This window comes from Tiliqua scincoides, chromosome 16, assembly GCF_035046505.1.
Source record: "Tiliqua scincoides isolate rTilSci1 chromosome 16, rTilSci1.hap2, whole genome shotgun sequence".
NCBI lineage: Eukaryota > Metazoa > Chordata > Lepidosauria > Squamata > Scincidae > Tiliqua > Tiliqua scincoides.
This window is the reverse complement of record NC_089836.1, coordinates 6,089,549-6,336,429: the sequence shown is the minus strand read 5'-3', so window position 1 is coordinate 6,336,429 and position 246,881 is coordinate 6,089,549. Positions and strand designations below refer to the sequence as shown.

At 48.0% G+C, this 246,881-nt stretch overlaps 10 protein-coding genes and 1 pseudogene across 15 annotated transcripts in view; 7 read left to right on the top strand and 4 right to left on the bottom strand.

Moving 5' to 3' along the window:
* The first annotated feature begins 8,789 nt into the window (after positions 1 to 8,789).
* STOM (stomatin) lies at positions 8,790 to 25,234 on the top strand. Its single transcript, XM_066610706.1, has 7 exons — positions 8,790 to 8,929; positions 11,795 to 11,898; positions 12,113 to 12,185; positions 13,112 to 13,194; positions 19,180 to 19,383; positions 19,657 to 19,791; positions 23,226 to 25,234. Exons 1-7 carry the CDS (start codon positions 8,875 to 8,877, stop codon positions 23,418 to 23,420), a joined length of 849 nt encoding a protein of 282 aa, XP_066466803.1. The 5' UTR covers positions 8,790 to 8,874; the 3' UTR covers positions 23,421 to 25,234.
* A 1,709-nt stretch (positions 25,235 to 26,943) lies between these two features.
* On the bottom strand, positions 26,944 to 59,538 carry GSN (gelsolin). The gene is made up of 17 exons (XM_066610705.1): positions 59,432 to 59,538; positions 40,018 to 40,219; positions 39,079 to 39,233; positions 38,774 to 38,935; positions 38,371 to 38,520; positions 37,547 to 37,633; positions 36,277 to 36,409; positions 36,003 to 36,091; positions 33,567 to 33,782; positions 32,286 to 32,419; positions 31,910 to 32,000; positions 31,429 to 31,599; positions 29,652 to 29,826; positions 29,214 to 29,338; positions 28,679 to 28,756; positions 28,009 to 28,069; positions 26,944 to 27,347 (listed from the first exon to the last, which is right to left on the bottom strand). Exons 2-17 carry the CDS (start codon positions 40,208 to 40,210, stop codon positions 27,178 to 27,180), a joined length of 2,190 nt encoding a protein of 729 aa, XP_066466802.1. The 5' UTR covers positions 40,211 to 40,219; positions 59,432 to 59,538; the 3' UTR covers positions 26,944 to 27,177.
* A 5,049-nt stretch (positions 59,539 to 64,587) lies between these two features.
* On the top strand, positions 64,588 to 85,394 carry RAB14 (RAB14, member RAS oncogene family). Its single transcript, XM_066610803.1, has 8 exons — positions 64,588 to 64,795; positions 76,902 to 76,960; positions 77,809 to 77,862; positions 78,558 to 78,735; positions 80,355 to 80,421; positions 81,392 to 81,479; positions 81,754 to 81,784; positions 83,253 to 85,394. The coding sequence occupies exons 2-8, from the start codon at positions 76,909 to 76,911 to the stop codon at positions 83,428 to 83,430; spliced, it is 648 nt and encodes a 215-aa protein (XP_066466900.1). The 5' UTR covers positions 64,588 to 64,795; positions 76,902 to 76,908; the 3' UTR covers positions 83,431 to 85,394.
* A 445-nt stretch (positions 85,395 to 85,839) lies between these two features.
* Positions 85,840 to 123,671, bottom strand: CNTRL (centriolin). 3 transcript variants are annotated; one of them, XM_066610652.1, is made up of 45 exons: positions 123,569 to 123,671; positions 121,228 to 121,461; positions 120,487 to 120,620; positions 119,175 to 119,305; positions 117,428 to 117,569; positions 116,118 to 116,304; positions 115,142 to 115,335; positions 113,242 to 113,289; positions 111,704 to 111,823; positions 111,172 to 111,394; positions 110,844 to 110,953; positions 110,165 to 110,359; positions 106,131 to 106,284; positions 104,893 to 105,113; positions 104,017 to 104,193; positions 103,274 to 103,408; positions 102,824 to 102,966; positions 102,381 to 102,588; positions 101,882 to 102,061; positions 100,958 to 101,137; positions 100,315 to 100,431; positions 99,801 to 99,945; positions 98,966 to 99,108; positions 98,622 to 98,808; positions 98,168 to 98,457; positions 97,192 to 97,400; positions 96,475 to 96,667; positions 95,532 to 95,662; positions 95,240 to 95,380; positions 94,819 to 94,945; positions 94,413 to 94,577; positions 94,003 to 94,162; positions 92,909 to 93,024; positions 91,477 to 91,694; positions 91,093 to 91,250; positions 90,848 to 90,921; positions 90,052 to 90,240; positions 89,666 to 89,891; positions 89,155 to 89,360; positions 88,494 to 88,634; positions 87,844 to 88,119; positions 87,414 to 87,476; positions 86,786 to 86,980; positions 86,376 to 86,444; positions 85,840 to 86,136 (listed from the first exon to the last, which is right to left on the bottom strand). In XM_066610652.1, exons 2-44 carry the CDS (start codon positions 121,448 to 121,450, stop codon positions 86,382 to 86,384), a joined length of 7,038 nt encoding a protein of 2,345 aa, XP_066466749.1. In that variant the 5' UTR covers positions 121,451 to 121,461; positions 123,569 to 123,671; the 3' UTR covers positions 85,840 to 86,136; positions 86,376 to 86,381. The 3 variants fall into 3 exon arrangements, with proteins under 3 accessions (XP_066466749.1, XP_066466752.1, XP_066466750.1); XM_066610655.1 differs by lacking the exon at positions 87,844 to 88,119; XM_066610653.1 differs by lacking the exon at positions 113,242 to 113,289.
* On the top strand, positions 123,636 to 165,592 carry C5 (complement C5). Its single transcript, XM_066610886.1, has 41 exons — positions 123,636 to 123,871; positions 129,108 to 129,300; positions 130,214 to 130,382; positions 131,312 to 131,382; positions 131,668 to 131,759; positions 134,117 to 134,199; positions 135,403 to 135,493; positions 135,994 to 136,099; positions 138,780 to 138,906; positions 139,777 to 139,892; positions 141,055 to 141,255; positions 142,256 to 142,459; positions 142,953 to 143,162; positions 143,903 to 144,052; positions 145,013 to 145,142; positions 145,231 to 145,296; positions 145,428 to 145,625; positions 146,515 to 146,599; positions 147,703 to 147,779; positions 148,870 to 149,009; positions 149,686 to 149,913; positions 150,465 to 150,525; positions 151,237 to 151,326; positions 151,740 to 151,952; positions 152,691 to 152,766; positions 153,458 to 153,617; positions 154,437 to 154,532; positions 155,420 to 155,591; positions 156,497 to 156,702; positions 156,839 to 156,991; positions 158,026 to 158,088; positions 159,024 to 159,105; positions 159,830 to 159,899; positions 160,112 to 160,214; positions 160,938 to 161,012; positions 161,430 to 161,535; positions 162,263 to 162,349; positions 162,959 to 163,048; positions 163,602 to 163,685; positions 164,126 to 164,264; positions 165,079 to 165,592. The coding sequence occupies exons 1-41, from the start codon at positions 123,636 to 123,638 to the stop codon at positions 165,206 to 165,208; spliced, it is 5,229 nt and encodes a 1,742-aa protein (XP_066466983.1). The 3' UTR covers positions 165,209 to 165,592.
* A 5,193-nt stretch (positions 165,593 to 170,785) lies between these two features.
* Positions 170,786 to 179,331, top strand: TRAF1 (TNF receptor associated factor 1). The gene is made up of 9 exons (XM_066610885.1): positions 170,786 to 170,988; positions 172,525 to 172,612; positions 174,757 to 174,855; positions 175,497 to 175,643; positions 175,756 to 175,818; positions 176,312 to 176,722; positions 177,361 to 177,538; positions 177,639 to 177,787; positions 179,113 to 179,331. Exons 1-9 carry the CDS (start codon positions 170,786 to 170,788, stop codon positions 179,329 to 179,331), a joined length of 1,557 nt encoding a protein of 518 aa, XP_066466982.1.
* Positions 172,931 to 173,047, top strand: LOC136635696 (5S ribosomal RNA; annotated as a pseudogene).
* A 6,849-nt stretch (positions 179,332 to 186,180) lies between the features above and the next one.
* Positions 186,181 to 202,922, top strand: PHF19 (PHD finger protein 19). The gene is made up of 15 exons (XM_066610613.1): positions 186,181 to 186,318; positions 190,128 to 190,313; positions 190,937 to 191,018; positions 191,163 to 191,258; positions 192,007 to 192,107; positions 192,303 to 192,451; positions 193,223 to 193,318; positions 193,583 to 193,651; positions 194,666 to 194,786; positions 196,147 to 196,214; positions 196,496 to 196,666; positions 197,238 to 197,313; positions 199,362 to 199,447; positions 199,719 to 199,814; positions 200,472 to 202,922. The coding sequence occupies exons 2-15, from the start codon at positions 190,134 to 190,136 to the stop codon at positions 200,824 to 200,826; spliced, it is 1,746 nt and encodes a 581-aa protein (XP_066466710.1). The 5' UTR covers positions 186,181 to 186,318; positions 190,128 to 190,133; the 3' UTR covers positions 200,827 to 202,922.
* A 122-nt stretch (positions 202,923 to 203,044) lies between these two features.
* LOC136635635 (protein CutA homolog) lies at positions 203,045 to 210,966 on the bottom strand. The gene is made up of 6 exons (XM_066610884.1): positions 210,883 to 210,966; positions 209,094 to 209,242; positions 206,251 to 206,310; positions 206,079 to 206,124; positions 203,582 to 203,631; positions 203,045 to 203,267 (listed from the first exon to the last, which is right to left on the bottom strand). The coding sequence occupies exons 1-6, from the start codon at positions 210,964 to 210,966 to the stop codon at positions 203,165 to 203,167; spliced, it is 492 nt and encodes a 163-aa protein (XP_066466981.1). The 3' UTR covers positions 203,045 to 203,164.
* A 4,633-nt stretch (positions 210,967 to 215,599) lies between these two features.
* BRD3OS (BRD3 opposite strand) lies at positions 215,600 to 221,485 on the bottom strand. Of its 3 annotated transcripts, none has more exons than XR_010793399.1 (3): positions 218,392 to 218,480; positions 216,500 to 216,946; positions 215,600 to 216,328 (listed from the first exon to the last, which is right to left on the bottom strand). XR_010793399.1 is itself a non-coding variant. In XM_066610801.1 (2 exons), exon 2 carries the CDS (start codon positions 216,870 to 216,872, stop codon positions 216,618 to 216,620), a length of 255 nt encoding a protein of 84 aa, XP_066466898.1. In that variant the 5' UTR covers positions 216,873 to 216,946; positions 221,418 to 221,485; the 3' UTR covers positions 215,600 to 216,617. The 3 variants fall into 3 exon arrangements, 1 of the variants encoding a protein (XP_066466898.1); XR_010793400.1 differs by having other exon boundaries at positions 215,601 to 216,328; positions 216,544 to 216,946; XM_066610801.1 differs by lacking the exon at positions 218,392 to 218,480 and adding an exon at positions 221,418 to 221,485 and having other exon boundaries at positions 215,600 to 216,946.
* Positions 221,486 to 221,807: 322 nt separating this feature from the next.
* The window catches only part of VAV2 (vav guanine nucleotide exchange factor 2), a 126,689-nt gene continuing 101,615 nt past the window's right edge, over positions 221,808 to 246,881 (top strand). Inside the window, exons 1-2 of one of the 2 annotated variants that reach the window (XM_066610596.1) lie at positions 221,808 to 222,145; positions 222,393 to 222,685. In XM_066610596.1, coding sequence (XP_066466693.1) covers positions 222,482 to 222,685 — 204 coding nt within the window. In that variant the 5' untranslated portion in view covers positions 221,808 to 222,145; positions 222,393 to 222,481. Of the gene's footprint in view, positions 222,686 to 246,881 lie in introns of both variants that reach the window. The other variant, XM_066610597.1, reaches the window with a different exon arrangement.

The window sequence follows — 246,881 nt, the reverse complement described above, 5'->3', positions numbered from 1 at the left end:
AATTGGGACTTCAAGGGACAACTTTATTAAAATCATCTTGTCACGAGAGTTCTCATTCTTAAAGCTTCAGCTAGATTGAGACCAATTTGTCTAGATCAAACTGAGCTTTGGGAGAGTTAGAGCAGACAACAGAAAACATTTCTTGACCCGGCCTGTAGCTGGTCTGTGGAACTCCTTGCTACAGGATGTGGTGATGGTGCCTGATCTAGATGCCTTTAACGAGGGACTGGACAGATTGATAGAGGAAAAGTTCATCCCAGGTGACAAGCCGTGATGGGTTTGTGCAACCTCCTGGTTTTAGAAATAGGCTACCTCAGAAGGCCAGGTGCAAGAGAGTGGCAACAGGATGCAGGTATGTCTGTTGTCCTGTGTACTCCCTGAGGCATCTGGTGGACCACTGGGAGATACAGGAACCTGGACGTTTGGGCCTGATCCAGGAGGAATCAGAACTTAAATCAAGACAAATCTCTAAAGCTGCAATCCTATGCACACTTTCCTGGGAGTATTGTATTGGCAACCTTCAGTCTCGAAAGACTATGGTATTGCGCTCTGAAAGGTGGTTCTGGAACAGCGTCTAGTGTGGCTGAAAAGGCCAATCCGGGAGTGACAATCCCTTCCACACCGGGAGCAAGTGCAGTCTGTCCCTGGTCTGTCTCCCTGGCTATGGGCCTTCCTTCTTTGCCTCTTAGCCTGGGAGTAAGGACCACTGAACAGAATGGAATTTATTTTTTGAGCAGACATGCATAGGGCATGCAAGGCTCCAATCCTATGCACACTGACCTGGGAATAAGGCCCATTTAACTCAGTCAGAGTTACTTCTGATTACGCATACATAGGATTGCATTATAAATTAGTTTTACATTCTCCCTGGGCCCCCAATGCTGGGAAGATGGTACACCCTGGGAAGAGCCAGGTTCATCCTCCAACCGCTTACACCTCCCCAAAACCCTTGCCTGACTCTAGCAGAGTTTGGATGCCAGAGACCTACAGATTGGGCCAGAGATGACATCATTGTAGCCGAGGTTTCAGCAAGCAAGGGAGATGGGGGGCTCACTTGCAGGTAAATCAGGTCAGTGCAATTCCCTGCAAGGCCACAAGGGGGCGGCAGTCACACACAAGACACTACCAGCTGGTTGTGTTCCAGACCTGAAAGTAAAACAGGCATGTGGTTCCATACCGCCCCCCCCTCCACACCAATGTGACATCCTTTGCCAAATGTACAGTTGCTCCGGTTTCATGTCTGGAGAGGAATTTTGCATCTCCCCCCCCCCCCCCACGCCATCAGGGTGAAAATTGCAAAACAGCTTGGGGCGGGGGGGGGGGGCAGAGAGGAAGTTGTGAATGTTCCTCCCCAACCAAGATCCTGGTTGCACTACAAAGCTTACTCAACTGAGTATCCACAGGCCACTGGAGGAAGCCCTGAATTGTGTTCTTTTATTTCGGGGGGGGGGGGTGGTTAAAAGAGCCATCCTTTAGATATACTAGATATAACAGTAGAAGGAGAGAGAAAGGCCACAGAGAGAACCGAGGGGAGGCTATCTCAATATTTTATGGACACGTAACAGAGATGGGCCTGACCCACTGCAAGAGAGAATGTGCTTTGCCAAGTTCAACCCTTGGGATTTCTGGGAATCAGTCCCTATAATTCCCTCTTGGAACTAAGCTGAATTCCCTGGAACTGAAACTGAGTGCCTGGCCTGCCCCTGTTTGCTTCCGCCTCATCTGCCTCTGTGGTCTCTTTAGTGTCAGCATCTAGACTCTAGAGATTGTGACTGCCCTCTCCTCCATTGTCAAGTGCCAGGTACATGGGTGTCACAGCACCACTGATAGGTGATAGAGGAGAGCCAGGTTGGTGCTTAGTTCAGGAGTGGGACTTTGGCCTGGAAAATCCAGGTTCAAACCCCTGTTCAGCCATGAAGCTTCCCAGGCGACCTTGGGCCAAACACTATCCCTCGGCCTCACCAACCTCACAGGGTTGCGGTGAGGAGAAAAGGAGGGCAGGAGCTCCTTCGAGGAAGGGTAGGATATATAAGTGAAAAGATAAAATAAATAAGAATCTCCAGGCAGGGCTAGGAAAGACACACACACACACACACACACACACACACACACACACACACACACACCAGTTTGGAAGACTGCAAGCTGGAGCAGACGGCACAGATCACCCCAGCCTTGGTGGAAATAGGACTCATATGTTTGCCTTTCTGTGTATTATTTATCCCTGAAAAAGCAGTACTTTTTTTTTTCAAGTTGCAGTTTTTCAAGTTGCAAGTTTCATGCCCCTTTGAGCTCCGCTGTACAAGACTGTACAGTACTTATTAATACTTCCAGGAATCACGGGTGTGAATCTTGGCTGTGCTTTATCTCATCTATTTGTTGGTTGGCAACCTTCAGTCTGGAAAGACTATGGTATAAGCCTACAGCACCCGGTATTCCCAGGCGGTCTCCCATCCAAGTACTAACCAGGCCTGACCCTGCTTAGCTTCAGATCAGACAAGATTGGGCATCTGCAGGGTAACAGTTGCTCATCTATTTAAATTGTACATAACAGTGTTTGCAGATTCACCCTCGTTCATTGTATTCCCCTCTGAGCCCCATTGCTTACAGTGTTTCCTCACCATGCCTCTCTCTCTCTCTCTCTCTGTATATACATCTGTCCACTGAGGATGAGCCTCCGTGGATCTAATGAAGTGGACTGAGTCCATAAAAGCTTCTGCTGAAAGAGAATCCGTTAACCTTCTAGCGTCCAGAATGCATTTTATTTCTATCCCTTCACATTCGACAGACTTTGGCTGCCAACCTGGGGCCCTGCAAAAGTTTCCAGTGGGGCCCCACAGCTCCTAGGGATGGCCCTAGTCTCCACGATTGGCTTCAGCCCAGCATCTCACCCAAAAAGTGTCTCTCGCAGATTCCTGGTTTAGGGATAGCCCCAGAATGTACGGCCATCACAATGCCACTGTTAGCACTGGGAGGTAGCCCAGCTTTGGTGTAGTCATGTACATTCGCAAATGCATGCCGCGCATTGATGCTCAGGGTGTTTGTTTACTACATTTCTCTGTCTCTGAAGGGAGAGAGAGAGAGAGAGAGAGAGAGAGAGAGAGAGAGAGAGATCTTACAGGTATTTCTTATCCCTCTGGAATGTGCATGCTTTAACCCATTTCTGCCCAGCCCACAAATGTACACATTAGATCTCTGTTGTGTATACGCAATGTTGGACAGAAATAGCTTAAGAAACTAGGGCACATGGGGAAATATCCTCTCTCTCTCTCTCTCTCTCTCTCTCTCTCTCTCTCTCTCTCTCTCTCATAAAGTTGTAGATTAAAAATGGATTCCAAGTGCATTCAGACAGAGATGCAGGACACAAGCCTAAGCAGGTCTACTCAGAAGTAAGTCCTATTGCGTTCAGTAAGACTTACCCCCAGGAAAGTGAGGTTTAGGATTGCAGCCGCAGTCACTTTAAAACAGAAGTGGCTCCTTGGATCAGACCCATCAACTACAGAATCTGCTTTCCACAATGGCCAGCCTTTGGGAAGCCCACAAGGAGATATTTAACAGCCCAATCCTATCCACACTTTCCTGGGAGTAAGCCCCATTGACTGTAATGGGACTTACTTCTGAGTGGACATGCATAGGATTGGGCTGTGAGATAATAGCTGTTTTGTCCAAGTCACAGGTATTCAAACTGCCTTGGAGGCTCTTCTTAGCAACCCTAATAACCAGTGAGGGGAATTTGCAATAGATTCACAACATTGTCTAATCTCCTCAGCAGACGGACTATCAGTGGCATGCTTTTATCCATGCTGAACTTAAAACAAAAGTTCAAGCTGCCTGCTCGTGACTGTACGGAATAAGTTTTGGTCACCTCTTACGTAAAGTGTTTAAGTTGTGGCTTATGTAACCCCATTGCTTCAGTTTGGAGAGAATGAGCAATCCAATGGGTTGGCCAACTTTGCAACGAGGCCTTGGACAGCCGCTTAGTGAACATACTGAACCCCACAACCACTGAGCGTTGGAAGAGTCAGAACAGACAAAAGAAAATATTTCTGGACCCAGCGTGTGATTAGTCTGTGGAACTCCTTGCCACAGGATGTGGTGATGGCATGTGGCCTAGATGCCTTGAAAAGGGGTTTGGACAGATTTCTAGAAGAAAAGCCCATCACAGGTGACAAGCCACGATGAGTATGCGCAACCTCCTGGTTTTGGAAGTAGCCTATTTCTGAATGCCAGATGCAAGGGAGGGTACCAGGATGCAGCTATCTTATGTGCTCCCTGAGACCTCTGGGGGGCCACTGTGAGATGCAGGAAGCTGGACGAGATGAGCATTTGGCCTGATCCAGCGGGGCCCTTCTGATGTTCTTGTTTTTCGGGGCTGTGACAAATTTGCATTCAGAGGTCTTTTGCAGTGAGTTGACTGCAACCGAACTACAGCTTTGCAAGACCCTCTCCCCATAAAGACCGAGCCAACAAAATGTGAGGAACCATCTACACATGTTGAGAGGACATCAGGATCTTAGACACGATGCGCTGCGCACCCTCCAAAGCCCTAAAGGCTAACAATTGCTATACCACTACTCTCCTGCAGGGGAGATCAAAACTTTATTGTGGGTGCTGGAAAAAAAAAGCCGCACCCAAGTTCTCACGTTCCAGGCACAAGCTTACAAAATGTAGGACAACGAATTGCAAATATAGTATGACAGATTTCTTTTCTCTGCCCAGCCCTGTGTCTCTGTGTGTACACATCTGTGTTTGAAACTCGATCACATGGTTGGTATCGCTCCCAATTGCACGCTAAAGACACACTGCAAAAAGATTTACAACAGGGAGTAAGCCCATGGAACGGAGAGAGGTGCACGGCCTCCTTCGCACCACAGTCCCTACAGTAAAATACCTGTGACATCATAAGCATTCCTGAGGTGTGTGGGTTCCTCTCCCACTTTTGTAACCTGTGGAGCACGAGACAATTACTCACGATTACTGCACAAAGTCCATTTCGAGCGGCCCGTGCGCAAGATTTTCCAAGGCGATAAGCTTAAAAATAGACACGTCAGTGTTTTATTTCCGTAACCCCTAAAACAAGGCAAGTGCCCAGTGAAAATGGCCTTGGAACTTGCACACTTTCATCCATCACAGTTCTTGATTGGAGACTTGACATGAGGCCTGGGTGAGCAGGTCGGGTTTTAAATCCTGGAGTGGTGAAATTCACCGGAGGGAGATCTATCATGTCCCACTTATTTGAAGACACTGATGAATCAGTGAGTGATTTTTTGAAACCAGAGAGAAGGAGGACAAGGAGAAACCATGGAGTCATAAGAACACAAGAATAATAATAATAATAATAATAATAATAATAATAATAATAATAATAATAATAATAACAACAACAACAACAACAACAACAACAACAACAACAACAACAACAACAACAACAACAACAACAACAACAGGTATTTATATACCGCCTTTTCTTGGTCTTTATTCAAGACTTTATTCAAGGCGGTTTACATAGGCAGGCTTTATCTAAATCCCTATTTATAGGGATTTTTACAATTTCAAAGAAGGTTCTTTCTTTCAAGAACTACTACATTCAAGGTGTTTCATTCCGATCTGGCTTCACATTCTGGCCTCCATCCTCCCACGCTCAGAGCAGATGGAATCGCTCGGCTTCAGCTTGTCAGCTGCTCCAAGGTCGCACGGTGCCGGTGGCCTCGAACTGGCGACCTTGTGGATGTTATCTACAGGCAGACGGAGGCTCTACCCTCTAGACCAGACCTCCTGCCAGACCTCCAGTAAGAAGAGCCTTACTGGATCAGGCCAGAGGCTCATCTAATCCAGCTTCCTTCTAAAGGAACTCTGTTAAAGGCATCTGGGCCAGATGCTATCACCACATCCTGTGGCAAGGAGTTCCACAGACTAATGACCCACCATGCATGTTTACTCAGAAGTAAGCATTCAGTAGAACTTAGTCCCTTGTGCATTTGCACAGGAGTGGGGTCTTCCTGTGCTATGATGAGCCACATATTGTCTTGCAAGTGGCCCCTTCGAAATGACATTGACCTGTGCTAGACATTAAATTATGTCCCCAGGCAAATTTCACAGCTTGCCACCTACTGAGACTGGGGCAATTTTGGCTGAAAAACCTATTATACAAATGCCTTAAGACAACAAAGAGACCTGCTGAGATTGCAATAGAAATTTATGGGATGCTGGATTAATGTGCTGGTGAGATACTTCTGTGAATGCTTTTTTCAGGCAGGGCTGACAGTCACCAGGTTCACTATCAAAGAAATTCAGATCTACCTTCTGTCTTGGGGGGGGGGGCAAGCCTTTGATGAAGCCCGAACAGGAAGTTATGGCTGAATCTGGCTGAGTGGCCCAATTTAATGCAAGCCTGCATTCAGATCTACACTGGGCCACTGTATAATTTAAACAATTTAAATGTATAATTTAAACCCTTTTGGGACAGGGAGCCATCAGTTGTTTGATTTTGTTGAAAAGTTGAATATAAATACTGTTAATAATAATAAACAGAAATATGCTGTGTGTGTTGTAAAAATAACCATGGGGGGAAAAAAACTGTAGGGGAGGCTGAGAGATAGCGACTGGCCCAAGGTCACCCAAGAAGCTTGATAGCTGATTTGAACTTGGATCTTCCAAGACTAACACCAGAGCCATTACACTATCCTGGCTGAGTAAGACTTTTAAATGTCTTTTTATGACTTATGTTCCTTTAAGAAGGTTAGACCTGCTGGAGCAGACCCAAACCATCATGTCATAAGAACATAAGAACAGCCCCACTGGATCAGGCTATAGGCCCATCTAGTCCAGCTTTCTGTATCTCACAGCAGCCCACCAAATGCCCCAGGAAGAACACCAGATAACAAGAGACCTGCATCCTGGTGCCCTCCCTTGCACTGGCATTCTGACATAGCCCATTTCTAAAATCAGGAGGTTGCACATACACATCATGGCTTGTAACCCGTAATGGATTTTTTCTCCAGAAACTTGTCCAATCCCCTTTTAAAGGCATCCAGGCCAGATGCCATCACCACATCCTGTGGCAAGGAGTTCCACAGACCGACCACACGCTGAGTAAAGAAATATTTTCTCTTGTCTGTCCTAACCCTCCCAACACTCAATTTTAGTGGATGTCCCCTGGTTCTGGTGTTATGCGAGAGTGTAAAGAGCATCTCTCTATCCACTTTATCCTTCCCATGCATAATTTTGTATGTCTCAATCACGTCCCCCCTCAGGCGTCTCTTTTCTAGGCTGAAGAGGCCCAAACGCTGTAGCCTTTCCTCATATGTCCCATATTCAGGTTCCATGGTGGCTAACCAGGCACCTTCAGAAGGCCCACAAAAGATGGAGCTCTTTTGTTGCAGCGACAGTTTAATGAAGGGTTGCCAACTAACCAGAAGCATGCACACATGCAAACTTTTCTGCTCTTTCCAAAACCAGGAAAGCTGCTCCCTTTCCCGCAGAAGAACCAATGAACTTGTGGTTCATAGCAGGAAGTGAGCATAAAGTACATTACTTTCAACACATGTAATAAGGACAATGTTAAGCAATCAAACTGGGGAAGAAAAGACAACTGAGTCATGGGGAGGGAAAAGAGGACAAATCCTTTAACGGACTCACTTAAAGAACAGGAATGTGGAAATCAAGGGATTTTTCAGGCTGTGTGAATGGGCAACCCGCTGGCAAATACAGTGTGTATATATATATACACACTACCATACAGGCAGGCATTCAACCTGAGTAGATTTTATATATATATATATATATATATATATATATATATACACACACACACACACACACAACATATATGCTCCTATATGTTTGTGTGTGTGTGTGTGTGTATACACACACACACACACACACATATAGGGAGCATATATGTTGTACAGTGGTTCACACCCTGGGGTACGTGTACCCCCAGAGGTATTTGCCAGGATTTTTAGGGGTACTCAAAAAAGAATAGAATAATGGTGTATCGAACATGTACTTTTTCATTGTTCCTTTTATAGGGACATTCGTGCTAGTCTTATTATACCATTGCTGACCCATTTTATGGGATGTACACAACAACAATATATGAATTTGTTGCTGTCTGGTGCAAATCCAGGTATTACTTTTAATGCTGCGAAATGTTTTGCTTCAGTGATGCGCATTAGGACATTGATATTGAAAGTGGACTGAATTTAGTAGAGCTGCTGCCGACAATGGATAGTTGCCTCTGAGAATGGGGGTTGGGTTTGGGTTTATTGAAGATTGAGATTTTTGAGCTTGATGTTTTAATTGAATTTTTACTCCTTGTGTAATGTTTTTTTAAGTGTACGGTTTTGTATTTTATGTACTGGTCACTGACCATAATAAATGAATGAATGGTGGGAAAAGGCAGGTCTGGATGTTGGTGTCCCTGGAGTGGAGATGGGACCTCACCCGTTAGGTGTTCATGTCCCTGAATCATCTGTTAGATGTTGATGTCCCTGGAGTGGAGGTGGGAAGCTCACCTGTGGGAGGTCTGCCTGCCATATGTGGACCACACATCAAAAGGTATCCGAGAACAAGACTGGCTGGAGCCACTGCACCATCAAAGCGGCACCCAAACTTTGCAGGGAGTCCGAAGAAAGACAGCAAGTGCCCTGCCCCGCGGCGCCTCCAGTCTCACGTTCCCCAGAGCAGGCAGAGCCCTCCCCGCAGAGGGGCGGAGCCTGCTGGGCAGAGGCGGGGCAGGCGGGGAGGAGCCTCGCCGCCCCCTGGACTCCTAGCAGCCTCCCTGCGCCGCTGGTTGCCCAGTTGGGCTGCGATCTCTGAGCGCTGCCGCCGGAGGTCCCTGCAACCGGCAGCCTGGGCAAGTCGGTGGGCATCATGGAGGACGCGGAGAAGGGCGCCCGAGGGAGGAGGGAGACCCACAAGTTCGGAGGTGAGGGCTCTGCAGGGCTGGGGGGGCTTCATTAGGTGCAGTGGTTAGCCTTCTTCCCAAGCGCCCCTCCCCAACTGAATGAGAGCACCAGCACCGCCTGTGAAGTGTGCCTCTGAGAATGTACAGAGTGCCGCCACCCCCAGCCACCCACAGGGTGCAATCTGATTGCACCACCTCTGAAGCGTGTCTCTGAGAGAGTGCAGAGTGCCACCCCCCCCAAGCCACCTGCAGGGTGCAGTCTGATTGCACCACCTCTGAAGCGTGCCTCTGAGAGAGTGCAGAGTGCCACCCCCCCCCAGCCACCCGCAGGTTGCACACCTGCCTTTTCGTACTGAGTACGCACTTCTTGAAAGGTCCACCCCACATGGGCAAGGATTGGTCTGAGCTATGCCCGAGAGTTGACTTCTCTTGTCCAGACAGGCAAGGAAGGAGTGCCTCTGGGAGCGTGCAAAAAGCCACTGTAACCACCACAGGCAATCCTGTTTCTCTTTCCATGGGGCTTATGTAGTGGAGGGGGTTCATGGCTCTTTCTTGGGGCAGGTTAGGGGGGGGAGAATCATCAAAATGGCAGGGGGGTGACACTTGAGTGAGATAAGGTGCAGAACTGGACAACTGGAGTCTATGGGTTGTGGCTGGCTGTCGTGTTGACCAGCCAGAATAGCTGCCCAAACTACACCTGCCGTGTATGTCTTTACAATAAAACTTTTTTCTTACTACCTTGAGGACTAGAAGCTTAGATTCTGATGGTTCAGAAACATACTGGCTTCTGCTATATAAGGATTTTCTGTCAAGCAGCTTTGCAAATTTTGGGGCCGGACCGTTTCTTTCTTGACCTGCAGCTTTTAACTTTGAAAATTAAAGTTAAATTAAAATTAAATCCCCGCTGAAAATTAAGAAGTGGGAATCATGGCGATACCAAACCGAAGACCCTGTCTTGTGAAACCAGGTGTCACGGGAAAGCAAATCCCCTCCAGGATTTCTAGCAACGAATGCCTCTTGTTTACGCCACTGATCGCTGTTGCCAAGAAGCAGAGACGGAGGGTAAAAAAGTTATTAACCCGTTTATCTAGGTACATAATATAGTGTTGAGCCACAAATGAAAGGATCCAGGATGGTTCGGTGCTATGATTTGGGTGCAAGCAGATCTTGATTCAAAAATATTTACTAGTCAGACGCATGTTGTCCTGGAGAGCCCCAGTGGGGGTCTTTCACCTGCAGTGGGGCAGACAAGCGAGTGGAGGAGGGGGTTTTACTGCCGGTGTATGGGGTGGATCCATCCTGCCAGTTTTGCAACCCCATCTGCAGAATGGGTATAATAGGACTTTCAGGATGAGTGTGCTACGCCAGCTGGAGAAGGAGGGGGGAGAAGGAGGTCAGGCCATTCCCACCCACACTCCCCCCCCCCTTCGATCCCAATGGCTTGAGTCAAGCGGCTAGTCCTGTTGAGGTCCGCAGATCTGGTCTTGGCTGAAGGTTGATTTGCGCCAGCTTCGTTCGGGGGGGCTGCCAACACCCCTGCCATTTCCCCCCCTGCACCATTATTTGGATTGCTGCGGTGTTTGTACTCTCTGTACTGCCAAAATAGTCATGAGTGGGTACCTTGTTAACATGCAGGCTTTGCCCCCCAGTGCTTGGCAACTGGTATCTTCTGCCTTGGATTTGAGCCCCGGGCAGTTAATATTCCACGGGCCTCTCAATCCAAAAACCATTTAAAAAAAGACAGTTGGCCAAGAATAACCTCCAGTGTTTTTGTGCTTCCCCTTTCCTCCATGTGAAACAAATATCATCTGCAGCCAACATGCCTATGTGAAATTCCAACTCCATGGTGTAATCTCCAGTCCTTTCCTCTGGTGCCTCCCTATTGCTTCCGGGGCAGGTGCAAAAACCGACTGAGCTTTGGTTCTCTCCCTTCCAGCCTTAAAAATGACTCTCTTGAAATGGCAAGGAAGGAGAAGAGCCTTTGGCATGTAGTGTCCCTTGTGCTGCGTTAACAGGAAACCTGGGCACATTATGTTGGTTGTAAGGTTGTTACGAGCAACTGGGTTAGTTGTGCAGGGGGAAAGTAAGGAACGGAGGTGGGATTTAGTGGGAGAGTTAAGACAGGCAAAAGAAAAAACTTCTTGGCCCAGTGTGTAATTAGTCTGAGGAACCCCTTGCCGCAGGATGTGGTGATGGCATCTAGCCTTGAAAAGGGGATCACTGTGAGATCCAGGAAGCTGGATCCGATGAGCCTTTTGGGCTCTTCTGATGTTCTTATGGTCATTTTCTTGGGGAGGTAACTCGTTTCAAGACAGAGTTTCCTTTCCCGTGCTTGTAGAGCTGTTCTCTTGGTGTTCTCGGTTCCCAAATGAATCTGCGGGCAGAAGAAAGCAGAAGCAAGGAGTACCGCCCTCCTCTACTCCACACTTCCTCTTCTCTTCTTTTTCCAATCCTGAAAGTGGATGAGGAGGAAGAGCCGTGGAGACCTGTGAACAGACATAGGTGGGCGTTCCAGCCTTCTGCCTGACCATCCCAATCTGCCGCATGGATGGGCCGCTCTGCTTGAGAGCATCAAGACTAAAAGGAAACAAACACACCTTCTTCAGTATCTTGTGTTCTTCCTCTCTCTTACACATAACACGTGTGTGTTCCCTTGGAGGGGTACACGTATGTGCATGTGGTTTAAGGGAGAAGACAAAATTCTAGTCCTTCAGAAAAACTGTTTCTAGTCCGTAAGGTTATGCAAATATATGTAAATTTCCTTGACAGGCCACTGCAAGATTTGGATTTTCTGGGTGCAGAATTTCATTCCTTTATCGCTTTAGTGCAGCAGGTAGAAGTCACGGAGCTATTCATTCCACTTTAAAAAGATCTTCTTTCTTCCAGAGGGCAGTGACAACGACCTAGGGGTGTGCGGATGGCTCTTGGTCATTGCTTCCTTCCTCTTGACATTCGTGACATTTCCCATCTCAATCTGGCTGTGCATAAAGGTAAAGCAGTTTCTTTGGAGGGCAAAACGGGTGGTGGTGTGGCCTTTCTCGCTCCCCCTCCAAACCCAGTAGTGACATTGAGTTGGGGGGTGGGTCAGAGGCAGTGCCAGGTTTGAGTGCTGCCAGGAGAGCCCCAAGTAGGCTGAAATGCTTGCGTGTACTCTTTTTTCGGTCCCCACACGAGAAAACCGTGGTTTAAATTTCTTCATTGCAGATCGTCAAGGAGTACGAGCGAGCCATCATCTTCCGGCTGGGACGCATCTTGAAAGGAGGCGCAAAAGGGCCCGGTGAGTAGAATGCGTTGTGGTCTCTTAGCGATGCCCCAGTCTCGTGGGCGTCACTGCTTGGTACCAATATCCCCTCTCTGGATGAAACTGGCAAGACTGGAAACAAAGAGATAAGACTGTCATAGTGAAGGCTTCCATTCAAGGCCATTGAGAGGGGGTTGCAGGGGGTAAATTATACCCAGGCCTGGGGTCAAAAAGGGACCTGGGGGCGAAAGGAGGAGAGTCACAAATTTCCTGGGATCTCAGAAAATGTTTGCATATATTGTGTGACGACCAGCAGTCACATTTTGTTTAAGCAGACATAGGTTTAGATATCATAATTCGTAGGAATTATGATCCAATGGAGAAGGGAAAGGGTCCCAAAGAAACTTTGTACCCCTGAGAAAATTCCTCTCCGAAGAGTCCTTCCCCAGCAACACTGCAGTTTAAGCCAGGGCATGTTTACTCTGAAGTAAGGCCCGAGGAGCAGTGGGACTTAGTCCCAGGAAGAGGTGCGTCCTAGCCACAGTTGGTTGAGGGATCCCTCTTGTCTCTTTGAACATTGATGTCCAAAGACCTTTTCTGCGTCCCATGTTCTCTCTTTTAATCTTATTCCTTTGCCTTACACAAGCCACTCCCTTTCGGCTTCAGTCTTCCCCATCTGCAATATGGGTCTAATGCGACTTGCCTGCCTGACAGGAGGTGTTCTAAGGACCACTTCCAGCGCATTTGGCATGCTCAAAAAAAGGTTGCGCAAACGCTCATGAGGCTTTTTTTTAAAAAGCACAGCAGCAGTGACTGGTTGAAAAGTTGGCCGCCTCGCTGTCGACCGGCGCCTGAGCTGGGACGTAGGTGGGGTTGTCGCTTGCCTCTCTGTCTTCCTCGCAAACGGCAGCTGATGTGAGACAGCTGTTGCGCTTAATGCTTGCAATTTTCTTTTCCTGCAGGCCTGTTCTTTGTCTTGCCCTGCACAGACAACATAATCAAAGTGGACATGAGGACAATTTCATTTGATATTCCGCCCCAGGAAGTAAGTGCTCTCCCTCTTGGATTCCAGATATAAATAAACCGATAAGCGCTGCCTGCTCTTCTCATCCCTCTACCTCCCCGAAGCTTCCTGATTCTCTCTCACAGCCTATATTTCTAGCTGGTGGAGCTGTTGTAGATAAGAGACTGGGCTGCACACATCCTGGAAGTCTTCTCTCGGCATCTCTCCTCTGGGTGGCCTGAGACAAGCTACTTTCTCTCAGTCTTCCCCATCTGCAAAATACCACTGACTTGTCTTATGGGGGCTGTTGTGAGGGTTGCTGAGAAGCTTGTCTCAAGTGTCAGCTCAGCGCCCAGTAGGAATACTAGGATTCGTTTACTGCAATCCTAGGCATGCCTACTCCAAAGTAAATCCCACTTGTATTGTGGCTTTATTTGGGGGCAGACCCAGAACTGACAAAAGACTAGTGCAGAAATGTAGGGAATTCACAGGGTGGGGGCAGCTCATAAAATGCCTTTCTTCAAAGGCACGAGCAACCTGGGGCAAAATGTAGCCTCTCCCCAGTCCTGCTACAGGCAGGGGTTTGGACTAGATGACTTTGTAGGTCGCTCCCAACTTTATGATTCAATGACCCTTCTCTCCTGTTGGCTCAGGCTGAACAATTAATTCTCCCTTCCCTGATCTGTTCCAAGTCCTTCTTTCTGACCCCTGTTTCCGGCTCCTGGAGACAACAAAATCAGATTGGCTTGGTTTAAGTTTGCAGCTCAAAAAGAACATATCACCTGTGAGGTCATCTGAGCATGGAGGGAGTGAGGTCCTAGTGAGGTGATCTGAGCATGGCGGGAGTGCCGGTCAGTTTGAGAGGTGCTCAAGCACTTGGCTTGTTTGTTTGAACTGTTTTAGATATATAAAACCAGTGAAAGAGTGACTCGGTTTTTGGTGCGTCGCAAAACCGACCCGGCAGATTAGGCTCTGTGAATCAGGGATTAAACAGACTGCTACTTGGGGGGGGGAGCACTACTGCCATTCACCAATACAGCCACACCCCTTGGCATTCATAAATCAGGCAGCAGAGGTGTCTAGGGCCTCTTTGAGAACCACTGCAAACCTCTGTTAGTTATGGAAGCAAAGTGGAACCTGCGCGTACGGAGGTAGTGCAGGTGCCAGATGACCAAATGCTGGGCACGTGATCCCCATCACGCTGCCCTCCTGAGCTCTTAGCTGTCCCCTGCTGGCAGCAGAACCCTGGGCTCTGAGAGACTGCAATCTCGCAAGGCCGTTTTCTGTACGTGACCTCGTGTTCATTCGAATGAGCTGCTCAGCCACTTTGGAGGGAATGGGGTGCGTAGGCACACCCCAAGCAGCTCCAGGATAAATGCTTCCTGATTCTCTGGCAAATGTCAAAGAGTCTGCTGGCTAAATGCCATCAGAAGAATTTTAGGCAGGGAGGCCAGGGTGTGTTGCCTCTACTTAGACTCCAGGATGCTCAAATAATCTCGAACATATTTACAATACATGCTGGAATGCCTAGCATGTATGCACTACTGAAACAGAGACGCCTGCGTTGGCTCGGTTATGTCGTGAGAATGGATGATGGCCGGATCCCAAAGGATCTCCTCTATGGAGAACTCGTGCAAGGAAAGCGCCCTACAGGTAGACCACAGCTGCGATACAAGAACATCTGCAAGAGGGATCTGAAGGCCTTAGGAGTGGACCTCAACAGGTGGGAAACCCTGGCCTCTGAGCGGCCCGCTTGGAGGCAGGCTGTGCAGCATGGCCTTTCCCAGTTTGAAAAGACACTTTGCCAACAGTCTGAGGCTAAGAGGCAAAGAAGGAAGGCCCATAGCCAGGGAGACAGACCAGGGACAGACTGCACTTGCTCCCGGTGTGGAAGGGATTGTCACTCCCGAATCGGCCTTTTCAGCCACACTAGACGCTGTTCCAGAACCACCTTTCAGAGCGTGATACCAGAGTCTTTCGAGACTGAAGGTTGCCAACTACTACCAACTACTGTCTTGGTTTATCTCGAGAGCTGCTGACTTTTTTCCCTATAGATGTAGATTCCTGGGGTTTTTGTTTGTTTTTTTGGATTCTGCAAGAAAATACATGTTTTTCTTGCACAATGTGCAAAAAGGTGTGTGTGTTTTGGCTAACCTGTGCTGGAACACCCAGCCCCCGCCCTCCGCCCCAAGGCTTCTTTCATTCGAATGGACCATTTGCAATGGCAAGCTGGACCGACCTGGAAGCTGCGGGTTTCAAGAGACAGTAATTGCCAGAGCCCTGGCTAAAAATTAATTGGCTGGAAACCTAATAATCATTACTGCTCATGTTCTTGTAGCAGCAGATGCATCTCCATCCTCTCTCTCCATCCCCTCCTTTTTTCTCCTGCCTATTTGGTTTTCCTTCCAATTAAATTGCACACGTGATTGTGGTTTTCAGTGGGGGGGGGGCACCACCACCAGTTTGGATGTGGAAAGCATGGGGCTGGGTGTGTCTTTTCGGGGGGGGAGGGCTGTTGTTTTGCTCCTGCCCTCCTGCATTCAGTGAAGCTGAATTTCTCGCAAGATGGCTCCCAGGAAAATCCCAACATGAGGGTCTCATATTTTGGTGCCCGCGGAACAGGGGGGGGGAGGGTGTCCATATGGCAAGCACACCTTTCTCTCATTAACTCCTGGCCCACTTGGCTGGGAATGCTGTTGCATAAGCCGCTAACTTCATCTCCCTGCCCGTGTTATACATGTTCGTCGTATTCCACCTGATGCATTGCCAGCTCTGTATTGATGACGCAGCGCTTAGTAACGATAACCGATGGATATCTTCGGATTATAGCTGCACTAATAGCCGCTGGCAGGTGTCGGCCCCAAACGGAGGTTCCCTTCTCGCTCCCCATTCAAAAGAATGGCTGGCTACATTCATCTCATTGTTCCATCAAGGGACACGGTGTTCTTCATAGAGTGAAAAGACAGTTCTCTGCCCCGAGAGGTTTACAGATATTGACACGATGGAGGCAAGAGGGAGGGAAGGGGGATGGAGGTTGGGGCCCACAGGGAAGTAGATACAATTGATTCAGTTGCGTGTACTTATTTGATCGTATTTATACGAGTCATATCCAAAGCTGGCAAAATTTGCCAATGTCTTTTTCTTTTTAGATTGTCAGTCTCTTAAGTGTCTTGCTCACCTTTAGTGCACAGGTGATAGTATAGGGTAGCCTTCAAAGTAGACAAGTCCGCTGTGAGATCTTGGGCCTGTAGCTTTGCATGCAGAAGACCCCCAAATTCGATGCCTGGCAGCGTCAGCGTTGGCAGTACGGAGCTTGATGGACCCGGTGGGTTGAGTTGGTAGGAGGTAGCATCAAATATGTTGTTCTAGCACCGGCTAGACTTAGTCCATGAGGCCGACTGTTGCCTCAGAATTGGCAGAAGTGGTTCTCCTCCAGCTTCCTAGATTTGGAACGAGGATATACAGAGAGGAGAGGTCTAGGGTGTCTCAACACTCTAGCCCAGCTCTGAGTGCTGTCGGCCTCTGGGGGGGACTCTGTATAGAAGAGTTGAGCCGGCTGCTGTGTTTTCCTACCCCTTCCAGCTCTACTAAGTGAAATCCTCCATTTCCTTGTTAGATCATGCCAAATTCCATTTGTTTTATATTTACTGGCAACTGAAAATCTGGCCGGGAAGATCAGATTGCTGAAGGCAAAGTTTTTCAGTGGGGTGGGGATGGGAGTTTCAGTGGAAGCCTAAATTCATAATCCTCGCTGTTGATAATACCTTACATTGAGTAAACTCTGACTTGGCACTCAACCACTGGAATTCATGAAGATTTTGGCTGCCTTCCTAAGCACACTTTCTAGGGGGGCAAGCCCCTTGGAACACAATGAGGGTTTGCTTCGGAACAAACATGCATTAGCGTGTCTGTTTTCATGTCCGTTCAGACTTCTTTTCAACTTGCATGCTGTTGTCGACCAAAGTCTTCCAGAAATGGCCTCTCCTTTCAGATCCAGCCTCTTCCGTGAAGGCTTTTGATCGAGAACGATAGTCTTCTTCACCAGCTGAAATATAACCCAAGTTATGTAATTGTATCACCTTATGTTTAATCTGCTGTTACTAGGGCTGGTTCTCATAACAGCCCCACTGGATCGGGCCAAAGGGCCATCTAGTCCAGCTTCCTGGATCTTACAGTGGCCCATAAGATGCCTCAGGAGACCGCAATATTCCTGCATCCTGTTGCCATTCCTTTGCACCTGGCACTCAGCCTACTTCTAGAACCAGGAGGCTGCATGTCACTATCACGGCTTGTCACCATCATGGTCCACAGTCTGGTTTGGAGTGGGGCCTCCTCTTGTGATCTGGGCAGGCCAGATCGCACGAGAAGAATTGTCCTCACCTGTTTTGTGTAAACCCGCTGACGTCAAAAGGTTCAGACATCTGGGCAGGTGAGCGGCAAATGTAAGCAACTTGGAAAAGTCCCTTGGCAGCTCAATATTTGATCTGTGCCTGGTATCGCCACACCTTTCCGGGCCTGCTCTGCTCTCCTGGGCTGGTCTCGGCAAGGCTTCTCTTTCCCAGCCTTTGATCCACTAGCGGTGGGAGAGTTAAACGCTGCTTCGCAGAGTCCAACCTTGGTCCATCCAGCTCCGTTTTGTCAAACACAGACTGGCAGCTTCTTCTTTGGGCTTTCAGTCAAGGCCTTGAATTAGTAGCCCCTAAGCCCTGTCCACAGCTGTAGTATAGCATACGTAAGTGTATTTGCTCTGTATTAGTCCTTTTGTATCCTGTTCTGTCCCTTCCCTCTTGTATTCTCTGCCATTTTTTCTCACCAGTCCTACCCACTGATTATGTGGTGTAGTGTGGATAGAGTGGGGCCCCTTTACTGGGGAGACCCGGATACAAATCCTGGTTTAATCTACAACAGGTTGGCCTTATCTACACTGGGTGGCCTTTGACCAGTTCCTGGCTTTTCATGCGTACAACTCTGCAGAGGAAGGAATGATGGGAATAAACCTGGCTGTACCACCCTGAGCTCCTTGGAGATACGATGCTATGTAAATGCTGCTGCTCTTGTTGCTGTTTTGTTTAACCTGGCCATCAATGTACATACTTCAGTGTCGTTATAGCAGGGAAAGAAATGGTGATTGTAAGTGCTTTGGAGCTGAGACTCTTGACTTTTGTTGCTCTGTCAATGGTTGTGTACAAACGTGGAACAAGATTAGCCAAAACCACTTTGGGGAAATTGGCTGCTGCTGCTTCCTTGTTAAATGCAGCACAGGTTGTGAACCATCTGGGACACCCATCTGTGCCCTTGGGTCGTGCCTGGTGACTCAGCAGTTGTGAGTGCCTAATCTCCTTGAGAAAGGAAGGAGGGCGTGATGATGAGAGGGGTGGTGTTCTTAGGAACCAGGCTGGCATAGGCACCTTCAGCACAAAACTAGTTTCTGAGCAGCGTGGGCCACTCCACATGTAGCCTGGAATGCACTGAATGCCTCATCTCGGCCAGCCAGCCATCTTGCCTCTGCGCAAGACTGGTGGAACCCCATGGCGGGATCGAGACAGGGTACTTCTGTGATCCAGGCAGCCTAAGCGGTTGTGTGTTTCGGGTGAAGGCATGAACACCAGGCTGTGTTTTATGTTTTGGCAGAGCAGTGGGTCTGCTTTTGTGCAGTGGGCCGATTGGCTAGTGCCCGTAACATCACCAACAAACCATTCTCCTTTTCTCTCTCTCCCCCCCCCCCCAATATGTGTGCCTCGATAGGCAGCTATTTTTTTAGAAGGTTTTTAATTAGGTTGTGCACCTGTCCGGTGCCATTGGAAAAGCGTGGCACATATAAGGCACATATAAGGAAGCATCGGTTTCTGTTTTTGGAATGTATTTGACCTGCTTGCTGTCAGTTACTTGCGCTCTGCTACTTGTGACGTGCTTTGCTGAAAGTGATGTGCTTTGTGGCTAGTGGTAAGATTTGCATATTCCCTTTTGCAAGACTTACAACAACTGAATTTTCCAAACCCCCCTCCCCCATTTCTGCTTCTCCCCTAGATTCTAACCAAAGATTCAGTGACAGTCAATGTGGATGGCGTGGTTTACTACCGAGTCCAGAATGCTACTCTTGCCGTGGCGAACATCACCAATGCAGACTCGGCCACTCGGCTGCTGGCTCAGACCACCCTGAGGAATGTCCTGGGGACGAAGAACCTCGCTCAGATCCTCTCGGACCGAGAGGAGATTGCACACAGCATGCAGGTACGGCTGTGTTTGGACTGTGTCTCCTTGGGACGTTCCGAACCTCACCGGGTCAGTTCTCTGGTTGAAATGCAGAGCTGAGTATGAATGGGAAGCCAGCCTCTGTGGCTGCTGCTGTTTTTGGGAAAAGTCACTTTCCCTGTTTGGGAAAAGTCACTTCCGGTTTGGTGTAAACCTTCTGGCTCTCGTGACCTCAGTTCAGTGGCCGTGACTTGCCCCCGTTGCACGAAAGGCCCCCTTCCTTGATGCGGCTTGTTCACTTCCTTCCGACAGAGCACGCTTGACGATGCCACCGATGACTGGGGGATCAAAGTGGAGCGTGTGGAGATCAAGGACGTGAAGCTCCCCATACAGCTGCAGAGAGCCATGGCTGCCGAAGCAGAAGCCGCCCGGGAAGCGAGGGCAAAGGTAGGAGGCCGGTCTGTGACTTGGGATGTTGCAAGCAAGGATCTTGGGGCTGTGGAGCTTCGAAACCCCACTTTCTAGGCTCAGGTGTGTCCTAATTGCCCGGAACGTGCCAGCATGCAATTAGTCAGCAGTCTGCCATCAGGCTCGAGTAGGAGTCTAATGAAATTGGCTGGACTGCTTAAAGCATGCACCTTGCACAATCACAATGAACGGGTGGGTTGTTTTGTACTACTAAAGGTGACCAGGTTCTTAAGTCGCAGGCATCCAACTGAGAAGAGGTACAAAACAGAACACAGGAAGTTGTTTTCGACCAAGTCAGGCATCTAGCTCAGGCCCTGTCTAGCTCAGCATTGCTTACACGGGCTGGCAGCTGCTCTCTAGTGAACCAGACACTGACTGGCAGCTGGTCTCCGGTGTTCCAGGCACTGACTTCAGAGTTTCAGGTAGGGGTTCATCCCCAGCCAACCGCATGCCAAGCAGGTGGTCAGCCACTGACCTTTGGCTTCTCCTGTGGCAATACGCTAAAAACGATGATAGCCAGTACAGCGAACAACTGAATAAGAAAATAAAAGTGATCGTTTAGAGGCTCAAGAGTTCCAAACAGAGATCTTGCCTTGGCTGGTCAAACTAGCTCAGATGGGGGTAGCTGCTGGACATATTCATGGCCGGCTATTCTCCTGAGCTGACCAGGCCCCTTCTGACATGACCTTTGGCAGCATGGGAGCAAAATGCCTGGGTTTTTTAAACCCGGGGCTGGGCCATTAGGATGCATGTTGCGGCAGTTGACAAGGTGACATGGAGGCAGCTCTTCCAGGCCACGTTCTTAGAAGGAAGGAGACCCTTCTGCAGCCTGTAGTCATTTTCTTGAAAGCTGCCTTGCTCAGAGCATCCCAGCTCTTGCTAAGTTTCAGGAACTGCCTGGCAGCCAAGCCTTACTGCTATAGAGTTAAAAAAAAAACAACACAAAACAAAACACTGAAGAGCCAAACAAATGCTGGCTCAGGAGAGTTCATTAGAACCTTTTTTGACTCCCTGAAGCAGAATCTCTTCCATTGCATTTACAAAACAAAAAGGTGGAGCCACCTGCCAACATCCAGGTAGGAGGGTGTTCCTTGTGGCTCTGTCTGTGCTCCAGGCACATGGGGGGGGGATTTTGGTTCTGCAGTGAGATTGGTCAGTCTGTTGACCAGTTGGAGACGGTCCTTTGTCCCAGTGGTACTGCCAGCGAGGTTGTTGCCCAGGGTGGGGGTCAGCCCCCGTGACACCACAGACCCCGCCGTATTCACCAGAAGTGACGCACGGTGCCCGGAAGTGGTTCAGTGATGATGTCATCACCCGCACGGCCAAATTGTTTCCAGGACGGCCACTTCCTGCTGTTTGGAGCTGGGGAGTGGGTGGGAGGCCCTGTCTGCCACCAAGCGTGCCACGGGCCTCGGTTCAGTGAGGGAGCCCGTCACCCACTCACCCCCCAGCACTCCGCGGTTCCCCCCCATCTCATGTGTTTGGCTTCCCACAAGAGCAGCTGCCCACAGCATCCTTCTCGTTCCTTGGCCTTAAGTGGCACCTTCCTTCCCAGGCCAAGGTTCTAATAGACAATCCTTGTTCCTCCTCAAGAATCCAATCAACTCAGAGTAGACAAGGGAAGCTGCTTCTATCTCCTATTGCAGTGGTTGCAACTTTGTTACACAATAATGGTCATCCCCGAGAATACCTCTTCCATCCCATGGCCCCGTGCAACTGTCTTTCACAACTGTTTTTCCTCGTGGGTGTACACATACTTACCCATTGGGAATTTCTCACAGTGCGTTTTACGAATTGGTCCCCTGTCTCAAAGTTTATGCTGAGGTCTGGCCCATCTATGAGGCCTGCTGAGGTGGGCGCCTCAGGCAGCAGGTTGGGGGGCACCTGCCTCCACTGGTCTTCTGGGATTAGAAAAGGAAGAGGAGGGAACACAGCAGAGGAGGAAGTGTGCAGGAGAAGAGCGTGGGGGACTAGAGTAGGGCTCTCTGAATCCTGTCCCGCGGGAAATCCATCAAAGCCCCCTCACTCACAGCCCCCCTCATGAGGATGAGTTGCAGCCAGCCAGTGTCTGTTTCACAGAGGGGAAAACCACACGGGTGGAAGTGGAAGGTACATAAGAACATAAGAACAGCCCCACTGGCTCAGGCCATAGGCCCATCTCGTCCAGCTTCCTGTATCTCACAGCGGCCCACCAAATGCCCCAGGGAGCACACCAGATAACAAGAGACCTGCAAAGCCTCCTGGGAATTGTAGTTAAGAACATAAGAACAGCCCCACTGGATCAGGCCATAGGCCCATCTCGTCCAGCTTCCTGTATCTCACAGTGGCCCACCAAATGCCCCAGGGAGCACACCAGATAACAAGAGACCTCATCCCGGTGCCCTCTCTTGCATCTGGCATTCTGGCATAACCCATTTCTAAAATCAGGAGGTTGCGCATACACATCATGGCTTGTTACCCGTAATGGATTTTTTCTCCAGAAACTTGTCCAATCCCCTTTTAAAGGCGTCCAGGCCAGACGCCATCACCACATCCTGTGGCAAGGAGTTCCACAGACCAACCACACGCTGAGTAAAGAAATATTTTCTTTTGCCTGTTCTAACTCTCCCAACACTCAATTTTAGTGAATGTCCCCTGGTTCTGGTGTTGTGTGAGAGTGTAAAGAGCATCTCTCTATCCATCCCCTGCATAATTTTGTATGTCTCAATCATGTCCCCCCTGAGGTGCCTCTTTTCTAGGCTGGAGAAGGCTGAAGGTTGGTGACCATTCCATTTAATCCCCTTGGTCTTTTTTCAGTCTTCCCTCCGTCGGTTCACCCCTGCTGCATTTCACACGGCGCACAAGGAGTGAAAAGATTGCTGTGAATTGTTGTCGCCTGGAAAGAATTTTTTTGGCTCCCTTTTAGCGGATTTATTTTTAGAAGGTTTGAAACTGTAAACCAATGGCACTTCCTGTCGAGGCCCGGAGAACTGCTGTGCGCTGTGGTTTCAGACCCTTCGCTCGCTGTGTGATTGCCCACAGCCGCGGTTTCCAACTTTCTCCGTTTCACGGCAGGCTTACAAGGCGCCGAAATTGTCAAGGCGTGCCATCTATTTTTTGACATTTGACCAGGCACGCCATGCTACTGGTGGGCGGCTCACATCCCCCCCAATGGTCATACTCCTAAAAGACCCCCTCCCCCAACTCCCACATGATTGTATTATTCAAAAATACCAATATTTTCAGAATTTTGGCTAGTAGTGCTGTCACCACCACCCCAAGGGTGTCTCCTGGTGCAGCCTGCCTCTGCATAGCAAAGAGGCCAGTTTGGGTTCCTGACATCTTCAGTTGAAGGGTCTTGGGTAGTTGGGTTCTGGGGCGACTTCTGTGTGTCTCCAAACCCCTTGCTAGATCTGTGATTTGGTCCCTTCCAGGTCATTGCGGCAGAGGGTGAAATGAATGCCTCCAGAGCCCTAAAGGAAGCTTCGATGGTCATCTCAGAGTCGCCCGCTGCTCTCCAGCTCCGCTACCTGCAGACCCTGACCACCATCGCTGCCGAGAAGAACTCCACCATCGTCTTCCCCCTGCCCTTAGACCTGCTGCAAGGCTTCCTGGCAGCAAAACACTAGTGGGGGGGGGGCAGGGGTGTTGGGTGTCAGTTCAGGTAGGGAAGATCTCTGCCCAGGGGATGACGAAGACACCAAATTTTATTTAAAGGCACAAGGCTGTGCCGGAAAGATGCGCAACCCTTTCTGGCGCCTGAATATGTGGATCTCTTGTGACCGTCGGCAGCCCAGATCCTTTTGCCGTTTCTCAGAACAAATTGCATTTTGATTTCAGCTGTTCCTGCAGAGGTCTGTGTCTTTGGTTTGGCTTGCTTGGGTTATTAAAAGCAAGCTTCTCGGAGAGATGCTTGTGCTCCAAAATTCAGAGCGACGGTTGGAGAATTTCTCAGCCCTTTCACGAAACAGGCAGCTGGCTTTTTCAAAAAGAGGAAAAATAACCTTTATCTTTTTTTTGCCCCTCCATCTCCTGGGAAAACGCTGCTCATCAGTGGAACTTTCCACTGTTGTCTTTGCGACAACCGTAGGGAAGGAATGCACACACTGTAGTTATGGGAACCACCAGGCTTGTAGCTACACTGTGCAGCCTTCCATGGGGTGCATTTTTGTCTCGGGTGCAAACTAAAGCCATGACTTGTACAAACACTGGAGGGGCAGACCTCTGCCTGCTTTTTTCCTTTTTATACAATGTTTTTATTTTTTTGATGAGCACCCAATTTCTGCCTTTGAAGCCTTTTAAACACATGCACACAAGTATACACAAAATTCTATAACTAGTGGCCCTAAAGCCAATTAAAAACCTTAAGTAGACCAAGTTTGTGCCTTTATTTAATTGTCATTTGTTTTGTATGTAATGTTCATTTTTTCCTAGATCTGTTGGAAGCTGCTTGGTATTTTTTTTAAAAAAATATTCCTTTCTTACTTTGTTCTTTGTTTCCAAGCCAGGTTGAGGCTGGGTGCTGTATCTATATCGTGTCGTGGCTTTTTAACCAAGGTGGGCAAGATTGTCTGTGCCTCACCCCACCTGCAGATATTTCAGTGACCACACGGTTATAACCAACACATTGTATACTTTTAAAAAGCAAAAGATATCTGGGACTAGGGCTTGGTTTCATGGCCTTTTGGCTTGACTATCTGGTGAGGGTGAAAAGTTCGTGACTGTTGTTTTTTCCCCCTTCGATCATGTGTCTTATTTTTGGGGGTGGGGGATTCCAAAGTTGTTGCTGGTTTTTAAGCCATTAAACAACGAACAATTAATAAACCACACAGTCAAGCGCGATAGTGACCTTTGCTCACTGGTGATACGGAACAGGTCCCATTTACAGACACAGTTTCTAGGCACACTAACCGAGGAGGTTTTGACAATGGGGCACTCTTGTGGCTGGTTAAATGCAAGACTGGAGGCAGAGGTTTCTTGCTCAAGTGTTGAAATCGACCCAAGTCTTGCCCCTAAAGGGGTGTGCTTTGTCTGTGTGCGCATGGAAAGGTGACCAATAACCCCAAATAGCTTTCTGTGTGTCTAAGACTCATAGTGGCCTTACCTGACTGTACCATCCGTCTCTCTGTGTTTAACACCCACAGACAGGAATCTGATGTAGTTCCTAATCAAAGTGATGATTGAGTGATCTCCCTGCTGTCGTACTTCTGGCCTCCTTGCAGGGGGTGTGACACAGGAGTAAATTGGACCAATCTCTCCAGCCCAACCCAAAGCCCTTTTTAAAAGACTGCCCAGATCACCAAAAGTGCTTTTCACTCCGTGTACCAGATGTCATGAAAAGGAGGTTTTAAAAAAAAAAAAGTGTAAAATGAATGCTTGGATTGTAAAGTGTCCTTCATTCCATGTTTATGCCTGTAATAAATAATCTGTGTCTTTTCTTGTACTTTGTTCTTGGACTTCTGCTTTGGCAAGGGTTACTGCAGGGCAATGAATGTATCACACGTGACTCCCACCATGTGTATGGTGCTTTATGGAGTGGAAGGTGACAGGTCCCCGTTCCGAGGAGCATGCAGTCTAAAATTGGAGACAGGGCAAACCACAGAGGGAGGGAGGGAGACAGATGGGCCAGGGGGAATAGATTGTGCGCCTCGTTTGTTGCACCTCCTTAAGCTTAATTACAGGACGGTATGGGGACTAAGGGGGTGGAGCAGGCCTTATGGAAATGTGTGCTCCAGAATGAGATAAGCAAATATATTGTCCTAAATATTGACTTCCTCCTGCCACTACTACTCAGTCTTCTAACACTGACCTCTCATTCCTGTTAGGGTAGCTGCCTCTGGTTGGCCTGGGGGTATGTGGGTGTTTAAACAGCCACATGATGGAAATTCAGCAGGTAAAGCTTCCTCCCCCTGCCTTTCCTGCAAACTGTGATAGAAAGGAGAAGTGTTTATAGAGAGGAGGAGAGGGAGCCACTTCAGCTGCTGCTGAATCTAAGCTAGGTTTCCCTGGTGCCTGCCTCTGCTTTTTCTCCAGAGCAACAAGGGTAAGCTGTTGACTTTATTAGGGTCTCTAGGAGCCAAAAGCCCTAATTATTCATGCGGACTGGCTCCAACTGCCTGCCTTTCTGCTCCAAAGCTGCAAGCGGCTTAGTGGATCCCCAGGGCTCTGTTTGGCATGGATGGCAGTAGCTCTTGAGCCAAGGGGAGGGGGAAAGAAGGAGTCTCAAAGTTCCCGAGAAACAGCTTGAGAACTTCCCCAAATGGTACTCATAGCCACATAGCAGGAGCTGATCTCACGCTAATCCCCAACACCGATTATGGGGTGCAAAAGGGCCCGTATCCCGGTTGCATGCATTGTGTCGCTGCCCCTTCCATCAGGCCCCTACCTCGACCAGTCCTGTGGCAGATAGAAGTCCAATAGCTGAAGCCACCCCTTTGCAATGGACTGGCCTGTTGAACTTTGAGTGCATTCCTCTTACCCAGTGCTCCACCACTTAATTTATCACTGCAAAACTTCCTCTGTCGCAAAAATTTCCATCTAGATAAATGCAGTCGCTGAATTTGATTGCTCAAGTAAACCTGGAATCTCCATTTAGCAAAAGCAAAGGAAACACAGGAAAAGGAGTTTTTGGCTCCCATGCCCTTGTTGTTTGGGTTTCTTAAACATGTTTTCAGTGGAAACTGCTCTCCCTTGCAGCCAAAGGGGTGGAGGAGGAAAAGGCATTGTTTCTTTGGAGAGCGTAGAGCAGTCAGATGGAGAATTGTATTAGGGCTGTTAAAACCAAGAGACCAGCCCATAAAACGAAGTAGCACTGAATTTCTCAAAACAAACTCCCAGCTCTTCTCTCTCCTTCCCCACCATCAAAATGGAAGCAATAGGGCCCTTTTCGTCCTGGGTCAACTGTGTCCTGGGCAAAAGCGTCCCGGTATTGGATATTTTGTGTCTGTCCTTTTTTCCTCCTGGACACGTGTGTCCAAATATGTACAGGGGCACATATATTTAAATTTCGATGCACTAGCATGACTGTAAAAAAGAGAGAGGTAATGGGATGAGGGGGCACAGAACTGTGGAGATAAGAGTTGCCCCTTACCTGCAGTTTCGGGTATCCATGGGGGGGGATGGAGTAGAACGTATATTGGAATCCAACCAACATTTACAAGTTCGGTGCGAAATTTATTAAAAGGCCGTTCTCAAAAGCAGCAGAAAAGCCGATACAGTTCGTGGAGAGAGACCTTGGCACTTGCATAGCTAGCTGACTATTCGTTAAAAAAATTAAGCAAACCAGAAGGGGACGGACGGACGTGGAAGTCACTTTTCCACTTCCGCCAGAAGGAAGGTGCCTCCTCGAGGCAGTGAAGGCTGCAAAGAAGGGCACACGGCTGTCCTTTACGCGGCCAGCTCCGCCAGGGCCCTCTGCAAAGGATCCATGTTCCAGTAGTCGTCTTCCCAGCCCAGGAACCAGCCAGTGAAAGTAGGGGGCTCGTGGCCCTGTCGGATGAGCGTGATGGGAGTTCTCCGATCACGGTTGGCGGGGTCGGTCTCCAGGTATCTCCTTGCTGTAAAGGTGCAAGGGGGAAAAATTGAGCCAATAGGAAGGGGCAACTGTTACCCTGCACATGCCTGATCTTGTCTGATCTTGGAAGCTAAGCAGGGTCAGGCCTGGTTAGTACTTGGATGGGAGACTGCCTGGGAGTACCGGGTGCTGTAGGCCTATACCATAGTCTTTCGAGACGGAAGGTTGCCAACCACCATTTTTTTCTCCTTGGGTCAGGTGCCTCGTTTCTAGAGGCACCTGACGTCCTGGACATGCACAGAAGGTGAACTCTTGAGTTTCTATTTCCCAAGGCTTGGAAGAAACGGAATTTGGTCTATGGAAAGGGCTTGATACAATTTTGGTTTGCACTCATAAACAGACACCGAGTGATAACAGATGAGAAGACAAGTGCTCAAAGAGGGGAGGGTCAGCAACCATTTTCTAGGGGCTCAACTCACAGGGGTTCTCACGTTCAGCTATTCTAAAAGCAGGGTATACACAGGCCTCGAAAGTGTTACAGAATTGTTGGCAGACCAAAGCAAAGCTCACCCCACACAATACATATATTAAATATACTGTCAACGAACCAAGTAACTAATAAAATACTACTAGATGGGCCAGTTTAGGATCAGAGTACCGTACTACTCTGGGCCTACAATTTCTCTGACGGGCATCAAACTCACCTGACGTCTGAGCCTCTGTTTTCTCTTCTTCCTGGGCATCTTTTCCGACCCATACAAAGATCTTGTTAAAAGGAGAGAAAAGAAACGTTCATAGGAGGCAGAAAAATTACCCAGCCTATTTCGCTCTGCAAAGCTTGTTGCTGTGACTGCCGCCATGTATTATTCACACTCACAGTTAGCCTACCACACAGGGTTGTAGTGAAGGGGGGGGAAGGGAACCCCTTGCATATAGTTTTCAGTAGCCCACATGGTTGGACACAGATCCGGCTCAAAGGATCTTGGGTAGCAAATGATGGGAACATAAGGACATAAGAAGAGCCCCGATTCTTGGAGAAAGGTGGTATAAAAATGAAAAAAACACACACATTTTTATCTACACAAGTCCATGCGCGATATGGTCATCAGCTGAGTGGTATTCAAAAAAGTCCATGGGAAATTAACCTGCTGAACACAGGAAGAGCCTTCTGCCGAGTTAGATCTTTAGTCCATCTAGCTTGCTCATCACTGACTGGCAGCAGCAATCTGAAGTCTCTCAGCCCTACCTGAAGGGGGGGGGGTACTGATCTACTACTCCCTTCACATGGAGCATGGAGTCTCCTTCATTCTAAGGTGCTGGAATTTTTGGTGCAGGGCAAGCCAAGGCCCTCATTATGAAAGAGGAGAGACATACCTGGTCCCAGGTGTCCAAGAGCATCACATCATCTGTGGCCAAATCTTCCTGGGTCAGCTCGCCAGGCACCTCTTCAATCTAAACAGAAGAGCCATATGTCAAGAGCACGAATGTAAGAACGCAAGGAGAGCCCTGATGGATCGGGCCCAGGGTCCACTTAGCCCTGTTTTGGACTGTGGCCCACCAGCTGCCCTTAAGAAGCTGAGAGGCTAAGGCATAGCCTTGTTTCAGCATGGCAACTGGTGTTCAGAGGTCTGTTGCAGTCAATCTGGACATTGCACACAGTTATAATGACTAACAGCCACGAATTGCCAAACTTCAGGCAAAATTACAAAAACCCACCTCCTTAAGTCCTTCCTAAGAGGTCAAAGATTTGAGGGTCAGGTATAAGGCCAGGGTCACTTGGGTTCAGCCCTGGAACCTGTGAAGCTGTGTTATAACTCTGCACATGGTCAGAAACACTTTCCACTTGGCTATGCCGAGCGGCGCCAAGATCTCTTAGCTGCCAGCAGTCCCGAACCCACGAGAGACTCACCACAAAGCGCCCACTCTTGTTGGAGCAGGCAAAGAGTCGAGGGGGGTGTGCATCCATTTTCTTGTCCTTCAGCCGTGGGGACGTGCGATAGGCAGCTCTCCCACCCAGGGCCTCCCAGAAAGCAGCTGCAATCAGATCAAGGGTCTCACAAACGGCTTTGCCAACCCGAACTGTCTTGAAGGGTCTCCCTCCCCCTGACTTTGCCAAGCTGGTGCATTGGCCATTAGATAGGGAATAAACTTGCATGGGCAGAAAACGCAAGGACTTCTCAATACACTCTTAGTTCTAAAAGTACTTGCAAAAAAAATATAATTTTTCCAATTGTGATTTTTTGGGGGCACTAAAATTTGACAGGTGTCAGATTGGGATGAGCCTAAAGGGGGTGGGAATAAGGACTCCCACTTGATGATAATGATACTTAGGGGTCCCATTTCAAACCTGGCTCTCGGCCTTCAGCAACCTGAGTCGCCTGCACTCCCAAAATCTTCAGCAGCTCCTGAGCCCCCGTCTTCTCGGGGTCACTGGCTCCTTGACCCACCCAGAGGTAAGCCGCCGAGGGCGTTTTCAACACAAAGGCATCGTTGGAATTGAGCTCTTTGGCAGCCGGGTCGATCTGCGAAAGAAGGATGCGGTGGGTCAATACAACCCTGAACCTCTTTGAGGTCTAGAAGCTTGCCTGCGAATTTTCTTTAGGGTAAACCCTTGAGCCTCGCCCTTCAGTCCAGCAACCGGCAGGGCAGCTTGCAACATGCAATCTAAACTGGCAACACGCAAAATCTTACTCAAAGCAGCAAGGGGAAATGAAACATTAATATGGGTTTAATGTACATAATTTGGACCCTCCTTATCCAAGGGGGATTTGAAGACCCACAGATTCCAAGCCCACAGCTGGAGGGTCTTAAAGGACCTCCGAGACATGCCTTCCACTTGTGCCTGGCAGGTCTTCTGGGGTGTGGGGAGATGGTGCATGGCCTCCTGGATGCTTCTGAAAGGCACTTCTAGTTTACAGTGTGACCCCCTTGCGGATTCAATGGTGTAGCTGGGGGGTACGGGCCACACCAGGTGACACACACACCCCGATACCACCACTAGCCAACATCTTTTAAATCTTGGTATTTTTGAATACCACCATGTTATTTACCATTCAATGCGTAATTTCATGTGGAATTATTAATTATTATTATTATTATTATTATTATTATTATTATTATTATTATTATTATTATTAACAGTATTTATATACCACTTTTCAACTAAAAGTTCACAGAGCGGTTTACAGAGAAAAATCAAATAACTAAATGTCTCCCTGTCCCAAAAGGGCTCACAATCTAAAAAGATGCCAAGGAATACCAGCAGACAGCCACTAGAACAGACAGTGCTGGGGTGAGGTGGGCCAGTTACTCTCCCCCTGCTAAAAACAGGAGCACCCACTTGAAAAAGTGCCTCTTACCCAATTAGCAGGGAATGCAACTGTGTTCTTGAGTTGCTCTTTATGTTAATAGAGAGGTAGGTTACAAGTTTGGGTTTGTGGGATTTCTACCTAGTTCTGTCCCAGATTCTCAGGCTGGTTTGTGTTCTATGTAAAACCATTACCAACATAATCTCTAGCCCTTCGCTTGTGTTTGCGCTCAGTAGGAAGTTACTCTGTGGTTAACTGACGTGTTTACGGGAACACAACCGTGATCAGTCTTTCTTATCTACAGCAAAAGAGGAATCTCTCACGGAAGGCATCTAGACCTTGAAGAGAGACTGTCACTAGGTCAGTCACATCAAGCTGAAAAATCATTCTCAACTATGTTCAACCCATGGAACAAATGTGGTTAACTGCATGGCAGTTTGAACATCCTTCAGCAGGTGACAGGCCCTCTGAAGATCACCCATAAACCATGTTCTGGTCTACAGGTGTGTGGACCGTAGGCAGCTGTTAGGTGTGAGATTAAAAGAAACGCTAAAGGGATATTCTTTGAAAAGCCCTCTGGTACCCCAAATACACACCCCCCCCCCCAAAAAAAAATAAAATATTTATGTTAGGGATATTAGAAACTCCTGGGAGGAAATTCATAGTTGTCCATTTTCTGGACATAGGTGGACAGATTTTCATGGTGAAAAATAGAAAGACCAGCCAACCCCCCCCCCCCAAATGCTGCAGTGTTAAACATGCTGGAAGGTTTGCTGGAAGGCTGGTCCGCAAAGCCCACGTTTACGGCTCCCGTACCTCTACTGCTCTGGTCGCACCAGAGGTGCTGGACCGAACTTGGAAGAGCCGCGTGGGTGCAGGGCTTGTCTGTCCTCCTTCCCTGGAGGTGCCACCCTTGTACACAATCAGAGGCTTCCCACCAAACATGCTCATCAGGTGAGGGGGCTCTTTGCCCTGGACCACTCGTTTCTGTGGAGGAAGAAGAGCAGAGACGCTGTATCACCAGAACAAGACTAGGCCACCTTGAAGACAGACGAAGAGCAGCCATTCCCAACCTGGTTCATCTCACAGATGAGAGCAGAGTGGCCGAGGGGGCCGTATTTCTGTGGAAGATTTGCCTACCTTACAGACTCTGCCTTGTATTGCTGTACCCACTGGTGAAAAGTGCCAAGGTATGTTCACATACATACGTGCACACTGCCTGATGGGCTTTGAAGTCATAAGGGGATGGAACCACATTTGGAGGTGAGCCACATGGAGGCCCTGCTGGTTCGTTTACCTGCACCGGAGTACCGCCAAGCTCCTCATCCAGCTGGACGGTGAGGAAAGCAGACGTTGCAATTTCATCTTGGGAGGAATCGGCACCCTGCCTGGGGAAAAAAAACCAAAATATTTGCAAGGGTAGAGTTTTTCCTCCCTTCTGTGTGTATTAAATAAATCCTAAGAGCAATTGGGAAAGGGTTGTTGGGGAGGGAAAGATCCCCAACTAGGAACTTTCTGCAGATAGAGCAGGTTTCATATCACTGAGCAATAGCCCTTAGTCTACAAATGTTTACTTCGTGATCTCCCTCTCCAGGGTGCCAGGAGAGGAGAGGGGTCTCCACAAGACCCTAGGGACCTTCTTCTTCCCCATTTACAGTGCTTCAAACACTTACCAGGTATAGATTATCTTCCCCTGCTTGTTCCCATGTCTGTAATTGTACAGGATGATGTAGCTATCCCCACCGTAGAACTGGCCATAATGTGATGGACTTACAGGGACTTTAGCAGAACCTTCTATTCTCCAGATCTGGGGGAAGGGGAGAAAATAGGAGAATACCTCAAATCAGAACCGAAACAAAAGTACACAAGAGAAGGTGTTTTTTTAACTTCTCACAAAACAGCAGTACTAGAAGAGATCCACTAAAATTGAGAGTTAGAAAATATTTCTTAACCCAGCATGTCATTGCAGAACTCCTTGTCAAAGGATGTGGTGATGCCGTCTGGCCTAGATGGTTTGAAAAGGGGACTGGAACAGATTTATGGAGGAAAAGTCCATCACTGGTTACAAGCCATGATGGGTACATGCAACCTCCTGGTTTTAGAAGGAGGCTACCTCAGAATGCCAGGTGCAAGGGAGTGGGCAAAAGGATGCAGGTAGCTTGTGGTCTTTTGTGTTCCCTGAGGCATCTGGTGGGCCACTGTGAGATACAATGAACCAGATTAGATGGGCCTGTGGACTGATCCAGCTCATCTTAAGTGTTTCTCATTTCTTGAATCATAAGAAACTGAAGCCAGCGGAACTCGCATTGTGTGCTTCCTGAGGACAGAGCCAGCTCCTTTGAGGGCCAACCCCAAATGATAGTCTGGGACCTTATAGAGAGTCCAGAAAAAAATCAGCAAGTTGTGAAAGAGGAATTGGCTAGAAGTTATGCAATACCCAGTAAAGCATTGCAGTCTCTTTCCCTCCCTCTCCTCCTGGGAATATGCTCCCCACATTTCTGCTTTGAGTGCAATTGCCTAGTCCACAGATAAGGGAGAAGCAGTGAGCAGACTAGACACAACCCTGCACCTTGGTCAACCAATCCACTTCGCCCCATTACCGCTCCATTCTCTTCAAACACAGCGGTCCACCGACACCTGCTGGCCAAGGTGGGTAGAACCAAGACAATATGTGCTGCATCAGACACAAGGTGAAATTTGGTAGGGCGACGCAAACATCTGAAGCATGGATGCCACGCTTCAAGATTTTGCTCAAAAAACCCACCACGACTAGTTTTAATGTCTGGGTTCATTTGAAGAGCAAAATGGCTCAGCTTGGTTGCACACAGGAACTTCCAAGGCTGCACCGAGAGTAACAGAGGAAGATTCTTGCAAAGCAACCAGCAACACACACAGCATTAAGCTCCACTCCTCCTACACTCCAAAGCAGCTGTGCATATCACCCCATCAGCTACCTGCTTGCTCCCAGTGCCATCGTCTTCCATGCCATGCTGGGCCGCCATTGTTGGAGTGGTGTGGAGCGTGGCTGCATCAAACGGAACTTGCTCGATTTTGGCCACGTGTCCGGAGACGTAGGCTACGCCCAGGCCCTCGGTCTGGTCCCTGTCACGCCAAGTCTTGAAGAACTGCTTAAACATAGGCGTCTCGCCACTCTCCGGAAGGACTTGGATCTGAAATGAAGAGGTGAGTCCAAGAGAAAATATAACAGTTCCACTTGAGAGAGCAACACACTCCTGACGTATAGGGCCTTCTTGGTTGTGACATCCTGCCTCTGGAACCAGCTGCCACAAGACCTGAGCACAGCCTCCTCATGATATGGTTTCCAGCAGGGTTTAAAGACCCATCAGTCCACCTGGCCGGGAGGTACCCCTTCTTATGCTGCTTTGACGTTATTTTACAGCTATTTTAATGCTTTTATTGCTGCTTAAATTGTTTTAATGGTTTTTTTTTTACTGTCATGTTTTATTCAGATATTTTCATATGTTTAAGTGTTCCTTTATATGTTTACATCCTGTTGTGCAATGTAGGAATCTTTTATATACAATAGTAAAATAAAGTATTAAAGTAAATAGTAAAATTACTATATAATAACCCCTGCTAATTGGGTAAGAGGCACTTTTTCAAGTGGGTGCTCCTTTTTTTTTTTTTTTTTTTTTTAGCAGGGGGAGAGTAACTGGCCCATCTCACCCCAGCACTGTCTGTTCTAGTGGCTGTCTGCTGGTATTCTTTTGCATCTTTTTAGATTGTGTGCCCTTTTGGGACAGGGAGCCATTTAGTTATTTGATTTTTCTCTGTAAACCGCTTTGTGAACTTTGGTTGAAAAGCGGTATATAAATACTGTTAATAATAATAATAATAATAATAATAATAATAATAATAATAATAATAATAATAATAATAATAATAATAATAATAATAAAATAAAATAAAAAAGTAAATAAATTACTATTTATAAATAGTAATATAATAGCAAAATAAAATAAGTAGTAAAATAAAGCTTTGTACAGGTGCTGGAATGATTGCAAGCAGGCAAAAGTAACACAAGCCCTTAGGATCTCTAGCTAGACATATTTGCTGTCTTCCAGCCCAATCCTAACCAACTTTCCAGCACCGATGCAGCCATCCTAACAGGCCCCACAGGACAAGAGGTGGAAAATGCAGATGGAAACTGGGGAACTTGGGGAAACACAGAGATTCATCACAATATGTGTGAGGAATATGAAATCAGATAGAGGCCACTCTGTTGATCAGTTGAACAAAAATGTTTTGGCAACTGACAAACCACCACAAGATAGGGAGGTGGATTTCCCTACAGGTCACGCACGTAAAGGGGTCTGAGGGACACATTCACAGCACTACGGCATTTGGGCCTCTTCAGCCTGGAAAAGAGACGCCTGAGGGGGGACATGATTGAGACATACAAAATTATGCAGGGGATGGACAGAGTGGATAGGGAGATGCTCTTTACACTCTCACGTAACACCAGAAACAGGGGGCATCCACTAAAATTGAGTGTTGGGAGAGTTAGAACAGACAAGAGAAAATATTTCTTTACTCAGCGTGTGGTCAGTCTGTGGAACTCCTTGCCACAGGATGTGGTGATGGCGTCTAGCCTGGACGCCTTTAAAAGGGGATTGGACAAGTTTCTGGAAGAAAAATCCATTACGGGGTGCAAGCCATGATATGTATGCGCAACCTCCTGATTTTAGAAATGGGTTATGACAGAATGCCAGATGCAAGGGAGGGCCCCAGGATGAGGTCTCTTGTTATCTGGTGTGCTCCCTGGGGCATTTGGTGGGCCGCTGTGAGATACAGGAAGCTGGACTAGATGGGCCTATGGCCTGATCCAGTGGGGCTGTTCTTATGTTCTTACTGACCAAACTGCTCTCCAAGGTGCTGATGTCACGGCTGCTGTCTTGTTCCCACGAGGGTGGCGGAGGTGCCTTCCTCCTGGTGCAGATTTCGCGGCACCATAAATGCCCCATTGGCCCCGCCAAATCCCACCAACCTCATTCTCAGTTTGCGACAGTTCAACCCATTTTAGCAACCCCAGAAGGAGCAAGTGGCTTCCACCTTTCTGGTCATCATCGCGACAACGCTGTGAGGCAGGTCACCAAAATCAGGTGACCAAAATGCCTTCTGCAGCTCTAGCGCGGCACTGTTTTGACATCGTGTTATAATGTTTAATTATGTATGTTCTTTGAGTAAGTCGCTGCGGGACACTCATGGCCGTGAGGGAAGGGCATGACAGGCATTTATTCAATGATCAAAAATAATTAATCCTGCCTGTTTTACTGGCAGGAAACAGTTTTTTTCCATCCCCTGTCATAAATCTGAGCATCAAATGATACCTCTGAGCAAGATCCAGACCATTTTTCTTTTCCCCTTACCTGAGTGTGCTGAGGATATTCCATCTTGGTGATGAATTCAGAGGCGGTTTTCAAGGCTGCCTTCCTTTCCTCAGTGTTGGCATTTCTACCTGTGAGAAAGGACAGGTGTGGAAGAGGAGACGATAAATAGCTGCCCAGAAGGATAGGTAGATGCAACATCTGTGACATCTGGAACGGATCAGGAGAGGGATCTTGGTGCGCTCAATGAAAGTGTCGACCCAATGTGCGGCAGCAGTGAAGAAGGCCAATTCCGGTCTTGCCTTTTGCCTTTTACCTTTCCAGACAAAAATTTTGCCATTCGTGCCGTGGTCCAGGATAAAGCAATCGTCCGAGCTCAGAGCAGCCTGGGAAAATGGATTCTCATCAGCCACCAATGAGACCACCATGCTTCCTGCGCCGTTGGAGACCTGTGGCACAAACAGACACATAGTGAAAAAGTGTAAGCCTAACCTATCTACCTCTGCAACCTTCTTGCCGTTTAAATTATTTTCTTACATATGCTCAGATATACGATTTTCCTTATTGCGTCACATATTTCATTTATTTTTCACATTTTTTAAAATCCCACTCTCCCTTCAAGGAGCTCAGGGTGGTGAACATAGTTTCGCCCTTCCTTTGCGCAACAACCCTGTGAGGTAGGCGAGGCTGAGAGACAGCGACTAGCCCAAGGTCACCCAGCACGCTTCATGGCCGAGTGGAGATTTGAAGCTGGATCTTTCAGGTCTAAGTCCAACTCCACAAGTACTACACCATCCCGACTCTCCTGTATGTTGGGGGATTGCCTGTCTAAGCAGGTTCAAGGCTGCTTCAAATTATGTCTGGTCCCAACCCCAAATCTGCAAAGACTAGGGCAGACCGACCACAAACCAATCCTACTTGCTATGAAATACTTCTATAGTATTGAGACATATAAAATCATGCATGGGAGGGATAGAGGGATGTTCTTTTCCCTCTCATACAGCACCAGAACCAGGAAACATCCACGCAAATTGAGTGTCGGGGCAGTTACAACAGGCAAAAGCAAATATTTCTTTCCCCAGCATGTCATTAGCCTGTGACACTCTTGCAGCAGGTGTGGTGATGGTACCCAAAGGCCTAGATGCCTTTCAAAGGGGATTGGAGAGATTGACGGAGCAGAAGTTCATCACAGGTTACAAGCCTTGATGGGGATGTGCAACCTCCTGGTTTTAGAAACAGCTTGTCTCTGGATGCCAGGAGCAAGGGAGCATCAACAGGATGCAGGTCTCGTGTTGTCTGAAGTGCTGGGCCACTGTGAGATACAGGAAGCCGGACTAGATGGGCCTTTGCCCTGATCCAGTGGGGTTCTTACAGGTTGTCTGCCTTGCTCAAAACCACAAAAGGCAACTCAAACAGGTGATTGGTGCATCAGATACGGTATGATTGGAGATCAAGCTTCTACCCAAAGCCCATCACAAGTGAGCAAACAGAACTTTGCTCCTTTTAGCAATAGCTCCACTTGACGGCTGTCCCGTCCCACTCAACGCTGCCCCTCTAACTTCCCGGCCATCTGCTTCTCATTATACCTTGTACAGCTTAGCCAGCCTCCTATTGCTTGCGTCAGCAGGGACATCATCAGTGCCCCCTGGCAGGGAGGGCTTGGATCCCAGGACCTGGATGACAAGAAAGGGAAAGAAAATTCAAACAAAGCTATTGGCCAAATAGGCTTGCCGCTCTCCAGATGTTCTGGAGAAGAAACAAACAAGTTCCACATGGAAAAATCATCAATTTCCACCCAACCCCCCACTGGCTGGACACAGGCCTGTTGCATGCGGTACAAGAGGGCAGGGAGGGATGGAGAGAACCAGCAGGAAACAGCAGGGAAATCAGAAGGGTCAACAGAAAAGTTTATTTCAGGGCAGAGTTCGGCCCCCCCCAAAAAAAATTGCCAAAAAAAATTGGCAATAAAAATGCTTTAAGTTGCTGTGTGCTGGATAAAATCTCAGGAAGGGGGTCCAAAATGTAGTTTTTTTAATGGGCTTGTGTTCTTTTTAGTATTTGCTGCTTGTTTTAGGCTCTTGGCTTTTGATGAGAGTTTTAGATTGTGTACTATTTATAGGGACTGTTAAGGTTTATATTTTTGATATTACATTTTATAATGTTTTTTATTGACATTTGGTAAGCTGCTTTGAATGCCCCCTAGAGAGATAAAGCGGGATATAAATTTGCAAACAAACAGGTGATGTGCGGAGGCATTTCTGCTTCACAGAGAAGTGGAGGTTGGAAATGAAATTGAAAGCTGTAGACCCAAATTCCATTGGAGGCTGATACGGTGAAGACCCCCTACAAGGCCCAGATGTAAGGGGTCCTGGGAAAGGCACACGAGTACACGAGGAAGTTAAAAAGGGACCTGAATCATCTCATCTCGCTCGCCGCCATCCTCGACCACGTAGACTCTGGCACGCCCGCTCCTCTCGTTGTCTCGGATCCCTTTAGCGACTTGGGTGGCCTTCAGCCTCTCAAACCGGTTGCTCTGGGAGCCGCACCACTGATGAATATCCTGTGGCACCCAGAAAGTGAGCAAAGACAAATGCCGTGACTATGCAGGAAGAGGGAGCTCAAGAAACGCACCGTGTCTTGGGGGGGAGTCATTGCAGAGCCTCTTGTTGTCTGTCTTGTGTACTCCCTGGAGCATCAGGTAGGCCACTGCAAGATACAGGAAGCTGGACTAGAGAGCCCTGGGTCTGATCCAGCAGGGCTATTCTAAGGTTCCTAAGCAGAAGTGCATTTGATCAGAATTCCCAGGAACTTACACTGCCCAGATCCAGGATGAAACAATCGCCAGTGTTGAAGCTGTCCCAGCTGACAGGGACCTCAGTTGCTCGCACCGTCCGCCTGCCTTTGATCTGAAAGAGCCTCTGAACCGTCACCTCGTTGGGGACCACGTGCCGGAAGCCAGAAGCCACACCACCAGCCTAGAAAAGCAAGGAAACAATTGGATGTGCCCCATGCCGACCTGGAGGGCTACAGTGTTGCCTGCTTGGGTGCGCTCCACTGTGATCTCTCCAGACAAATAGAGTTTCCAGGCCCAACTAGATATGGTGTGCGAGGCACATACTTTGTACTTAATGCCTGATTTGAAGTAGCCCAGGAAAGTGGAAGACTCATGCCCCTGAACCTCTCGGTGCTGGATGGCCTTCCCGCCAAGGTAGTCGTCCAGCTGTACGGTGAAAATGGCCGCTGAACCACTCTCATCTTGGCTACACTGGCTCCCTGGGATTCAGAAAGGGAGAGATGAGAGTGTTAGAGTGTTACTTACTGCCAACTAAGAAATATTACTTGTAAACAAATAGATTATTTCTCTCCAGATCACCTTTAAAAAAAAAAAAAAGTCTCACAGAGTTAAGTGGGTCCTGACACCGTGTCATTTTAAAAAAGTGGGTCCCGTGGAGCTTGGTCTTTAAATGATGTTTCAAACTAGGAATAATGGCAGGGGAAGAAGAATACTGAAATGAAGACATTTAAGGTCGATTTAATTATGTGCACCTGCTTAATTATTGTTTTTAATTGCTACTTTTGTATTTTTAATCCTTGTAAGCCGCTTTGTGTGCCCACGGGGCAAAAAGGCGGGATATAAATTAATAAAATAATAATAATAATAATTTATTGTTGCTATAATCTTAATGGGGCGTGGCTGCACAGGTGTGTTTGTGTGTTCCAGTGCGTGTCATGACAAGCTCCTGGCCTTTGAAATGTACTGCTCCGCCTACTGGTCATCTCAAACTGGCTGTTCCAGCAGTGGGACCCAGGTAGTTGAACACGAGGCTCATTTCTTAGGCAGCTTTGATCTCCATCACAGCTTGGAGAGGACCTAATGTAAAGGTCATATGCAAATATAGGCTGCTGCATAAGGAGTCTGGCCCTTGGCTCATCCTGCCCTTTGCTCCCTGCACAGGCTAACAGCAGCTCTCATGAACTTCAGACAGGGAAATCAATGCCACTTGTGTGCCTTATGGCAGAGCTACGGAGTCCTTCCCCTCCCGGGCCCCATCCTTACCCAGCCAGAAATGGAGATCGTACTGTAGGTTCCCGCTGCGTTGCCGGATAGTGTTGAGGATCACGTAGGCGTCTCCGGTGAAGAAATCCCCGTAGAGATTCCTCGGCACCGGCACCAGGTCGAACTTCTCAATCCTCCAGATCTGGAGGCCGGGCTCCTTCCCAGCCTTCAAGAATTCCGCGTGCTCCACCATCCTGACGGGCTGTGAGAGAAGGGGCAGGGTGAAAAACAAGAACTCCTCGGCCCTCTTTGGGAAGCACAAGGGGACTTTTGTGCAGTGCGGCTGCTTTCTTAGGTCAACTCCTCTGTGCTAAGGCTGCCAAGCTTCCCAGCAGACCAATCCCCGGGCACAGGCTGCAGTTGGGGGGGGGGGGGAGAATCTGCCCAGGCAACTTGGGCACTGTTTGGAAACAAACAGCTGTTGAACTATTGCTGAACAGGGGCAGAAATTGTTATCGCTTCCCCCACATCTCTGAAAGTCAAGGCATTCTTGTTAGTAGAGTTGTTTTAAGTCCAGGAGATGGATTTGCTCAAATTACACCCCTAAGCACTGCTGTGTAGCCTGTATAAAAAGAATTACCCGCCCCCTAGATCTAGTTTATCTCTAGGGTTTGCCTATAGATGAGGGTCTCCCTGCTCTGAGATGGTGCTTGACCTTTAACTCCAGGGCTGGACCAGATGGAATGGGGGGGGGGAAGAGCTAGACCAAGTAGGGGAGGGTGTGGGGCTTCATAAGGCACTCCAGACAGGCTACCTGAGGTCTGCTCTGTGTCTGTTCCCCTGGGGCTGGGGTAATAGCCATGTTCTCCTGAGGTTATTCATGTTACTTAGAACCTCCTGCCATGCCTATAGAAAGAGCTGGCAGGGCTTCTGCTGGTATCCTCTCCAAGACATTGTCAACATAAACAGGTAGACCATGATTGACAGGAAGGTGGGCAGGTCACTGAACAGGTCTGGAGACACCAACACCCTCTTTACTTCCGCTCATTTGAATTTATTTATCACATTTTTATCCCGCCCTTCCACCAAGGAGCTCAGGGTGGTGTACAGAGTCCCTCCCCTCCTTTTGCCCTCACAACAACCCTGCAAGTTAGGTGAGAGAGATAGCAACTGGCCCAAGGTCACCCAGGAAGCTTTACAGCCGAGTGGGGATTTGAACCAGGATCTTCCAGCTCTAACTCCTGAACGGCTACACCATCCTGGCTCTTGCACCTGCCCGGGCTTCCAAACCTTCACGCCATCTCCTGTGCCAGGAAACGGATGACGCTGCCTCTTGAGTCAAAGCATTGGTCATTTTCATGCTGCATCGGGGCTACAGGTACTGAGCTTTCCCCACTCATCCTGGAGATGCTGTCACGAGTTGAACCCGGGGCCATCTACATGCAAAGCAGAGGCTCTACCACTGAGTAGCAACCCCTTCTTCAAACTACTTGCTTCTGTGTTATTGCAAACTTCTAACAACTCCAAGAATTTGAGGGCATAATGTATTCCATACATCACCTGAATGTATAGAGAAACACAGGGATGCAGCTGAAAGTGGCAGCCCCGTTGTCTTCCCACCCCACCACAAAGTACCCTTTATTTAATATATTTTTATCCTGCTCCTTCCTCTGAGGTGTTCAGCAAAGCACACCTAGATCTCCTTCCTGGCTCTCTCCCTGTTATTCTCACAATCATTCACATTACTTCAAATCCTTTGTTTGTTTGAGCATATAAAGAGCTTCATAGACACTATTTTTGTTATTATTCTAAATAAGAAGAACATTTCTATCAAATATTTGTTGAAAAAAAAAAATTTTTTTTCCAACTCAGGCTGCAATCCTCTGCCCACTGTCCTGGGAGTAAGACCTACTCAACACAATGGGACTTACTTCTGAGTAGACACGCACGCCCCAAAACTAGTTCATTAGCACAATATTCTGCACAAAAACCTGACAAGAGAGGGAAGTTTCATGACCTCCAAGAGGTGGGTGGGGGTAAGATTCGAACTGGGGGCCGCAGTGCACAGTTCTCACTCTCCCCACTCCCTACACCACTAGCCAAAAAACAACAACTCTAGAGGCATTTTGGAGACACCTGATTTCTTGCTGCAGAGAATTTGGGCAACTGGGCTTTAGCCCGCAAAAGCTTCTGTCTCAATAGCTCTGCTTTTGAGGTACAGAGGACACTTGGCCGCTGTTGCCATTGACCGATTAGCACAGCTCTCTCCCCTCTGGAATCCGATCCCAGGATGGTTACTCACCACGGTTGAAATCACAGGGACGGCCAGGGCAAGGAAGGCGAATCCCCAAAGGGGCACCATATTGCACACTTCAACCGTGCAACAGCTTGTTCCAAAAGCAAGCCCCTAAGTTTCCTCTGAGGTCTGCCTCAACCCAGCTCCACAAGCCCACTCTTCGTCTCAGATCTGCCTCTGGCAGGAGCCACCAGAGGAAAGAGAGACCGCAGCAGACCCAAGACCTGCTTTTTATCTCCTGTCAACAAAGATGTGCAACTCTTTGGCAGGGACTCCAGCTCAGGAACGCCCAGCCCCAGCTGGAATGCAACAGCAGGACACGCCCGTACAATAGCCCTCGGAGAGATGCTCCAGGTCCCCCAGGGCTATCATCACAGCAATGCAATGTGGTATCTATGACATTGAGGCCAGGTTGATGGAAAACAGGTGGCTACTCTTGACAGTGTGGCCAGCAAGTTACATAAGACCAGAGCTGTGTTTGGGTTGAGACTCCGATGCAAGGAGTGGGAGACAGACAGAGAAATGCAGGGTGGAAGGGGGCGCTTCACCCATTCCTCCCCTGGCAATGTTGCTGCTCGACTCACCAACCATGCGCAAGGCCGCTACATCCGCCTGTACAGTGGCAGTGTGGGTTTGTGTGTGCATGGAAGGAGGATATGATTGTTAGCCAAGGGACAGGAGCGGCCAAACTGGCCCCCAGACTTGCTTTATCCACCTCTGGCATACCCCCACAACGCATGCACATTTATGCACACAATTCATGCGATATACCAAGTCAGACCATTGATCCATCTAGTTCAGGATTTCCAACACTGGCTGGCAGCAACTCCCCAAGGTTTCAGGCAGACATCTTTTCCCAAGATGCTGCCAGGGGTTGAACCTGGAAATGCTCCACACCGGATATGTGCACCACTGAGCTCCAGCCTATCTGCAGAGCCCCACTCAAAATTCAAGCTTGCAGGACTAGTTAAGGGTTGCATAACTCTCTGGCCGACTCAACCCTACCCCAGTTGACCACGACCAGTGAACCGAGCCAAGTGGGTGGAGATCACCAAATCTTATGGACATGCAGGACAGTCCCGTACTGGGATTGGCTGGTTTCAAGCCATGATGACTTGAGCCCTAAGGAGGAGTCTTGGGGTCCAAGCATCTGTGACCTCTGCTCCCTCCTTGTGGGGATATGGGCAGAACACGATGTTTGTCTTGCTCAAGAGCTCCTCTCCTAGCTGACGAACATGGCAAAAATACACTTTGGACAGAGAGAGAGCCGCATCAATTCCTCCAAGACCTTTGGCAATAACAGAGCAAAGCAAAGAACGTCCTGGGATGTTCTCAGATTATTGTTTTTGTTTTAAATTGCCAGTTCATCTCTTGATCTTAACTGGTATTCCTCCACGCCTATTTCCACCTCCCATGGGAGGGAAGAAGACATGGACAGGTCACGGCTTGCAAACCTAGAAGGGCATCTTCCCAAAACACACACACTAGGAACAAAAACCGAGGCCCAATAGCCCATTGCAAAGGCAAAGATTCAGAAAGTGTTCCCAAGCTTAGTTCTCCCATTCAGTGGCGTAGCTAAGGGGGTGCAGGGGGTAGCAGTTGCACCGGGCATCAAGCTTTAGGGGGGCAACAAGCTGAGCTTGACACTAGTGATCAAAATTGTGAAAAACTTGGCATGTATGAATAATATCATCACGTTATATATCATTGGAAAGGTAATTTTATGCTCAATGCAATGGAACAAACTGCATTGGAATAACTGTATTCTATCAAACGTTATGGCCAATTAACCAGAAAATGAAAACACAACTGCCTTCTGGAACAAAAAATGGATTTCTTTAACTCAAAACTGACCTATGAAACGGATTGTTCTGAAAGGCAATGGCATGTTATCATGATACACCATGAAACCAATAAGGTGTTAATATGAGTCCGCTCTCATTTCCATGTATCATAATACATTTACCCCGCTAACTGGGTAAAAAGGCACTTTTTCAAGTGGTGCCCCTCTTGTATTTAGCAAGGGGAGAATAACCATCCCTTTTCACCCCAGTACAGTGTCTCTGATAATTTAGAGACTTAATTAAATTTGATTTTGTCTGGGGGGGGGCTACAAATCTTATTTTACTGCAGGTAGCAGATAGATGCCTTAGCTATGCCACTGAGGGGCAGGCAGCAGAGCAAGCGGGTGGTGAGCTGCTGGGGGGGGGAAAGAGGTGGGTTCCTCCCAATTTTCACTTTTTTAAAAGCCTTGGTGTGATGTCACTTCCTGTTGTGACATCACTTCCGAGGCAACATTTTGAGCTTGGCACCGGGTTACATGATCATTGGCTACGCCACTGCTGCCATTCCAGGAAGCCTAGACTGGGAAGATTTATTTTTAATTATAAATGAACATAAATGTATCTATCGGGTTGAAACCTACAAGCTTCGCCTATTATCCAATGGATGGTTTGCTCTGGTGCAAAGGAATGTTTGTGAACATTCCAACTGCTCAGGGGGAGGAACAAATCACACAACAGCTGGTGAGGTGTGGCGAGGACATTGTTGGCAGGCCCCAAACCACTTCCTTCCTTCCTTCCAGGGGGTGCAGTGCCTGAATCACCTAGACCGGAGGGCCCCCCCCCCAATCCTTCCTAAACTTTTTTTGCACTCACAGGCCTTCTGCAAAAACAGTGGGAGCCCATACCTTCCCATATTTCAAACAGGAAGATGCTTGAACAGCACCAAACAGCACTCCACACAAACCGCACCCTGTCTAGGATTACACAAAGGGTAAAACCTCTTCACTGCCTGTGGCGCTCACGTATTGTGCAACCCACAAGAGAACCTTTGCTCTTTTGGTTAAAGAGACATGGGGGAGGGGAAATATTATTGACCAGCATTGGGAGAGGGTTGCCACCTAAACACGACACAGAAGCTGCAACGTGCAGAGGACCTTGATGTTTGTGCACACATGAGCACTTGAGCAAAGACACAATCCAACCCCCCCCCCCCCCGGAAACTTAATTACTAACTACGGGTTCAATCCTATCCAATTTTCCAGTGCTGGTGTAGCCATGCCAATGGGGCATGCGCTGCATTTTGTCGTGGTGGGGCAGTCAGAGGTCTCCTCAAGGTATGGGTATTTGTTCCCATACCTTGGGAATGCATTGTGGTTGCACCAGTGCTGGAAGTGTGGATAGGATTGGGCCCTACATTTCTATCTATTTGATTTTTCTCTGTAAACCGCTTTGTGAACTTCTAGTTGAAAAGCGGTATATAAATACTGTTAATAATAATTAATAATAATAGCTCACCCTTCCACCAAGGAACTCAGGGTGGTGTGCAAGGCCTGCCTTCCCCTACTTCATCCTCACCGCATGCTCTGTCAAGCAGACTGACTTGAGAGATAGAGCTGATTTTGTGTCCCTCTGTGCAGGACTTTACATGGTCTCTGTTGACATTCATGCCAGTTTGATTGGTCTGTTTCTTGGATCTTTCGCTACCCTCTTTTAAAGATGGGGGTAACATTCACCTGGAGACTGGAGTCCACATCACCAAGCCCCTTGAGGCTATTCATTAGGGCTGCCTCTTTATGAGAAAGAGATTGGATTTTTGGAAATAAATAAAATATTGCTCGTCAATTAAAAATAGTTTTTCTTTCTAGATCACCTTTTTTTAAAAGTCCCATAAGGCTAAGTGGATCCTAATGGAGTGTCATTTGAAAAAGTGGGTCCCAGTGCTAAAATGTTGGCAAACCACTGCAATATACCATTTCAAAAAGTAGGGAAAGCAAGAGAACACACTTGAAATCCTAATCTGGGAAGGCCAGCGTGATCCTAACAGGCTTCATGGAAGCGAGACCCATGCGCAGAATATAGGACCAGCAGGGTGCGTCTGGTTCAAAAGGAACAGACCCAACCAAAAGACTTGCACAGAAGCATGACTCAGAGCAGACACTACACAAAGCCTCCTGTAATTGACACAGAACAAACTGACAGGTTTACTTGTTAGGGCAACCCTCCAGGTGCCTTTCTGCAAGACTGAACAGCCCCAAACACTGTAGCCTTTCCTCATCACGGCTTGTAACCTGTGAAGGACTTTTCTTCTAGATATCTGTCTGGTCTCCTTTTAAAGGTATAGGCCAGGTGCCATCATCACTACATCCTGTGGCAAGGAGTTCCACAGATTCATTACCTCCTGGGTGAAGAAATTTTTTCTTTTGTCTGTTCCAACTCTCAACTTTAGTGGATGTCCCCTGTTCTTAGTTTTACAGCACCGCTGCCGGCGCTAGTACGAGTCACCCCACTGGACAAAAAGTGTTTCCCCACAACTTTTCTCCCAGCCAGCTGACAAAAATGCTATTTACACAGCTGAACTGGCAGCAGGGAAATGAAAGACTGAGCTTCTTAATCGGAATCAGCTGCCTCATCTACGTAGGTTCTTCTCAAACATCAGCTGATCCGGGGTACCGCCAAGACTCCGAAGGTTTTCCACAGAAATATGGAAAGGCGGTGGAGAAGGGGGATAGCCGAAAAGACAGGCTCAACCAAGAATGAAATCACGGCATTGGAATGATTACATTGGTTGTGAAGCCAACAACAGTTGCTGTATTTAAAAAAAGGAACAAATAAATGGAGAAGTGGATTATTCTACATTCTCTTGTTGAATAAAAGGCAGGGCATAGGGAAGTCCTGATAAAATAACAGAGAGCTATCAGTGATTAGGGAGAACCAGACAGCAAATAAGACCCGGTACATGGTAGTGGCAACAAGACGGAGCAGAAAATGACAACTTTGGTTGTCCAACAGCACAAACTATCAAGACTGGTGGGCAGCAGTTCTCCAGAGCTTCAGACAAAGGTCTTTCCCAGTCCTGTTGAAGGGTTTGAACCTGGGGCTATCCTACACACATGTTGGCATCCTTCAGTCTCAGAAGACTATGTTATCGCGCTCTGAATGGTGGTTCTGGAACAGTGTCCTCTCCAGTGCGCGAAGCCTGGATAAAGTCGATATGGAGGATAGACTGTCCTATGCACAAGGTACATGTTTTTACATCAAGTGACAGCTCCTCCCTGAGTTAGTAGCTAGTTTCAAGTGCCCCCTGATTTAACTATCCGTTTATTTCTGTATCCACTGGTGGGGGTCCTGGAAAAGACTTCCCATGGGTACAAAGGCCCACTACACTGCCTTCATCTGACTTTTAAAGCAAGTAGTGCATGGGTGCCCAGCGCTTTGTCACTCAGGAGGCTGGCAACGGAAAACACTCGTATTTAAAGCCATCAACTAGATCCGTCTACCACCAGCAAGCCTGCCCCCCCCCCTCAAAACAGAGCACCCTGCATTGAGCCAGTGCCTGAACATAAAGGGCGTTTTATTGGCAGGGATGAATTCCAGATGACTTGCCAAAAAGGCACTCAAGCTCATGGACTTTTTCATGTGGGCAGAACCACAAATGTTTTGAGCTGGTCACAAGCTCAATTCTGCATTGGACCAGCAGGGGGCAGACCTACACTAATGGTTTGCTGCTTAATGGGAAGTTAAGATATTTTGTTTAATTCCATGGCTGAAGAGGAAAAAAAAGAAATCAATCATTGCAAATATATTTCATGCATACCTAAAAAATAGGTATACAAATAGGTGCTTCTTGAAACACACATCCTATGAGGAGGGGGCTGTGATGTCAACTTAGCAGTGGAGGACTGGAAATCAAAGATGCTCAAAAATCTTTAGGAAATTCTATATTTCGGCAGGCCAGACTAATGGGATCATTTTTCTTAAGGCTGGACTAGGTTCAACAGGAAGTTTCACTGTTATCAGCACTTGGAGATGCTGGCCTTATACCTAGTGTCCTTGGGTACCTGTTCCTTCTCAACGTGCCTGCAGAAAAAATGTCATGTGTCAAGGGTCCTTTAGCCCTGTAGGAATCCTGATCACTGGGAATACAAATCCCACCGACTCCCAAGGAACTTGAGACAGGTTGGTGTGACCCCCCCAGCAATGATCTGGATATTTGGACATGACCTCCGTCCTAGTCCTGCATGTATATGAGACATATACAGCCCTGCAAAATCAATGAGAAAGACTCATTCTGGTTCAACCTGTTCACGGTCCGCAGCTTAAGCAAACATCCAAGGACAGCACAATGCATTGTTCCAGAGACACAGTCACAATATCGCAGCCAGGAGATTGCTGAGTCAGCCCCAAAGCACAGCTAACCCACCCTCTGAACAAACTGAGACATCACACCCACCAATAAAGCACAACGTTTGCCTCTCCCATCATCACTCAGCCAGGAGTGGGGAGGACAGACTGGCCACCAGCTGTGACAGCAACACAGACCTGAGCTTCAGCAGAAGAGCTTATGCCCAGTTTGAACTAATTAGTTACCCCGGTTTAACCACCACTAGGTCTAGCAGACTGCAAAAACTACCACTGTACCCCAGCAGGAAGGAAACTAGTAGGTGGTTGGCCTGCCTGGAGGTCTGAAGGGTCCCTCCTTCAAGCAACAATCTTTTTGGGCACAGCAGTACCACCTCAGCTCTCCACCACTTGGCATTAGTCCATCAGTCAGTGCCCCAGTTTGTGGTTTGTCCTCCAGTCCAGGTACTGGTTCATTGCCTGTTTGCCAGTCTGTATATTCGCACCTCAGAAAGTCATATCCAGAGTCAGTCCAATAAGCAGAGCCAGGAGTCCGGCTTAGCCAAAAAGTCAGCCCAATTTGCCAGCAAACCTCCTCCATTCTAACTACAACCCACCAAACTCTCCCTCCGTCAGGTGCTCTTGTATCCCTAAAGACCTCATTGCCTCTCGTGGCTGCAACGGGGTGCAAGTTCACCAGATTAAAGGGCCACTCCTGACACCACAGCCTCTCCATCTCTTCTGCGATTCCAATACAACCCTCCATGTGCAGAGGTAGTCTATCTCTGAATGCTAGATACCACAAACACCCACTGGAGATATGATGTTAATAAAGGACGGACTGGCTCCATTTTTTTACATCTTAGAGCCCAATCCTATGCTTCTCTGCTCAGAAGTAACAGCCCAATCCTAGCCACACTTTCCTGGGAGCAAGCCCCAATGACACTAATGGGACTTACTTCTGAGCAGACCTGCGTAGGTTTGGTCTGTAAGTCACGTTATAGTCAATGGGGCTTCCTTCCAGGAAAGTGTGGATAGGATGGTGACCTTAAAAATATTATCTTCTCCGGTGAAATCTCCACGGCAGGGTCAGTCCTTGACATCTGGGAAGCTCCCCCCTCAGGCAGGCAGGTCAGGCTGTGTTTTTCCCAGCAAAACTGTGCCAAGGCAAGCCTGTTTCCTGCCAAAACACTACACAGCAGGGGAGGTGCTGCAGAGACCCTGTGGGGGCACGGCGGAGGGCGACACAGTCCTTCAGAAGCCAGCTGAGGCACTTGTTGATTCAATAAGGGGGTGATTTGTGGAAGATGGCAAGCCCCTCTAGAGAGGCATCCGAGACTGGCAGCGCTGTGCCCACCATACAGAGAGGCCCTGTTCTCCAAGGAGAAGAATCCATTGTTCCATGCAGGCTCCAACCCTCTGCAAGACGGGGCACTCTTTTCAAATCCAGACCACCCGCCCAACCAATTTCAATTCTCCAAGCTCTGGGGCTGGAGAAAAGGCCGCCAGACTCTTTCAGGCTTCTGCGCCTCTTGGATGCCTTCCCAAAGCCTTGCTCCTAAGCTCCTAATATGGGCATATTGTCTTCTTGCTCTCTCCTCTGCCACGGCTCTGTGGAGGCTTGACATTTCCAGAACGGAGGTGCATCTGGATTAAAGAGCCTTGCGGTTGGAGCAGCCTTGCGGAGGGATGCAGGATGGAAATTCTCTTGGCAGTTTTTTTTTTTTTAAAAACGCTTCTTTGCAAAGACCAGCTGGGTTCTGAGCCTGAACGGCCAAACGCAATGCCATGAGATTTTGTGGAACTCCTTGCCACTGGATGTGGTGACGGCATCTGGCCTGGATGCCTTTAAAAGGGGATTGGACAAGTTTCTGGAGGAAAAATCCATTACAGGTTACAAGACATGACGTGTATGTGCAACCTCCCGATTTTAGAAATGGGCTACGTCGGATGCAAGGGAGGGCACCAGGATGCAGGTCTCTTGTTATCCGGTGTGCTCCCTGAGGGATTTGGTGGGCCGCTGTGAGATACAGGAAGCTGGACTAGATGGGCCTTGGGCCTGATCCAGCGGGGCGGTTCTTATGTTCTTATGAGGGAATTGGGACTCAGGAAATAAGTCCAACCCAATCGGTCAAAGCTCCTGTGAACCCAAATTATCCTTCCATAAAAGGAGGGTGCCCTTGGCTTCCTTCCAACCAGCTTCTACTCACTCACTCTGCCTCGTCTCACGCTGGCTGTGATCGGATCACAACTGCTACTCTTAGCAACTACTGCCCTTCTCTCCAACACTTCCAAGCCAATGCAACTAGTCCACTATATACTGTAAAAGTGTGATTCCTATCCCCAGATCCGGAAACATGCTCCCTTCGGGACTGGTGGTAATTAAAAACTCACCCTTGTAGGCAAAGAGGAGCCAGAAGAAAGCAAGTCTTCATTAGAAATGCAAACCACTTATTCAAGCTTTTAGATGACAAGGCAGAAATCAAGTTTCTAGCCCTCAAGAGACTGACATCCACGACATCAATGGACAGGTTGGGTTTCTCAGGAGCTGGTGAAGTGGTGCTGACTAGGACGTCCTGGAGTCGGAAGATGGTGCTTCCCACTCTGATGTCCCAAATCTCCCTCCTGTAGCTTCATGACAAAGCAACTGAAAGCCCAAGCCAGTGATTTTCAACCTTTTACATCTTGTGGCACACTGGCAAGGCACTAAAATGGTCAAGGCACACCACCTGTTTTTTGAGAATTGACAAGGCACACTGTGCTGTCAATGAGGGGCTCACATCCCTAACGACCCTACTAATAAATGACCCACTCCCAAATTCCCACAGCACACCTGGGAACCATTCACGGCACACCAGTGTGCCACGGCACACCAGTGTGCCACGGCACAGTAGTTGAAAATGGCTGGCCCAAGCCTAAGCAGGTCTACTCACAAGTAAATTCCATTATGTTCAATGGAGCTTGCTCCTGGGAAAGCATGCATGGGATTGAAGTCAGAGTCCTTTGCATTCAGAAGCTCTCCAGTTCAATCCCTGGCCCCTGCAAGGAGGGCTGCTTCTAGTCTGTTGACGATCTCCAGCCAAACGGATTCAGTTCAGTGTAAGGCAGGTTTCTCGGTTGCCTGTTTGCAAAATGAGGCTGAAACCCAACCCACTGGGGATTTAATTCCGGATCCCTCCGTGATAATGTTTGCTCAATCAATGCCGTGGGACGGACCCTGAACCCAATTCCCAGTCCCCCACAACTTCACTGAGATCACCTTGAATAATTTCCATCAATTAGGGTTATTTTGCAGCCCAAGCCCACTGAGAATTAAGGGCTGCCTAAACTCATTGATTTAACTGGGGTTTGGGGCACACACTGCATCCGATCGAGTGGTTTGGCCTGGCAAAAATTGGATAGCAGAGCCAGAATGGGACAATTCCCTGTGTGCTTTAGACTTTCAGTAAACTGGCACAGATAACTGAGCAGATCATGCTTTTGAATGGAAAGAATCCAACATTGGTAGCTATACCTGCTCTGCCTTGCCAGTGGCCCCCGACTCAAGGGGGCCTTCAGTCGGAAAAGACCGGACTAGGGGCTTGGGGTGTCTCTACGATGAAGCAAAGGTGAAAAGGTTGAGGGCTTTTTGCTAAAAAGACACACAACTGGTGCAGGTGGGACGAGCTGTGGCTGCCAAAATGGAACCTTCATATTCAAGAGCAGTATATCTCCGAGGTGCAGATGCGGCCAAGGAACCCTGCATAGTCATCTCTGTCATGAATGGCTTGGGAAACGTCTTCAAGCGGCTTGGAGCAGGGCCGTGAGGCTGGGCCAAATTAACCTGCTCTGATCCAGCTAAGTCACTCTCAGGTCCTGATGCCCATTTTACAGGTGGTAAACTGCGTTTGCTCACGAGCCTGAGATGACATATCATTCAAATGAAGTAGTCACGAAGCATCGGTTTCCCCAGAAGACAGCCCGGATAACCCCCTTCCCCTTTGTTTTCGAGGATCTCCCACCCACCTCCCAGCCATGCCCCCAGGAATATATTTTCAAAACATGCACAAAGGTAGGTTTTGAAAATGAAAGGAGTTTAGGCGATCAGGGAGAGGAGATGGAGGTATTCGGCATAGCAAGGGGGCAGAAAGGGTTTGGGTGGAGAGTCCTTGGTTAGCAAAGTTGGAATGATTCATAACATCCAAAAAAAAAAAAAATTGCATGTTAACATTCAAAGCAGTTTAATCAAAGTGGGTCTTACTTCCTACCTTGGCGTCTTTGACACAAGTCAGCCCCATATATTTTTTTTAAAACACTCTCCCTAAGGGAAACATTTTAAATAGGGTTTAAGTTGCTGCGTTGACACTTTTATTTCTCGCAAAACTTTATTTGGCTGCGTCACAGAAATGGGACACTTATGGTTGGTGCCAACTACTTCAAGGCACATCCAAAGGTGTTCTGAGGTGCGGGGAGGCCTTCGGAGGGGTCTGGTTGAGACAGTACAAGAACCATTGAGGCAATCAGCGGATCCCTTGCCCCTCCGCTTCATTCATCGGAGCGTGTGGGTCAACACCAGCCCTAATCATGGCTGGTGACCGTTGATAGATTTGCCCTCTTTGGAGGGCCAGGTGTGCCCCTCCCCCAGTAAGCTGGTGCAGCACAACAACCCTGCAGATTGAATTATCCATGGAATTTGGTATCTGTGGGGCGTCCTGGAAAAGATCCCTGGCAGATTCCAAAGCTTCACCGTATAGGACTGCAGCCTCAATGCTACCTTAACTGGTTTCGATGGTATCATTTGAATGTATGCACACACCATTCATAATCTAATCATTCAAGTAACACCCTGTGAGCGTTTGCAGCATGAAGTACTCCTAGGGCTATTTTTAGCAGCCCTGGCAGGCCCCCAGGATGGGTCAGAGAAGCAGAAGGAAACAGGGTTTTGCCAGTTGTCGTTCTGTCAACAGTTCCACCCTGCTCAGCTGCCGAAAAGCCAGCTGAAATAGCAAGGAGGCCAAGAACCCACCAAGGAAATGGGACAATTGCACTGCAGCTCCAATCCAACTTTTGCAGCCTTCCGGAGCAGGACTTGGGATATCTGGGGCAAACGCTGCTTTGGGGTTAAATTTAGAAGTCCACCTCCCTTACACAGGAAACTGCTTGAGACTGAGTCAGACTGCTGGGCAAGCTGGCGCTCAGTGCCTTTGGCGTGACTAGGGTTTTCGAAGCCAGGCAGCGAGAATTTGAGCTCTTTGGGGTGCAACACAACCCAGGTTAAAAGACAGCACAAAAATATGACTGGTATGCAACAGCGAGCCAGAGAGCAACCTCAGGCTTTCATGTTGCAAACCGCACAAGATCCCCCGAAGAAATTTCTGTATGGCTTTTCCTTGCTTATGCAAAACTAGTTTCCCTCCCCAGCTGCGTCTCAGCGCTGGAAGGCTGGAACCATGATCAGGAACCGCAATCGGAGAGGGCGAGGCGGCCTCCTCCTCCCCTGGAATAATTGCATCCCTTCCTGTCCCCATGGCGACAACTTCAACATCGGCCACATCCACACACACCACAATTATTTCCAAAATGTAATCACTCCTTGTGAAAGCCATGTTCTCCTTTCCTACGACTCATGCGAGGAACTGGCTTCGATCTTTCTCAGAGAGAGCCTCTCTCCTCAGCATCTATCACCACTGCCCTTGAGGGGTGGAGGCCAGGAGGTGGAGCGTTGCGTAGATAGCCCCTTGAAACAGAGCCTTCCCTGCAGTGGCTCCACTGTTATGGAACCAATTTGCTATTAGGCTGCTATCCTAAGCTTTCCTGCTAGGAAATTCTTGCCCATCTCAGCAGACTGTGGTTCTGAGAAGCCAATTACACTTTTGAACAGGATGACTGGTAACCATGGGTGGGTCTGGGGCGGGGGCCAGAGGTGCATGGCTCCCCTAACCGTCGTACCAGTGGGGAGCAAAATCAGGAACCAAGGGAACACTCAATGGGAAGGGCAATGGTGTCCAACAGAGCTGAGTTGGAATGGGAGCCCAGGTCTACCTGGCAGGTAGATCTGGCCTCCAAGTTCAGGCAGGAGCCCAGGTTTACCTGCCCAGCAAATGGCCACAGAGGCCATAAGCTCAACCAAGAGCCCAGGTTCAACCAGGCCTCCAAGTCCAGGTGGGAATCCAAGTCTATCTGCCCAGCAAACAGCCACAGAGGCTATAAGCTCAACCAGGAGCCCAGGTCTACCAGGCAGATAGCTCTGGGCTCCAAGTCTTGGCTGGAGCCCAGGTCCACCCACCTGGTTGAACAGGGCTCTGAAGTTAAGGGAGTGCTCATGGCACAAACACTGGATCCGCCCCTGCAGGTATCAATAGCCTGGCAGGAGCTCTGCCACTGAAAAGCTCCCCCCCAGTGGAAGAGTGGTGAGGATACTTAAACCTTTCCCACCTATTGCTTTTCCCCCCCTGAAGCTTCTCCCACCTGCTGTGACCCTTGCTGGTGTTCTAGATCTATGCTTCCTTCACAGATGTGGGTCCAGATCCCAAGAGAGTGAATTGGGAGAGGGCAGAGGGAGTTTCAGAATGGGAAAGCGAGAGCCAGCCCTTCTCCCCTGCTATTTTTCCACCGCAAATCATTCCCTCCTGAGGGTGCTTTGCAGCAAAAAAAAAAAAAAAAAACCCATCAAGCGAACACAACTTTGCAGTTGCACAAAATGTGCGCTTGAGCCCGAGTCAACATTTCGGGTCGCCCTGCTGCAGGTTGAATCCTGCAGCCGCCCCACACACCCTATAAACCAGTTTCGCCCTGGGCTTATCTTCAAACATCGGAACTCCTCCGCCTGTGGGTTTATTGATCATTGTTTTACAGTCTGTTTTACTGCAAGCTGCCAGAGGTTTCTGGAGAAACGGAGGGGGTCAAAAGCGAACTAAGAACCACCCCCATAAATTCCTACAATGCATCTCAGAAGCTAAGCAGGGTCAGGCCTGGTTAATACTTGGATGGGAGACCACCTGGGAATACTGGGTGCTGTAGGCTTCTACCATAGTCTTTCGAGACTGAATGTTGCCAACCAACCATAAGGGAGACTGGAGGATGCATTTGATCAAGATGCTCTATTGAACGACATCCACACAGAAAGCATGTGATGCATCGTAGAGCGGCCCCCTCCCATCTGTGACATGGATGGTCACAAGAATTTTTTTCCCCCATGTGGACGGAATGGTTAAGTAGCAATACGCCCCCCTCTAAGGTCTGGTTTGCTCGTCTGGGTACATTTCTGGAATTCTGTACACTTGATGTCCAGCAACTGGGCATGTGAACAGATTCCACCAAGGAGCCTGATGTCTGAAAACTCAGACAAGAGCAACAGCCAAAGGATTGTTGGAGAAAATGACAGGGGATACACTGAGGTGACCTCACACAAACATTGGATGACTGCGGTCATCAAGGAATAAGTGCGCGCACATGGCCCATCTGTTGTGCACCAAGTGCACGGCGGATGGAGTGTGATGATGGGGACTTTGGAGATGCTTGATTTATCCTAGTGTTGTTTCAAAACTGCAGGCTGTGAGACCCTCTGGGTAACATGAGAAAGAGACCTCAAGACAAGGAACACGACTGTGCCCAAAGACCTCTATCTGCTAGTGGGTTTTGACAACTGCTTCATGTCTTGCTTGGTTTCTAAGAGGGAAGGATCAAAATTATGCAGGCTCACATTTCCTTGTTCTATTAGAGAATCAGGGCTGATTAAAGGGAACCCCAGCTGTAAGAGACGTGGGCGTGAGTGCGGATTACACCATGACTCATGTTTTCGTTCCCTTTCTGCATATTGAGCAAGATGACATTCACAGCTGTGGCAGCAGGAAGGTCTCCTACCATTTGGAGAGCTGCCAAGGAGACTTACACGTTTTCGGGAACTGGTCAGACAGGCATCTGTATGGGTTGCTTTCAGGAGGCGCTTAAAGGGGGTGGACTGGATAGCCTTTGGGAACCTCCGTCGCATTCAATGCAAAATAACACCAGCAGCCCAAATGAAAAGCCGCGGAGGTGAAAGGGCAACCCAGACCCTTGGCGAGATTAACGAAAGGAACACCTGGTGCAAAATTATCATTATCGGGATACTTCAGCCCAATAACACTTAACATTTATATAGAGTGCTTTCTGAGTGTGCACTAACTGCATTTCATATATATTAACAATGAAATCCTTACAACAACCATATAAATCATCTAAGTACTATTGTACCCATATTGCAGTGAGGAAGACTGAGGACCACCTAGTGAGCTCGTGACAACAGAAAGGAAGTCTTGATTCTGTTAGCCACTGTGCTACACTACTCTGATGAGGTCATGAGGACTAGCAGCACAATGACAACAGAAGAAGAGCCCTGCTGGATCAGGCCAAAGGCCCATCTAGTCCAGCTTCCTGGATCTCATAGCAGCCCTCCAGATGCCTTAGGGAGCACACAAGACAGCAAGACACCTGCATCCTGGTGCCCTCCCTTGCACCTATAGACAGACTACTTCTCATGGCTTGTAACCCGTGACGGACTTTTCATCCATAAATCTGACCAATTCTCTTTTAAAGGCCAAGCAATTTTGACGTTGTTTTTGATTTATTTTGCTTCTTAGTCATGGGCTATAAATGGCACTGAAATATCACCCACTCACCACATGACATCCGATTCAGCAACTGCTCTCTGACTTCCAAGATTTTACCAGACCCACAAGCTTTTTGCAATCATGAGGACTAGTGAGTTGGGCCTCATCTCTAAATGCTGATAAGCCACTGAATTTGGTCCCCATACCAAATTTCTCCAGCTTTTTCTGCACTTCCGTGAAGTCCTGGCCTATCTATAACTTTGATTCCTACACATAGCATGTTTCTCAGATGCATGAACGAACACTTTTTCCATCCTCTGCCTGGAAAAATACATGATGGAACTGGTCGAAGATCTCCAGCAGGATCTGATTTATTTTAACACAGCCATGCGTTTATTTCATGGCTTTAAAAGGCAAAATGTTATTTTGTGAGTTACAGGGGAAACCAAAATACTCAGGGTGCAGTCCTAACTGTTCTCCTTATTCCCACTCTCCCTTCTTCATGCGCTTATCCAGTGATGCTCAAACCTTTGAGTGATGCTCAAACCTACCTAAAAAAAAGTTTCACTTTACCAGCTGCTCAAGCCTCTGGGGCTCTCATGTTGCCTGGGCAGCAGAGCTCCCGCAAAGTTGTTTAACCCTTGATGCACACAGCCTAATCTACCCTGTGGGTTTCACAAACCACCCAAAATTGGGTCGTGGCCCACGGTTTGAGAACCACTGCCGAAGAATGCTATAGGACTCAAAAACTTGTTCCTTTTGGGTTGGTCGAAAGAAAGGCGTTGCCCAGCAACAAATTGAAGGGGGGAAAATCACCCCGCGCAACTTCTGTCTTACAAAAGAGACTTGCCTTGTTGTTTCCTGACCTGGTTTGTCTGTTGTTCAGTTAAGCAAGTGGAGGTTTGTGCATCTCTGGCCCTGATACAAGGGTGTCTGATGAAGCAAGGATGCTGTTTGTACACACTGATGTAGTGTGTGCAAGTCAAAATGCAGAACTGCTGTTTGGTGAGGATGGGAAAGCGACCAGGGTGTGTGTGTGTGTGTGTGTGTGTGTGTGTGTGTGTGTGCATGTGTGTGAGACTAAATTCAAACCCATCCAAGACAGCTGAAAGGCTGACAGCCCAATCCTTTGCAGCTCTGCTTAGAAGTAAGTCCCATTATAGTAAATGAGGATTACTCCCAGGTAAGTGTGCACAGGATTGCAGCCTGAGTGGTGTTTTTAGTGCCTAGCAGCTAGACTGGGGAGACAAACCACACCAGCACCACCCACTTTGGACACACAAATGCAACCAAAAGTCCTGTGGCAATGTAAAAGCTCCCCCATTTCTTTCATCCTAGCTGTCCTTGGACTGCAACCCACCTGGCCAGTTTCTTACCCAGCTAAGGAATCATGTGCGGAAGGGAGCCTTTTCCCAGGCGACTAAGGTCTCAGAGGTGGTTCAGGGAGATTATCCCATGCCTCCTGCCTGTGGGTCAGGCTGATGTTTAAAGCCACAGGAGCACAGCATCAGAAAAACCATGGCAAACGAACAGGGAATATTTATGACATTCCATAGCTAGTCGTCCACTGACTGTCTCAAAGCAGACTGTCCAGAAGGGGCAAACTCCATTTCTTCATGCCAGGGAACCTAGTGGCAGCCTTTGCCAGCTCCAAAGCTTTTCTCCCCCTAGTTCGGTCACCGACAAAGGACAGTGAATCCAGGTGGGACAGGCCTTGATATAGAGAGGTGGATGATATGAAAGAAAAGCCCTCTGAGCATGTGAAGACCGCCTGCCCTCCCTTCACAGCACCAGCGCGTCCGGCAAACATGTACCCCACTATCATCTGAAATCCACCTGACGGTTACAGGCAAGGAGGCCTTCTCCGTGGTGGCACCCAACCTGCAGAACTCCCTGCCACTGGAAGAGTCAGCCTGGCTTCCTCCTAGCCAGCACTAGTCAAAGATGCCCCTTTCTCTAACCGATTCTTCCGGGTGGGATGTGCTCTTCTCAAATCCTATTTCTCCTGCCTGCGGGTTTGATTGATGGCTTGAAATCATTTCGCTAAAGTTTGGGCTTTTTAAAAAAAATGTGAGACAGGCATGATTTTCAAAGGGATAATTGCATGGAGGTGGGGTTGCTTGTCTGGGGAGGGGATGCGCACTGCCTTCCTCACCCCTTTTCTGCTGCCACATGTGTAGGGCACACATCCTTCTGCACCACCCCCCCACCCCAGGGATTTCCAAGCTTCCCCACCTATCCTGGTATCCTAGTCTCGGATGTTCAGATCCACACACACAGCCACATGCTCCTCTTTTAGGGCAGCCAGATCACCCCATAAGAGCACCACTCCCCCCCCCAACATCTTTCAATGGAAGGGGAGGGACTGACACGTCCCCACTCCTGCTGGCTCCAGGGTTAAGGAGGAACAAAAGATCTGAGCTTGGATCTGGTGCACCCTCCCTGGGATCCACTCTCTCCCCCCAGCAAGGATTCCTTGGAGATCCTACCTGATGTGGCAGTGGACAAGCAAAGGGAGATCCAGTGGCTTGCAACCCTCCCCAAGGCAGCCGGAATAGACCCAGTAGGGCTGAGCGAGGGAAGGAGGCAGAGAAGGGGCAGGGCTGGAGGTGGAGTCCCCAGTGCAGGCTCCGGGAAGGCGGTGGCAGCCTGGGCTGGTGCTGAAAACGTCGCTCCTGGACACAGCAGCCCGTTTCCCAGCCAGAAAAACGGCTGGAAAGCCCCAAAGGGCAGCAGGGAGGCTAGGAACCCCTCCCCCCATTTTTGAGCATCAAAAGCTAGGCTGCTCCTGCACATGGAGGCTCTGCTTGCCCCAGGGATCCATCCTTCTATCCCTGCCAGGGCCAGACTGTTCCCCAGCCAGAAAAGCTGCTGCAAAGCCCCAAAGGGCAGCAGGGAGGTGCTAGGAGCCCCCCCCCATTTTTGCTCATCAAAAGCTAGGCTGCTCCTGCACATGGAGGCTCTGCTTGCCCCAGCGATCCATCCTTCTGTCCCTGCCAGGGCCAGCCTGGGAACCCTAGGAGAAGGGTGGGAACTCTCCCTTGGGTATGGTAGCTGCATGTGCTTTTTTGGCAGTAGACTGCTGCTGACACTGGAGGACCCATTCAACTATTAGGAAGGAAAGACCTGCTTTAGCAAGCAGGGCCTCCAAGAGGAGTGTTATTAAGGGGTACAAAGTTTCTTTTGGGGGAGGGGAGGGGTGAAAGAGTGGGGAGGAGGGTGGCGGTGGGGCAGGGGGGCAAAAACAGGGTGGGCGATAGTAGCAACGGCCAGAAAAGACTTTGGAGCCCAGGTCTAATGTGCTTCCCGACGCAGAGCCCAGGTCAATCCACCGGTGCGGCATCAGATGTGGTAATACGGAAAACCAAACACACTCCTAAGTCTCTCTAAAACCTTTTAAATATAGACAATCCACTGCGGAAAATCAGCAACATTGTATTTAGGCTCAGCCTAGAATGGAACGTGTCATGTGTGGACCAAAATGTACTTCTGCAGTGGCTGTAGCCCCACAGCTGTGCCCCTGAGCTCCTATCCACGTTTCTTCCCACATGTGACACCGTGTTAAGGAGCATCACGGATGCATTCCTCAGCCCAGCGCATGTGGCTTATGGCAGCCCCCAGCATCCCGCGTGGGAAGCGAGTCCAGGTGAGATATGTAAGATTCCAGGCAATTTCTGGGCCCCCTCCTTTGGGTCCTGGGCCCCCTTTTTGACCCTGGGCCTGGGTACAAATGACCCCCTTTACGCCCACTCTCATGGGCCTTGATACAGCTGTAGGATGTAAGAATATTGCTGGATAAAAGGGAGATGGAGATTGTCACAGAGAGACAATTTGAACCAAGGTGGTGGTCCTGAATTGTGGTTCAGCAGCTCTTAGCCACTGTTAAACACACCGGCTGCCTATGCGCTATGTACACCCCATGGCACATGTGCTTGGGCAGGCTCCAGTTCTCTGCACCTGCTTACTTGGGAATGAATCCTGTGGATCTCAGCAAAACATGCTTCTGATCGATGTGCTGAAGGGTCGGCCTGAGGGGCTCTTCACATGGCCTGGTTTGTACACCCAGCTAAAGCTGGGGGGGGGGTTTCAGGTGGGGGAGACCACTTTTTGTTTCAATGCTCCCCTCCGCAGCTGCTCAGAAGAGACACTGTTCTTCATCACTTTCTCAGAATGGCGTTGGCAATCAGGTTTTTGGCAGGGGCACATGGGCACAGTCTATGTGGCGCTGGGTGCCTGGCTTGCCAGAGGGTTGGAAGAACACCTGTCTCAAGATAGCTGGCGAGTAGATTGATAGGTGCCTGCTTATGTTCTACATGCCCCGCAGGTAGAAAACCAGCAGGGCAGGCAGAAGGGCTCCAACAGAATTTTCTAGCTGCAGAAAGTTGAGCTAAGTGGGGCTTCCTTCGGAATAAAGGGTGCTACAATATTTGGCTGCACAGGTCAGGTTGCACAGGGATGTACACCTGCAAATGTATGTATTTATGTGTTGATTGCATCCTGCTGGAGAATTTTGCGCACCGGTTTGGCTCCCCTTTGCGGTGGCCCCAGAGTCTGGGTGGCAGCGGCTGGAGAGAGGAAGAGGTTGTGGTATCTTGCAGGCTGGCATCATCCGGCAGCCTGTGCAGATTTACTCTGTCACATGACACGTGAGAGGACGACTCACGAGGCTGCCAGCGTTTTGTGGGGCAAAGCGCAGCTGTGCAACAGGCAGATATCCAGCTGGTGAAGCTCCTCGCATCAAGGCTTCTTCAGACAGGGAAAACTCTGCCTGTTCAATCTCAGCCTGCCTTGTAGCTTTCCAAGGCTGAAGGGCTCTGCCCCAAGATCAGCTGGCAGCCTTCGCTGAGTGAAATTCCCAGCTCCAGTATCCTGTTTCCAGCAGCAGTCGGCCAAATGCCTCCAGTTTCCAGCAGTGGTCGACCAAATGCCTCCAGGAAGCCCACATGCCAGGCAGTTCTCCCTCCCCTGCTCCGTGACCCCCCAGCTATTATGCAAAGGTAGACCGCCTCTGCACATGGAGGTTCCATTTTGCATTAGTGTGGCTGGCCAATAACCATTTCATAGATCTATCTTGTGGGACGAACATTGGTTGATGCCGTCGGCCTGCTTTTGCCGCGTCAGGCGGCAGAGAGTTCCATGTGCTAACTGGCCATTGCCTGAAAGTGTATTTCTTTGCATGCATCGATCGGGCACTGAATTGGGTTTTAGGGCTGCACCCTATGGCGTTTTCTTTCCCTCTTTCTTCGGACTATTTGTTAAAAAAAAAAAGAACTAAATGAGAGATGGAAAGACTGAGTCACACCTCAAAACCAATAAACTAGATGACAGTCCTTGCAAATACGGGAGCTTTGCAAGGGGAACCAAGACCAGGCTGAAGCAGTGGAACAAAAGATGGGGGAACTTGCAGGCAGAAAAGAAAGGGAAATGGCTTGTGGGTTTAGTTGAGAAGTTGCTTGCCAACCACAGTTGTTCTTTCATCACCTTGCACCCTTGCAGCTCCCTGGGCATACACCCCCTCCAGGAGGACGTCCATCCCATCCCAAGGAACTGGCTTTCCCTTCCAAGCTGCATCCATGCATGCAAGCAAGGAAAGTTGAACAGGATCAGGCCCTGACTCAGCTCAGAGGTTTATGGCACTCTGGTTCCAGGCAATCAGCGCCCGTGACTGCCCTCTAGCAGCGCTGTCGAGATAGCTAGCCGGGCACCATCCATCATCATATCGGAGGGAGAGCATAACTGCATAATTTTCTCTGATGATGCTCCGGGGTGTGCCGTTCAGATCTTAATCACCCCACTGGGCCTTTCCATCAACTGGTGATCTCCTTTGTACCACATGCGCTCTGACAGGCGGTGGATGTAGCTGCCTGTTCTTCCTTGTACATTTTGTACATTGGGTGATGTGCAATGGACTGGAGAGGCCGGGGAGATCTGGGTCCCACTGTTTGGGTCACTTCGGTATGCCTCAAGTGTTCTTATTTACAAGGCCAGCTTATGATCTTGCCCAACTGCCACAACCTCCATCTGTGCAACATTGGACAAGGCCAGTGGCGTAGCGAGAAAGGGTCCCCACCTCCAGCCATGCCCACCTCTCCACCACTGCCACGCAAATGCCGAGCGGCGGCACATCAGCGATCCACCAGTGCTAGCCCAGTTGAGCTACCTCTGGCACTGAGGGCTGCAAACGTGCTTTATGGCATGTTTGCGACACTCACCACTGGTATGAGGTCAGGATTGCGCTCTGGCAGTCCAATCCTATGCATGTCTACTCTGAAGTAAGGGCCCAATCCTATCCAATATTCCAGTGCTGGTGCAGCTGTGCCAATGGGGTATGCACTGCATCCTGTGGTGGGGAGGCAGACAGAGGCCTCCTCAAGGTATGGGAACATTTGTTCCTTCATGTTGGGGCTGCATTGCTGTTGCAATGGTGCTAGAAAGTTGGATAGGATTGGGTGCTATGTCTCATTAAAGTCAATGGGGCTTACTCCCAGGAAAGTGTGGATAGGATTGGGCTGTAATTTATTATAATTACATGGTTATATTTTAATAAGAAACAAATTTCTCATGGATCAATATATTAATTTTAATTATGGTTTAAATTAATTATTAATTTATTAATTAGTAATCAATGTATCATAATTACATGGCTATATATTTTTTTCTATTAAAGATATATTTAAAACATATTTTTATGGTTATATATTATTTATTGATTGCTTTTAATTATGCTTTATATTGATTGATTAAAATTACAAGATTATATTTTCTCCAGTGTTAATTGTTTTATATTAATAATCAATCATAAATTAATTGATGATTATTGATTAATTAACTTATGCTTTATATTAATTAGTTATTAATTTATTATAATCACATGATTATATTTTCTCAAACTAATTCTGCTTTGTATTAATTATATATAATTATAATATAAATAATTTATATATATATAAAATTATATATAATTAATATAATTTAATTAATTACAATTATATGATCATATTTTCTTTATTTCAAACATATTTACGGTGGATCTATATATTATTTATTGATTAATTATATTTCATATTAATTAATTATGATTATATTTTCTTTGCTTAAAAACATATCTATGATGGACTTATATATTGCAGTCCTTATTGCTCCATTCTTCTCATCCCCCTCTTTTTTCGCCCGCTCGCGCAGCCCAGATTGTCTCCCAGCCCTCCCTTCCCAGTGCGCATGCGCCCTGCCGCCCCACAGACAGGAGGGACACCGTCCCGTGTACTCTTGCGCACGCGTTGTCGAGCGTCCCCACCCAGCCCTCCTTGCCCCGCCCTTACCCAGTAGGAACTGCGCACGCGCATGGACCTCCCTTCTCGCAGATCCACTCACCCCTCCTTTTTTCCTTTCTGTCCCACCCACCAGCCTCTTTTTCCTTTTCTGTGCTCTGATTGGCTTGCTTCTCATGACAGGCACCGCCCTACGTCCTCTTAACGCCCTCCGAAAACCCGTTTCCCCGCCCCGCCTCCCATTGATCCTTATGCACAAAACCGGGCGGGGCCTCGTTTCTTAAGCCCCACCTTCCCCTCAAAAAGAATCAGTTTATCGTGGGCCGCCGGGTGGTATTTTTTTCCGCCCGCCCAGTCTTGGATTGTGGGAGGGGCGGGCCGCCATCTTGGGTCTTATGAAGGGCCGGGAGGAAGAGGAAGGAGGCCGCGTGTGCGCGCGCAGCAGCCTCGGAGGTGGAGCCCCGTCGCCAGGCCGAGGCCGGAGAGCGGAGCCCGGAACCAGAAGGGGAGGAGACTCCGCGCCGCCGCCACAGCCCGAGCCCCAGCCGGAGCCAAGCTGCCCAGTCACCAGCCCCCCGAGCCCAGGTAGGGAAGCGCCTGCGGGCCTAGCCGGGCCTGGGGCCTTCCTGGCGTTGCCTAGCAACAGCACGGGGAGGGCGGCTGCAGAGAGCGTGGCCACGCCCCTTTTGGGTGGGAGGGGCGCGTGGCCACGCCCCTTTTGGGTGGGGGAGGAGCCGCACCAGGAGAGGCCCTGCCTGGCTGGCCAGCCAAGGTGAGTCTGGAGGCGCCCAGCCCAGGCCAGACTGCCTCCTCCTATGGGGCAGGGGCGTGCTGGCTCCAGGCCCAGCCTTCCCTTGCAGGGTGCTCTTCCTGTGGGGTCTGTGGAACTCCCTGCCACAGGGCGTGGGGAGGACCTTGGAGGCCTTTCAGAGGGGGGCTGGGCTGATGGAGGGAGAGTCCATCACAGGTGTCAACCTGTGGAACTCCCTGCTACGGGGTGTGGGGAGTGCCCTGGAGGCCTTTAAGAGGGGCCTGGGCAGAGTGATGCAGGGAAAGTCCATCACAGGTGACACGCCTCTGGAACTCCCTGCTACCTGGTGTGGGGAGGGCCCTGGAGGCCTTTCAGAGGGGCCTGGGCAGAGTGATGCAGAGAAAGTCCATCACAGGTGGCAGGCCTGTGGAACTCCTCACCACAGGGTGTGGGGGTGACACACAGGTGCCAAGCCATGATATGTACGTGAAACCTCCTGGTTCTAGAAGTGTGTAGCCTATGAGTGCCAGTGCAAGGGAGTGGCACCAGGCCGCAGGCACCTTGTTGTCTTGTGTGCTCCCAGAGGTGTCTGTGGGGCTCTGGGAGGCGCAGGAAGCTGGACTAGAAGGGCGTTTGGCCTGGTCCAGCAAGGCTCTTCTCATGTCCATATTTCCTTGCGCCGTTGCCATTGTGATTGTGTAGCTCTTTTTTTTAGGTGTGTAACTTTTTCCTTTACCTGCTTTGGTGTGCAACATGCTCAGTGGTGCTTGCATAATCCTCAGCTCTTCTGCCATCGGTGCTTTCAGCCTGCTGAAAGGTTTGAGTCCTTGTTTGGGTTATTGCAGGGGTGGCAGACCCCCAGCACACATGTGCACCTGTCTGTCTCATCCAGGCCAATCCAGTGTTTCTCACAGTTTGTCCCCCACTGTACCACTTCGCATGGTCTATCTGTTGGAAGTACCACTGGAAATAACTGGCTTCCAGATTGGGAGGTCAGACTGTTACTTCCATATTTTGTGACAGTTTGTTACCTTTGCTACTTCCTGATCAGAAGGCCAGAGACAACACACACTGATAAGGGGTTCATGGTGGGCAGGAGGGCTTTTCGAGCTCTTGTAAAGCACGTGCTGGAGCTCTGCCCACCAACCCAAGCCTCTTACAATTGCTTGTTGTGTTGCATTGCTGGTCTCGCTGCCCAGTGAAGAGGTCTGGGGGTCCTGTGTGTACCACCACACACCATTTCAAGTATCAACTGGATACCAACTCAAGTATCACTGGGGGTTATGAGTACCACTGGTTGTAAAACACTGGTCTAATCTACAGGTACCACCAGTGGGACTTGAGGTGGTGACTGGTGGTACTCACAGGACCCCTGGACACCAGTTGCCTGGCAGCGAGATCAGAAATGTGCCGCAACAAACAGTGGTAGGAGGTTCGGCTTGGCGGGCAGAGCTCCGAAGCACGCCTTTCTGTGCTTTAAAAAACCTACCTGTCCACCCTGAGCCCCTTACTGGTGTTTATCACGTTGCATCTGGCCTCCCAACCTAGAGGTAACTTACAAAGTGGCTTACAAAAAGTTGTTATAGGGCACCAGGTCTTCCCATTGTTTTGAGTGGATGCTCAAAGCCAAGTATAGATCCAGTCTCTGCCTTGAGATACCCTCGGTACCAGAGTGGACCTGGCGTCCACCAGGGCATCTATAGGTAGAGGACCCCACAGGGTGCCACTTAAAAGTGCCCGCATGCCACGAGTGGCCCTTGTGCCACTGGTTGGGCCCCCCTTAGTTATTATGAGGTTGCTACTGATGGTCCTTGCCCTCATGCGTTATATAGGTAGAGGTATTTGTTTCTGGTGAGTAAGATAGAATTACAGGCCCAAGTCTTAACTAAACACAGCGGGCTTACTTCTGAGTACAAGAAATAACACGGTTTTCCAACACCTCTCTCTCTATAGGTGTTAACAACCCCTGCGAGATGAGCAAGTTGGTGGTGCTCCTTTAGCGCCACTTGGTTTCCTTCATCTCGACATGGGCTTCTCCAGAAGTGGGCAAGAGCTGTGCTAAGTTCATGGCAACCAAAGCCGACACAACAGTGCAATTCTGGGTGTGCTGACCCGCCATAAAATACTATTGGTTTCTGCGACTTAAGTGTGACTATAGCATGGCAGTTAAAGAATGCCTTTTGTGGTAGTGGTGTGTTGATGTGATGGTTGTGTTAATTTAGCAGTGTGCTGCTTTGGGATTCTTTCAAACATGTATGGTGGGGAAAAATGTTTGGCACCGTAATTTCCTGTTAGACTTTTGAGCACATGAAGTGCCTGGGTCTATTACCTTGATGCAATCCTTACTACAAACCTGTAAAGTAAGTATTACTATCTGTGCATCACAGGTGGAGGCTTGGAGGGAGTTGTTTGCCCCAAGTGAGCGCATGGCAAGGGTGAGCTTTGAACCATCAACACATTGGTTCACAGCTTAGTCTCTTAATCACTGTGCTACACTGTCTCCTTTCGCCTGATCCTCAGAAGAGTGGTGTTCAACTTATTTTTTTCAGCGTGAACTCTTTAAAACAAATATTTTACTTTCCCCAAGGACAAGGTAAACAGTTGTAGTTAAACAGAAAACATAAGTTAAAGTTTGTAAACAGATTTAGAACTAGAGAATACAAATTGCTTAAAAATGTTACCAAATAATGGTTAGAGGAGACTTTTGGGGGAATTTTTTTTTTCCTGCTGGCCAACCCTTACCTATGACTTTAGAAACAGATTTTTCTGCTTCCAGCATTTTTTTAATGCTCACATATTTAATTGGCACGTAAGTTTTCATTGTATTTTCACGTTTTTCTACTGCCCTTTCTCCAAGTTGCTCAGGGTGTTGTTCGTGCGGCTTCTCTCTCACAACAACCTTATGATGTAGATGACGCCGAGAGTGTGACTGGCCCAAGATCACCCAGGAAGCTTCACAGCTTGAGTGGGGATTTGAACCTGGATGTTCCAGGTCTGAGTCCAACTCCTGAACCACTGAAATCTACTTCATTGGCCATTACTACTGAGTAAGCAAGCAGGGGTGTGGCTTGAGGGCCTTTAGGAGACCAGGGTTTATGTGACTGAGGTGCTTGGTGGGAATGTCAAGATTGAAGCACAACCCGGTCTTGTGGCACCTTTTAAAGGCTCAACTGATTTATTGTCGTGGAAGGTTTGGTGGCTTCCATCTGATGCAACTTCAGTCGAGGCGGTTCAACTTGTGAGCTGTGAGCCTTTTTGTTTGCTACCATCTTCAGAGAGCCCGACACCTGCCTTGCCCCTGCAAGTCCCACACCCCTGCAGACTCTCTTAATCCTTCGATTTATCTGAACTTTTGAAGCTGTATCTTTGCCCTGGTGTGCATGTGTAGGAATGGGCAGTTGACTTTCATTAGAGGCTCCGTGTATTGGTGCAGCGGCCTTTTAAAGCCTGACTGTTGATCCATCTAGCTAAGCTCTGTCTATTTGGACTGAAAGTGACTTGCCAGAGTCTCAGGCAGGGGTCTTTTCCCAGACCTGGAGGTATCAAGAGATGAATCCAACCTGGATTCAATGGATGTGCTCCATGGAGCTTTGCTTTCACAGAGATAGGTCAGTGGTCTGCCTTGATGCATCTCAAGCAGGGAGAGGCCTTTCTTGCCACCTAAGCTCTGTCTAACTAGAGGTGCCTGGAGTCCTTTCTGTGCAGAACTCCATGCCCAATTCCAAGTGAAGGCCCCCACCCTGTTAGTACTCTGGAATAAAAGCCCCACTGAATGAAATGGCGCCTGGAGGGAATCCCCCTTTTGCCTGCACCAACCTCCTCTGCATTTGGTTCCAGTTGGAAGGCACTTCAGCACAGCTTGGGGTTCTTTCCAAAGAGAAGCTGCAGGAGTGTGCTGCTTTGGTGCACAAGACATCCAGTGGGGCAGTGGTGGAGTGGGTTTGATGCACATCCCCTCATCTACCTGTTGAAGGCACAGAAGGTGCTGGGGAAACTTGCACTGTGGGGGAGGGCTAAGCACGTGAGGTTTCTCTTACATGGGAACGGACTTCAGTAAGAGAGAAGCATGTATGCAATGAAGGTGTGGTGACTGTGGCAAAAAAGTCTGGCTCTCGGGGTTGGGGATCCCTTGTGGGGGGAAAATATCATGCGTGGAGCTGTCTTGCTTCTGGGCACAGGGCCTGTGTTGAAAGGCTGTGGGGAAAATGCGCTCATTGTGCCCTTGCTTTGTGATGCCCTTGTGCCACACAATGGGGAGTGCACATCTTTGGTGTGACTGGCGGATCTTGAATATGTAAATAGGTCATAGATCAAGCAAAAGATGCTGTGCTTGGTTCAGAGCCTGTCATGCTTCAAGATGGTACTAAATACCAGGAGGAGGACACACTGCTGGCTTTATTCCACTTTTACAATTCCACAGCTGTGTTGCCATCATAAGAGTTGCTGCAGATGGAACACTTTTTGTTCTTGGTATAGATGGCTAGGTGTGTGTGCCCTTCCCTTCTCTCATCGAGTAGGTAAACGGTCCTTTACTTAATGAGGGTCAGGCTGTGTTCTGTTTACGCACTCATTCTTTCCTGGGAGCATTCAGTCGGAGCGCACGTAAGCTAGTGCATGCCCTTAGCTGCATCAGTGTTTGGTTCATGTCAGCTGGGCAGGCTGTTCTTGGTCAAAAAGGGTAAGGTAATTAAGGAATAGCCCTTCAGATCCAGGAGGGCAGAGGTGGCTTGTCACTTTATTTCTTGACTGTAATCTCATAGCTTTCCAAGTAGGAAAAATGGTGCTGTATGTGGGAATCTGGGGGCGAGAGGATGGTCTCCCATCAGTTAGGCCAGTTGGAAATCTTCTGCATGTGTTTGGGGTTCACACTTCTCTTAAGACCTCTCTTGTCACACTGTCTGTCCCCTTGACTTCCTTGCTTGAGTTTTCCCTTGCAACAGGGGAAACTGCCGCTGGGGAGGTAGAAAGCCCCACTGATATGGGTGGAACTTACTTGGAGTAAGCACACACAGTGCTGCACTGCCAAGCGCCTTGCCTGGTTATGTTGCAGTCTGACACCGAAGCCAAGTGTAACCTGTGGAGTGTGGGCAGGGAAATGCGTGCTGACGTCTCCCCTGTTGCTGTGAAATGCCCTTGCTCTTGGAGGCTTGCCATGGCTGGAGCATCTCTGAGAGGCTTCATCCAGCTTCCTTGCATGTGCTCCCTTCTCGGGGACTAGCAAGGGGAAGGAAGTCTTCTATTTCTGACTTGAGTAGGGATTGTGTCCAGACTTGATGATTTCCTGGCTGAGCTTTGTGTGTGTCTTTATTGGACTGTAAACTTTCTAAAAGGGGCAGCTGCATCTGCTGATATAGGGTGAGCCCTGCAGGCCGTCACCCAGTGTGGGGAGCGCCTGCTCCGCTCGCAGAAGGTTTCGGTTTCTGGAGTCTCCAGAGATGTGTGCATAGGATTGGGTTGAAAGTCGCTCAGGGAGAGGGTGGGGTGGGGAGGGCTTCAGCGATGCTTGATTTGGGTATCTGAAACACAAAATGTGGTGTTGCGCATTTTTAAACACCGTCTCCAGCCATGTGCCAAAAGGGCAGGAGAACCTTTTGTCCCTGAGCATTTGTGTTCCTGTGTGGTGTCTTCCAGCCCTGACTAAAGGACTATCGCCAGCGATGCTTCTTCCCCTCTTCTGGTTTTGTTTCCAAGACCTAGTGAGAGGGGTGCATCATTATCTGGCATGAAGCATTCATTTTTCCCTGCGGTGATGATTTTGTAGGTGCAGCCGGTAGATGCTGCCGTTCAGGAATTAATATCGGAAATGGACACAGGGGCTGGTATCTGATGCTGAGCCCTTACCACCAGTAGTTTCAACAGTGGTTGAGTCACCAAAATGCTTCCCTCCCCTCCAATAGCAGCCGCCTCTGCAATCCGGCACAGACTCCCTTTTGGTTTCCATGGACTGCTGTCCTAGCAATTCCTCCGGTGCTTGTTTAGGTAGATTTTTATTCCTAGCTGTGTGATAGATCTGGGCCAGGACTGTATGAGGCCTTGCTTAGCAAACTGTGGTACCCTCTTTGCTTGGGCTCAGTGTGTCTGTTGGCAGTTGAACAGCATGCAAAAGTATTAATTCAGCTGGTTGATGCGGTGGGGGGTGTTTTTGGTCTGCAGGCAGTCCTTTGTTTCTGAGGGTGGAAGGATGGTCAGCACCCTACAGTGGTTCTAGCCTGGTATATGGTCGTCCTGGTATATGGTTTACTTTAAGCAGCGCTGTCCTGGTATAAGGCAGCTTGGTGCATAACTTTGAGGGATGCCAGTTTGCCCAGTGCTCAATCAGTGCGCTTCAGAGTCACAAAGCAGGCCCTCGTGTGGGAAGAGAAGTCCCCTACTTAAGGAGCTGTGAGTCTTTGTTTGTCTTTTTGAGTGATTCAGGAGTTGCGCGGAGCTCCTCCCATGAGGGGCTGGCCTCGGTTGCTTCCATTCATAAATGCAGAGGGCGGTCATGTGTTTCATTCCCACACTGTGTCCCATAGCAGGCCCCTTCTTGATGGATTCGCATCAGCAGTGCGATTCTTCTGCATAATAGATGGTGTTTTTTCTGGCAAAGAGGAGGAAATAATGTCTGAGCAGAAATGGAGAATTCCTGGTGGAAGAGTCAGCAGATTGCTGCTGGTCAAACTAAGCTGCTTGGATGGAAGGGACCCTGTAGCCCTACATTCCAGCCTTCTGTATAGACAGGCTATCCCATTTGAGTTTTGATTTTTTTTTCCTCTTAATTTTAGTGGATGTCTTGAAGTAGGTTAAAAATAAACACGTTAAAAAAACTTCTAAATTCTTCCTAGAGGTACTAGCTATGTAAACTCCTTGAAAACCTAAATGTCCTTCCTGGCATCCCTACCATATGGGCTTAATAGGCTTTTTTTTCCTGAAGAAAGTCATCCTGAGTACCACCATCAGTTGTAACTAACTCCTTTGGATGCAGCCTACAGTTGGAAGATGCTTAAACTTTAGCAGCAGGACCATCCCATGGAATAAATAAGTCCCTGGACTTCAGAAGGCTTTGCATTTTATTTATTTTACTTTGCACTTCCTTTGCGGGGCTTTTACAAGCCCAACCATCTGCTCAAAGTGACTGCCAAAAGTTAGCAATGCAAGGATTCGAAACAGTATCTGAATTGTCCAAATAGAGATTTAGAATCGACAAGTAAATCGCCGGCAGAGCTGGAAAACCTAAACTTGGTGTATGCCCGAGCCATTGTCTGTTTGGTGCCGGTTGCACAAGGAGGAAATAGCTTGGGTGAAGGCTGTTCGTTGGGTTCCCTCCCTTCCAGCATCCTGAGTCTGGACACAGTTTCCTCAGAGTTGGGCCTTTCCTTAGCTGTGCCCAGGTTGTGGGGTTGCTTCTCCTGGGAAGCCTGCGAAACCCCCTTCCACGGCTAGCCTGAGGAAGGTAGTTACAAGCCGCCCTCTTTCATCTGGAGGTGTGCCCCGTGATGGGGAGTTGCTGTTTGCTTGTGATCTGTATAGCTGATGCTGGATTGTGTTAACCTTGTACGCCACCTTAACAAGCAGGTGGCTGGTGGTTTTTTATATGAAGAGTAGCCCCTGCCTCAGAGTGCTGGACTAGCTTTCTCCTGGCTGTGTGCAAAAAAGAGCTCCGCCAGGCTTGCTTAAACCCCATCTGTTGATAGAATGCCTGTACGTAGGGGGTGCTTTTTCAGGCCTGCAGCTGCTTCAGTGGAGACCCTCCTTCCTGCCCAGCAGGCCATGTACTGTGTGGGGCAAGAGAGGTGGGTGGGTGGGTAGGGTAAGGACATAAGTTTTTTTCTCTTGTTCTTCCTCCTAGAGGTGATCAGCGCCTGTTAAACCAGTTAATGGCATGGTGTGGGGCAGAGGTGGCAGTGGGGGGGGGGGACACTGCTGCCCGAGTAAGAAACTATATGAAAAGCTACTGTCTGGGTCACAGTAAAACATGGGTTTCAGTGATTCTTTTATGTAATCTTGGCTCACCTTTTGCACAGATCTGCTTCCCTTAAATTGAGGTGCTCAGTCATTCTGCCGGCTGACCTGGAGCTCAGTGGTAGAGCCCCTGCTTGGCATGCAGAAGGTCTGAGCTTCTCTGGGTAGGAGTGGGCAGGACCCTTGCCTGAAACCCTGGGGAGCCAATGGCAGGTAGCCATCCAAGTCCCCCTTGCCCTCATGGAGTCTGCCACGCTGTTCTCCTGCAGAGAGAGACTGAATAAGACATGGGAATCTGGAAACCTGGCGTGTGGGGTGGGCTTCTGAGGGTGTAAGGAGTGACAGGTCAGCCCCCTGCCCTGCCAGTGTGCTGCCTTGAGCTGGATTGGGCCTTCTCTGTTTTGGGCAGGGGTTGTAGCTGTATGCTAAAAATCCTCTTCTGCCTGCAGAGGGCTCTTGGAGAGACCCTCTCCTGAAGCTCTGGGGAACCACTGCCAACCAGTGCAGGCCATACTGAGCTGCCCCAAGGATCTGACTGGATAGAAGGAGCTTCCTGTTCCCCTCCCCACTCCCATTTATGGGGTGATAGGTTGGCAAGGGTTGCTTAGAGACTATATGGAGGCTGGTGCCAGTTCCCTGCTAGACAGAAGGCATTGGGAGATGGAGGTTAAATATTAACCAGCGGTGTCCTCAGACACGGTTGCTGTCTTTAGTACATGGTAGTGTGTTTGGTGTAGTTTTACGGCAAGGCGCCTTTTATAAGCTGTGTGTAACATGTTTGGCACACGTCTGTGTATATTTAGAAGCGTTGTGGGGTTGCGCGAAATACACGGAGATGGCAACAAAAGCATCCAAAATGAGTGTGCACCTTCTGATTGGCTCGCTTGAGAGGATGAAGGCTAAAAATACGAGATTAGGGTGACCTCACTGTGTGGCACTTCAGTGTAGTGCAAGAGGGGAAAAAAGGACCTTGCCCCCAAGGAGCTTCCACAACATCCAGACAGCATGTGGGTGGGCTGATGGCTGATTCTGCTTCTCCTGTGTGGGAGAAGTGGCTTGAGACTGGTGGCTGTGCTGTCCAGATCCAGTTCCTGAATACTCGCCGTGTGCTTGTGATACATGTAAAATATTTTAAGTGGCTTTAGATGTGGCCCATCCCAAGCCCCAGATCTGTGTTGCTTGTGGTGTAGAGTCACTTTAGCTGCCTAATGCCCTGTGGAAAGCAGCAGTCAAGAAGACTTCTCGAGGGGCAGGGAAACCTGTTACTCACCCCAGCTCTCTTAGCAGATAACCTGGTAGGATGTTGCCTCACCGCGGCCTGCTCTGCCAGCGTCTCTACCAGGAAGCTTGGGAAGCGTATTGGGAACATCTGCAGGCTCTGGGTGTGTCCGCTGTGGAGAAAGCTGTTCTGGAACAAGAATTCCCAGGAAGCAGAGGTCTGTTCAGGCTTCTGAATCGGAGGTGCTGAAAGGAAGGCTTCAAGAGAGCCTTCAAGGGGAACAAACTCTGAACACGTTGCCAGCTTGGAAAATACGTGCTTGTGGACTCTCCAGGGACCAAGTTCTTCACAAAACTGTACGTGTGGCCAGAACTTCATTATTTAAGCCATGGGTCAAGATGAAGCATAAATACGTGGGACAACGTTTAGTGTCTTGCTTTAGGCCGGTGAGAATCTTCTGTGCAGCCCAGTCTTAAAGATGTCTGCCTTTTAATAAGAACAACAGCCATGTGAGATAGGTGTCCCATACTGCAGATGGAAAGAATTGAACTAAGAAAGTCTTGAGTTGTGGCTCCGTCCTTTAGACACCGTGTCAAAAGGAACAGTGCAGGTCTAGATCTTGGAAGTCTGGTTTGGCATGCAACAGTGCCTTCTTCTCTCTCCCCCCCCCCCCCATTTTGAAGAAGTGAAAATCGGTCACGATGCAGAAATAACTCCCAGTCAGGACTATCGACTTGCAAGTGCTCCTCTGTATAGTTTTCTCTTCGAAGCAGGCGTTAAACACTACATTTTATGTGCGTGATGGGAGGAATTGTGCCTGGCAAGGTAGGGAGATGTGTTTGATTTTTTCCAGTGGCACCACACAGATTTGTTTCACTCCAGCAAACTGCTTAATCTTTCGAGTGATCCCTTTGTGGGTGCCAGGAGTTTAAGAAATAATATCACTCCTGGGGATGGATGCTTGTCTCCCATCTCCAGAGAAGCAAGGGGCAGAGAGAATGAAACCACTTCAGAACTGTGCTGTTCACAGGTCAACTTCAGCTTCTTGGTGCGTCAAAGGAATGTTGGCCGGGCTGGGGGCTGTCTTGGTCACGGTTCCCTGACTCTGTAATTGGGAATTTGGGAGGCTGACTTAACCCCCCCCCCCCCCGCCCATGGCATTCTAGGGTGGTGGCTTTGTTCAGGAGGGCCTTCAGTATGGTTTATCCGTGGCTACTACTGAATTGATAGGTTTTATTTTACTCCTGAGTATTGATCACCTTTGGAAAGGCCACAAGCAGGAGATGAAGGCAGACCCCCCACCTGCTACTGCCCTCTTTCCAGTGGTACTCGGAGAAACAAATCCCCATTTACAATAAGAAGCTATTGGCATTCTGACATAAGCCATTTCTAAAATCAGGAGGTTGTGTATGTGCAACCTCCTGATTTTAGAAATGGGCTATGTCAGAATGCCAATGCAAGGGAGGGCACCAGGATGAGGTCTCTTGTTATCAGGTGTGCTCCCTGGGGCATTTGGTGGGCTGCTGTGAGATACAGGAAGCTGGACTAGTCGGGCCTATGGCCTGATTCAGTGGGGCTGTTCTTATGTTCTTATGCTTGCAGGTCTCTTGTATTCTCTTACTGTTATTCTTGCACATGAGGTTTTGCATGCTGAGAAAGCACCTACAAATGTGTACAAAGACTGTAAATGTATTTGTCATAAATAACCTTTGGCGAAGGGAAGTCATACTACTACCAAATACTCCAGTCCCCTTGTTTTTGTTGTGGTAGGGAACGTAACCAAGCACGGAAGGTGTTGACTCACTGGGTGTTGTGACACCCTAGCCAGCATCCGGAGCATCGACACAATGGGGTGCCCTCTCACAGAAGACTGCTTTTCTGCTCAGAACAGTGGGTGGTTGAACTGAACCTTGGCTCTTGGAAATGTGCAAAAATGGAGCATGGTGGTGTCCGTTTTGTCCCCAAGATAGTCGTTCCAGGTGGTCTGGGCCCGTGATGATGGATGGGAGCTGTCTCTTTGTGGGTTATTGTGTGCCTACTGTGGTGGCTACAATATTTGGTAGACTATACACTCTGCTTCAAGGCTGTTGGTCCATGCAGTTAGGGACCCAGAGGTTCTGCCTGCCCTCTTGCCTCTTTAGTTTCTCTTGCTTCCGGCAGCAGAGAATGTTCTTGGAATAAAGAGATACTGCTTTGGACTTGTGCCTGCCCTGTTTGGTGGAAACCATCCCAGAGATGATGTTGGTTGTGGAGAGGGGGGCATCTTCAAGGGAAGCAGTTGGAGGCCTGCAAACGGCAGTCATGGAGCACCTTACCAGACTCAGAGACTTTTGAGTCTCCACCTGGTGTTTGCTCTGTTCGTGGCCTCCTGAAGGCGTATCACACGGTTTGGTTGTGGTTAGTTTTCTGCTTGGCTCCTAAATGGCTTGACGCAGTGGCCTAAATGGGGAGCCCCTTTCCTTGTAACCTTGGATGACCATCAGAGTGCAAGACCCACCTCTGGCCTGATGGGCAGCGGAGCCTGCTCTCTCGGGGCAAGGAGATATTAGAGGATGGGGGTGAGTTGCTGCCGCTGTGGAAGACCTGCCAGAGCTCCCGATGCAGCCAACATTTCCAGAGCAGCTTAATGAGCAGCTAGAATAGCACCGCCTCTGGGTCTTTTGTGCCTCCTTCAGCTTAGCTCTGCTGAGCAATTGGATGTCTGGCCTGTGAACCAAGTGGATGACTTGGGAGTTGGTTTGTGTACCTGTTGGGCTAACCTCTTTTTCGTTCTCTTTTAGTGCCACAATGGCAACTGCACCTTACAACTACTCCTACATCTTTAAGTACATCATAATCGGTAAGTCCCAAGCTATTTTCCCCCTACCTTGGTTGGGTCCTCTTTTGTTGCAGGGTTAAATTGATCTCTGCAAGCTCCGGTGTCTTCTCCCACTAGGCCAGTAACCTTTCTGCGCTCCCTCCCTCTATGCTTAAAATCCAGGAGGTGAGATGGGAGTAGGGAGGAGGAGTGAGCTGCCCTGAGATTTGATCCTGGCTCTGTGTCTTCTGCTTGGAACACCCTGTGCCCACAGGACGTGGAGGAGAGGTTCTAGCCAGGCTGGCCTAGTGTGTCTTTGGCAGCATGGCCTCCGTGTTGTTGGCACCAAGCCTTCAATGTCAGCTTAGGTCTTCCTGTCTGCAAATGGCTTGTGTGATTTCTGAGTGAGCAGACAGTTGAAAATGAAAACCTGATCTGATTTGTACCTGTTAGCAAGCAAAATGGTACGAAAAAGGGGGGCTTGTAGAATCTACCATCGTGGCTGGTTCTATAGCAGTGCTTCTCACCAGTGGCTTTTCTTAGCCAGAATTGTGGCTGTGGTGAAGTGCCGTCACTGCCCATGCAGTGCTCTGCGTGGCCTAACCTTGCCACAAGTGGCTGTGGCTGAGGGGGCAGCCGTATGGCAGCTGGACTCATTCCTTCCAAAGAAGCCCAGAGACCAGGAAGGGGTGGCAGCTGGAGAAGCCTCTCCCTTGCTGGGAGGATGGGACTGTGTTTGGCAGTGGGAAGTGGGTGGGGAAGGGCGCTGACCCCTGTCATGTCAGGCAGACTGCACTGGATTCTGCATCAGCCGCCCTCCTGCAATGGCTCTGAAGTGACTTGTGGTGGGAGTGGTTTTCGAACGCTCTGACTTCTCTTTTCCTCCACAGGGGATATGGGTGTAGGAAAGTCCTGCTTGCTCCACCAATTTACGGAAAAGAAATGTAAGTGGGTCCACGTGCAGACCTTGTTGATGGGGCTAAATCTGCGGCATGGCCTCTTATTTGCCCCCCATCCTGTATCCTCAGTGTGTACAGGGGGGGCGAGGCTTCTACTGCATCCTTTGACCAAAGCAGAAGCACTTGGCAGCATTGTGCAGAGAGTGGTGATGACAGGGAGAGTTTAAAGAGCTTCTGTGTTTTCCTTCAGGTTTCTTTCTGTCTCTTCTGTACCCAAGTTTAAAGGAGACTCAGGCAAGCCTCTCCATGGGGGGGGGGTAGGGTCTCAAGGTAGGGTCTCTCAGGTTTAGCTACTGTGCTGTAGCTGAGCAAGACTAGATCTCAGTTGGCTTCTGGATGCCTGGCTGCCCGGAAGCCTCATATCTGCCACTTTGAGCTCCAGGTGGAAAACAAAGTGGTGGTAACTTAGAGGGAGAGGATGTCACTCAGTGACATCAGAGACCTGCTTTGCCCAAGGCCCCCCCAAGTTCAGTTCCTGGCTTGCATCTCTAGGCAGGGCAGAGAAAGACCCGCCCCCCCAATAACTCTGGAAAGATGCTGCTAGTCTGTGCAGACAGTACTGAGGTAGGAAAATCCCCTTCTGAAGGCGTTCAGTATTAAAGTGCCTGAATTTACTGGGGGGACGGACTGTAAATAACAGGACTCGCTTGCCTGAGCCCGCCTCTTCTCTTTGCCCACAGTCATGGCGGACTGTCCCCATACGATCGGTGTGGAGTTTGGGACAAGAATAATTGAAGTTAGTGGCCAAAAAATCAAGCTTCAGATCTGGGACACTGCCGGACAGGAGCGGTTCAGGGCTGTCACACGGAGCTACTACAGAGGAGCGGCGGGGGCGCTCATGGTCTACGACATCACTAGGTAAGGCACCTTCCTGGGCCAGGTTCCCTCATGTTTTTGGCACAACCCAGAGCCTCCTGCGGAGTAACAGGTCGTGATGCAGCTCCTGTGTTGAGGTTGATGGACAGGCTCCTTATGGCAGAGGCCTTGTTCTCTAGGTCGAACCAGAGATCCACCTTGGCAGCCCTGTTTCTCAGGGTCAACCAGATGCTCCCAGGAAGGCCACAGCCCTCCCCAGTTTAAGAACTAGTGGCCTTTTCACAGGTTGGTGTGGACTCTTCACAGAGTCACACACTGCCTTGCCTGTGCTGCATGGTGCGCTGCTGGGGGGCTCCTCAATTTGGCTGCAATTTTTCCCCAGAGGAATTTGGCGAGTGGATGGCAAGGAATTGGGAATAGGACCTGGAAGCACTTCTCTTTGGGCCTGGCCATAGAACGGAGGCACGCCATGTTCTTCCTAGCAATGACTTGATGTCTGGGAGACCTGGCACCTGGGAAAGGCACTCTCAGTTGCTCTGTCCAGGTGACAGAGCTCCCTGCCCTGGGAGATTCCGTGGCCCCCTCCCTGCTTAGTCTTGGGCGTGTGAGTCTCACTGCAGGTGTGAAAAGACATTGTATTTGGTTCCCCAGCAAGGCCCTTGCGCAGAGGAAGAAGGGGCTGTAGCTCAGTGGCTAGAACACCTGCTCTTTGAGCGGAAGGTCCTCTGTTCATTCCTCCAAGTAGGTTTGGGAAACACCCTTGCTTGAAACTTGGGAGCTGTTGCCAACCAGTGTAGGCCAGTATTGAGTGGCTGGCCCAAGCGCCTGGTAGGATAAGATGGTGGCCTGTCTCTTCCTAGGTATTCAGCACTGCTAAGTTAAAAGTTGTTTCAGCCCAGCGCATGTTTTGACCTGACCGGTAGTCAATTGCGCTTGCCTTCTGTGGAGGCACTGAGTTTTATCCACCACCCTGTCTATGTTGGAGTTTGTGTTTAACAAGTGGGCCTAGTCAGGATTTAGAGGACCTTCCCCAGAGAGGTGCCTCGTCCCTGGCCACTATCTACCTGAAGATAAGGGGTGAAGACAACTTGTTGTCCCAGGTTGCTTTTTCAGATGAGTGTTTGACAAGGATTTAAATCGCCACTTGGGTTTGTGATGGGCACTTAAGTAGAATTTTTTTGCTATTTTTTGAAAACTGAATTAGTGGCGTGGACTTAATTTCATCTTCACAAGCCCCTTGAGCACATTGTAGAAGGGAATTTAAGTCCTATAATCAGGGCAGTAATCAGTCCTATATAGGTAATATGAAGCGGTGTCCCAGCCCATCCCCAGCCTTGGCAGACCATCCTGTATTCTCCCGCCACCCCTTCTTCTCCACATATTGTCTGTCAATCTTAAAAGGCTCTGGGGGTAGTTAGGAAGCAGCGTTCTCGCAAGTCCTGCATCCATTGAGAGTTTAATGGGAACTCTTCTAATGGCCTTTGTACAGAACACTGGCTCGGTCCAGGCAGGACGTGCAACCACAGTTGTTTCATTGTCTGGGTCTGAGCCTACCTGCCAACAGTGGTTTCGGGGGCTGGCAAACCAGGGTCTGACACGGTGGTTTGAGGCACCACTGGGCGCGAAAGTATTAACTCCTTTTCTGCTCCCTCTCTTTGCAGGAGAAGCACATATAACCATCTAAGCAGCTGGCTGACAGATGCAAGGAACCTCACTAATCCAAATACTGTGAGTTTGGCTGGCTCTGGAAAAGAAAAAGCATTAAAAATAGGCCCGTCACTCAGTGGATGACCTGCAGGTTCCTTGGTTGACTTTTAAACTGGGGCAGGTTTGCATCTTTCCTTCCCCTCCCGTATTGAGCACTTTTTGGAGATGCTGAAGGGAGTGCTGGAAGTTGGGATGTGATGTGTCCTTCCTCTTGTGGGCAGGAAAGCCCCCCCTCACCCAAAGGCCCTTGAGGGTTTCCTTTTTTTTGCCTTCAGAGATGGGTGCCTTGAACTCTTGACCCCACTGATTGTCTGAAGGTGGCAGACCTTATTTGAAAGACTGGTCCCAAACTGAGGTGGGGCTAAGAGTGTGCGGGTATATCTAAGTTGCATTTGGTTGCTGGGGGGGCTTCCTGATGAGGCCTCTGAACTCTTGATATGGTTGAGTTGGCTCTTGTCACTCCTAATGCATGCAAGAATCAACCCCCAGAACAAGCTTCCTTTTGAGCTGAAGTGTTGAACTGCCCCTGCCACCTATCTCTGTGCTCAGCCTCAAGGAGTTTCCTTCCTCTCTGTGCAGCACTAGAAAAAAAAAACCCGAGCCCTTGGAAGACCTAAGTTCCTGGTTTGGTTGGATGTCTGCTGCAGCCATTCTAGCAGGCCGGGCTTGCTTCCTGTCACAGGGAACTCCATAGCGTAACAGCAGTTTTCTGACTGAGGCCTCTTGGCTTCCAGAGGGGGTGGGTATGTCAGTTCAGGCTGCCACCTTCCACTTGGCAAAAGCCAGGACCCACCTCGAACCCCAGCTGGCCTTCTCGAGTGACCTACCGTGGTTCAGGTAGGAGATCTGGCGAGTTCCTTGGCCAGAAGGAATTGTGGTGAACTGGCTGTTGGCTCTTCCTTGCTCATAGCCCTGGGGCGAGTACTGGTGGACCGCTAGCCTTCATTGGGGTGTGTTAACCACCCTTGTGTGTCTTTTGTCCCGGTCGCAGGTGATAATTCTTATAGGAAATAAAGCAGACCTGGAAGCGCAGAGGGACGTCACGTACGAAGAAGCCAAACAGTTTGCTGAAGAGAATGGTGGGTGCTGCTGCTCCCCAAGAGAGCAAGCTGAGTTTGGGCCTGTAGCGCTGGGTCCTGGGGCGCTTGATGCCAAAGGAATGCCATGTCACAGTCCCGGGGATGGCTGGTGGCCCGTGTTGGCCTTCTCACTTACGGCTCTGTGTAGACAGGCAACATTCTTGTCCTCGTTCCTTGGAGTCCTGATACTTTGGGGGCCCTCTTAGTTGTGTTACTCTGAAGAGGCCGTGTGCCCACACGCGCACTAACCCCTTCCCTTTTTGGTTCCCCGCAGGGTTGCTGTTTCTTGAAGCAAGCGCGAAAACGTAAGTGTTGGACCCAGTGCCTCGATTCTGAAACGGCACCTGTGGATTAATTCATGCTTTCTTGGCAAAGCAGGGAGCATCAGTTTTGTGGTCTCTGGACCAATTCACTGCACCAGTTGTGGTCTTCACTGCACCAATTTTCTTGAACTTAGGCCTTGGCCCGAATGGGTAAAGGACATGAGTGGTGTGTTGTGGTACACTGCGACCTTTATCTGATAATCGGTTTGCTTATCACACCAGGGCATTGCTTCTGGTTTCTGGGCCCCCAGTGAGGCAACACTAGCCAGTGCCGCATGCCTGACCCTTGTCGTTTAGTACATTAATGAACATTTTGGGAGATCACAGCATGCTAGCATTGAGGAGCCTGCCAGTGACTACTTATCCCCCCCAGCCACAAGGCTATGCTCCACCCAAAATAAAAGCTCCCTGACTGCCAAATCCACCTGAATGTCCCAGCAACAAACCACAGCAGTTCAGAATGAGGAAGTGTGCTACGTTTTAGGATCTCTTTTTCTTCTGACTTGAGCTTTCCGGGCAATACTGGCCTGTGGGTTAGAAATGTTTGCAGTTGAGCTGTGGATGCTTGATGCCATAGGTTCAGGAGGTAGCAGTCTAGGATTCTTATGCCCCTTCTCCTGAGCAAGTCGCCTTCTTGGGGTAGGGGAGCCATGTAACCCCAAAATCAGGTTATGCACATAGGTATCTTTGTATGAGACTGGGGATCCACTGTAGATCTGACCCCCCCCCCTCCCAGGACCTTATCCACCCACTCTGCACCCCTGTTACACCCTGTTCACTGTACCCAAATATTCTTATTAGAGAAAGCGGAAAGTTACCCTGAAGCCTGGCGGTAGCGAAAGCTATTCCAGCACCATTACTAAGAACCTGAGCAGGACTGGGACACCTGGTCCCTGAAGGGGGACATAGATACCTCTTCCTTGACCTGGTGGTGCTCCAGTCTAATGGTCTTCAGCCTTTTTCATTCCTGTTAGTTCCTGTGACCCCACAACGGAGACTTGGTGATCCTGTTGGGTTTCTGACCAAGGTTGAAGAACCCTGGTTTTTCTGTGTAAAATGAGTAGCAGCATCTTTATTGGGGCAAAGCTGGTTATGTCTTGGGGAGTGTGGCCTGTCCTGGATGCCATTGTGAAGCAGCCGTGACGGCAGGCAAGGCGGGCTTGTAGAGAGCCAGGTTGTCCTGTTGCAGTTTGTAAGACTGTCGTGACACTAGACTGCGGAGTCCACTGTATGTATGAATCTGCTGTATGAGACTAGGATGTTTGCTGACCTTTCCTGCTCAGGCAGCATGCTGTTTTTCACTACGGGGTTTCAGCTGAAAACCACAGCCTGCCTACATTGGAGAGAAGAACTGGGGAAAGTGCTAGGGGTCTGGGTAATGAATCCCTTGCGTGGCAGACTTCATGGCATCTGTTCTCAGTTCTGATGTTGCCCCTTTTCCTTTCTCCAGAGGAGAAAATGTGGAGGATGCATTCCTGGAGGCTGCCAAGAAAATCTACCAGAACATCCAAGACGGAAGCCTGGATCTCAACGCCGCCGAGTCGGGCGTACAGCACAAGCCTTCGGCTCCGCAGGGGGGCCGGCTAACCAGCGAACCCCAGCCCCAGAGAGAAGGCTGCGGCTGCTAGTGACCTCCGTACCTTGGGCTCTGTTTCTGACCTTTCACCTCTGTTAGGAGCAGTGCTTTCGGCTGCTTCAGATTCCTCTGTACATCTTACTGGGTTTAATTAAAACTCCTGAGGCAACAGTTTAACACAGTACTAAACTGCTAAAAAAAAATAAGAAACTTAGATGTAATCAGGTTATCAAAGGCAAGTAGAGCCAACCCTGACCCTGCATGGTAAAGCTAGAAGTCTTATTTTTCCCCCTTCCCATGATTGTCCTTGTGAATAGGTGTCACCGATCCATGATTTACAAAAACAGAGCACTGACGCTGGACCTCATGATTTTTACTTTTTCTCTCCCCTTCTTTCTCTCTCTGCAGGGCTTTGTCTCTCTTGTAAGGTTTAACTTTGTTAGCTTCAGCCTTTCCCTCCCAATCTGCAACTGGTCTGAATCTGTCCTTTTCAGTCACACAGAAGTTGACTTGCTGTGAGACGCATTTCCAAGGGTAGCGCAAGGCCCTGCCTCATGGGTAGAGCAAGGTCCTTCTCCCCCTCCCGGTCATGCGGTTTCTGAAGCGGGGGGTGGGAGGCCTGACTTGCAGGGGGTGTCTGTTGTCTTCATCCATCTTGGCCTGGCACACAGCAAGTATCTCTCATGCTCTGTAGCTTGATGCCAGCTTCCTCCTCCTGCCACTTTTGCCCTTGTTACCAACGTAAATATGTATAGATTTTGAGGGAACCAAGTGAACACTTAAATGAAATGAAAAGTGCATTCTGTGTATGATTTTAATGAAGTGGGGAAAAAAATAAACCGATATGCTGGCATTGGAACCACCTAAGGTGATATCAGTCTGTACAGTTCCACCCTGCCAGACTCCACCATTTGCTTAACTTTGCCAGTTGTGATTGGGAAGCCGACTTCCTGATGGAGCATTTTTCTACCCCCGTGGGTGCAGCAAGGCACCTGCCCTGCCTCTGAATGCTGTTTTGTTTGAGATTCCTGGTCTTGTGTGTAACTGCTTTTGCGCTTAAGCTGCTAGTCCTCACCTTTCTTTTCATCCAAACTCCGCATTAATCCAGCTTTGTTTCCTGCCTTACTTCATAGGGAAGCTGTTCTTTCTCCTCTTTAACTACAGCTTGGCATCTTGACACTACAGTTGGAATAGACTTGCTTTGTGCTCCGTGGCCTAAGTTCTTCTCCTCTGCTGTGGTCGCAAGGCTTCCTTTTACAAAAGGACTGGCTTCAAGGCACCGGGGTGGGGGTAGAGGTGTGTGACTCCAAGCCACCTAGAAACAATCGCAACTCTGTACTGTACTCTTCACAGCAACCTGGGCTGGTGGGGGTGTTTGTGTATTTTTTTCCCTTTGTTTCAATTACGAGGGCCAAAAAAAAAATGGCTACGCATGATTGGGGCGAGGTGAGCATGTTTTGAAACATTGCAGTTGATATGTTTAAATCTAACAGATGAGCCCTGTAAGACACTAAACGAGGCCATGTTCCAAGATGTGTGAGCAAAGGGTGATAACCAGCATATTGTACAGTCAATGTTAAATAATAAAGAAAAGCCAAAACTGGAATGTGCAACTAATTGTTTGGGGTAACTTGTGCACTGTCCCTTGGTGTGTGTCCTCTCTCTTGGTTGGATCTGGTTAGGGTTTCTCTCCCCTTCCCCAAATTCTTAACAGATGGGTGTAATGAGACTTGCAGCTGGGCTTGGTTTTTGCTGAAAGCGAATTGCACCAGAGGGGCTTGGGATGGAGTTGCCCAGGGACCATGGCCTGTTGACATGGAGTTTTGGGGGGGAGGGGGGGCCAAGGCAATTGACTTCTGCAGCTTGTTTGCGGTGTAATACCCCCCCTTTCCCAGTCTTATTCTTCCCCCCCAATTAAAGTTACAGTAGGTCTTTGTTTTTGTGACAGGACTTATTTGGGCTGCTGTACTCCATTTAATGTAACAATACTATTATCTAAATATTTGTAAATAAAGTACCTGTATCTAGATAAAAAAAAGACAGTGGTCATTCTTTGAAGGTTGGACACTAAAAGGTGTGTGAACTGCGATTCCCTTCATGCAGCCGCCCTCTAACAAGCAGGGGTGGGAGTTTGGGGCTGCACTGCCTTCCCACAACCCCACAGTGAGCTACCTGCTAAAATGCTCCGATGCCAAGTGCAGAGCAGAGATAGGAGATGGCAGCTTTTTTCCTCTGGGATGAGGTATTTTACCTGCAGAAGAGAACTAGGGGGGGGGGGCACATGCAGATAGGAGTCTCTCTGGACTGCTGGTGTTGTGGAAGTTGCCCCAAGAGGCTACACAGCAAGCTCTAGGTCCAGTTGCTCTTTCCTCTTGGATAGGTTCTCCATACAAGTGAAATGCAGCCTGACCAGAAGTACCAACAGACAAACAGTGCCCACATTTTCTTCTGCTTCCTGCAGCTTTAATAAACGTTTTATTAAGAAAATATTTTATCCAGTAAAAGGCACATGTTCAGACTTTAATAAAAAAAAATGTAACAAGTTCAGCCATTCATAAATAAGTCCATGTGCCCAGAAAAGGTCTGTAAACGCTGCATGGTTCAATTGAGTGTGCACAGGAGGAAGGAGAACCTGAGGCAGCGGCTCAAAGATGGGGCTAGGAGCATGCGTGTTGACGAGTCAGCACATGAGGTAGTTCTGTCTGGATGCTTTTGAACATGGGTTGGGGGAGCTGTACCGGGTTGCTCTGCTGCTTTTCTACAAAAGAGTGATGATTATTAAGCCAGGTCCTCTGTGAACACCACCCATTCATCAGTGTAGCACTAAGGGGTTCACCTTGACATGGTTAAAATACCACTGTTCTGGACCCCCCCTCTTCCCCTACATGGAAGACCTCTTCGCCGGCACCTGCTTGGAGGAGCAGGAACTGAGCTGCTGCTTCCCACACGCAGGGCCTCGCATACAGCAAATTCTGTGTTGACACCGTTGCCTCTTACCTGGGCTCAGGCCTCGTACTGGGGGATGGCTGGAGATGGTGCTGAATTGCATGCTGGGGTCTTGGCAAACTAGAAAAGCATGTGGTGAAATGAGAGAAGAATGCTTTGGGTGAGCACAGCCTGCCTAGAACTAGGGTCCCTTTGATCTTGGGGGTCTGTGGTATATGGCTAAGTCACCTTCTTGACCTGTACTGCCATGTTCTCAGAAAGCATAGGGGGGGGCGGCGTTCAGCTTGCAGCAACATGGAGGATCACTAGGACATGTGGCAGGGCTTTTATAAGAAATGCATTGCATAGCTGAGACTGGAGACTAGGGTGGAAAACGGCTAAAAAGGTCCACTAGTCTGTCAGCAACCAGCCAATTAGAAGAAAGCCCACCCTTGTTCACACACGGAAGGGGGCCAGCTTACCTGGGTCTTTGTTGAGTTCAAGTCTTCATGGAGAGAGGAGTTCAAGGATGGAAAGAGCGAGTCGCTTGAAGTGCTGCTCACCAGTTCGTCCAGCGCATCAACCTGCCTCTTGAGGCTGTGGAGGGTGCCCTCGGTCTGCTGCTTGCCTTTAATTAAGGTCTCCACTTGCTTGGACATGCATTGCCGGAGCCGAGCCTTAACAAAAGCACCAGGCCAGCAGTTGAATTCATTAGACGGGTCTATGGTCTGAAAGCAGGCTGTGTGGGTTGGTAGAGGCCCCCCCCCGCTCCACGAAACAAGAGGTCACAAGTGTATTTAGCTTTTATCCTGTGTTCTGCTCTCCAGATTCACATGGTCTCAGCAAAGGGAAGCAGCAAAGCCATTCAAGGGTGGGAGATTTGGGATGGGTGATTAGGACTCCTGCCCAATTCCACATTTCTACCTGACAGTTTTGCTGCCCCCCTCCCCTAACAGCATCTGTAAAAAGAAATGATGCTATGGCCACACTGGCCTTGACCTGTCCAAAGAACTGGGGTACTTGTGTTAACAGAACAGAGAACCCCCCCCCCATGCCACACTGCCCACCCCAGATTTGCTAGGCCAACAATCTTGCAGGAGTCATCTCTACCTTAAGCCGATCTTCCTGATGCTGCAGTTGCTCCCGCCGTGCTTTCCCACGCCACTGCTCATCCTGAAAGAACAGATTGCAACAGACTTGAGCAGAGTCCCTGGGGAGGAAGTGCCACCTCTTGAAACAGCCTTACTGAAGGCATTTAATGCAGGCAGGGTAGATGGGTGGGCAGCAGAGATCAGAGGGGCAGAAGAGAAAGCACTGACTGAGGGCAGCAAGGGAGGCTTCAGAACTGGGGCAAGCTAGAGAAGGTGTGAGGAGGAGGAGAAGCAGGAGAAGGTGCTCTAAGGCTTGGGAGGAGGGAAGAGAGAGATCTGTTCTGGGCTAAGCCAGATGGGTGAGGCCCTGGAGGCTTCTATGTAGGCTGCTGCTCCATATTGCTAGGGACCCCCCCCCCCTTGGCACCCTGATATAGGATGGTGTTTACCGTGATATGGACTTTGGACAAGTCCAGCTTGTCCACCAAGCTGGGTGTTCTGGCTACGTTGGCTGCAAAGGGGTAGTTTTCCTTCAGGCTTTCCCATTCGTTCTGCAGTCTTCTCTCGGCTTTGAAAGTAGCCTCCAGATCTTCCAAGGGCTCTGGAGGGGCCTGGCTCAGATCCCTCAAGCCCGTCCTCATTTGGCCTTTCACTTCCACTTTCAGGGTCTTCACTGCACCCTTTATCTCTTTCTGCTGCTTCTCCAGATCCTCTTGGCTTTTCACCTGAGCGGCGGGACACAAGCGGCATTTCAGAGAAGATGCAGAGAGCTAACAGTGGATTTGCACAGCTAGACTCAGTTCAGAGGCTCTCATCCCTCTGGGGAGAGTGGCCTGCCTTCATCTGCTGCCTGTGGGTCTCCCAGAGGCAACTGGTGGGCCACTGTGGGAGAAAAAGGATGCAGAACTAGCTGGGCCCCATTGGGTCTATTTCAGCAAGGCTTTTCATGTAGACTTAAGAGAATAATAAGATCTTTCCAGCCACCCTCTCCAAATTGTGCATATAAAGAGACAGGAAGAGTCTGTGGGCCAGGCAAAAACACAAGGAAAAGCCACCAGCAGTGGGAAGGCTGAGGAGGAAATTTATTCTGTGGATCTACCTGTGACTTGAGCTGCTGGTACTCCTCTTGTATCTGGCTCAGGTCCCTGGTCAGCCGCTTTGCTCGCTGGTGGTTGTCCTGGGCCACTTGCTCCAGGCAGCTCATCTCTTTCTGCAAAGAGCTGTTTGCCTGTTGTTGTTCCTAAAAGGATTTTTTAATTTTTAATGGAAGGGGAAAGTTCACAACTGGTGCTAACGTCTCCCTTCAAATGAACCATGTCAGGTCAGAGCCCCACAGTGGAGAGTTAGACTTCAGATAATGCTTTGATGAGAACTCAAGCTAGGCGCACATAGTGGAGTGCCACTGCAACAGAATCAGAGCACAGAGGGGTGGGTCTAAGAGACCAAGCTGTGAAGCAAAAGCCCCCAGTTCAAATTCTGCCTCTGCTTATGAACTTGCTTGGTGGCTTCAGGCAAGCCACATCCTCTCAGCCTCTCTCCCTTCCGCCACTTAACTCTGCAAGGACGGCCTACATTTCAGGGCTGTTGTACAGAAAGTTAGAGGCAAGAGCACCCAACACTTTGGCAACCCCTGCGGAGAGCAAGCACCACACCACGATGACAACCGTGGTTCCCCTGGATTCTTGCTCTCCCCCTGGAAAAGGGCTATTCAAGTTTAGGCACATTCTCTGCTGCAACAAACACACCAAAGCACAACGTACGCTCAGGGCTTTCTCGAGCTGGGCCCTCTGTGCCTGGATGGCATCCTTCAGGCCCACTATCTGTTTCTCGGCTCTCTTCCTCTCAGCTTGGATCTGGTCTTGTAGCTTGTGCTGCTCAGTTAGGGAGACTTCCAGCTGCCTTTGGAGAGACAGAACCTCGGCCATTTTTTCCTGCAACTTCCGTTCTTTCTCAGAGAGCTGATGTTCTGGAATCAAGACAGAGGATTCAGAAACAGAGGATTCGGTGCAATATAAGAGGAGGAGGGGAACATGCTAATGCTTGTGGTGGTGCAGGCAGTGGGGCGTGGCTAGGGGGAGTGTCTTGAGTAGTACCTACATTCTGACACTGACCACTTCACCCCCACAGCCAGCCAATGATGCCCCAATGCCATGGTTTGAGAAGACATTTTGTCCTGTAGGCATCATGACTGCCCAAGCCCTTAGAGTGGGACACAACTACAGTCAATATATCAAAAGAGATCAGGGTCTGCAGCCTGAAACGTCAACATACGGGTTTTCCTCAGCCTCTCCTCGAGGGAAGCGCACCAGGACTCCTCTTCCTGCAGCTTCCGGATCCGTTCTTCCGCTCCCTGGACTCTGGCCATGGCTTGCTCCAGTTGGCGCTGCTGGTCTCCCAGCTCTTGTTCCAGGAGCCGCTTCTGATCCCTCCGCTTAGCTGCACACTCCTCCAGTTTCCTTTCTTCGCTCTGTGCATCTTCTCGGAGGAGCTGGAGGAGCTAGGAAAGGCAGGCAATGGGTTAAGATGTGCTCTGCATTGATGGAGACCGGCAGATTTCTGGTTTCTGCCTTGGTGGTGGCCATGACTACTGCCTCTTAATTCTGGAATGAGGGGCAGCTGGGGGAAGGAAGGAGGGGGTCAGGTGTAGGGTCCTGTACCGTCTCTTGTCTGGCCCGGGCCCGCTCCTGCTCTTCGATTTCCAGGCAAAGCTTCTGCAGCTGCAGTTCCTTCTCTCTGTGTGCTTCCTGGCATTCTTTACACTTCCGGGAATATTTCTCAACGCTGTCCTTCAGGGTGGCTTGTTCTTGAAGCAAGTCCTCTTTTAACTTGGTGGCCTTCTTCACATCCTGCCGTTTCAAAAACAAATGCGCAAAAATCCTCAGGTGGGCATGAATTCTCCTCTGAACACTCTCAGGGGACTGCATTTTGTGTAACATTTCCTTGTTCAGGACGACGGTGGCTACACTTCAAAGCTTAAGGCATGCCCCAAAGCAGCAGGGAGATTTGGGGCATCTACTGCTGCCAGATTAGGCAAGGGAGGGCACCAGGATTGTTCTTGTTATCTGGTGTGCTCCCTGCGGCATTTGGTGGGTTGCTGTGAGATACAGGAAGCTGGACTAGATGGGCCTATGGCCTGCTCCAGTGGGGCTGTTCTTATGTTCTTAAGCCCATTTTGCTGCCTTATAACCAAACAACCTTAGACGGTTCTCCCCAACCTCAACGGAATACTAAGAAATATCCTCTCAGCTTTGTGGGATGTCAGTGTGGTGGAAGTTCAGGGAGGAAGAGGCACTTGTGGAGGGCCTTGTCGCTCTGACATCACAAGCCCCCACCAATCACGTGTGACCTTGCAGTTCTCTTCCAAATGCCTGCAATTTCTTTGTTTTCCTCTGCAAAGCCAAAGCTAAAATGTACCTACACACACACTTTTTTTAAAAAAGGGATTATTCTTACCTGTTCTAGCAGCTGAAGGTGCTGCCTTGAGTTATTCACCTCCGTCTTCAGTTTATTCAGCTCCTCCCTTTTTCCTTAGGGAAAATACATTTGACAGCTTGTTAAAAGAAGCATTCAAGGAGAGCATGAAAATCTAAAGGCAAAACTGATTTTTTTTTTAATGCCCATCATAGATGAGGTTACATTTGGAATGCTGAAGATCTAACAAGCAAAAAGCCAGCAAGGTTTGGAAAGCTGTTCTCTACCATTAAGATGCTTCTGTAGGTCGGCGATGTCTCCATTCAGTGATCTTGTCTGATTTTGTAGCCGGCCAACTTCAAGCTGCAATTTTTGAACCTCCCCAGTGGTTTTCTCTACCCTGGCGAGGGCCTCTGCGTTGCCGTCTTCGGCGGAAGCTAAAGTTCTGGAAAGGAAGGTGCACGTTTGTTCTGAATTTAACGTTCATCTCACTAATATTTTTGACAAGAATCATTTCCTTCTAGAAACTGGAAAAGTGCTCAGAAGCAGAGAGGCCATTCCAGTTTGCAAGGGATCCTTGCAAGAGCCCCCAGATGGGGAGGGGATGCCAAAGAGGGCCTTCCTCCACAGCACTGCAGGAGAGGTTCTCCCTCAAGCGACCCCCTCCTCACCTTTTGCTATGTGACATTCTTTCCTCCAGCCTCCGACAGTCTTCCTCCAGCAGTTGCTTCTCGCCGCTCAGCGCCCGGATGCTGTTTTGTAGCGCATGGAGCTGAGAGTTCAGCTGATTGGCTTCTTGCTGGGTTTTATCCAGCAGCTGCCTTTGACGTTCCGCTTCCCCATGCTGTTGCTGGGAGGCTTGCTGGAGATTCTCCAGCACCAGTTTCTCCTAGGGTTTAACCAAATGTCAGTGCAACAAATGGAGCGCTAAGACATAAAAAGCGTTTGAGAAACTCAGCAGTGCACAGTTCACCAATCTCCTTTCAAAGTTGTTCTATGGGTACCAGGCACGTGCAAAGGGATATATTTTAAACCCAGGAAGCTTAGATCTGCAAGAACCCAAGAAGAGCCCTGCTGTGTCAGCATCCTGTTTCACACTGGCTCTTCTGGGAAGCCCATGTGGAGGAGAGAAAGGCAAGTCCCTCCCCTGAATCAGTAGGCCAGAAGGCTGATGCTTCTGAACTTGTTAAGACATGCACAGTCATCATGGCTAGCAGCTGCTGACACATTTGCCCTCCAAGGAATTTGTCTCATCCACTTCGAATGCTAGCCAAGCCGCCCACGGCCACAATGAACGCCAGCCAAAACCGCATCTTGTTGCAGTGAATTCCGCAGACTAACAATTCACTGTGTGAAGAAGTCCCTCTTAAAATCTCCCCCCAATCTGTTTCACTAGATGACCTCTGGTCCTGCTTCACGCAGTAAAATCTCCCTCCAATCTGTTTCACTAGATGACATATGGTCCCAGTGACTACGAGAGGGAGAAAACCATCTTCAAGACAATGTCAGTCACTCCTAAGGCAAGGGCCATTTCACTCAACCAGGACATCAGGATTTGCCCCATTGCAGACATTCAACAGGGAGAGGCAGCCAATCCGCAAAGTGTCACACTCTCGTTTGTCTTGTCCACATCTGATGTTTTTAGGTGCATCCCTAAAAATGTCATGTATGTTGTAACAGGATGCATGATCTAATGGAAGCAGGGAACATAAGTGTGATGGGCGCCTATTGTTAACCCCTGCTAACTGGTTAAGAGGCACTTTTTCAAGTGGGTGCTCCTCTTTTATTTAGCAGGGGGAGAGTAACTGGCCCACCTCACCCCAGCAGTGTCTGTTCTAGTGGCTGTCTGCTGGTATTCTTTTGCATCTTTTTAGATTGTGAGCCCTTTTGGGACAGGGAGCCATTTAGTTGTTTGATTTTCTCTGTAAACCGCTTTGTGAACTTTTTGTTGAAAAGCGGTATATAAATACTGTTGTTGTTGTTGTTGTATTGAACAGGAGACCAACTGGTACAAGTGCAGCTCTTGCAGGGATTAAACGCGCCTGGAAGCTGCTGTACACGGGGCTTCCCAAGTGGTGTCATCAACAGGAACCCCTTGCTTACTTCCAGAACTGCCATTTGCATCTTCTCCAATTCATTCATTTTCTGGCTGTGCTGGAGTCTGAGGTTTTCTAGTTCCCCGTTTTCAAGCCGCGCCATTTCCAGAACATGCTTGAGCTCTAAAGCAAGAGCAGGTACAAAGCCAGGTTAGTCTGGAGTAAACCAATCTGAGGCTGACATCCAGTGAGAAGTTGCATGCTGTGTCCCTGCCAGCTTAGATTGCCAAAGGGGAAAAATGTTCTTGGGCAGCAGGGACGGGAAAGACTTCAGGAAAGCTGCCCTAGAGAGCCGGTGTAGTGGTTTGGGAGGTGGACTTAGACCTGGATGATCCAGGTTCAAATCTCCCCTCAGCCACAAAGCTTTCTGGGTGACCTTGGGCCAGTCACTTTCTCTCAGCCACCTACCTCACAGGGTTGTTGTGAGGACAAGGAGGGGAGGAGCAGCTGTGTAAACCGCTCTAAGCTCTTTGGAGGAAGGGCGGTATAAAAATGTGAATAAATAAAATAAAAAAATAAACTGCCCATCAGAGTAGACAATACCAAGGCAGATGGGCCAATATAAGGCACCTTTATGTACCCGTCTGCTCATCACAACCTCTGAAACCACTGGATGTTCACCTATTCTCAGCTGCAACAGTTCTGTGTGGGAGACCCTGATCCATTGAGCTCAGATGCAGAGAGAACCTGTGAGTCTTCCAGCCATTGGGTGTGGGTCCAAGGGTGGGATATGTCTTGCATTCCAGTGTGCAACTAGCTACAGGCAAGGGACTGCAGTTCACCCCCCCCCCCAACTCCACTCAGGGCATTACAGGGCATTAACGTAACCATTTCTGCTAGCAGATAGCATTCATGAAACCAGCTTTGTGACAAATACAATCCTTATCTTTACTTCCAGACAATAAATGTCCTTCCTTAAATGTCTAATAAGCAGATAAAAACGTCTGATTATTTTCTATTTTAAAAAGCAAGCCTATTCTTGGTTCCCCTTCTCGGACTCAATCCTAAGCAGTCAGCTTAATTGCGCTAACGATTCCAACATAATTTTGTCTGCCAATGTAGGCAACTTGTTAAGCAACAGGGATGGTTTTCAATCCAAACCTGTGTTATGCTTCGTTACGAGTCCCAAGACTTCCTGCAACTTCGCCTCCTCTTTTCGGATATCCTGCATGACTAGGGAAAGCTGGATCCTTTTCTCACTCAGCTGGGCACTGAGTTCTCCTTTCTGAACACTCAGGTCTTCTAGGACAGACTTTGTTTCCTGTGCAAAAGATTTTTTAAAAAGGTTACTGGCACATTAAATAAAATTATTTCAATTTTTAAAACATTCACATGTTTCTTTGCTTCCCTAAGGCCTGATCTCCACTTCACTGGGACAAAACAAAACAAAACATTGACACTGAAGTTACAGGAAAGTCAAATCAGAGACCCCGAAGGAAAACGTTTCTAGGAAAATCCAAACTGCTCAATGAGCAAACAGCAAAGTTAACAAGATGAAAGGGAGCGAAAACCTGGATGTGTCGTCGTTTTTCAGCCACTTCGGCCTCGCCATCTGCCAGCACACCTGCAAGGTCCGCATTTCTCTGTGTGATGCTGTCTTGGAGGAGACGGAGCTCTTCCTTTTTCTGACCAAGCAGTCTGTCCATGATCAACAGCTCCTGCTGTTGGGTTGCAGTCTAAAAAGAGAGGGGAGAAGCCAGACATTTCATACTGTGGGGCTGCCCACTCACTACTTGGCTAATGGGATTATGTGAATATAAGATCTCATGGTGTGGCATTTGAGAATGGGCTAGTGCAGCAGCTGGACTGCATGCCCAGGAGTTCTCGGCTCAAAGCTGACTTCAGCCCAGCGGCTCTGGGCAATCCCCCATTAAACCTGCATCCAGCAGGCTCTGCTCCACCACAAACTCTACTCACCTGATCCTTCAGTCTCTCCAGTTCACTCTTCTTGCTCTGGAGAATATTCTCTGCTTCTTTAAGGATCTGCAGATGATGGTCTTCATTTCCTTCAGCCACTTGGATGTCTGCCTGCAGCCTCTGAAGACTAGAAACGTAAAGTTTCAGATTAAACTGATCCCTGAGGAAAGGCCCAGCATTACTAAATTCAACAGTGGGGTGAGCCAGCAATAGACACACTCTGATCGGTTGCCTGGGAATATCACCCATTCAGGTGATCCTAGTGGCTGGTGAGCCCTACTCAGGGACAGTTCTGCATCCCAGACATGCACATCCCTGTCATAAACCCCTAAGAGCAGCACAGGAAGTTAAGGAGCACAGAAAGGAGACAACGGTGCTCTTGTGAATGTGGTTTTGAAGGCCAACCAATAAAATAACTTGCCTTTCAATCAATATTTCAATCTTCTGGCTTATGGTTTGAAATTCAGAGTCTTTGGCTGATACAACTTTGTTGATCTCTTTCAGGATCCCTTCTTGTTTTATCTTCTGCTGTTCCAAATCCTTTGTATCTGCCTGAAGCAATCTGAAAATGCGCACAGAAAAGGGGCCTGGCTAGTCCAGAGACAGGGGTGTGGTGTCCCCCAAGCTGCGGCTAAAGTTGGCCCTTCAGGCAAAACGTGGCCAACTCTGCGATGCGTGACCAGATCAAGAGACGTCTCACCCCTCCAGTGTACCTGAGCTGTTGATCTGCTTTCACCAGCTTTACAGCCATCTCCTGAGCCCGCCGTTCTAGCTCCACAGCCTCTTTTTCAGTCTGAGACAACCGCTGCTTGGCAGTGCTGTACTTCTGGATGATGTCTTTGGTCTGTGGGGGGGGGGGGGACGAAGGCGGGATTTGGAAAAGGTCTGCCATTAAAATTAGAACGCTCTCTATTGGCAGTTGCACCACCTCATCATAGCATTGCACCACCTCATTATAGCACTGGAGAGAGAGGGGGACAGCTTGGATAAAGCAGTAAGACCGATACGCTAGAAAACATCTCTGAGACATCTTTAAAGAAAAGTTATTTTGTAATCCAGTCTTTCAGGTTCGTTCATCAGGCACTGCTGCCTGATACGGGATAGGAGTTGTGACTTAGTCCAATGGCTCGAGATATATGGAAATATCTCCTGTGAACCTTGCTATTCAATGATCTTCAAGCTGCCACTCTTACACCTAAGAGTCCATTTCCATCCGCATCTGCCCATGGAAATGACTTTCAGGGTGTCGACCAGAGAGCACAAGAATTATGGAAAGCGTATGGAAAACCTGTTATCAGGATTACTGAAAGTGCCAAGAGCTAGTACCTGATAGGGCATGTGAATGAGTGCCTTGAGGGCTGGGGAGCTTTTGAACCTGTGAAATCAAGACGTCCACTTTTAGGCGTACAAGATCTAGGGGACAGGGTGACCTGCACCTTGTAACACATACACAAAAGGAAGTTTTTTGGTAGGTTCTGCTTTTCCACTCGCAGTGCTGCTGTGGAGAGAGAGCCTTCCCTGTCAGAGTTCCCCTTTGTATGCAGCTACTAAAGCCACAAGACCTCTGTGAATTTGGCAATCCCATCTGTAACCAGGGTGTTTCCCGTTCAGGGGCTGCCATGTGTTGTCTTGAAGCAAAACGAGAACAAACAGCACCTTTCCGTGAGTATTTTCACGTTCATTTTCGGCTTCCGCAAGAAGCCTGTCCGCCTCCCGGAGTTCCGCCCGTCGCTTCAGAAGGGTTTTTTCTATGCACTCGAGTTCGTCTGCGATGTCATCGTGATGCTGCAGAGACTTCTCCAGCTCCAGCTCTGAAATGTAGCTGCTCACTTGCCCATCTACAAAGTCCCTAAAATACAGAGAGTTAAGAAGTCAGTGTAGGACACGGTCAGGTGCCAAGAAGTTTGATAGCCAGGTTTCCCCACTACCACACTAGTCTCTCCCCCTCCATAGCTCCTTATAAAAGGCAGAATTACTATTCTCCCCCCACCCCCCGGGAAAAAGGATGTCACTTTGGGAAGACTGTTGTGGTCAAGCTGAGACAAGAAAGACTGGCAAGAAGGAACAGAAAGCATAAGCAATGACTTTCTCCTTGGATTAAGAGGAAGGACTGAGCCAGGGCAAGTGGGCGGCTGTGTAATGTTCACTCCAGCACACTGAAGGCTGCGTGGAAAGCCTGGACCCTGCCATGCAGGGAGAGGGGAAAGAGTGCCTTTCCTAACTCCTTTCAGTCAAGAGTGCAAGTGCAGCAGTGGGGCTGAGGAAACGTAAGCAGAGTGCCAAGAAAAAGGTGGGGTGGAGAATATTGGCCACTGATGACTCAATCTACAGAATGGCATCTAACAGGCTGAAGAGTTGAGGCAACATCCTCACTTGCGCTTTTTCTGCCTCTGGGCTGTCCTCCGCAGCTCTGCGACTTGGTGCTCCAGCTCTTCCCTTTCACTTAAGAGATCCTGAATGTCCCGCTGCAAGCCTTCCATCTCTTCACCGCTCTCACGTGCACAGGCTCCTGAATACTCGCCTCTGCCTCTCCGAGACTTGAACTGATCTATGACGTCCTCCAGTCTTGCGATTTCATTCTCCTGTAACAGATGAGTTTAATCAGTGCAACGAGAGCCTTCCCCTTTCTCCATGACTGTTTCTGTTAGAGCCAAATTACGGGGCGGACGCATTTCCCACACAGGCCCTATATATCTTGCTACACATAGCACAACATATGAAGATGTCTGCAAACAGAGGGACACAGAAGACAGGCTGACACATGTGCTTGTGATGCCTCAACCTCAAACACGGGGGAGCACATCGCAGAAACAACTGTACTTTGTGAACTGTGTCTTCACCACCGCAAGGAACACTTCCTGAAACTTAACAGGAACAGAATCAAAATTTTATTTCTCCAGTCAGGTAGATATATTTTAAGGGTTCTGTTTATGTGCTGTGTTAGCTTCTCAGTCTGCAAAAACTATGTTCAGTGGCTCCTTATTGGGAAGGGCTAGCAGTTTGGCCTACCCTGCAAAAGCATGCAGTGGTCAAGGGTGCTACAGTATTACTTCAGACTGCAGGGGGGGGGGCATTTGCTATTCCAGGAACCAAGCTTCCGGCCAGCGACCCCAGCCCACTCCCAGCTGTGCTCATTTTTCTACTGCAGCGTGCTCCCCTGCGCAAAGAGTCAAAAATCCACCCACAATCCAAAATGGTACTGCCCATTCTAACACGTCAAGAATCTGCCCCCGTTGTCACCGTGTGTGTTGTCCCAAGAACACATCCACAGTGTTATGGGGGTACTACTGCCCCGGGGGAGATGCATGACCATTTCACCAACTGGGGCCTAGCAAGCTTGGGCTCTTACCAAGTCGCGATGCTCGGGGACGTTGCAATGAAGGACTCCAACAGGCACAAGAGGCACCGAACAGTTAGCAGGAAGAGGGCTGTAAACTAGCTGAGCTCCAGCAGGGGGTGATCCATATATAACGGTAGTGGGAGCAGGTTGTCCTCCGCTGGCTGGTGCAGGAGGCAGGCTGTACACCACGGTTCCCTGAGGTGCGGGAGAGCCGTCGGGCAGCAGAGTGTAAATGACAGAACCCGGAGGTGGGACGAGGAAAGAGGTGCCGTGAACAGTCACGCTACTTTCTGGGTTCCCTGCATGTTGGGACACAGTTAGTGGTTAAGAGCCTGCTTTTCACTCCACGGCTCCCGGAGGAGCAACCGCATCTGCTGCCAGTCTTCCTGCCAAGCAGCTCCCCAAAGGCAGAGAGAGCCACCTTAGTGGCCCGGCTACAGGTGACAAATTAAACTGGATTTACCTCCATCGGAGGGAGACGCCTGCAGGCTAGTTCCGATCAGCGTAGGTGCTCCTCTTGCAGTGGGGGGAGCAGAGTCTTCCTTCTGGCTTGGCTTCGCCTCCCCATGCCCTTTTCCAACTGGAGTCAACATGGGACATTGCAGGCCAACGCCAGAGTCTTTGGTACTCTGAGATGCGGGGGTAGATGCCTTTAAATGATTTTTTTTTTAAAAAGCAAACAAAAACACACCATGTTAAGACCAATGTCCCACGGCCTTCAGCCAATGAAGCCCCTTACTGCGGACTGTGAGCCCCCTTCGCTCTTTATCTTGGACCCGAATCCCTGTGGGAAAATAGTTTTCATACTTGCGATGGTGATGGCATAAAGCACAAATGTCCCCTTCTTCTGAGAGGATCCATTAAACAGGCAATAGTATCATTCTGGTGGGAGAGGGCATTCTTGAGGGCTGCAATTTCGTCCAATATCCAGTCAATTTCCTCCTTGTTACCTGCAAGAAAGTTTTGATAAGCAGCCTGAGAAGGAACGATGGGCTGGAATCAAAAAATCTCAAGCAGAAGTCAAGCAGCTATTAGCACTGTTCCGTAAACACTTGTGCAATAACCCTTTCCTCTGTTAGAAAGCATTTTTGTTCTATTTTGCTCTATATTTGCAGGCTTAGAGGTCATTAAAGAACCCCCCATTCAGTCTGGGGAACAACATGCTTGTATTAAGAAGGGAGCCTGGAATTGACTTTCAAAGACTGCTTATGCTGCAGTCATAAGCAACCCTTGAACTTTGCTGGTTGTCGATTTCATTGGTTTTAGGCAGGGCAGGGTCAACATTGCCCTTCAAAACTGGGGCGGGGGGGTCCAATTGTGCTGAAAAGCTACGTATTTCCACGAACTGCAGACCAAAGAACATGAAGAGCTTTTTGCTGGTCCCACCTCAGCAATTAAGCAGGAGGTCTGTGCTTACCGGACAGGTAATTAAGTGTGTTAATGTCGCTGGCAGCAGTTAAGACTGTATGAAGAGTACTTATTGATTTTTGTATCCCACTGGGCCAGGGGGAGGGGCTGTGGCTCAGTGGCAAACCATTAAGAAGGCCCTGGGCTTCATCTCTGGCCTCTCCAGGCAGGGCTGGGAAAACCATTTAAAACTGAAAGTAACAAAAAACAAAGCAGATGGAGAGGGAATTGTTACCTGCCCCAGCCTGGTCTAGTGCGCTTTGCAGTCGGTCAATTTCCTCTTTGTGCTGTTTCAAGAGGTGGTTTAACTGCTCAATCTCCTCTTTCTGAAGGCCTGAGGTAGCAGCCTCTGGGTCCGCTTTGTTCATTTCATCCTGAAACTGTTAAAAGCTTAGTCAAAACCCAGTTTGGGCCTAACTCATATCACGGTTGAGGGCAACCAGCCACCTGTCACCGCATCACAACAGACACAGACTCGGTCCTTTTGGCAATTAATGCTGAACACTTTAGACCAGGTTAGAGATGCATTTTTGGAGTTTGCTTAATGGGCTCGCATGGGCTCTGCCTGCTGAATCTGTACCTGAGATTCCTCTGAACCTCCTTGGAAAGGTTCTTCCTGGAAAGTGTATCCTGCCTATATTTTGAGTGCTCAGTGGGAGACACTCTGCTGAGCTCTGTGCCTCATATCTGAGTCTCACTCCTGCCCTATCCTCTTTTAGCATGCAGTCGAATAAGACGAGGGAACATACCTGCTCCTCCTTTTCTCTCAAAAGTCTCTGCAACAGTTCTATTTCTGTATCTGCTCTGGCGAGCTCTTCAGAAGCCCGAGCAGCCTGCATCGAGAACTTCTCTGCTTCCTGAAGTTCCTAAGGTTTTAAAGAAAAGAAGCACGGAGCTCATTTCACACGGCAGTTGGTGTTTTCCATGGATTAAAATTAAAAAGGCTGGCAGGGTTGCAATTATGCCCCTAGCTTGCATTTCCAATGAGAAGATAAGCTGCAAGGATTCTCATGTCATGGAACGGCTCATTGTGGTGGTGGTGGTGGGGGGGGAGATGGCATAGCATCTCACAGCCAGATGCTGGTTTCCTCAAGTAAGCAGAAAGTGGTTGCTACAGCTTGAAGTGGAAGTAGCAAGCTGGAAAGGCTAGACTTTGACCAGCTGAATGGTAGTACAGTACCTCTCTGCTCCCCTTTCCTAAGCTCTCTCAGTATCTAGTCAGATACAGCACCCATCCTATTTATCATACAGAGACTATTCATTAAGATCAGGAAAGGCTCCCTCTGGATGGAATCCAGAATGCAAACTTATGCTTAAATTTTAACAGCCAAACAAATAAAGAGATTGAGTCAACCCAGATGACAAAAAGGTAACTGATTTTCTATAGAGTACCTCTGCACGCTCCTGGTTAATTTTGCGAACTGTTCCATGAAGTGATTTCAGTTGATCTTTGGCTGCGCAGAGTTCTGCGGTTGCCTGCTTATCCGAAGCCGATATTGCTCTCTTGAGCTCCTTCAGCTCTCTATCGATGCCACGAAACTGCATCTGTGCCCGAGCATTTTCCATCTTTTTCTGAAACAGAGAAGAGAGTTGGATCCCAAATTTCACTAATCATGCTGAAGAAAGTTAAGCCATGACTAATGGCACAATCCTATACCTGTTTTTTTTTTTTGGAATGGGCAGCCCAATCCAAACTAGCTCAGGCCCGGGGGGGGGGGTGGACCAGCTACAGCAACATAGGCTGCATGCTACCCCATCCCTGACCCAAGCAGCCTTAACACGAGCTGCTCAGATTTACGCCAGCTAAATAGCTGGTGCAGATCTGAGTAGCCCCATAGTGCAGGCTGGGGCTCTACACAGGGTAAGGGGGAAAAAATCCCCTTACCCTGAGGTGACCTGCAGTTTGCACCTAACCCGCACTGCATACAATGCAGGCTACTCGGCTTGGCTGTTCCAGCGCGAGTTAGAATTGGGCCCTAAATCATGTACTGCTCAATGGAGCTTAATCCCAGATATGTGCTTTAGATTGCAGCCTCAATTTCAGTGGGACTTAGTCATGACGACACTTCCTTCATCACGACTAGCAAAACTTAGGATTCCACCCACACCATTATTCAAAAGACCTGACAAAGCACAAAGCAATATATGAGAGGGTCACTGAAGGATCAGACAGAACTACTTCAGGATAATAAGGATATTTTAACTTATTCTTTTGTGAATGCATTTACACTGAACACAAGCAAATTGTTTTGCACTTTGGAGTACATGGAAGGGCCTCGCTTCAGCCGTGTTTTCAATGACGTGGAGTCGCCCTACCTTCTTCTCCAACTCTTCTAGCTGGGCAAAAATCCTCTCTTTTTCCTCATCAGCTTCTTGAAGCTGCTGATCTGTGAGATCCTGGATTTCCTCCATGTTTTTCAGCTTTTCACTCAGATGTTGGATTTCACTCTCTAGCTGCTGAACTCTGGCTTCGTTCTGTCTCTTCTCAGATTTAATCTGAAGTTGAAATGACAGAGACAAAATGGAAGGTGTGACACATTCAGCCTCTAAACAAGCACCATGCAGGTGTCCGTCTCCATAAAGTAGTGGCTTTTTAAACAAATAGTTATACAGGACAGAACCCTCTTCTCAAATTGCAAGCAGAAGGCATGCCACAGAAAGATTCTATCTGTACAATTACCCTGAATCTTTTGAAACTTACTACACAGCAGCAAGGCGTACAGCACAGCCTGATCAAAATACCTCTTGCCTGCACTGCTCCGGTGTTTTCCTATTTGTCTATTTCACTCTTTTGTGTAACATGCAATCCTCTTACTTTGGCTTCTGCAGCTCTGTTGCAGGACAGCCTGTATTTTTCTTGGGACTCTTCCAGCCTCGCTTGCTGAGATGCCAACTCCTTCTGAAGCGCTCTCTCTCTGGCCTGGCTGGCCTCTTTCTCTTGCTGTGAATGAGCCAGGATCTCACCAAGCTGCTCCTGGAGTTCTGCAAGGCTTTTCCCTAAAACGTCCTTTGGGTTATGGCATCTGAAACAAATCAAGGGGGGGGGGAGGTAGAGAATGGTTGAGTAGGCTGCTTTTCAGCATGGATCTGGACTACTGTCTTAGGCCAAGCCAGATGTGTGATGGAGACCCAGATCTTTAAATAAACAGCAAAGGGAGGCTGCAATTTGGAGGAGCCAAGAAATCCCGTAAGGCAGACCAGAAACATGCCATTTCTCACTCTCTGGCAAGGCCAGCCCCTTCAATCTGGCGGACTCACCGAATTTCAGCCCCAGTCTGCAGCTTCTTTTTGAGCTCATTCACACGAGCGGAGACTTCCTCAGGGCGAATTAAGCTGTCCACTGCCTGATTCAGCTGATTTTGAGCATCTCTGAGTTGCTGTTTCAGAAGGTTGTTGTCTTTCTGTAACAAAACAGATTTGCAAGGGCACCTCCTACCATTAGAAGCTTCCAATGAAATGACACCATTTTTTTTTCCTGCAAATGTTTGTATACAAGATAAATGCCAAGCAGCCCTGCTATTTTATTGCCACAAGCCTAGCAGCTGTTAACCCCAAAAGAACAACCACTTCTCTCGATAGAGCTGTATGAAGAGAAACTACACAACATGACTGACTTCTCGCTAAAGGTGGAACCTTTGGGGGATCGTGACACAGCGCTAGCAGGCCACACACACTTGGAGGGGAAACATGAAAAACGAAATACTCCACCTGCCATTGTTTGAGTTGGGAGAGCAGCTGATGATTTTCCTGTTCCTTCCCTTCCAATAAACGCGCTCTGGTCAGAGCATTTTCTAAGGCTTGTCTTTCTTTATCAAGTTCAGCTTGGAGAGCCGAGTGTTCCAGCTACCTCCAAACAGGAAAAACAAAGAAACCAAAAATGTCAGTTTGATTTTGTTCTTTAAAAAAAAAGGAAAAAAAAGAGACAAGATCAACTCCCTGTCTTCTAAGGAAAACCAAATTAGGGAGCTATCAAACAGAACAGGATTTTGCAAGAACTGTTCTTTTTTTCTTAGAAGCGATGGCCCTGCAAGAACCATTCGTGGTGGTTTTGGTTTGGGCAAGAACCATTTGCGATCACACAGGCAGTGATGGTCAAGGAGGCAACCACTGCTCCTTGACTTCCACCAGTGGGTGTCCAGGCCTTGAATGGAAGGCCAGTTTGTCCTCAACCTCTGTCAACAACTCCTCCTCAAGGGGGGGATGGGAAATGCGTGGCATTTGGGGTCACTTTCCCCCCAATTAATGGGCACGGGGTATGCCAATATGCCCTGTTATGCTTCCTTTGGATCAGTGCTTTCAGCCCCACCAGGTGCTATTCCCACTGACCCCAGTTCGTTCCAGATATTTTCAAAGCCAAATCAAAATGGAGCTAAGTGGACTTGGAGTACTCTCAGAGGAGTAAAAAAGCTGCAAGAGAGAGGAGTGTCCTTTCTCTTGGATGGTCTGCACACCTGACCGAGTCGCTTCAGCCTCTCCAGCTCTTCCTTTTGCTGATTGATCTCAGTCTCCCGGGCCCTCAGCTCAGCTTCCAGCTCGGCCTCATAAGTACTGAGCTCTCCTTGGGCCTCCCGCAGGGACTCATTGAGTTCTCGTTGATCCTGGAATGCCTGCTCAAGATCTGCCATTTCCTACAAAGGAGACATGATTTTTGCTATTTCTGGGCCCATGCGGCTTGTTAACCCCCTCTTCACATGACTGCTTCTTGCCCAACTCTGCTTCAGGGATCTGGCACATCAGAGGGAAAAAAGAGCATTAAACCAGCGTGATCACAGTGGGCAATGGGCGCTATCAGCAACAGGAGGTTTACAATGTCCATGTTTCCATGGCCAGGTGTTCCTGCTTGATGGCAGATGTGGGCTTTCCTATTCTGTGGTGGCTGCCAGCGTGTCAAACAGCAAGGGGTGGGGATGTTACAGGAAAAGGGGCAGGCAGGGTGTGTGCATGTATGTGTGCATACATGTACTCCAATTCCTGCCCACAAGCTGCTCCCCCACCTGTCAAGTTCCAAGACGTAATTGGCAGTCAAGTGAGTGGGTGGGGAAAGCAGCCAATGGTAGCGTTATTATGGAAGGCAAGTGATATGCAGGGCACCTCCTCCTCACATTCTCCCCTGAAAGCAACTTCCCCCATCTTGCCCCCCAGGATGCGGAAACCTGCATTGGCGGCACAAGTGTGCAGTTCCACCCTCCAGACAAAGGCAGACCGGCTGTGTGATGACCCTGCCCATAGCCTGGAGGTGAAACTAGGGAGGGAAAGTTAATCAGAATTAGGACTGCATTTTAATGCTTGGAATTCAATCTGGGAATGCAGCCGGTCCTCGGTCTTACTTTTCTCAGGTTTTCGGCATCCATGGCAACTATTTCCAGCTGGTTTCTCTCCTCCTCCAGCTCTTCCAGCCTCTGCAGCAAAGCCTCCTTCTCTTTCCGCAGCTCCTTGCATTCGTCACTGGACTGCTTGGCCTGACCTTTGATGCTCTCTAGATACTCCTGCAACCCAGTGATGATCCCTTCCAAGTCTCTCTTCAGTGCATCGTTTGCTGCTATTTGACCTGCGGGCAGAAGAAGAAAGACAAGGGGAAAATGTCGTTGTTTTCCCAATAAAATGTCAGCTAGGTTGGCCAAGGAACACAGAGAACAGGAGATATAGCCTTCGTTATTGGATGCCAATAATGGCCACAGATTACGTTACTAAGGCAATTCATCACAGGCTGTATATACAGCCGTTTCTTACCTGCCTCATTTCCCTAACAGATGGCACTTGTCCATCTCGTTATCATGGCACTGGGGAAAAGTCAACAAGATAGGAACCGTTTTGGAAGTTGACCCCCAGAGACTTCCACTGAAGCGTGGTCTGCTATGCATAGTGAGGAACCGTCAACGTACAATTGACTGTAACACATTATGGCTGCCCATGGGCCAAATCCAGCCTGCGGACAACGACCAATTGGTTCGCCATGCTCCTGTACCCCTCTAGCGGATAAAGGAACTTTTTGGTCTTAGCTAGCCTATCTGTTCTGGACAAGTAGCTGCAGCCTGCCCTGGATCAGCGGGATAGGGTGACCTATAAAGCATGAGACCACCTCAGAGTTGAATTCAGGAGGAGAGGGAGACAGCTGGATACCCCAAGCTGAGCCAAATACAGGTTTCCTGCCATTTGCCATCCACAATAGGAAAAACGCTGCTTTGAAAGGTTCAGACTTTGCTAGTATTCGTTGTCTGACAACTGTGGAAGCAAGTTGGGGCTTGGCCTCATTACGTTCCTGCCAATAATTGTCAATTGTAGTTCTAGGTGACAAATAATTTCTCCTTAGGGAGAAATAGCTTAGCAGCACCCCAACCATCATTAAAGGCTAAGCATTAAGGGGAGCTCCAGTTCTTACACTGCAACGCTGCATGTACATCACGTGTCCTACAAACGTCACCAAATGCAGCAGGAACATAAAATACGCACGTGCCATCTCTATGCACACACATGCCGCATTTCCCATGTGAAGTGAACGCAACTGCATTTCTGGGGAAAGCAGAGCTTCCCTGTGCCCCTGAGCGAGAAAAGAAAGCCATCCAACCGTCCGTGAGCTGTTGCTCCAGGTCCTGGATTTCCTCGGTTTCTTTCGCGATCCGAGACAGCATGTCGTCCAGGCGAGTTTCGAGCTGCTGGTAATGCTTGTTCATCATGTCCAGTTGCTGCTCTTTGCTGGTTTTCTGAGCCTTTGCATGAGCCTGTGGGATGAATGGGCAGGTTTGTCAAACGCATCTGAACACTATGTAAACATGTACACAGGGGCTAATTATACCATTTTGGAACATTTTAAAATCAAACAATTAAGACAAGAATTGTTGATGGATGGATGGATCAGATGGATGTAGTACGTTTGATCCTCACCTTCTTCTTTATGTTATGTTATTATTATTTAGGGACAGGAGTAGGAGGAGGAGGAGTTCATTCCAGACAAGAACCTCTGCAGCCCCTCAATTCCCCAACATAAATCTACAGCACTCATCTTGGGAAACATAGGGCGGCCACCAAAACCTGTGTTTCGTTTTCCCCTCTCTGTCACGTGGTACAGAGAAGGGAAATTCAGACCATCCAATATCATCATGTTGTGCATATCCTTGGCTCTGCTCCATGTAATTGGGTGCCGTCGGCAGGGAAACTTACAATGGGATGATATCAGGAGGGGAATATTAAGCCATGTTTCGAAGGAGGAGGAACATGACGCAGTGATGCTGTTTGCAGTGACAGTTCCATACTTCTCATAACAGGAAGTCCCACCTAAGCTGCAGGACCCTCTGGGGTGAACCAGACCAATCTCACAGTGAGGTCTATTCTCAGCAACAACAAAATCAAAGTGAACCACTTGAGCTGCTTAATCCCACATAAGCAAAGCTCTTTCTCCATTTTTTCCCCCTTGTTTGATAAACCCCTTTTTTGTATACCTTGTAAAAATACATTTTTTAATATAAATTTCTATTTTGATGCAATTTTTAAAAAAGAATAAAATAGGTTACTGAAGCTCTTCGGCGTTAGCATGTAAATAAACTCGCTCAACAACCTAATTTCAATTTCACACCAAAATCCTATTTTCATTGTTTTCCCCTAAACCTTAGACCCGAAGAGCACAGTAATTCAAGCGGCAGTATCCCAAGACTGCTAAGCTTAGCTCTGCGCAACATCTCCTAATAAGCCTGGTGCTTAATCCAGCAGCACAGCTGAACAAAACTGTCACAATGGCATGTTTTGTTATCAGTGCTTCGTTTCCACTGAAAGTGTCTGCCTGACTTGGAAACACGGGGTTGGATTCTGCATGGCGGACTCTCGCTAGCCAGGCATTTGTCTGCATCTGCTCTTCATCTACCAATACCCAACGGAACACTCCATAGCACCAGGCAGTACAAACCAAACCCAGAGAAAAAGATAGCAGTAATAAGTACAGCAACAAAGCAGCCCAAAAGTTAGCTGTTCTTGGGTTTTTTAAAAAAAATAATAATGCAAGGTTCCAGTTGTTACTATTTTGTATAAGAAATCCATAACGTATTGTTGGCTTCTAGGGGGAAAATTTTTTTAATAGATATCTTGTTCTGCTGCAAGCTTTTCTGCTGATTTAGACAAGAGTTTTAACAAGCTATAAACTGATAAAATATGTAGTGGCTTTGCGGCTTAAAAGACTGAAGTACAACTTTGCAAAAATGCAATTCAAGCATGCCCTGCTCTCAAGAAACCTGCAGTTTCACCCGCTTGCCGCCCAGAAGGTTTGCTGCAGCTGTTAAGGTCACAAGGGGGGGTCTTTGGGGAAGGAAACCGAAACAAGACACTTACAGCTTTTTTGGTCTTTCCGCCTGCCTTTTCAAATCATTCACTGGAAGCCCCACTCGCACTTTGGAATTCATTGTGTAAGAAAGGCAGCGCTAAAACAAAGTTGCTTAACCAGATCATGGTTCCCTCTAATCTCCCGTCTTGCCTGGGGCATCCGCTTCTCCATTTGACAGTTGCACTTGGGTTCGGATGTGGTAGGAAACAAGCAAAGTTACAGGGGCTCCGAGAGGTCCTTTGTGACGCCTGCCCACTGGTAACATGTGCTCCAATCCCTACTTGTCTCGGCTTGCTGGACTCCATCCTGTTTGCTTTAAATCACAACACAGGAAGCAGTGTGGGCAGCCAATCGACTCCCGGACTGCTAATAGGCAGCCCTGTTCTCTGAGAGGCCGGACTCGGTCTCTGGAGAAAGCAGTTTCCTCTCGTTTAGGAAACCTCCTGCAACATACTGAAACGTTTTACTATCAGAGTTTCTGGATCGCTGACTAGGCAGTTCTTTTCAGAACAAGGCTGTGGGCCTCAAAGACAAAAGGCAGAATCTGCTGTGCCCGCCTCCATAACTGGAAAGCATGCAGTACGAGGCAAACCTTAGGGATCGATCTAAATATTTCTATTGCACTTCAGTAGGCTCAATTCCCAAATTGTAATACTACACCAAACTATGGAATTAAAAGGGTATGCTTTATATTTAGGAAGCCAAGCTGCACTGGTGCAGCTGTATAAAAGTTTCTTGCAGCCCAACTGTACAGATGCTTACTTGAAATAAGCCCAACTAAGGGCCCAATCCTATCCAACTGTCCAGTGCTGGTGCAGCCGCAATGCAGCCTCGAGGTCAGGGAAAAAAATTCCCTTATCTTGAGGAGGCCTCTGTGACTGCCCCACCACCACAGGATGCAGCAGAAGCTCCGCTGGCACAGCTGCAGAGGCACTGGAAAGGTGGATTGAGCCCTGAGCGTGATGGGACTTACTGCTAGAAATTGAGCACAAGACTGCAGCTGTAGGGGGCAATCCTACACACGTCTTCGTGGAAGCAAGCCCTATGGAGTGAAATAGGGCTTATACCCAAACAGGCACACAACAGCCTGAGTTGTGCACACCAGTACATTCAGTACAATGAGGGTTTCTGCCTACTGGGGCAAGCTTCCATGGTGCACAGAACTTTTCCAGCACAAACCCTACGCACGTCTCCTCGGGTGCAGTCTCACCGAGTTCTGTGCAGCAAACAGACATCAGTTTTGAAATCCTTATTCTGCTGAATCAACGCAGCAACAATTATGCAAACCAGAAAGAGTTGGAAGGCAACTGGAGGAGATTACGAAACAGGTCAGTCAACATTGTTTTACAAGGGATAGCAACAATTTGTCTTGGAGTACAAGACAAATTCCAACACAAGGTTTTTTGCTGGGAGGAGGCAAGAAGAGGCACCCTCCCTGCCGCTCCTCCCTCGGGGATGTTGATCTTTGAGAATGTATGGCTGTCAAATCACCAGCTTCTAAACATTCCCACATGGTGCCAGAAGCAGTGGGCTGGGGTACTTGCTCTGCGATGCTCAAAGCACCAGCATTTTGGTTGGGCATTAGCTCAACTAGTTCCCAAGGGGTTTCTAGGCACAGTTTATAGTGTTGCTCTTGATATTTACCGGTCTGGGGCCAGGACACCTTAAGGTTCACCTTTTCCCCCCATGAACCTACCCACACCACAAGGTTCACAAAACAAGTTAATTTTGCAGATGAGATGTTCAGCTTTTTGTGGCACACAAAGGGCGAGCAGACCAAAGACTAACTGGCTGCTTCACAGACATTCATCAAGGGACTCCAAGCACTCAGGGTTGCAGAGGTTGCTACACTACAGGTAGAACCTGCAATGATCTCTGAAGGGACCTTAATCTGAGAATCTTCACACAGAAGAGATATGCAAGTCCTTATCCATCAGAACAGGAGCTCCTTCAAGGCCTTTCCCCCCAGAGATCTAACATGGAAGGAGATAAAGAGGATTCCTACAGATCTTATGGCTTTTGCACAATGGCTTTGTGCATATCTAGGTAGGAAGGACACAGTGCGTGAATCTGCTCCCTTCATAAAAGGAAAATCGGGGGGGGGGGAGCAACACTCAACTCCAGAATTACGCTCCCCTAATATGTCAGGCATTTACTTCTACCCCCTTTGCCAGATTATTCTGGAATGTCATGCACTTGTGTGCCTGGCTATACAACTGGCTATATGAGTTCTTCAACATGCTTCCAGTTATCCAAAACACAGTTACCATTTAAAGAACAAATAAACTTACATATCTTGGGTCTTTAGGATCCAGAGACTCTAGAAAACCCTGCAGGTCTTCTAACTCCTTCTCTTTTTGGGCTATTTCCTGCCTCTGCCTTTCCAGCTGTTTCTCAAGTTCCACAGCCTCCTCTCGCAGCTGGTTTAAGAGAAGTATCTTGTTGCTTAGCTGTTGTCTGAGACACTCCTTTTCTACTTCGGACACCTGCATTTGGACCAGTAGAAACAAAAAAACCTAGCTAAACATGGGAGAAGCAGGAGATTCCAAACCTTCAAGAGATATGGCTTGGGCTCTTTACTGGATTAGTTCATCTGCAAACAATTTGAATCAGCTCACATTCAGGTATATCTAGAATCAGGCCCATGGCAAACAAAGACCCCCACTCCCAAGTGCGCTTAGGACTGCAGAGTTCATTGGCCTGCTAGTCAGCCTCCCATCAGTTTATGTGGGGAGCAAAGTGGTTATCACCCATGAAAACTACCATCCTGCGCTTTGACTTTGTGCCACAAGATGGCCAAGTATTGCTATGCTTGGCCCCTGCAAGTCATTCCCCATCAGCATTAAATGTTTAAAATTGGAATGCGCTATATTTGAAAGTTGCACAGAGAAAAATCATCATGCAATGCTAATGCCTGTATCCTTTTAAAAATGCTCGGTGTTGCCTTCACAGTTGGCTATTTACACAGACCTGTCTCTGAGCCGCAGCGTCCTGGACTTCCTTAAGCTTCTCTGTCGCTTTCAATACGTGCTGCTCTGTGCTTGCCACTTCGGCTTGCAATTCGGTCAATCTTTCTTGCGCTAGGAAAATGAGACCAAAAAATGTACTTTTCTGTATGCATCACAATACAGAAGTCTGTTTTAAGGGTTTAAGCTGTTTTAAGGGTTTAAGCTTGGGTAAAAATTGCAATGAGTTATAGGAATGACACAGTTATAGCAGCACGTGCGGCCCAATCCTATGCATCTGCCAAGCGGCCCAACACACAGGGCTAGACTCCCTTGTAAAGGGCTGGTGGTACCTGCTTTAATCTCTCTCTCTTTTTCTTCTAACTGTACATCTAGTGACCGATGAAGATTCAGCTTCAGCTGCTGGATTTGTTGTTGCTCTTCCTGTTCCAAGGCTCCCACTTGCATTTTCTGAGCCTTACTAGGGACGTAACCTTCCACTGCAAACATGTTCCTCTTGTACCGGGCTTTCCCAATGTAAGCGCTTTCACCAGGCACATTGTTGAGTTCAACGTCCTGTAAAAGGGTAGGCAGCAGAAATTTGGTCAGGTCTGAAAGCTGTTTACAAAACTATTTTTACAAGGACCAAAAAAAATAGGTCCACTGTACTAATAATGCCTGAGAATGTTTCTCAATGTAAGACAAAAGAGACCAATACCTGGTCAAATAGCCTACTTGAAGTTCAAAGTTACTGGTAATCTTTCATATAATTCTGTTGCGACAAAATTACCAAGGCCATGCCTCCCATAAAAGGCATGACTGGACAGAAATAAAAAAGAAGATGGGAAATGAACAGAACTTGGAAGGCCAATTTCTAATCATTACCTCTATCGGATAATAACCCAGGGGTTCAAACTTGGCATCGATCTTGTGGAAAGCCAGTTCTTGCTCCAGCTCATATTGTTTCTGACAGGCTCGAGTTAACTCCACTGTCTTCTGCTTTAGCTAATACAAAGATTGGTTTGAAAAACTGCGTCAGTTTCATTAACACCACAGGAATGTCTTTCCATGCGATGGGACACTGTGTAAGCATGTGCAGGAATGGAAAGCTGCCCGGCCCCAACTGAAGTGACAAAATGCATTTGGCCCGCAATGCTGCGTTATCCATACCCAGTGTGAAGGCACTAGTTACACTAGCTGTGGTACAGTGTGGTACTGTACTGGTTGTCGTACAGCAAGCAAGTAGTAGAGTGCCCTTGAGACTTTCCATTGCCAGCTGTGGAACGACGTCACTTTATTCTCATTTCCTTTCCACAGCTGACAATAAGAGTCCACTGCATACAAGATTCACCGAATCACAGCCATGACTACTGAACACAAATCACACAAAGGTATTTGGTAAAAACACAGATGGGAGACAAACTACATGCACATGCAAGCGCAAACAAACTGAACTAGTTAGTCATGAATTGGTTACTCAGTTCATTAAAGTCTTTAGATATTAATGTGTCTGAGAGGCCTCTAAGAAAAATAAAAATAAATACTAGGCTGCTATTCTCATGCTATAGCTCTATTCTTTTCAACTGAGTAAAAATGGGCATTCAGGAGTGTCAATATTTGTTCAGTTTAGGATATTTTACTTTTCCAAGGCACTAACTAAAATAACAGACTAAAACATTGTCTCAGTCCTAGTTGTCTAGTCCAGTGGTGGCCAAACTTGCCACAGCTGTGCAACGGAAAAACTGTCCCGGTTTGGACTGCTTCTTTCTTTCTGCCTTGGCACCATGTGACATCCCCCTTATTCAGGGGACAGGAACTATCTGGGCAGTCATGTTGTCTGTCCAGCGCCCCAAAAGGCAGTGCAACAGGACGTCTGAGCAGATGTGACTGCCCAGAGCATCCCTGTCCCCGAATGAGGGGATGTCGTGAGATGCCGAGGTGGAACGGAAAGGTCTGCTGACCGTGCGGAAGGATTCTACCAAACCCTTGATCCAACCCCCAGGTTGGGGTTCAATCAGCCCTCGTCCAGTCCACCTTTGAGCAAAACTGGCATGCAATCTATGGACTGGTACAAAACACAACTGCTGCCCATGGTTAGCGCGAATGTAGACAGTGAAACCTCAGGCTGGCATGTACAGAAGAGACACCAGTGAGACCTGCTTGTTACTCTTCAAGCAGAGATGTGAAAAAACCGTTTCAAACATCCTGCTCTAAGTGCAAATATAAAGCTTGACCATGGTTTCACAACCTGGTCTGCAACCAATTACCATCTAAAAATATTCTGTCTATACTTTCACTAAGAACTGTACTGCCCAATATATTTGGGAAAACCAAACATATGATCGCAACTATAATAAGTGACTATTCAAGTTGTTGGGAAAAGAATATGGTGAAGATGGGGAATGGTTTTTTTCGTTGGATACCTGAAGGAGAGCATGCAGCAAGGTTCCAAGAGGTAGCAGAAGGAAGAACTGAAGGCAGAAAAGACGGAGAAAGAGAATGGAAGAAATAGGAAAGGTTGGAAAAAGGAACAGGATTAGATTTCTAAATCAAAGTCTTTGGTACCATATGCAACTTCTAATTTAGAAAAACATCACACAGGAAACTTTCAAGCAAACAATTACAGAACAAGTATAAATTGTATTGGGATAACCTGAAACCAGAGCCATGCAAGCAAATCCTAGGAGCATCAATCAATAAAAAAAATGACACATCAAGCTATACACACAAGGACTACCTTGGTGAGGAATTTCACCGGTAAGGACACTGGGGCAGGCGGATATCAGCTAAAGCAAAAAAAAATAAGAAGCAAGCAAACATCTCTCATCCAGAAGAGCGAGCAGTGCTGACAAAAATATAGGATGCCTGAACTAGACATTATGTTCTGAAATCAGACTGTCTTTAGAAACACCCTGAACTCTACCAAACTCTATATTCAGTCAGGCCAATATAGCAAGATGGTCACATCTAATTGGATGCTGGTGTGCAAGCCCTCCTGAGATGACCACAGTTCCCATTCCAAAGACTCTACAAAGGGGAGCTTCCCAATGGACTGGGCCAGATAATTTTAAATCTCCACAGCAGTCATTAAGCCTGGCCCTGTGAAATCGTAACTGGACTAGATGGGCTATGTCAGATGCAAGGGAGGGCACCAGGATGAGGTTTCTTGTTATCTGGTGTGCTCCCTGGGGCATTTGGTGGGCCACTGTGAGATACAGGAAGCTGGACTAGAAGGGCCTATGGCCTGATCCAGTGGGGCTGTTCTTATGTAAAGAGAAGGTGAAAGCTAAGCAATTTTGTGTAACCAAGGTAAATAAAAATTAAAGGAAGAAAATTACATGGCTTAATAGGTTATTCTGCTAGGAATCCCTAGCATGTATGCACTGCTGAAACAGAGACGCCTGCGTTGGCTCGGTCATGACGTGAGAATGGATGATGGGCGGATCTCCTCTATGGAGAACTCGTGCAAGGAAAGTGCCCTACAGGTAGACCACAGCTGCGATACAAGGACATCTGCAAGAGGGATCTGAAGGCCTTAGGAATGGACCTCAACAAGTGGGAAACCCTGGCCTCTGAGCGGCCCGCTTGGAGGCAGGCTGTGCAGCATGGCCTTTCCCAGTTTGAAGAGACACTTGGCCAACAGTCTGAGGCTAAGAGGCAAAGAAGGAAGGTCCATAGCCAGGGAGACAGACCAGGGACAGACTGCACTTGCTCCCGGTGTGGAAGGGATTGTCACTCCCGGATTGGCCTTTTCAGCCACACTAGACGCTGTTCCAGAACCACCATTCAGAGCGCAATACCATAGTCTTTCGAGACTGAAGGTTGCCAATAGACAATAGACAATAGAATAGATTATTCTATAACTATGGTTACAACTATATAACAGAAATCTAAATTTAGGAAAAATTTAAGCAGAAAACAAGAACATTGGAAATAGAGATATAATGGGACAGAGCAGCAGAGACAGCAACATATGGCTTCTAATAAAAAAATCATTTAAATTCCATGCTCTGAAGGCCAACCATGTTTACTAGAAGAGGAGGAACAGAAAATAGAAATGTAGGTTTCTGAAAGTTTAAACATACACAAACACATGATAGTATCATAACAGAAAGTCAACTCATGGGATTATTCAAAGAGTATATACACTGATGTAGTCAAACTGGCTTTAGACGAACGACACTGCTGTAAATGCTCGCTGAATCACCCCCCAAACATGAATGATCGTTTAACGTTAACAACTGTTTCCAGAGATTTAACTACAGACACAGACACCTCCCCATCAACAGCCTACTGGCATGCCCCCTGACAAAAATGCTTTACCAGCTCATTCTTGGTCTGCAGCTCACTCTCCAGATCTTTAAAGCTTTGTTCTTGCTGCTGGTGTTTTTGCTTGAATGATTTGTTCAGGTCCTCCTGTTGCTGAAGCTGCTCAAGCAGGGCGGACTGCTTGTTTTTAAGATCCTCCACCTCTTTTGTGGTTTTCTCCAAGTCTTTTTCAAGATTTTCTATCTCTTCTACACAATACAGCAAACCACACACACTTCCATTGCTATATTCGCTTAACATTTGCTTTTTCGCCAACAAATAATGGCATTTTATAGGATAGAAAAATAGGAAACATCACTTAAAATATTCGTGGTTAAAGGGGATGAGGATGGGTCAGGAACCAATAGAGAGCCAGGGTGGTGTAGTGGTTTGGGAGGTGGGCTTAGACCTGGATGATCCAGGTTCTAATCCCCCCTCGGCCACAAAGCTTCCTGGGTGACCTTGGGCCAGTCACTTTCTCTTAGCCGTACCTATCTCACAGGGTTGTTGTGAGGACAAGAAGGAGGGGAGGAGCAGCTATGTAAAACCACCCTGAGCTCTTCGGAGAAAGGGCGGTATAAAAATGTGAAAAAATGTGAAAATAAATAAAATACCAAGTCTTACAATCCGACAGAAAAAAAGTCTGATACAAAACTAATTTCCAGGTACAAAGTGCGTCTTAAAAAGCAGTCTTACCCGATTGCTTTAAAAAACCCAAAAACATTTAAAGCCATTTCTGCCCAACGTTGCATAAACGCAACAGGGATGAAAAGTGTACACCTGTGGGCTGGGCAGAAATGAGTTGCACTGAACACTTCTTTGGCATACCCTGAAAAACATTACTGTCTGAAGTGGCTGTTACTATCTTCTAACTCCTAGGTTGAGATTGGCACAACGCATTTCTCTGCCAAGCCCAAAACATGTACACAGTCTGAAAAATACGCAACAATTCAATCTGGACAAGATTCCTACCTGTAGTAATCATAATTACCTAAATTAAACCTCTCAAGAGCTTCTTCCCTGTCACAGTTTGTCACTGGTTGTCCGTCGAGATCTTCCAATGACCGCAAATGAAATATGGTGTAGAGACGGTAGTGAGGCAGGTTTGCAACAGGATTCTCTGCCAGGGAAAGAGAAATCAAGTCTTTGAGAGACTTGAGTTTAGATACTTCATGGAGCTGTTTAAGAAAAAAAAAAGGAGAATTAGAAATTTCTCAACACTCAAATCATATTTCTTTTTCTCCTGAAAGATAATTCAACATTCTACTACATGATAAATTAAATGGATCCTTTATATTGGAACCTAAGTGGGTATAACCATCAAGATGTTATGGGGCTGTCATAACACAAGACGTTAATTGAATTCTTAAGAGATGAAAAGTAGTACACTATTCTCACTGACAAGGATTTAAAGGAGTCATCATAGAAAGGAAAAGAATGGCCGCCAAGTCAAGTTTTCAGGGGTTCCCATTTTCAGGCTGAAAGTTCCATTTTTAAATAGGGAAGAATTTCCCTTGAAATATGTAATAGATTCAAAATCAAAACCATTTCTTTGTTTTTCATCATGACCTGGACGCAAACATTGCACTGAGCAAAAACCCCAATCTGCTGGTTTTTGAAGACCTGAAAGGGTGTACGTGTCTTTTTTTGGATGGCAACAAACACAAATTTGACATTCGACAGTTGGAAAATAAAATTGGAATGTGGTTTGACTGAATCCACACAAAGACCCTGGCTGGGCTCAGTAGCTTTGAAGTTTGCCATTGCCAGCGATCCCTTTCCACAGAACCGCTGATGAAATGCTGACACGGAACCACGGGACATCTATGGGGAAACCCAGGGCATGTTCTAACGTTCAGACTAAGTTCATGTAGGGAAGTGGCCTGGCCTAGAAGGTTTTAGGGTTACTTACTTCCAAGTAGACAGGAATGGGATTGCACAGTTAGGTTCCTCAAAACTTCAGCACACCGTAAGAAAAACAAGTAAACTGAGTGTACCCTACTCCAGCATTTTTATGATTAGTCATGACATGGCCCTGAAATATACAGCTGCTTGGAGGCTTTAACCCATTTCTGTCCAGCCCACAGGTGTGCACATTTGATCCCTGTTGCATATATGCAAATTGGGCAGAAAGGGTTTGAATTAAAATAAAAAAATTCCGCTATCACTAGTCTTGCGCAGGTCAACGCAGAGGTGTTCAAAGGCCAAACAAGCATTATCTTAGGGGAAGGACTTGCACCAAAACAAAATGACAGCAACAAAATCCACAAGGCAACCATCCTGCAGACTGAAGTCACTTACAGAGGATATTTTGTTCCGCCTCAGATTCAAGGTGCGAAGGAACCTGAGCTTTTTCCCCATCCATGCTGGGATGTGCTCAATTTCATTTCCAGCAAGGTTCAGCTTCTGTAGGTTGTGTAGGTGTTCAATGCCTTCTATTTTACTGACAAGAAAAAGCAGCAATGTTAAGACACGATAATAGCAGCGCATGTACACCATTATCTTGGCTTCAGGAGAGAAACAACATTTGTGATCGGCTTCTGGTGAGAATGAATCATGCAGCCAGATATAAAGCATGCTTTGTTTAGGTCAAAAAAATCCAAAACATGCATACAAGAGGAACTTTAGAGGAACTAAATTTACAGGAAGTCAAGAACAAACAAGATGAAATAGGACTTGTTGGCACATTAATTTTTTCATGTATTTCCTGTAAAATTTGTCCCCTCCCCCGACCCCCAAAAACTGCATCTAACTTTCTGGCTTTGCGTTTTATGTTACAGTTTTCAATTTGTAATTCAGTATAAACAAATTAAAAAATATGGTTAGCGAAAGGGGAAATTAAAAAGAATTGCCACCAGGTTAACTCAATTCCCAGAGTCTGACAATTGTTGCAGCCTTATGAGGGGCTTGCATTAAAATCTAGCCAAGTATACTGTTATCAGATTGTGTCCTAAGGTTATCACTAGCACAGTACAGGGGAAAAAGCCCTTTTATACTCTTGCTTGCGTTTCAGCTTCAAAACTGTTTACCGGGCACGATTATGCCTTGTTTTCCAACACTCTTGGGTGCTTCTAACCTCCGTTTCATCACAGGAGAGCAAAACTTCCTCAAGAGGGACGGTTACGGCAACACATTGTACAGAAACACTACGGACAGCCTCATCCACCAAAACGCGCGCGCGCACACACACACACACACACACACAAACATTTAAGCCAGATTTATTCATGTGTGCAGAACCACACCATACAAGTGCTTACTCAGCAATAAGTCTGACTATACTAAATGGGGGATCACTTCAGAGTAGGTGTGCACAGGATTGCAATCTAAGGGCCTAATCCTATCCACTGGTACAGATGCAACAGTCCATAGATAAGGGGACAAACATTCCCTTACCTTGAGGAAGGCTCCATGTCTGACCCCCCACAGCAGAATGCAATGCATGCCCTGTTGACCCAACTACATCGGCACTGGAAAGTTGGATAGGATTAGTCTCTAAGGGGCCAATCTTAGCTAACTTTCTAACAACCCCAATGTAAGGGAACAAACATTCCCTTACCTTGAGGAGGCCTCCATGACTGCCACCCATCGCAGCACACCCCATTGGCATAGCTGCATCAGTGCTGGAAAGTGGGATAGGATTGGGCCCTAAGTCATCTTACAGCACTTGGTTGTATCTAATCAGGGCTGTTGTGCACTACACTGTGCTTCACAAATTAGTATTTCACTGGAGAACTTTGGAGAGAAGGTCACCCATTGAAATTTGTGCTGCTCTACCATCTGCCATTTTGGACACAAGGTTGGAAAAAATGCCAAATGTACAAAATCAGCCTTTGCCACAGCACACCTAAGGGATATGTGGCAGTTGATCCTTCTTCTCCAGAACTCAAACAGCACATTAAGCCTGTACTGAATTAACTTGTTCCTTAAACAAGAGGTCCTTTCGTATGGCAAACGTAACACACAGCACTACAAAAAAAGCACTTTAGTCACAAAGTATCATCTGTACGTAGGCCATAATCAGTTCTCTCTTTGGTAGAGCGCTTACCTTATTTTGTTGTAGGAGAGATTGAGCTCACACAGTTTTAAAAGTTTGTCCAGTTTTTCAATCTTCTCGATTAGATTATTACCAAGACTGAGGATCTCTAGTTTTTCGCACTTCTCCAGATTTTCTATGTACTGAAAATATACACAAGACACTGAACTATTAAATTAGTTTCTGTAAAAACAGAAGGCTGTTGTTTTATTACTTCTTAAGAACCATGCCAGCTGCACAAACACAGCATGCCAACAAGTGAGATCAACAGAGAGCTGTAATCGCACCAATTTATTCTGAAACAAAAAAAAGTCAAATTCCAAAAACATTTTGCCAGCAGCCTTTTAAAGCAGTTATTCCTACCACAATTCGATGCATGTTTACATGTGCACTTTGATTTATACCCACGAGGCAAAGAAAGAAAGGTAACAATGTAGGCCAGTGATCTGTGGTCAAGATGAAGGCTCTGGATTGGTTAGTGTAAATCAGTGGTTCCCAATGAGAGGGACTGTGGTGGAGCATGGGAGGTAGTCTGCGAGCCAGATGGGCATGGTAGGTGAGTGGAGTGCCATGTGCTCACCATGTTGCCGCTGCTTGTGTGGACTCTCCCACCCTCCCTTGGCTCAGTCTGGTCTAAAATTGGGGCAATCTGGCAGCCATTGTGCACCACCAGACCCCTGCAGCTCCACACTTGGTGGTCCACAACGGACATGAGTGTAGTAGGCACAGTGGTCTGCAGACCCTGAAGGGCAGAGTACCACTGGTATAAATCCTGGAAGCCTGACTTTCTGCCTCTGCTTGGTCAGCAGAGCTCTAGTTTCTCCCAGATGACATCACTAGCAGCAGGACTCTGAGATGGAGAATATTTTCTCTAGATCCTTGGCCTCAACAGATTGAACCAGGAGTGGTTAGTGGGAACAACAGGTTCAACAAATACAAACATGACTACAGTTTGGGGGTAGAGCCCCTGCTTTACATGTACCAAGTCCCAGATTCAATCCCTGACAGCAGGTAAAGCTGGAGAAGGCCATTGCCTGAAACCTCAGACAGCCGATGCCATTCAGTATTGACAATACTGACCTAGAAGGAGCGCTTGTCTGAGTCCATGTGAGGCAGTTTCCTAGGTTTCTATATCATAGTATACAAAGCAGTTCTGTATCCATTTTAAAAGCATCACTACTGTTATATGTAGCTAGTTCTTAGTTTCTGTTGTCTATTATATCAGAAAGCAGATTATACCCACAGCCCTTGTTAGTGGAGCAGAATGTTCAATATCAGGCAAAACAATGTTTTTGGTCTCACTGAACGCATATCCGAGACATACCTTAAACTTCTTTCCTCCGTCTTTAGCAAGGGAAAGATTCAGAGAAGTCACACGGGCCAGGTTTTCTTGTTTGGACAATTTCTTGATAAGAAGCTCTGTTATGTATCTGACACCTGGTCTGCTATGACCATCTCCTGAAAACGACAAGGTGTTTGAAGTAATACGTGACAACAGAACAGAGGAGCAATGCCTTACCGGTGGCTGCAAGGATGACAGGCATTTACGTCAAATGTTACCTGTCCCTTCACAAATGCAGTCGTGGGCATGAGAACGGATTGCCTTGGGACTTAATGGAGTTCCCTATACCTTTCTTTAGTAGACATATGACATCGCAGTGGGCATTACTCAGAAAAGGAAGCAGGCACACTTCTCCTTTCCTCAACTAGTTTATGGCTCAGACAGGGAATTTGAGAACTGGAAGAAGATTCCATGCTGCAATCCGGGAACCTCAGGGGAACCGAGAAGCGCAGCGTTTGGGGTGATGGACAACATGCTGTGGGGCACGCGTGTTCTTAAGGAGAGCGTGCAGGTTCCGTTGGGCAATATGGTGACCGCTTCAATCATACCTGGCTCTGCCAGCCCAAGGATGGACTGCGTCCTTGGTACCACCATGAACTTGAGCTTTAGAAAAGACAGGTCCATGCCCCAAGGGGTCCACAGCGTAAAGAGACACAAGGAAGGCAACGTAACAGGCAGCTTACACAGAAATATTAAAAATGCTTTCATCCTTTATTGCCGTACCTCGTCCAGCTGCACGTTCAAAGGGAATCCCAGCATCGCTGTCATCAGTTGCTTCTTCTGGATACCTTCGCCCTGTAGTTAGATAAGCTGCTGGAGTTCCTTGCCTACTGAGTGGAGATGGTGACCTGCTGCTGGAACTCACAGTAGACATTGGACTCCGAGTGCGGGCTGGAGACATCTGCCTTCTTCTGGGTGATGCTCTTTGGGGCAAGCCCTTCCTCATTGTACAAAACGCTGCCAATTAGAAGGGAAAATGATTTTCAAAGCCTTTCCAAGTGCAGAGATAAGTTAATGGCTCAACCATTAAAATGAAGGAACTGAGGCTGCAATCCTAACCACACTTTCCTGAGAATAAGCCCCATTGATCAAAATAGGACTTACTTCTGAGAAGACCTGGTTAGGATTGTGCCCTCAGTTACTGCTCTGGTTGAGCCCTCCGTGGTAGTTTTTAGACCCTCACCATACAACTTCCTGAATAGAGGGCCAACCTGCGAGCACCGACTCTGCTTTCACGCCTCCTGTCTTTGCTTATTCGACAGTACTCACCGTACTGTCACTGTACACCGTGCATCAGGAAGCTGTGGTTCTGACAAGGCCAGAAATACCGAAGCAGATATCAGCAACTGCTTCCAGAGGTGAAAAAGAAGACTGTCCCATGTAATGTTTCCTAAGCTGCCTCGATCCTAAAGGATGAGGCCCCCTTTGCACCAATCAGTTGTGTGATTGCTAAACAGCACAAGTGGCTCTAAGCATCAAGGCTGCTTTCTTCTGATCTGTTCCACGAAATAGGGAGCTGCGTAAACAGCATACTTTGATGATTAAAAAAAAAATTAAGGTCATATACCAAAGAAATGTTTGGGATTTATAGATAGGGGGATGCATGTGATGGTTAACGTGGCCTTTTGCTGCAGGCTTTTCTCGTGCTGTGTATAAAGCAACCAGTCATATTGCCCAAAGCTAGGCCTACACCAAAAACCTACACTATGGAACTGTTACTGACTTGTTCACCTGCAGTGGTGCTTTACAGCTACTGATCCTGCTTAGTCCAGTGGGTGAGATGTTGGTACCACTGCCACTGTGATCACAAAGCACTGCCTTCCAGGCCTGACATCGCCGAAAGTGGAAATAGCACAGGATGTGGCTGTGGCCTCCAGAAGAGGCATGGTTTGGGGAAAGGAGGGCGCCGAGCGAGATCTCAACCGGGGGCTCGAATCACCACACTCCTGTGTATGGCTGTCTCTGGTGGCAGGGGTGGCACTCACAAAAAGTGGCTTTTGCACACAAACTCCCATGCATTTTAATACAGGGGTGAAAAGCCAGATCCTTGTCTTGAGGGATCTGCAAGCTAGATATGGATACAAAGGAACTTCTGAATAGCAGCCCTTCAACTTCACTATTGCTGTTGCTATTACTGCTTCAGATATTTATATGCCACTTTTTCAACAAAAGGAAAAGTTTACAAACTGGGTTTACCCAGCAAAAACAGATGAATCAATAGGGTTGCCAAATACAAAGGGGGGACAGAGAGCCTATACCTTTAACCACCATACAGAAGAGGGAATTTTAGCAGGGGCAGCTCAATGGTCCAAGGCATAGGCGCTCTGTCCCACTTTGTATCTGGCAACCCTATGAATAAATAGTTCTCCATTCACGGTTGCCAGGCAAACCCACTTGATAAAACTTTTTCCCTTTGGCTGAAAAAAGCAGCATATAAATTATTTGTGGCAATAACAGCAGCCTGTTTTTAGCTGGGAAATCCAATAAGGGTGAGAAGCGGCTCCGTAGGACCTAAAAGAAGTTGCTTAAGTACACGTGTAAAACCCTTTCATCGCTCTTCATATTCTCAGTTGAGAATCGCTGCAATGCCTGGCCCCTAAATCTGGTCCTGATGCGGGCTGGGTGTGTGTGGAACACCTTGCCACTCGAGAAAGCAGGTGTCCCCCCTTTCCCTTCCTCTCCTAGTCATGTCTACTCAGGAGAAAGTCCCATTATAGTCAGTGGGGCTTACTCCCAGGTAAGTGTGCCTAGGGCTGCAGCCTTAAGTAAACAAAGAGCCTAACCACCAAGGGAATCCAGCCCTGACCTGGGGTGTGTGGAACTCCCTGCCACTGGAGAAGGTGCTTGTCCCCCCTTTCCCTCCCTCTTGCACAGCCTCCCAGGCATGTCTACTCAGGAGCAAGTCCCATTACAGTCAATGGGCTTACTCCCAGGTAAGTGTGCCTGGGACTACAGCCTTAAGCAGCCTCACTGCCAAGGGAGTCCAGCCCTGATCTGGGGGGAGTGGAACTCCCTGCCACTGGAGGAGGCGAGTGCCCTCCCTTGCCCCCTCCTCTCCCCTCACCTGGGGGGCTTCAATGGCTGCTTCCCCTCCGCCGCCTCAGGCCTCCGCTTTGATGACGCCCGTTGCCATGACGACCCTCAGGGCGCCCCTCCTCCTCCTGCGCGGGTCCTTTAACGGCGGGACGACACCATCTTGTGAGAGAGGCGGTGAAAGCGGAGGGGGCGGGGCCGGATCAAAGCCGTGGGCGTGGCTAGGGGAGAGGTTGGTCCTTCGCCCCACCCTCTTGCAAGCGGAGCTCAAGAGGGGGCGCGGCCGGACCACCCCCCTGCGCCCTAACCCATCCTCCAATGGGCTCCTCAGAACGTGAGCGGTGGGCGGGGCTGTCAGGGGGCCAGCCCCCCTTCCCTTATAAGGAAAGACCGGTCGAGGGAGACGGTTAATGGGTGTGGCTCGCGGGCGAGGCCACGCCCATTTCCTCGCGCCCAACGGCGCCCTGTTCGGCGGCAGCGCTTGCCTCGCGCCTCCTGCCAGAGCCGTTTTTCCCTCCATTTTATTCCCAAAATGCACCTCTTTGCCTTTCCTTAGGTAGGGTGAGGCATTGGCCAGTGTTTAAAAGAAGTGGGCAGCTGCAGTTTGATAGACTGGGGGGGGGGGTGCAATGCTGGTCACCCTTACCTGGGAGTAAGCTCCATTGAATACAATAGGGCTTACTTCTGAGTAGACCATACAAAGGCGTGTGCTGTTGTTGCATTCAGTTCAATGGGACCTACTTCTGAGGAGACAGACCTAGGTGTGTGCTGTCGTCCCATTCAGTTCAATGGGACCTACTTCTGAGGAGACAGACCTAGGCGTGTGCTGTTGTCACATTCAGTTCAATGGGGCCCACTTCTGAGACAGACCTAGGCGTGTGCTGTCGTCCCGTTCAGTTCAATGGGGACTACTTCTGAGGAGACAGACCTAGGCGTGTGCTGTCGTCCCGTTCAGTTCAATGGGGCCTACTTCTGAGGAGACAGACCTAGGCGTGTGCAGTCGTCACATTCAGTTCAATGGGGCCTACTTCTGAGGAGACAGACCTAGGCGTGTGCTGTTGTCCCATTCAGTTCAATGGGGCCTACTTCTGAGGAGACAGACCTAGGCGTGTGCTGTTGTTGCATTCAGTTCAATAGGACCTACTTCTGAGGAGATAAACCTAGGCATGTGCTGTTGTCGCATTCAGTTCAGTGGGGCCCACTTCTGAGGAGACAGACCTAGGCGTGTGCTGTCGTCCCATTCAGTTCAATGGGGCCTACTTCTGTGGAGACAGACCTAGGCGTGTGCTGTCGTCCCATTCAGTTCAATGGGGCCTACTTCTGAGGAGACAGACCTAGGCGTGTGCTGTTGTTGCATTCAGTTCAATGGGGCCTACTTCTGAGGAGACAGACCTAGGCGTGTGCTGTTGTCACATTCAGTTCAATGTTAAGTGTTAAGGATGCCTAGGAAGGGCGGGGTTGGCCCTTCTTTGAGGCTGACTGAAGCATTTGCTTCAGGCATTGGAATGGAAATAGGTGCTTCCTCTGCTGCCCATCTCCTTTAAACATAACTGTACTCACTCACTGGGTAGCAAACCTCAGTCAGTGTTTCCTAACCAGTGGAATGGGTACCACCTGTAGTACTTAAGGTGGTGTCTGGTGATACTCGCGGGGCAGCTGACAGCAAGACCAGAAATCAACGCAACAAACAGTGGTAGGATTTTTCTAAAGCATGCTTTTCAGCGCTTGAAACAGCCCTCCTGTCCACCGTGAGCCTCTCACTGGTGTTTGTTTTGTTGCGTTTGGCCTCCCAGCCCAGAAGTAACTGGCAATGATGTCATTGCCAGTTATGTCCAGTGGTGCTTTGAATAGGTGGACCATGTGAAGTGGTGTGGTGGAAGTCAAACGCTGATCTAGGTTGAAGGGGTGGGATAGAAAAGGTGCGTTCTAATCCTCCAAGCGCATAACTTGATGTTGTCATCAGCTGCTGGTTCAGTACAGCAGGAAGCAGGCATAGGGGTGTGTGTGCACTATCTGGTAGGTGCTACTCCCCTTGGTCTGCCTGCCTTCTCCCAGCTGTTCCTTTCCCTGATAATACCGGAAACGAATTAAAGTATGCTTTCTTCCTGTTGCCTGATGGAGGCAACCTGGTCACCCAGCTGGCTTCTGCATTCCACCCCCTTGGACCTAGATGGACAACAGTAGCTGACTGATACCACAATATCATGTGTTGCTAGAATGATATCGGTTTGCAGCTCAGAAACCATGGTTTGAAGGAAGTTCTGCAAGGTGTGGTTTTTGTCTATCCAGCCAAACAAAACAGTATTTTATTATTGGGAATGTGTGGGGGTTTTGTTTGTGTTTTATAGCAGCTCAACAGCATTCTTAATTCTCAATTTTTTTTCTTCTAGATCAGAGGTGAGGAGAACAGGAAATGAAAGGCTCATTTCTCTGCAGTTCCACATTCTGTGAGATGTTCAGGTCTGACCTGAAAAAGGTAGGATGGACAGATAGGATGTGTAGAGTATGCTAAAGTAAGTAGAAAAGCAAACAGCAACAGCATCTGAAAATGTCCCTGCTCACCCCACCATCTTCCTTTCTTTAGTTTGATGTCCAATAATTTTTCCGACTGGTTTGCTTTTATCACCTGAATTAAATAGGAAGGGAGCACTTTGAGAAGGACATTGAAATTGTAATTAATCTGTGGAACACTTTGCCACGGGACTTGGTGAAGGCATCTGAAGGCCTAGATGCCTTTAAAAGGGGATTGGGCAAACGTCATGGAGGAAAAGTCCATCACAGGTTACAAGCCAATGAGTAGGCAACAGGTATCTTGTGTGCTTCCTGAGGGGTCCGATGGGCCACTGTGAGATACAAGAAGCTGAACTAGATGGGTTCCCTTTGGTCTGATCTTGCAGGGCTCTTCTGATGTTCTTAAAACAAAATACACTAGAAAAGAGAAAATACGTTTCTCCTGTCCCTGTGTGGGTCTGATATCTCCTCCCTTTATTGCAGAGGAGGGGGAAGAAGGCTGACCTATCCCCATCTAGTATATTTGTGATGTGTTTCCCAAAATATTCTTTTTGCAAACTGCTGTTCCCGTAACTGTTGGCAATGGTGTTTGTTTAAACTTGCAAAACCTTGCATAACTCCTCTTTCATTATTAGTCTGTTAACATTTGCAAAAAGTAGCAGTTTTGAAGAGAGCCTCACTTCCTCACGTTAGTTACCCATTCTTCATGATAACGGATTCAGTTATTGAAAAAATATTCCAAAGGGTCAGATGTGTGACAGTGCAACCATATGTATGTCTACTCAGACATAAGTACCACTGTGTCCAATGAGATCTACTCCCAGGTAAGGGTTTATAGAATTGCAGCCTTTAGCCTAGTACACAAGTATAGGATTGTACTGCTAGTCTCTTGCAGCAGAGAAGACACAGATCCTTGTGCAGGGTGACCAGATGTCCTCTTTTTCCAGGGCACATCCTCTTTTTTTTTAGCCTTTTGTCCTGGAACAGGACTTAAATGATCTCCTTTTCCCTGTGAGGAGGCAGTGCATAGCCTTCTTGTAATTAATAAGTTATATGTAATATAGTTTTAAATTTAATGATATAGTGTTTAACCACATGAAATCAATATAGCTGCCTTGAGTGCTCTTTTCTGGAGTGGAAAGGCGGGATATAAATTCTGCAAATAAATAAATATATGCATGTTTTTAGTTTTTATTTTGTCCTGTCCTATATTTTTATTAGATGTTCTACATTTTGGGGTGTTTTGCCCTCTTTTGTGGTTATCACATATGGTCACCCTGTCCTTGTGGCAACTTAAATCTGAGCAAATATATTGTGGCATAAACTTTCAGAAACTAGAGCCACAAAATGCACAAACCAGCAGCAAAAGTGGCCCGCTCAGTATTAATCAGGGAAAAAAACTCTAGAGCACAGGCTCTGGATAAATAAATAGAATAAAGTATATCAAAGTAGGCTCAGAAGGGGCAAAGATCAACCAAACCAAAATAATGCATCACAGCAAATCGCGTCAGCCCTTCCAAAAAAGGAAGGTCTTGCATTCCTTCCAAAAAAAAGTTTGCAAATCACGGCAGTGACAGATGTTCTCTCTGCGCAATATCTTCTGCTGCTTGCACAGTTTAAAGACACACAGAAGATGAAATCGCTGAGCTAAGGTGCTCCAGTTTGGCTGGGGCAGATTTTTCTGACAGGGAAAGTAAACCCTCTGCAGAGATCAGATTAATGTTTAAGTTTTAGATAGACTCTCTAACAAATTATTTTGACAAGGCTTGGTGGGCACAGAATCCCAGAGGCTGGTTTTCCCCTAGCCTCTGATATTCAGATCAATCATGCATCTTTTAGGCATTTGCTTATTTCTGATGTTTAGTGGAAGAAGCTTGTCCCAGGAGCAAACGTAAGTAAAGGGTGGTTGTATCTGTCATTGTGCTAAAGACAGGCAAAATGGGGTGTAATTTGGTGATTAATCTCAACTGAGTTGCAGTGGGTGTATTATGCCATTTCTCCAAGAACCTCTGTGGCTCCCAGTTAGTGTGTCAGTACAAAGCAAAATGTTGGTCTTTATTTTGGATCAATTAGGGTGCTGCTACTCAAAAGACCCTGCAACCTGAGGCATGAACGCTACACATAGGAAGAGTTTCTTAACCCTTCACCCTTAGACCATTTTTCTGCTGAAAATCACCCCCCCCCCCCAGCTACCCAGAACTTCTCTTCATGGGATAAAAAGAGATTGGGGGGGGGGGTTTGAAAAAAGAGTAGGAGGGGAAATTCCCTCTTTCCTTTCCTATTGCAACATCCAAGATGCTGCAAAGTGTCTTGTTCTGCTGAGAACAAAACATTGGGGGAAAACTGCATGGGAGCATTCTGGATAGTTTCAATCTGAGCTCAAGTGCTGTTTGAATCTCATTGTGACATCTCTACATACCTGCTGGACTGGTTTTTTAATCTCTTAATTTAAAATGTTTTTAGGCTGACACGATTGTTTGTGTGATTTATAAGACAAGTTGAGGGTTCCTCTTGCATGCCAAAAGCCAGGTAAGAAGGTAGCAGGTAATTAAACAGGACAAGGTAAGATATATATTGCCAACAGCCAGCCTGTCTAAGATGCAAGCTAGATAAAACAACCACTTCCTCTCTTTTTATTCATCCCCCTCCTGCTTAATCCATTTCTGCCCATGGATGTACACATTTGGCCCTGGTGTGTATATGCAAGCTTGGGCAGAAACGGGGTTAAGTTAGTAGAAGGAAAAAGGCAAATGGTCCTGCAACAACTGACCATCCAGTTTAAAATGATCTTTCTGTAAAGCTTGGAACATAATAGAAAGGGGGGGGGGTGGCAGAAAGTGTGTAGGGTTGTGTATGGAAACAGCAATTTAAAACTGTGGATCAGAATAGCACAAAATGACACTGGAGAGACTCTAATTTTATTTAACATCTCTATGAAGCCTCTGGGGGAGATCATCCAAGGATTTGTAGTCTGGTGATCATCAGCCAGTGCTCCCATGGTCCTGAATAAAGCATTAAAACAAAGTGACCATTTCTTTTTTCTAATGTTTCTCTTACAGGTATGTCATTGCAGCACCCAAATTGCTCCGTGTTGCGGCGTCTGAGAAGGTGGTGATTCAAGCCTACGGATACGAGCAAGAATTTCCAGTGACAATATCTATTAAAAGCTTCCCGGATAAACGGACAACGTATGCTTCTGGCCGCATTCAGCTCTCTCCCTCCAATAAGTTCCAGGGTTCTGTAACTCTAACGGTATGTCATAAAGCATTTCTGGGCTGCAGGCATACTTTATTTCTTAAAGTTAGAGCTGTAATTCTGTGTGCGTTTACTTGGTGGCTTTAGCTGAACACAGCTGAAGTTGCCACTTTGCATTATCAGATACTGCCATCCATTGCCAGGCAGTGCTCTCTTCCACACTCCTCCTTTCCACTCCCTCTTCTTTTCTGAGTCCAGGGAGCAGGAGGAATGGGAGAAGCAAGTGGGTAGGTGGAAGTAAGAGAAGAAGTTTTTCAGCATGGCTGTTGCTGGCAAACCTCTTCTGCCCTGGTTGGACTACATATGCTGTTTCCAATCATTTATATATTTGTATATCTTGGCATTCTTCCATGGTGAAAGATGTAGCCTTACCATTGACTTGTACTGTGGCCTAATACGATCTGTTTTAGTTTCAGTCCCCTTTTTTAATACTCCCGAGCATAGAATTAGCCTTCTGCACTGCCACTGCACAGTGGTGGGTTAATGAATCAGAATCCGTTAGCATATATGTGAAGTTTTGATCCTCCCCCCCGCCGTGCGCATTGCTTTATACTTACTTACACTGAAATACATTTGCCATTTTGCTGCCCGTTCCCCCAGTTGGGAGAGATCCTTCTGCACTTTACCTACTGGAAATCTGGCTGATCATAAGAAAGGTGTGTTTTTTGGTGGTGGCATTTTACATATGACCTGGACTGTGGTTAAGCCTTATGATAAGATTCTGGTTCTCATGTTTGCTGCTGATACACAGCTTTCTTTAAATAGATAATCCTACTGATTGTGATTTGATACACCCAAAAGTCCCATTATAGTATCTCATGCATTAGCATCCAGTACTTCTCCATGTTTGCCTGGGAAGGTTATGTTGCTGTGTCCGATTAGTGAGCTATTTTCCTTCTCCTGTTTCTAGATTCAACCAAATGATTTGTCAAGCAGAAGCCCCACTAATCCAGTCCTGCATGTGTATCTGGAAGCTGTTTCCTCACACTTTACCAGAGAGAAGAAAATCCCCATTGCTTATGAAAATGGATTTCTCTTTATTCAGACCGACAAGCCAATTTACACTCCTGATCAGTCAGGTGAATTCATCCCCATCGTCTTTGTTTGTTGGTATGCACACTGTGTCTCACAATTCTGCATTATCATGACATGTTAAACAAAATACTGTGTTATGATTTGTTGTTGTTGTTTTTTGGCTTGGTAGCTGTCAGCTACCAGCAAGGGAAGACCTGCCTTAATTACTGTCTGGTGGAATTTCACCTGATCAAGCCCCTTACCTGAGAAGCCCTGTGTGGCAACTGCTGCCAAGTTCTGCAGTAGGTGGAAGGGATGCTGCTGGGTTGTCCTGGTGTACTGAGGTTGTCCTGATGAAATATTACGGTATTATCTATTTTATAAATTGTCTTGTATGTGTTAGGGGCTGCTCTGGTGGTCCCTCTGAGAGCAGAAGGATGGGATGAAATTGTTTTAAATGAATAATTTTTTTGGTTTGCCGCATTCAATAGATTAGTTAATCAATTGAAAACATATTAATCAACCAGAAAGGAGTTTAACTGGTCAGCAGATTTTATTTGATTCGGGGACAAATACAGTACTGTCATTTTGGATGAAGGACTTCAGTTGGAAAGTAGTGCTTGGGGTCTTCTTCCTCTCCGTAATACCAGTCAAGATCAGTGTTCCCTCTAAAATGCGTCACTGCACACACCCCCAGCTGAGCTCCATGCAGTATAGAGCTCAGCAACATGGAAATTAGGTGATGATGTCATCAACAAACATCTGGAGGCCTTCAGCATCCTGGATAGATTCTATAAGAACATAAGAGCTCCACTGGATCAGGCCAAAGGCCCATGTTGTCCAGTTTCCTGTATCTCACAGTGACCCACCAGATGCTTCAGGGAACCCATAAGACACTGGCATCCTGTTGCCACTATGCAGAATGTTTGACCATTAGTGTCTGATTTTTTTTTCCCCCCCCCTCTGTTGTATTTATTTCAAATTACTCCTGCAGTAAAGGTTCGGGTTTATTCTTTGAATGAAGAACTGAGGCCAGCTAGAAGATCAGCCACCTTGACGTTTGTGGTGAGTCCATCAGAATTAAATCCAAGCAATACAGAACGGAGACATGGATATTTTGGGGTTGCAGTGCTCAGAAATGAAGTAGGGTTTGGCAATGGATGTGAGCTGCTTTAAGCCACATTGGAGATTGAAAAACGGGGTAAAAAACTTCTAAAGAAACAAAGAACTCTTCCATTTTTTTTCGGCTTCTGATCCAGTGATTAAAATATTCCACTTCTCTCATTTATTTGCATAAGGAATGTTGTAGTGTGTCTTCAATAAGTGATGTGCTTTTTTTCCCCTATAAAGGATCCAGAAGGGGTGGAAGTAGATTTTATAAAAGAAGATGACTTCACCGGAATTGTGTCTTTCCCCGACTTCAAAATTCCTCCGCACCCTAAGTAGGTCTATTACTGTTTTCAGTATCTTCAATTAAGCTGATTAATTGTTTCATGATGAACTGTACTTGTACTAGCAGCGAAAGCAATAGTTGGTCAGATCTTAAAGCTCTTGCATATCCTGAATCCAAGTGGATGACTTTAAATGCAGTCCCTAAGCAATGCATATGTGCGACTGCCATGCATTTTGGAGCCCTGGAAGAGTGGAAAGTCTTGGGCCCAATATTAAAACTCATAAATGGTCTTCACAAGTGCTGTAATAGCAAAAGGTCTCCATAGTTAGAGCACCAGTGCAAAGATGCTGGCATGCCCTGCCCCTTCCACTGCTCCTCTGTAAAACCCCACCCTGTGCACCCCTTTGCTTAGAGTGCTTGTCAGAAGCAACAAACACTGAGCTCAGATGTAATGATTTGGGTCATTGGGCACAATGAAAGGCTTAGAAACTGCAGGGCCCTATTGGAAACTTTTTTTGCAGTGCCCCAGGTTCACAGCCAAAGTCTGTAGAATCTTAGAGATGTTTTATAGACTTTATATCTCTATAGTAGAATGGAAAGCGATCAAAATGTGCACTTGAAAAACACATGTGGGTTAATGGATCTGTCGCAAACTTAGGGGGGTTTGGGGTGCTCAGAGTTCTTGGTTCTCGAATCCTAAAGCCCTCAAGGCCCCTCTGTTCAGTAATACTGCCACCACCCTGTATGTGCCAGTGCCTCAGTCCAGGGACGCTGGGACCCTCTAGGTTTAATTCTATCCCTTGCAGGCACTGAGCTCTTTCTCTAATTAGAGCTTCAGTCCTCAAGTTACTAGAGCTCAATGAGCACTTGGTAGCTTGCTGAATGGCTAGGCAGGATTCTGAACCCTTGTCCCCAAAGATATTTTAGTTTATTAAGTACATAAGGCAGCAAATGCTAGAGACATGAACATCTGGGAAACATATCAGCAATAAAATAATAAAGCTAGCTGGCTATCTGTTAATTAATCCCTATCTCTCACCTCGGTCAGTTACTCTTGTAGATCTTTAAGCTCCAGGGCTACCTATGAAACCAGGTGCCCATGTTGGACAATAGAGCTCCAAGCATGCAGGATGTTGCACCCAAAACTCTGTCCAAGAAGGAACACACACCCTGGGCACTCATTCTTATACTAATAGTACTGAGGTGACTTCATACTATTTAGACTGTCCAATCAGAAACTTTTGAGGACAGAACCTTCTTAAAGTTGGCTTGGTTGCTAGCCCCTCATAGTTCTTTACCCCTCCCAACCGGAGAGCCACAGCTGCACTCCATCACGCTTGATCAGGTGCCTCTCTGTCTACTAAGGTGCTAAACATTCCAATGGGTTGTAATTCTTATCTGTCCTTTCTGGTCAGCAAAAGACAACAATCTTTTTGTTTGTTTACTCACGTTCTTGCAGCTAGGAACTGCTAGCAACCTCTCAGTTACACTGTCTTAGTGTGGATCAGGCTTCTGCTGCCAACCTAGGCCTAACATGTACATATTTATGACAGGATCTATGTGCATGTCAATAGAAATTGACTAGATTACCCAATAGTAGATTACCCTAGCGTGAAGTCCTTTAAGGTGGGAAGCTGAACTGGAAGCAATTGGTCCAATTGGCTTAAAGTTGGCTCTGACTGGGTGTCATGTTTATCTAACTGGCTTAACAAGGATCAGGTCTGGAAATGCTAGATTTGTAAAAGAGTAGAAACTGTGTTCCCCCTTTGCCCTCTAGAGGGTGGTGGACGTTCACTGAATTGGGCTGTTTGAAAAAAGAGAGATGGTGACAGTTCTGTTTTTGAAAAGCTTGTTCCTGCCTACACTCACCTTGCACTGTTTCTGTGGAATGCTTCAAACCTGTCCAAAAATGTTTCACCTGTCTGCATGTGAAAGCATCTATGCACATTGTTTCTGAAATAATTTTCTGAAACAATATCTGAAAATTTAATTTTTTCTAACACTTTGCAGATGCTCAGATATTTCAGAAATACCGTGCAAATTCAATTTCATGTCTGGGAAGGTGATCTTTCTAATTGTTCCTTCAGGGTTCTGGTACCAAAATGTTTCAGGCGTTAAATCTGAGAACTGGCACCATGTATCAGGATATAGATGTGATATGTTGGGAATTATGACCCAGTGAGGTGTATTGGGTGACGGGGGACTTACAGCACAATGCTATATGCATGTCTACTGAGAAGTAAGCCCCGTTATGTTCCATGGGGCTTACTCCCAGGAAAGTGTGTGTAGGATTGCACCCATGTGGTTCTGTTGCCTTAGTCACCCATGTGGTTCTGTTGGGCAACTTTGTAGTGTCCCCACCCTCACCATCCATTTTAAAAATGTTATCCATTATTTTTCCCATAGATTTGGTGTTTGGAAAATTAAAGCTAATTATCAGAAGGACTTCACAACATCAGCTGAAGCAAAATTTCAAGTTAAAGAATATGGTAAAGTGGATGTTTCCTGGAATTCTAATACTTATGCATATTTTAATACTTATGGTCAAACTCCTAGACCAACAGTTTCAAAACTTACTGTGATCATGGCACCCTTCCGTTGTGGCAGCCTCTTCTTCCCAGCTCTCCTGGGTGTGGCCATCTTGGATCTTGAAAGATATGTGATCCAAGGTGGCAGTGCCCAGGAGAGGCAGGAAGATGATGATGCTGGGAACCTCCTGTGATGCCCCTGTGAGTTTGCTATAGCATTCTCCAGGCACTGTGGCACACAGTTTGGGAACCACTGCACTAGATCAATACTGTGAATATTACACAACCAACAGACTAAGGGTCCAATCCTATCCAACGTCATAGTGCTGATGCAGCCACAACACAGCCCCAAGGAAAGGGAACAAGTGTTACTTTACCTGTAGGAGGCCTTTGTGATTGCCCCTCCACTGTAAGGTACAATGCATGCCCTTTTGGCACGGCTGTATCAGCACTGGAAAGTTGGATAGGATTTGGCCCTGAGTCTATGCTTTTCAACCGGTGTTACTAGTACAATTAGTGGTGTGCCACAGTGTGGAGGGTGGTATTTGGCCTCACTACTGTGATGGCTACAAGGCCTTTCCTGGCCTCCCTGAAAGTAGAGATTGCTGGGACAGTAGGGACCCCAATGACCATGATGTAGATGTGTAGCTGCCCAGTGTTTCAGAAGAGGCACAGTTTGGGAAAGGAGAGTGCAGGGTGAAGCAGGGATAGGAATGTAAGGAAAGTTCTGCTGGCTCGGGCCGAAAGGGGCTCACTTAACCAAACACTTGTTTTTCACATTGGCCCACCAGCTGCCTCCCAAGCAGGAGGGAAAGCCAGACTTCTCCCTTGGGGGGCAGGGAGAGGCGGCAATGGAAAAAAACTCTCAATTGCTTTAGGGACAATTGTAGGGCAATAAATGCTTGCCGTTTGCTCAGATGCCCACTCTTCTGTTAATGGTGGTTCTTGGAAAGTGCAGAAATTAAGCAGATGGAAACCATTTCTCCAAACTGACCAGTTCCAGGCAGGAGATGTTTAACTTGCTTATTAGGAAGGCCCAAGGGCCGGGCTGATGAGGACCTTGAGTGGCCACCTTAGCACTGAACTATCTGGAGAAATGAGTGCCTCTTTTTTCTGTTTGTAATTCAGTGTACTGAGCGGAACTTTCTGCTTCTGACCTTTCAGCCATGCCAACCTTTTCTGTCACTATCGAGCCAGAAAAGAACTTCATCAGCGCTCATCAATTTGAGAGATTCAGGATCACTATCAGAGCCAGGTAAGGCTGGTCTGCCAAACGCTTTTCCTTCTTCTTGGATTTGAAAAGTATGGAGGAGAAGAGAGGAGTGGAACCTTCTGCATGCAAAGTGTGTGCTCGCCTGCTGAACTGAAACCCCTCCCAAGCTCCCACTTCTCTAAGGCTGTCCTGTTTGCTCCAGTGAGTGGTTCCCAGAAGATGCTGGGGGCAAAGCTATAGCTCAGTATAAGATCCCCTTCCCTGCATGCAGAAGGTCCCAGGTTCAACGTCTGGCATCTCCAGGTAGGGCTGGGAAAGACCTTTCTCTGTCTGGAGAGCTGCCCCCAGTCAGTGCCAGTTACTATGGACAGTGCTGACCTGGGTGGCCCAAGAGCCTGAGTCAGTATTTGGTAGCTTCCTATGCCTGCACCTATCTGAAACAAATCAGCTTCCATTGCATGTTTGTCTTGTCATCATCCATGTAGCAGAGACAATAACCAAGTTTAGTTACAGGCTGGACTTTTTTGTTTCTGTTTTTAAAGTTACTTTTATAACAAGAGAGTGACCAGCGCAACTGTCTATGTGAGCTTTGGGATTGTTCAAGGCACTGAGAGGACCATGATGCCGAGAGCCCTGCAGCAAATTGAGGTCAGTTTTGGATGGCAGATGGGAACATGGGCCTTCAATTCCTGCTGAAGCCTCAGGTGGATTAGGTCTGGCTCCAGGTTGGCCCTGACAGTTACACTGTTCCAGCATTTCCATATTAAACTAGTATTATCAGGGGCATAAGAAAACAAACTTCTGGACTGGAACTTAGCATACAGTGCCTCATCCAGGGAGCAGCTTGAAGAGTCAGGCCATAACAGTAGGTGCTTAGTTATTATTTTCTACACACAGTTGTAAGTTGTTCCTTAGTTTAGCAGGGCCATTTATTTGTTTGCATTGCAGACAGAGATTCGGGAGTAGCTTACCGTTTGGGTCTTGTGGTGGTGGGGAGAATGTGTTCACACCTGTGGCTGGCCAAACCCGAGAATCTGCTTTGCTGCCTAGTAAGTAGAGCTCATGGGATGCTCTCTGGTCTGCTGTTGGCAAGCAGCAGGGCCAGCCTTAGAGCAATTTGGCTGATTCAGTGCTTTGGAGGGACCCACCACTGCTCCAGCATAGAGTTATCCCTGCCAAGACACAGTGAGTGGAGCACTTTGTCAGCCTGCCCACCCACCCCTACGTCCATTTGGCCCAAAATGGGCCTCCCTGAATCATTTTGCATTACACTAATCAGATCTGTGCCAGTGACCCCTGCTAATTGGATAAGAGGCACTTTTTCCAGTGGGTGCTCCTTTTTTTAGCAGGGGGAGAGTAACTGGCCCACCTCACCCCAGCACTGTCTGTTCTAGTGGCTGTCTGCTGGTATTCATTTTGTATTTTTTTAGATTGTGAGCCCTTTTGGGACAGGGAGCCATTTAGTTATTAGATTTTTCTCTGTAAACCGCTTTGTGAACTTTTAGTTGAAAAGCGGTATATAAATACTGTTAATAATAATAATAATCTGTGCCAGTGAAATTGCCCCTTGAGTAATCCCTTTGGGTGCCCTGTTGGGGGGCTGCAGCTCAACATGGTGTAAGGCAAAATAAATCCCCTCACTCAATGTTTTGCAGCAGCCACCTCCTATCCTGTGCTTGGATACAGAATGGGCCAGTTTGCCTGCCTATTCCAGGATACTCAAGGCAGCTTATCTAATTCCCAAATAGAAGATGATCAACACTAATAAATGTTAAATAATACTTGGCACTTGTATGGTGCTTTTTAATGCTTCATATGTAGCATTATCCGGGGGGGGGGGTCTGTTCCAGGACCCCTAAGGATGCTAAATTCCACTGATAATGAAATCTGTGACTGGAGGGCCTCAGAGGACCGCCTGGATGAGACTGGAAGTTTCTTCTGGTCATGTCTGGGAGATGTTCTGAGATGCAGGAAGGCTGTGTGAGGTCTCCCCACGCCTTGGAACACCTTTGAGAGTGAACTGGAATTACCTTCCCGTCACATCCGGGAAGTCCCCCCAGCCGCAGACTGGTCATCCACAGATACTGAAATCCATGGATGCCGAGCCCACAGGTATAGAGGGCCCACTGTATTATTTTGATGTGGCTCCTACAATAAACCTGTATTATTATAATGAAGTATTATTATCCACATACTGCAATTGGGGAAGACTGAGGCCCCAAGGCCTCAGGGGAGAGGGAGCAGCTTGCCCAAGCCCACCTAGTAAGTGCATAGCAGAGGCAAGATTCAAACCAGAGGAGTCCTGATCCACAGCTCAGTTGCTTAGCCACTGCATTACACCAGCTCTCAATAGCAGCAAGTCAAATAACTGTTTTGCAACCTAACAAGCCACTTCAATGCCTGTTACTTGAATTTGAACAGAGTTAGTCTGCTGACCTCCAGTCAGTCCCTCCCTCGAGTGGGTGAGAGCATAGCTCTCTGAAAAGCCTCCCTGCTCTTTCTGTTTCTGGGAACTCGACTTGAAATACTTGCTATTAACTTGGTCAGGTGCCAGTATATTTTCCAGGCAAGGAAACATTGGTGTTCTTAGGAGTTTTCATTCTTCATCGCAGCTAGAAACGAGTAGTGCATAGTTGCTGGGATCTGTAATTCGTGAAATATCTGCCAACTATTTTTGGTTGCCTTTTCAGAACTCAAAAGCATTCCTCTGCAAAACTAGGTCAACGAATGAAAGGTGTGAGTGTGTGCAATGCCCTGTTCTTAAACGATGAATCAGTTCATCAATGAACACCCTGGCCCTATAGATTGGTGTTGCCACGATGGCCTAAAACAGCTGCAGTGATGACATTGGGAATGCACTGATGTCATTCAGGGGTCAAACCCCGGCTTCTGTGTTGCTTTAGGACCTGCAATCCCCTTGTTAAAAATAACCACTGCACTTACTTCTATTGCTGTTGTGTTTAATACTAATTTAGGGTCCAACCCTATCCAACTTTCCAGCACTAATGTAACTGCAATGCAACCTCAAGGTAAGGGGGGAGGATTTTAAAAATATTAACATGCAGCCCCAAGGAAGGTGGCAAATGTTACCTTGCCTTGAGGAGGCCTCTGTGGCTACCCCCTCACAGTAGGGTGTAATGCACACCCCATTGGCACAGCTGCATCAGCACTGGAGAGTTGGATAGGATTGAGTCTTGGGTGTGCTTGACCATTAAGAGGCCATACTGATGTATTTAGCCTGATTGTCTCACATGCCAGGGATGGTTATCTTGAACAGTCCTTCTGTGTGTGGTGCAGTGATTTGTTTTGTCTCGTTCTCAATTGTTAGATGCAAGATGGAGTTGCCGACTGTACTTTTAACAGCAAATTTGCCACAGCTGAAATAGGCTATGATGATCTCCATCAGCTTGATGGCACCTCTCTTTATATTGCCGCTTCAGTGCTGGAGTCTACAGGTAAAATCTGCTCACGTGCACACTTTAGCCCCGTAGTGAAGACCTTATGGATTTCCTAATAATGGTCATGTGCTCAGTCAGACCCATGGCTCAGTGATGTAATAGCACATGCTTTACATGCAGAGAGTCCCAAGTTCCAGGCCTGGAACGCCGTTGCCTGGCAGCACTGAGCTGGATGGACCACAGCCTGAGTCAGTGGAAGGTCACTTACTATGTTCCTATTCTAGTAGTTTCCAAACTTTCTAGCTCAGTGACTCATCTCATCCTCTGCGGTGGTCACAACCCAAAGCTCCTTATTGTGCTGCAAAGGCTTACTGGAAGCCTCTGGAAGCTGTTTCCAGTTTGTGCTGGGCCCATGACCCCTTCCATTGGCCTCCTTGGGCCCCAGAATGCCTCTGGAAGCAAACTAGGGCTCAAACCGAAAATAACTTCCAGGAGGCAGTCTTGAGGTCTGTGCAGGTCAGTGGAGTCAATTTTAGGCCCAGCATGACCCAGCAATAGTTTCTGGAAGCTCCTGTTGCACAGGAAGCAACAGCAGAAGGGGTCATTTGGCAGGTGCTGAGGAGCTGTCCAGTCTGGTTGCTCAGATAACAGCAGACCTGATGGTTATATATAGAAAGAAGAAGGGATGGGGATGTAGCTCAGTAGTAGAGCACCTGCTTTGCCTGTGGAAGGGGCCCAGATCCAATTGCTGGCTTCTGATCTAGAAAAGACCCTTGCCTGAAACCTGGAAGTTTTCTGGCTTCCCCATGGCAGGCTGCCGTTGAGCTGTATGTGCAGAGGGTCCTGCAGTCCCAGGTATTAGGGAACTGAGATGCAGCACCGTTTTTGGAATGTTCTGCTCTCCTGTGATGCTTTTTTGCTTGCCAGGTGGCCATAGTGAAGATAGTGAATTTCTGGGTATCCAGTACACCCTGTCTCCATACAAAATGGATTTGGTTGCCACGCCTCTCTTTGTGAAGCCTGGACATCCCTTCTTCATTAAGGTTGGTGAGCGCCAGCAAGGTCAACATAGACTTTGCAATATCGCCCCATCTCATGAGCCCTGCTCCCTTGCAGTGCAATCCTATGGATGTCTACTCGGAAATAAGCCCCATTGCATTTAGTGCAGCTTACTGGGATGTAAGTGCATTCAATTGGACCTTGATATCCGCATGGGGGTCCATTCTCTGACCCACCCCCTCTGCAGATAATGGAATCTGCAAGTGGGTGCCATCTAAGGACCTCTGGATTCAACCAGAGTGCCGTCTGGTCATGTTCTGAGGTGTTCCAAGGCCCAGAGAGGCCATGTACAGCCTCCCCAGACCTCAGAAAGCCTCCCAGACATGACCAGAAAATGATTCCAGGAAGTCGGGTGAGGCCCTCGGGTGCAGTTCCGGCATCCACGCTAAGTCAAATCTATGGTGTGGATAAAGGGGCCCCACTTGCATAGGGTTGCAGCTTTGGTGAGTCTTCATAAGTTGCATTGACTGTGTTCATGTGTTCAGCCGCTCCTGGTAACGTGATTTAAATTATTATCCTATTTCCATTACTTCCTGTACTACTTCTTCTCTTTCTTGAGACTGTAATCCCAATAGCCAGAATATGGAGGGTGGGAGTCACAGCTCAGTGGTTATTTATTTTTCACACTTTTATACTGCCCTTCCTCCAGGGAGTTCAGGGTGGTGTACATAGTCCCTCTCCTCCTTTTATCCTCACCACAACCCTGTGAGGTAGGTGAGACTGAGAGATAGTGACTAGCCCAGGGTCACCCAGCAAGCTTCATGGCTGAGTGGGGATTTGAATCTCTCCCTCTTCTGTTTTAAATTCAGAGGGATTGGGAACAGAAGTTGGTGGTGTGGGTTTGCCACCAAGTAAGAGTGTGGCATTTCCTAGGCACCCGATGATCTTGGGAGATGCCTGAGAATTGTAATCGTTGAAAACAGTGGTTCCCAAACTTACCTGGGTCATGACATCCCAACAGTCTCTTCTTCCCATCTCAGCTGGGCACAGCCACTTTAGATCCTGCAAAATTTTGTGAGATCCAAGAAGGTGGCACCAGCGGGAACAGGTAGGAGGGGCCACCGGAGACATCCCACAGTGCTCCTGTGACTGTGAAACTAAAGGAAAGTAGCATGATAATAAAAGTGACTGTTTGGGGGCAAATAGGTCCAGGTGAAGGATCCATTGGGCATGCCTGCTGGAAACATCCCTGTCATCTTAACAGCCAATGCTTTCAATGCCGCCATGGAAGAGACTGAATTGGTTGAAGAAGGTGCAGAGTCAGGAAGGCGCCAGACAAGCCAGAATGATGGAACAGCTCGATTTGTGGTTAATATTCCTACGGACACCAAAGTGCTGGAGTTTCGCGTGAGTTGCATTCTTTTGAGTTCCCGTTTTTGTACAGTGTGTACTTTGAGACTGTATACTTTGGCCCGAGTGCTGCACAGTTGGGAAGGGTTTTCACGTTTTAGACTAGTGAACTCCAAAAGCTGGATTAAAAAAAAAAATTAATGTCCTGAGTGACAACAAAAATAACAATTGGAATATAAAATATAAATTACACTGTGTTTGCCTTAAACTGTATTTTGAAACTTCACAGCAAGAAAGGGTGTGACAAAAATGGGAACCACATAATATTTCTAAGCAACATCTGAATAATGCAGTCTTTAAAACAGATGACTGTTAAACATTAAAAGCTTATTTGAAGAGGAGACTTTTCAAAGTCTGTGCAAAGACAGGAAGAGAGGGAGCCTGGTCGATCTCACCAGGAAGGATCTAGCGCAGTTACCTTCGGGCTTGACTACTGTAGCATGTGTTACATTGGGCTACCCTTGAAAAGGATTCCAAATCTTAAAAAAAATAATAAAGTGTGCTGTGGGCCCAGATCGACGGGGAGGTTTACCAAGAGGCAGTTGGGGAAACAATTACTTCCAATAGACATGCATAGGTTTGTAGTGTGAATTAAAAGAGATACATTTATGAACCTGACAGTGAACTAGGCATGTCTACTCAGAAGTAAATTCCATTGCATTCAGTGGGGTTTACTCCCAGGGAAGTGGATATAGGATTGCAGCAGAAATCCCACTGGGTGTGTGATGTCTTCATCTCTTCTGTGTATGCTAAAAGAGAAAAGTCAACTCTCATAAAAGGTGTCTGAAATGGCAGGCTGTAAAAAAATCATGTCTTTAAGGATTTTCATAAATAAACCAGGAGCAAGGCAAGTTCCAAAATATACCTCGTGTTGTTCAGAGCCCGCATATCTTCTCTGCTTTGGCACAGTTATTTGCCGCTTGTATTAGTGCTCCTGTACTGCGTTGTCTCTTTTCATGGTGCCCTAAAGAGTTTACATTGTTTTGTGTGTTCTTAGGTTAAAACTGCAGATTCCAGTTTAGAGGAAGAAAACCAGGCCAGTAAGGAATATGAGGCAAAATCCTATGTTTCTCTCAGCGGAAGCTATCTCTACATTGACTGGGCTTCAAACCATCAAACATTGCATGTTGGGAATAACCTTGCCCTCAGCGTCCACCCATTAAGCCACTACATTGATAAAATACATCACTACAGCTATTTGGTATGTATTGGATGAACTTTCCTTCAGAGCTGGCTTCTACTGTGAGGAGTCTTCCATAAATAATCCATAATAAAATAAGATATGTAGTTCACGCACTCCTTCTCCACTTCCAGTACCTTTTCTGACTTCCTGGTTTGTGGAAAACCATGGTTTGCTGTTGCATCTGAATTGGGTAAGCTGTGGTTTATGCAAACCATGGTTTGCTTGCAAACGTGAGTTGGCTGTCAACTTCAGTCCATGATTTCTAATTCTGATTTTCAGGCAAGCCTACAGTTTGCTGTGAAAGGCAGCCAGGGAGGGAATTGGAGCACACAAAGTAAAGAGGGAGAAAGGAAGGGGCATGCAAACCAAAATTTTGGCTTAGGCTTCACATCTGAACCAAGGCTATTGGTTGGGTCAGATAATTTAGAAAGTCATAATGCCTTGTCAGGTGTAGCACTTAACTATTGATTCTCCAGCCTGTTGTCAACTGGGCTTCTGCTTGCTCTTTTAGGTCATATCCAAAGGGAAAATAATAAGCTTCGGTAGTCAAGAGAGGATTAAAGGCACAGATTATCAAAGTCTGAATTTTCAGCTAACCAAGGAAATGGTTCCTTCAGCCCGCCTTCTTGTCTACTACATAGTTACCGGAGAGGGGGCTGCTGAGCTGGTTGCTGATTCAATCTGGATAAATATAGAACAGAAGTGTGGGAATAGTCTCCAGGTGAGTGACACATTTTATACTTTAGGGCAGTGTTTCTCAAACTGGGTCAGCACCCACTAAATGGCTTGTGAGCCAATTTCAGGTGGGGTGGGTCCCTATTCATGCCAATGTGTATTGCTGCCTTGGGTGCCCTTTTGGGAGAAAGGCAGGATATAAATCTAAACAATATATTAAAAATAAAATATTTATTTATGCTACCCTGGTATGTGATTGTCTTTTGGAAACTGTTACAGTTCTGTACTTTTAGCAGGCTACTATATCTATGTTTTTAGCAATGAGTATCAACAGGGCTTACTCGTGGGTAAGTGTGGATAGGATTGCAGCCTTTCCGATGTTTGGAAAATTCTTTTTAAACAGATCAGCAACTGCTTGGGAGAGTTAGGAAGTTTCTTATTTTAAATAAATTTTTTTAACTTATTGTAAACTTTTCATTGATTTAATTACTCAATAAATTAGATTTGATTCTGTTGTATGGGGGGTGTTAAAATTTTCCTGCCTGATGATGTCACTTCTAGCCATGACATCACTTCCAGGTTAATGTCATCACTTCCTGTGGGTCCTGACAGATTGTCATTCTAAAAATAGGGTGCCGGTGGGAAAACATTTGAGAATCACTGCTGTAGGGATTTGTTCTGTCTGCTTCTTAAAAAATACAGATGCAATCTAAAGAAAGCTCAGTGTGCCCATTTGAAACAGTTAATTTCCATTTAGTGATTAATGTTTGTTCTTATCCCATTCAGGTTCAGCTATCCACAAGCAAAAATTCATTCAAGCCAGGAGAGGTTGTATCACTTTCCATGAAAACCGAGTCTAGCTCTTTTGTAGCTTTGTCGTCCATGGACAAGGCCATTTATGGAGTCGCAGGGACAAAGAAGAGGCCCATGGAAAGAGTTAAGTTTTGTGCAAATGGAAAAAACAAAAACCCCAATCTGTTGGCATTTGTGTTGCATAGCTACAGCAAGAATAATTTAGAGTAACAAATGTGTAGTAATTGAGTAATTTAGTTGGATATACAAAACATAATGCAAGCAAAAGACTTGATTCCTGCTACCTGTGACAAATTACATTTCTTCACTTCCCTCCCCCTCTTTGTGGATATTGGAAACCTGTAGGCTAGGGGTCAGCAAGTGAAAGCCCCATGGCTGAATCTGGCCACCTGAGTAGCACCAGCTAGCTCTCCCTATTGCCAGTCCAGAGGCAAAGTAGGATCAGTAGTAAGGCAAACACTTCGCATGTGGAAGGTTCCAGCATTGTACTGGCGTTGCTAAGGGGTGCAGACCACACCGGGTGATACCCTCGGGGGGTGGGGGGGGTGACACCACTACTGGTCAAAATTGTGGACATCTTGGCAGCTCCCAGATCTTGCAAGATTTTGTGGGATCCAAGTTGGTGGCACCCAGGGGAATGGGGCCACTGGGGATATCCTGTGCTGCTCCTGTGTGTGTGCTGTGACGCCTTAAAGCATTGCGATGCACACTTTGGGATCCCCTGCTCTAGTCCATCACCCTCCCTTCCTTCACACTTTATTTTCTCCTCCATTCCTCTCTTCCTTTTCAAATCCAAGGAGCGGGAGGAGGAGGTGGACCCTTCTCTCTGTCCAAAGCAACCTCCTTAGCCAGCCTCATGGATAGAGTGGCCCTACTCCCCATGCCTTACAAGCTACTCATGCTCCAACATGCATAGCAATAGTCAACAGTATTTAGTGCTGCTATTTCTAGCATATTTGTAGATTTATTTCTGTTGCAATTGAATGTCCATGATAAACATGAACAGTACAAGCTCAGCTTGCTGTCTCTCCCACTAATATAAGTTTATAGTTTACTAATATAAGCCTGTCCTTATCGCAACAGGCACTTTTGCAGTTGGAGAAAAGTGATCTTGGATGTGGCGCCGGGGGAGGGCTAAACAATGTGGACGTATTCCGAATGGCTGGGCTCACCTTTCTGACCAACGCCAATGCGGAGGATTCAAAAGAAGCAGGCATGTTTCCCTTGCCTTCCAAAAAAATTGAACTTTGATTTAATTTTTCTTTTTCTTACTTGTTTCTCTCCCCCCCCCCCTTCAACAGATGATGCTTGTAATGCCGTTTTGAGATCAGTGAGATCGGTCGTCAATGAGGAGCTTATAAAATTAGGTACTCTGGGTTCCAAATGTCTTGGTAGCAGTTTTGGCAATGGAGATTTCCCCAGTCATTGGCTGGGTGAAATACATTTCACGGGGCCACTACTCTGCCTTAAAAGAAACACATACTTATTGTCATTTCAGTGTCCAAGTTTAAAAAGGAAAACATGAGGAAGTGTTGTGAGGATGGAATCAAAGCTCATCCCGTCATGCAGGCATGTAGCGAGAGAGCCAGGCGTGTCCAGCCTGCTGCTTGCAGAAATGCCTTTGTCTACTGCTGTGATTATGTGGAAGGTCTGCGTAAGAATGAAACTCATAAACAGTTAATCCTGGCAAGAAAGCGTAAGTTTCCATGCACAAGCAGCTGGTTTTGTTGAGGCTGCTACCTTGACTGTTGATTTCACTCCTGTTTTATTTTTGGCTTTATTATTATATTACATTATGCAATCAAGTAATGTTCCTCTGCCCCCCCAACAGACTGAGAGAATGGTTCCCGACCCTAATGTGCTTACCTAGATACAGTGGGCCTTTCTTATCTGTGGGCTTGGCATCCACAAATCTGAGCATCTGCAAATGCTGTTCCCATGACAGGAGGGCCTCAGAGGACCTCCTGGGTGCAACAGGAAGGTGACTTCCAGTAGCATCTGGGAGATTTTCTGAGGAGCCCAGGTGGCCATGTGCAGTCTCTGGAGGGCTAGGCATGCCCTAGGTAAGTTTCAGTGCCATGGTGCGCCCCACCACAGATTTAATTATCTACGTATTTTGGTATGCACAGGGTCCTGGATCAGATCCCCTGCAGATACAGAGGGCCCACTGTATTAACACAAAGGAGACATAAGTCAGGTGACACGTGATTTTCAGTTGCATGTACTTAAACGTAAGTTTACAGCATGGAAATCGCACACTTTCATGGGTGTGACACAGAGTGACATAAGAAAAAGGGCATACGATGTGCTGTAAGGCACGTTTTCAGAACTTCATGAAAAATGTGAGTTTTCAGAATAAATCTTAAAGAAGCAAGGGAGTAGACATCGGATACTTGTTTTGCAAAGTACAGCGCAGATGTCACTTTCCATGTTTAGGTCAACAGCTAAGCTTGTTTGTCAGATGTTCAGATATTATCTTGTTTTTAAAGAAAGTATCTGATAGGAAAAAGATGTGTGTGCATGTGAGCGGCTGTCTGACTTTAGTCACTTGCTGGAACTAAGAAAAAAAATTGGTGGTTTTGCAGAATTTGAAGCAATGTTAGATCTGGATCCAGAAGTCCGAAGCTATTTTCCTGAAAGCTGGCTTTGGGAAGTCCACCAAGTTTCTGGGTATGTTACTTGGTGCAAGAGTTCTTCACTCTGAGCTCAGCTGTAGACCAGAACCTGAGCTGCTGTCTTTACTGAATTGAAAATTGATTGCATTTGCAGATGAAAATTTAATCATTGGAAAGAAACAAGCACACTGTTTCAAGGTGATAAACTCCTATGTTGCAGGGAGCATTATTTTGTAAGAGGCATTCCTTCCTGGGTGTGAGAGAAAGGGGGAATGCTTCTTCTCAGCTTGCATGTTGACATCATGGTGGGCCGTAACTCAGTGGTGAAGACTGTCTCGTGCACCTGTCATTCAACCCCCAGTCAGTGATGGCACACAGAGCAGAGCTTTCCCCAATGATCTCAGCAGACAGACTGAAGATGGTCCTTAAGGTATCGATAGCCCCCACTTTGTAAGTCTCTAAAGCAGTGGTTCCCAAACTTTTTAGCATTGGGACCCACTTTTTAAAATGACACACTATCAGAACCCACCTAGTTTAATTAGACTAAATAAAAAGTTTCCCCTTACCTGCTGCTCAAGCCTCAGTTTTCATCCTCTTTACTGTGGTGGGAGGGCTGCCTTCTAGAGTGTTTGTTGAACTCCATGTTCATCAGCTTGGGATGATTTTGGTGGCTATGCATTCCATTTCACCTTACTTTCAATAGGAGCTGAGGCATGTTTGCCTACTCATGAGCACATGCAGCTCAGTTTCACTTTCTGTAGGACTGAATACCTTTTCCTTATCAGCTGTCAGTTTCATGACCCATCAACAATTGTTGTAACCCACTGGTGGGTCCCAACCCACAGTTTTGGAAACACTGCTCTAAAGATATCTGAAATTGGACCCAGCTACAGGTGAGAAGCCAGTGTAGCCCTTCATCAGCAATCAGGCTGCAGAATTTGAACATGATAGGGTTCATTTGTCACCAGTATGATATACAACCACAAAGTCTTCCCAAACCACATGGGCCATGGTTGCCCAGGGTGGCATGAAAACAGCCGTGGAGGAGACAGTGGCTGCATTGGTAATGGTCATCTGTCAATCAGGTTTCTACTTTACTGAAATTCTTATGCTGAAAATATTGAAAAGTTGGTCATATGCAAACTCTTCAAAATGCAGCTCAAAGACTCTTCCGGTGACCCTGCCTGATTCGCTCACCACTTGGGAAGTGCAAGGTGTTGGCATTTCAGATCAAGGTAGGTGAAACGCCCTTATCCGTAAGTTCTTTTCATTGAGCAAGTGAGATGTTGCACAGAAAATGAGGTAGTGGGTGGGATGAGAGGAAAGCAAAAGTCTGCATACAAAATAGGATGTATGTTTGTTCCTGGTTGTGGACCTAAACTGGGAATCTTATGGTCTAAGGCTGGGACTTCAAGATGTCCAGTATCGAACTACAAGATAGACTCGTAGGCAAGCCTTGGATTCACCAGGCATTGTATTGTATTAGTGGTTGGCTAACCAGTTATTTGGTAGTTGTAATAGCCATTCAAGCTTCCTCACAATTGTGACAGGGGATAGGGTTAAAGCCCCTTACCTCCCTCCTGCTTTGGTTCCAATCCAGTTGATACTGATTGAGGGACAGCTGAGCCTGTCAGGAGTATTAAGCATAATGGGGTGGTTGGTTTTTCAGTGTTCAGTACAGCTAACCAGAATCTGTGTAAATTCAAAATGAGCTATTCATGGTCCTGGATACCAGGACAATGAGGCCCAGCCTCACTGGCACCCCCTATAGGCCCCAGTCTGGAATAGGATAATCAATGTGCCCATCTTTCTGGGAGATGTGCCCATCTTTCCACTGGATTTGATGGGACTGACTTCAGAGGCTGCGTGTCCTGGATGACACTGTTGGCTTCATGGGTGGGTAGGAGTCTTCTGTATGGGACAAAAAACCTTTATTTTTATCCCACTCTTTCACTTCCTATTTTTTTAAAATCTCCCTCTGTGTGTATGTATTGTATGTTTACAGTTTGCCCTCTTTTCTCTTTCACTCAACTACAGTCCCTTCACTTAATCCAGCAGGAAGAGTGACACCATTCTAGGAATTTTCCATGCATGTGCTCCCTTGAACCATTTCAGTCCCTAGGAAACAAAGCACTTTAAGGCTTTTTTGTCCCCTTTCATTGTCTTGTTGTTGTTGAAAATTTCAAATCTCTGGAATAGAAATCTCCATTTCTGTTGTAGGTGGTCCCATTTTAACCACAGTGTGATTGGCACACAAGAGCTGAGTTTACTGTTAGAAGGAATGCTAACTGCTTACCAATTATTTTAATTTTTATTTTTATATAGGTATATGTGTTGCCAATGCCCTCCAAGTTGAGGTGGTCAAAGACTTCTTCTTAAATGTGCATATTCCCTACTCTGTGGTCCGTGGAGAGCAAATTGAATTGAGAGGATCTGTTTACAATTACGGGAGTTCCAGAACTAGGGTAAATCTTTATGTGCAAAATTACAGTATTGCGAAGAGCAGTTCATTAAAGGTTTTTGGCCAACGACCAAATTTCAGCTCACAGCCAGTTGCTACAAAAAGCTACTCCCGTCTTTCATAATTTGTTATCTTTCTGTCAACACTGCAGCAAAGGTTAGATGCCAAGGAGTCAGGTTCAGGAGCATGGGAGAGCTAGATGTTCATGCAGGTGGACCAAAGACAGGTATATGGTTCACAAAATGGGATGAAACAAAGCAGTCTCAGGAGTAGATGCGTTGTTAAATTTGGGTGGGGGCAAGAACCAAGGCAAGTATCTAGTCAAGGAGTGGGAACGAGAGAAGGCAATCTCTTCTAACTAGAGGTGAATTCTTAGACCATGGGCCTCCAAACCTCAGCCTGCTGGCTGGATCCAGTGTGCTGGAAAAATTATTCTAGGTATAGCAGTGGTGAGACCTTACTGTTACACCCTGCAGCCAGCAGTTTTTGCACCCAATTTTCACAATGTGCTAGGGATCCACTTCCCCCAGGAAGTTGGGGCGCATAGACTTCTGTGGTGAGAGCCAGCAGAAGCCAGCCCAGTGCAAGGAACATTACTGATGTAACTTTTCTGTAACTTATAAAATGTTACGGAGTCGGCTGGTGAAACCCTCTTTAATGTTCCCTGGTGCCTGTTTCAGTTTTGTGCGAAAGTAACTGTGGGTGAAGGAATTTGCCTGTTCCAAGGTTCCAGTCCAGAACCTCGCAGCAGGCTTCGTCACTGTTCGCCTTATCGGGAAATCCCAGAATCCTCTGTTGCCACCGTCACATTCAAGATTCTTCCTCTGGAGATAGGCCTCCACACAATCAACTTCACGCTGTGGAGCAGTTATGGCAGCGAAATCCTTGTAAAAACATTAAGAGTTGTGGTAAGATCGAGCTTCTCATTTTCAAAGCCTTTTCCACATGCCACATGTTGTTCAACCAAAATAAATGATTTGTAAGCTGTGTGATTACATGAATATTTGGGGTTCAAGTAGGGGGATTGAACCATTGCCAGTTTGGCTTCTGTTTTAATCCTGGTTGGGTGGCCTTCTTTGAACTCTCTGGTAGAGTTCTAGGTCAGGCACTCACTATCAAAAGGGGTAACCAGTTCAGGTACTTTGATCCTGTTTTTGAGTGTGTTTGTTTCTCATGCACCATAATCTCAGACACTTTCACTTGCAGTGTGAGAAATGAATATAGTGACAATGAGGTAACTTGAGTAGAAATGATTTTTCCCCATTGAAAAGATATCTTGAACCAGTGACCACCTTTTGCGTCAAAGGTTTGGGTGGAAGACACCCCAAAACCTGTGCAGATGTTTGTAATCATGGAAAGTTTCCAGTTGTTGCTCCAGTTTCTATAAAGATGAATAAGGAGTGCTTTGACAGACTGTACTTTTACTTTCTTTTTTCCTCCCAATTCTTGTTTTTTACAGCCTGAAGGAATTCGAAAGGAAGTTTATGAAGGTCACACTTTGGACCCACAAGGTGTTTATGGTATGACTAGCGATTCTACTTTTCTGATGCATTGTTTAGCTCTGCTGATTTAGCTAAGAATCGACAATGTGTTCATTGCAGACTGCTATTGTTAGAACGTTTGCTAAGCAGTTATGCATTTTTAAAGGGCATTTACAGTAGGGGGAAAAAAATAAGTTGACTTGGTCCTGAATCATTGACTTGACTTGCTTGGGTGTGCCCAGTGTGAAAGGACTTCTTCCTTTTGAGTGACAGATTCCCATGTCACAACTTCCCTGAAAGGTTGAAAAGCAGCTTGAGCTAAGGCGTGGGGATCTGTCTCTCAAAAGGAAGAAGTCTGAGATTCTACTGGATTAAAAAACATCCACCTTTGAACAAAGTTGTGACACATCATTAAGTTTAACATCAATATGACAAAAGCAAAAGAAACGTTGACGTTTTTATGTCGCCCTCCTTCCAAGGAGCGCAGGGTGGTATACTTGGCTCCTCCCCTCCTTTTGTCCTCACAACGGCCCTGTGAGGTAGATGAGGCTGAGAGAGTGTGACTGCTCAAGGTCACCCAGGAAATTTCATGGCTAAGCAGGGATTTGAACCTGGCTCTTTTAGGTCTCAGTCCAACTCCTGAACTACTACACCATCCCAACTCTAGTAGTAGTGGTGGTGGTGGTGATGACTTTGATAATACAGACTGGAATGAAGCATATGGTACATTTCATGTATGTTTTTTGACAGGCACAGTGAGTAGACAGCAGGAATTTCGTCACAGGATACCACAAAATATTGTCCCTAAGACCAGAGTTGAGAAGACTGTGAGTGTTAAAGGTAATATGGAATATGCTGTATTCTACATTGCTGTGCTACCTCTAAATATTATGGGGAAATTCAACCCTCAAAAAGATATTTTGTCCCATCCAACTCAGTGTGCTGCACTTTTTTGCAAACCTTTTAGATTCACTGCTTTGTCTAAGGTTGCAACTGTACCTGCGTTTAAGTACATGCAGCTAAAACACTTGGATGCACTTTCCCTGTTCATCCTTGTTTGCATTCCCTTCCCTTCCTCTGTTGTCTCTCTTGTGTCAACACCTAGCTTGTAAACCTCATGGTGCAGAGACCTATGTGTTCACTCTGTGTAAATGTGCATTGATACTCTTTATTAAAAAAATTGTAATAAGCTACTGTTGAGAGACAGGATTCCATGATGAGTGTGTGTATTCCCCCCCTCCCCCCATTGGCAGGGCTTCTTCTGGGTGATGTGATCACTGCAGCCCTTGACCCGAAAGGGCTCCACTTCCTCGCTAACCTCCCCCGGGGAAGCGCTGAAACTGAACTTATGAACATTGTACCCGTATTTTATGTGTTCGACTACCTGGAACAGACCAATAACTGGGACATGCTCGCCCCAGAAATGGTGGCTTCGAGAGTGAATATGAGAAAGAGAATGAAAGAAGGTAAAACAGCTTGTGTCATTTCAAGATTCCTGGAACCTGCAGGCTGAGTTGGGGTGGGAAAGGCAATATTATTGTTACAATCAACCAGCAAGATTCCCTTCCTGATGATGGGGAGGGCTAACTCCATTGGTGTTCCTAGAGGGGGACACATGGGCCCACATCCATGCCTTGCCAACTCTGAGGCAGGGAGGATCCACTGCTGCTCTTCAGCATTGACTGATAAAGCCAGAGCTATTGAGATGTTTATGAACCACTTCAGTGATTGCTCACCACCATCTAAGCCAGCCAAGGCCAGGTGGGGAGGCTCATATAGCATTGGTGGGGAACAGATGGCAGCAGAGAACAGTCCTTTTTTTGCCTTCCCACCTTGAACTGTAGTGGAGAACTGTTGCTGATCCCTCCCCCCAGCTGCTTTCCCAGTCAGGAAAGGTGGGTGCAGAGTGAGAGAGATCAGGAGGCAGCTGCAACCAGGGTAGCCTCCTTGTTGTTGTAGGGACAGCTGCAGGGGAACAATGCCTGTTTCTGGGTACTGCAGCTGTCTTTGGCCAGCGGTACTTGGGAAAGTGGTACCAGGCCCTTGTGTGGGGATTTTGTCACAGTTCCCCCCCCCCCCCGGGATTAATCTCCATCTTGCAGAAATCTGTGTTCTGTAACACTTGAACGGTGGTGCAAGTTATCAGGTGAAAAGTGATGTGTGCAAAACAGCCCTTGGAAACATCACATTTATGCCTTTGCTAGGAATCATCAGCATCCTGTCATTCCGCAAAGGTGATTTCTCTTACAGCATGTGGAAGGATGGAGAGTCCAGCACTTGGTGAGTTCAGGTCATTGGAGTGCCAGCGTGCTTACAAAATGGGTGTTGGGTTTGTTTCCCCACAACAACAACTGCCAAGCATCCTGTTTGGACATGTGTCCTTCCCAGGGGCTATGCCTTGGAAGGCATCAGGAGTAGGCCTTGAGTTCAAATGTTCTTTTCCTGCCCATTCCTACTCCTCCTCCAGTGAAAAAAATTGAATGGCCCCGCAGTCATTTGTGACAGCTGAGAACTATATTTTCTGCTGTACTTCATCAGGGCAAAATAGCAGTTCAGCATATTCCCTGCTTGCCTGAACATTAATGTTTCTATTTGATAAAAATATTTTAATGTACCAGTTTCCTCCTCCATAAGGCGCATTAAACAGCAGCCCACACTATTCAAACATAACAGTTAAAAACAGATTTTACATCATGTAATTTAAAAACAGAAATTGGCAGACAGCCAGCTAATGGGGTGCACCTAACTCATCCTAAAAGAGTGGGAATGTTTCCATGTTTACAGGTAGCTGATAAGGTAGGAGGCTGCACAGGTATCCTCTGGGTTGGCTGTTTCACCAGGTAGGTGCCACAGTGAATAAGTACTTTTAGGGGTCTCTCAGACCTGAATCTGGTTCTTCCAAAACCATTAACAGAAGACCAGGTTTCCTGGAGAAACGTGTCCTTATTTTACCTGGTTGTCACCTTGGCAGGTTGACGGCTTTCGTTCTGAGGGTTTTGGGACAAATTAGCCGGTATATGCCTGTTGACCAGGATTCGATCTGCAATTCTCTGACCTGGATGATTGAAGACTGTCAGATGTCAGATGGGTCCTTCAGGGAGATTTCAAGTTATATGCCTGTAAAACTACAGGTAACACATTTTAATTTTGTGCTTAAATTGAGTGCTGTCTGGGGGCTGTAGCAGACCTGGCCAAAACAAATTTCCTGCTTAGGGATTGAATCTGCAACCCTCTATCAATGTGCAAAGCAGGTTCTCTACAGCTGAACTGTGGTCCTTCTCTAAGCATAGAGTCGCTTTTTCCTTTGAAGTGAACCTGTAATTGAGGCTGCAACCCGATACACACTTTCCTAAGAGTAAGTCCCATTGAATTAACAGATTTACTTCCAAGTAGACATGCATAGGATTTTGCTGTCAGTTGCACAAGATTCTGTGTACTTATGACTGCATATACAGCTGTGGATCAGCGGTGGGGTATATTTTTGCCTCCCTGTACAAAGTTTTCAGCCATTATACCTGCTGGAACTTTCTTTCTTGAGAAACTTGTTCTCACGCACACCCCAACTTTCTCCATACCTTGCATGATCTTTGGAAATGTTCCTGTTTTGGAAAACATTTCTTTTTCCAGAATTAATCTGAATTTTGATGCTGCAATCCTCTTCTCATACTCAGTTGTGTTCATTATATGTACTTGGTGATAGTAGGAAATGGGAGGAAAGCCCGGATGTCATGTCTTACTGAAAAGGTGGGTTTCAAGAAAGAACTTGAAGATGGCAAGAGAGGAAACTTCCTGTAGGTGTGTGTGTTCTTCATACATTATTTGGAACCAGTTTTGTTTTTATTTATTTGCTGGTCTGTCATCTCTTTTGGATATTTGGCTAAGCAGAGAGTTGGTGGATGAATGTTTTAAAGTAAGTCGGATAACAAGTTACATGCTTGTATTTTTTTAAGGGCATGTTATCGAGAGATCAGAAAGAGAAGACTCTCTATCTCACAGCCTTCTCTCTGATTGGATTTGAAAAAACCATTGGCATATGCCCACTGCAGGTGAGTCTGGTCACTTTCTTGATCTCACAGATATCTGCTGAGTTTTTGCACATAGTGACCCCAGATCAGTGCAGATAAGATTGCTCTACAGAGAGTGATGCAATGTGGTGACGCTGTCCAATCGTAAGGTTCAAAGGGTAGGAGCCACAGAAAATGCTCGCACTAGTCAACAAGCACAAACCCTGCTGTCTTTCCTCTGTGCGTTAACCCTGCTTGGCTTCAGTCAAAACTCAGATGTGCTTAGGGTGGGAGCTGATGGGGAGGAGGAGCCATGACCGAGGGCTGGCTCATTTATAACCAGGCTGAGATGGGCACATGCTCCCACCTTTGTCCACCCAACATCGTCACACCTCCTCCTCCTGCTACCTGTTTTTGAAGAGAGGAAGTTAAGTGAAAAGGAGAGTGGTGGGCTAGAATACCTCCTTCGCGCTACCTTTCATGCACTGTTGCCCCTTTTCTTGGAAAGTGCAAGAGCTGGGCAGCTAGGACCATGACTGCATCAAGAAGGGCAACATCTGGAGAAATGGAGATTCCTATGAGTTTCTCTCATAGCATAAAACTCCTAAAAAGTTTATGGTTATTTATGATCAGACTGCCTATGTAAACTGCCTTGAGTCCACAAGAGTCTTTGAGAAAGGCAGTATATAAATACTGTAATAAAATAGTGACCCTGCTGGCATGCCAGATGTCCCTATCCACCCCTGGGTCAGCATTCTTGCCTTTCTCAGTGCTCGGATTCAAGGGACTCTAGAGATCAGCAGGATTTCAGTCCTGGCTGAGCATACTCGGTAAGCTACCTTATAGTTTACACTTTTATGCCTGGTGCTAGAAAAAAAAAGACCTGGTGGGTTTACAGCGTGATCCGTGTTCCCTCGTTGCTTTCACAGAGAATTGAAGATGCCAAAAATAAAGCTGAAGAATATTTGTTGAAGAATTTCCAGTCTACACAAAGCACCTTTACCTTGGCGCTAGTGAATTACGCCCTTGCGCTTGCCAGATCCAACCAGCCTGGAGCCCGCTCTGCCTTCACTGCGCTGAAGAGTGAAGCCCTTGTCAAAGGTACGGCACAATGGATTATATTCAGTCTGTGACTGCTTTTTCTTCTAGTGATAGTGACACTTAATGAAAATAGAGGAAAGAATCTCTCTGAGGTTAGCAAATGGCAAATGGTTTTGGTCAGATTGGAAGTGGGCAAAGGAAAACATGGGGGGGTGAGGAGGCAGATCTGGCCCACGAGAGTCTCCAGCCCTTGAATGCTCTCTGTTAATGGCTAGAAATATGGCCCTCCTGTGCACGCTCACACCATTGCTGGCATTGTCAACTCAAATGTAGTTCCCAGACAGAGCATGTCCTGTTTGGAAAGAGAGGCCCAAGCACATGCCAACCAACTGACCAAGCTGGGTCTGAGCATGAGCAAACCTCTGCCCTGCCTGGAAGCAGTTCAGGCCTCCTTTGAAAGAACTGGTTTGTTTTTTTTCCAATTATCCTTTCTGTAGTTTCCCCAGTTCTAAAAAGAGTACAGCGGTACCTCAACTTTCATCCACTTGACTTTCATCTCTTTGCTCTTTCAGCCTTCTTAAAATCATGACCACATTGCAAACTTCATCCACGTGGCTTCCTTTTCCGTCTATTTCATTCAACCTTCCAGGGCATTCATCAGCAGTTTTTCTTTTATTTCTCTTTGTTTAGGTTTTACACACATTTGCATGTGTTATATAGTTATTTATGTTTTTTGCTAGCCAAAATTAATTTGCAAGCTCAGTAAGACTCTGCTTTTGCATTCATCCATTTTGGGCTTCCACTCATGTTCTGATCCCTAACCTGACAAAAGTTCAAGGTATTGTGAACTGCAAAAAAGGCCTATGACCCCATGGACTGGGGGGGAGGGTTTGAGCAATTAATTTATACCAAGAACTCAAGAGGCAGTCCCTCCCCATGAGTTTCAATTTTGATGCCTTTTATAGTAGGCCCACCAATGATTCGCTTTTGGAAAGAGTCTTCCAACAAAGTGGATAAGACGATGCCCTCTCAGCACAGTGCCAAGATGGTGGAGACAACCTCCTATGCCTTGCTCACCGCTCTGCTGCGTGGAGACCAAGCTTACGCCAACCCAATCGTCCGATGGCTGTCCGAACAGCAGCGATATGGTGGCGGATTTTATTCCACACAGGTATTTGCAAAAACAAAAAGCCACACCCAGAGATGCAGAAGGGCAGAGTACTACACTTGGGGTGGGGCCTTCTCACCAGAGCTGCACCAGCGCGTCTTGATTCCACTTCTGATTGTTTCCTTACTGAATTGGACAGGATACAATCAATGCTCTGGAAGCCTTGACAGAATATTCCATTCTTGTTAAACGGCTGGTCCTGGACATGAACATCCGTGTGGCCTACAGGAGCCACGGGGACTTTCATCAATACAGACTCACAAAACAAAACTACATAGGCAAGGTCGTGGAGGTGAGTGGAGTCATTATAGATCACCACTTTTTTATTTAAGAAATAAAGGGGAATGCTCTGAAAACTGCTCTTGTGGATTTCTGAAAAGTGATTTTTGAACAACAGGAAGCTACCTCCTGATGTGGAGTAGGACACAGGTCAGTGCTGTCTGCTCTGAAGGCAGCATCTCTCCATGGCTTCAGGCTTGGGTCTGTCCCAACCCTCCCTAGAGAATAGAATCTTCTTCATTCAAAGAAAGTGCCCTGCTGCTGAACTATAGGGCATCCCAGTAACTTATGCACATACCACCTTGTGCCAAGTCGGGCCACCAGTCCATCTAGCTCAAAACTCACTTCACATTTTTATACTGCCCTTCCTTCAAGGAGCACAGGATGGTATACATGGTTACTCCCCTCCTTTTGTCCTCGCAACTCCCATGAGATAGGAAAGGCTGAGTGATAGTGACTGGACCAAGGTCACTGAGGGAACTTTGTGGCTGATTGGGGACTTGAACCTAGATCATCCCAGTCGAAGTCCAGCTCCCAAACGACTACCCTTGCCTGTTTCCCTGACATGGTGAACTCTGGCAACGGATCTCCAAGGTCTAAGACAGGGGTCTTTCCCAGACTTGTCTTGGAAATGCCGTGGATTGAATCTGGGACCTGCTGCCTGCAAAGTAGATACCCCACCACTGAGTTAGGAGAACACCCTTGACTGGCAACACAGACAGCCTTTATGTATTCTCCCATACCTTCACCCTGCCAACACCCTGCCAACAAGAAGCCAGGAAATATCCCTCTGGGCCCTAGGTTCCTCTCTTGCGATGTTTAGCTCTTGAATCTAGGTTCTGACTAGGTAGCCCGTTGCCAGCTGCCCCAATCCAGTTGCAATGTGCCACTTTTTTCTTGGGCATGTTTACCTTCCTGTTGAGCGAATGCTGCATATTTTCAGTTCACACCCAGGAATATGAAACTGTTTTACTGACTCAGTTTAGCAAGGACCTGGCATCACAATCATTTGTATTAATGCTAGTTTGCCCCCTCACATGTTTCTAGGCACCCTTGAATGATGATCTAGAGGTGCGCACAGGGAGCAACACTGGGCTGGCAATAGTGAATGTAAGTGAGCAAAAGCATCTCAGCTTATCTTATTTGAATGGTTCTTTGTGCCTCAAAACTCATCTCTGTGATATTTGGTGTATGTAATGTTTGGACTCCTGGGTCCAGTCTTAGGAGGTGCTACCAGCTCCATGGCAGCTCACGAATCTGACCAGGTTTAGGACCAGGCTTATAAGAACCCCGGCAATCCATTATCCAGGTGGACAAAGAGACAGACGACTGGGGCCTGCCCATGGTCTCTTGATACTTACACGATGCCATGCCAAATTCCTTCCCCTTTGACCCAATGGCACGCCAGCCACAATATCTATTGCTCTTTTTGGATTCAAAAAGAAAGAAGGAAATGAAGCAGTAGAGGAAGTATAGAGGAGAGTGGTGTGTTAGTCTCCCTGATGCTCCAGCCCACCACTCTGTGCTCCATCTTCTGTTCCATTCTTTCTTTTTGAATTTGGGACAAGAAGCAATGGAAGCAAGCAGGTGAATGAAGACCTGTGACAACACCAATCCATTGCCTGAGATGACTGTCTAGGTTATCATGCCTTGACTCTCCTGTTGTCATGTGTTGACTGGCCCTGGAGAAGATCAAATGGGTCCAAGGAGAAAGAGGAAAGTGGGCTCCCAAGGTCTAGGCAGAGCCAGGGGTCAGGTGGATTGGGCTTCACGTCCAGGGAACAGAAATGCAGGCACTGTGCCCTCAGTGGTGTGTGGGTTCCTTTGAACTATTATCACTGACTGGGCTGCAAACCTTAAATAACTTTTTCTTTACGCCTTTCACAAATGGGCTATCAGCCCAATGTTCACTCTTCTTAGCAGCTTCTCATGTTTTATACAGATTTCAGTATTGACTAGAATACTGCCAGCCTAGGAATTGGCTGCTGAGTTCAGTTTAAAATGTAACTTAATTTCTTCCCTTTTTAAAATATGGACATACCCAGGTGAGGACCATTTATTATAAAGCCACTACCTCTGAAGACACTTGTTACTTCGAGCTGAAGATTGAAGTGAAATCACCAAATGGTGAGAAAATAATTTTTAAGTATATGCTTTTTTAAAGCAGGGATGTATAAGAACAATTCCAAAAGGCACACCAGCCTTCATCAGAGTCGTCTTTGGCATGGCTCAGTGGGGCCTCAGGCAGCCCACCTGGGGCAACAGGCAGCTTCCTGAACAGGCCTCTGCTGGTTCCACTGCTCTCCCAGGCCGGTCCCTCCCTTGTCCAAGCCTCTCCTCTCTGCGCCCCAGAATTCCTCTCCCTGCCCTGAAAAGCTGAATTGCTACAATGCTACTTACCACTGGTGGCTTGGCATCCTCCTCTCAGCGCTGAGGCCCAGTGCTGATGCTCCCTCCTCACCGGGTGCCACGTGCTTTATGGCATGTTTGCGATGCTCGGAGCTGGCAGTACACATGTACTGCCAGCGCTGTGGAGGGTAGGATTGAGCCGTTAGGCATGCTGAATGGCCAAACTACGCATTACGTTAAATGTATCCTTAGAGCTGAGGTGCTTGGGGTTCTTTTCTGAATAGGAGTTGTGGGCAGCAGGGTTGGGCAATTTGGCTGGAACCATGGCATAGAGGAAAGAGGGTTCTAACCCTTTGCTGCTCCCATAGATGTGATTTGGACCTAGCCCCCTGCCAGTGGCTGATAGTTGCCCTTGGGAGGAAAGCTCCCCTTGGTGCCATTCAGCTATGACCACAGTGATTCTGAAGAGCTGTCTAAACAACTTTTTCTGTTGCCTGTGCAGAAATGAATACCGAAGGATACTCTTACTACCAGCGTTCGGATGAACCCAGGACCTTGGTGGCCTGTGCAAAGTAAGTTCCAGTTTTGCTAAATTTTGAAAGGTCAGCAACGTGTTGCTGTCAGAATAGCAGCTCTGCTCACTGGGCTGGATTGTCACACTGCACCAAAGCAGAACACAGGTTCATTGAGGTAGAAATGAAGGGAAGTGCATGTCAGAACCTCATGGGAAGGAACCTATCGCCTCACCTTGGCTCAGTCAGCAATTGTCCTGTTACAATTTCAGATACAAGCCTGATAGGAGAGAACCCCGCTCTGCCTCCTCCCATGCAGTGATGGATATATCTTTGGTCAGCGGCCTGGAAGCAAACACTGAAGATTTGTCCATAGTAAGCAGCACTGTTGCCGGTTCAAAGCAATCTTAGTCATAAGCCTTTTGGTTGATTTTTTTTAATAAGTTAAGAGGGCAATACAAACCTCCAAGTAGGCTGGTGAGTGTCATGAATGTGCCATAAAGCATGTTTGCAACTACTCGTGAGCCAGGTAGGCCGGTGCAAGGATGCATGCTGGCCTCCTGGTGTCAAATCCACTGGCAGACCTGGTGAGTTTGCACCAGCCTAGGGAGATTTCACTGATTTCACTGGTGCAGATAGCCCCACAGGGGCGGCTTGCTTGTCGTACAAGGATAAATATCCACTTGCTTCAAGTTGTAATTCAGCTACCTGCTAACCTGCCCTAGATATGGCATAGGTCACTTGAACTGCCTGTTCCAGTGCAGGTTCTGATTGGGCTGCCCATTGATGTAAGTTTGCACGTGAATAAATCCAAGCCTTCTGAAGAATAAGGCATGCTTTGTGGTGGTGGTGGTGGTGGTGGTAATGGGAAGGAGCAGATGGATACAGGGCACTGACAAAATGTTGCATCCGTATTCATCAGTAAGATTAGAGTGCTTTAGGAAATCCTAAAAAACATGATTGATCCACTTGCATTCACTGGCTGAACAGTCCTTCCCCCCCCCCCCCTTTTCTCACTTCAGATTGATGTAGCTGCTGTTCAGGAATTTATTACATTCAAACTTAGCTGGTGAATTCTCCCTCTCTTTTTCTCCTTAGCTTGCAAATAGTGTTGACAGGCTGATTGCAAGTTATGAGGTCAGAGATGGGCACATCCTGGTGCAGCTCGATTCGGTAGGTTCCATTTTGCTACTCCACGTTTTCTACATTCTACAATGTTTCAAGGTGAAGCTGCCTCCCTGAGTTGGGCCTTTCATCTGCTGGTTCAGCCTTGTCTGCCCTCCCCAGGGTTTCAGATTCAGGGGTCTTCCCCAGGTCTACTTGAAGGTGCTGACTGGGATTGAACCTGAGGACCTTCTGTGTGCAAAGCAGAGTAAACTTGCCCAGAGAGTTATGGCCCTGCCCCCCTTGATTGGAGGAAGGCTAAACTCAGTGTCAGCCCCTAACTGGAAACATACAACCTTTTTAGCTCAGGATTTTTCTGAACTTCCAACTTGGCTACCAAAAGCAAGCATAAAAAAACACTTCCCCTGGTATTTGATAAGCAGTGTGTGTGAATCCACCCTAACTTATGTGGTGTTATCCCCAAAGATTCCCGCAAATGAATTTCTGTGCATTGGCTTCCGAGTTGCTGAAATCTTCCGCGTTGGAATGGCCAGCCCTGGCACCTTCACTGTCTACGAGTATCACACTCCAGGTAAGGAATCCCTTCCTGCCAACTTTCACCTCCTGTTCTTGACGGCCTCAAAAGCAAGAGCCCTGCCATGCAGGCTGTTTTGTGGATGATTGGTGGTCTCAATTGGAACACCAGTTGTGCACAAGCCACACATCAGGTGGTTGTCCCATTTTGATCACTGCTGTCCTCAAGGGCTTATTGGTGTGTAGGGTGGGAGCGGGATGCAGAATTGCAATTGTGCCAAACACCAATAGGGGATCTGTTTAAAGGATATGCATTATATACACTGGCTGTTTGAGCTATGGATGTCTGGGTTATAGATGGCTGCGTCAGTGCTTTTTGCACAGGTGTAGTATGTCCATACTACTTTTGTGCAAGCACAGTAGCACTGGGCTGGCAATAACTGGCTGTTGTAACCCACATACTTTTGGACTTCCACTCAGTCCACTGCAGTGGAACCAGTACATACATAAGGGACAATGTACCCCACCTTTTACGTGAACATTCTCAAAAATACATAGCTTGTGTTACATCAAGGCTACAATCCTATGCAAACATACCTGGGAATAAGCCCTACTGAAAACAGTGGGACTTCCTTTTGAACAAACCTGGGTAGGTGGGAACTCTTAATGTATCTTTTATATTTATTTGAACTTTTTTCAGTTTTACATTTGTTTTAGATCCTGGCTTATAGCATCACCACCTTCTAGTAATCTGGAAATGACCCTCTCTTCTGTCTCTTCCACAGAAAAGCAGTGTGCAATATTTTACAATCCCTATGGAGAAGAGTCACTTGTAAGACTCTGTGAGGGCAATGAGTGCAAATGCATGGAAGGTAAATAAATGTGTTTAAATCCCTCTTCTGTCTCCACTTTGTGGGCCTGGACTGAATTAACCTCTCCCCACTCCTTGGAATGGCTATTTTGCAAAAGTTTGTTGAAATCAAAGATGCATTTGCTTACCTTTTGTCTTGTTTAGTTTGGCCCTTGAACAAGTGTTTGCAAGCTCCTTCTGTGTTGCATTTTGATTTGTTATCCAGGGGAGCTCAGGGAGGCCCATTTTCTATATACAATAACCCTGCAAATAAGATTAGCTGACTTTCCAAAGTCCACCTGGTGTGTATCATGGATACATGGCGAATGGAACTGAGATCTACCTTTCTTTGGCCTAATGATTTTCAACCAGTGTGCCACAGTGTACTGCAAATTATGCACAGGTGCATCATGGGAGTTTGGAGGAGGGTCATTTATTAGTAGGGCCTTTGTGGGATTTGAGCCCCCCACCAGCAGCGTGGTATGCCTTGTCAGTTGTCAAAAAGCAGAGTGCCTTGACCGTTTTAGCGCCTTGCCAGTGTGCTGTGAGATGAAAAAGCTGCTTTAGCCACTAGATCTCTTTTGGAAGGACTGCATCTGCTCATGCTGCTTCCCTGTCTCCCTACACACAGCGGAATGTGGACGTATGCAGGCCAGACTAGATACATCCATAAGTGTCGACTCCAGGAGTCAGACTGCTTGCCAGAACAACATTGCATATGGTAAGATTTGAATGATCCGTACATAGGACAGACAGAAAGCTGTGAAGCAAGCCTGAATGTGTTTGTGCCCTTGTGATTCTATTAGAGACCAGCTTCAGTACAGACAGACTAGGATGGGGGGGGGGGAGAGAGAGTATAGTAACCTCTTCATCTGGAGTGGCACAAGTCCCACTTAGCTGGAAAATCACACCAGAGTTGCATCCTATCGAAGGAGGTGAGACCAGAGCAGTGACTCATCCAGAGCTGCAAAGGGCAGCTTCATATAAACATCCACACTGCACATTTGCGTGGCATTTGGTGAGGATGCAAAGTGCTTCCCATGTTTTAACTTGATGCTGGCCTTAGGCAGCCCTATAAGGTGGCTTCCCTACGGCCACCTCCTGAGACTCAAACCAGGGAGGTTCTGCTTTGACACTTAGTAGCACAGCTAATGAACCAACTTTGTACCAGCTGCCTGTTTCTCCTGAGTTAGGCTGGTTGTCTATCTCAGTATTGTCCAAGCTGGCTGGAAGACTTCCTCAAAGTTTCAGGCATGTCGTTTTCCTCCTTCTAGTCTACAAGGTGAAGATCTTGTCCTCCAAGAAGGAAGGCAGCTTTGTTAAATACACAGCAACTGTGCTGGATCTCTACAAAAGAGGTGAGAGCATTTTGTTTACCTGCACTGAATGAGAACCCATTTATATCGGAGCATAAGGATGGGCTCATTAGACATGAGACCTTCTGTTCTTACGTTCCCAGAAACCACTGCATGACATCGGATCCCCTAATCTAGCATCCCATCTCCAATATCTCTTTAGAGGCAGGGCATGATGTACAGCAATGCCTTGCACTTTTGTCTGGTTAGGGCCCAGAGCATGGATGAAAGTCAAAAATGAGTTAATGCCAGAGCATAGCATTATTGAGCTTATTGAACTGCCTGCAGTAATTTAATCTTATTTCATATATGATGGTGCTTTATTGTAAAATGTTGAGTTTTGTTAACAGTGATTTATTTATAAGCTACTTTATGCATTTAATGGAAATCAGGTTATCTGCATTCATTCGACAAATGAATAATGACCTCTTCTCCTGCTTCAGGTGAGGCTTTCGCTCACAGGAATGCAGAAGTTACCTTTATTAATAAGAATTCATGCACTGATATTCAGCTCAATCCAGGAGAGGATTACTTGATTATGGGGAAAGAAGCCCTGAAGATCGGAGATGGTGTTGAGGCCAAGTAAGCAAGCCACAGTTCATTGGGAAGTGCAGTGGTCCTTTTCTGGGGAACGGGCGCAATTCCTTTGAACAGATTGGCAGCTGTGTAAATTTACACAATTTACAGCTGTGTAAATCTGAGGAAAGCCCAGTTTCCTCCCGGGGCAGCTGTCCAAAACAGGCTTCTAATGTTCTACATCTTGGTTTGGTTGGATGCTAGGGATTGCAGCGTTCACACATGTTTTGTTTGGTGTTTCTCTGATTGTGTCTGTCAGGACCTACCATCAGAATACCCTTCCTCTGTATGCTTTTGACCTTAATCTCATAACCAACGTTGTGTATTTAGCAATACCACAACACAGAGTTCTTCTGGGACTCTTAACAGGCTGAAAGAGAGAAAAATGCTCCCACATTAAAAAAAAAAAAAAAGATCCCTGTAGATAGAAAACTAGCACATTGGTGTAAAAACTTCTAGCTTGTTGTTCATCAATACATTAAATTTATAAGCTGCTTTTCTTCTATCATGCAACTTCTGTCATGGTTTCAGTCACACATCCAGATACAACCAGAGCCAAACCTGTTTAGCTTTAGTAAGGCTGTTCTACCATGTCCCTGCAGATGTTGTCTTGGATCTAGTCCTAGTAATGTTGGGTACAAACCTAGCTGCATGCAGAGACCTTTTTGCTATTAGGAGTGTAACCTCATTTAAGGTTGAATACAAGCAGTAATGCCATTATTTTGGAGGTGGGTTGTTTCTCTCTTCTTTGAGTGGGAAGCCATGTCATGGGTTTTCAGTCCTTCCAAGATTTTCAGGGGGTGTTTCTTCATCTTTGCAGGTACCAGTATCCTTTAGACGCCATGACTTGGATTGAATGGTGGCCTTCTGACTCATCTTGTGGTTCTTGTGAAAACTTTGTAGCATCGATGGAGGAATTTGCAGAAGATCTCTTTATCAATGGCTGTTAGTTCCGCTGGAGAACTCCAGCAGGTAGCCTACAAACCAACGCACCCTGGATTTTGTTTTTTCCCCCTACATTTCCTGGCTCATTTTAGGAAAATCTGCACCTGGCTACAGATACAGTCGCACTTTTGCCAGAAACCGCCAGAGAGATCTAGCTTTTTGGATATATTACAGTGAGCTACATTTAGGTTGTAACAGACTTTTGGAACCACATGAGACAAAATGGAGTTCAAGAAACGAAGAATGGAGAAAAAAGGACTGTAACCCAAAATAGAATTGGGAGTAGATGCAATGTAAATAAGACTGTAGTAATCAACTAAGAACCATTTCTGTTCCCTCTGTTTTTTGGTACTCAATAAATGCTATCACCATTTGCATTTGGCAATTAATATTTGCTGCTATTGACTGTAGAACTTGGCTGTGGCTTAGACCTTCTCTTCCTTGAGTTGATCTAATCTTGAAAAGTTATGTGAGGTTCAAATCAGATGTGAACTTAGTTCTGCAACTTGACCTGCAAAAGTAGTAAATTTTAATTAAAAATAGCAAAGGGGAAGGCATGAAATGGAAGGAAACTGTGGCAGGGGTAGGAGGGCTTTTTTAGCTGGCTCCAGCTGCACTTCTGATCCTGATGGTGCTCCCCCCCATGTGTTATTTTTAAACAGGGGGGAAAACCACTTTCATTAGCTTTCAGTAGAAGTGTTTTTTTCTGTTCAAAAATAGTACATGAGGTGTGTGATCAGGCTCAAAGTCACAACAGAGACAAATTACAAAAGCCCCCCTATTACTATTTTTAACGAAAGTCAATTACCCTGTTGGGTCAAGTTGCACTATTAAAGGTACACTTATCATCCAGCAAATTGTGTGAAATAGTACTTTCCTTTGTCTGTCCTGAATCTCCTCTAAAACCAAGTTCCTCTGATGCTCCAGGTTCCAGTATTACAGTAGAGCAGTGGTTCCCAAACTGAGTCATGGCTCCCCAGGGAGCTGCGAAAACCAGCCAGTGGAGCTGCAGCATCCTCGTGAAAACCCTGTCACCCTACACAATGTGTAGGGTTGTAGCCCTAATGGGGAGCTGTGGCCAATGGCCCAGTAGGTCAAGGGAGCTGCCTGCTGAAGAAAGTGGGAACCACTGCAGTAGAGGGAGAAAAGATTCTCTGTCCATTTTCTCCACACCTTGCATAGTTTTATAAACCTCCATCAAGCCGCCTCCTCCCAACACATTTTCCCATAGGAATGAAATTGACTAGATCAGAAGCTGTTATGTGGGCCACTCAATTTCATGCCTCCTTTGAAATTCTGTGAAACCAGAGGAAGCTGCTAGGTAAATGGAATGAACAGGCTTTTCCTCCTAGGAGGTTTCCTGCTCTTCTCTGCTATGTTTTTGTTATCAAATGACTGATACTGGATCAGTACTAATGGGATGGCAGTAGTATGGGGGGGGGGGGAGAATCTCTCTGACTTCAGGCTTCGTTTGTTCAGAATTATTTATATGGAAGCAATAAGCTTGAAAACGCTGTACTCCCTCAACTCATAAAACTAGTCCCTGAAGGCGAATGCACGGTAAAACCTTTACATGTTCCCCACAGTGTGTTTTATTGACTTTTGAAAACCAAGATAACCCTCTTGAAATGAATTGGTTTTCCACTCTGGCTTCATGTAACCAGAAATAGCCCTCTGGGCGGTTTAAATTGACCACAGCCCCCTGGGCACTATGAAGCAGCCCATGTGTGCTCCAGGGCTCTAACCAGGAAACGTTTTCTACCTTATTCACAGCTTCTGTGTGACTTCAGGTAACGCAGTAACAAGTTTTGCTGCTGGTGGCTAAGAGGAGATGGGGGAGCTGTAGAACAGTCATTCCCAAAGGCATTCAGAAGAGCCTTGAAAGAATGGTCGGTGAGCCACAAAAACTGAGCCCAAAGAAAGGAGTCTGCTCATAGCATCTCTGTATGATTTACTGTCCTAGCCTTTCCTTCTTCCAATTGCTTTCCATTAGAGCTGATTCTGTTCCTTTTCTTCATTGTTTCTGCAATCCAGGCACTCCTGATGCAGCAGAATTGCCTACCTTCCAAGGAGGCTGCCTGTCGCACTGTCCACGTCATTGCTCTACGCTTTACACAATAGCTGACCCAGGGGAGCTGTCGCAGACTCAGGACCACTCCATGGAGGAACTTTTACTTTTTGCCCCACACAGTGGTCCCGATGCAATTCCTCCTCCCTTGTGGTTATTTGTCCTGGGAGGAAATGGGAACTTTCAGGTAGGATCTTTCCTCTAAGGACAAACTGCAATCCTCTGTGTGTTTTATGTGTGTGCGCTCTCCACACTGAACACACAATGGAGGCAAACTGTGTGTTGCCTTCTCCCCAAGCTGTAATCTCCATTCAGATGGTCCTTTCCCTCATAGCTGCTTTTGGAAGTAAAGAGAAGGCTACCTCAGAGTGCCAGATGCAGGGGAGGGCACCAGGATGCAGGTCTCTTGCCTCGTGTGCTCCCTGAGGCATCTGGTAGGCCACTGAGATACAGGAAGCTGAATTAGATGGGTCTTCGGCCTGATCCAGCTGGGCTCTTACATTCTTATGGTTTGCAACAGTGTCAGAATGAAGAGACTCCCTGACACAACCTCTTACATTTTCAGGTAGGACTGGGGCAAGACATAGTGCCTTGCAGAGCTACTGCCGTTCAGAATAGGCCCTACTGGCCCAGCTCAACCAAGACTTCAGTTGGCAGCAGTTCAGAAATACAGAAACATTCAGAGTATTTAGCAGCCCTGTCAACATTGGCCCTATTGTTGTAGATCACTTGGTTCTAATACAGTTGGTCTTAAAAGAAATCTTACTGCCACCTTTTCTTAAAACCAAAAGACAAAAACCTGATTATGCTGCACAACTGAAACTAGATAAGTTTTTGGTACTTTCCAGAGTTGACCTATTTCCTCTGGTAAACTCCCTGGCCTAGCCTTTGATGAAGTCAGATAACTCAAAACAGGATGTGGCTGGCACTCAGAAATAAATGTGTGAAGTTCTGGCCTGCAGACTGAACAACTTACCAGCTAGCAAGGCTTGTGCACCTCAGGGGCGTCTGCACTGGAAAAATTATGTATAAGAGAGCCCCGCTGAATTGGGCCAAAGGCTCTTCTATTCCAGCTTCCTGTATCTCTCAGTGACCCACCAGATGCTTCAGGGAGCACGCAAGACCACAAGAGACCTGCATCCTGTCACCACTCCCTTGCATCTGGCATTCAGAGCTAGCCTACATCTCATGGCTTGTAACCAGTGATGGACTTTCCTTCCATCAGTCTTTTTAGTTCCCTTTGAAAGGCATCAAGGCCAGACGCCACCGTCACATCCAGTGGCAAGGAGTTCCACATATATCAACCCACATTCTTTAAATGACCAAACACCTTCTGATCCATCAAGCTGAACACTTGTATACTTTGTCAGACAGTCTCAACTGACTGGCGGCTCCTGGGTTTCAAGGAGGAGGGATTCTCTATCTACCTGGAGAAGCTGGAAACTTCTGTACCATTGAGCTATTGCTCATTTCACTCCCCATATCTATATATACTTCAGCTGCTCCCCCCCTTTTTTTTAAAAAAAAAGGGGGGGCTGTCCTTATTTTCTGGCACTGGTCCCTAAAAAACACACTGTCTTTGTTTTGCCTGTGGGAAAGTTTTATTTTACATCATATATGCTGCCTGAGGTGTCTGGTGGGACATAGTGAGATACAGGAAGCTGCATAGATGGGCCTCTGGCCTGATCCAACTGCTCGCTTCTTGTGTTCTTATGTAAAAATTAAACCTTTCCATGCCTTATTGCTTTGGCAGCCCTATTAAATGCTTGATCAATCTGACCCTGAATTATTCAAGAAGATAAGTCCTGGTCTTACCTCTGTCCTCATTCTTCCTTTTTTAAATACAGGGCTAAGAAATCCACATAAGTACTCAAGACTTTTCAGGAACACCTGTTCAACATCCAAGAAGCATCTAAGCATTATCTCTGAAATCCCAGTAGCTAGGAGGAGGAAGAAAAAAATCTTTTTTTTTTTCCAATTGTTTCTTGCAATTTGTCTCCAACCACTCTGGGGAGTGGGAGGGATTAACCAACAGCTTCAATTCCAATGTTTTCAACCATTAAGGCACAAGGAGCTGAAAGGTTTTTGCTTGACAGATAAGGGGAAGCTTGGAATGATAAAGAAAACCAGAACAGATGGAGATGACATCGCAAACAGGTATCGATCTACATCTCACTGTTGGGAGCTTATTTTTTCCCTTTTCTAATGATATTACTCAGTCATCTCTTTGCAGGTAGCATAGCCCTGTAAATAAGCCCCAACATTTCAAGGATTAAAGTAGAGACACTCTGATACTCTGCTTGGAGGAGGAAAGGTAAAAAAGCACATCTCCATGGAAAAGGATCTCAGGTTGCAGAGGGCCTGGAAAGACCTATCTTTCCCTGAGTCCCTGAAGGGGTGCCAGTCAGTATGGACAGAGATAAATGACCTGATGGTCAGACTGTAGAAGGCAGCATCAGAAGTTGAGGGTCTTTAACTAGGTGATAGAGCATTTGCATTCAGAAGGTGGCAGGTTCTCTGTAGAGATTTAACTTTTAGTGATCCTGCAAAGAGAGTTGGGTCCCTGAAGGTCAACAACACCACCAGATCTTGTGCCCAAAATATTCACAAGGCAGCTCTGAGATTGGTGAGATTTTCTGGTAAGATCCTAGGAATTTTTCACAACCCCTCCTTTGGCTCCCTTTTTGTCCTTGGGCCCATGTAAAATATACCCACTCTACCTCTCTCTCTCTCTCTCTCATAGGCCCTGGTGAGATAGGAAACTGTAAGATCCCAGGAGATTTTTGGTCCCCCTCCTTTGGTACCCAGGCCCCCTTTTTGACCCTAGGCCTGGATACAATTTACCTCTTGCACTCCCCTGTCGTGTACCCTGCCTATGGGGCAAAAACAGGGCCGGTGAGACTTTCCTGGGGCACACACCAGAAAATAGGAACCATCTTTGGTAAACAGGGACGGTTAGAGTGTGCAAACTCCTAGCTTACACAACCAAGGAACGTTCCAAACAAGGAAATGCTGAAAGCAACAGCATTGAGATTGTGGCTTGCACAACAGTGAGATTTTGCTCCTCCAGGGGATTGCTCCCTTGTGCCCTCCCTTCAGACTTTTACCGATACACAGAAAAAAAACAACCCAGCGACTGCCTGGACTGTTCCAACAGTGACACGAGCACTGCCTTGACGAGACAATGTCACTTTCCCATTGATTCATGCTTACCCTGTCCTTGCATGCTGTGTGTGTGTCTGTGTGTTTTCAGGGGGAATTTGAAGGCTGCTCAGCAATTTCCTGCCGCAGCCTCCTCTAAACTTCAGACATGCTCTCTTAGTCACACGTACACACACGTTTTCTTAAGAGCTGTTTGAATTTTTCAACAGTGTTCCACAGAAGCGAGGTGACACGCCGGACCCTGAGCCTCGACACCCATGGCGGTGGATTCCTTTTTTGCAGTGCTGCAAACCGTGTGCCTGTGTGTTTAAATAATTTGGAAGGGCTGCTTTGCTCCTGCACATCACTGCAGATGGCAGAAGGACTGAGCAGCATCTCGGCTGTGAGCTCATTTCCAGAGGAGAAGCAGCCCCCCTCAGGGTACCCGGTGAGCATCTTCAAGAAGGTACCGGAGCCCAGATATCTTTGCAGCCACTGCAAGGTTGTCTTGAAGGGAGCCTTGCAAACTGCCTGCGGACATTGCTACTGCTCAGAATGTTTGGCCTGGATTGTGCGGTGAGTTTTGCTTTGCAGGCAAAGTCATGTGATGTGAGGGGTGGGGGGAGAAAGAGAATTGAAATGGCATTTTTTCCTTCTAGCTGCCAGAAGGGAGAGAGAGCTTGCGATGACCAGAGATGCTGGCAATGCGACACACACTTAAACATGGGATGCTGCTTGTTGAGTCAGGACGTTGGTCCAGGGAAATCTGTGTCTAGCAACAGGGTTTCAGATGGGGGGGGCCTTTCCACCCTGACCTTGAGACGCAGCCAGGCTTTGAACCACACCTGCACAGCACATGAAGCTGGGCTGGGCCCCCCAGTTGCATAATGCTTGGACATTGTGGAAACTGATTGAGAAAACACATGTACATCTTTGGGGCTGGGATGAGAGAGGGACATGGCGTTCCAGGAAAAAAAAAAGTGATAATAGACAGTGTGTGTGTGTGGAGGGGGGATTTAAGATATGTGCCTTGAGAAAAGGGGTATACACAGATGCTTAGGGCCTTTTCAGCCACACTAGACGCTGTTCCAGAACCACCTTTCAGAGTGTGATACCATAGTCTTTTGAGACTGAAGGTTGCCAACAGACAAGGGCTAGAGTACATGTTGCAATATGTACAGACCCAGGTTGTGTTTTCTCCTTGTCTTTTCCAACAGTGTTCTAGGGGAGCATGTGAAATGTGGTGAAACTGGCATGGGGAGATAGCAGAGGGAGATAGGGCTGCTTTAACCCTTTGCTTCTCATTCTGCTCTGGATCACATCCCGCTTACACTAGTAAAGACCCTCTAGGCTGCAATTCTATATGCACTGTATCAGTGGTTCCCAAACTGTGGGTCAGGACCCACTGGTAGGTCACAACCTGATTTTTGATGGGAGATAAATGTTCGAGGGTCTTTTTCTGGTTATTATTGCATAAATAAATACAATAAAGTATTTCTTTTTAGATCTCCTTTCTTTAAAAACCTGGTAAACCTAGGTGGGTGCTGATAGAGTGTCATTTTATAAAATGGGTCTTGATGCTGAAAAGTTTGGGAACCACTGGTGTACACACATACCTGGGAGTAAGTCCCACTGACTTCAGTGGGGCTTCCATTTGAGTAGACATAGCTAGGCTTGCACTGCTCAGTGGCTTTTGGTTGATTTTTTCTTTAGTAACTAAAAAGGGGGGGATACTTTTCTGAAAGCTAGCTATGACCCCAACATCTGTGGGTATCCTTGTTCCGGGGGCTAAATAAGACCCTGTCAGAGGTGGCTAGACAAACTTTAGTGGCTTATTCCTCTTCCTTATTGAAGAATTTCATGCAGCTCAAGGTATGAATCTGCCTTACTGAGTCAAACTGTTAAAGACAGCCTATCTTGCATGATTGACAACTGCTTTCCAAAGCCTTCCCATTTCCCAGTCCTACCTGGGCAAACCAGGAATTCACCCTGGGACTTTCTGTGCATGAAGCTGCATCTCTATGACTGAGCACTAGACCCACAGCCGCTAACTTGATCTTTTGAACGGTGCCCACTAAAAACCAATTTTTGTTCCTGCTTTTCCCCACCCAGGAACAATAAAAATCCTGTTTGTCAGAGCTGCAAGGCAGAAGATCCTGGGTTCCCTGTGACTGAAGAAAGCTTCTTATCAGTGGGAAAGGTACGTGGTGGTGGTGGGGCTTTATTAATGCAACTTTAAAGTATATCTTGGTTTGGTGGTAGGATTTGTGAAGGATTCTCAGTTTCTGTTCTCATTTGCTATGCAAGCAGGTCTGGTCCGAAAATCTACTGGCACCACAGCATGTCAAACTTTGCCTCCCACTTACTTGGCGATGTGCCAGCCTCTTCTTGCTTCCTGCCTGGAAATGGGGAATGGGGATGAAGAGGAAGTGAGGAGGACTCCCTCTTCCTTTTCTAGTCTAGGATACTTCATGGCTGAATGGGAATTTGCACTTAGATTTTCCAGGTCCAACTCCAGAACAGCAACTGTTACCCTGCACATGCCCAATCTCGTCTGATCTCGGAAGCTAAGCAGGGTCAGGCCTGGTTAGTACTTGGATGGGAGACCGCCTGGGAATACCGGGTGCTGTAGGCTTATACCATAGTCTTTCGAGACTGAAGGTTGCCAACCAACTCCAGAATTACTATACCACCCTGGTTCTTCAGCTGGCCTCCTGGACAGGCTGGTCCTGGGTGCAAACCCTGAACAGATAAATCTAGTTATCAGGCACAAATGCATTCATTTTATCTTCTGAATATTGGCCTGACCTGATATTTGATGACCTTTTTAATGTGGGAATTTGGGGACTATGATGTCCATTGTCCAGGCACATGAAATCAAATCTAGCTATTAGACACTTAAAAATTGGGGCTTGGTTCCTCTGTATTTTTTTTTTCTTCAGTTCTATGCCGCTCATGATCCTTAAAAAGTGGCTCAGCAATTTTGAGGCATTTGATTAATCTGTGGAACTCCTTGGATTGGACAGATGGGTGGAGGGAAAGTCCATCACAGATAAGCCATGATGGGTATATACAACCTCCTGGTCTTAGAAGTAGGATACCTTAGAATGTCAGACAGGATGCAAGTCTCTTGTCTTGTGTCCTTCCTGAGACATCTATGGGCCACTGTGAGTTGCAGGAAACTGGACTAGATGACCCTTTGGCCTGATCCAGCGGGGCTCTTCTTATGAGGCCCTTTCAATCCGCTTCAGTACTTTCGTCCTTCCAGATGCAGGAGTCTTTCGTGTGCAGGAGATTTGGACGGTTTTCTTCAGGAACGCTTGCTGGCCACCTTACCCCAAATGTAATGAATCAGAGAAGCAAACGGTTGGCGATGGAAAGTGCTTGGCTGAGCACTTTGATGCCTGCCTTTGCCGAGGACGCAGTTGGCTGCAATCGTGCAGTAACTGTCATTTCCTTTGAAAAATGTAAATAGACCCCTAAGCTGCCTGCAAAACGGAGCAGCACTCCTCTGTGCAACCCACAGACAAAGCGGAAAGTGTTCTAGCTCAACCGTCTCCCTCTCCCTTTTTTAATGGAGTGGGTTCAACATTTATTTTCAGTTCTATTTCTAAGCAATGGTTATTAATTTCTGGGCCTGTCCAGGACAATTTGGAACATCAAATGTACAATCTGGTCTCTTTAAGCTTGAAAGCTAGACATATGTAAGACCATCATGCTGCCAATTAAGGTCGCCGTAAACAGCCGGTGTTGTGTATTAAACCCAGGCCCCGTGTGGGTGTGGGAGAAAGCAAGCCATGGACGTTCTCAACTCAGATGAGTTGAACTTTACTGGAACTCATTAATATTTCAAAGAATAGTTGCTATTTGTTCTGGGTTGAAAAACATGCCAGTTTCTTGGAGAGGCTGTTTGGGAAATGAATTGATACGAAAGAGTAACGTCACCTTTTTATAACAGTGGGACTAGTTCAGGGCACAAGATTTTGATCCTGCTTTCAACTAGTTGACCCCATAAAGCCCCCCAAGCAACTTATGATGTTGCTTTCCCCCCTTTTTATCCTGCAATACCTAGTATTTAGGATAAACTATTGCTGATCATGGCGGCCCCATTTAACCATCAGAGTAACTTGCTGTTCATAAAAGACCATTGAATTTCTCTAACCACCCTCTTCTTTATAAAAATAATTTCAGACATGGCATTTTTTGGTCTCCAGAATCAAACTTGGGGGGGGAGGGGGAAGATGTCGCTTCTCCTTTGCCCCAAAACACAACTTAATTTTGTTAAACACAACTTAACTACAGCCCAAGTTTATATTTTAAAAAAGTTGTCTCTATCACTTCTAGGCTTTTAGTGATGCCGCCCTTAACAAAGAGATTTTGGAACTCAGCGTGCGTTGTGGGACTCCTGGATGTACTTGGACGGGAGCCGTGCAGACTCTGGAAGTAAGAGGGAAGATGTATGTTTCTGGGCTAACTGGCTGGTGAAGTGGAATGGATGGAGAGGGGAGACATCCACTCTGGTTTAGGGGACAGGGAAGCTTACTGTCTTTCCCAGAGATATACGGTGGGCACTCGGTATTCCATGACCCCTGTGTATACAGAACTCTGCAGGTGCTGAAATCTGTGGCGGTGGGACAGGGTTGCGGTGCTGCAATAACTCACCTGGAGGTCGTGTCGCCCCCTCCAGAGATCACGCCACCCCCTGCACCTCAGAACACCTCTCAGATGTGATCAGAGGTTGCCAACAAAAACCGAAAGCGACTGCCAGTTGATTTAAGGAGGCCCTCTGAGGCACGGATGCTCAAATAACGGATGCCAAGCCCATGGATGAGGAGGGGGCCCACTATATATATTCCATGTATTGCAGCCATACTGCCGCAGGCCAGTAGACATAATCTTAACGTCTCAATATGCCCTCTTAGTTGCTGATTAGTGTTTTAAGGGAAAATAAAAGTATACGTATTGGGGGACACTAAGGAGGCCAAGTGGGCCAGGCCAGCCCTGCAGTGACATGGGAGACCTTCAGATTATCCTTCAGCCTGACCTGGGCTGCTGTCCCTTCATTCCTAAATTCCACCTTCCAGGCCCATCAGAGCATGTGTGAACACGCCCTGGTCCCTCGCCCCATTGGATGCACGCGGATGGTGACGCATAGGAAGCTGGCCAAGAATAGCACGAACGCCATAGTGTGCAGTGATGGGCCTCAGAAGGTGTCCAGCGATGAGCAACATGTATGACATTTTCTTTGTCTTGTAGCTGCAGCTGGGGGGGTGGTATTAACATTGCCATCTTGGGGTATACCAGTCTTATCTAAAATGCTTTTGTCAATGCTCTCTTCTGCAGAATCCTTCAGCAGTTTCCACTGATGAAAGGTGTCGATTCTCCCGGATTGGGTGTTTGTTCCAAGTGAGTCAAGGTGCTGCCCAGGAATAGAATGAAGTGTGTTTGGGGGAGAGGCTGGGCATGGGAAGAAATATGGAACTGATTTCTAGGCATTCCTGCCAATCTGTAGACAAGATAAGGCAAGATAAGTCTGTAGTCAAAACCACCCTAAGACCCAATTGGGGCCTGTGCCTAAGGTCCCCCACCCCAGGGTAATTGGTCATAAATTTTATTTGCATCTCTAAGATTCTACAGGCTTTGGCTGTGAACCTGCCCCCACCCCCAGTGTTTCCAATTGGACCAAATGGATCTAAGCACCTTTTAATATCAAACTGCATACATGTAAGCTTACCACTAAACAAACAAAATGTGTAGATTGCGTGTGACTAGTTACAAAACAAGTTACAAGTTGCAAAACCGCTTGTTCTAGAGACTGTGAAATGGTTTAGCGTGGGGGGGCCCTTAGGCAATTGGTCCAGTTGGCTTAAAGCCGGCCCTACCTCCTCCTTCCTAACAGGGGAACCAAGAAGAGAGGGGAACGCATGAGAAGACGGCCGAAGGGGTGCACTTGATCCTGCTTCTCCAGCATGCGAAACACCTGAAGGCTACTTTGAGCCTGACCAGAAGTGGGGTCAACGCTTGCGTTAAAGACTCAAAGGTTCTGAATGGGGTTTTCTTCAGGTTGCACCTTCAAGGGGCCTTGGAAACAGACTCTTTCTCAGGACTGCCTCTCTACGAGGAGGATCCTGGCTGCCAACCACTGGCCAGGCGAGCCGATGGAATTTCCTTGCTGGAGAGCAAGCTGCGGGTCTTTGAAAACATTGCATCTGTCCTGAGCAAGGAGATGGATGCCTCCCGCCAGAAGATAGCTGCTTTTCGCGGACAGAGGGGGCTCGATCAAGACACGATCCGTGGCTTGGAACTAAAGGTAAAAATGCCCCTTGGACAGGCAATTAGGGATGGGCCAGAGCACAGGGGTTTTTCCTGGATTTGAAGAAAGCAGAGGGCAGCTTCCCTTCCGCCCTGAGCTTCCTACTGGTGTTTGACGTGTTGTGACTGGCCTCCCACTCTGAACGTAACTGGTGATGACATCATCACCAATTACTTCCAATGGGTGGACCGTATGGCGAGGGACAAACTTTGAGAAACACTGTTCAAGACACACATTGAACTAGAAGAAGGGGTGGAGCTGACTGTTGGGGCCTGGGAATTCTGTGAGCTGAACTGGATGTGACCCACTGCTAGGGCCTGGTAGTTCTGGTATGAAGGTGTCATTTTCCCATGTTTGAATTGTACGACTACTTGTTGATGTTAATGGAGCAAACCGGGACTGTGTTTCCACTACAGCTTTAATCCACTTTCAGTGCGCTTTTGTTTCACCAATGCATTCTGGAGGGGTGGGGCTGTGGTTTGCTGAGGAACCAAAGAGAACAGAGGAACTGTGGAGGAAATGACAGTGGTGGGCTAGAGGGTCTCCTGGCACCTTACTGAATCTCTGCTGCTTGCAAAGCCCAGATACCCCGAGCTCTTGCAACCCCAGATAAACCCCCTTTCTGTCTTTTCAAGATTGCTGATCTCCAGCGATGCCTCACGCAGAAAGATGCGGCCCTGGGCCGGCTCCAGGAGAGGCTCCAGTTGTCGGAACATGCTTCTTACGATGGTGTCTTTGTATGGAAGATCATGGATGTGCATCGGAAGTGCTACGAGGCCATGTGTGGGAAGGTGTGCAGTTTGCAATCGCCTGGTAAGCGCATATTTCAGGTGGGCAGGGGTGAGATGTAACCAACAGTGTCCCAATGTCTGGATTCAAATCCATTCTCAGTTTCCATGTTCTCCTTTTCCAGCATTTTACACGGCACGGTACGGCTACAAAATGTGCCTGAGGATTTTCCTGAATGGTGAGGGGACAAACAGAGGCAGCCACGTCTCTCTCTTCCTGGTGCTCCTGAAAGGGGATTACGATGCACTCCTGCAGTGGCCTTTTGCTCAGAAGGTAATGGGGGATTGGAAATGTGCTTCTGCCGCCATCTTATTTTCAGGGGCTGCCTTCAGCAGGACCGACTGTACCATAAGGCTGACTAAGGCAGCCATGTGCACTGTTCCTCTTGATCCCTGAATTTGAAAAGGAAGAAGGAAATGGAACAGTAGAGGAGTGGAGAGCTGTGGGATGGAGTGCCCCTGACGCATTAGAGGCTCTCTAGCCCACTACTCTTCTATCCTCCGCACTTCTGCTCTATTCTCCTCTCACCCGTCTTCAAATCCAGGATTAAGGTGGCAGCTGGTGCAGCACGAGGTAAGAGGCAGGAGCTTTGCGTTCATGCTCTGCAGGGTCTTGAGTTGACCTTGCCAATCTTACTAGCTGATCGAACGAGAAGGACTGTTTTGGGTCTCTCTGTACAAGACTGAACTTCTACATTGTAGTCATTTGGCTTCTGGCCCATGAAAAAAGAGCGATTTGAGACTTACCTAAAAGGTGTAGGTGAAGCAAACGTTCACCTGTCCCACTGATCATTCTACTCCTATCCTACTTGCTCCCTTACAAATACTTACGAATGCAATATGGGTGAAAGCCTTGGAGAGCCCTGGCCAGTTGGAGAAGACAACCCCAGCCTAGCTAACAGCCAGCCTGTCCAGAATGTGGACTTCCTTCCCTTGAGCAATCAATTCAGATAGAATTGGAGAGTTAGAACAGACACATGAAAATATTTCTTTACCCAGCATCCAATTAATCAGTGGAACCCCTTGCCACAGGATGCAATGACGGCGCCTGGCCTGGATACCTTGGAAAAAGGTGGATTGGACAAGATTCATGGAGGAAGAGTTCATCACAGGTTACAAGCCATGAGATGTAGGTTACCTCTGAAGGCCAGGTGCAAGGGAGTGGCACCAGGATGCAGGTCTTTAGTTGTGTGCTTCCTGAGGCATGTGGTGGGCCACTGTGAGATACAGGAAGGTGGACTAAGTGGGCCTTTGGCATGATCCAGCAGGGCTCTTCTTATGTTCTTCCCCCTCTGGGGGAGCAGTCCAGTGGATCTGTGTTTCATTTTTGAAATGCTTTTCTTTTGGAGAAGGCCCGCAATTGCTCCTGTTTTTCCATCCGCCGACCTTGAGATGTGGGACCATCTGTGGGAAAGTCTATTTCTCCTTATCGGAAAAGCACCTGCTGTTGCAAGTGCATTTGCTTATTAAAGATACGTGGGAGCTTTAGGGGGGGAGAAGAAGAGACAGGGAGCTTCTTTTTGCATATCAGATGAAGTTCAATTTCCTTCCACAGTTAATCCACCCGTATTTCTCTTCCCTCTTTCCACCGCCTCTCAGATCACCTTTATGTTGCTCGATCAGAATGGTGCCGAGCATCTTGTTAACTCTTTCCTGGCCGATCCATCATCTGCATCCTTCCAGAGGCCTGTGACCGACATGAATGAGCCCAGCGGTTGCCCCAGATTCCTTCCGCTGGCCAAACTGCGATCTCCAAAATATGCGTACATAAAAGAAGGAGCCCTTTTCCTTAAGTGCATTGTGGAAGCTAGTTTGTGAAGGCTCCCAAAGGCTATTCTGGAGCAGGGGTGTCTGATAAGTGGAGAGTCAACCACACCATCAGGGACATCTCAGGAGCACGTGGATTGATTTGCACATTGCAAACACAGTGAACCCTCCATTTTACGGACGAATAGGGGGAAGTGGTGCCCTTCAATTTCCAAAAGTCCATTAAATCCAAATGCATTTATGACAATGTGTGCAGACATGCGCAGAACATATTTGACCAGTTATTGAAGACACAGACAACACCTGTTACATTTGAAGTCTCTTAATTTGAGGATTTGCTGGACTCATCTTAGTGGTGGCAATGAACTGTGAACCATCCGCGTGGGGTTGCACACTGCCAAGATGGCTACCTCCTATTTCCTGCCTCCATTTTCATCTCTCTAAGGCATGAGCTTGAATGCCTCCATGGGGTCAGGAGGAGAAGTGTTCGTGTCGCTTTGCTTTTATGTGCGCGCATTAGGTGCGAAAAACACCAATGACCTTCACTGCATGGCCACAGTAGTGGCTTACAGATTATGTTTGTGAGCAGAGTGCATGCCATGTGGTCAGAATATAAGTTTTGGTGGGGGAAGTGATCACCCAGTCAGCAAAATCTTAGGCCCAAATGACATACAGCATCAAATGCATTATTGTGTCACTGTATGTGTGTCCTCACTCCCATTTAGCAGCCAGATGGAGACCACAATGTGAAGTAGGGGTCATCGAACCAAAGCCATTTTCCAGCTGAGATTTGCCCTTCCCAAATCAGCTATCTAACATTCCGAAATTCAGTTTGCTCCGATGAGAACATGAGTTTTAATAGCCGATAAGAACATTCTTTTTTCTTTGCTTTGCACTGGATGATGGAGCTGGCAGTATAGAACTGAAAGGAGCGAGAGTCGCTAATTAAAGAGCCCTGCCAGGAAACTGGCTTCCTAATCAATGACAGCCAAGAAAAGCTCGCATCGAAATTGAGTGCCTCTGTCTCCCAAAGCAACCAGGCAGAGCCGGGACACTGGATTAATAAATTGCCTGTAAATCATCTTACAGAAAGAGAGAGTGTTTACTGATCCTGTTCTTATCCTTTCAAACCTCTGCCATTCTAGTGGATCTCAAATTCAAAAATCTTTTATATAGGTAGTGGGTTAAAGTATATATGGGGCTATGATTACTCCCCAAAAGGAGATCAGGATCAACTGGTACTTAGCTGGGCTATTTGCAATTAATAAAGCTGATCTCAGACCATTTTTTAGTTGCTTCGGGGCTCCACCCTTTTACCACTTGGTTCTGCCCCAATACCAGATTTTTAATGGCTGGCAGTCTTATGACATCACCTGGCCGTGCGATGTCATCAGGTCCCACCATGTGGCCGCACTGGTGAGACATCATCAGGTTCTTCCACTTCTGAAACCTCTGCGTTTTGGATGCATCCCTTTATTGGTTTGTTCTGCTACGTAAACCACTTTGTGAACTACTTTTGGTTGGAAAGCAGTATACCAATATTCCTCCAGGCTAAACTGCAGGCAAGGGTTAGTTAGTGGGAGCTTTCCATCGAGACCAGTCACAAGAAGTTTGTATGTTGTGAAGCAGAACCTCGCTTTTGCACAAGACAGCCAGGAAAAGGAAGTGGGACGACGACAAACCGAAAGTGATGGTTCCCAGAATGTGAACCTGGGCACCTCCCTGAGAGAAAAATTGCTTATTTTGCTGCATCTTTTTTAAACTTTGCGTTTTTGATGAACTCTTTTGATTTCAGTTGTCTACTGACGTGCAAGTGACCTCTTACAAAGCTTCCATATGTGTCTCAGTACTGTCTTACGTTCATCCCCTGTTGTAAGGATATCTTTGCAGTAAGAACATGGGTGGCAGTGCACTGGTTCTTAATTGCAGTCCTCCCAAGGTTGCCACAGGATCCCTTTGCGGAGGTCAGGGATGGTTCTGCACCCTTTGCATTTCCATAGCAGATTTAAAGCACATTGGTTCCAGATGGCATTTTGCTGCTGACTCATTTAGGAGCCATCATAATTACATCCCAAAGCTGCCATTGCTGTTGTCGTTATCTTCCTGGTTCATCTAAACAGATGTTTCGTTCAGATGTATATACGCTGTGTGGGAAAAGAGACCTGCAAATGATTTAAATAAATGAATCCTATCGCCCTATATGGAGGTGTGTTTTGTGAGAAGCTCCTACTGTGACCTTGCAGCTGTTCTCTTGCAAAGCTTCTCTTGTATTGGGATGTGGGTCTCCTGTTGTCTTGTGTGCTCCCTGGGGCATTTGGTGGGCCACTGTGAGATACAAGAAGCTGGACTATATGGGTCCCCTTTGGCCTGATCCAGCAGGGCTAGTCTTATGAATGTGTCCCAGCCATCTGGGTTAGTTTGGGGCTGAGGTAAGTCATATCTGATCAGGTGAAACTGACAGGGGGAAAAAAAAAAAAAGATTACAGGTTGAGACTAATTATTTGCATGGGTTCCATTCCAAGCACTCAGGTGGATTAAAAAAAAGCACTACAGCAAATCAATTTAAAAAACAAAGTTTCTTTGCTCCAGTGATTGAAAAACTGCCTTGCTGAACTTTTGACTCTAAGATAAGAGTCATTAAGACAATCCATCAGCACTTCACTCAGCCCCTCCCTTCACCAATGCAAAATGATCACCTTTCTTTCACATGCTGGGGGAAGGGAGGGGTCTGCAGGAGAGAGAAGGATTGATGGATTGTTAGCCTGCTGCCCTCTCTCTCATTAAGGAGGCTGTTAAAGGACTGTTCAGTTTTTAAAACTGATTTTAAAGGGATGCATTTTTCCCCTTCTCCAGGGATCAGCACATTCTTTCTCATTTGCAGGGGCCATTCGTGTTGAGTCAAATCCGTGTATAAAAAATCCGTGTATAAATAGGCTGGACCTGTAATTGCAAATGACAAGGAGCAAGAGTTGGAAGCTTAAGATGCTCACCTCTTCCTGCCACCTGCTAAGGGGAAAGATGGGAAGGACCAGCCAGCTTTTGCTGTGCTCACTGGCCAGCTGGTTTGTCATTCAGCCCACCATAGTGCATCCTGGCCAGCTGGCAGCATCTGCCCATAATTGTCATTGTCCCTCCTAATTCAGGTAAACTGGGATATGGTTTGGAGCCCCACACCATGGAGTGTGGGGCTCAGGAACATGGAATGGGTGGGGAAACCATTGTTTTGTCTTGCACAGTATATCTTGGGCCAACCCTGAAATAAGCAGTTGTGCTGTTGGAATGTCGTTTGAGTGCTGCTTCTGAACCAGACTGTTGGGAGTGAGGACCTTCCAATGCATGCTGCTGATTTGGGGGGACTGATACTGTTTGAAAAAAATTCTCCTCTGCACAGCGTTTAGATGTGTAAACAAACTGATATTGCAAGAACTTCTCAAGATTCTGGATGCCTCTTTTCTCACTGGGAAACTGACCTTGGACAAAGCTGCTGCTCAGACTTCATCTCATTCAGGAAAGTGGGGAAATGCACAATTATAGATGGGCTGCTTTCTACCAAACCCCATGTTTGTCATGTCTTAATTGTGCATTGCAGAAAGGCAGGCAAAGAGAGTTTCCTTGGGGGGGGGGGGAAACAAGTGAGGATGGATTAAATGCGCATTCAACAAAGTCAACAGCAACTCAAAATGGCTTCCCTTAGCAGAGACCCGGTCAACATCAGGCTCCCGGAATGCTCTAGCCAGCCACCCCAAATTTAATCCAAACCATGGTTTTGGGGGGGACAAACCTTGCTGGCGTTGAAAATGCACTGCTAAAAGAAGATGTCGCTCACTCCATCCCGAATGACTGGCAATGCGCCCCCGGGCTGGCCTTCAGCAGGGCCCATCTGGAATAGATTGTGTTCTGTGGCATGCATCCCAAATGCTCCCTTTGCAGTTCCAGCTCTCATTTCCCTGCAACTCCTCAATACGTCCAGCCCGACGATTGTTTTTTGCAGCCAAGCTGCACAGGGCAGGAAAGGGCCGACGTTTGGTAGGTTTGAGTTGGCAGATCCCTGGAGAGGGCTCCCAATCTGAGACGGAGAGGGCAGAGTCTGGGGAAGGAGGTGGTGCAAGGGGCATCAGAGTGGAGCCCCATCAGGTCTATTGGTACCTGGTGGGGCTTTATGGGAGGAGCCTGAGGGACACTTGCCAAAAACAAACGGGACCAGCTCTATCCATGTCTTCTAGTCAGCTGAGGAGGACTTTCCGCGAGCCCCATTCCCAGTTGAAGTACAGTGGGCCCTCGGTATCCACGGATACCAAAATCTTTGGATTCTGGAGTCCTGGATAAGGAGGCAGGATTTTGATGCCACAATACCTTGTTTTGAGGTTGTGCCCATGGCCTCCTCCATTGGCCTCTCAACTCCTCAGAACACCTCCCAGCCATAACCATCCGTGCTGGTTCAGGTTCATGGACGCAGAGCTCCCAGTTCTTTCACATGGCCTGTCTCAGCCTGAGGCCTCCTGAGCTCGCCTCTTCAAGAGGCAAGCCCCGTCACTGGAGCAGAATGATTTTGACTGGCAACGAGTCATTTTCAGAGGGCCTTTTGGGGGTTGAGCGCTACATAACCAGTCCCAAAGAGCGATGTTGAACCAATGACTTCTGTGTGTTAGGTTGACCCGGACACCACAAAAATCCATTAAAAAAATAAATAAAACGGGAGTTAACCAGCAGAAATGAGTTGTGTGGGGTTATTTATAACCTGTTCATGTCATGAGTCATGGCTGCTCGGTTGTGAGTCACTGCAGATTTCAGGTCTTTGAACACTTGTAAACGTTATCACAATATTTCTCGGGGACGTCTAATTCCCTGGAATGGCAGCCATACTCGTCTTCCCAGATCCCGTCTGGGCAGGACAGTGGGAGGAAAGTTTCAGTTCTAAAAAAAGTGGTTGGCTCTTTTGAGGAATAACACAGAGACAGCTAGGCAGGGGCTGTAGTTCAGTGGGCACAGAGAAGGCCCCGGGTTCATTGCCTAGCAGAGAAAAGCTCCTCTCTGAAACTCTGGTGAGCCTGCTGCCACTCGGTTCTGACAACACCCAAAGAGCTCCACCCGTGCTCTCAGCATCCATGGGTATTCAGTACCTTGTTAATGGTACAAAAAAAAAAAAAACCTGATTGTGTGCGGTTTTAGCATCTTGGCAGTGTGCCTTATGATGAAAAAGGTTGAAAACCACTGGCCTAGAGCCTTGCCTTTTGCATTTCCTTGACCACGCACGAGCCAAGCTGGCCTCATCCTGGACGCAGAGGTGCTTTTCCTACTTAGTGGTCTGCATTTGCACCTGCAAATCCCTTCTTGTGGATTCCAATAATCCCCAAGCACTCTGGAGAGATCTGACCCGCTCGACTTTCCCTTTCAGCTTCCAATTTTACTAGCCTCCCATTTTGGAGAACCGCTAGAATGGAAATGCCAAGACCTGCAGAGGACCAAGAGGAGATAGGGTGGGGTGTCAGCAGTGGCCCCTTGCTCTGGCAAGCAAGCGTAGGGCTCTAGCTGGCAGTGGGTGTGCTGCCCAGTTGTGGCCATTAGAGGCAACCAGGTCATTCAGGGATAACAGCAGCCCCTGAAGTAGGGAGAATCTGGTGGGAGCCTGGAGGACACAGAACTAAAGTGATGGACTAATGGACCAGCTGATGGACTACTGGACCTGCTGACTGGCTGACAGTCTAACTAATGGACAGAGAGAACTGCTGGCACAGAGACTGCTGGAGACGGGCGTGTGGCTGCCACCCAAGACCTGCTGAGGGCCAGGTTGTTGCTGTTGTGGCTGGAGAAGCTGCTGGCATTTCTCCCCCTGCGCATGGAGGCGTGAAGGTCCACCACATCTAGCCAGCCAGGCACCTTGGGGAATCCCAGAAGCAGGGCACGATAATGACAGCCCCCCTCTTCTTCATTCACTGAGAGAGACTGCCTTTGAACCTGGAGGCTCTATTAAGCAATCCTGGCCCATAGCCACCTGCAGACCTGCCCACCATGAATCCTCCCCCTTTCATTAGTGGGTACTCAGAAGTAAGCCCCATTATACTCAATGGGGCTTACTCCCTGGTAAATGGGGATAGGATTGTAAGCCTGAATCAGCTGGATATTTTTATTTAGGGAAGACTTTGAGGCCCTATGATGGCTGCTTATAGGAATTGATTTTGATGTTTTATTGCTGCTTCTTTATATTATCTGTTCCTTTATTTTTTTTAAAACATATTTTAGCTTTTGTATTTTATCTGTTTGTTGTTAGCTGCCTTGGGTGCCCTTCAGGGAGAAAGGCAGGTTACAAATCTAATAAATAAAATAAATACTAAATTGCCCCTCTGTGCACCCTGGGAAGGTCCACAAGCAGGTCACAATGAAGACAAACACTGGCGCCCAGGTACACTGCTCCTGGACCTGGAAGCTCATAACAGCGAAGCGGCACAAAGGGGCAAGTCTTGCTGGGATTTTATTTCCAGTAGCCTTGGGGGGAGCTTGTGAAGTAAGTAGCTTGTCCCCCAGCCAGCCAAGCCTCTCCCTGCATTCTCAGGTAGAGTGCTGCTGAACATGAAGGCTCAGGCACTACTGATGCAGGGGTAGATGTGCAACCCCTGCAGCCAGAAGTCCTGCTCTGTCTGTCTGTCTCTGTCTCTCTGTCCCACTGTTGGTGCAAGCGTCAGGATGGAACCGGGGAGGGGAGGGGAGGGGAGGAGGCGGGCCGGGGGGGGGAGCCCCGTGGTGTTAATTACATAAGCAAAACGTCAATAATTCGCGGGAAAAAGAAGCAGCAGAGGGAAGATGGCGCCCTGCATTCTGCCTCTGCAGCATCTTCACTGGGCACAAGCCCCCTAAGGGGGGGGGGAACCATTGGAGGGGGGGCGGTGCACAGCCTGGGATCGGCTCCTTCAGCCCTCCCCCCCCGCCCCAGGACTCCTGGGCAGTCCGATCTGCAGGCTTTCCCTGCCCCACATTGCAATGCAGCCAGGCAGCAGCTGAGCCCTGGGGGGGAAGAAAGTGCAGCCCTGTTGGAGATCAGAGGTAAGGGGGAGGCTGGTGGGGGCTGCCGGGGGCGAGTGGGCTTGCAATGCAACCAGGTCGGGGCAGAGACCTTGAAAAGGAGAGGGGTCGGTTTGATTTGGGGGGGGGGGATATTCCTTTTAAATAGGCAAAGCAGGAAAAGTTGCTTTCTGAGTTTGTGGTTCGGGGGATCGGGCCCTGCGCTGACACTCCTGGCTCCCCCCCCCTCACGCCCTTTTGCTAGAGTGCAAGCCCCGCTGGCTTCCGAAGGGGGCTTCCCTGCGCGGCCAGGATCGCGGCCACACCTTTGCACACTCTACCCACCCACCCCAAAGTGAGCCTAGGCGTGCCTACTCAGGAGCAAGCCCCGGTGCATGGCAGTGGGGGCTGACTCCCAGGAGGAGGAAAGCATGCGTGGGATTGCAGCCTTCCAGTCTCGTTCACCGGGCTGCGCTCCCTCCGAGTAGACCCGCCCCAGGCAGCGTGTTGCACGTGTGAACTCCCCTCTCCCAACCCCGGGCATCCTCTTGGAAACTTCACGTGTCCTTTAGTTCCGTGCAGGGCTCCAGCCTCGCCCTTTCCACCCAGGGGGGCTTACTCCCGAGTAGAACGGGCTTAGCGCCCCAGCCTAGGAAGTAAGTCCCATTGTAGTCAGCGGGGCTTACTCCCAGGAAAGTATTCATGGGATGGCAGCCCTAGAGCTTAGTCTATGCATGTCTACTCCTAAGTCCCATTATAGTCAATGGGGCTTACTCCTAGGAAAGCGTTCTAGGATGACAGCCCTAGAGCCTAGTCTATGCATGTCTACTCCTAAGTTCCATTATAGTCAATGGGGTTTACTCCCAGGAAAGTGTGGGTTAGGATCGTAGCCTTAACCGGGTTGGCAAAAGGTGTCCAGAATGCCAGTCCCTGTTTATGGGCGCCTGTCGCTTTAAGAAGAGGTCCTGGCACAAGCCTGAGAAGTTGTCAGGCTGGTGGTGGTGATGGGGGGCGGGTAGAATGAGTGTGTGGGGTGGATACTTTGTTGGCAAGCCTCTTCCCCCTTGCAAACTGGAGATCCACACCCCCCACCCTGCCAGGACAAGGAGGAGGCAACTTTCTTTCCCCTTATTGCAGGTTTAAATCATAAAAAAAAAAAATACATTTATGCACACATTTTGCTTCTCTTTATCAGCTACTTTATATCTGACCGCATCCTCTTCCTTTCCCCCTTTGCCCTGCTGGAGATCTCAGGCTGCTTTCGGTTTGACTGGACAGTTCTGGCTGTTGTGTCATGCGCACACCCCCTCCTCCTACCCCGCCTCCCCCAAATCTGGCCTAAAATGGTTTTTTGTTTTTTTTTTAATTTTGCACAAGGTTTTTTTTGAATCAGCCAATCAGAGCGGGTGAGATTTACATGTTTCAGAAAAGGGGGGAATGTCATGCCTTTTACACAGTGCGTAGCCAGGATGGAGCTGGACCAAGCTGTTAAGGAGAGGAGAATGGGGACAGATCAGGCAAAGCCAGCAGGAGGCAAACACTTGAGTCGCCAAGGGATGTAAGCCTGTCGCAGTGGCTGCCAGAGCTCAACTGAGCCTCCTTGTCTGGTGGCAGTCTACCTCTGATGGCAAGTTGCAGAGGGATAAGCATGAGGAGGGCTATTTCCGTGCCATCTGCTTAGGAAACATCTAACTCAGCCGCGCTCTGATACCTTCTAAAACAGTCTTCTTCAATTTTGGGGTTGGGACCCCAACGGGGGTCGCGAACAACTTGTGAGAGTGACAACACTGGACTAGAGCACCACCAGGTCAAGGGGGAGGCATCAGATGCCCCCCTCCAGTTCCCAGGAGGTTGTGTCCCACTCCTGCTCAGGTTCTTAGCAGTTGTGCTAAAAAAGCTTTCACTAGTGCCAGGCTTCAACTTTTTCTGGTCCCTCTGATAAGAATATTTGGTTACAGCAAACAGTACTGGGAGGGCATTGCAAGGGGGAGGGGTGGGCAGCAATAGGGTCAGGGGTGAGCAGATAGGGTCCTGAGAGGGGGGCAGGATTTATGGTGAGTCTCGTACTTTTATTTATTGGGGTCATGGCATGAAAAAAGGTTGAAGACCACTTCTAAAAAGAGCTAGATACATTCCTAACACCCATCCCTAGCAGTAGCTGATAACTTTGATTATGAAGGATGGACTCACCATGTGCAATATCAGGCACTTGTTGCAGGGATAAACAACCTGGGAAGGCTGTGGCCTTTCAGCCCCGTGTTTAGGCTTCCTGGTTGGAACAACAGAATATGGGACCTGCAGAGAGCTTGCATGAATTCCTGGCGCACATTCCTCTCAACAGCTACTAACCCTGAGAATGAAGAATGGCACCTCCTATACTGTGGTAGCCCTTCGTATCTGATGCTGGGGGGATAAACAATTGGGGAAGGCTGTTGTCAGCATGTCCTGCATTTGGGTTTCCTAGTTGGCCAGTTTTAGAAACAAGAGTACTGAGTGTGGTGGACCTTTGGTCTGATCTAGCAGGGTAGTTCTATGCGTATTCTTGTGCATCATCATTGGGGCGTGATGATATCAAAATTCTTCCCGTTGTTTAGGGCCAAACAATCGTGAGATGGCAAGGACAAAATTTAGGAGATCCAAGTCTGTCCCAAAGTTCACTGGTCCCTCTGGTCTCTTGGAGATGGACGTCAGGTGATGGGAGAAGCACCTTCAAACAGTTGTGTTGTTTTCTGACAGAAACTAGTTGCTTCAGGTGGTACTCAGCCCCATAGCAGCTGATACATCTTGGAGGTACCTCCTTTTACCTGCCCCAGTCTCTTTGGGACTCTTCAGTCTAGAGAAAAAGGCGACACACACACACACACATGATTGAGATCTATAACATTGTATAGGATGGATAGAGTGGATAGATGTTCTTTTTTCTCAAGAAAGAACAGGGGCAGAGATTGCTGCTGATGGGGGCAAGGTAGGAGGAGACTGGGAGGGAGGGCAGTGTGTGGAGAGGGTGGCAACTCGGCCTCTTAAATACAGCAGAGACTGGTGCTGCAATCACTATTTCCTGTCTCTCTTACCTGCCCACTGCTCCATCTTGACCTTCAAGGATTCTTCTGACTAAGAAATTTCATTTGCAAGGTGTGAGTTTCATCGGGGTGCCAGGTAGGGCTGTCAACTTTTGATGGATTTTAATTTATCTTCTTAACAGAGTAGAAGAGTAGTACGACAGACAAAAGAAATTATTTCTTCACTCAGCATGTGGTTGATCTGTGGAACTCCTTGCCGCAGGATGTGGTGACGGCATCCAGCCTGGATGCCTTTAAAAGGGGATTGGACAAGTTTCTGGAGGAAAAATCCATTACGGGTTACAAGCCATGATGTGTATGTGCAACCTCCTGATTTTAGAAATGGGCTATGTCAGAACGCCAAAGCAGAGTGGGGCTGTTCTTATGTTCTTATGTTCGTAAGAGGACCCATTGGGGATCCTGTAGATCTGGCTTTCCCACATCAAACAGGACAGTGGGCCCTAGCCGGCCCATGAGAACCCCTTCAACACCATACTTTTAGGCCCCTGCCCCAAGGAGTTTATATTCTAAAAATACATTCTAAAGTACATTCTAAAACTACCTGCATATGCTGGCTGGATCATGGCATTCATGGGCAGACTGGAAGCAAATCAAGTGGAGAAGGAATGGGAAATCTAGGAGTCGGTTCAGCTTCCCTTTTGCAGGGCGGGTCCAAATTCGAATTTGGGTCTCTTCTTAAACTCCAACCACTGCAAGGCCATTCAGCCATCCGTGATGCTGCATAAGGAGGCTGAATGCAATGGGCAAACCTTGTTGTTTTTGGCTCCCCAGCCTCTCATGGAGACCAGCAGCATGAGGTGCGTCTACGGGGCCACCGCACACCTTCCGCCATCGGCCATCGACTCTTCCACCAAAAACCGCAGCATCCAGCAGGAGCTGATGGTCCGGTTGACGGAAGGACAGTACGTCTTGTGCCGGTGGACCGATGGGCTTTATTACCTTGGGAAGATCAAGAAGGTAATGGAAGGATTGCTTTTTTTGAAACTCGTTTTTCCTTAGACGATCCATCCTGTTCTGAAGACTCGAGATGGAGAGCGATGGCCGGCAACCCACTCTACTGGCCTTGGTGGTCTGCAGAAGCCCCAGAAAGTCTCTTCCGGGTTGCTTCAGAAAGCCAGAAGTAGCTTTTTGAGGCTTCTGCAGGCTTCTATGGACTACAGGGGCCAGTGGAGTAGGTTGCCGGCCCAGCGTGGCCCAGAAGAACACCCTCCTGGTAAGTCATTTCCCTCTTGTGACCCGCTATGGAGGACAAGGTGGGTTGTGGCTCCAAGGCGTTTGGGAGCTACTGACCACCTCCAGTGGTGCACTCAGCCCCTTACTTTGGAAATCATATGGGTGTCCAGCTGTCCTCCCTCCCTACGGTGCCTAAGAATTGGTCACCGTACTACTAGGAGTAGCTACAGCCCATTTCAGTCCCCTGGTGTGCCCCACGGCAACAACGAAAAAAGAGGGGAACTTGCGCATTCTAATCTAGTGTGCGCTTAAGCTTCTCGCATCACTCCTTCTGCTTCTTAAGCTGCAGATTCAAACTGGGTTCCTGCTGTTTCCTGCTATTGGTCCTTTTGTATTTTTCTTTCCAGGTGAGTGGCTCGAAGCAGAGCTGCCTCGTGACCTTTGAGGACAACTCCAAATATTGGGTGCTCTGGAAGGATATCCAGCATGGTGTGTGAGCCTTTGGGCCCCCCTCTCCCCCCTGGGGGATGCTCTGAGCCCGTTGTTCGGTGCCCTTAAAACCTGGACCTTTGGCTTAACCCCCCCCCCCGGGATCTGGACCACAAAGATCACTGCCTGCTTTCTCTCTCCTAGCTGGTGTGCCAGGTGAAGAACCCAAGTGTAACAGCTGCCTGGGGAAGACCACCAGCCCCTTGAATGAAATCTTGATCTGCGGAAAATGCGGTCTTGGTAAGAAGAACTTTCGGGTCGGCGTCGGTGGTCTAGGTTAACAGCTGTCAGAGGAGGGTGGGAGCCTTTGTTGGGAGGTGACCATTTGGAATAGTTGGATCTCTCCTAGGACCTACTTTGACTGGGTCAACCCAACCCAGCGTGTGATCGAACCAGTGGTTTGTCCTGTTTCCCCCTTCCCTCTCCAACCTGGAGAGCCAGGGTGGTGCACATAAGAACATCAGAAAAGCCCTGCTGGATCAGGCCAAATGCCCATCTAGTCCAGCTTCCTGTATCTCACGGCAGCCCACCAGATGTCTCAGGGACCAGACAAGACAAGAGACCTGAATACTGGTGCCCTCCCTTGCATCTAGTGCCGTGGTTCAGGAGCTGTACTTAGACCTGGAAGATCTAGGTTCAAATCCTTGTTCAGCCACAAAGCTTCCTGGGTGTTCTTGGGCCAGTCACTCTCTCTCTGCCTCACCTACTTCACAGGGTTGTTGAGGACAACAGGAAGGGAGGAACTATGTTCACCACCCTGAGCAACTCGGAGGAAGGGCGGTATAAAAATGTGAAAATTAAAATAACTGTTGATAACCTTCTAAGAGTGGAATCCTTGGCTGTTCTGATTGCCTGGCCCATGCAATTTTTCCATGCTCCCCGTGTTTCTGCCGTGCAGATTCTGGTAACTGATGCATGTTCCCACCTGTAGGAAGGGCTCTGTGTTTTGTTTACAAAGCTTCACCTTGTTCTCTCTCTCCTCCAACAGGTTATCACCAGCAGTGTCACATTCCAGTCGTGGGCAGCTACGAGGGGTCCTTGGTGACACCCTGGTTTTGTCGAAGATGCATTTTTGCCTTGGCTGTACGGGTGAGCGGTTTGATCCAACCAAGGCCCCCTGCCAACCCCATAGTTTGGAGCATGGCTTGCTTGGTGATGGCTCCTTCATCACCGAATCACCTTAAGGAACAAATCTCGCTGCCCCGTCCACCATAAGGTCCACTTCCTCAGAACTGAGGAATCTGCCCTGCTGGGGTCCCCTGACACTTGTCGTTGCTTCCGCAGAAAGGTGGAGCGTTGAAGAAAGGGGCTATTGCGAGGATGTTGCAACTGGTCAAGATGGTGCTCTCCTACAACCCGGAGCAGCTGGATTGGGACTCGCTCCACCGAACCAACCAACAGCAGTGCTACTGCTACTGTGGGGGTCCTGGAGAGTAAGGCCGTGGGGAACGGGAACACGGGTTGAAGGAAGCTGGCTGTGAAACAAAGATGACGGCTGGGTGGTGGCTGGCCAGCCTGGGGACTGGGAAACTCCATGAGGACTAGAACCTTTAACCAAGGAAGAAAGCTCAGATTCTCTACTTGCCAAATTCTATAACCCAGTGGTTCTCAAAACATTTTAGTGCCGGGACCCACTAGTGAGTGTGTAGCATGTTCATTTAGTCCAGGAGTGTCAAACGTAAGGCCGGCGGTCCGGATGCGGCCCCTTGAAGCTCTTTTCCCAGGTTTTTGGGCTCTCCCAGCACCACCATCAGCTGCTCCCAGCTGCTGAGCTGAGGTGTCACTGCTGAAAGGGCAACCCACCTGATAATTGGGCTCTCCCATATCTGGAGATGTTTGAAAACTGTTGTTTATTTTACTTAGATACAAAACCATTGTGTTCAGTAAGGCTTAGGCTGTCGTCTTATCTTACTGGAAACAAACACCTTCACCCATATCTTGAAAATATGATCGAGGCTTTGTGTATTTTCTCTTAAGGGAGGAAAAAAGTGCTTATCGCTGGTCCTGACCTGCTCAATGACACCACTTCCTGCTATATGACATCACTTCTGGCCCTCAGCGGGCCTCATCAATGCTGTTTGGCCCGTTGTATAAAATGAGTTTGACACCCCAGATTCAAGTCTCTCAGTGGTTCAAATGAAATCTGTTCTCCTGTACTCCAGTCTGGCCTTTGGCGTTCTAATTTCAACTTGTGGTCTTTCCAGGTGGTACCTGAAGATGCTCCAGTGTTACCGCTGTCGCCAATGGTTTCACGAAGCCTGCACTCAGTGCCTGAGCGATCCCATGATGTTTGGGGACAGGTAGGTCCTCCTCTCCCCTCCTTTATGCGTTCAGTCGATGCATTTAGAACCGGCAAAGAGCCGCGCTGGATCAAACCTAAGCCCCAATCTGGGCCTCCTTGAAGGATCTCAAGAGCATGACTCCCCACCCCAATCCTGAAACAGTCACATATGGGGAAAAATGGTGTTTAACCACAGAGGCCCGCCAGAGACTCTGGGAAGCCTGGCTATAGGACCCAGAGCCCTTCCCCACTCTTTGAATGGTCTCTGCATTCTCTGTTCCAGGTTTTATATTTTCTACTGCTCGGTCTGCAACCAGGGTCCAGAGTACATCAAGCGCCTGCCTTTGAGATGGTAAGAGCCAGGACATTTGAATTGTGAAGGGAATTTGGCTGTCCCCTGGGGGGTGGGGGTGACTTATTCCCTTATAGAACTTGGGAGCTGGTATCCCCCTGATACTGTACTTTTAAGTTGGGATTATGTGTTCCATGGGGGTCTGAAATGCTGGACAGTTGCTGCCAGTCTGTGCCAGTCTACTCAATAGAACAATGACTGAACTCAGTAAATGGCATCTCTCTTTGGTAACGGGGCGGGGCGGGGGGGGGGGTTCGTGGCTCTGCATAGAAAAAGTCCAGGTTCGGTCTCCTGCTTTTCCAGGTATGCCTGGGAAGAGCCCTGGTTTGAAACCCAGGAGAATTACTGCCTGGTACCTATTTGAACAGAGGGCACTGCCTCCCAGAGTCGAGACACTGGTTCGCTTCGCTGTCTGGCAGCAGCTGTCCAGGGTCTTCAGACAAAAGACTCTTTCGCCAGCCCTACCTGAGCTTTGAACCTGGAACTTTGTGCGTGCAAAATGGAGTAATCGGTGATTGAATCACAGCTCCATCACTGGACACTCTGAAGCATCTGTGAAGCCCCTGTATACAGAGTTGAGGCCATTGGGGATGTGCCAACCTCTGATCTTCCTGGATTGGAAAAGGAAGAGGGAGGGCGGAGAGGAAGAGGAAGCATAGAGAGGAGAGTGATGGGCCAGAGTGCCAGAAACACTCTACATTTCCTTTCCCGCTCTGTCCTCTTTTTCCTTTTCTTAAGCAGGGAGTGGAAGGAAGAGGAGCGGCAGTGGAGTTGAATGGGCAGATAGTTGGGCACCCCCCCATTAATCTTGTACCTGAGGCAACCACCTAAGTTGGCCTCATTCTTGGGCCAAGCCCGAGACTATGACTGTAGGAGCAAGCCGATAATATCCAGACCTCGATTCAGCAGATGGACTATCAGTCAGCCATCCACTGGGTGAAAATGAACCCTCACACACCCACATTCTTGATCAGGGAGACAATAATTTTTTTTTCCATCTGTGAATGCCCTCAGGGTCGACGCGGTGCACCTTGTGCTCTACAACCTGGGCATGCAAAGCAAGAAGAAGTATTTTAACTTTGAGGAAATCTTAGCCTTTGTCAATCACCACTGGAATCTTTTGCAACTCGGGAAGGTAACTAGTAGGCAAGTCAAATCATTCAAAAGCAACTGTTTGCCTTCAATAAAGTTGCTTGTCTTGTTAACGATTTTTAGAAGTTGAACTGCATTTATGTTTTTCACTGAACTTTTTAGCAATCACTGCGAGCTGCTCTGTTTCTGTAAAAAAAAAAAATACTGTACATTTTTGCATTTAATTCATGATGTGACCTGCAAAAATATTTGATGCCTTAATGAATTAATATGGCCAGTAAATCCAGCTGGTGTTTCTGTTGCATGTGACTTTTGGGATATGTTGCTTTTTTCAGCAAATAGAATAAATACAGTAATAACAAGAAATAAATCCAGTATAGAAAGCTTGGAAGGGGAAGCCTTGCTCTACATTTTTGCATCTAGAACAGTGGTTCCCAAACTTTTCAGCACCAGGACCCACTTTTTAAGATGACGCTCTATTGGGACCCACCTAGCTTTACAAGACTTAAAAAAAGTTTAATAACTTTGATATTTCGTCCCCTTTGATAAGAGCCAAGGCCCATTTACCTGCTCACAAGTAAAACACACGTTTGGCTCAGTTTTGCTTTCCATAGGGCTCAGTACATTTTCCATGTCAGCTATCAGCTTGCCAGTTTTGCAACCCACCAAAAACCTGCTCACAGCCCACTGGTGGGTCCTGACCCATTTGGGAACCACTGTTCTAGAGAGCCTGTACTGACAACCTGAAGATGAAACACGGCCTCCCTCTTGTGGCCATGTGAATGAATAACCACTGTGTGTTGATAGCATGACTGTCCTTTTCAGATATAATTTCCTTTTAAAATAATTGGCCTAAGTAATAATCCAGTAAATTATAATGTAAATTTGTAAATTAAGTTAAATGGCAATGTATTAAAAATAATTGGAAACAACATTATTTATTAATAAAAATTATTATTGGTTTCACTGAGAACGTTTGTATATTCCTTTTCAATTAAATAAAAAGTTTTTATTTAAAAACATTTCTCTCCTGCCTTTCCACCCTTACAGGAACTCAGAGCTAAGTCCACTACTATTCAGTGCTAGCCATTCAGCATCTAGAGAATCTCAGTGTTTTGTTTTTAAATAAGCAGGTTTCTAGATCTCATGGAAGGAAGGAAAATGTTTTGACTACATCAGAGGAAAGTTCAGAAGCTGGAGGGGAGCTGAGCAGGGCTCCATAGTTCCCTGCCCCTTCCAGCTTCCATCAATGACTGGGGGTGAGGGAATGGGAGACTGGCATGGTCTTCTTCCCTCGAGAAGCTTCTGTGGATGGTTGGCTCTCATTAAAAGAATGGTGCATCTTTTCACATGGTAATGTCTGCAGTCCAAGCCCAGATCTTGTCTCAAATCCTTCCTCCTAGCTGACCGGAACCCCCGTGACGGAGCGAGGCCCCTACCTTCTGGATGCACTAAACAGCTACAAAAGCAGGTTGGTGGCCGGTCATTTTGCCATAGCTCCTTTTCCCGGCACATGCAATTTTCAAGGCTTCTCTGGACTGAGGGAGTAAGAAATAAATCAATGAAGCCCTGAAGCTCTTGCCCACAGAGGAGGCTGTATCTGCAGTGAGAGCTGGGAAATCTCCCCGTCCCCTATCCTGGGAAGCTACTGCCAATCTGAGCAGGTGGTACCAATGGTTTGACCTCCGGTCTGACTCAGTGAGCAGCGTCATTTGAACTCTGAGTTGTTGTTTTTTAAACACTGTCTTTCAGATTTCTCTGTGGGAAGGAAATGAAGAAGAAGAAGTGCATTTTCCGATTGCGGATCCGGGTCCCGCCCAACCCGCCGAGCAAGCTGCTGCCAGAGAGGGTTCCGGGATTGGTTGAGAGGAGGGCCGCGGAGCCGAAGAAAGGCGGGAGAAGCAAGTATTCCCACAAGAGCAGGTTTGTGCGCAGGCTGGGTGATGTGCTGGAAGTGTTGAGTGCTCCAGTGGATGCTCTGGAAGTGTTGAGTGCTCCTAGCAATCGTTGGCATTTAAGCAAGCCACTGCGCGAGGCAGGCTGTAGCTCAGGGATATAACACCAGCTCTGGAGGTGTTGGGACCGACCCTGGTAGCCTCCCTTTAGGACTGGCTCAGACTCCCTAGGGAGCCACTGATGTGCTAGTCTTCTGCCTGCAAGAAGTTTAGACAGTGGGGCGGAGACTTAAAAAAAAATTATCCACCTATAAAATGCATCCACCTATAGTTCGAAAGATTAAAATTCATGGCTGACTACCTCTTCCTCCATTTGCTCGGAATTAATTAATTTGCAGCTGTTGCCACCTCCTGGGTCTGTACAGATTGTGCCCCATATAGATTTGCGCTCCCTGCTCCACACACAATCTTGCATCTAAAGGGGGAGGGAAATGGCCCCATTGAAACCCAGCTGTACCAGTGAGGCACACAAACCTTGGGAAAATCCCAATCCAACAGGGTTTGAATTGTAAATTTTTCCCCATTTTTTTTTTCCACAGTTCCCTACCCCAGGTGAGGAGACAGGCAGCCCAGAGGAAAAGATCCGCATTTCTCCTGGAGGATGCCATTCCCAGTGTTAGTTTTCTTTTATTTTGAAATGAAATTGTCCCTTGCTGCAGTGCCCTGCTTTAAAATACTGTGTGTGTGTGTGTGTGTGTGTGTGTGTGTCCTCAGGAGTGAGGCCCTCCAGCTGCAGATTTAATTATCTGCAGCACTTGGTATCTGTGGGGGTAGGTGGGTCCTGGAACAAGTCATAAGAACATAAGAACATAAGAACAGCCCCACTGGATCAGGCCATAGGCCCATCTAGTCCAGCTTCCTGTATCTCACAGCGGCCCACCAAATGCCCCAGGGAGCACACCAGATAACAAGAGACCTCATCCTGGTGCTCTCCCCTACATCTGGCATTCTGACTTAACCCATTCCTAAAATCAGGAGGTTGCGCATACACATCATGGCTTGTACCCCATAATGGATTTTTCCTCCAGAAACTCATCCAATCCACTTTTAAAGGCGTCTAGGCTAGACGCCAGCACCACATCCTGTGGCAAGGAGTTCCACAGACTGACCACGCGCTGAGTAAAGAAATATTTTCTTTTGTCTGTCCTAACCCGCCCAACACTCAATTTTAGTGGATGTCCCCTGGTTCTGGTATTATGTGAGAGTGTAAAGAGCATCTCCCTATCCACTCTGTCCATCCCCTGCATAATTTTGTATGTCTCAATCATGTCCCCCCTCAAGCGTCTCTTTTCTAGGCTGAAGAGGCCCAAACGCCGTAGCCTTTCCTCATAAGGAAGGTGCCCCAGCCCCGTAATCAGCTTAGTCGCTCTCTTTTGCACCTTCTCCATTTCCACTATGTCTTTTTTGAGATGCGGCGACCAGAACTGGACACAATACTCCAGGTGTGGCCTTACCATCGATTTGTACAACGGCATTATAATATTAGCCGTTTTGTTCTCAATACCCTTCCTAATGATCCCAAGCATAGAATCCCAAGCAAAGTCCCCCGTGGATACATATATAACTGATCCTTGATTTATTCTAAGCCAAATTGAACAAGAGCTAATGTGCATTGGAAGACAGAGGGGTGTTCCGTTCTGGTTCAGAGCACCCCCACAAGAAAAGGTCTGAAATTTGGGGGCTTTTCAGGATACCAAAAATATTTTCTTTGGGCTGCTAGGCTTCTGGGAAGGAAGCCCCCTTGAACTCCACAGGGACTGATCCTATCCAATTTTCCAGGGCCGGTGCAACCAAATCAATGGGGCATGCGCTGCGTCTTGTGGTGGGGGGGAGTAACATAGGCCTCTTCAAGGTATGGGAGCATTTGGTCTTCAAGGTATGGGAGCATTTACCTCGGGGCTGCATTGCGGCTGCACCGGAGCTGGAAAGTTGGATAGGATTGGGCCCTAAGTCATCCTATATACATAGGATTGTAAGACTGCAATCCTGAACATGCTTACTGGTGTGCAAGTGTTACCCCTGCGTGAATGTACTTAGGATAGCGACACAGGGAGGCGAGGATGATTGAGGCTGATAAAAGGAGGGGCAGTGTGGAGAAAGTGGATAGACGGTCCCCCCCCTTTTCCTGATGCTCGAATGGACTGGCAGTAGACACACCAAAGGAGTGTGTCTTTTATTTCCCCCTCACTGTATGTTGTCAACCTGTGGCACTCACAGCATCAAGATGCAGTGAGGGACACCAGCTGAGATGGTTTTAAAAGGACGTTAGACAAATTCAGGGAGCAGAATCCTCTAGGTGGATACCATTATGCGCGGGGTGGAGAAATAGGATCGAGATAATTCCCCCCTCCCCTTATAATGCTAGAAGTCAGAATCAGTTGGGAAGTGGATTGGCAGGTAGATTTGGGGAATAATAACCCATGATATGAATAAAGCATGTTGACAGCCAGGCCCTGTACAGAAAATTATATTACGGGGACACAATATTTAAATGTTGCCCTGTAGGCTTCTAACCTAAAGGTCCTTCTTTATATGACTCTTGGCTTGGTAGTGAAACCCATTGCCAGACAACTGGTCCTGGATCTGATGTTCAGAAGAAGACAAACTGAACCTCCACAAAGACTTAGCTGATTCTGCCCCATCCTTTTTTTCTGACCCCCCAGAGCGATTTTGCCTCGGCTTGGAGTACGAACCACCACCTGGCCAGTATCTTTGATTTCACGCTGGACGAAATCCAGAGTTTGAAAAGGTAACTGCCTGCACCCTGTCTCCATGTTGGAGCAGCCGTTACCCCTGCCAGCGTCCCCAGGTAGAGCTGGGAGAGAAGTATAAAGTATAATTTAATGGTTTGTTGCGACAAAGAAAGAAGGCCTCTGAGCACGTGCAGAAAGCATTCGTGCCTTGCTAAATCCTGTGGTGAGCTAAAGGCCCTCTGCATTGCTCAGAGGTGAGCCGCTCTCAATTGCTTCACCCGAGTTCCAGCCCGGTGACGAGACGTTCTTTCCTCGCTCCTTTTTCAGCGCATGTTCGAGTCAAGCTTTTCTTTCGGACGTGGATTCCACGGACGCCGTCAGCACATCGGGCTCCGCCACGACCAGCCTGTCGTATGATTCGAGGTGAGGGGCTGCATTCTGCATTTGCTCTCTCTACAGAAAGCGTTTTCTAAGAACATGCTTGTCATCGGCTTATTTTTTAAAAATATAAATACCTGCATCAAGAATAATAACAATAACTGCTGTTTATATCACACCATCCTTGGTGCTTTGCAGAGACATAGAGGGCAAGTCCCTGCCCCGAGAGGCTTGCAATCTACACACTGACACAAACGCAACACAGGAAGGGAACTGAAATTAAGTATTTACAGTGGGCCTTCTGTATCTGTGGGGGATTCATTCCAGGACCCCCTGCGGACACAGAGTTCCACGGATAGTGAAATCTGCAGGAGGGTGGGATGTCCAGCCTTCCAGAAGTGGCTTTCAGAAACCTCTGGGAGGCCTTCTGAGGTGCAGGGAGGCTGCTTCTGGTTGTATCTGGGAGGTCTCTGAGGCCCTCCAGCCACAAGCTCAGCATCTGTGGATATTCAAATCTGTGGATGCTGAGCCCACGTTCCTGCCATTAACCCATTTCTGCCCAGCCCACAGGTGTACACATTTGATCCCTGTTGTGGATATGCAGTTGGGCAGAAATGGCTTAAAGGTATTTCACTGATTGATCTTACTAAGGAGCCGCATAAACGCTGCACCTGTTGATTTGTTGCTGTGGCTGTTTTCTAGTAGGAGGAACGTGGGCAGCCGGAAACGGAAGCTGTCGGCCAAAACCTACGCAACGATGGAGGCCAAGCAGAAGTGCTTGGAGCACTCCCGGCGGATCACGCCCCGCTGCTCCTCGGAAGACAGCGAGATGGCCTGTGGCCCGGCGCGCCCAGACAACGCCATTGACAGACACACCTTTGAGAGCCTGAGCGAGGACGATTCGTCCCTCTCACACCTCAAGTCCTCGATCAGCAGCTATTTTGGGGCTGCCGGCCGGCTGGTGTGTGGGGAGAAATATCAAGTCCTGGCACGGAGGGTGAGCTCGGATGGGAAAGTGGAGTACTTGGTGGAATGGGAAGGGACCACTCCCTACTGAGGCAGTGCTGGGCATTGAGAAGGGAGGGGGGAGCAACCAAAGCAAAAGGGGTGATGTGATTGGATGGAGAAGCCAGACTGGGCCATAATGGCTTTGGAGAACTCTCCTTCAGGCTTCTTGCAGGCTGCACTGCCCGGTGTGTCGTCTCCATGGCAGGGCCGTGGAACACTCTGTGGTTTTTGGAAAGACTTTTGAGGAGGTTCTGTGGAGAGAGGGGCCATTTTGGAACAGCGCCGGCTCTCACCATGTGCCGGCAACATGGCTTCTTGTTGCTTTTTTAATGTTGCTGCTTTGTTAGGGGAAGAGGTGGGGCCATTTTGTCCAGGGGGCCAACTGATTTCCTCTTTCCTGGATTGGAAGGGAAAAAGGAGTGTGGAGAAGAGAAGAGTGACAGGCTAGACCCGTCTCTCCATACTTCCTGTTTTAGCTCCCCCCTGCTTTGAGTGTGGGGAGGAACGATGGCTCCTGACCCACTCCCTCAGACTTCTGGGAGGTCTTGGGTCACCACTGAATGGAGGAGTCACACCAGTGCAAATAAATATTCTTTATTCATGACCAGATGCCCAGAGCAGCTTTTTCTTGATGCTGGCAGATAAAAAACAATGATAGATGGGCTGGGTCATTGTGGACAGTGGCAGAAACCGTCCAACGGCCTGACCAGCTCCTGAAGTGGGTAGAAAGGAGGGTGTGGCTACTTACAGAACAGGGCATAATGGGACAGCAGGAAGTACAAGTCAGAAGTCCTGGGTTCAAATGCCGCCTTGCTTGTTGCAAACTCACTAGAAGGCCTTAAGCAAACTGCCATTTTCTTGGCCTGCCTTATCTTTGCCCCACAATATGCAGACAATCGTATTGACCTAACTTACCCCGAGATAATGTATGAGAAATGTTTTGAGCGCTTGACAGCTTATACCATTAGTGAACATTTGGCCAGTGGCCTCCATCTGTCTGGGCTGCAGAGAAAAAGGGATTAAACCTACTACTGCCAAATCAAGCTACACGCCTTGGTCCCATCATACAAGTTGACCGCTGCAGTTACATTTTAAAACCTGGATTGAAACCAGTTTAGCAGCCGCCCCTTTCCCTGAGGGATGGTGGGAGGGGTCATTTTTGAGAGGCAATGAGGAATTCTTTGTTGAAGACCCTTATTGTTGGACAGTTCCCCAAATTCCTCTGTTGAGAACCACGGCGGTTAAACCGGTTTTTAATTTGGAGCATTGTCGCAGGGGGATTGATTGATGGGAGAGCCATGCTCTGCTTGCAGGTCTCTCCCAGAGGAGAGCAAGGTGGTAGAGTCCTGAAGGGTTAGGATGGACTGTACCACTTCATCCTGCAAAAACCATGGTGTTTTTGGAACCCGCTCCCATGTAAAATAATGCCAGGTCAGGAAACCATTCACACCATCATCAGTTTACAAGCACTTTGGGAAGGATTTATGTCACTTAGCCCCCTCCTTGCCCGGAAGTGGTCTTTCAGTCGCCGTTTCCATGAACTGTGGTTACATTAATCAAACTGCTGACTGAGTTGCACAACGAGGGGTGTCAGAAGAGTCCAGCCGTTTTTGTTAAGGTGATCTTTGGTACCCCGGCAGTCCAGGGTGGCCCAGATTCTGAGAAATGTCCAAAATTCAAAGCAAAGAGCAACCTCGTCCGGCAGATTGCACCCCACCATGGCTGACCCCTCGAAAGGACCATTTCTCCCCTTTCACAAATGCCTAAGTGAATAAAAAAAAAAAAAATCTGCTGCCCTCTCCAGAGAGAGGAGTTTGCAAAGCTTTCCAATGCTCCCCCATGGATTGTGTCCCCCTGGTCCTGTTGTACATTGTACTTCATGGCTGCACGGATATGGAGGCTGCTCTCGTGTGGAAGACATGTGCTGCCTCTAATGCTGTATCCCACACCTGCCTGCAAGGGTATGGGTTTTAATGCTGCATTGGTTTGAATGGATCTTTCTAAAGCTCCTGCGCACCTTTTTTTTTTAAAGAGAAAAATAAATTACCGTCTCTCGACGTGCTGCTTTTTAAATATAACTGACCTTTTTTTGTTGTCGTTGTTCTGTTTGAGATGAAATTAACATGTCAGATGTAATGATTAAAAAGGCCTTTGAAAAAGTTTCCCAGGCTTTGTGTCGTTGAAACGGGGGACACTCTCTGTTGTGAAGCGAGGGAGATGTGATGGGTGGTGTCAGAATCTTGCAACATCCATCCAGAATCCTGCTACATCTGTGGCAGCCAACCGGGTGACTCTGGAAAGCAAGGCTTGAAGGAAGTAGCTCTCTCCTGAGCCGCTGGGATTTGGAGATAGGCTGCCCCTGAATATGGAAACTTTATCCAGAGCAGCTAATCATCCGGGATATTTTCCCCCATCCATCGTAAGTAAACCGGGTTCCCCTGGTCAATCGACACACTGATAAGCTCAGGGATTTCAAAAGGATGCATGGACCTGTGGGAGGGAATGGACGGATGATGTGAGTCCCTCTCGATGGAAGCAACAATGACCATTTTTTACCCACAACACACCCTGAGAACTACGGTGTATCTGAAATTATAAATTCATTTCTGGAGGTCTGTGGGGGGGGGGGCGGCCTCTAGGAGCTGGTTCTCACAACCACTTTTGCCACTGAAAATGAAAGTCTCCATTTGCATTTTCTTTTTAAAAGTAATTACAACTTGCTAGACCTCAAGGTTACAGACAAGACTTCGGGAGAAGCACTGATCCATGCTTCTATTTTTTTTGAACCACCAAGAAAATCTTACCTGACATAGTCTGACAACTGACTGATTTTGGATGTCCGTGTTTTCACCAGCTGCAACAGAAAAAGGGGAGGGCTGTGGAATGGATTAGGAATCACCCCTGGCATCATTGGCATTTGAACCCTAGTCAGAACCATAAGCTTCTCCCCTGTTGCCTGCTCCCTTGTCACTTCCATTGACAGCCACAAGAGGGCAGACTTCTCTGTTGCCTAATGGCAAAGACACAGGCAAGAGAGAAGGCTGCCCTCTTGCTCATCCTGTTCTTTCACACTTCCAGTCAGAGCCACAAGAGGGCAGACTTCCCGGTTTATTTGGCTGCCCTTTTGCATTTCCAATCGTGTCCACAGGAGGGCAGACTTTGATTGGAACTGCATGAGTGGAAGTGCAAAAGAGCTGCCAAATTAGCAGGGACACAGGTGTGGAGGGTGTCAATCAAACAGGGAAGAGGAAAGTGTGCCCTCCTGCCTGGCAGTGCAAAATGCTGCCAACAATAAACAGGCATTGCAAAGGTCTGCCCTCCGGTGGACATAAGTGGAAGTGCAATCGGGCAGCCAAAGAACCAGGGACACAGGTGTGGAGGGTGTCAATCAAACAGGGAAGAGGAAAGTGTGCCCTCCTGCCTGGCAGTGCAAAATGCTGCCAACAATAAACAGGCATTGCAAAGGTCTGCCCTCCGGTGGACATAAGTGGAAGTGCAATCGGGCAGCCAAAGAACCAGGGACACAGGTGTGGAGGGTGTCAATCAAACAGGGAAGAGGAAAGTGTGCCCTCATGCCTGGCAGTGCAAAATGCTGCCAACAATAAACAGGCATTGCAAAGGTCTGCCCTCCTGTGGACATAAGTGGAAGTGCAAGAGCGCAGCCAAATAACCAGGGACACAGGTGTGGAGGGTGTCAATCAAACAGGGAAGAGGAAAGTGTGCCCTCCTGCCTGGCAGTGCAAAATGCTGCCAACAATAAATAAACAGGCGTTGCAAAAGTCTGTCCTCCTGTGGACATAAGTGGAAGTGCAATCGGGCAGCCAAAGAACCAGGGACACAGGTGTGGAGGGTGTCAATCAAACAGGGAAGAGGAAAGTGTGCCCTCATGCCTGGCAGTGCAAAATGCTGCCAACAATAAACAGGCATTGCAAAGGTCTGCCCTCCTGTGGACATAAGTGGAAGTGCAAGAGCGCAGCCAAATAACCAGGGACACAGGTGTGGAGGGTGTCAATCAAACAGGGAAGAGGAAAGTGTGCCCTCCTGCCTGGCAGTGCAAAATGCTGCCAACAATAAATAAACAGGCGTTGCAAAAGTCTGCCCTCCGGTGGACTTAAGTGGAAGTGCAATCGGGCAGCCAAATAAGCAGGGACACAGGTGTGGAGGGGGTCAATCAAACAGGGAAGAGGAAAGTGTGCCCTCCTGCCTGGCAGTGCAAAATGCTGCCAACAATAAATAAACAGGCGTTGCAAAAGTCTGCCCTCCTGTAGACATAAGCGGAAGTGCAAGAGGGCAGCCAAATAGCCAGGGGCACAGGTGTGGAGGGGGTCAATCAAACAGGGAAGAGGAAAGTGTGCCCTCCTGCCTGGCAGTGCAAAATGCTGCCAACAATAAACAGGCATTGCAAAGGTCTGCCCTCCTGTGGACATAAGTGGAAGTGCAAGAGGGCAGCCAAATAGCCAGGGGCACAGGTGTGGAGGGTGTCAATCAAACAGGGAAGAGGAAAGTGTGCCCTCCTGCCTGGCAGTGCAAAATGCTGCCAACAATAAACAGGCATTGCAAAAGTCTGCCCTCCGGTGGACATAAGTGGAAGTGCAATTGGGCAGGCAAATAAGCAGGGACACAGGTGTGGAGGGGGTCAATCAAACAGGGAAGAGGAAAGTGTGCCCTCAGGCCTGGCAGTGCAAAATGATGCCAATAATAAACCAACAGGCATTGGAAACGTCTGCCCTCCGGTGGACATAAGTGGAAGTGCAAGAGGGCAGACTTTTCCCTGTTTATTTGGCACTCTCTGCACCTGTGTCCCTGATCATTTGGCTGCCCTCTTGTAGTGACAGCAACTGTTACCCTGCACATCTCGTCTGATCTTGGAAGCTAAGCAGGGTCAGGCCTGGTTAGTACTTGGATGGGAGACTGCCTGGGAATACCGGGTGCTGTAGGCTTATACCATAGTCTTTCGAGACTGAAGGTTGCCAACCATCTCCCTATACTGAACACTATCTCCTGATCTTGTCTGATCTCAGAAGCTAAGCAGGGTCAGGCCTGGTTAGTACTTGGATGGGAGACTCCCTGGGAATACTGGGTGCTGTAGGCTTATACCATACCATTCCTTTAGTTGTGAGAGGGAGCGCCAGGGTGATGGCAGTGACACGTGGCAACAGAAGTCTATCCGGTCTGCCCTCTTGTGGTTGTGAGTGGGAGTGTGGCTGAGAGGGGATGGCAAAGAAACAGGGAACAGAGAAGTCTGCCCTCCTGTGGCTGTGCCTGGAAATGCCAACGGGTTGGCAAAGCAAACGCACTTACCAGAATTATTTCCGTGGCTTCCTCTATCTCCCCTTTCCAAATGTACCTGTGAGAAAGCCAGGAAAAAAAAGTGTGCTTTAAAAGGAAACCAGGAAGTGCACAGCTTCTGCAGGGGTGGACAGTCACACAAGGAATTCTTGGAGTGTGCAAAGGGCTTTTGTTCTTGACTCACATAGTTGAGGCCTTGGGGAGGATATTCACACAAGCCGCCAGTTTCTTCTCCATAATGGCCCTAGGAGAAGCAGACAGGGGGTCATGAACACGGTCTACCATTAGCATATGGTGAGGCCATAGCTCTGTTGTAGAGCACCTACAGATTCAGGTTTTAATCTTTTGGCACCACTACTAAGACCCTTACGTTGTTGCTGAATATTTTGGGAACACAATCAGAAATGTCTTATGGAATTTAGCTACGGTCTTCAACTGATCTATTATAATTTTGTTTATGATTTTTCCTAGTTTTATACCGTCCTTCCTCCACGGAGCTGAGGGTGGTGTATGTTATTCCTTCTCTCTTTTGTCCTCACAACAACCCTGTGAGGTAGACAAGACAGAGAGAGAGAGAGAGAGAGAGAGAGAGAGAGAGAGAGAGACTGGCCCAAGGTCACCCAGGAAGCTTCATGGCTGAGGGGGGATGAACCTGGATCTTCCAGGTCTAATTCCAACTCCTGAACCATTACACTTTCCTGGCTCTCAATTTATGAGTTTGCTTTTTAATCCCTGGCTAAAAATTCCTTGAGATGAACACTAAGCCTTAAACCCTGGCATGGAATTGATATTTTACAGCTATAGATCCCTTAGCAAGATCGGTCCTTTGAGGGAATCTTGGGTTGTCAGCCGTATTGTCAGTGCCGGTTAATTATGCCCCAAGGCAAATTCCTCAGTTTGCCTAATGCTGAACCTGATGCTGCTGTTCAACTCCAAGGTTTTTGCCCCCCCAGCATTTCAAAGGAAGGACCTGATGGTATAAATGTTCCTGCATAGGAGAAGTACAGGTGCTGGTCTCCCCCTTGATCCCCCCCTCCCAACGAGTGAATGAATGAATGAATGTCATTGGGTGATGGCAATCTTGTAGTCCCATGTATGCAAACAATTCCTTAATCTACACCTTGCAATATTTAACATTTTCCCTATTTAGTTTTCTCCCCCCACCCCAAACTAGAAAGCCCCAAATGTCATCTCCTTCCCTCCACCTCCCATACCATTTGGGCTACCCAATTTTGCACCTTTCCCCTATGCTCCCATATCCTTCTCTGAGAACTGGAGACCATGGACTAATCGCAGCTGCAGCATGGATTTAACCCTGCTTGCCTCCCTTGTTTCAATCCCTTCATTAATAATCCCTAGACTGGAATTTCCCTCTCTTTTTTATTTTTACCCCCCCTCCCACCGACTCTGTATGGATCTGAATAGACTTGCATTCTGCATCTATTTATAGCCTTGGGCAGTTTTATCTTCTCTACAGCTTACAGTCATATGACTGAAAAAAGTCTTGCAATTAATACTCCTGCCCTAAACTCTGCCCCTTGGGATTTATCGATAGATTAAAAAATAGGCATGTTTTAGGTGGTGCGTACAAATTTGCTTCAGGAGGGTCGCTGCAATGGGGCTGTTCTGGCAGGGAACTGGGGGTCAGCAGAACTTCCCAAAATGAGCTTCTTGTTTTTCCAAAGTTCACCCCCCCCCCCAAATGGCCAGCCAGCCAAGGTTAACCTTAAAAGCCATTCTGAGCCAGACTTGGGGCGGGGGGAGGGGGTGAAGGGGACAGAACTGACTTCTCTGACTGCCTTTCTAACCAACAGAACCTGGGTGTGTGAGAGTGGGGGGGCGGAGGAGGAAGCAGGGCTGTTTACAAAGAGGAGCCCTTGGGATCTTCCCATTTCTTAGTCCGCTTTTCTGTTGCAGACAGAGGTGCAGTGTTGAAAACAGACAGGCCATTGATGTTCCTGGCTCAAGCAGCCTTGAGCAACTCCATCAGGACATTTTTTCCCCCCTCCAAGTTCTTTACTTTGTCACTCCCCCCCACCCCCAATTAATGACAGACTATGGATAACACCAGGCATGCATTAAGATCTGACCAGCTGGGCGTGGTCCAGGGGGTGGCACTGAGGTGTGCTGCCCCCGTTACCCAGAAGTGTGTCAGTTCTCCCCCCTCTCCTCCTTTCCTGGATTAGAAAAGGGAACAGAGAGGAAGAAGAAATGGGGAGGAGAGCAGAGCAGTGAGCTAGAGAGGATCAGAGATGACACTCTAGCCCACTGCTCTTCTCTCCTCCACACTTCTTTTGCCTGATTCCGTCTCTTCCTTTTCAGAGGAGAAGGAGGCAGGGTGGTGGAGACAAGTAGCCCCCCCCCCCAAAGGACAGAACAGGATCAGCTGTCTTTAGGTACTGTCTAAATCAGGGGTGTCAAATCCTTTTCATCCAGAGGGCCAAATAGCATTCATTGAGCAGGCGATGACTAGAAACAAGCACTTTGTTCTCACATAGAAACTCATTTGCTGCAAATAACAGAAGAGAAAATGTGCAAATCTTGGTCAGATTTTCAAGATATGATAGTGCCAAAGTATCACTTGGGGAGAGCTCAATTATACGGGGGGGGAGGGGGGTCTGAATAAAGAGCTTCCAGGGACCATAACCACCTCCCGGGCCTTATGTTTAACTCCTATGGTCAGTCTAGATCAGGGGTGTCCAAAGTCCAAAGAGGGTCACATCATCTCTCTGACACTGTGTCGGGGGCCGGGGTGGGGGGAAGAATTTACATTTCAAATTTGAATAAATTTACATAAGTTTACATAAATGAATATATTAAAGATGAACTTATATGAATGAATGAAGGTCTTGCAATAGCTCAAGGCCTTTCTATTATTATTATTATTATTATTATTATTATTATTATTATTATACCATCCCCAGCTGACAAGTAACTAGAGCTTGAAAAAGCCATCCAGTACTTCTGCCAACATTTATTTCAATTATTCATTGGACACATGAGCAGAGATCAGGCCGGTCAACTTACCTTGCAATATCCCCAGCTACTTGTTCATTGGGACAGCTGACGAGAGCGACGGAATGGGTTCCTGTGATGTAGCTGCCGGTGATCAGCGAGTGCAGCTGAGGGCCCACCGTTCTCAGTACCGAACAGAGCAGCAAAGATAGACTCGCAGCCTGGAGGAGGCAGAAGGTGTGGGTTTTAATCCACCCTCTGAAAGAGGCCCCGCAATTTAGGTGATGCAAACACAGGTAGTGAACGACAATAAAATGCAAGGGGAATTTGTCGCTGGGGAATGCAGGGGGATCTTGTAATAGATGGATCTGCCTGAAACATAATGAGAAAGCTGGCCTATTTTCATCACTGGTGGGAAGCCGCTCCCCAGAGTTTCAGACAAGCATCTTTGCTAGATCTAGCTGGAGTTGCCGCCAGGAACAGAACTTGGGACCCTCCGCGTGCACAGACAGGCTTTGGCTGTTGAACTATGACTCCTCCCACGATGCGTTCTTGATCCAGACAGGAGGCTCCATCAGCTACACTGGCAGCTGTTTTGAGATATTTTTCAAAAGCAGACCCACCCCCTCCTCTTGCGCAAAGTGGCTGTCTTAAAACAGATGAAAGAAAGTCTTTCTTGACCCAGCGTGTCCTTAACCTGAGGAACTCCCTGCCACAGAATGTGGAGATGGCGTCAGGCCTAGATGCCTTCCAAAGGGGATTGGATAGATTGATAGAGGAAAAATCTATTGCAAGTGATAAGCCGTGATGGGCACATGCAATCTCCTGGTTCTAGAAATAGGCTGTCTCTGAATGCCAGTGTAAGGGAGGGCACCAGGATCCAGGTCTCTTGTGTGTTCCCCAAGGCATCTGGTGGGCCACTGTGAGATACAGGAAGCTGGACTAGATGGGCCCTGGGCCTGATCCAGCCATTCTCTTCTTATGTTCTTTAGACCCTGAATAGGGTTCATGTTCCTCTAAGAGTTATTCCAAAAAGAAAAACTCACCCCCTGTGCAACTTTTCCCTGACATGGTGTTGGGAGAAGCTGCTGTGGTGGAAAGTTCCCTTTTTGTGCTGGGACATTGCAAACTGCAAGTGTCTGGGCTGTGTACATGGTACAATTATGCCATAAGGAGTCTGCCTATTGGCCTGTCTAGCTCAGCATCGCACACTCCGCGTGGTAGCATCTCCCCAGTGTCTCAGTAAGAGAAAGAGGTCTTTTCCAGCCTTGCCGGAAGCTACCAAGGTTTGAACTTGGAACCTTCTGCAGGCAAAGCTCTCCCATCGAGCTACACTCTGTCTCTGCCGGCATTTCTCCATTTTGATTGTTTTTAGAAACTGCAAACTGTTAACAATTTTGATGGCTTAACACTTTTAAAAAAAACAACATGTTAAATGTGTTTCTAGTCAGTACGGTACCTAACCTTCACCACCTAGCGAAAGTTTTAAAAAAATGCAATGATGAAGGCAGAATTAAAAGCGCCGGCCATCTGGATCTCATCGGATGGACAAGCCGGGGACAGTACCCATTTGTCAGGAAATTTGCTCTAATATGGACTGCCATGGGAACAAAATCTAGGGCAGAAGACGAAGCACAATTAAATTTTCTCCCAGGGAGACCGGCTCTGTTCGGTCATGAGATCATCCAGCTATTATTATCCAATTAAGAGAAAAACAACCTGGTCCTTCTCTCCCCCCCCCCCCAACAATGGTCCTTTAATGCAAGAGAGAGAGAGAAAGGGCAGTGATGCAAGACCTGCCTCCCTCGTCAGTTTCTTTCCTGGTTCAGCAAGTGTTTTGCAGATGTCAAATTTCACTTACCAGCAGCAAAGAGGACCAGCCTGGGCGAGGCGAAGCGCTGGAAGACCCGAAGAGTGCTTGGCAACGTTGGGTGAACCAGTCCATTCTTGCCATCCCAATGCCCTCTTTGTCCCAGCCCTTTCTCTCCTCTCTCTCAGTCCATCTCTGGAGCTGTGGCACCCTCCTTCTCTCTGCTCCACTGGTCCAGACCGCAGCTGGAAAAGTTGGACTTTGACACAGAAAGTGGATGGGTGGATTGCTAACCCCTCCTTTCTCTCCCTACCCAGTGCCCGAGGTCCGCCTCTTTGGCATCTCCCTGGAGCGACTTCACTTCATGAATCCTTGGAGGCTCCCTCCTTCTTGGCCCCATCACGTGGGAATGGAATAATAACCCACTTTTTCTAAACCATTAGTGCAAAAGCTTCACTTACTTGTGCGTTAAAAAAAACCTTTTAGTTTAAAAAAAAAAATAATCCCACTGGTAGTAAAGCATAAGAATTAAAATACCCTTTGCTAGCATTTTACTAATGCAATGGTTTGCAAACTTTTTAGCACCGTGACCCACTTTTAAAAATGATGCTCTATTGGGACCTGCCTAGCTTTACCAGACTTTTTAAAAAGGTGATCTAGAAAGAAATAATGCATTTATTTATTCACATGTAATTTTTTTTTTTGTTTAGTTGCAAAAAACTCAATCCATTTCTCTTAATGAGGCAGCCCTAATGGATAGCCTCAAGCCTTGAGGGGCTTAGTTCTGTGCCCCAGCCTTCACCTGCCCCCCCCCACTACCTGCCATGGATGGACTTGGAGGAAAAAGACACTCAAACATTGATCTCCCTAGATCAGTGATTTTCAACCTTTTTCATCTCATGGCACACTGACAAGGCATGAAAATTGTCAAGGTGCACCATCAGGTTTTTGGCAATTGACAAGGCACACCATGCTGCCAGTGGGGGGCTCACATCCCCCATTGACCCTACTAATAAATGACCTTCTCCCAAATTCCTGTGTCACACCTGTGGACTACTCATGGCACACCAGTGTGCCACAGCACAGTGGTTGAAAATGGCTGCCCTATATTGACACGAGCTTTCAAACTGCAGGAGCTCAGCTCTTTGCAGGGCTGTTAGCAGTGATCTGATTTTTGAATAGCCTCAAGGCTCGAGGTAATGAGATACCTGATCAGGTGGGTCCCCATTCATTTTAATATTTTATTTTTAATATATGAGACTGGGGTCAAAAGTGGGTCCCGGTGCTAAGTGTGTGAGAGGGTCATGAATGGGCCAGACCCTCCTCTCCTTTCCCCCTGGGTGGATCAGAACTCTGCACGTGCTCAGAAGCACCCTCTTCATCTTGATTGTGCCAAGGCACCTTGGCACAAGGGAAAGAGGCGCCAAACAGCCAAAGAGATAAGGAAAGGAGAGAGGCCTGGCAACGCGCACTTCCGGTCTCCATGCGAAGGGGGACTCAGCCGCCATTTGCGGGGCAGCGCGTGTGCCGCTTCAACCGAAGACACGGAAGTGGCGGGCTGACAGCCACGCGCCCCTCTCACTTAGGAGTCAGGGCAGGACAGCCCCGCCTCCTCCTTCCTCCAGCCAGTCAGGAGCCGGAGCAGTCGCCGAGGCCACTGGGAGGGGAGGGAGGGGCCCCACGCCTCCTGCGGACGCGAGAGGGAGCCCTTAGTGACGCGCTTCGGCTTCTGTCGCCAGGGCCAAGTCTCGCGAGAGTCCTCGAGGTTTCCTCCCTGAGCCTCCTCGCCTTCCCAGCCCATTCAAAAGGGCTGTGGTGGGAAGAGGTGGGGCTGCAGCCTTCTCAGGGGCCTGGTCTGAGTGAGTGAGTGAGTGAGTGAGTGTCAGTGGGTGAGTGTCAATGTCAATGGGTGAGTGTCAATGTCAATGGGTGAATGAGTGAGTGAGTGAGAGAGAGAGAGTGTCAATGTCAGTGGGTGAGTGTGAGTGTCAATGGGTGAGTGAGAGTGTCAATGGGTGAGTGTGAGTGTCAATGGGTGAGTGAGTGAGAGTGTCAATAGGTGAGTGAGTGAGTGCCAGAGTGTGTCAATGGGTGAGTGTGAGTGGGTGAGTGAGTGTGAATGGGTTTATGTGAGTGAATGAGAGTGCATGATTGATTGTCAGTGTGAGTGATTGTGAGTGAGTGACTGAGTATGAGGGAGTGAGTGAGGGAGTGTGCGAGAGCCTCTCTGTGAGTGTGTCGGGTGTGTAGGGTGGCCAGATGCAAAGGGGGCAGGGAGTGCCTCCACCTTGAGCCACAGTACAGAAGAGGGAACATTCTTTGACAGACACTGCTCCACATGGAAGGGCTTGAAAAGCTGTGCCTGCCAACCTCCCCTCTTCTCTGCTGTGGGTCAAGGTAGAGGTGCTCTGTCCCCCTTTGCATCTGGTCACCCTACTGAAGAATGCAGCCTCGGCCTGGGCTTCCTCTGCGACGATGGCAGCCCTTCTAGCTCCACATCTCTCCCCAGAGATCTCGGCCTCTCCCTGAAAGAAAGGCCTCCGGCCCCAGCCTTTCTCTTACAGGTCTCTCGCCCCGGAAGCCCAGAGAAGGGGATGCCCCACACACGCCTCCCCTGCTCTGTCCTTTCATGGAGAGCCCCAACCCACCCTCCCATGCCATCTGAGATGGCGGAACCTGGGAGCACCAGGAAGAAGAAGCTGCCAGGTACATCCTGCGATGCCCCTGTGAGTTCAGTCAGCACACAGTTTGGGAACCACTGCTGTAGACGTTTATCACTCTTACGGGTAGCAAGCGCAGTGTGGAATATGAAGACCCAGCACCCAACGGGGAAAGTTCCAGTAAAAATTAATACAGCTGCATCCCACCCACCACTTTGTCCATCTGCAGAAGGTGGCAGAGGAGAATGCCCCACATCTCAGCCCTCATTTGCCCCACATCTTATTGCTGTTTGCAAGTTACGTTGTACATTTGCCTTGCACATGCCTGATCTCGTCTGATCTCAGAAGCTAAGCAGGGTCAGGCCTGGTTAGTCCTTGGATGGGAGACCGCCTGGGAATATCAGGTGCTGTAGGCTTATACCATGATCTCGGAAGCTAAGCAGGGTCAGGCCTGGTTAGTACTTGGATGGGAGACCGCCTGGGAATACTGGGTGCTGTAGGCTTATACCATAGTCTTTCAAGACTGAAGGTTGCCAACCATTTGCCTTGATACATGCCCCTGTCTTTGTGGGAATTATTGTGCACACATTCCTCTCATTTCCAGGGTGGCCACCCGATTTTTGCATCGTTCTGTGTGAATTGGGGGATTCTACCTATGGGAACATCAGAAGAGCCCCGCTGGATCAGGCTGAAGGCCCATCTAGTCCAGCTTCCTGTATCTCACAGAGGCCCACCTCAAGGTCACACAAGACCACAAGAGACCCGCACCCCTTGCATCTGGCATTCATAGGTAGCCTGTCACAAGGTTGGGCAAGTGGCCTTTTCCTTTAAGAGAGGTTTTAAGCTGGTTGCCAGGTAGAAGAAGATGTGAGGCTGTCCAGGTGTGGGTCATTTGTAATAAAAAAAGTGGGTGTGGGTTTGCAGATGGAGGACAGCAGTGAAAGAAGCTTGGGTTAGTAATCCTTGTGCTGGAGCATGCTAGAAGGATTATTATGTGGCTGACTGTCCTGTAATGTTGGTAACTCTTTGTATCTTGTTAGGTAAGCTAGCTAACTTTTCTTGTTTTAAATGCTACTGAAAATGCATGATACTAATGTTTATGGAGCAACCAGAGCTCCCTTAAGTACTAATCTTTTCTCATAATAAAGTCCTTTTATTTTGAAGATCAAGTGCAATTCATCTTATAGACCAAGGGAATGTATTTCAAAAGAACCTGGGTGCTTAGGGTATTATAAGCAGACCACACCATCCTCAAGGGTTAGGTGGATTAGGCTGGTGAAAGAGGGTGCGGGTTGCATCCTGCCAGGATTTGGGAACTCCCCCTGATTTCTCCCTGATTCCTTGGGTGATAAGCGTGACACTACTTCTAGAACCAGGAAGTTTCTCTCCTTGGTCTGCCACATTGGAAAGATAAAGCAGTCCTTGGGGTAATGAGAGCTTTTTTTTTTCTTTTCTTTTAAAAAAGGTCAGAATTAGGGACAATCAGGGAATGAACTAAAACCTTAGAAACTGGAGGAGAGGGAACCCACAGGCTCGCACTTCTAGTCACTTCTGGCCAGTGCTTTCTGGCAGGAACAGAATTTTTCAGGCTTCTCTGCCTGCCATTTTTCTAGAAGTCTCTTCTCCATCAGAGGTGGGTCCAGATCTTTCCATGCCTGAGTGCCAAATTTTGGCTCCCTTGCCCAGTAGCACTTCAGCAGGTACAAACAGACCCTTCCAATCTTCCTGCTTGCCTGTGGTGGCTAGATCTGAAAAAGGAAGATAGGAATGGAGGGCAAATGGGTGGAGGACAAAAAGGGATTGTTCAGGATAGCATGTCTTCCCAGCGAGATCTGAACTGCCCTACTTCTGGCATTCTGGAGACCCTTGCCTTGCAACTTGGTCTCTTCACAGTTAAGCCAGCTCTCAGGAGCGGTGGTGAGCTGTTAGTCCAGGTTGTTCCTAGGATGCTGCCACATTGAGTCAGACATTGACAACATTGGCTGGCCGTTTGTCTCCAGGTTTCAGAAAGCAATTTTTCTCTGCCCTACCTAGAAATGCCAGGGATTGAACCTCCATGCAGCAGGTCCCCAAGTAGGGTCTATATAGTCCCTCCTTTTGGCCCCCTTTCTCCATTGTCAGCAGGCAGCCAAAAATATAAATACCCCACTTACCAAGAGCCACGTCTGATTTCTTTTATTCCTGGGCAGCAAGTGGCCTAGCCAAAAGCAGCCATCAACCTGTCCCACTGCAACAAAAAAAAAAAACCCCTAATTCCAGTTCATAAACTCCTTTCACAAAAGATCAGCCAACATGGAGAGATGGAGCGGGGGGGGGGGGAGGTTAGAGCCCACGGAGCACTCCTTGTAATGGGCTCTCATTCCCCCCACCCACCGTGTAAAAAACCCCTTTGATTCCATCTGCAGGGCTGAACTCCACTGTACCCCACCAGTAACCATTAGAGGACCCCAAACAGGCCCCGAGATCCAGGGAGTTTTCTAGGTGTGGCAGATGGAAAGTTCCAACTCAATTACTGTGTCTTTAAAAAGGCAAAAATGCACTCTTAACATGCTCTAGGGTTGCCTCAATGGCCAAGTCATCAATCACTTCTGCTCCTTTCTCCAGCTGTTTGAGATGGTGGTGGAACAGAACAGCTCTGTTTTCCTGGCCGTGTGTCTCGATGGAGCTGAGCTGAAGGATTTCTGATGGATCTGTGACGGATTCTAACAGTTGATGGAACCAGCGGACAGATTTCAAGGATGGTGTCAACAGCTGGGAGCTTCTGGATCTCCGTAAGGTAAAGATGCCAGCCTGATTCTGGTCTGACCCAATCTCAGGATGCAATGCACTGCCACAACCTGTGTGGAAAAAGGGAGGTAGCAGTTGTTGTTGGCAACCTTCAGTCTCAAGAGACTCTGGTATCGCGCTCTGAAAGGTGGTTTTGGAACAGCGTCTCGTGTGGCTGAAAAGGCCAATTCGGGAGTGACAATCCCTTCCACAACGGGAGTAGGTAGTAACCCCCCACCAACCTTAGGAGGCCTCATGGATGGCCCTCCAAAAGTGATGTCATTACCCTGGGAGTGATGTCACGGCTGGAGATTCATTTTGGAAAGCCTTGGTGTGGCTGTGCAGCCTTGAGAAGGGGAATCACATCACCGTGCAAAATTTGGATTGTCCCGTGTCCCTGGAGGGCTCCAGTTTATTTCTGTCCCGCACCAGGATCGCCTGGTTGCCGTACTGCGAGTACCACATGCTGCGGCTCCTTCTTAGGTAGGTCCCCGGTGGGAGAGACTCCAGTTTCTGCTGCTGTTGCTGCCAGATCAGCAGGGAGGTGTCTCGGTAGCGGAGGCGGGCGTAGCCCTCCGAGAACGCTTTTTCGGCCAGGGGTGGCCGGCCACTCATCCCTCCTGCCGCCAGCGGCTCTCAGCGGGCCATAGTGCGCAAGAAGCCCAAGCTTCTCTTTGCCTGAAGAGGTGCTGGTTTGAGACAAACAAAAGAGTAGAGTTGAGAAATTCCAGACACTTGATAGGCAGCGACAGTCACTCTTGGCTCGCTGATTGGTTGTAATATAACTTTTTAAATTCTACCCCTTAAACATACAATGCACGAAGAGATCTAGTCCATGACCTTTGGGCATCTGAAGTGTCCCCCCCCTTTACTTGGCAGTGTGCCAGCCATGCTTCTTCTGCTCCCTGGATAGGAAAAGGAAGGTGGCGTGGAGTGGCAGAGGATGTGTGCAGGAGAAAAGAGGGGTGGTTAGAGCATCAGAGGCCCCCCTGTTCTCCGCACGTCCTCCCCTGTCCTCCTTTTCCAAGTCAGGGAGTGGGGTGAGGAAGAGAAGCAGCAGAGGAGGGTGGAGGAAGGCACCCCGGCCATCCTGCAGCCTGAGGCGGCCATCTCAGTTGGCCTCATGGCTGAGCTGGCACTGCTTCTACCCTCCAAGCCAGTATATCTGTGTCACCGGGCAAAAGCCTCTGTTTCATGCTTGCAAGCATGCTGCAGGCAACCCCAGTGCCCTGAGGAGTGCATAGCATATGCTCTTCTCCCATTTCCCTATGCGCCCTATTTTGGAATGTACGCAGCTTCCTCCCATCAGGTTGGCCCACTGGCCCTTCCTGCTCCTGCTGGCAGTGAGACTCCTGGCTACGAGCCAGGGGTCTTCCCCAGCTCTCTCAGGGATTGAACCTTGTGTGCCAAGCAGGGGCGGCCTCCGTTCAGCGGTTGCTGAACCTCCGCAATAGTACTGGATTTCAAGGGACTACCTAGATAGCACCACAGCATTCCTGTGATGCACTGTCTCCATAACACAATTGCATAGATGCAGCCCCAAACCCACTTATGGGCGGAGAGAATAGAGAGGGCCTGTGCAGAGCACTCCTCTTCAGCACCCTGCAGCTAGGAGGCTGAGCCCCTACTCTCTTTTCTCAGGGGGTGCCCTGATCTGCCCTCACCCTCCTCCTCCTGCCGCGTGTGGTCCTCTGTCACCTGCCCCCCACCTCCTTCCTATCAGGTTGGTTCACTGGCCCTTCTTGCTCCATGCTGGCTGTGGGGCTTCTGGCTACAAGCCAGGGGTCTTCCCCATCCCTCCCAGGAGCTGCTGGGGATCGAACCCTACATGCCAAGCCGGGGGGGGGGCTCCGCTCAGTGACTGCCCACCCCCCTTAGAGTGAGGGGCTACCTAGAGAGCATCACATATGATGAGCCCCCCCTCCTGTGATGCACTGGCAGGCATCCTCTCCAAAAGACACTTGCATAGATATAGCACCAACCCCTCCTGTGGGTATCAAGAAGACCTCTAAGCCTGTGCAGAGCACCTCCTCTTCAGCCCTGTGGCTGTGTGTGTGGGGGGGTTGAGCCCCAGCTCTCTCTTCCTGGGGGTACCCTGATCACCCCCCAGTCCTCCTCCTCCTGTCCCCATTACCTGCCCAGCGCCTCCTGGTGCGCCCAGAGATCACGGCCACCATTCCAAGGCTGGCTGGGCACCTCCTCTGCGTCTCCACCATCGGTATCCCAGAGACGGCGGCCAGCTCTGATCGCATCCGCGCCTGCCTGGGCAGGCGGAGCTCTGAGCCTTCCAGCCCGCCCACGCCTGGCAGCTGTAGCGGTGCCCCGCCTGTGCGCATCCAGAGAGCCCCGGGAGCATCAGGCTGGAGCAGGGGCAGGTCCAGGGTTTGTGTTTTGGGGGAGGGGGCATGAGCACTCTCTTAACTCCAGAGCTCACATCAACCAGGTGGATAGACTTGGACTTGGAGCCCAGATCTACCTGCCAAGTAGATGTTGCCTCTTCCGAGCTGGTAGACCTGGGCCCTCTGCTGTTCTTGGGCTGCTTCTCATTCCAGCAGGTGCCCTTCCCCGCTGGTGACAGTTTCGGGGGTGGCACGCACCTATGGCCCCCACTTGGAGCTGGAGGCAGGTGGGGGCCAGCGCCCCCATGGAGGATGCCTGGGCCCAGGCTCTAGTGGGGAGGAGAGGGAGAAGGGGGGCACTCCCCAGATGGATCCTCTCCAAGTGGTGAGAAGTCTCTGAGTTCAAGTGCTGCACTCTCAAAGTGGGTGCCCTGGCATTTGAGATTGCAAACCCTAGATTGAGTTGGGGGGGGGGATGCACCTTCCAGCCCCTCCCCTCTTTGGGGATCGAGCCCCTGCTTGACACACCTCCTTGGCAGCATCGACACCTGGAAACATATGTCAAACTGGGTAGCTGAGAGCTTGACATGAAATATGTCAGTTTCACAGTTTACATTATAGGAATGCATATACTGACTTGAATCCTGTGCCTTAATTTTCTTTTATTTTTTTCACATTTCTGCCCTGCCCTTCTTCCCCCAAGGAGCTCAGGGTGGTGTAACTCCTTTTTGTTCTCACCACAACTCTGTGAGCTAGGCAGGTGTATTGGAATTGTGGAAGATATTGCCAGGCGGTAGGATGTGGTGTCTGCAGTGGGCCTCATTTCTAGTAAATCTGGGAAACATGGGTTAAAGCCTGGGCTTTCAGCAATGGGTATGCTGTATAGCAGCTGCCACTAGAGGCAGCCAGGCTGGGGTAAAGCAGCACATGTAGGTAGTAGTTGGAGAGAAAGAAGACTTGCTTCCTTATCAGACTGACTTTCTGTTCAATAGATCTGTGGATCGATTGAAGGGCAACCTGACCAAGGGACTGGCAGTCATACAATGAACCCGTGGATTGAATTGCTGCTGTCTTAGGAACTGGGAGGAGGGACCCTACAGCCCCACAGGCAGCCCACCTTTTGTACTGGTGCTGGGGTACAGTGGTAGTTTTTTGCGTACTGCTGGAGCTTTCCGTGGTTGAGCTGGGGAGGGGGAAGTAATTAACTTTCAAGTGGGCATGAGTTCTCTAGGCCAAGTTTAGAACAGGCATTTGGCAAGATAGTGAGGCTGAGAGATAAGTGACTGGCCCAAGGTCACCCAGGAAGCTTTGTGGCTGAATAGGGATTCCAACCTGGATCTTCCAGGTTGAAGCCCAACTCCCAAACTGGCTCTTCCGTCTTGGCTCTTAATTAAAGGATATCATTGTTTATTTGCTTGGACCTGAGAGGCAGTGCTGGATAAGAAGCAGTCAGTGTTTTAACTGTACACAACCCCCCCCCCCCAATCTTGATAACATTGTGGATTAAGAAAACAATAATGAGGTTTTATTTCTTCCAAGATGTGCTGACCTATGGCCTTTTGCTCAAAACATTAATGGTTCTCAAACTTTTTAGCCCTGGACCCACTCTTTAGAATGAAATGGTGGGACCCACCATAAGTGATGTCATTAATCTGGAACTGTCATCATCAAGCAGGAAAATTTTTTAATAATTCAAGGCTGCAATCCTATCCACAACTTACTGGGGAGTAAGCCCATTGACTGTAATGGTTAAAAGCATATGCATTGTAAAAGTACAGACCTCCCCAAATGCAGTCACGTACCATGTTGGCATCAAGTCTAATATACTAAAAATATTAAATGGGGACCCACCCTAGTGGGTCCCGACCCACTGTTTAAGAAACAGTGCATTAGGCCATTTGCAGGGTGCCCAGCCAAAATCTAAAATTCTCTCCCTCTGTGTGTGTGTGTGTGTTTAGGTAACAACATAAAATCATTTTCCAATAAGGAAATTAAAAAATAATAAATGATGGTCAACAGTAGAGGGCAGCAGATACTTCTCTCCAAAATCTGCACTTTTCTTTTTCATCCTAGTTAAGGTGCCTCTTCCCCCCCCTTTTCCTAACCCTGCTCTTCTTTCACAACAGCCTTGCAGGCAGAAGTGAAGCAGGAGAAGCTTCCCCCGGAATAGTTTTTCCCAGCCAGGGAAAGCATTTATTTCTTTTACCTGGTGTGTGATTAATCTGTGGAACTCCAGGTCTGGCCTGGGTGCCTTTCAAAAGGGGTTGGACCGATTGGTAGAGGTAAAGTCCATCACAGGTTAGAAGCAATGGGGGGTGTACACAACCTCTTAATTCTAGAAGCAGGCTGTCTCTGAATGCCCAGCTGCGAGGGAGTGGCAGCAGAGCACAGGTCTCTTGGTGCTCCCTGGGGCATCTGGTGGGCCACTGTGAGATGCAGGAAGCTGGACTAGATGGGCTTTAGGCCTGATCCAGTGGGGCTCCTCAGATGTTCCCATCACCTCCTCACTGTGTATGTAAGTGAGGAGAGACAGCAGGCACCCTGAGGGCACATTTTGGCTTGGCACCAGAATCCTTGTTTCAGGCACTTTGTTCTGGGCATCAGTGGCCCTGCACATTGGTGTGCCGTGAAACTTTGGGGGAGGATCATTTAATTGTAGGGCCATTGGGGGATGCAAGCACCCCCCCCCCGCTGGCAGCATGGTTTGTGCCTTTGCCAACACCGATGCTCTGCCTAGCGCACTGTTAGCGTGCCATGAGATGAGAGAGGTTGAAAACCACTGTTGTATACGCACTAAGGCTGCAGTCCTAGGCGCCCTTACCTGGGAGTAAGCCTCATTGACTGCCGTGCGACTTACATCTGAGTAGACAGGCATCCTGTCCACGCTCTCCTGGGCGTCAGCTCCGTTGACTGCAGTGAGACTTACTTCTGAGTAGACACAGAAGTAGTCTGTGGAACTCCTTGCTACAGGGTGCGGGGATGGCATAAAAGGGGCTTGGAGAGGGGGGTCTTCTCCTGCTCCTCTTTGCCACCAGCCAAGGGGCAGGGGGAGCCTCTTCCTTTCCCGGGACCCCCCCTGCTGGCTGGCTGGCTGGCTGGCTGCTGGCTCTCCCTCCGCCCGGGGAAGGAAGCGAGGGAGGCGCTGCTGTGCGCCCTCCCGCCTCCTCCTCCTCCTCCCGCCGCCAAGCCCTTCCCTGGAAGCCAGAGACAGCAGCGGACCGCGGAGCGGAGCGGCAGCCCCGCCGATCGCCCTGCCCGAGCTCCGGCTCTTTGTTCCCGGGACAGCCTCGCCCGCGCTGGGCAGGAGCCGGGAGGCGCCCGGGCTGGCTCTCCCAGGAGCGCACGGCGGAGCTCCAGGGCTGGGCGGCCGGAGGCAGCCCGCCTGCACGCCGGGCTGGGCTAGGAGGGGGCTGGAGAGCCACGGAAAGTCCCGTTTCCCGGAGGGAGCCGGCGGAACGCCCTGCCACTGGAGAGCTCCGGATCCGGCCGCAGCAACCAGGGGGAATTGCGCTCTGGTTCTGTTTCCCACACTGGGCGGATGGGCTTGGGGTGCGTCTTCTCCTGTGGGGTTTGGGTTGTCTTTGGGGGGCCTTTGGGTGCAGAGAGAGGCTGAAGGAGCGTGGAAACCAGCGTGGACGGGCCAAGGAGGGTCCCTGCTGTTGGGGGGCACACACCTTGTTGCTTCCGGCCCCTGGGGGCAAACCAGGATGGAAACAGACGGTTGCCTGGGGCACTTCTGCACAGGGCGACTTTTGGACTAGGGCAGTGCCGTCAATGGTCACCTCTCCATGTGCAGAGAGACGGCTGTGAGGTTCCAGGTGGTGCGGTGCTTTCCCCCCTCCCAGGGGCAACCCTTGGCCGGAGGCTCCGTCTGGATTGGGCGCCATGGAGGAGTGGCGGCAGTGTGGCCGCTGGCTGATCGACTGCAAAGTGCTGCCCCCCAACCACCGGGTGGTGTGGCCGTCTGCCGTGGTGTTTGAGCTGGCCCAAGCCTTGCGGGATGGGGTCCTGCTGTGCCAGCTTCTCCACAACCTGTCGCCCGGGTCTGTCGATCTCAAGGACATCAACTTCAGGCCGCAGATGTCACAGGTAATATCACTGGTGCGCACCCCTCTGCAACCCACGTTGTGATCTTCTTGCCCCATTGCCTGTCCCGGGGAGTCCTTCTGGGAGGTTGAACCGTTCCCACCCCTTGAGGGCTGTCATAAAGCTGGCACTGCGAGCACATGGTTTTGCAGGTATGCGGTCATGAGGTTCTCAACTGGTGTAAAGAAGGAGGCAAAGAACACGAATCTATGGCAAAGCGGCGCATGAAACATGTGCGAGGACTCCTTGCAGTGGAAGTGATGAGGAAGTACTTTCAGGCCACCCTCCTATCCACACGTACTTGGGAGTCAGCTCCATTATCTAGAACGGGACTTTCTTCTGAGTAAAGGTGCACGGGCTTGAGTTCTTTGTCGCGCATTGCGTAAATGTGGCGGTGGTGGTTTTGCTGGGGGCTGGAACCGGCTTGCCAGGTGGCCATCCCCTCGTGTGCAATGCAAAAAGCATGTTTGAAATCTGTGCAGGTACGATATGTTCATTGTAGAGGTGCCTTAAGGGGCACCATCTTGGAAGAGTTCTTGTTTCCATATTCTTCCTCTGGGAGGATTGAGACCAAGCCTGGCCATTGGGGAGGCACAAAGGTGGGGATCTCAGGCAGCAGGCTGGCAGGGGACAATCCCCTCTTTCTATACCCTGGTTGGGAAAACAAAGAGGGAGACAGAACAGGAAGTGTGGAGGAGAAGAGAGTGATGGGCTAGAGCATCTGTTGTGCCGTTGGTGCAGGAAGTGGGGGTGTACAGCAGTGCCCCCTCCCATTGGGGCAGCAGTTGCACTAAAGGAGAAATCTCTTGGCACCTTCCCTCCAACACAGGTCCGGCCTGGTCATCAGAGGCCACCAGTTAGCACTATTAGCACAGCCAGGGGTGTCCACAGGGAGTGGTGGAGGTTGGTGCCGCACCTATCCGCTCCCTGAGTCAGCTGCCTCAGTTGTCCTCATGGATGGGCCGCCCTGCCTGGGGATAGGATTCTGGGATGGGATGGGCCGCCCTCTCGCAGCAGATCCGTTCTTGTGTCTCTCTGAGTACCTGAGAGAACATCTGAAATCACTAGTTTTTTTTTTCCAGCACACTCACCCAATTCCCTCTTTCTCCTCTGCCCCACTGGCTGAGCTCCTCTGCCCTCTAGGCACCTCCTCATCCGGTGCTGTTCCTGGAAGGGTTGTACCTCGTTGCTTAGTAACCAGCATGTGCTGAAGGCACATGCCCACTGGTGGATTCTGCTTGCAAAGTTCCAAAGTGCAGTTGTTGGCTGCAACCTGCCTGTCCGCTCTCTAGGTTTGTCGCCAGAGGTGTTTGCACCTCTGGGGAAGGCCGCTGAGCTGGCTGCCCTCTTGGTGGTGGGTGTGAACTCCCCGAAGAGAGAAGCGGGATTGGATTTGCCGTGCTGTGGTGTAACAATCTAGACTTGTGAAAGTTCATTTGCTTCTTTCACTTCACGTATGTATTTGGGAATAAGTCCCCATTAAGCTCTGTGGGGCTTACTTTGAGGGCCCAATCCTATCCAACTTTCAAGAGCTGATGCAGCCCCAAGGTAAGGGAACAAATATTCCCATACCTTTAGGAGATCTCCATGATTGCCACCCCCCCACTGCAGGATGTGGTGTACACCTTATTGGCATGGCTGCATCAGTACTGGAAAGCTGGATACGATTGGCTGCCTCAGTTGTCCTCTTGGACAGGCTGGCTAGCTTATTTTGCCGGGTTTTGTTGGAAGTGCTTACTCTGCCTCTCCTCTACTCTGCTACTGGAGGGATGTTCTTTTCCCTCTCACACAACACCAGAACCAAGGCATAGCCATTCAAAGTTGCTCCCCGTGCAACTGTCTCCATTTGCCTCCTGGCTAGTCTTGAATCACCTGGCTGGCCTCTGCTGGAGATGGTGGGCTAGATGGGTGTTGGGTCTGCCTTGGTGCTCTTGGTTACTGCTACCGACTATAATCAGTGTGAGTGTTGTGGCTCTTTGCCAAGGAACTATTTGCAACATAAACTCCAGTGTGCAGCACAATCTTGATGGGGGTGGCCAAACCTGCTTCGCGTAAGAGCCACCTATGATAAACTTCAGATGTTTGAGAGCTGCAACATTTAAGAAGCATTTAAATTCTTATATATATTTGCTCACCATGAAGATTAAACTTCAGTCTTAATCCAGCAGACTCTCGGTTTATATCTGGTAAATCATTATAAAGCTGGAATGCTTGTTATTCACCTTTTATCAACTATGGTGCCAAAAGGAGCCAACGTATTGCCACGACCTGCACGTTCTATGCCGAAGAGCCACGTGCGACTCACAAACCGCAGGTTGGCCACCCGTGGTCTCGATCCAGGGTGTTGGACGTAAGACCTGTGGGCCAGGTGCAGCCCCCGGAAGCCCTTTATCAGTCAGGCCCTTGTTATAAATGGGCTCTCCTGTATCTTGAAGGTATGCTCAAGATTTGCACATCTTCTTGTCTGTCACTTGCCGTTTCTATGTGAGAACAAAGAGGTCCTTTCTGGCCATCGTTTGCTGAACGACCTCACTTCCTGCTTAATGAGGTCACTTCCCGCCCTCTTTAGGCACCATGAATGCTGTTTGGCGCACTGCATGAAATGAAATGACACCCTTGGTCTAGGTCAGCCGCTGTGCCACTGAGCAAGCCTGAATCTTCATACATTTGCATGCAAGTGTGCAACGGCTCTTGCGCTCACAAGGGGGGGACGCCAAACTCTTGCCAGACTAGAAAGGATCCCCTTGTGCATGCCACAGTGTCTCCCTTGACTTTGTTCCTTGGTTGCTTGGAAGTCTTATGGCTGTCCTTGCTAGATATCCCACACTGCCCCACAATTATGTTTTCTAGACCCAGAGTTTGAGAAACCTAACTGGGACCCACTAGGTGGGTTGTGAGCCAATTGCAGGTAGGTCCGCATTCATTTCAAGGTGTATTTTATTTTTCATATAATAGACTTGATGCTACCCGTACTTTTTAACAGGATACTATGTATATGCTTTTAACAATGGTAGTCAATGGGGCTTACTTCTGGGTAAGCCTTGATGGGACTGAAGCCTTTGGGATGTTTGGGGAATTTTTTTTTAAACCGATCAGCAACTATTTGAGAGGGTTAGGAGGATTCTTTTTATCTTAAATAAATGTTTAAGCTTATACTTACTGTAAACTTTTAATTTGCTTGCTTAATTGATTTGATTTTGTCATAGGGGTGTGTTAAAAAAATTTCTGCCTGATGGTGACATCACTTCCAGGTTAATGACATCACTTCTGGTGGGTCCCAACAGATTGTCATTCTAAACAGATTAGATTGACAGTATTTATATACCACTTTTCAACTAAAAGTTCACAGTGGGTCCTGGTGCTAAAAGTTTGAGAACCAGTGCTATAGGGCATTCCTGGAAGCACCCACCTGTGCTTGGCCCTTTGCTTCCAGGCCTCATGAACCTAATACTCTTCATTATTTGTTAATAGTTGGTTGCATGTGATATCAAGGTGGGGTTTGGTTTAACAACGGTTGCCATTACTCTGTGCAACCAGGGCCAAAGCATGGGATGAAGGTGGGGCGGGGGAGGAAGGGTATTTCACAGGGGTCCAAGTCTTGTGAGATTTGCGGGAACTCACCCAAAGCGCCTGCTCTTTGAGTGTGCCATTGTCTCTATTCGCATGGTTAAAGTGAGGATAAGATTGGGGGGGGGGGAGGAAACCAGGTGTGATGCCCTGAGCTCCTTTGTGAAATTAAAACGCAATCGTGTTCATTAATGTATTGTTTCTCCCTCAGCCCACGTGGCGCTTGAGCTCTGCAGGTAAAGTAAGAGAGAGACAGGCCTCTGCCCTGAGGAGCTTGCAGCCAAAATTTCAGTGGTGGGTTGCTTGACTTCTGGCATTCTGAATCTGGGAAAGCTGATGTTCTTTTATGTGTGTAGGAGTTTATTGGTGTTGGCAAATAATCCAATGTTAGCAGTAAACACACACTTCTCCCTCCATGTTTTTTAAATTTGTTTAACCATAAGTGCGCAGTTCCCCCCTTCCGGAGATTCTTTCCGTTAACAGATGTTTTTCTCGGAGACTGTAGATTTTAAACAAACACACACACACACCAAGGGCTGCTTCTTCCTTCCCATCAACAAAACACCTCCTGTTTAAAGGACATTTTGCTACTGTCGTCTTCTTCCATGTCCTGGGGTCAGTGGGACCTGAAACCAGACCGATGCGACAGGTCCACAGGTGTCCCTGCCTCCAGCGCTAGTCTGATGCCACTCAGCTTCTTAAACCCACCTCTGCCCTGTTGGTTTCCTACAACCAAGGATCCTTATTGAAAATATGACTTGAAGCCGTTGGGGACCACCCTGAAACCCCATTTCTGGTGACAGGGTTGGTTAGCTCAGAATATCTACCCCGAGGTAACCACCCCTGAATCTTGACTGTGTAAACCAAATGTCAAGGAAGAATGGCTAGCCAGGCTTTGGGAAAGAGTTGGAGGAAGCAATGGCAAGACTTTGAAGCTGGAGACAGATTTTTAGGGAGATGGTTAGAGAGAGGTTTTTTGGCCCACACTGTCCATGCCTGTGTCCCTTTTCCCTCAGTCTCCTCCAATCAGACCAGTTCGGCAGGTTTGGGAATGGAGACAGAACCTGCCAAACTGGCACACTGGAGGTGCATGTGGGATGAGTGGACTCCTGGAAAGCCCCAAACCCTCCTCCAAAGGGCCCTGAGGCTCTGGAAAAATAATTGAGCTGATTCTTAGCCAAGATTGTCACTGATATACGGAGAAGCCACCAAAGATGTGATCATTGCAGTCCCGGGAGCTGGCGCTTGCAAAAACAGCCATAAAAATTAAACCCCTGCTATAAAAGTTCCCAAAGACAGCCAGCCTAAACACCGGAGATTTATTAACCTGTGCAACAGTGCGTCTCCACCTCTTGCCTCTGCTGTCCGAGCTGTTGCGCTACCAGCTGAGCAGGGGGTGTCCACCACGATGGTCCTCCATGCTACCAACCATGTGCTATAAATGTGTGAAGGGTGTCGTAAAGGGAATAGTCAGCCTTGTTACCCTGCTTTGTGCAATCTGCTCCTGCCCATCCTCTTGCCCAGCTCCTTGCAGGGTTTGGTAGCGTAGGCAAGGCCTTGTGGGTCTGTGCCCATGTGAGGGTCTGCTTGGAATGGATCTGGGCCCACTAGAACTGGCTGACGAGCACAAAGGTTGGGGGTAATCTGGGAAGCCCCCTCATGAAACGGTATGTGCCGTTCATGTGGGGGAGGGATTAGGCTGGGCGCCAGATCTGGTCAGCGAGTTGAAGCCTGGAGAGACCAGCTCTGGCCCCTAGCCAGATGAAAGTGCAAGGTCTTGCTGGAAAATAGAGTTGTGTGGGGTCAGTTGCCTAAAGAGGTAAGGATCATAGTTGCCGCTCACAACTCTGGATTTCTACATAACTGCAACCAGTTGGCTTTCTCTTGGGGCAGGTTGGGAGAAAACCTGCTTGGCTGATGGAGAGGGGCGGACGGGAGGAGTTGCCTGTGCAAGTTGAGACTGGTGCATGGCCTCTCTAGGCCATCACTCTTCTATCTTCCATGCTTCCTTTTCTGCTCCATTATCCTTGTCAAGTGAGAAAGGCAGATTGGTTTAGGCAACCCCCCCCTGCTTTGGTTGGCCTTGTGGATGGGTCAGTCTTGGGAGGCTAAATAAGCTGGGGGGGGGAGAGAAAAGAATGACCCATGGAGAATGCGAGCAAACAAAGCAGCACCCCTTTGGTGGTCTCTCATGTCTTCTTTCTTCCCAGAAGAATCTTTAATGAGTGAGCTAATCCCAGCTCCTCTTCTCCTCCCCCCTCCATTTTAATTATATTTGCTAATGTCTTTAGCAGCTTTTGGCTTCAGAAAAGAACAATTTATTCAAAAGGTCATAAACAGATTGTGGCGTTAATTACTCTGCCGAGCAGATTTGTACGGCTCTGTTGAAGTTGATTCTGTGGGGAATCTTAAATCTCCTCTCCTCCCCCCCCATCCCACAAGTGATTTTAATGTTGCAAAATCCCTTCATTTGGTTGGTGGGAGATAGGCTGGGAAAGAGCCCCACTGGGTTAGGCCAAAGGCCCATCTAGTCCAACTTCCTGTATTTCAAAGTGATTCACCAGAAATACTGACCCAGAAAGCGGTGTTACATGTTTTTAATTCAAAATTCACATTAGAATTATAAATTACAATCACTTTAAAAGTGTGCTAGGTTGGTGACATAGGTGGTGTAGTGTCAGCAGATGCAGCTACAGTCACTGCCCATGCACCCCCCCAATTAAATCATAAGTAAAACCAGATAAAATGTGGTTTTTTTGCTGGTTTTGGTCCCGCCGTTCCAAAAGCAGTGCTATTGTGTTTTTATTTTGTTATCACCCATTTTCTCTCACCTCTGGGTGTTGTCTCTCCATGTGAGCGAACACTCCATTCTGCGTGGTAATAATAATAATAAAAAATATGCTGAGGGCTAGAAGCATTGTTGGAAAGATGAGGCCACGTTTAGCAGCCCAGTGGAGTGTCTTTATTGCTATTGATTGCTGGGAGCTTTCAATCAAGAAACGGGCTTTGCGCTCCTTGTCAATAACCCTCTTGGCTTCGATTTACTAGGCTAGCATCTTCACGCTCGACGGTCTCTCACAAGCTCGGGGAGTCTCCAGGCACTTGCCTGGAAACCGAGGAGGTTTGTGTGTGAAAGGGGTTGCTCCTTGATGATTGCACGTCCAGACCAGAGCTTGTGTGGAAAAGCTCCCAGCTGTAGTCCTGGATGCAGAAGTTGGCTCTTATGGGAATGTCAGGGTTAGGGGAAAAGGGTTCCCAAACATTTTGGCACAGGGACTCACATTTTAAAACAACACTATGTTGGAACCCACTTAACTTTATGAAACTTTGTAAAAAAGGAGAGCTAGATTATTTATTTGTTTGTTTGTTTATTTATTTATTTAGGGAGCTGAGTTCTTTGCAGAGCAATTAGCAGCTGTCTTGGAAACTGCAAGATCTGAGCTCTTTGCAGGATATTTAGCAGCTCTCTGTTTTTTGAATAACCTTAGGGCTTGAGGCAATTGGTTATCTCATCACCTTTTCATTGCTTGCCACTATGGGACCTACCAAAACTGAGATCCTGACCCGTCAGGGGTCCCAGCCCATAGTTTGGGAACTGCTGTTCTAGACCTTGTGGCTGTGAGGCTGTGACAATGTCTGCTGAAAGTTTACAAGCCAAGGTAGTGGCTGACTGAAGAAGATTGCAATCCTGTACGCGTTTACCTGGGAGTGAGTCCCACTGAAGTCAGTGGGGCTACCTTCTGAGTAGACATGTGTAATATTGCACTATTAGTCCCTGAAGTGGGTTCAGAGGCTCTTACCTTGGGAGAGTGGATCATGTAAGTAGAACAGACCCCAGACCTCCCAGCATTTGAAGTGACATCGCTCTTGCTCTCCTCCCCGCTCCCCTGGGGGTCTACCAGTCACCTCTGTCATTGCTGCCACTCCTCTTGCTCCCTGGATTCAGTAAAGAAGGAGACTGAGCAGAAGACGATGGTGGGCTTGATTGTCTCCGCTGTGGACTCTTCTGTCCAATCCCCATTTTTCTTCTTGAGATTAGGAAGCAGGTGGTGGGTGTCGTGGGCAGATGGACCGAAGAGGGTGCCCCCCAGCGGTCCACTACTTGATGCAATCACCTTATGGAGGGGCCAGCCCTGAAGATGAGCATATCCAAAGACAGTGAGCTTGCAGCCTGGTAGAAAGCTCTGTCCAGGAGTCCACTAGCCCTTTTGTCACCATTTTAATTATTTCAGTGCTTTGGAGTTCAGTGGACACTTGGTACCCTCAGGGGATCTGTTCCAGGACCCCTCCCCATGGATACTGAATTCTGTGGGTAATGAAATCTGCGAGGGGGGGCATATACCACAATTATTCACCTGTGGGCTGCGCCTGGCCCACCAGAGGTGGCTTGTGGCTGCCTCTGAAGCCTCCTGGGCATGACCGGAAGCGCCTTCTGGTCACATCCAGGAGGCCCTCTGAGGCCCTTCAGCCACGGGTTTGACATCTGTGGATATTCAAGTCCACTGATGCCAAGCCCACGGATAAGGTGGGCCCACTGTAATTGCAGACCTTCAGTAAACGTTGGCTTGGGGGGGATGGAAGTGTTGTCATTACCGATGTAAGCAAAACTCCATTTTCCTGTTGCAGGGGGGTTGGGAAGAGGTAGTCGGGGGACACACAGAGGAATTGCAAGGGGGGGTGAAGAGACATTTGCCTGCAGTAATTAATGAGGACTTAGGGCTGGCAGAGTCCGCGTCTCGCTGGTTCCAGGGTACTTGCTCCTCTTAGTGTAATTGCTAGTCTGTGCGGTATCAACCTTTTAATTTATGTATCTCTCCTTCCTCCTTGGGATTGACAGGGAAAGCAAGCGCACCTCTAGTAGCGCTAGCCATTGTTCTCGCACGGTGCGTTGTTCCATTTCAAGTCTCTCTTTTGCCCCTTCCTGTCCCTTCCTGCTCTATAAACAAGAATACTGTCAGAGAGGAAGTCTGGATTTGCATCTTGTAGCCCAATCCGACGCACGTCAGCACAAAAGTCCGTCCCACTGTGTTCAGTGGGGCTTACAGGAACGTGTCTATACTATGCAGTGGTTCTCAAACTTTAAAGCATTTTAATATGGTGTCCTGTTGCAGCCCACTTAGCTTTACGAGACCTTGAAAAACAGGTGATCCAGGAAGAAAAAGGAAATATTTGCAAGTAATGTTTTATTTATTCGCAAAAAACCCCTCGATCCTTTTTCTCATAATGAGGCAGCTGTAATGAATAGCCTCAAGACTTGAGGGGCTTAGTTCTGTGACCCTGGCCTTCACATGCCCCCCACCACACTACCTGTCATTGACTTACTTGGGCGAAAAAGACACACCAGAAGAAAAGATGCTCAAAAATTGATCTCCCTCTGTTTACCCAAGCTTGCAAACTGCAGGAGCTGAGCTCTTTGCAGGGCAATGAGCCGCGATCTGGTTTTTGAACAGCCTCAGGGCTTGAGGGAATGAGTTATCTGATCTTTCCACCCCCTGTGTTTTCATTGGAGGCTCTGCGGGACCCACCGGAAATTGGGTTGGGGTCCTGACCCACAGTTTGAGGAACGCTGGTGTACAGGATTGCAGTTTTAGCCACTGTGCTGCGCCAGCTCTCTCTAGCAATGGCCATTAACGGAATTTTTTTTTTTTAATCGTTGTATGGCTTTGTGGAGAATAGTTTCCAAAGACCCCTGGGCGATCACCACAAAATAGAACCTCCCTGTACAGGTGCAGTATACCTTTGAATCGTGAAGTCAGATAACAGGAAAGGGCAATCTCCGTCATACCTTTTTCGTGAGCTTCTGAGTATTCCCCACCTGGCTTTTGGAACAAGAATGTTGGATAGGTTGGACTTTGAGTCTGATTGGACTAGGCTGTTTCGAAGCTTGTTCTCCAGATTTAAAAAAATTAATGAATTTATAAAAAAATTAAGGCAGTGAAAATTAGCAATGATGTGCTTGCAGAGTGAGGTTTTCTCTAGGAAATGAGGCTTTGCACCCACGTCTGCTTCCAGCTTGCGGGCAGCTTGTTGCAGGAAAGCAGGCCGGCCAGCCAGGACTCTTTCTCCACTCTCTCGGTCTCCTTGTGAACTTTAGCTGGGATCCGAATTGGCAGGCCCTGCTGAAAATGCGCAACAGGAAATATAATGTTGCTCTGTGTGTCTGACATTGGACTGTAAAATGAGGTGAAATTCTTGAGGCGGCAGCCAAGATTTCTTAACCCTTTCCCAGCCGCTTTTGGGCTGGCTTATTTTTCTTTTGCCACTGCTGTGATTGATGAGCCAGGGAGACTTTCCTTTTTTTCAAGCCTTTCGAACACGGTGACGTTCCGGCACGGACAGAGCTCTCTTTGGGGAGCCATGCGGGTGCCCCCCCTGCCGTCCTTTCTCTCCTCCCGGTTGTGGGGCACTGGTTGGAGCGTTGGGTTTGAGCCCGGATCTCCAACCGGAATCCCATTGACCCCACTGCTTAAGAGTGTAAAGCTGGGCACTCACTGAGGAGTTAAGTCTCTCCTTGGTGCTTTTGGGCTGCAGTTTGCAGCTGGGCAATAACTGGCTGCTGGTTTCTGTTGAGAAAAGGAAGCCTGTCGTCGTGCAACCCCAAGCCGACTTTGGAACTCATTGCCTCAAGATGTGGAGATGGCTGCTAGTTGAAGTCGATTTTACTTGGGTGTTCTGTTTGCCTCACAGGTGCTTGTCTGTGTCTCTTTAGATCAAGGGAGGTGCACCTGGTCTCATCTCCTGTCTTCCACAGCCTTCCTCTGTGCCTTGGAGATAGCCCCCCCCAGCCAGTGTTTTTCACTAGCACCTCCCTCTCTCTCTCTCTGCTTGAATGTTGTGTGGCTGGCCGTGCACGCATCCTGGCCATCTTGCACCCTCAGATTCTTGCAGAAGGTACAGGATCTAGCAGAAGCTGGCTGCCTCTACTGCATCAGTGACAGAGATGCCCAAGGTTGCACCTCCAAGAACATCTGAGCCCATCGCTGTGAATCACGCTTCCCCTCCCCAAGCAAAGGGGATTCAGGAAAGCCCAAAATGTTGCTCGAGCTGTCCCAAGGGCTTCTCAACATCTCCGGGTAATTAAAAAAAAAAAGAAGATTTGTGCAGACGAGATCTAGCAATGGGTGTGATAGTTTTATTTTTAATTATTGTGTACGGAGGCTCCAAATTTCTGACAGCCAGGCTGGTGTAGTGGTTTGGGAGTCGGACTTAGATCTGGAAGATCCAGGTGCAAATCCCCACTCAGCCATGAAGCTTCCTGGGTGACCTTGGCCCAGTCACGCTCTCTCTCTCAGCCTCACCTGCCTCGCAGGGCTGTTGCGTGGACCAAAAAGGAGGGGAGGAACCGTGTACAGCACCCCAAGCTCCTTGGAGGAAGGGAGGTATATAAAACGTGAAAAATAAATAAATACCAGTCAGAACAGCCATTTTCAGTACTCTAAAGAATTTGCTCCCTTGGTGCTGAATTCCTAGGATGTCTGTGGTTGTGAGGCTGGCTGTCCCTTTAAACACATCTTTTGACATGAACCCAGCCGAATAATACTTGGTTTCATGTAGCCTCTCTCCCCCCCCCCCCCCATCAGCTCAAGTCTATAAATGGCATGACCAGGGTGTTTTCGCTTTGAATGATTCAGCTGTGTTTTGGAGGCTGACCTCCTGAACGACTTCCTCCGTTGCAGCTGCCTCTGGAGAGCTCCGCGTGAGTTGGTTGGCAGGAATGCTGCCGGAGTGTCTGAGGAGCATTGTGTAGGTTGCTGAAGTCAGCCCGCGGACTTGTCCGTTCCTGAACTCCTCGCAACATAGAGTTCTAGACTCTAAGTACTGGGGGGGGGGGGTGGAGTGTTGGCCATCTTTCTTAGCCCTCTTGCAGTGGAAGGATACCTTGGAGTTTAACAAGGACCAATCTGAAACTATTCCAGGGCTGGAGGGGCACAGAAATGGCCTAAAGCAGGAGTGTCAAACGTCAGGCCTGCAAGCCGGATGCGGCCCATGGGAGCTCTTTATCTGACCCTCGGACTCTGCCATCAGCTGCTTGAGCTGTGCTGAGGTGGCACTGCTGGAAGGGCAGCCCCATGATAATTGGTCTCTCCTATATCTTGAAAATACGTCAAGATTTGCGTATTTTCTCTTCTGTCATTTACAGTTAATATGTTCCTAAGTGAAGAAAAAGGTGCTTATTTCTGGTCAAACCTGCTTAATTGCCTCACTTCCTGCTTAATGACATCACTTCCTTCTTAATGACATCACTTGGCCCACTGTGTGAAATGAGTTCGACACCCCTGGTAATGTATCGTTTCATAGCACATGCTGTGTTTGATGCATGCAAACCATGGCTTGGCTTGCAAACCGGTTGCCTCTCCTTAACCGTGGTTTAGGCGTTTGGACACAACAGTGTACAGTGGCTAAGGGAGCAAGCCTTGATTAAAGGTTGCACCTGTCTTCCAGATGTAAACAGAAGCATTCCTTTCCAGCTCTCGCTTCTGCGCAGACTTGGCGGTCAGTCTTCCAGAACCGATTTTTTTCCTCCCTGTTGTCTTCTCTCCCATTCTGCGGCATCAGTTGGGTCTGGGTCACCCCCCCCCCCCGTCCTCCTTGCAGTATCTACAGGGAGCTGCATAAATATTTTAGTAGAAATTGAAGCTTTTCTGACTTCTCCAGAGACACTCGGGAGGACCTGGGGGCTGGTGACAGTTTAAAATGCAGGCTTGGGGTGCCTTTCAGCTCCAGGAGAGTTAGAATTAACTTGTCCACGTTCCTTTCTTCCCTTCCTTGAAAGAACCTCTCTTCACTCTTTTCCCTTCTTGGGAAGACAATTCCTTAATAGCCCTTTCACAACTTAATAAGGTGCATCTGAGACCGACCCTGTCTCGGTGAGTGGGGTTTATTGTTTGGGACTCACCCGTTCCCCTGTCATTAGGGCAATTAGCGATCCTGAGATCTTTGTGCCAAGAAATTCTTTTCTTCTGAGGAGATTGCATTATTTTACAAGCTCACATTGTGTGGAAAGTGGCATTTAACCTGCCTTTCAGGGAGGGGAGGGGTCAGGTATCTCTGAACGAGGCAACTTGCAGACCAGTCCTAAGCGAGTCTACTCAGACGTAAACCCCATATATTTCCGATATCCTTTTTGAGATGGGCAAGCAAGAATGGGTCACAGTAGTTCAAATGTGGCAATCCCACAGAATGTGACAAGCCCCTGGATTTGCACTAGCTTAGCCCACCCACTAATGTCATGCTCCCCAAGGACCCCCCCCTCCAAACGTACTGGGTATTTGTCTGTAGCAACCAATGCTGAATATATGCCCCTTGTTAATTGGGCCAAGAGACACCTTTCAAAGTGGTGCTTCTTTTATATTTAGCAGGGGGAAAGGCTGACCCTCTTCACCCCAGCATGGTGTCTTTTCCAGTGACTGTCACTGGTGTTTCTGGTGTATTTTTTTAAATTGTGAGCCCTTTGATGGGGGAGCCCCTATCCCTGATTGATCGATCAATCAATCAATTTTGCTATGAAAACCGCGTTGTGAACTACTCCTTTTGAAGTACACCAGTGTGCGGTGGCACAGGTGGAAAACCACTGTTCTAAAAAGTGATGGCCACCTTTGGAGGCTGGGTGTGGGGGGTGGTGAAGTTTTGGAGGTGTGTTGACAACGAGCCAGGGCTAAGGTGGCACCACCACAGGGGTCTCCATGTGTCCTCCTTAACACTGGATTGTCACTTCTGAACCCAGTGCACTGTGATGCCTGGTCTATACAGGAATCGTTGAATGATATGGAAATACAAAATATGCCTTATTGAACAGACATGGTTCTCCCCCGCCCAGCGCACCCTGAGTCACTGGCTTGCTGCGTTCTGAAAGCTGGCAATCACATTAATATTGACTGAAAGGTAGCTGAGCATCAACCTGGCTTTTGAGCCGTTCTACTTCTCTTCCCCTTCTCTCCCCCCCCCCGGCCCTCCTACTGTACGAAGGCATTATCTTTTTTCCCAATAACAGCCTTCCAGAAAATTCCTCGGGGGACTTTGTAGCAAATTTGTCACATCCCCCCCTGAATATAATCTGCTGTTGGGCAGTTGCAGGGCAAAAATCCAGTAATGAGAAGTCTATCCCCAGGAGACGGTGGAGACCGGGAATTAGACAAAGCCCCTCTGTTAAATTCAGTAAAAATTCCAGAGACTACCTAATAATGAATTTGAATGTTGGCTTTACGCACCCCCCAGCCCCGAGGGGAGAAATAAAGCGGAAGCCATTTTTCCCTCCCTCTGTATTTTAATAATCGAAAGCAATTCTCCATCAAAGGACCTTCTCCCTTTTGTGGTTCACCTTTTCTCCCGAAGGCATGCCAGCCACTGAGAACCCCGTAAGGCATCCGGTTCCCATGCCAATCTAGAGTCAGCCTTTCTCCACCCCCTTTGTCCTTTACAATTCTGCTCCTTGCCCCCTCTTTTTTTCCCAATCTAGGGAATGGGAGAGTAATAATGGTGGATGTGGATCGGTGGACAGAAATGAGCACCTACCAATTCATCACCTGAGGCAGTGGGTCTCAGCCTCATAGATGAACCGGCCCTGGGTGCACTGAGTCTCTCCAAAGTCAGAGTGAGGCAGGTGGAGAATTTTAGGATGCAGCATGGCCGGGCGCGTGGGGGTGGTGTGATGATTCTGATCCCTTCTCCTGCCCCCCCACCTCTTCTTTCTGCAGAGGGCAAAGGGTAGGTGCCTTCTCTCCAGGCAGAGTTGGCCCAATGGGCAACCTGAACTTGAGATATACCTGAAGCAATACCTGATTGTGTACCATTAAAGTGGGGAGTCCCTAGCAGAAATATTGAATGCCCATATCACCTTCTGAGACTGGAGCATCAGAGGTGACTCAGAATCCCAAGAAGATTCTGAGGAAGAATTTTTGGATGCCTCTCTTCCTCCACCCAGATTCTTAAAAAGAATGTAGACATTCAACCCGCGAACTTTTATTCTGTGTTTTTTTTTTATCCTCCCATGGAATGAAAGATCAGCTGTTTTGGGATTTTTTTTTTTTCAGGGACTCGCCCCCGCATAAATAGACAGCATGTCTCCGCGGAGTGCATTTAGAAGCCACACGGTCTTTAGAAATCCCTCCTTTGCCTGTGTTTACGAGACTCCCTCTCCTGATCTGTCAGCCTGATGACTCAGGAGAAATGGCTGAGGTCTTTCCGAGTGGTCGTGAACAGCGTGACTGACAACAGCCAGGCCCACTAGTAGATCCAGTTGTGGCTCTACTAGTGTCCGGGAGGCCTTCTGAAGAGACTGGAAAGCTGGCATGACCTCTAGTGGGCGTGGCGCAGGCCCCTAGTGAGTCCTTGCAGTGCCACAACCTTAGTTCTTTACAGATTCCATTACCTCTGGATGTTGGTATCCGCGGGAGGTCGTGGAACCAATCTCACTGAACTTTTTAAAATCGCTTTTAGCACATGCAAACCAGTCAGACATTGGTCATGACAGCCACAGGTATGTAAAAAATGTATTGACCTCTTAGTGGCAATCTGTGAAGAGGCAACAGACAGGTGAGCACCAGGTGACGGGTACCTTTTGTGGCTGGTACCTGGAGGTAAATGCCTGTCCTCTTTGACTTACAGCTGTGGTTCCTATGTAATCTCCATTGCCCCCTCCCCAACAATTGCACAGTCATACAATTTATTTTCCCTTTGTTCAGTTGCGTGGAGTTCCTCTTTGTCTCCAGTCCTCAGCATTGACAAGTTCTGGCAGCTGCAATCCTGTGATATCTCTAGGCTCCCCTGTTTGCAGATGTCGGCTGCGGCGATGAGACAGACTGGGGCATGTTCTTTTAGTTGTTTGAAGGATCTTAGAATGCTGTTTCTTAGCAAAAGCTGAAGCCCCCCCTAAATAGAAATAAATTCCTATTTATCGCTTTGGGGAAGAGATTCTCTCCACTCAGGGCCAGTGGGACTAAATTGGCCTGATCCGCCAGGGCTCTTCTGATGTTCTTATGAGAAGGTGCAGAGTGCCCTTCCCTCACCGCTGAAGAAGTAAGGAGCATCCCACGTACCCATCCGTGAGTTCGGATCCAAGGTGTGTCTTTGTTCAAGAAGAACTCAGCCTGGCGTCTGTTTTTCTTAAATGTAAGCTGGGCCAGCAGCAAGGTCCACTGGACTCTGAAACACAGCCCTCCTCTGCCCAGGCTAAGTGCAGACCCTCCCCCATTTTCCTGGCTTGTCTACCTCTTGTGTGGGGGGGTTCATCCCCATCCGTGGGTGGAAGGGGCAATTCCTTCCTCTCTATGCCTCAAAATATTCCCAAGGGGCTAGCTTCCTGAAAGTATAGTGGCAGAGTATAAGTGTTCCCTTCTGGAGAAGGGAGGGGGGAGTGCCCTATAGGGTAATAGCAGTTACCTGTACTCTCAGGGCCTTAGGGGGCTCTTGGGAGAAATCCACTGGTTGCCACTGGAGGTGTGGCAGATTAAGAGGCCACTTTTGACCGTCTGGAGCAGTGATTTTCAGCCAGTGAGCCTGGGCACATCAGTGTGCTGCACATGGTCTGCCAGTGTGCCATGGGAATTTGGGGGAGGGTCATTTCTTAGTAGGACCATTGGGAGATGTGAGCCTCCGCCGGAAAGTGTGGTGCACCTTGTCAATTGTCAAAAGCCCAATGGCGGGCCTTGACCATTTTGGCACCTTGTCAGTGTGCCATGAGACGAGAGAGGTTGAAAATGGCTGGGGGGCCTCTGGCACGAGCCCGGGCACTACTGAATTTAAGCATGGCCCTGCCTTCCTGATTGCAGCAACCTAGGAGTGTGGGGGGGGGGCAAAATAATGCGTGCCCTTTGGATGAGTGTTAGTCATTCCGTGGCTTTTTGCAGATGGCGGGTTTTTCGTCGTAGTATCCCCGGATGTTGGTTGGAAACGCATCCCCGACGTGATTGGTAATGCCAGCTTCACATAAAACTTTATATTTATCCTCACCGCCTTTCCTTCTACCGAAATGCGCCAGGTGCACTGAACCATTTCTCTTGTTTGTGGAGCAGAAGACGATCCTGGTGTTTTTTTTTTTTTTTTTTTGACAAATAGCTCTTCACGGTGCATCTGGAAAAAGCTGGTTTATTCCCCCCCCCGATGTTTATAGCCTGATTTAAAATACGGCACAACCTGAAGAACGTGTTAGCAGCAGGGGGATTTATTTGGCAAACCCTATGCTTTAATGCGCCTGACTGTCCCAGATTGTTGCAGAGCGCACTCTTATCTTATAACCTGCTTTATGATTTTGTAAGGGAGGGGGGTGGGAAAGCTGGTAACCTTGCAGACGAAAGTTCTTGTTACCTTCTGATTTAGATAGCTCTGAGTGGTACGTCTTCCTGTTCTTGGCGAACGCCTGTGCGCTTGTTCTTTCTCATTTATTTCTTTTCCTGTTGTTTGTGGCTTGTTAAAGAGACGAAGCAAACTGTGATTTGTAGGGAGACCCCCTGCCAGATTTAATTCACTTCTCGGCTCGGAGCTTAGGCACGACCCTCCCCTGTATATGAAACAATATCTCTCCGTAGCGATCGTAATTACAAATCTTCAGTAGCTCATCCCTGGTCTTGCGGCAGTTCCCCCCCATCCCATTTTGTTGCGTATGTTAAATGCAGTGATCTCTGAATGGCTGATAACTGAGACACGCTGCTTTTCCTGCTTATTATTGATGCACCTTCGGTGCCCACGGCACCTTGACACGGAATGAGTGACGGATTCTCTGTCCCGAGGGGCTTGCAATCTAAATTTTCACACCAGGGAGACGACGGGGGGTAAGCCAGATGGAGGCAGAGAAAACCAAGAATGGAAAAGCAGTTGTTTCAGTGACGTGTTTAGGCCTAGTTACTGTAGGGCAGTGGTTCCCAACCTTTTGGAGTCCAGACCATTGAGGCAAAAATTGGAGGACATGCAAACCCGTCACTCCACCCCCCGTACACAAAAAGCCACAAATTTGGTAGTCCTTGGGGGAAGCACTCAGTGAGATGTTGAAAGTGTCGGCTGCGGGTGTCCATTCTCTGCCCTGTCTGGTGGTTCGTGCTCACTCGGTGACACACTGGAAGTGATCAAAGGTGATCTCCTCTTGGCCTCTGAAAGCCAGGCTGTCCCTACTGGATTGCTCGGCCTTCTCATTTCCATAACATAGCTCCTGCATTCTGTTTCATGATCATGGTGGAAGTTCGAGAGAGAGAGACAAAACCACCAAGAGTCTTGTGGTTCCTGAAAGAGGACCAGATTTATTTCAGCGTAAGCTGTTGTGGACCACAATGTACTTCAACGGATGTGATGTCCCTAGTAGACATCTATATCTATATCTATGTGGGTATAGAAGCTTGTTTTTGGAAGACAGCAGCATTAATTTTTTGCAAGGGGGAAGTGAAACAAGGCTGATTAGTCACAAACTCGAAATGACGCAAGATATGCTTGATGACTATTAGTGCAACGACTTCATTGCAGAGCTTGGTTAATGAATGCTGCAGGAAACCAATACTGTGATTTAGGGCGTCTCCTGTGATGGGGCCTTGTGGTAGATTCCAGTTCAGTTTTTTCCCCCACGAATGCAGGTGCTGTCTTAAATGTTAGTCTTTAAGGTGCCACGGGACGTAGTCTATAGCAGCAGAAACAAGGAAGGTGTGGCTACCCCTCTGGAAGCTGGGATACGGAAATGATCTCCCATGTCTTGAAAACATGCTCAAGATTTGCGTATTTTCTCCTCTGTTTGCAGCTTATGATGAGGAAAAAGTGTTTATGTCATCACCTGCTTGATGATATCACTTCCTGCTTAATGACATTGCTTCTGACCCTCAGCAGGCATCATGAATGCTATGAAGCGAGTTCGACAACCCTGGATTAGTGTGACCTTCCCATGGCCACCCAAGTGAGCATCATGACTGACTGTGGGCCCGATCCCTGTCCAACTTTCCAGGGTTGATGCAGCTGTGCAAATGAATCCTATGGTAGGGCAGCAGTCACTGAGGCCTCCTCAAGGCAAGGGAACATGAGTTCCCTTACCTCGGGTCTGCACTGCAACTACCTTGGTGCTGGAAAGTTGGATAGCTGACCGAACGGCACCAAGGAATTAAGTCAGATAGAGGTTGAAAGAGAAGATGTTTCAGACCTCATTGATAAATTAAAGATCAATAAGTCACTGGGCCCTGATGGCATTCACCCAAGAGTTATTAAGGAATTAAAGAATGAAGTTGCTGATCTCTTGACTAAAATATGCAACTTGTCCCTCAAAACGACCACGGTGCCAGAGGATTGGAACATAGCAAATGTCATACCAATCTTTAAAAAGGGAAAGAGGGGGGACCCGGGAAACTATAGGCCGGACAAATGGTTGGCAGCCTTCAGTCTCGAAAGACTATGGTATAAGCCTACAGCACCCAGTATTCCCAGGCGGTCTCCCATCCAAGTACTAACCAGGCCTGACCCTGCTTAGCTTCCAAGATCAGACAAGATCAGGCATCTGCAGGGTAACAGTAGGCCGGTCAGCCTAACATCTATACCGGGTAAGATGGTGGAATGCCTCATCAAAGATAGAATCTCAAAACGCATAGACGAACAGGCCTTGCTGAGGGAGAATCAGCATGGCTTCTGTAAGGGTAAGTCTTGCCTCACAAACCTTTTAGAATTCTTTGAAAAGGCCAACAGGCATGTGGATGTGGGAGAACCTGTGGATGTTATATATTTGGACTTTCATAAGGCGTTCGACCCGGTCCTTCACCAAAGGCTACTGAAAAAACTCCACAGTCAGGGAATTAGAGGGCAGGTCCTCCCCTGGATTGAGAACTGGTTGAAGACCAGGAAGAGAGTGGGTGTCAATGGGCAATTTTCACAATGGAGAGAGGTGAAAAGCGGTGTGCCCCAAGGATCTGTCCTGGGACCGGTGCTTTTCAACCTCTTCATAAATGACCTGGAGACAGGGTTGAGCAGTGAGGTGGCTAAGTTTGCGGACGACACCAAACTTTTCCGAGTGGTGAAGACCAGAAGTGATTGTGAGGAGCTCCAGAAGGATCTCTCCAAACTGGCAGAATGGGCAGCAAAATGGCAGATGTGTTTCAATGTCAGTAAGTGTAAAGTCATGCACATTGGGGCAAAAAATCACATATAGGCTAATGGGTTCTGAGCTGTCTGTGACAGATCAGGAGAGAGATCTTGGGGTGGTGGTGGACCAGTCGATGAAAGTGTCGACCCAATGTGTGGCGGCAGTAAAGAAGGCCAATTCTATGCTTGGGATAATTAGAAATGATATTGAGAACAAAACAGCTAATATTATAATGCTGTTGTACAAATCTATGGTAAGGCCACACCTGGAGTACTGTGTCCAGTTCTGGTCGCCACATCTCAAAAAAGACATAGTGGAAATGGAAAAGGTGCAAAAGAGAGTGACTAAGATGATTACTGGGCTGGGGCGCCTTCCTTATGAGGAAAGGCTACGGCGTTTGGGCCTCTTCAGCCTAGAAAAGAGGCGCCTGAGGGGGGACATGATTGAGACATACAAAATTATGCAGGGGATGGTCAGAGTGGATAGGGAGATGCTCTTTAAACTCTCACATAACACCAGGACCAGGGGACATCCACTAAAATTGAGTGTTGGGAGAGTTAGAACAGACAAAAGAAAATATTTCTTTATTCAGCGTGTGGTCAGTCTGTGGAACTCCTTGTCGCAGGATGCAGTGACGGCATCTGACTTGGATGCCTTTAAAAGGGGATTGGACAAGTTTCTGGAGGAAAAATCCATTACGGGTTACAAGCCATGATGTGTATGTGCAACCTCCTGATTTAGAAATGGGCTATGTCAGAATGCCAGATGCAAGGGAGGGCACCAGGATGAGGTCTCTCATTATCTGGTGTGCTCCCTGGGGCATTTGGTGGGCCGCTGTGAGATACAGGAAGCTGGACTAGATGGGCCTATGGCCTGATCCAGTGGGGCTGTTCTTACGTTCTTATGATAGGATTGGGCCCTGAGACTCTGTTCCAGGACCCCCAGTCCAGAACACTATTGATTTGAATATATTTTGAGGGCCCTGGGTTTGAATCAAGCTATACTTGCTGGGTGGCCTTGGGCCAGTCACCAGCTGTCAACTCAACTACTCCATCCACAAAGTGGTTGAGCTGGCAATGAGGTAAAGAGATATTGTCCCACGTCCCTTAGAGCAAAGTAATAAAGCATGCAGAGTAATAAAGCATGCATTTTTCGGGTTTTCCAGTAAGCAATTAAAAAATGTGCTTAAGTTCCACTTTGCAAAAACAACCGGTCATAAATCTGGGCGCTATCTTGCCAGTCGATCTTGAAGTATCCGCCCTCCCTGGCCCATATATCCCTACACAAGGATAATTTGATGAAGTGCAAAAGAAAAAGAAGGCTAATAAAAAAAGAATTAGCATGAGAACCTCGCCCCACGCACTCGGAGCTGTGCGCCGGTCTCCAAACCTGCTTTAGCTAATTTGGCCTCTTGGCCAACGCCCCCCCCCCCCGACAAAGAGAACCAGCTGTTGTTTTGTTGTTGTCGGGCCAATAATATCCAGGGCGTGCTAAGCTGGGCTTAGGTTTAATACAGTAAACTAATTTACAGTCCTGGATGCTAGGATAAGCATCTCTCCCCCCCCCCCGCCACCACACATGCACACACCACAACCATTTCCTTCTAAATGAATGATTTGCCCATTGAATTCTTACTGCTGGGTTTGGAAACTGGAAGGAAATCTCTGTGCCAGGGCCAAGAGGGGAATCTGGTTTTGGTTATCTCTGGTGAAAAGCCTATTGTCCTGAGCCAGATGGTTGAATAACTTTTGTAGAGCCCCCCATCTCTTATGAGTTGTCACCAGCAGGGAGAGGTGTCCCTTGTCTGTCTTGGGTGCTCTGGTGCTTTGTTTACGCCTGTGCAAGAGAGCCAAGACGGCCTCGTTGGCTCTCTGAGCCCCTTCATGTGTTCGGTTTCATGGCAAGCCTGGGGGGGCACGGGTGCTATCCTGCTGTACTGCCCCCCACCCCAGCAATTGATATTCAAAGCTAGACTGCCCCAGCACCAGGAGGTTCTGTTGAGCAATTGTGATTGCAGTCCGTTAATAGACCTGGGCTCCATAAATAGACAGAAAGGAGGTAGCCTCAGCTGGGGGACAACTTTCACATGTTGCCCTCAGAGCTGCTCAAGCTGCTAAAGAACCGCTCTGGTGCCTGCCTGCCTTCCTGCTTAGTGGGCACTAGTGTTCTTCCACGAGGCGATCCATGCAGATGCATCGCTATGTTAACCGTTTACAGATAATGTGCTTTCCCCCACAGATGGTGTTGGTTACGACGACAGGGTCTGTTAACATCTGTTTGCGTTCAGGACGCGAAGCTGTTTCCAGCAACCAGGGTCTTGCTTCACGCGGATTCTGGCGCTTGGCCGTGCTGTGGTTTCCACGCATTGGTTGATCTTCTCTTCCCAACTTTTGTTGGCCTCTTGAATGTGGCCTTGAACGATTTGCATCGTGTCCCATTGATGCCTCGGGCTGGAGTGAGGCGGCTTCATCCCTTTCCCCCCCAAAGTCTGTGACCTGCGCGTGCTGGCATCTTGGGTGCAAACGGAGGTCCGGATGGAGTTTTGAGAGCTTGTCCTGAGTCCTTTTTAAACTTATTGTAAGCTTTTAATTTACTTAATTTAATTTTGTCATATGGGAGTGTTACAAATGTTCCTGCTTGATGACGTCACTTCCAGCCATGACATCACTTCCAGGTTAATGACATCGGTTCCGGTGGCTCCCAACAGATTGTCATTCTAAAAAGTGAGCCCCGTTGCTAAAAGGTTTGAGAACCACTGGGTTATCAGGTTCACCGAGAGAAATCTGCCTTTAAAGCTCTGTAAGAGAGGAAAGCAGACAGGATCTGACGGATGCTTAGGGGCTTTCAAGCCCTGGCAGGTGTGCTGAAGGTTAATCCAGTCCCAGATGACCCCTTTTTCTCCCCTTCCCTTTATCTGACATGGGTAGTTTTTTTGCAGGTAATCCAATCCCTTCTGCTCTCACCCTCCCCTGAGAGAGGGTTAGCGGCTTCCTCCTCTTCGGTCATCTGAATTTTCCAGCTCATATTTTCCCAGTGAGAAAATCGGGAGGCTTCCCTCTCCTCCCACGATTTTGGCAAACCAAAACAACCAGAAAAGAAAAAATATAAAGTGGCTTCTATTTGGCAGAGAGGAAAAGCCCCACAATTCTACCATAACCTGCCCTTACTGCGCATGGATGATCGAATTTTGAGAGCAACTGGAAGGCTTTTTGTATCACATCTGGATCCAGATGTGATTCCGGAAAGCGCGAGGAAGCCCACATATTATGAGCGGCACAGAACTGAATTCCAACTTCAGGTCTGCTTTGGTCCTTCCCTGGCCCCAAATTTCAATTCCATCCCTGATTAACGTCTGCTTTTTAAATTATTTTGTTCAGCCTGCGGGTGGGGGGAACTGAAGCTGGATGATCTGACAGCAGTAGGATTGGCCATTATTTGAGATTTCTCATTCCTGAATTTCCCTTCCAGAATGCAGTGGGGTGTGGCCAGTGTTTAATTCCTACAAGGAGAGGAGCTGGAGCTCAAGCCCCAGTGGGCTGTGCACCCTCAGTCCTGGAAGGAAGTCCGTGCCGGCCCTCTCCAGAGGGACAAGCCACCCACCTGCGGTACCTCCATCCTGCCAGGGCTGAGGTTTGGCTTATTGGTTCGTTCCTGATCCCAAACACTGATGATGTTCGGTGCTGCAGGACTGAACCTTACACTCATGCTGTCCCATCTCCCTCCTTTCCTTGCATGCTCTCTGCCTAATTAGTCACTTCCTTGTTTGTGTGGCACTTCTTAACCCTGGTTTGTAGGACAGGCATATACCTTGGTTCAGTGGTTCTCCATTTTTTTAGCACCGGGACCCACTTTTTAAATGACACTCTGTGGGGACCATTCTAGCTTTGGATTTTGGATTGGTTGGCAACCTTCAGTCTCGAAAGACTATGGTATAAGCCTACAGCACCCAGTATTCCCAGGCGGTCTCCCATCCAAGTACTAACCAGGCCTGACCCTGCTTAGTTTCCAAGATCAGACAAGATTGGGCATGTGCAAGGTAACACTTGCTAGCTTTACAAGGCTTTATCTGGAAAGCCCATAATGTATTTATTTATTTACAAGTAAATATTGTATTTGTTTGCAAAAATTTGATCAGTTTCTTGTAATGAGGAGGTCCTAATGAACACAGCTTCCCTGCTCAGCAGCTGAGAGGTGCTCTGCAAAGTGACGCTCTGCAGAAGTGGCACTGCTGAAAGGGTGGCCCATGTGATAATTGGGCTCTCCCAGCACATCAGAAGCATCTCCCTTTCTTGCCCCTCTAGGTCTGTGCCTTCCCCCGTAGAGTTACTTGCCTTCTGAGGTCTCCTTCCCTTTCTCCCTTCCAGAGCCTCTGCAGAAGCTGCGCTTTTGAAAGGGCAGCACCAGTTATCATGGGGGCTGGATAACTTCTGGGGACCAAATCTGACCCATGGGGCTTACAGTCTAGAGCAGTGGTTCCCAAACCGTAGCTCCTCGGGGAGCCGCGGAAACCAGCCAGGGGGAGCTGTGGAATCCTTGTAGAAAAGCCTGCCACCCTATACAATGTGTAGGATTGTAACCCTAATGGGGGGCCAC

Coding starts and splice junctions, on each gene's coding strand:
- STOM (XM_066610706.1), top strand. CDS start 8,875: ATGGAGGACGCGGAGAAGGGCGCCCGAGGGAGGAGGGAGACCCACAAG. Junction 11,899..12,112: donor CAATCTGGCTGTGCATAAAG/GTAAAGCAGTTT, acceptor TCTTCATTGCAG/ATCGTCAAGGAGTACGAGCG. Junction 13,195..19,179: donor TTGATATTCCGCCCCAGGAA/GTAAGTGCTCTC, acceptor CTTCTCCCCTAG/ATTCTAACCAAAGATTCAGT.
- GSN (XM_066610705.1), bottom strand. CDS start 40,210: ATGGTGGAGCACGCGGAATTCTTGAAGGCTGGGAAGGAGCCCGGCCTC. Junction 38,936..39,078: donor AATCAGGCATTAAGTACAAA/GTATGTGCCTCG, acceptor TTGCTTTTCTAG/GCTGGTGGTGTGGCTTCTGG. Junction 29,827..31,428: donor GTGCGACCAGAGCAGTAGAG/GTACGGGAGCCG, acceptor CTTCTTTCGCAG/ATCGACCCGGCTGCCAAAGA.
- RAB14 (XM_066610803.1), top strand. CDS start 76,909: ATGGCAACTGCACCTTACAACTACTCCTACATCTTTAAGTACATCATA. Junction 76,961..77,808: donor CTTTAAGTACATCATAATCG/GTAAGTCCCAAG, acceptor TTTCCTCCACAG/GGGATATGGGTGTAGGAAAG. Junction 78,736..80,354: donor ATGGTCTACGACATCACTAG/GTAAGGCACCTT, acceptor CTCTCTTTGCAG/GAGAAGCACATATAACCATC.
- CNTRL (XM_066610652.1), bottom strand. CDS start 121,450: ATGAGGAAGGGCTTGCCCCAAAGAGCATCACCCAGAAGAAGGCAGATG. Junction 110,360..110,843: donor ACGCTGCGGCTCAGAGACAG/GTCTGTGTAAAT, acceptor GTCCAAATGCAG/GTGTCCGAAGTAGAAAAGGA. Junction 96,668..97,191: donor CAGAGGCAGAAAAAGCGCAA/GTGAGGATGTTG, acceptor TCTGTATTTTAG/GGACTTTGTAGATGGGCAAG.
- C5 (XM_066610886.1), top strand. CDS start 123,636: ATGACGACCCTCAGGGCGCCCCTCCTCCTCCTGCGCGGGTCCTTTAAC. Junction 144,053..145,012: donor AGAAGAGGCCCATGGAAAGA/GTTAAGTTTTGT, acceptor TTATCGCAACAG/GCACTTTTGCAGTTGGAGAA. Junction 163,049..163,601: donor CCAGAACAACATTGCATATG/GTAAGATTTGAA, acceptor TCCTCCTTCTAG/TCTACAAGGTGAAGATCTTG.
- TRAF1 (XM_066610885.1), top strand. CDS start 170,786: ATGGCAGAAGGACTGAGCAGCATCTCGGCTGTGAGCTCATTTCCAGAG. Junction 175,819..176,311: donor GGATTGGGTGTTTGTTCCAA/GTGAGTCAAGGT, acceptor CCTTCCTAACAG/GGGAACCAAGAAGAGAGGGG. Junction 177,539..177,638: donor GTGCAGTTTGCAATCGCCTG/GTAAGCGCATAT, acceptor CTCCTTTTCCAG/CATTTTACACGGCACGGTAC.
- PHF19 (XM_066610613.1), top strand. CDS start 190,134: ATGGAGACCAGCAGCATGAGGTGCGTCTACGGGGCCACCGCACACCTT. Junction 192,452..193,222: donor TACTGTGGGGGTCCTGGAGA/GTAAGGCCGTGG, acceptor TGGTCTTTCCAG/GTGGTACCTGAAGATGCTCC. Junction 193,652..194,665: donor AAGCGCCTGCCTTTGAGATG/GTAAGAGCCAGG, acceptor GAATGCCCTCAG/GGTCGACGCGGTGCACCTTG.
- LOC136635635 (XM_066610884.1), bottom strand. CDS start 210,966: ATGGACTGGTTCACCCAACGTTGCCAAGCACTCTTCGGGTCTTCCAGC. Junction 206,125..206,250: donor CTCCCCAAGGCCTCAACTAT/GTGAGTCAAGAA, acceptor GCTTTCTCACAG/GTACATTTGGAAAGGGGAGA. Junction 203,268..203,581: donor CAGTTGTCAGACTATGTCAG/GTAAGATTTTCT, acceptor TCCCTCCCACAG/GTCCATGCATCCTTTTGAAA.
- BRD3OS (XM_066610801.1), bottom strand. CDS start 216,872: ATGAGTGGCCGGCCACCCCTGGCCGAAAAAGCGTTCTCGGAGGGCTAC.